Source organism: Sorex araneus, chromosome 5 (assembly GCF_027595985.1).
Source record: "Sorex araneus isolate mSorAra2 chromosome 5, mSorAra2.pri, whole genome shotgun sequence".
NCBI classification, from domain to species: Eukaryota; Metazoa; Chordata; class Mammalia; order Eulipotyphla; family Soricidae; genus Sorex; species Sorex araneus.
In genome coordinates, this window is record NC_073306.1 from 85,124,744 (window position 1) to 85,391,575 (window position 266,832).

A 266,832-nucleotide genomic window follows, 5' to 3' on the forward strand; every position below is an offset into this window, starting at 1 on the left:
GCAGACACTAGTCAGGGGGCATCTCCCGGGCCCTGAATCTGTCTCGCACGTGTGTTCCCTTCTTGGACCTCACTCCGGAGCATGCAGATCCCGTGGCTGTGCGTCCCTGTGGGCTGCTCGTCTGCTCTGGCTGCACGTCCCAGGTGGGCCTGTGCCGATTGCCCACCCTGGTGCGGGTCTGGTGCTTGCCTCAACTTGGGGGTCTGTGTTCCGGGCCGTCATCACCAGTGATGCCTCAGCTCCATCCTGCCTGGCTGGCTCGCTTCTCCCCGACCCTGGTTCTCTGCTGTGTCTCCCTCCTGGGTCCCCTCTCCCCAGCGCCCTCTTCTGAGCGGTCCGCCCCCCTCCCCTGCCCAGTGCAAACCCATCTAGGGGCCCGTCCTCCCTGGCCCGGGGTTGCCCACTCTCCACTGTCACCTTCCTGGCCGTGCCCTCCCTCCCCGCACCAGGACTGACCTCCATTCTGGTTGCTGCCACAACTGCTCCTGCCAGGCGTCCACCCCCGCCGAGGGCACAGTGTCCAGATCTCACCGCACCTCCCAACCCTCCCCCTCCCGTCTGTTCTCCCACTGATGCCAACCTGGGCCTGCAAGTGTGAGTGTTCCCAGGCCCTCACCTCCGCCCTCCCTGCCCACCTCCCTGGATGAGCTGGCCCGGACGAGGCCCACGCCCCAGTGTGCAGACTGACCCGCCTCTGCTGCGCCCAGCACTCGAGCCCCGGCAGGGCCCTGTCTGGGCTCAGCTCCTTCCGCTGTGGAAGATTCCCTCACGCACGACAGACAAGCCGTGAGAAGTGTTTGGTGCCGACTGGCAGCGACCTCGCCCGCTCTTGGACGGGGCGGGCGGGCGTTTCCTCACCCCCCACCTGAATGCAGTGTTGGCGCGGTTCCTGGGACGGCAAACCTGGGTCTGCCCCCTCGCTCTCGGGCGGGGGTGAAGGGCGGCGGGAGCCTCAGAGACTGAGTGTTTCTTGGCTCCGCGGGCGGTCAGCCGCCAGGGCTCGCAGTTGCGGTGATGGCTGCGGGTCCCGCCGGGACACACGTGCACCCGGGCCAGCAGCAGAACCTGAGACCTCCCCGGGATGAGGGCATGGTGGCCCATCGGGGAACCATGGGGCGGCTACACTGGACTGGTCAGCAAGATGGCCAGGACCGTGCCCTGTGTGTGTGCAGGCGACCAGACGCACCGAGAGCTAAACGCGGGCTGGGGACCTGCGGACGGAGCACGAGCGCCCTCTCCTGGCACTGTTGGGGCTCGGGGAAGAGCTCATCACTGCGGGGAGAAGCTGCTCTGGGGGCAGAGGGCAGGGCCCTTCCCTCTGTCGGCAGTGAGGGGTCTGCCATAGGCGACAGTCTGAGCCAAGCCTGTCATCACCCTGTTAGAGTCTGAGGCACCACCAGTCGGCCTGAGGTAATTGGTGGAACTGGGCAAGAGGTCTGTATACAACATGTATGAAGCAGTTTAGAATTTTAGGAGCCGAGGGGTAGCCTGGGCGGGGGCGGCGCCTGCCTGGCATGCAGTCAACTTGGGTTCCAACCCTCACCACAGGGACCCCCCCAGGCCCCGCAGGAGTGATCCCTGAGCATTGCCAGGTATACCCCCCAAAAAAAACCTTAAAAATTCCCCCCAAATCCCCACAAGATCATATATGTTCTAGTCTTCTCCAGTGCCAAATGCAGCTTTATAGTGTCAGAACTGGAGAACGTGTGACTCTGAAGTTGGCAAGCGTAAATTCAAACAGATTGGGCGCAGTTGTTCTTGTGCATGTCTATTTTGTTAATGAGCCAGAGAGGAAGGGAGTGTGAAAGGCAGGTATCAGGGGCTGGAGAGATGGTCTGGAGGTGCGCATGCCCCACACGTGGCCCAGGTCCGGCCCTGAGCAGCACCAGGGGCAGCCCTGGAGCCCTCCGAGCACTGCTGTACTGCAGCCACATGTCCTGGCCCTAGTGCTGAGCTGTTCCTTGTCACCTGTCCCTGGGAATAGCCCCTAGCACTCTGAGCAATGCCTGGGACGCCCCCAAACAAACAACAACAAAAAGCACACAAAGAAGAAATTAGGGGCTGGAGCAATAGCACAGCAGGTAGGACGTTTGCCTTGCACGCAGCTGACCCGGGTTCGAGTCTCAGCATCCCATATTGTCCCCCAAGCACTGCCAGGAGTAATTCCTGAGTGCATGAACCAGGAGCAACCCATGTGCATCTCCAGGTGTGACCCAAAAAGCAAAAAAAAAAAAAAGAGAGAGATTAAAAATAAGACCTTTCACTCATTAAATTATGATATACTTTTCTATAAAATTAATTTTTCTATCTTTAAAAAATTACTCATTAAATTGATTTGGCTAGGGGCTAGAGAGATAGTACAGCAGGTAGGGTGCTTGCCTTGCACGTGGCCGACCCGAGTTCGATCCCCAGCATCCTATAGGATCCCCTGAGCACTGCCAGAAGTGATTTCTGAGTGCAGAGCCATGAGTAACCCCTGAGCATTACTGGTGTGACCCCAAATAATAATAAATTTGTTTAATAACTACTTTACCTAATCTGTGTGCTATTGATTACAGTGTTGTGAAAGATAAAAGTATAATAAACACTTTCCAGGGGGCTGGAGAGGCAGGACAGCGGGTAAGGCCCTTGCAGGCAGCTGACCTGGTTTTCAATCCTTAGCATCCTGAATGGTCCCCTAAGCCTTACCAAGAGTGATCCCTGAGTGCAGTGTCAGGAGTAAGTCCTAAGCGCCAGGGGGATGTGGCCCAAACCCCTCTCCCCCAAAAAAAAAACTTTAAAAAATGTACAGAATTTGAGTTTTTTAAATTAAAATGTAAAGTATTAAAATACTGAACCGAATGTAAAACATTAAAATTAATTTCCATTTGTTTTCAAATAAATGTCTTTCCTGCTATAATAGATATGCATTAAAATAACATAAATATGTAGCACTGTAGCACTGTCGTCCGTTGTTCATCGCTTTGCTCGAGCGGGCACCAGTAAGGTCTCCATGTGAGACTTCTTGTTACTGTTTTTGGCATATCGAATACGCCATGGGTAGCTTGCCAGCCTCTGCCTTGTGGGCAGGATACTCTCGGTAGCTTGCCGGGCTCTTTGAGAGAGACGGAGGAATCAAACCCATGTGCAAGACAAACTCCCTACCCGCTGTGCTATCGCTCCAGTCCATAACATAAATATGAATTTAGTAAATTAATACGTGTTTAAGATACGACTTTGAATAAAGTTGATTATTTAAAATTTTAATTTATTTTATGTTTGGTTTTGGGCTTCAGTGGTGGTGCCTGGGGGTTGAACCTGGGCCTTTTGCATGCAAAGTCTGTGCTCTGGTACCCTTTTGTTTTGTTTTTGGGCCACATATGGCGGTGCTGAGGGGTTACTCCTGGCTCTGCACTCAGGGATCACCCCTGGCGGGGTCAGGAGACCCTCTGTGGTGCAGAGCATCGGACCTGGGCTGGCCATGTGAAAGGCAAGTGCCTTGATGCTTGGCCCAGGCATTTCCTTTGACCTTCTCTGTCTTCTGAAATCCTGCTCCTCCCTGTACCTGGCCTAGTTCTTGGCCTGGAAGCCTGGGGCGGGAGACATGGAGAAACTGCAGTAAGGTAAGTGGTGTTCAGGGGAGAGTGTCCCGCTCTGCCTGTGCTGGCTCTGCTCCGGAGGGAGGCTGGCTGTGTGGTGCCTGGGTAGGAACCAGCGAGTCCAGTCCTCGGCATGGCTCTGAGTCATCAGCCCAGACTTTGTAGTGCTCTGCACTCTTCTCTTTTCTATTTTTTGTTTTCAGGTCACACCTGGTGGTGCTTGGGGCTGAGTCCTGGCTCTGTGCTTAGGGATTACTCCTGGCGGCCTCGGGAGACCTTGGTGCTGGGGATTGAACCTGGGTTGGCCGCGTGCAAGGCAGGTGCTTTACCCACTGTGCTATCTCTCTGGCCCACCAGCGCTCTGCTTTCTGAGATTTAGAAGCTCTGTGCCCACCGCCAGTAACTTCCCTGTTCTCCTGACTCTTAGGCCTGGCAATAGTTTTCCAGTGTTCTGGTGCCATGAATTTGCCTTTTCTAGGCCTTCATATAAATGGAATCCTAGGGCCAGAGATACAGTTCAGGGGTGAAGGCACCTGCTTTGCACATGGCTGAGCCCAGCATCACAAATGATCCTGGCACCCCACCAGGAACGAGTAAGCCCTGAGCACTGCTGGGTTGGTCCAACACCCCACCTCCCCTGCAAAAAGGAACCCTCTAATCCTGTACATGTTTTTCTTGGCCCAGTGTGTTAGGGTTCACCTATGTTGAGTTAGGTACCAGGACTTCAATTCTTTTGTAGCTGAGTATTGCAAGAGTTGGAGAGGTCACGCTTGTTTGTCCATTCATTGTTGTAGTGTTTCCACTATTTGGCTCTTCAGAACATCTTGCCCAAGTTTGGAATCTGTCATATGTTGTCTGTTCTGCTCTTTTGTGGCTAGCCTAGGAGTGGAATGAGTGGAATTTCTGAGTTTCCCTGTTCTCTCTCTCTCTCTCTCTCTCTCTCTCTCTCTCTCTCTCTCTCTCTCTCTCTCTCTCTCTCTCTCCCTCTGGGGATTGAACATAGGATATCAAACATATAAGGCATATGTTTTAACCATTGGGCCACATCCCTGGCCCTCACCCATGTTCTTTCATTTGTTTCTGGGCCACACCTAGTAGTGCTCAGGTCTCTCTTACTCTTGACTTGGAGCCCAGGGATCACTCCTGGTGGGCTTGGGGATCATACAGGGTACCCAGGATTGAGCCCTGGGCTGACTGTGTGCAAGACAAACACCCTGCCTGCTGCACCATCTCTCCAGCCCCTGCAACTTGTCTTTCTCCCCTATCCAAATACATTAGACATCATTCCATATCGATTTGCCTTCTTTTAAACAGCTCTCTGTAGACCATTGTGTGACTCTACAATGGGGTATGTAATCAGGCCCCTACTTGTGAATGCTTGGATTGTTTTCAAGTTTCTGCCATTATAAAACAATGCTGCTGCATTGAATTTTTTGTATATATAATATATATCCATATATCTTAATATAGCCTAATGTCTTTTGCTTTTTTTTGGGGGGGTCACACCCAGCGATGCTCAGGGGTTACTCCTGGTTTTGCACTCAGGAATTATACCTGGCATGCTTGGGGGACCATATGGGATGCCGGGGATCGAACCCGGGTCGGCTGCGTGCAAGGCAAACGCCCTACCCGCTGTGCTATCGCTCCGGCCCCATTATAGCCTAATGTCTTGAGAGAGTTTTTCTGGAGGATAATTCCCCGTCTCCCCTCCACCTCTCTATGGAAAGGTTGGTGAATAAATACTGAATAATTGCTTCAATAAATGGGGGGGATAGAACCCAGGGCTCACACATGTGAGACTCTCTAGCCCAGAGCCATGTCCCCAGCCCAGTCACTGAGTATTGTAAGTGGCGACCATCACCTTTCTCTCTGCGAGCATCATCTGGTCTATGCCGACATCAGCAGTGCACTTGCTGATTGCCCTGTGCTGCCTGCCCAGCACCGAGTGTCACTGGTTTCTGTCATCTGTACTGGTCTCAGCTGCAAGCCCTCTGCCTCCTTCCTGCCCCGGCACTCAGGGCTCCCAGCTCATCTCCTTTAGCTGCTATCCTGACCGATGTCTAATTTTGCTTATCACCTTGCCAACTCAAAAACCTTTTTGAAAATTTGAAACAGCTTATCAAAGATTTAGTTCTTTAGAACATTTTTTGTGTGGGGGGGGGTGGGGGGGAAGGGTTTGGGCTCTACCTGGCAGTGTTCAGGGATTACTCCTGGCTCTTCATTTAGGGATCACTCCTGGCTGGGCTCAAGGGACCCCGTGGGGTTCTGAGAATTAAACCTGGCTCAGCTGCATGCAAGGCAGCCACCCTACCTGCTGCGCTAATGCTCCAGCCGTTAAAATAATTATTTAAAAGGACCACAGGGGGGGCTGGAGAGATAGCACAGCGGGTAGGGCGTTTGCCTTGCACGCGGCCGACCCAGGTTCAAATCCCAGCATCCCATATGGTCCCCTGAGCACGGCCAGGGGTAATTCCTGAGTGCAGAGCCAGGAGTAATCCCTGTGCATCGCCAGGTGTGACCCAAAAAGCAAAAAAAAAGGACCACAGGGAAGGCGCTAGACAGTATCTGGAGTCCTTCCTGGCAGGTGTCGGCCTCAATGTCCCCCCACTTAGAGGGGGATTCTGGCCTAGAAATCAAACTCAGGCCCTTGCACATGCTGGATTCTGTTCAGCCACTCCAGCTACTTCCCTAGACCCGTCAAGAACATTATTTTTTACTTAAACAGTAACTAATGATCGATTATTAACTGTGTGCCAGCAGGAAGCCTGCATGGAATAAGAATGATGAGGTGTCTCCTGCTGTAGAGTTAAATTCTTTTCTTTGTTTCTCAAATGTTCATCTCCTTCCCTTGCCTTTTTATTGTTGTGACTGATGGTCACACCCATTACAGGGGTTTTTTGCACAGGCGCTTGCGGGGGGGTAGGGGGCACACTTTCCTTGGGGTGCTTGCTGGCGCTTGCCCACCTGGGATATTTTTGTTCATGGGTCACACCTAGCGATGCTCAGGTTACTTCTGGCTCTGCACTGAGGAATTACCCCTAGAAGTGCTTGGGGGACCACAGGGGTGCCAGGGATGAACCCGGGTCGGCTGCAAGACAAGCGCCCTCCCTGCTGTACTATGGCCCTAGCCCCAAGAGGCTTGCCCACTGGGTTGTGGCGTCTGGCATCCCAGACGGCTCTGGCTCCAGGCTTGCAATGCCACTGGCAGGGCAGGAAAGCAGCCCAGCAAGGCCTGGTCTTTCCCCCCGGAGCCGCTGAGCTCCCGGCCAGTGGGGTAGCAGCATTCCGAGGGTGGGTTGCCTACCAAGGACGGAGCAGAAAACGACCAGGCGTTCTAAGTGCTCTCCTGGGAGTGTTGGGAGCTGAGATGGGGGCCAGGTGAAGCGGATGCAGGCTGAGTGATGGAGGGAAGAAGCGGAGGAGAAAACACTTAGGCCAAGTGTCGGACCCCAGCCACAGAGCTGAGGGAGACACTTTGGCCTGGCGCAGCCTCGCACAGGGGACAGGGAAGAGCTATCGTGACGTGGGGAGCTGACCGGCAGCGGCCAGAGGCTGGGTGCTGGGGCCCGGCAGAGGGGGCCAGAAAGCGCTCAGAGGCTTTCCGGCACCCGGCAGGTGTGATTCTGTGAGCTGGGACAGAAGTGGGATTGGGAGCCGCAGAAGCTTCAGTCTTTTCCTTTTTTTTGGCCTTTTTGGCTTTTTGGGTCACACCCAGCGATGCTCAGGGGTTACTCCTGGCGGTGCTGGGGGACCATATGGGATGCCCAAGACAGAACCCGGTTCGGCCGTGTGCAAGGCAAATGCCTACCCACTGTACTATCGCTCCGGCTTCTGAAGCTTCAGTCTTGGACGTGGCCTGAGCCGTTTCCTGCTGATCCCTCCCACTGCATGTGGTCCTGACCCACTAAGGGAAGAAGGAGGAGGCCCATTCGACCGTGCCGGGGGCGAGTCGGGGGACGTCATGCAGTGCAGAAGAGAGAGCAGATTTGGGTGGGGTCTCTTGAGGGGCGGTGTGCCGGGGAAGGCAATCCAGGGCGCTGTTTCAGGGGATTGTGAAGCTGCAGAGGCCATGGGGGCTATTGAGGGGTGGGTCTGGGGCTCCAGGGACATCCAGGGCTCGCTGCTAGGAGTCTCCATGCCGGCACCAGCATATGCAGGGTGTTCATTTAGTTATGGGCCACACCTGGGCTCCAGGACTACTCTCAGCTCTGTGCTCAGAGGTGGTCCTGGCAGTACTCGGGGAACAGGTGCTGCTGGGGATCAAACCTGGGCCTTCTGCACACGAAGCCTGTGCTGTTCCATTGAGCTCCCCCTGGCCCTATCCACGGTATTCGAGCCCTGGGACTGGGAGAGATGATGCAGCAGGGAAGGTGCTTGCTTTGCTGCAGCCGATCCAGGTTCACTCCCGCACCCCACGGTGCCCCTGAACTTCCACCAGGAGTGCTCCCCAAGTGCAGAGTCAGGAGTCAGCTTGAGCACTGCCAGGGCTGAAATAAAATATAAAAAGAAAACCTGGGCACTTGGGGGGAACGAAGGCAGCGGAGAGGGTCCTGCTGCTGAGCGTGGTGGTTTTCGGGCAGTGAAGGAGCAAGAATGGAAGAGCTGCAGGGAGGAAGCCCAAGTGAGAGCACGGAGAAGAGGAGGCGGTGCCCCGGACGAGACGCTGACTTCCAGCCCGGCAGTGCCCTGGGCGAGTGTGGTGTATCCTCTGCCCCCTGTGGGCTTTGCTGCCAACGGGACGGGTCCCTGGGTGAGGCCTGGGTGGGGATGCAAGGTGCTGGGCTGGGGCCCTTTCAGAGACGGGCACTGTCGGCCTGTCCTGGCACGAGGAGGGGAGGATGCCCCGGAGGGCGGTGCAGTGGGCTCTCCTGGCCACTGTTGGAAGGGCCGAGGGGTGAGAGGAGACGCGGGAAGGAGCATCCGGGGTGCTGCGGCTTCAGAGGCTTCTCACCCCTGACTTGGAGCTTGTGATGGGGTGAGACCAAGAGGGGGTCTGAGCCAGAGGGCTGGGGGCGGGGCAGAGCCTCTGCAGGCGTGTCCTCCTGGAAGGAGAGTGACCTGGAGCTGCGGGACTCGGGCGGCTCGTGTGCAGGCCGGACAGCAAGGAGTCTGGGTTCAGTTCCTGGCACTGCATGGTCCCTCCGGGCAATGCCAGGAGTAGACCCTGAGCACTGCAGAGTGTCGCCCCAAAATAGGGAAAGAAAAAAGAGAAGGAATGAAAGGAGAGGGTAACAGGCTGGGGTAAGGGACAGAGGGGCGGGGGGCGGTGTCCCATGGCTTCTGTTCTGCTGGTGGTCTCTCTGTGCTCGGGGGCAGTGGAGGGGCCCTGTGCTGGCTGCGGAGACGCCCCTCCTGGTTCCATTGTTGGCCGCCAGGAGGTGAGCAGGCAGGCGGGACCGGCGTGGGAAAGGAAGTGAGTGAGGGCTGCCAGGGCGGAACTCGGGACCAGCCCTGGGGGTCGCCCTGGTTCCCACGAGGAGGTGGGATCGCCCCGCCCCGACACTCTCTGCCAGAACTTGCTTTTCTGTCTGTCCATCAGCTGTGAGCTCAGTGTTCCCCCTACAGTCCTGTGTCACCCACACTGCCCTGTCACCGTCACTGCTCTGTGTCACCTCTGCCCACCCCTGCCCACTCCTGCCCGTGGGGACCCTGTTGAATTTATCAGCTTGTGGGGCCTCAGGCCCACTTCCTGCAGAGGGATTATGGTTCTGAATGACCTGCAGGGGCCATGCAGGCGGGAGGGTAGGTGGGCAGGGGGTGGCAAGGCGAATTCCGGGATGTGCAGGTGTCAGCAGGCTGTGGCTTTCTGGGGAGGTAAAGCCAAAGAGCCTTAGTACTTATGTGCCAGGAGAGAGATGGCTCAGAGGGGTTTAGGAAACCCTCAGATCTTGGCCCCTTTAGGTGTTAGTCTTGTGACCCCGAGCAAGCCAGCAGATATTTTTATTATTATTATTTTAAAATTTATTTTAATTTAATTTTATTTGGACTGGAGAAATAGCACAGCAGATAGAGTGTTTGCCTTGCACGCGGCTGACCCAGGTTCGATTCCTCTTCCCTCTTAGACAGCCCAGAAAGCTACTGAGAGTATCCCGCTGCACGGCAGAGCCTGGCAAGCTCCCCGTGGCGTATTCGATATGCCAAAAACAGTAACAAGAAGTCTCACAATGGAGACCTTACTGGTGCCCGCTTGAGCAAATCGATGAACAACGGGATGACAGTGCTATTTTATTTAATTTAGTTTTGCTTTTTGGGGGGTCACACCTGGCGATGCACAGGGGTTACTCCTGGCTCTGCACTCAGGAATTACTCCTGGGGTGCTCAGGGGACCATATGGGATGCTGGAAATCGAACCCTGGTCGGCTGCGTGCAAAGGCAAATGCCCTAACCGCTGTGCTATCGCTCCAGCCCCAGATATTTTTATTTTGAGGTGTGTGTGCCTTGATGGGACCCAGGGCTGCGTCTGAGTGAGGCGGGTGGGAGGAGTCATGCAGCTGCTGGGGCTGCAATCCCGCTGGCTGCCGAGAGGGACCCCTGAAGGTGCTAAGAGGCCCCAGCAGAGGCCGATGCTCATCTCTGCTAAGAGGGGAAGGATTGTTTTTCAGGTGGGAAGAGATTCATCATACCTAAGTGTGGTTTTTAGGACGCTGGAGTTCTAGAATCTTGAGGCTGGATGGAGAAAAGATGAGGCGTTGCCCCAACTAGGAAAATTCCGGACTCCTCTGGCCTCCAAGGTCTTGTAGACTGGAGAAAGCCCGTTAGCCTGGCAAAGCCACTCAGGAGGCAACTTCGGCATGATTTAAAATTCTGACAATGACTCGACAGCTGAATATGTTCTTCGTTGCTTAATAGGTTTTCTGCAGCGAATTCTCCTGGGTTCATTCCATTTCCTGGCCTGGAGGAGTCAGCTCTAATATCTCCCCTCGCTGGCGATAAGACGGTCCCTGGTGAATGGAGATGAGAGAGCACAGATTTGCAGGGAGAGAGGTTGGGGGTAAGGATCTTAGAGGCAGAGCTGGAGGGGTGTCAGGCGCCCACAAGGTCGCCTGAGGGCTGCTGGGACCCGGCGGCTGACAGCGTTGGCACACCATTCTCTTCCCGGGACCGGAGCGGAGGTTGTGCCACACCAGGCAGTGCTCAGGGCCTCATTTCTTTTTCCTTTTTTTTTTTGGGTCACACCCGGCGTTGCTCAGGGGTTAATGATGCTTTGCACTCTGGAATTACTCCTGGTGGTGCTTGGAGACCACATATGGAGTGTCGCGGGTCAAATCCGGGTGGGATGTGTGCAAGGCAAATGCCCTACTGGCTGTACTATTGTTCAGGCCCCAGGGCTCATTTCTGGCTCTATGGGATGTGCCACTGGGGATGGAACCTGCCATGTGCAAGGCAAGAGATCTACCCACTGTACTAGCTCTCTGGCCCTAGTCCCATTCTTTTTTTTTGGGGGGGGGGTGGGGGGGGTGTCACACCCAGTAATGCTCAGGGTTTACTCCTGGCTTGGCTCACAGGAATTGCTCTTGGTGGTACTTAAGACTGTATGGGATGCTGGGGATTTAACCTGGGTCAGCTGTGTGTAAGACAACTTCCCTACCTACTATACACTGCTCCTACTCTCCATCATTTTTACTGCTGGTTTCTGGTGAGGTTCTCTTGTTTCTAGATATCAAAACTCAAGTGATGCCCTAAGATTCATCTTATCTTTTGGATTTTGGACCCACCCAGTGATGCTTGGGACTTACTCCCGGCTCTGTGCTCAGGGAAAACTCTCGGCAGAGTGCCAGGCACCATATGGGGTGCCAGGGATGGAACCTAGGTTGGCCACCTGAAATCCCCTAAGTGCCTTACCTGCTTTTTTATCACTCTGACCCCAGGACTTCTCCTATTTCTCAGACAACATTAACCGGCTCTCTTTCATACTCTTCAATTAGTAAGGATGTGTTTTGGTTGCAAGTAAGAGAGAAAAATCAATTCAAATACACTTACCCATTAAGGAAAATCGATCATCTCAGAAGACAGAGAATTTCAGAAGTTAGGCACAAACATGGTTTGATTGGGACTAACTGTTTCCTCTGAGTTTCCGAGGAGGCTCTGTCCTCCCCTGATGAGTTGACTTTGTTCTTGGACTGGCTTCTACCAAGGAAGCAAGAGAACGTTTACCTGCAGTGGAGACTCCTTCATCCTTGATCCTTTATGGGGAGAAAAAGAATTCACCTCCCTGAGCTGCAGAGGAAGGTGAAAGACTCACTGTGACTGAACTGAGCAGAAATGCACATGGGAATCCATGCACTGTTGACTAGTTTGTCATCACCTCCTCTTCCTGCGTTTTTATTTTTTACGAAATTTTACGAAAGGTGAAATGCCACATGGGCACCATGATGCAAACACGGTGGAATCAATCTCACCCAAACACGTGGTTGCTTCAAAGAACCAGTGGGGTGACCCCCAAGGGGGAGCTTGGAGGCAGGAGCAGACTGTGGTTCTTGTTGCATCTGGTCTTCTGTACTAACTCATGTGTTTTTGCTTGTGTCCAACTCATTCCTCTGAATTGCCTTTTCTGATCCATGGATTCAGTGCAACCCCAATCAGATCTCTAGTCTAAGCTGTGTCATAATGATTTTCTCTTCTGATTATTTTTGATAACTTTTATAGATTTAGCTTGCTTCATTTAAATTTAGAATACATTTTAAGTTCATCTTACGTGTGTTATGAGATTATGAACCAGGTGTTTTTATTTTTTTGGCAAATAGATAACTAATTGTTCTAACATCATAGCTGAAAAGACCTTCTACTGAATTCTTTGCACGTTTGTTGAAAAATCAGTAGTCTACCTACATATAGCGGGGCCTGTTCATTCTGGAGTCTTAATTCTGTTCCATTATCTATTTGTCTATTTTTATGCCAATTTTACAGGGCCTTAATCTTTTGGGGGTGAATTTAATTTTTTTTTTCTGGCTGTGCTCAGGGTTCACTTCTGGCTCTGTACTCAGGGATCACTCCTAGGAGGGCTTGGAGGACCACCTTGGGAGGGATCGAACTTGGTTGGTCATGAGCAAGCTAAGTGCCCGCCCACTGTGTTATGTCTCCAGCCCCCACTGCCTTCATTAAAAAAAAAAACAAACTTGACAATAAGTCTTGAAATCAGGTAGTATAACTCTTCCAGTTCTCTTTTTCTAAGCTGTTTAGGCTCTTCTAGGTTGGCACTTTGCATTTCCATATCAACTTTGGAAGCTGTTCATAAATATCTATAAAAAGCCGCCCGAGGCTTTGATTGGAATTGCTTTAAGATTATAGATGGGAGGCAGGGAGATAGCTCAGTGGTAGAGTACACGCCCTGTGTATAGAAGAAATGGATTCCCAGCACGGCAAAATAAAATAAGATAAAATTATGGTGCCTGGGATGTTGTCCAGTTTTCCATCTTACAGGAATAAGGTCCTGGGTTTGATTCTTAGCTCTGCAAAGAACAAAAACACAAAAACAACCTCCCCCACAATAAAGAAAAAAACAAAGAATTAAACTTAATCAGTTTGAGGAGAACAGGCATTAGAAAAAATATTTTTCAGTTTTCCCCTTTCCTCACCCTTTGTGATGGTGATGTCTTAGAGTCACAAATTTGGCTGCAGCTTGCAGGGAACTGCCTTTGTTGTGGCTTGTGGCCCGGGGGCTATGCCAGCAGTGAGGTGGGGGGGAGGTTTCTAGGGATCAAACTCCTCACCCATACAAGGTAAGCACTCACCACTGAGTCACATTCCAGCCCCTGCAATCGACATGGCTTCTTTCCATGTTTGATCATTCATTGCTAATAAGAATCATAATTGAGTTTCTGTATTGCTTGTGTACCCTGAAACCTAGTTGAATTAATTTAAATCATTTCTTTGTTTTTGGTTTGGGGGCCACACCTGATGGTGCCGAGAGGCTACTCCTGACTATGTGCTTGGGGGCCCATGTGGTGTGGGGGTGCACTGGCCTCCTGTAGCTCAAGCAGGTGACCAAGAGGTCACTAAGCATGTGACCTCTTTCTGGCCCCTTAGTTAAACTCACTGGTCAGTTTTTTTTTTCCTTTTTGGGTCATACCTAGCGATGCACAGGGGTTACTCCTGGCTCTGCACTCAGGAATTACTCCTGGCAGTGCTCAGGGGACCATATAGGATGCTGGGAATCGAACAGAGGTCGACCGCGTGCAAGGCAAACGCCCTACCCGCTGTGCTATCGCTACAGCCCCAGTTCTTTTTTATTTTAATTGATTTATTTTTTATTAATTCATCATGAGGTACAGTAACAAAAATTTCATGTTTGAGCTTCGATCATATGGTCATCAAACACCCATCCCTTCATGAGTGCACAAGTTTTTGACCACCAAAATCCTCAGTATTCCTCCCACTCCATTCCACACCTCCCCTCACCTGTGTCACAGACAATTTGCAAAATACTCTTTCTCTACTTTAGTTGCCTTTGAAATTTGAGACCAGTCCTACCACCCCTCAAAGCTGCCAAAAATGCAATGCTCGATAATGTGTTTTGTATTGCTTAGTATGGCTATAATATAATGTCACACGGCTGCAAGAGCGGCCGTGCGCTCTAGGAATTCTAAGATTTTAATAATTAGGGTCTGAAGAAATCGCTGCAGCAAGTTGCTTGGGTCCGAGATTCGTTTGTGTGTCTCTGGATCGTGGCCGTGTGGGAGCTTAAGTAGATGGTGGGCGGATGTGGTGTCATCTCGGCATCCCATCGGGGCAGGGGGAAGGAGAAGGACCCACTCCTCCCCTGTCCCGAAAGACTTGGGATTTGCCGTCACCGCCACTTGTACCTGGAGCTTCTTGCTGGCGTCTAGAAAATGGCAGCTGCCAGGGCTCTTAGAGGGACGACACCTGTCCCCGTCTGGAGCAGCCCAGTGGAGAGGGCCTATTGCGAAGTCCCGGGTCATCTCTGCCGCAAGTGGCTCAGATCCGAGAATCGTTTGTGTGTTCACCGGTCAGTTCTGATAGCTTTTAGGGAGATTTTCATCAGATTTTTTTCCACAGATGATTATGTCATCTGTGAGTAAAGATAGTTTTACTTCTTTCATTCTGATTTTAATGCCTGATTTTCTTTCTCTTATCTTATTGCACTGTCTGGACCCCCCATGATGTTGGGTAGGTGATGAGAATGGAACTCTTTGATTTTGCTGCTCAACCTTTGGGGGAGAATGCAGTTAATATTTTTTCATTAAATCTGATGTTAGTTGTAAGTTTTTCTTTTTCTCTCTCTCTTTTTTTTTGGGGGGGGCCACACTTGGCGATTGATGCCCAGGAATTACTCAAGAATTACTCCATGACATGCAAAAGAATGGGCTTAGACCTCGAACTAACACCATGCACAAAAGCCAGATCAAAATGGATTAAAGACCTTGGGGCTGGAATGATAGCACAGCGGGTAGGGCATTTGCCTTGCACGCGGTCGACCCGGGTTCAATTCCCAGCATCCCATATGGTCTCCTGAGCACCTCCAGGAGTGATTCCTGAGTGCATGAGCCAGGAGTAACCCCTGAGCATCGCCAGGTGTGACCAAAAAAGCAAAAAAAAAATGGATTAAAGACCTCAACATCAGACCAGAATTCATAAGGTATGTTGAAGACAAGGTTGGCAAAACCTTTCACGATATTGAAGGTAAAGGTATCTTCAAAGATGACACATAACTGATCAACCAAGTGGAAACAGAGATAAACAGATGGGACTATATTAAACTAAGAAGCTTCTGCACTGCAAAAGATACAGTGACCAGAATACAAAGACAGTCTACAGAATGGGAAAGGATATTCACCCAATACCCATCTAACAAGGGGTTGATATCAGGGTATATAAGGCACTGGTTGAACTCTACAAGAAGAAAACATCCAACCCCATCAGAAAATGGGGCGAAGAAATGAACAGAAACTTTCTCAAGGAAGAAATATGAATAGCTAAAAGGCACATGAAAAAATGCTCTTCATCATTAATCATCAGAGAGATGCAGATCAAAACAACTATGAGATACCACCTCACACCACAGAGACTGGCACACATCCAAAAGAACAAAAGCAAGCGCTGTTGGCATGGATGTGGGGAGAAAGGGACCCTCCTACACTTCTGGTGGGAATGCCGACTTGTTCAGGCCTTTTGGAAAACAATGTGGTGGCTTCTCAAAAGATTAGAAATTGAGCTCCCATTTGACCCAGCAATACCACTCCTGGGAATATATCCTGGAGAGGCAAAAAAGTATAGTAGAAATGACATCTGCACTTGTATGTTCATTGCAACACTGTTTACAATAGCCAGAATTTGGAAAAAACCCGAGTGCCCGAGAACAGATGACTGGTTAAAGAAACTTTGGTACATCTACACAATGGAATACTATGCAGCTGTTAGAAAAGATGAAGTCAGGAACTTTTCATATAAGTGGATCAACATGGAAAGTATCATGCTAGGTGAAATGACTCAGAAAGATAGAGACAGACATAGATGAATTGTACTCATCTGCGGAATATAAAACAACAGAATGGGAGACTAACATCCAAGAATAGTAGAAATAGTAGAAATAAGTACCAGGAAGTTTGCTCCATGGCTTGGAAACCAGCCTCACATGCTGGGGGAAAAGGCAGCTCAGATAGAGAAGGGACCACCAACTAAAGTGTGGTTGGAGGACCCACTCGGGATGGGAGAGGCGTGCTGAAAGCAGACTATAGATTGAAGATGATGGCCACCCAATGCCTGCATTGCAAACCATAACACCCAAAAGGAGAGAGAGAACAAAAGGGAATTCCCTGCCACAGAGGCGGGGTGGGGTGGGGTGATGGGATGGGGGGGTGGGAGGGATGCTGGGGTCATTGGTGGAGGAGAATGGGCACTGTTGGAGGAATGGGTACTCGAGCATTGTATGACTGAAACACAAGCATGAAAATATGTAAATCTGTAACTGTACCCTCACGGTGATTCATTAATTTAAAAAATAAAGAAAGAAAGAAAGAAAGAAAGAAAGAAAGAAAGAAAGAAAGAATTACTCCATGAGTGAGTGCAGAGTAACCCTTGAGCATCTATGGGTATGGACCCCAAACCAAAAATAAATACATAAACTTAAATGTATTTATACACGTATGTTTAGTTTTCAGATGCACCGAATTTTTCTGAGGTACATTTTGATTCTGGAGCTCTGACTTAATACTATTGTAGCCAGAGGGCCTGTGGTTTGAGTTTTTCTGGCTATATCTGGTAATATTCAGGGTCTGTTAACTCTGTGCTTGGCCACTTCTTCTGTCAGTGCTTGGGGGACCTTTTGATGCTAGGGATCAAAATTAGGCCTCCCACTGGTGCTTGGCCCATAGAACTATCTTTATGACCCTTACTTAAATTCTTTTGAATTATTTACAAAATCTTTGAAGGCCCTGACATTCATTTGTCTTGGTGAATATTCCCTGTACCCTTAAAAAATCACGTGCCAATGGAACACTATTCAGCTATAAGAGATAAGAAATGCTGTCATTTGCAAGAACATGGATATACCTGAAGGTATTATGTTAAGTGGAACAAATCAAGAATAGAAAGAAAAATATTGTATGATTCCATACTCATATGTGGAAGATAAGGAAATAAAATGAATGTCTAAACAAAATAAGACAAAGGCAAATGTTCAAATTCTAAACATAGTGATCACCAGAAAAAGGGGAGTAGGAAGGGTGGGTGACTCGGATGAATAGGGACCAATTTTAGGGTGAAGAATGAAAACCAGACTTTAGGTGGTGAACAGAACACAGAATATAGGGGTGAGATAATACAGCGGCCAGGGCACTTGCTTTGCCTATAATTCTCTTATGTTTGATCCCTAGCACCTGATCTGGTCCCCAGAACTCCGCCAGCAGTGATCTGAGCACAGAGATCTGAGCACTTACAGGAGTAAGTCCTGAGCATTGCCAGGTGTGGCCCCCAAACAGAACAAAACAAAAATGTAGAGTAGGGCTGGAGTGATAGTATAGTGGGTAGGGCATTTGCCTTGCACATGGCCCACCTGGGTTCAATCCCCAGCATCCCATATGGTCCCCTGAGTACCGCCAGGAGTAATTCCTGAGTGCAGAGCCAGGAGTAATCCCTGGGCATTGCTGGGTGTGACCCAAAAAGCCAAAATATTACCCCCCTCAAATATAGAGTACGTGAATACAGACTTCTAAAGGAATCTATCTGAAGCCTGTGCATGTTATAAATCAATGTGACTTCAATAAAAGTTTTTAATTCAAAAGGAAATAATAAGCAATAATATGTATTCTATTCCTCTTGGGCGGTGGCTTTTATAAATATCAGGTGTACTTGGTAGATTGTGTTACTTATGACATCTAGATTCTTACTGGCTTTTCTGGTCGCTCTATTTTTCAGTCCTTTCTCCCCTTGCCGGCCTGCTTGTGTAGCAATGGCTATTTTAAACAGTTTCGTATTGTTTCCTTTTTTTTCTTATTTACAGTTACCAGTGTTTGTTGTTGATTTTGGGGCCACACACTGTGGTGCTCAGGGCTCACTCCTGACTCTGAGCTCAGAGGTCACTCCTGGCAGGCTCCTGGGCACCTTAGGTGTTGGCAACTACCCTCTTTCTAATCCCCTCCCCCGATCCTAAAACAATATAAAAGGACTAAAACAAAACCTGATGAAACCTTTCTTCGTTTCCCCTTTGGCAGACACCAGGAGAGTGTTTTCAGGGCTGCAGAGCCTGGTACCATGTGATTCTACGTGCGGTTGGCGTGTCTGGAAAGCTGCACTCCGGGGCTAGGTCCCGGCTCTCAAGTTCTAGGGTGCAGTTAAAGTTTAACTGTATCCAAGCAGAGACGCTCACAGGCTGGGGCAGCAGATGCAGATCTGCTCTTGCCTTTATTCAAGAAATCTTTATGGAGTTGCTGCTGTGTGCCTGACATGGTCCCCGATGCCAGGAAACACCAGGACACACTTCTGGTGTCCGGGAGTGGGGAGACGCCTGCAGAGGAGGCAGAGTTTGAGCTTTGGGTCTATGGGGTCAGGCTTCAGGAAGGGGGTGAGATGGATGTGGATGCACAGGCATGAATGCGTTTTCCAGGAATCACAGTGGGGCCATGGCACCTCTCCTGCTTTATTATTATTATTATTATTATTTGCTTTTTGAGTCACACCCAGCGATGCACGGGGGTTACTCCTGGCTCTGCACTAAGGAATCACTCCTGGCAGTGCTTGGGTGACCACAAGGGATGCTGGGAATTGAACCTGGGTTGGCTGCGTGCAAGGCGAACGCCCTACCCACTATACTATCTCTCTGGCCCCTCTCCTGCTTTAAAAATTCTCCTCGATGGTGCCCAGGTGTGCTGGGAGGGAATGGGGAGTGTGAAGATGGTTTGCACGCTGCCTCCCGACTGGGAATCCAGGAGACATAGTCTAAAAGTCGGAGCTCAGAGTGGGACTCAGTCCTCTGAGGCCTGGCTATTTCTTCGGCTACTTTCAACTGACGGGCAGGCCAGTCCCAGGCCTCTTTGAGTCATGAATGATCCCATGGTCCGTCGTCACCTCAGATCCAGGAACTGGAAACATCTGGATCCTGCTGAGAAAACAGTGTGTGAGCCCGGGGACTGTGCCCCCCACACAGCAGAGACAGCAGCCAGGAGGGACGTGCGTCCGGAAATCCAAGTTCAGCAGACTCCGTGCAAACACCCCTGCTGGGGCCTCCGTGGGTGCCTTCCTGAGTCTCCCTTCCTCCTTCCTGGCCCTTTTCTCCTCTTCTCCTCCCTGCCACCTGCTCTGCCTTCCTTTTTTTTTTTTTTCTTTTTGGGTCACACCCGGCAATGCACAGGGGTGACTCCTGGCTCTGCACTCAGGAATCACTCCTGGCAGTGCTCAGGGGCCCATATGGGATGCTGGGAATCAAACCCAGATCGGCCGCGTGCAAGGCAAACGCCCTACCCGCTGTGCTATTGCTCCAGCCCCCTGCTCTGCCTTCCTGGCTCGCCCTTTTTCTCTCAGCCTCTCAGCTCTGCCTTGTCTCGTGTGTGCCAAGCCTCTCCTCGCTTTCTCTCTCTCCTGTCCGTGGTCTGTCTTGGGGCTGGGCCCTGCCTCTCTGCAGGCGAGGGAGAGAGAGAGGGAGCCCCAGCTCGCCTCTGAGGCATCTGGAGAGGGCAGAGTGGGGGCCACTTTCCTCTTGCCCAGCTCCCTCGACATCCTCGGGAGGGTGTGAGTGTGGGGCATGAAGGCAGAAAGCGCTCTCTCGCTTGGCTCGCTCACAGCCTGTCTCAGGGCAGAAGCACTTCGAGGCAGATAGTCATCAAGGCTGCTGCAGGAAATGAGAGACAGTGGGCGGGGGCGGCTTCCAGCACCCTTCATGTCCGTTGGGTGTCACGGAAGGCCTGCCTGGAGAGAACGCGGGTTCAGGAGATGCTTTGCCAGCTGTCGCTACTCAAGTGGGCCGTGCACGCCTTCCTGACCGCTGAGCTCGGCCCTGCGCCAGCAGGCCCTCTGCCCCTCTTGTCACGGGGAAACCGGGCCGCTGGAGCTGGGGAGCAAGTCCCCTTCCAAGGAGCTGTGTCTGACCTCTAGCTGGCTGGATCGCAGCAGCACTTCCCTTTATTATTCCTTGAACCCCCCACTTGGCCCCCATGGAGGTCTGCATCAAGATGCACAGGGCCTAGTCTTGTGAAGTTGATAATCCAACTGCCTCATGCCAGGGGCAGTCTCAGGTCTGAGCATGTAGCCCTTTCTCACAGCGAACTGTGAAGGGAAGTCTGGGCCTTCTGAGAAGAGAACAAATACCAGGGGCTCCACTTTCTTGCCTATGAAAGGGTGATGATGAAGTGTCTGGAGGTGCAGCAGCTGCTTTGTGATCATGAGGCAGAACAGGAATTTAGAAAGATTCTAGGAGGATAGGTACCACCCAGTTAATGGCCTTGAAACAGTTCTTCCTTTGGGTTCTCAGTGTGAGAAACTAAATAAATCAGTTTCTCTTTTATTTTTAAAGGTAGGAGGAATTTATTATTTATTTTTTAATTAAAAAATGTGAGGAGCTACACCCATGCAAAGCATGCACTTAGCCCCGAAGAGAGATGCCTTAAAGTCTCTTGAGTTGTGTTTTCTTTTTCTTTCTTTCTTTCTTTCTTTCTTTCTTTCTTTCTTTCTTTCTTTCTTTCTTTCTTTCTTTCTTTCTTTCTTTCTTTCTTTCTTTCTTTCTTTCTTTCTTTCTTTCTTTCTTTCCTTCTTTCTTTCCTTCTTTCTCATACCTGAGTCTGCCACATGCAAGGCAAACCCCCTGTTGCTATCCCTGTTGCTCTGGCCCTGAGCTGGTTTTCTTTACTGGCAACTTTTCTTTTTGCCAAAAGAAAGAAGAAAAGAAAGCATCTTTTCTTTTTTTTCCCCACACCTGGAGATGCTCAGGGGACCATATGGGATGCCGGGGATTGAACCCGGGTCTGCCGCCTGTAAGACAGGTGCCTTACCTGACATACTATTGCTCCAGCCCCAACTGAAAGCATCTTAACAGCTATAGGTGAGAGGCCAAAGACGGCCAGTGGCTTTTTTCTTTCCTCCTTCCTTCTCTCCGGTTGTTGCTGTGGTGAGCGGGAGGCTGGTGCTTAGCCACAGTGGGTGGGAGGCCGCACGCTTTGCCGTGACGTGATGCTGGAGGTCACACACAGTGGAGCCCCGGGAACCTCATTCGGCTCCTGTGGGACGCTCCGGGGACAAGCATACATCATGGAGCAGGCCCCATGCAACATCAGCTCTGTTGTTCTGAGCTGTGACCAGCCAGGGGCCAGTCACAAGCTCTGGGAGCGGAAGTTCCCAGTCTTAGGGCAGCACGGGCAGCGCACAGACACTCGGTGACCACCGGTCCCTTCTCCCTGCACGTGCTCCCCTTCCAGATATTTCTTTTGTTTGTTTCTAGGTCATACCTGGTGATGCTCAGGGGTCACTCCTAGCTCTGTGCTCAGGAATCACTCCTGCTGGTGCTCAGGGGATCATTTGGGATGCCGGGGATCGAACCTGAGTTGGCCGTGTGCAAGGCAAGCGCCCGACCCGTTGTGCTATCCCCCTGGCCCTCTTCCAGCTATTTTTAAAGGGCCAAGAGGTGCCAGGCACAGCGAGCTGTTTACCGGCGTCTCAGAGCTGGGGAAACTTGCCCAGAGACTCCGAGTCCTGTCTCCACAGTTGCCCCAGTACAAATCGCATCTCCAATGCCAGCACCACGGCTGAGGGGGAGGCAGCACACCCAATGCTCCATTCTCCATGGAGATGGGGGTGTGGATGATGGAGAACAGCAGATCATCCCTGTGCCTGCTTTGAGTCACAGCCTTCCACTGCCTCCCCCACCAGCCGCTCCTGGTGCAGCTGACAAGACGCTACGCCATGCTCGTCTCTCCTCTGCTCTGCCCTGCAAGGTCAGAGTGATGGGAGGGATGAGGCCGTTGGCTGCTTCCGCAGCCCAGGCTGGCCCAGGCTGGGCAGACAGGCGGTGGGTAAGATGCTTGCCTTGCATGTAGTCGACTCCATTCTTTTGATTCCTGGCACTCCCGAGAGCCCCCTAGGCACAGCCAGGAGTGATCCCTGAGCACAGAGCCAGGAGTAAGCCCGACACACCTTGGGCTGTAACCCCAAGATAAACGAAGAAATACAAAATAATACAACCAGGACCAGACACTCAAAAGTGACTCAAAGGTGACGTCTATGCTGAGCTTATGTGAGGCTGTGGATTTGATCCTGGACACCACAACACATTCATTCATTCATTCATTCATTCACTCATTCATTCATTCACAGTTACTTTACAGGTCAAAAGTATAAGCATCAACACTATTGGAAACCACGTTACCCCAATGAGAAGAATAATTTAAAAAGAAAGGAAGAAGGCCAGAAAGACATACAGGGGTTAAGGTACCTGTCCTGCAAGTGGCCAGCCGTTGCTTAGGTCCCTGGCACTGCACAGGGTCCCTGGAACACCCTGGGAGTGGCCCTTGCAGCCTGGGCACTGTGACCTTGACCTGGAGGCGCTGGCTGCTGCCCTGGGCTGATGTGACCTTCGCTTCTCCCAGCTCTTTTTATTGATTAAAAAAAGAAGTTTGTATTTGGGCCACACCTGGTGATGCCCCAGGGCTACTCCTGGCAGGGCTCAGGGGACTGTATGGGGTGCTGGGTGCTGGCTCTCTAGGAGGTCAGAGGCCACCTCCATGCGTCCTTCCACCTGGCAGCCAGGACGTGACTGCTTGCCTGGGTATTTCAGCCCCTTCCATGAGCCACATAAAGGTGTCCCCTGCCCTCTCGGGACCACACCAGGGACGCCAGTGACGTGTTCATCTTGTGGCAAGCATTCGGCTTCCTTTTTGGGTTCTGGTTTGGGGTCACACCTGGCAATGCCCAACGGTTGCTGTGGCTCTGCACTCCAGTATCACTCCTGGCAGTGCTCGGAGGACCTAACGGGATGCCGGGGACCAAACCTGGGTCAGCCACAGGCAGAGCAAACTCCCTGCCCCCTGGGCTATCCAGTCCCATCGGCTTCCATTTTAATTTAATTTTTTTTCTTTTACTTTTGTATCATGCCTAGTAGTGCTCAGGGCTCACTCTTGGTGGGACTTGGAGGACCCTGAGTGATGCCGGGGATTGAACCCGGGTCAGCCACATGCAAGGCCAGGACCTTAAATCCTGGACTATCTGGCCGTATTTGAGTTGATCAGCCTGTGATTCGCCAGTGTTCCTTCAAGTCCGTGAACGCCTTACCTCCATGCGGCCCGGGGGTGAGAGGGAAGGAAAGCAGAGGCCGGGGCCCGGCTCTCTGGAGACCAGGCACGCCTGGCTGTTGGCTTGAATCTGGCAGTTCACCCATCTGGAAAATTCCTGTCCTGGTACCACATGAGTCCATTCCCGACAGCTCCAGGCCCAGCCTCTGGCAGTCCCGCGGCGCCAGCTCTCCTGCCTTCTCTCTCCTGGCTGCCGGGACTGGGCGCAGCGCACGGCTGGAGCTTCTGGGCCGTGCGGGGGTTGGGTGGTGTTCTAGCCTTTATGGGGGGTGCAGAGCTGGCCCATGGGTCACAGTGAAGCCCACGGAGCCCTGAGTAGCTGCAGGACACTGGGCCCGCCCCTGGTGGGGCTCAGGGCTGACTCCTGGCCCTGTGCTCACAGGTTACGCCTGGTGGGTTCCACGGACCATTAGGGGTCCCAGGCATGGAATGTGACTCAGCAGCACAGAAGTGCGGTGGCTCCAGCCCCACAGGACTTGATTCTTTCCGCTCCCTCCACTCACGTCTAGATTGTTTAGAAGTTGCTCTCACAGAGGTGGAAAGAAGTCATTAGGAAGTCACTCCTCGTTTTTTTGCTCTCTGGGGTCACATCTGCCAGTTCCTGGGGCCACCAGGAGGCGGGGTCCCAGGCCTGCAGAGGAAAAGGGTATTGTGTGAGGAGCAGGGCTCAGCGGCCCCTCCAGGGAACTCAGGGGCTGCCCGGCCAGAGTCTGTCACAAGATCTGCTCTGGGAATGCAGTTTAGGAAGTGGAGGGGGAAAGTTTTCCAACGTAGGAAACTAACTCCCTGCGTGCGTAGAATGGCTGGTTAGGGACACAGTGTTTTTCTCTGCTCTGAGCAACCTCCTCCTGTTCCCCCACCGTGGATGCGCGAGTCTCTCAGGCCCAGGACGGGCTGAGAGGGGGGTGCCCCGGGCCTGGGGAGGCTGCAACAAGGCCGAGACCCCCTGTGTTTCAGAGTAGAGGGACGGCCTGGCGCTCAGAGGCAGCAACTGACACATTGTTGCTGAATAAGATTTAGATCTGGAGGGGCTGGAGCGATAGATCAGCCGGGGAGGGCGTTTGCCTTTGGCTGACCCAGGTTCGATTCCCAGCATCCCATATGGTTCCCCCAGCACTGTCAGGAATAATTCCTGAGCTCGGAGCTGGGAGTAAGCCCTGAGCATTGCCAAATGTGGCTGCAAAACAAAAGACAAAAGAAGACTCTGGGTCTGGATTGGGGCGATGGTGAGAACTGGTAACCCCACAGCCCCCTTCTCCCCTGGCAATGACAGGAAGCCTGGAAATGCAGAGTAAAAGCTGTCTCCTTCACTTAGACTTTCAGAGTCTGCAGGATCACTGAGGCAGGAAGGGGCTGGGAGGAAGGACTCCGGCATGAGGCCGGCCCCCACGCAGAGCTCACAATGGACCTTCTTCCACTTCTGGTTAAAGTGTATTGGGCTTGGGGCTGGAGCAATAGCACAGCGGGTAGAGCGTTTGCCTTGCATGCGGCCAACCCGGGGTTCGATTCCCAGCATCCCATATGGTCCCCTGAGCACCTTCAGGGGTAATTCCTGAGTGCAGAGCCAGGAATAATCCCTGTGCATCGCCGGGTGTGACCCAAAAAGCAAAAAAAAAAAAAAAAAAGTGTATTGGGCTTGGGGGCCACACCTGGTGGTCCTCGGGGCTCACTACTCCTGGCTCGGTGCTCAGGGTTCTCTCCTGGCCGGGCTGAGGATTGATTCCAGGCTGGCCACACATGAGGTGAGGGCCTTCCCTGAACTGTCTCTCTGGCCCCTCTCTCCACTTCCTTATTGCTAGAAAAACCTGCCATCAAAGGCAACAACACTGAAGAATTTACCGACACAACTGACTCTGGGTGGGGGAGTTGAAAGGGAGGGGCAGGGGATCTTTGGGGGAGTAAGATGGGTCCACTGGTGATGGGTGTGGAATTATGCACTTGGGAAACTATCATTAACAATGTTGTAAACCAAAGAACCTCAATCAATATAGAAAAAAAGTCAGAAACAAGCTTGCCAGCAGTGTGGGGTGGAACGGGGCGTCCGGCCAGCTAGCTCGTGGCTCTCCTCGCTCCCGCTATGTCGATTCTGGTGGTGTCCAGCTGTCCCCGTGGGTCAAGTGTGTTGCTTGGGAGCAATTGGGAGATTTCCGTCTGGTTCCTCTCCTGCCCTGCCTGGCAAGTCCTCAGCCTCCCAGGGCCTCGTGAGGCACCCTCAGGCCTGAGAGAGAAAATGGCGGGGCGGGGACTGCTGTGGATTTGCTCCTGAGGAGGGAACCAGCCAGCAGTGTCCACTCAAACCCACGGGTGGCCTGGGGGAGCCTGTGGAGGGTGGGGGTGTGGCCAGAGATAGCCGTTTGTTTTTGGCCACTTACCCGGCAAGGAGCTCGGCTCTGCTCCTCAGGGCCCTGCAGTGTGATGAGGGGAGAGAGGCCTCTCCCACCAGTCCAGGGAGATGGGACGGGGAGCCCCCGCCTGGAGAGGCAGGCGGGCGGGGAGTGTCTGAAGGCAAGTGGAAGGACTGGAGTGATAAAATGGGAGCAAAGAGCTGGTATTGGATTATGCACATGGAAATAGCTCCCTGGCACCATGCGGCCGAGTGGGGTTAGATCCTTGGCACCACACGGGGTTCTCTGAGCACTGAGTACCACAGGGCGTGATAAAACCCCCTCCCTTCTCCCTCCCAAAAAACACTTGTCCCATAAAGAAATATGTAAGAAACCCCAGAAGGGCCGGAGAGACAGGAGAGGAGAGAGGTGCTTGCCTTGCGTGAGACCGACCTGGTCTGGTTCTTGGCACCACACAGGGTTCGCTCAGCCCAGCCCCACCAAGGCCGATTCCTGAGTTCAGGGCCAGGAGTCAGCCTGAGAACAGCAGGGTGTGGTACCCAGACCAAAAATACAATAAAACAAAACAATAAAATAGAAGCAACTGAGAGATGGTCGGCATACAACACAGAGATCCTGAGTGGGGTTGCCGTGATTATTTTTTTGGGGGGGAGTGCCATACCCTGTGGTGCTTGGGTGCCAACCTCTCAGTGATCTGGGGAGCTCGTGGCTTTGGGGGTGGACCCAGAGGTCTGACATGAGGAGTCCAGTGGTTGGAGCCTCCTCCCGCCCAGCCCTGGGTGGTCCCTGAGCTCAGGACAGGGTGGCTGGCCCTCCCCTGGCTGGTGAGATGGGGATGGTGCTGAGCATCCCTGCCGGCGCCTTCCAGCTCTCTCGGCTCCCTCACCAGCAGACAGCTGAGCCATTTCTTCTTTTCCAGAGGCTTCCGACAAGCGATACCTTCGCAGAGTGTTCACAGAGGCGGGTGTTGTTGGCGTTGGGTGCAGCCCCGGCCCGGGCTGGTGGGGAAGTTCGGGGGCCGCTGCGCGGAGCAGCACGCGCCGCCACCAGCAGAGGGCGCCCCAGCCCTCCCAAACCCGCCCCAGGTTGTGCGTCCCAGGTGGGGGAGCCGAGGGAGCCCGTGGGCTGCGGCCCGGTGGCCTGGTCTGGGAGCCAGAGCTCGGCGCCAGAACCTGCTGCTCGCGCCGCCGCCGCCAAATGCAGTCTGGGGAAGGCCTGGCAGGCGCCGGCTGGCCTCCAAGGCGCGGGCCCAAGTGCCCAGCCTGGCCCTGGGGACGTGTCCCCGCGCACCACCCTGCCTGCAGAGGGAGGGCCAGCCCCGGCCGCGGGCGCCGCCGCCTTCCTCAGGGGGTCCGGTCCCCGCCTCCCCGGGGCAGTTCCCTGGTGCTCGGGGTTTGGGGGACCGTCAGGAGGGAGATCACTTCTGGGAGCGTTTCAGGAACGGCGCCAGCGCGTGTATTTCTTCAGCCTCAGCCGGGAGCGCGCCCTGTGCCAGGGTCTGGCTTAGGGACAGGACTCAGCGGGAAGCAGAGCGCCAAGGATCAGCCCCGAAGACGCCTCGTGGGCCAGGCTCCAGGGCCTCCCTCGGCCTGGCCCTGTCCCGGTCAGCCTTCCCAGGCCCTCTCTCCGGACCTAGTACCAGGCCTTTCACCTGCCCTTCACCCCAGGAATAGATAAGGGTCCCGGTGACCCAGACCGGGTCGCCAGCACAGGGGGTTGTCACCCCTGCAGCTGGCGGGATCAGAAGGACCTGAGCACGGCCCCCTGCATCAGGAGGGAGGAGCATGTGGGCACCCCACTGTCTGTGGGCTCTGGAACTGGAGTCCCGGGCAGAGAGACAGTACAGTGCTCTGGGGTTGCCTTGCTCAGGGGCAGCCAGGCTCAATCCCTGGGACTCCACTGGGGTTGCCCAGAGGGCAGCCAGGAGAGATCCCTGAGTGCAGAGCCAGGCAGAACCCACGCCGGGACCAGAGACACGGACTGGCTGCCTCTCTGCGGGGGAGCTGACCCTAGACCGCTCCCCTTTGGTTTGGGCAAAAGTGGTTTCCTGAAGGGGCTGGAGGTCTGCCCGGTGGGGAAGGGGACAGTCCTGTGCTGAGTGTCCACAGGGAGTGGACGTGCCCTGCTTCTGGCCTTCCCCAGAGCTGAGCGCAGTGTCTGTGCCCGAATAATGGGGCACAGCAGCACTGTGGCCTTTGGACAGCCCCGGGGATGCCCAGGGGTACGTCCCATCAGAGCAGCCTGGGACAGGGTCTGCACTGCTCGTCTTTTCGCAGCTCTGCAGGACGGTGGGGCAGCGAAGTGGGTGGGGCAGCGAGTGAGCACCTGGACTGAGAGTCTCTGGGGCAGGGGCTGCAGCTGAGTCCTGCCTCCTCTGCTTCAGTGGGCAACCCCCCACCCCACACGCGAACACGTGGGCCTTGGGGACTCAGACAAGAGAAGGGTTGGGGGCGAAGGGACCTTCCTGTCCCTAAGTTAGGGGCGAGCCTGGGGCTCAGTATCACAGTGCTCCCACCTCTCACTCAAGAGTTGAGCCCCTCATTACCGAGCCAACACAGGGGCCATGATGACTGCCTGTGCTCGTGCATGCATGCATGTACAGACGTGTATGAGTACATGTGTACATGCGTGTGAATGTGTGTGATCGATAAGGTGCTGCTAGTGTGAATGAAATGGGGAAGTGTATCCAGTATAACCAACAACTGGTAAGGGTCCCCCAGGGGAAAAGAAACAATTGAGGGGCTCAGAAAAGGGAGGAAGAGGCAGAGGGGGTCTGCATGGTGGGGGTCCGGTAGCAGGATTCAGAAAGGAGGCATGTCTCGGGGTCAGAGGGACCCAGGTTCAAGTTAATGAAACTGGTGACCTTGGGGGAGTCAGTTAAGACTTTTGAAAGTTTAGGAGACATAAAACATGGCACCACAGACCTGCATCTGCCAGGGCCGGGAAAGGGCCTGACGCGAGTCAGCTGGACCAGCGCAGGGCACCCCAGGGGCTGTTTTTGTATCCGGGCGTAGGTGGAGCTGGGAGCAGATCCCGGTGAGTGCTGCTGAGCGGGGGAGCCCAGAGCTGTCTCTGACCCAGGCCCGGGGTTTTGGGGTGAGGAAGGTCTGGCCACTATTCCACTGTCTATTCCTGGAAGGTTGAGCACATCTCTCTCTGTCTCTCTGTCTCTGTTTCTGTCTCTCTCTGCTTTCGGGCTACATCCAGCAGTGCTCAGGGATCGGTCACTTGTGGAGGGGCTCAGGGGACCGTATGTGGTGTCAGAGACCAAACCTGGGTCAGCCATGTGCAAGGCAAGCACCCTACCAGCTATGCTACCGCTCTGGCCCTGGATAACTCTTTTTTTTTTTTTTTTTGGCTTTTTGGGTCACACCCAGCGATGCACACAGGGGTCCTGGTTCATGCATTCAGGAATTACTCCTGGTGGTGCTCAGGGGACCATATAGGAAGGTGGGAATCGAACCCAGATTGGCCATATGCAAGGCAAATGCCCTATCTGCTGTGCTATCGCTCCAACCCCCCCTGGACAACTCTTCACTACCACTTGTCATTTAAAAAAAATTTATTGTCTACCATTGTCATTAAACATCCGCCATCTACCCACCTACTTACTCACCCAGTTACCCATCCACTTTCCCACTCACCCACTGACCATCCATCTACCTCTGTCCATTCATCCACCTTCCCACCTATCACCACCCATGGATTCATAGACCCACTCGCACATCAATCCCACACATCCATCCATCATGCTTGCACTCACCTACCCACTCACCTACCCACCCTCTGCCCATCACCCATTCATCCAAGTCATCCATTCTTCCAACCACCCATCTGTCCAGCCATCATCCACCCTCCTGTTCATCCATCCATTCCATCCATCCTTCCACTTTTCTACCCATCATCCACTACCCATCATTCTTCCCTCCCTCCATTCATCCATTTGTCACCTATGCCCCGCTCATCACCCATCTGCCCATCCACCCATCCATACATTATCCCTCATTTTTTTTTTTTTGCTTTTTAGGTCACACCTGGCTCTGCACAGGGGTTACTCCTGGCTCTGCACTCAGGAATCACCCCTGGCGGTGCTCAGGGGACCATATGGGATGCTGGGAATCGAACCCGGGTCGGCTGCGTGCAAGGCAAACGCCCTACCCGCTGTGCTATCACTCCAGCCCCATACATTATCCCTCATTCATGCACCCATTCATCTGCCTCCTACCAGTCATCCACCATCAGCACCCACTGTCAATTACACCCCCACCCAGCACCCATTTGTCCATCCCCCCACCCATGCACTCTACCACCGACTCACCCATCCATCCACCCGTTCTCCTATCCCTTCCTCCTTCTACCCACGCCCTCCCTCAGACACATCTATCACCCTTCCCACAATCCTTCCACTTATCTACCCACACCTCCATCCATCTACCCACTCATCCTTCCCTTCCTCTCTCCATCCATCCATCATGCACCCTCCTGCCCATCACCCGTCTATCATCTGTCCACCCTCTCACCCATCCACCCACCCATTTATCCATTTGTCTACCCACCCATCACCCAAACATTCACCCCTTTACCCATCACCCACCCTCCCATCCATCTATCTATCCTTCCACTCTTCCACCTGCTCACCCATCTGTTCATCATCCTTCTCTTCCTCTCTCCATCCATCCATTTACCCATCTCTACTCTCCCACCTATACACTGTCCATCCGTCCATCCATCCATCCATCCATCCATCCATCCATCCATCCATCCACCGAATAAACTTTCATGAGTATCTCCATTTCCAGGCAGCCTGCTCAGTTCTGGGGACAGTTTCCTCTCTGTGCTCTAGGAATTCACAATCTCATGGGAAAGACAACCATACAAACCACAACTCATTATTTTGTTAAACCTATTTTCAGCCAGTTCTATCTTTTGGGGTCAACACAGTCCACAGCCACAGACTATGGAATTTTAAAGCAGAACATTTTGAGTCTTAGCCAGTCTCTTCTCTGTCTCACTTATTTCACTGATGGGGAAAGTGTGGTCATCACAGTTGTGGAACTTCCTCTTATTTGCTTCTAAATGACTACTTCAGGCTTCACTTCAGTTCAATTAACCTTGCTCTTCTTTTGTAAATTCACGTAGCCATACCCAAATAGTCTCTGTGGGTGAGGATGGGGCCACTTCTAGTTGCCAGCAGGTCTGATGCAGGTTTGAGGGGCCTAGGGCCACCATGTCACACTACGCTGAGTGGGGGGTATGAGGTGCGGTGCTGGGGATCAAGCCAGGGCCTCTCACATCATGCCAGGCAAATGCTCTACCACTTCAGCCAAAGCCTTGTTCCAGTTCAAGTCTTCCCCCTGTCCCACACACACACTTGACAATGCTCAGGGATACTCCTGGCTCTGCATTCAGGAATTATTCCTGGTGGTGCTTGGGTGTGTGTGTGTGTGGGGGAGCATCTGAGATTCTGGGATTGAACCTGGATTTGCTGCATGCAGGACAAGCATCCTACCCTCTGTACTATTTCTCCAGCCCCTCAAGTCATCTTTTTCCTTAAAAATTAAAAAAAAAGTTATTTATTTGCCCCTTCACTTTGGAGTTGTCATGACCTAGCTTTGCACACAGTCTTGGCTGGTGGGCTGGTTGTGGCTTGGTGGAGGTGTTGGGGATTGAACCCCCAGCCCCATGCACGAAAGCAGGCTCTCTTCCATTGAGCTGTGTCCTCAGGCCTTCAGGGAATCTTTAAAAAAAAAATGAAACTGCATGCCTGGCTCTGTCATAGCTGCAGATAGACAATAGGGAGGAAATTGTTCCTGCCTCGGAGGACGTTGAGTCTGTGGGGGAAGGGACAGAGGGGAGGTGACAGCAAGGCCTGGGTTCTGAAAATGTGCTCAGGACGCCTCCTCGGGATCTGGGACGAGCAGGGAAAGCGTCCCAGGAATAGGCCTGTGCAAAAGTCTGAAGGGCAAACAAATGTGTTGGATGAAGATGGAGGGAAAAGCATGTTGGGCAGAAGGACAGCGGCTTCTCCAGCCAGAGGGAAAGCTGGACATGGCCAGGCCCTGAGTTGTGTGGTCTGGGCCGGTGAATCCACCTGGAGGTGCTTTACTGAAGTTGCAGTGTGACCAGTCATAGCCACTGACACACCCTGCACCCTGGGGCTCAAGAGTTTGGTACCCGCAGGAGGCAAGGCAGAGCTGGAGCGGAAGGAGCAGAGGACAGGTGGGGAAAAAGTTTCGCACGGGTGATGTGGGGGGAGATGGGGTTGGGCAGGTGCAGGCCAGTGTTTATTATTTTTTTAATTATTTTTTTTTTCTTTTGAGTCACACCTGGCGATGCTCAGGGGTCACTCCTGGCTCATGCACTCAGGAATTACTCCTGGCGGTGCTCAGGGGACCATATGGGATGCTGGGACCATACTGGCTCAGCCGATGCAAGGCAAACGCCCTACCCGCTGTGCTATTGCTCCAGCCCCAGCAAGCCAGTGTTTAATGGCCACTTGCGTGCTGAAGAGCTGCCCCTGTGAGCAGCCAGCTCTTCCGCGGGGGGCTGATGATGTCGCTCACTAAGCTGGGGAACTTGCCATGAGTCGGGATGCCCAGGAGCTAGACCAGACACTTCGATATGTCTCTGGGGCTCCTGGGATGCCCTGTGTGTGTGGAGGTGTTCCTTCATCTTGACTTAGATAGAATGACCCCCAGCCCTTGTTCCTCCCGAGTTCTAGAGTGGGAAGCCAGGTCTCAGAGGGAGGGGTGCCGGCCAGGCTCTCAGGCACCCTGCTCAAGCTCCCACTCACGGCCATGTGGATCCCCCACCTTGGCCCCCGTGCTCCTGGCGGCTTCTCCTCCAGGCCTGTGAGAGCAGGAGACGGCACAGGGGAAGGCCATACAGTGGGGGCAGGGTGGGACACACAGCCCGGAAGGATGAGCTGAGGCAGAGGGGGCAGGTGGAGCCCAGGCCTGGAACTATTTCCTGAAAAGGAGCGTTTCTCAACGGCTGTGTCTGACTGAAAACCACACCGAAACCACGTTCTGTTCCTTTCTAGAGGGCCACACCCGGCAGTTCTCAGGAGCTACTCCGGCTCAGGGTCCTGGTGGTGCTGCGGGTCATATGCTGCCAGGGATTGAACCTAGACCTCCTGCATGCTGAGGCGGTGCTCCAGATCACTGGGCCACCCCTCCACTCTCCAAACCACAGTTCTGCCTTGACAGCACAGTAAAACCATTTATTAGGCAGTCATTAAGCCTCATTGACATGATCTGTAGCCTTGAGCAAACAGTTCTGGACAGACAGGATGGAAGGGAGGGGTAATGTGAGGGGCCCTGGAGGGCATGCAAGGCCACAGGGAGCACGTGAGACCCCAGTCTGTGCCTGTGCGCCAGCATTAGACATGCAGTGGTGGAGGGGAGGGGTCTTGTGGATACTAAGAACAGCACTCAGGACGACCATGCGTGCGTGCAGCGATCCAGGGCTCTGTGGCTCCATCACACAGGTGGCATCTCACTCTGTCATCTGGGGCCAGGTGACTGGAGGTGCACACGGAGGCACAGGAGCTCTGACCCCCACTGGGCTCAGGACACAGTATCAGAGCTTCACTGTGTGCATGGATCCATGTGAACGCAAGCACATGGGCCAGTGTGCCTGCATGCATGCATGTGGATCACACATGCATCTATACACATGTCAGTGAACACATGCCACTAACATACATGTACATGCATGCATCACATGTATCCACATATGCACAGTTGTACAATATACACACCTGGTGCCTTTATGTACACACATGTGTCACCTGCATGTCACCCTCACACATTCAAAGATGTCATTGCACTGGTGCACACATGTACAGTTGCATATACATATGTTGTGTAAAAACAAAAAAGAAAAGGGAGGGGGGCACCACACCGCGGGCACAGGGCAGCTGCGCTCTCTCTCTCCCACCGCCCACATTCGGTAGTCTCTAGCTGCTTCCCCCACCCTGGGGAGGTTGATGGCGATGATGAGGCAGGTGAAGGAAGGAACTGAGCCAGGCTGGTTGGTCTCAGTTGCAGTGTATTCCATTCCCATGTCCATTCTCCTCTGATTCTCCTCCTGCTTCTTCCTCCCCCATGCTACTTCATTCTCCTTCTCCTCTGGATCTGGATCTCGATCTGACTTCTCCAGATCTGGCCCCCCAGCCCACTCTTACAACCTAGTAAATTCCCCAAGAATGAGGGGTTGGGGCTTACACATAGGTGTGGTCACAATCAATAGGGTTAAAGTTCTTTCCCTCAGGGGATGCTTCTTCTAGGACAGATTCTCTTTCAGCAGGACACCCACCCAAGAGTGGAATCCCATGGGTGTGTTTCTCCTTTCCTTGTCCAACTAACATATAAGCATTCATAATATTAATCATTTTGTATGGACATAGCAAGAGATGCATTAAGCTTATAGAATTGCTTTCCTGGGGTCACCTCGATCTCAGACTACAGTGCTTAGGCCAGATTAGTCTTTCCTATCCCTAGCAGGGTCCTAGTCTCGTCGTTGCTTTTGGATCATGACATGACATGTCCATGACCAAACTCTTAACATATAGCTAAGCATTAGGCACTTTGGCCAGGCCCATTTTGATGCCAGGGTAGCACATAACTCACTGCTTGCCCTGGGTCCATCCCGTCCCTCGTCGGGACCCTGCTTTTGGGGGTGCTAGGAAGTAAGGGCAGCTGAGGCTTTAGTTGAGAAAGCAGATGCCCAGGAGTGAATAATATTCAAAGCCAATTAAATCCCATGTTACCAAAGCATATTTACAACTGTCTTTCTTTGTCCATACAAAAAGGACATTGTTTTAAAGTAAACTATTCAAAAGACACGAAGAGAGGAGCAAGGCAATATTAACTTACTAGTTCACTGTCCTAGCAAGGTCTGACCTTACAAATTAACAGTCTTATTAGGTGAAAAGCTGATTAACTAGTTGGGGAAGGGAACATTGAAGTGATTGCGGATAGCCAAAGGAATGGGAGTGACTCGGGAGCACCTTGATGGGCGTGACTGATATACCTAAGCTCCTAGTGGCAAGGGGAGCAGGACATACCAATGTAGTCTAGAATTGTTTAGAGATTATTACCAGATAAAGTTAAAGTCTTTATAGCAAGGGAGAAAGGACAAACCAAAGTCAGGCCTAAAATATTTAGAGCTATAATCCAACACGTGTCATATGCACACATCACCTGTCTGTGTGCATGCATGTCATATACACATGTACATGTGTGCATACATCACCTGCACACATATGGTGGTGTCACCTGCACACAGTGTCACCTGCACAATGCACATGTGTGACCTGCACACACATCATCTTTGCACATGCAGTGTCACCTGTGCACATATCATCTGCACACATTCATATGTCACTTGCATGCATACACATGTCATCTGCACACATGTATGTCACCTGCATGCATGCACATGTCATCACACACATGCACACATCACCTGCATGCATCCACATGTCACCTACACACATGTAGTTCCTGCATGCATACATACATCACCTGAGCAATGCAATGTCATCTGAATCATGTGCATGTCACCTGCACATGTCACCTGCATGCCTGCACATGCTCCCCCCCATGCACATGTCACCTGCACACATGCTTGTGTGTGCGAGTGCCTGGTTCTCCAACTCTTCCCCTTCCCATTGAGGGGAGAACTGCATAACAACTATAGGGTATGGGGTGCAGAAAGAGGACCCCCCCTGGGGACCCCAGAGATGTGCGTGGGAAACCCCATCCCACTCCTTCCTCACCTCCTTTGGTCTGTGGCTGTCATGGTTAGAAATGAGCTGAGCTCTGGCCGCCTCTTTGGGACTCCCTTTGCACACAGTGGGAGTTGAATGAATACTTGATGACGATGCTTCCGGACATGCAACACCAGCAGCTGTTCTGGCTGAGTCTTGGAGATGCAGGGGGCAGATCAGTTGGAGAGCAACCCTGGGGTGCTCTGGTGTTCCTGTTAGAGCTTCTGGGCACTGGATTGGGGGAGGGGAGGCCAGTCCCCCACTTCTCTCAGTCTCTTTCCCACCTACTGCTGAAGAAATATTGATGGAACTGGGGTGCTGAGGGGAGCATTAGTTAAGAGCATCCTGAGGAAACAGCAGTGGAGCTGTGGGGTTCCACTGCCCTGGGTTCAAATCCTAGCCCCTTAATTACCAGCTGGGCGACAGCTGGCAAGTCACTTATATGTGCTTTAGGGACTTTTTTCTTTTTTTTACAGTTTCATCTGTAAAAGGAGAATGATGACATCATTTTCATAGGGTTGATGTGAGGGTTAGAAATAACAGAGGCGTCTGCACACATCTTGCGGGCGTTCTGTGAGCAGTAGGTGAGCTTATGCACCTGGCACTAGGAGGCTGCGGGGCCCCTGCTGCTTTTATGACCTTGATGTCGCTCCTCGGACACTACTTGGAGCCTCTGTACAAGGGGAACATCACGCCCACCTCCTTGTGCTTTGAAGACGCGGGGACCGGATGAGAGGTGTGAAGGACCCTGCCCATTAATAACAAATTGTCTTTCTGCCCCCGCACCGGGGCGCACCGCTCGGCGCCCCCAGAGACTCTCTGCGCCCTTCCGCACCCCCACCCCTTCCATCTCCAGTCGCCTCGGGCGGGCGGCTTTCGTCCGTACCTGCGGGTGGAAAGACAGCGGGGGCGCAGCGCCTCGGTCCCGGGCGGGGGACGAAAACTACATTTCCCAGCTCTTCCCGCGCCGCCGCCGCCGGGCTGGGAGCGGAGGGCGGCAGGCCCCGCCCCTGGGCGGAGCCTGTGCGGGGGGGGCGGGGCCAGGGCTGGCCGGGGAGTTTCGCCAAGCCAATGAGACCAGCTGCTAATAAGTGGGCTTGGCTTACAATATTAACAGTGGGAGGAGGAGGAGAGCGAAGCTATTGAGCCAGCGAGGAGTGGAGCCGAGCCTGGCCTCACACGCTCCTAGAGGACCACCTCCCGAGACAGAGTTCTTTTTTCCCCTTCTTTCCTCCAAGCTCCCTTTCTGCCCTCCCTCCCGGCCCGGTACAATGCATGCTTGAGTGGCAGCGTCTGGACTCCGGGCAGCCCCAGAGAAGCGAAGCGAGCCAGAGAGAGGACTGGAGCCGAGACGCTGGTGGGGGAGCTTGGATGCCTGGCTTTCTCTGAGGACATCTTTGGAGCCAAGGGTGGCTTTGGGGTGGGGGTTGTGGTGCAGGCAGTCCAGCCCGGCCCCAAGATGGACCCTTCTGGACACTTCCATGACTCGGGGGTGGGGGACCTGGATGAAGACCCCAAGTGCCCCTGTCCCTCCTCGGGGGATGAACAGCAGCAGCAGCAACAGCAACAGCAGCAGCAGCCCCAGCCGCCGCCGCCGCCACCGCCAGCACCAGCAGCAGCCCCCCAGCACCTTTCGGGACCCCCGGTGCAACCTCAGCCTCCTCAGCTGCAGCAGCAGCCGCCACCGGCGCCAGCGCATCCCCTTTCTCAGCTCGTGCAACTCCAGAGCCAGCCCGTCCACCCCGGCCTGCTGCACTCCTCTCCCTCCGCGATCAGGGCCCCCCCTTCGTCCAACTCCACTGCCATCCTCCACCCTTCCTCCCGACAAGGCAGCCAGCTCAATCTCAATGACCACTTGCTTGGCCACTCTCCAAGTTCCACAGCCACAAGTGGGCCCGGAGGAGGTGGCCGGCACCGGCAGGCCAGCCCCCTGGTGCACCGGCGGGACAGCAACCCGTTCACGGAGATCGCCATGAGCTCCTGCAAGTACAGTGGCGGGGTCATGAAGCCCCTCAGCCGCCTGAGCGCCTCCCGGAGGAACCTCATTGAGGCAGAGCCTGAGGGCCAGCCTCTGCAGCTCTTCAGCCCCAGCAACCCCCCCGAGATCATCATTTCTTCCCGGGAGGATAATCATGCCCACCAGACCCTGCTCCATCACCCCAACGCCACCCACAACCACCAGCACGCCGGCACCACCGCCAGCAGCACCACCTTCCCCAAAGCCAACAAGCGGAAAAACCAAAACATTGGCTATAAGCTGGGACACAGGAGGGCCCTGTTTGAAAAGAGAAAGCGGCTGAGTGACTATGCTCTGATTTTTGGGATGTTTGGAATTGTTGTTATGGTGATAGAGACCGAGCTCTCTTGGGGTTTGTACTCAAAGGTAGGGGCTGCGGTTTCTCTTTATACCTTGAACAAAAGGAGTATGTAGGTAGCAAGAGAGAGAAAGCGATGGAGAGAGAGAGGGAGAGAGAAAGGGAGAGAGCATGAGAGAGCGGCTGAGAGCGAGGTGGAGGTGGGGAGAGGCGTTTGCTCAATTATGTGCAACACTCTTAACTTCCCATGGCTTTCCGTCTTAATCCTGGGAGAATTCATTCCTCCCTTCCTCGGGGGGAGGGGGCATCCCCGTACACTGTCTAATTTGGAGTCTCGGCCGTTAGGGAGGATTAAAGGATCCCTCCGGAGAAATCACCCCCCACCCCCTCCCGGCTCACTCGTACTAAAGCATAACCCAGCAAGCTTAACGCACCAATTAATTACACTCTGCCGTGATGTTCCTGCAGTCCTGCGACTCCCCTCCCCTCCCGCCTGCTCCGCTCCATTTTCCCGAGGATATAAAAGAAATAAATGTCTGGGTAGGGGGTGGAGATTCCGTGCAGTCCCCCGAGCCTCCTTTCTCTCTCTCGCTCTGTCTTCTGCTCTTCCCAACTTACGCTTTCCCTCTTCTTCTGAGCCAGATGGGAGAGAGACTCAGGCAGAAACCTGGGGAGCCCCGGGGTAACCCGAGCCTCCTGGGGCCAAAGCTCGGGCGGAGGGAAGCCGCCGATCGGTTCTCTGGGGGAGAGCGGACTGGAATAGACCTGCCGCTGCCTCAGAGACATCCCCTGACAAAAATGGCTACAGGTGGCACCCGGGCACAGCAGATGGTGCTGGCTCGGCATTAGCAGGCACTGGTGTGGGGGATGACACGGCTTCCCGGGCGCGCCCCCGGCTCAGCCCCCAGCCTGGCTCTCCCTCCCACCTCCACCCTGGTGGGCTGAATCGGGATGAGTGTGTGAGTGCGCCAGGCGGGAGACAGCGGCGGGCGGCGGCGTTGGCGGCCCGGCCCCGTGGCCACGGCCTCCCAGTCCAGCCCCAGGACGAGGAGGTGCTCCCTCCACTCGGGGGCCTGGGAGTGCGTCCCCCCCACCACCCCGGGGCTTTGAGAAAGGTGGGTTTTGTCACCAGGGCTGCTGTCAGGGAGCCCCCCTGCTGTGGGCTGGGACTTGTGGGACTAAAGACACCCCCACTCTACCCCTCACCTCCAATATGTTGTGTGTGTGTATTGGAGTGCGTGCGTGTGTGGATGTGTGACCGTATGTGTGCACGTGTGTGTGCACGTGTCCGTGTGTGTACGTGTGCGTGCACATGTGTCTGTATGTGTGCTGTGTGTGCATGAGCCTGTATGTGTGTTGTGCATGTGCCCATGTGTGTGTCTGTGTGTGCATGAGCCTAGTGTGTGGCATGCCCGTTTGTGTGTGTGTGTGTGCATGTGTGTGCACAGGCCTGTGTATGCGTGCATGTATGTCTGTTGCGCGCACGCGGACTGGTTTGCTGCTTAGATTTCTACTTATTTGTCATTTTGGGCAGGGGCAGGCTGGCTGTGGGAGCTGGGAGGGACTCAGCTGTTGGAGGTTTCAAACAGAGCTCGTTTCAGGCTGGGCACAGCTGCTGTGAGACTGTCACATTCCTTGCTGAAACCCGGCCACGGAGACCTGGGGGCTGCCGATCGGGTTTCCCGGCCCTGGTCTTGCGCTCTGAAGAGCAGCAATGGCCAGGGCAGACCCCTCAGCGCACCCAGCCCCGTGTGCTCTTCCCCCCCACCCCCCACCCCCCCGCCAGGCCTTCCTCCGAGGCCCTCAGGGACCTGAGCCCCTCTGTGAGCAGAGCTGAGGGAGTGTGGGGTTTCCCCGGAGCTGCAGCTCACTTAGTCATTCCCTAGAATGAGCCTGTCTGCAGGTCCTGCCGCCTTCCCGGAACACCCTCCACAGCGCACCCTGCAGGGCCCCAGGTCCTTCCAGCCACCCCCCCTGGGGGTCGGCCAGGAGTTCTTGATGGAAGCACATGACAACCCAGGGGCTAGGAGATAATGAAAGGGCTGGGGGGGGGGGGGGCGGTCCTTCTCTCAAGGGATCCCTGAGCAGAGCTGACGAGGGCATGGCTGCCCCTAGAGGCGACTGGGTGGGCCCTGAGTGTGTGTTTGAACCCTGGGATGCTGGCCAGAGGCTGCAAAGCGGGACGGGGTCCCCATCATTGCAGGGAGCAGGGCCACCCAACGGGTCCCGAGGGAAGGGGCTTCCGCTAGGTTGGCTGGAGAAAGCGGGTGAGGGAAGCAGAGGGCTGGGCTCAGCCAGGTCCTGGGCGCCAGCCCATGTCTTCCTGGAGGGGACAGGGCAGATCCTGGGGCCACCGTGGGTGGGATGCACACCTGTGAATGACTGTGAAGGGCCCCCTGCCCCTTGCCTGCCCAGCCGCCCTCTCTCTGCTTGCACCGTCTCTGTCTCCTGCAGCAGGGCCAGGCCAAGTGCCTGCATCTGTCCTGGCAGCAGCGAGGGCCACTGGATTTGGCCCCACATGCCTGTCCCAGCTGTGTGGTTCTGGGGCATCAGGCAGGGAGAGGTGGGGGGTGCAGGACACCTGCTTGCCCCTGCTCCCCTGTCCCTCAGCCCCTGAAGGCTGCAGAGTTCTGTGCGTCTGGGAGTGGGGCTGAGACTCCATAATGGCGTGAGAAGTTGCATGGGGAGGGCAGATGTCCTCCGAGGGGGACTTCTTGTTGCTGCTTTCTGGGTGGCCCCACAGCGAGGCCAGGGAAGGGACTGGCCCAGCCTCAGGGCAGAGCTGGGCTTTGAGGCCAGAGGGCGGGCTGGAGGGAGCCTCGCCACAGGCCAGCCCAGCCCACCTGGGCTCAGTGCTGCAGGGCTCTGTACATCTGGGGCGCTTTGCTGACCAGAAGAAGCAGGAGGATGATGGACAGGGGGCCCCAGGGACCCCAGTCCGATTGTGTGATTCTGCATAGCTGGTGGTGGTTCCCATGTCCTCATGGGTCAGAAGGACATGGTGTCCCCAAAGGGACTTTTGTGGAGACTGTGTGACAGGGGCTTCCCCTGGGCTGTGACCTTCTGTGGTGCCGGGGTTGGTGGTCTTTCATGGGGTGGGGGAGCTAAAGTTAATGCAACAGAGAGCCAGCATGAGGAGGTGAGATGTGGGGCTGGAGGGTTCAGCTCCTGACCTCCGAGCGGTCAGTGGTGATAGGTGGGGACAGTCAGATCAGGGTCATGGCTCAGCTCTGCCAGGCCTGAGCCACACGAGGAAACCTCAGTAGGGGTCTCCTCTGGCCACGCAGGGGTCCTCCCTCAGCTGGGCTGTGTCTTCATATGCGTTTCTCTCTGAGGCTGTTACTGCCTGCGTAGGCCAGATTCTGGGGAGACACTTGTCCCAGTGACACTGCCACTTCAGTGGCAGGAAGGGTATGGAGAGGCCTGGGGGCTCACACCTGGAGATGCTCAGGGCTTTCTCCTGCCTCTGCACTCAGGAATTACTCCTGGTGGTGCTCAGGGGACCATAGGGGATGCCAGGGATCGAACCCGGGTCAGCTGTGTGCAGGCAAATGTCCTCCCCACTGTCCTATTGCTCTGGCCCCACCAGGACTGTTTTGAGGTAGACACAGACTGTCAGCTCTGCTCTTCCCGCAGTCCTGGTCCTGTGCAGGCCCACCTGACTGCCGCCCACCCGCCACCCTGCTGTGGCTGAGCTGTGGCCACTGTCCAGCAGGCAGGCCCCGTGGTCTCAGGTGACTCCCCATTTCCTCCAGGTTTTTTTTTCTTTTGTGCTTTTGGGTCACACCGGCGATTTTCAGGGGTGACTCCTGGCTCTGCACTTAGGAATCTCTCCCAGAGGTGCTCAGGGAACCATATCGGGTGCATTGGGTGAGGGGGATCAAACCAGTGCAAGGCAAATGCCCTCCCCGCTGTACTATGGCTCTGGCCCTTCCTCCAGTTTGTCCCCATCCCTGTTCTCTTAATTTGTCAGGTTCTCCTTGCAGGCAGCTCCTCCCCTCTGTCCCCCGCGCTGTCCTTCCCCTGAGATCACAGTGGGGCTCTGGGCAGAGAGGTTGGTCTGGTGGTGCAGATGGGCCGAGGCCGCTGGCCGTCCACTCCTGGGAGATAGTTGGCTTCCTGGGGGCCGCGGCGACTCTGCTGGGACCCCAGCTCCGGGTGACCGTGGGGGTGTGTGTCAGACACAGCTGAGGGGCGGCAAGGGAAGGTGTTGGTATGTTTTTGGGAGACGGTGCCCTCCTGTTTGTGTTTTGGGTCCCTCCAGAGGCCCCTCCCTGGGGAAGAGGTACGGAATGGGGTGCTGATGGTGGGAGACCCCAACCCGAGCCCGGGAACCTGTGGGGGCGTGGAGCATCTCGGCCCCGGAGACCTGCCCAGGGTCACACTCTCTCTGCACAGTCACGGCAGGTGGCACCCTGATTTCTGACTGTTGTGGACAGCTTGAGACCCCATAGTGACCCCGGAGGAGGTGCCCTTCACACGTGCCCACTCTGCTGGCTGTACTCTAGAACAGTCTAGAACAGTCTCTGGGAAGGATGGGATATACAGGCGGCCTCTGGGCCATGGCGCCCGAGGATGGGGGCCTGGTGGGGCTCGTGGCCTTGGCTTTTAGGCCAGCGAGACCTGCAGGTCAGGGTGTGGGCGGGGACGAGGCCCCGAGAGCTGCTTTATGCACCAGAAGGTCAGTTCAAGTCGCACAAGAGTCAAAGACCACCTGAGTGGGCTGTGCAGGCCCGCTGAGGCCGCCCAGTGTCCCCGACTCGGAGTGCGGGGTTCTGTTGCGGCTCCTCAGGAGGCATGTTTGTGGGGACGTGTGTGGAGCAAGAGGGAGAGAGGAGCCGTGTGAGGGTGGGGCAGGAGGCGCCTTACTCAGCCCCAGGGCCCCAGGGTGCGGCAGGCCAGCGACTGGGACTCGAGACTGGAGGCTGCTTCTCTTTTCTCTCTTCCAGCCCCAGAGGGCGAGCAAGGAAGAAGCAAGCACCCACTCCCCTCTAAGTGATGGGTGGGAACCCCCTGCAGTGCTGCTCTGGGACCAGGGGAGGAAAGTTCTAGAGTCCTTTTTTTTTCCCTCCTGGCAAGGGTAGTCCGGAGGAGTGACTGGGTTTGCTGTGCCCCCCCTCCCACCCTGTCATGCCACGGGGAGGCCGCTGGGGTGCCCTGGACAACAGAAGGGGGCAGAGGAGAGGGGATGAGGCGCTGCTGGGTGCAGAGCAGGGGCCGGCACGGCCCTCCAGCCGAGGCCGACAGGACTGGACGCTGCCCTTCCCAGAGCCCTGGGCCACGCTGGCCGGGCTTGTCCGCAGGGCTCTGCTTTGGGCTGCCTGGCGCGTGGCGGGTCCGGTGGTGCATGTATCTTTCAGGACGCGAATGAGGTTTCCGGCTCAATAGCAGGGTCGGACGGATGGTGGTCGGGGGGAGGGTGTAACCGAAGGCCTGGGGACCCTGCCACGCCAGGGCACCCCCGCTCCAGCCCTAGTGGCCCCTCACTCCAGCTCACAGGGTCCCCACCCGCCCCGCCCTTCCTGGGGCCCCTCTGTCCCCCAGTCCCGGCTGGCCGTGGGGTTCCTGTGGGTCTGAGCGGTGGGGGGCAGCTGCCTGCAGCTTCCAGGCCTTGTGGTCCCCACGGGGCGGGAGAGATGAGACCGTAAAGGGTGTCTCCACGCCCAGTTCTTCTAGAACTTTCTTTGTCCTTCAGAGTCCCGGTTTCCCAGTATGTTGGTGTGAGGCCTTGTCTCACACCCTCAGTGGTGGCTGGTGTTTGAGGGAGAGGGAGCAGGCGCTTCCAGGCAGCCTTTGCCTCGGGGCCGCTGCCCCTCTGATCTGGGTTCGAGGGTGGATCCAGGGCTGGGCTCCGGCCTGTCCCAGAACGTTCTGATTGCCACAAACCTGCATTCTCGTATTCCGGTGCAAAGGCAGCCAGTCTTTCGGGCTCTCCTCGGGCAGTGGGGTCTGGGCCCAGGCAGGGTCGGGCCGGGGTCTCGGGCGTTAGAGACCAAGGTGGGGGTTACAGGCAGGGCTGAGGGGTGTGTGGGCAGCTGCCCCAGGGGAGAGGCCTGGCCCGGCTCTGGGCTGTGGAACGGGGCGAGGGTCGGGGGGCGCACGGGAGCCTGGCCAGGCTGCTGGGTTCACTCCAGGGGCGTTGAGGTGGGGATGCAGCCAGGGGCCTGTGAGGTCGCCCAGGGTGTGAGGGGACTTGTGTTCCTTTTGGCTTTTGGTGAGGACACACCTGGCGGAGCACAGGGGCGCCTCCCGGCTGTCTGCCTGGGGCTTGCTCAACCTTGTTCAGCCCGAGTGGTCTGGGGATGGGAGAGGAGCGAATGGCACCTGCAGCTGTGGGGCTCTCAGACGTGTCTGCTCCTTTCTCAGAGGCAGTCTCAGCTGGCACCAGCAGCCTGGCACCAGCAAAGGACCTGGGTCTGAACCCTGCCTTGCTGGTGTGTCAGTGCTGGGCCCCTGGGCTGGGCTGGACCGGCCCCTGCTCCCCGTGGCCAGCAGCCTGGCGCTGGTGCTCCCGTGCCTGCGCCCTGCCAGCTGCTCCTCTCCTGGGGAGACCCGGAGCGTCGGCTGCCACCCAGGTGGCTCTGGTGCACCCACGTCTCAGAAGCCAGAGGGTTTCAGTCAGGGCAGCAGCTCAGTGGGGGCCCTTGCCTTGAAGGGTGAGGTCCTGAGCTTGAGCCCCAGTGCCACCCGGTCCCCAGGGCGCCAAGCCAGTTGTAGTCCTGCTGGGTGTGGTTTCGAAGCCCAGAACAACAACAACAACAATAACACCCCCCCAAAAAAAAACCAAAAAACAAACCGGGGCTGAAGAAATAGCACAGCAGGTAGGGCGCTTGCCTTGCATGCAGTGGGCCTGGGTTTGATTCCCAGCATCCCATATGGTCCCCTGAGCACCACCAGGAGTAATTTCTGAGTGCAGAGCCAGGAGGAACCTCTGAGCATCACCAGATGTGGCCCTCAAACAAATAAATAAAAATTAAGTAAAGACCTTCCAATAATAGTGATTAAAAAAAAATCAGTGGCCTCAGCTCAGGTGACCAGCTGCCTCTCCGTGAGCCTGGATGTGTCTGTGGGGGCAAATCTGCACAGGAACTGGGGAGCGGGATGTCCCTTAGAAGGCAGGGCACCCTGGGGACCCAGCTGGGCTTCTGCAGCCTCTGTTCCTCAGGGGAGCTGTTATTCCACACTCGGGGTCAGTGCTCTGTGCTGCTCGGACACTAACTGGGTGTGGACATGCAAGCGGGACAGGTGGAGCCAAACCAAAATAAGCCCCTGGAGCTGGGCCAGGGGCCGAGAGGCCTGGAGAAAGGTCAGGGGGACGGAGGATGGCCAGGCAGGAAGAGGCTGAGACTGCGGGCCGTGGCACGGTCTGGGGAGAGCAGCCCGGGCACCCTCTGAATGCATCTTCTGGGGTCACCCTCTCTGCCCTGACTCGGGCAGGGCCGGGGCGGTCAGCAGGCTGAGTGCTGCACGTGGGAGGCCTGAGCCTGACCTCAGCCCCTGCACGGCTTGATCCCCCGGTGCAATGCTGGATATGACCCTCCACAAAACAAAAAAAAAAACCCAACCAAACCCAAAGAACCCAAACCCAAACCAAGACTGAGACGAAGTCCATCTTAAATAGAAAGGCTTGTTGGGGTTCACTGAGAATTGGGGGACCTTCCTTTTTTTGTGTGGGGGTGGAGAGGGGAACTTGGTGCTGTGGCAGGGGGTAACTTCCCCCCTGGGGTGTCTGGGCAGTGATGTAACAGACAGGCGAGAGCTCAGAGCAGGCCCTGCCCGCAGCCCAATTTTTAATCACAAGGTCTGGTTGCAAGGTACCCTGAGTGGCATTCTGAGCAGAGCCGCGGTGACACACACGAAATGAACAACATGCAAATGATGTGTGAAATAATATGCAAATTGGCATCTGTTATTTTGGAGTCGGCTCGTTGGGCATTCTCCGTAAAGGACAGGCCTGGTGCTTGGTGTTACAAGGACAGGGAAGCCGTCTCAAGGGACGTTTCTGCAGGGCTGAGTGTAGGGCCGCGCCAACGGGAGCCCTGGCTTGGCATTTAGCTTGAGCTCAGAGGTGGAGCAGCCCATAGAGTGGGGGGCACTGGCCAGGAGCCCCAGGCAGGGGGAAGGAAGTGGCAGTGGGTGGCTGGCTGGAACAAAGCTGTGGGGAGCACGGAGGAGACTAATTCTGGTCCTGTCCATAGCTGCTGGGTGACTGCAAGAAAGCTGTAAGTCCAGCTCTGGTGCTTCTGTTTCTCCAGTTGTAAACAGAGATCATGGTATTTGGCCCCCTGCAGACAATCGGACATGATCACGTTGGCATAAGTGAATGCCCGGTGCTTGGGTACCATGGCTGCCAACAAGCAGTGGCTCCGCCCAGTGCTGTGCCCGAGTTGGGCCTGTGTTGCACCGTCTCATCCTTTCAAGATTTCAGAGTTTGACAAATTGGGCCAGTGCCATTGTTTTCTTTCTTTCCTGGCTTCTGCTGGGGACACAGTTGGCGTGCTCGGTCGGCCCTGAAGTAGCCCAGCGTGAAGGGGTGCCCAGAGCCCTGGCCCAGATGATTGATGCTTTATTCTTTTTTCCAGGAAGAGGGTGTGGAGGGGAATGTGTGGTTCGGGCCTGGGGGATGCCTGTGGTGGCCTCAGAGGTGGGCAGAGCTGATGGCCCAGGGAGACCACTGGTGGCTTGTGACCCCGTGGGACTGTAAGCCTGGGATAACCAGGCTCTGTGGACCAGGCAGGTGAGCCAGCCTGGGTGGGTGTCTCTGGACTCCTGGAAGTCATGTGACTCACCCAAGCCTGCTTATTGCTGCAAGGGGCAAAGGAGTGGACAGTGGCTAGGCTCCCTCTGGCCGACTCTGCTGTGTGACATCCTCCTGCTGGGCTCCAGGAGCACTGAGCTCTGTCCTGCACACGCTTTGTCCCTGGCTGGGGCTTCTCCTGGACAAAGCACGTTGCTCTCGGCCAGCCCTTCCTAGAAAAACTGAGGCTTCAATATCGCCTGGGTTCAGGCCCCACCTTTGGCCCGTCTTGCAGTGCATCCTGGAGTGGAGGCCTTTTATATGGGGGAGACCTCCCTGGTGGTCCCCGGGGGTCGGTCCCAGAAAGGCTGGGCCCCCCGGATGCACGCAAGGCAGGTGCGGCGCCCTGGAATGCCGTCCTGGCAGTAATGGCCTCTGGATCCAGAAAGTGGAAGAACAATGACCTTTGGCTATGGTGTTGCTGGGGGTTCTCAGGACATGCATCTGGCCGTCAGTGGCTCACTGGGCTCCGCCTCGGTTATTTCTTCTGGGTTCCCGGAGGCCATGGGGCGTTAGGAGGTGCCCCTCTCTGGGTCTCCTACTCATCCTGCTCCTGGTTGGATCTGGGGTTGGGCTCTGCTGGGACACTTGTCTCTCTTGGCTCCTGGGGGCTTGGTGGGGCACAGGTGCCCTGCTGGGTGGGGGCCGTGTCGGCCTAGGACACCAGCCTGGGCCCACCTGTGCCCGTGGTTTAGAGAGCCCGTCCGAGCGAGAGGAAATGGCGGTGGCCGGGAGCCAGACGGGCTGGAGGTGAATCATGCGGGCTTCCTCCAGGCTGCACGGAGCTGTATGGAACGCCGTGTCCTGTGCAGCGCGGGGAGTGCGCCGCTCGTAAAAGGGAAACGCAGATCCTCTTCCAGAAAAAACGCTCTGAAGCAACACAGTCTTATTCAGGAGAGAGGAGAGGGGCAGAGCGGGAGGAGAAAAGGAGCCGCGAAGGAGGCAAGGCTTGTGGCCTTGCTCACATCCAGGGCAGGCCCCGGGTGGGGTGGGAGCACCAGCGGCCCAGCCCGAGGGGCAGAGCTGGGATTTGAACCTGGGGCTGCTTCTTGTGGAGCAGCTCTTGGGCAGATGCTCTCTCTCTTTGGGCTAAGGCTGGCAGTGCTCAGGGGGGCTGTTCCCAGCTCAGAGGTCCTACCTGGTGCAGCTTGAGGGACGCTGTCGTGTCTGGAATCACACCCGGCCTCCTGCCTGCGGAGCACGCGCATGTAGCCTGCTAAGCCCCAAAGCTAATGCTGCTCCCTCTCTGCCCCAGCCCCTGGCTCACAGCACCCCCTTCCCTGTGCCCGCCAGCTCCCCCCGTGTTGTAAGTGTGATTCGGGTTCTGAGGGGAGGGGGCAGTGGATGTGGGGGCTGTCAGAGAAGGCAGGGCTGTGGGGAGCACTGTGGGGAGGGCCGCTGAGCAGTGCAGAGCTGGCGTGGTCCTTCCCCTCACCCTCTGCGGCTTCCCGGCATCCATGAGAGTGTGAGCCCCCCAAGTGCCCCTGCTGGGGGTCTGCGGGATGTCGTCTCCCCAGGGGACACTGAGGAGTGACTGAGTTCGGGCGTGGGGCCGGCTGCTGTCATCCCTCATGTGGTCACTGGCTTACAGGAAGTCCTTTGGGTGTGGGCCCTTGGTTCTCGGACCCTGCGCTTAAGCAACGTGCAATGAAAATGTGTCTCAGATCAGGCCCCGTGTGGTTGATGTTGTTTGAGGGCCGGCCGTGTTCTGGGGACGCAGACCCAGAGAGTCTCCAGCCCGCGTCCTCTCGCCGCCATCTGTGCCCTGGTCGCTCGTAGTGTCAGGCCCATCCTAGGGCCTCTCTCCCTCTGCTTGCTCGGTCCCTCTTCAGGTCTGCCCCCGAGCCCGTCCCCCACCGGCCCACACCTCAGCCCTAAGTCGTTGACTTGGCTGATGGCTCCCCAGGAGAGGGTGTCTTGAGGGCGAGGGGAGGTGGGTGTTGCTGGGGAGATGACGGACAGGGATGGGGACGGTCTGTCTTCAGAGGAGACACCAGCCCCAACTGGACCCCACGCCTGAGCATTCTGCCTTCCACCTGCCCGTCCGTGCTCTCGTTTCTTCTCAAAATGGCTCCTTCTCCCCACCGTTTCTTCCATCGGAGCCAGGCTGGCCTGAGCTGGAACCCTGACTCTGCCATTTTGTGTGTGACCTTGAACAAGTCACTCTATCTATTTTTATTTTTGGGGGCCATACCTAGCAGTGCTCAGGGCTGACTCCTGACTCTGTGCTCAGGGGTCACTCCTGGCAGCACTCGGGGGACCCTAGATGGTACTTGGGAATCACACCTGGGTCCGCCCAAGTGCCCTATCCACTGAACTGTCTCTCGGCACCAAGCAAGTCACTTTCAGGCTTTGTTTCTGTTTTCTTGGGGGTCGCCCATTGCACTGTTTCCTACGCAGCTGTGGGGCAGAGTCCCCGTCCGAATCAGCCCTGACTTGAGGCCTGCCCTGAGCGAAAGGGGCAAGGCATGGGGAACTGTCTCGGGGACACAGCTTTGTCTTTGGGCATCTGGTCACAGGAAGCCAGGGCAAGGCAGGCTGAGGAGGCCTGTGTTTCCCTGACGGTCAGTTCACAGGTGGCGGCCAGGATGTGGCAGCTTTAGGAGCAAGTGGCAAGAAGGCGCTGATGGAGCTGTGCCTGGCTGCTGGGCTGGTGCAGTTTGGGCAGGTGGGAGTAGAAAGGCTTTTCTTCTGGTTCTGAGAGAGAAACCTGTCCAGTGGCTTCCTTCCTCTTAGAAGACACTGAGAGGCTGGACAGGCCTGAGGAGAGGCTGGGTCAGGCCTGAGGAGAGGCTGGGACAGTTCTGAGGAGAGGCTGGGTCAGGCCTGAGGAGAGGCTGGGACAGTTCTGAGGAGAGGCTGGGTCAGGCCTGAGGAGAGGCTGGGTCAGGCCTGAGGGGAGGCTGGACAGGCTGAGGGGAGGCTGGGTCAGGCCTGAGGAGAGGCTAGAAAGGCTGAGGGGAGGCTGGGTCAGGTCTGAGGAGAGGCTGGACAGGCTGAGGGGAGGCTGGGACAGGCCTGAGGGGAGGCTGGGATGGGCCTGAGGAGAGGCTGGTACAGGGCTGAAGAAAGGCTGGGACAGTCCGTTCCGGCCAGCCTCCCCTCCCTGCTGCCTCTTCCCTGCAGGCCAGCCCTTGGCACGAGGCCTGTCAGGCTCCTGAGCGCTCCTAGCAGCAGGGATTTAATTACTATAATGTAAGTAGCTGTGGCTCGAGGCCTTCTGGCAGAGGGGAAACAGATTTGTCTTCTCACTGGGAGAATAAAAATCGATGGGAAGGAAAGGAAATGTCCCATCCTCTGAAGTGGCGGGGCTGAGCAGGCTAGCGGGGGGTGATGGTGGGGTGAGGAGGGGCTTCCCTACCTGGCGGAGCAGAGAGGGGGTGCAGTAAGGGCAGGAGACACGTGTCCCCCTCAAGGACCCTTGCCACATGCTCTTAGCCTCCCTGGATGAGCTGTGCTGAGCACCCACTGTGTGTCAGGGGTCTCCCTGGAGAAATTTCCAGTGTCCGGCCCTTGCAGGAGGACAGATCACTCTGTTCACTCAACAGTGGGTTACAGAGCCTCGGTCACATGACGGTTTTGTCTGCGTACCTCAGAGAGTAGGAACAATACCCTGACAGTGGGTAAGGCTCTTGCCTTGCCTATGGTTGACCCAGGTTTGATCCTCAGCATCTTATATGGTCTCCCTGAGCACCACCAGGAGTGATCTCTGAGCACAGAGCCAGGAGTAACCCCTGAGCATCGCTGGGTGTGGCCCCAAACCTAAAAACAAAAACAAAGAACCAAACCAAACCCCTCAAACCCCATGACAGATCAAAAGTCCGGGACTCTGGGGACTTACCTTTCAGTAGGCAGGTCTGCTGGTGAGTGACGCCCGTGTCTTCACTTTGGGTAGAGGGCAGGGTGCTCCGACGAAGAGATCTTTTGAACTATTTGGGGGAATGGGGACATTTGATGAACGATCGCTCCTGGGGTAGTTCTGAGATCTCTAGTCGGGGGAAAACTGAGCCTCTGAGGAAGAGGAAATCGGAAAGCCCAGGATTGGGAGCTCGTCTGGGTAGACTTCTGCCCAGCAGAAATAGAATGCGAGCCACATGGGCATTTAAAATGGTCCAGTTGCCTTATAAAGGAAAGTGAAAAAGTAAATGCTCAATTAATGTTTATTGTATATATATATTTTTTTTGTTTGTTTGTTTATGGGCCATACTCACCAGGAATTATTCCTGGTGGTGTGCGGGGACCATGTGGAATATAGGGGGTCAAACCTGGGTTGGCTGCATGTAAGGCAAGCACACTACCTGCTGTACTAGAGCTCCGGCCCTTGTTTATCAATTTTTTAAACTTAATCTGAGAGAGTAAAAATAGTATTAGTTTTGCATGTATCCACGGGGAAAATATTAACAAAATATTTGACTTTCTTTCCATGCGAAGCCTTTGGAATCTGGGGTACACCTCAAGCACATCTCCCCCGGATGCTAAGTCTTCGCTTAGTGGAAATCCCTGATCTGTATTTAGAGTTCATAAAATGTGCAGCTAAACAAATAGACTCACGCCCCTTCCCCAAGCTGTTGCAAGTGTGTTTAAAAGTTTTCCAGTACAGGAACGGAATATAGGGTTTCAGATGTGAGCTGGTGATGTGCATGAAGTCCCTGGAACTAGCTGCATGCAGGGTCGTCCAGGGCAGGGCCAGTGACCTTGGGGCTGAGGTGACCCCGGGGGTGCGGGCAGGGAGTCAGGGTTGGCTCTCCAGGGCTTCCTGGATACTCGAGAGGCATTTGGCTTTAGCTGTGGGTGAGAGGGAGGATCTGAGCAAAGCGACAGGAGCCGTCTCATGTTCTAGGGCTTTTGTTTGTTTGGGGGCCTCACCTGGCTAGCTCAGGGATCCATCTTGTCTCTGTGCTCGGGGGTCACTCCTGGCGGGGCCGGGCATTGAGTCTGGGTTGACTACGTGCTGGGCAAGTGCCTTTCCCGCCGTCTCTCTCCCCCGCCCGGACCGGGTTTAGGCAATGACTCCCCGGGGGGGGGGGGGGGTCTCGGTGCTGTGCTTTGCTCCCAGGGTGAGGCTGGCAGTGGGAGTGGGGAGCAGGTGGACCCTTCGACAGTGCGTCAGGCACGTGAGACCAAGGGGCCGCTGGAGATGTGGCCAAGCCTTGGGGCCCAGGCAGGTTCCAGGATGGTGTTTCCATGGAGGGGACTGAGAAATGGTGGGAGAAGCATCTGGGGGTGAGGAGGAGGTGGGGGCTGGGGTGGGCCTTGTTAGCTTTGCGGTGTGTCTAATACGGTGCGGGCAGCGCCTGGCCCTGAGGCTGTGAGGGGCCGGAGGACGTGCCCAGCGTGTGGAAGCTGCTGGTGGCCCTGCCCAGGAGGGCTGAGACTGTCCCTGTCCCACGGCCCCGCTGCCCGGCTGCTGCTGAGGTCAGGGAAAAGTGAGCAAGTGCCAGTGCTCCCCGAGTTTGGTGCCGTCCCCCAAAGGCCGCGGGGGATGTTCGGGCCTTCCTTTCAGTGCACGGCTCAAGGTCGAGTCTCAGAGTGTGTGATGATTTCGGAAAGGCGGGGCTGGGAGGGTGCAGAGAGGAAGGCGCTCGCCTCGCAGTGGCTGACCAGGGTTCCACCCCAGCACCACTTGTAGTCCCCCACCCCCACCAGGAGTGATCCCCGGGCACCAGCTTGTGTGGCCCCAAAGCCAAAATCATAAAAAAAAGCTAAAAGGTTTCTCTCCCCTCCCTCTGCGCCCCCCACCGATGGCCGACAGCCTGACTCTCTAAGCCCGAGCTCCTCACCGGGCTCAGCAGGGCATGAGCACTCGGGCCTGGGGCGACTCAAGGGCTTTCTGGGAGCAGGAGAGCACTTGAACTCCCCGGGGTCTTCTGGAGTCTACAGAATGCCTGGGGGTCCTGGGGACCCTGGAGGCTGAGGCACCTATCCCCATGGGGGCTGGGGGGAGGGTGAGGAAGGGGCGTGAGTGCCGCTGGTCTCCTGGGAGCCCCCTCTGTCAGCCCTGGGCTCTGGCCTGTCCAGTCCCTGTCTGTGACCCTGACCCTGGTGGTCGTGGGGCTCGTGGTGACGCTTGGTGCATGGACATGGGTGAGCATCTCTGGCCTGGCTCTTTCCTTCCTCCTGGCTAAGGCGAGGGACTGTCATCAGAGCAGCGCCTCCTGGAGTGGGGAACACTGCTGTTCCCCTGGACGAGGACACCCAGTGGGCAGCAGGAAGAGGAGAGCGAGAAGCTGATGGTGGGTCTGGGAAGGGGGCACCTTTCCTGGGACCAGCAGCCAGCTCAGCCTTAGGTCAGCGACTCTCTGGATTTGGCTTCTCTGTTCCCTCCCTCCCTCCCTCCCTCCCACCCTCCTTCCCTCCCTCCCTTCCTCCCTTCCTTCCTTCCTTCCTTCCTTCCTTCCTTCCTTCCTTCCTTCCTTCCTTCCTTCCTTCCTTCCTTCCTTCCTTCCTTCCTTCCTTCCTTCCTTCCTTCCTTCCCTCTTTCTCCTTCCCTCCATCCCAACTTCTCTCCCTCTTTCCCTCTCTCTCTCTTCCTCCCTCCCTCCATCCCAACTTCTCTCCCTCTTTCCCTCTCTCTCTCTTCCTCCCTCCCTTTGTGTGTTTGCACACGTTTGGCGGTAGACCACACAGTTCTGTTGTGGCACCACAGTGCCCACAGGCAGTGTTTGGGCACGCGGGCGGGTGCTTGTGTGGTTGCAGAAGCGAGTTCATTCCTGAGATTGTGGGCTCCTGAGTCTGGTGCGAAAGGTGAGCGGACAATTCCGCGCACAAAAGTCAGAGTTGACTGCAGTTTAAGTAGACGGGCCCTCAGTGTCCAAGCTTTTAACCCGTGTCCATGTCAATTGTCCTGTCCCTCGATGCCTGGCCTAGACTGTGACGTCCTAGTCCTGTCCCTTGCTCTCTGCTCACTCCCAGTGTGCAGTGACCTGGTCCTGTTCCTACCCTGCTCTGTCCAGTGTACACTTCCTTGCCTGCAGTCTGCACTGGAATCTGTCACCTGGGTCCCCATTCTGGGGTTGCTCTGCGACTTGGCCCTCGGTCTCGCTAGAGCTGCTCCCCAGGGACTCCCTGTCCCTTCGGTTTCCTTGTCTTGAGCCATGGCCTTGTGGGGGACATCCCTGATGTGCTGCTATTTGGCTGGTGGCTTCCTTTATTTAAAAAAATTTTAAAAAGTTTTGGCTTTCTGGGTCATACCCGGGGCTGGAGCGATAGCACAGTGGCAGGGTGTCTGCCTTGCATGCCGACCCGGGTTCGATTCCTCCACCCCTCTCGGAGAGCCCGGCAAGCTACTGAGAGTATCTCGCCTGCACGGCAGAGCCTGGCAAGCTACCTGTAGCATATTCGATATAACAAAAACAGTAACAAGTCTCACAATGGTGACGTTACTGGTGCCCACTTGAGCAAATCGATGAGCAACGGGATGACAGTGACAGTGACAGTGACAGGGTCATACCTGACAATGCTCAGAGACTACTCCTGGCTCTGCACTCAGGAGTTACTCCTGGTGGTGCTCAGGGACCATATGAGATGCTGGGGATTGTACCCCACCACCCCATAAGGTCCCCTAAGCCTGCCAGGAGTGATCCCTGAGCACAGAATCATGAGTAAGCTCTGGGTACCATCAGATGTGCCACTCTCCCCAATAAAGTCCCTAATATTAATAAATAATTGAAACTGAAAAGCTCCTCTGAGCAGGAACTGGACCCTGAGCTCATGACTTGGTCCAGTGTCCTCAGGGCCCAGAGCTGGCCTGAGCCCATGGCCGCAGAGGAGAGCTGCCGACGGGCAGAGAACGGGCAGAGAACGGGCGCGGCTACTTCTCTACCCTCACAGAGAGAGGGTCAGCCACATGCAAGGCGAACACTCTGCCCACTGTACGTCTCTGTGGCCTCTGATTTTGTATTTCCTAGTCTTTCACCCTGGAGGTCCCTTGGGGGGAGCTATGGTGAGGCTGGGGGGTGGGCTCTCCATGGCCCCCCCTGCTGCTCTGGGGTCCCCAAGGCTGCTCTCCCAGGCCTGCCTCTGCTGTGTCACCTGTTTGCTCCATCCTACGTGACTATGTGGGGCTCGTGTCTGTAGGAACGGGGGCTGGCAGGGAGGGGAGCCGAGTGTGCCAGTCTTCTGCTGGGGTGAGGCGGCCAGGGCTCACCAGTGGCCACCTCCGGGGGCAGTGGCCAGGAGGTGCTTTGTGCTCCCGGAAGTACTCAGGGGGCCATGGGTACCAGGGATCAAACCTGGGCCTCCTGCGCATACAACCGGGCTTGGCCCGCGTGTTCCCAGCCCTCAGCCGCGCCTGAGGGGGTCTCCAATGTGGAGCAGCTCCGAGGTCCTTCTGGTGCATTTGAGCCCCTTAAGTCAGGAGTGGGGGGCACAGAGAGCCCACGGGGAGGCAGTCAGGCTGCCAGGCCCACTGTGTCGGGGTACACCCGGGACCCTCTCTGGAGGCTGCTTAAGGAAGTAGGGTTGGCCACACTCCCTGAGGTCAAAGGGCGGGAGTGTTGGAGGTGAAGGGGCAGCGGGCGGAGGCTGGAGATGTGTGGGCCGGGGCAGGAAGAAGGGAGCAGAGATTGTGGAGCAATCACACGCTGCCTCCTTGGGCAGAGGTGAGGATGTGGCAGTGGGCGGTAGGGCACCCACAGCTGCTGGCTCCTTCTGGAACCCACCGGGCTCAGCAGGGCCATCCTGCCAGGCCGAGGGCGGGGAGCAGTGGACATGCCCCTTCCTGCCCATTGCCAATGAGCACCAGAGTGGGGAGGGGCTGCTTATGGTGTAACGGGGGTGGAACTGGGGGGCTGCTGGGCTGTACGCCGGAGGACTTTTCTGGGCTCTGTGTGCAAAGTGGGGGTCCGGATGGGGTCCAGGTGGGAGAGGGTCAAGTAGACGCATAGACGTCCCGCCCAGTAAACGACAGCTTGTTTATCAGTCGCTTATTTCTTGGTTAGGCTCCCAGGCAGTGTTCAGGGGCCTGGAGCCCCTCTGGGGGTTCCTGGTGAGCTAGGCCAGTGGTTCAGTTCTCCCTGTGGGCCTTGGGAGACCCTGTGTGGTGCTGGGGATCAAACCGGGCCAGCCGTGTGCAAGGCCAGCGCCATCCCGAAGTTCTCTCTCTCCCTGGTGTAGCTTTGACCTACTATGGGGACAGTGGTCTGAGGGGGTGGGCATGGCCTTCAGTGGGGGACGGGGTGGGAGGAAGAGATTGCGAGGGCGATTTGATCCGGGATAAAGGTGTGGGGACGTCCAGCTGGAATGGATGTGGGGAGGGGGCTCCCTCAGTGATCGCTCCTGGGAACCTCAATGCTCAGAGTCAGTGACTACTGCAGCCTGTGGGCAGCTGTGAGGTAGTCTGCAGGGCAGGAGCTGGGCCCCAGTGTAGACCATAGGGGGTGCATGTTGCCAATGTAGACCAAGGTGGGGCATGCTCCCAGTGTAGACCATGGAGGGGGGCATGTTCCTGTTATAAACCACGGAGGGGGGCAAGCTCCCAGTATAGACCATGGGGGGACTCATGGTCCCAGTGTAAGACCATGGGGGTATGCTCCCAGTGTAGACCATGAGGATTACATAGTCTGGAGGGGCAGTGTAGACCAAGAGGGGTGCACAGTCTGCAGAGAAGGGTGTAAGCAAACCAAACCCAGTAGAAGTTGGTCTTTCTTTGGGGGCTTCGGGGTGGGAGGACGTTTGGTGCCACCCCTGCTGGTGCTCAGGGGCTGCTCCCTGCTTTGTGCTCCCGGAAGTACTCAGGGGGCCATGGGTACCAGGGATCAAACCTGGGCCTCCTGCGCATACAACCGGGCTTGGCCCGCGTGTTCCCAGCCCCCAGCCTGCGCTTTGTCAGGGCACCCAGGCAACAGCTCCTGGAAATACGGTGAGGAACCCCTCTGAGGCTGCTCCTCTCTGCCTCCTGCCCTCACCTTGGGGCCTCCAGACCATGGCTTCTGGGTGCCTTGGGGAGGGGTCGGGGCGGGGCAGTGAGAAGCAGAGGGCAGAGCAGGGGTGAGGAAACGCGGGTGCAGGGCTGGCACCGGAGCGCGGGCATCAAGACCTGATACTAGCCCTTCCGTGGGGTCCTGCACTGCGTCAGCCTGCTCCCAGCACGGGTACGCTCTCCTCCTGTTCCTACAGGGACCCCTGGAGGTCAAGGGAGGGAGCCAGTGTCGCCAAGACGGCCAGGGACAGTCGAGGAGGCACCTGGTCTCGACTCTCCGCTTGTGTCCCGAGGCTGTGTCTGCCTGGACAGGAGCCTGGAGCTTCATCTCACCAAGCCCTGTCCTTGTAGGGCTGTGGGGTGCCCTTGTGTGACAGAGGGGAGAAGCCGGACCCCCAGCCTGGGGAGGTGGCATACAAGGGCAGCCAAGAGTCCAGGCCTGGGTCGTGTGTGACTGGCCAGCTGTTTCTCCCCTTTCTGTGTTTTGATTTGTTTTGGGGCCATCTCTGGTGGTGCTCAGGGCTTAGTACTGGCTCTGTGCTCAGGGGTGACTCCGGGTGGGTTTAGGGGACTGTATGGATGCCGAGAATTAAACCTGAGTTGGTGGTATGCAAGGCCAGCTCCCTAACCATTGTATTCTCTCTCCAATCAGATTTCCTTGCTTTTTTTTTTCTTCCTGAGTTCTGGGAGGGCCCTTGCCAAGAACAGGGGGTCTGGTGTGTGTCAGACCCTCGTGTCCCTGCTGTGCGGATGTGCATGTGCGTTGCCCCAGGGTGTCTGTGGAGTGTGCCCCTGCAGTGCGGGGCCTTTGGGGGCTTGAGGAGTCCCTTTCTGGATCTGCTCCCAAAGTAGGAGCACCAGGAGCCTGTGTGGGACCAGGCCATGGGCTGACCCGGGGTTGTGTGGGGCTCTCAGTGGCCTGTCCCGGGGTGCCTGGCGCCGTGGCCGGGCTGGAGGCTGAGCTGTTGGCAGACATCATGCAGGATCAGCAAACAGGTGTCAGCTGGGAGACGCTGGCACAGGCAGCATCCGTCCCAGGCCTGGGAGCCACAGCCTGGCTGGGCGGAGGGCGGGCTACTGGCAGGGGCTTGGCGCTGTTGACCCGTGTTGGTCCTGGACTGGTGGTCCGTGACTTGCGTCTCCCCTGCAGTGTGCAGTAGAAGGGCTGCCCTGTCCTGCTGCGGGCACCGAGCCAGGAACTGGGCAGTTGGAGCTCCGGTGGCCGACCCCCTGGGGACCCCAAATGACCTCTCACCATAGTGCAGCGGTGCCATGCCCTGGGTCTGTGCAGGGGGGGGGGGTGGCGGGGGGGAAGGGATGGCATCGCGGGCGTGGGGGAGACCCGGGCTGGCACCCCCGCCCTTCGGGTTCTTGGCCAAACTGTCAGCCAGGCGAGTGCAGACCCTCCCCTGGGAAGAAGCCGCTGCTCCTGGTCTTCCCCCACTTAAGATTCCGAGGATGCTGGGGAATGAGAGGCCAGAGAGCGTCTCCTTCGCACTGTTACTCCCCGTTAAAGAGCAGCGGTGCTTCGGGAAGTCTGAGAGGCTGACAGGCACTCACTCCAGAAACGCATAATTATGCAAATCTATGTAGTCACCCGATTTGCATAATGGAGGGGCTGGGGGAGGGGAGGGAGGAGGGGAGCGGGCGAGCGTCTGCGGGCTGTGTGCAGGGGGATTCCCCCACTCCCGGCCGCCGGCGGGGACTGCTCCCGCGCCCGCGGCGCTGTCCTCATTAGGTCTCCCGGCCCTTCCCCGGCCGTTACAGCCCGCGCAGCTGTCTCGCCGGGCGCTGGGCTTGGTTAAGTGCCGTCTGGAATCGTAACTAGTGCCACGCGCCCTCCTCTCCCGGGAAATGAGGGTGGAGAGAGCTCCTCTGTCCTCCCCCGCCCCGCCCCACGCCCAGCTCTCTGCCCCCTCCCTCTACCCGTTCTGCCCCCTCCACCCAGCGCCCCTGCCCTGCACGCTCTCACCCCCTGGCAGCTTCCCTCCCTGAGCCAGCCCTCCCTCTTCCGGGCTGACACCAAGGATGGTGATGCCCACAGGGCGGGGTGGGGGGGGCGGGGGTCTCCAGCCGAGGGACTGCTGGGGACAACTGTGGGAGGTGGGCTTCCCCGAGAAGGGCTGGGAGCTTCCTGGCATCTCCAGATTGCACTGCTGTTTGTCTGCAGGAGGCAGCTGCTGGGTGCGGGCCAGGGCCTTCTGGCTGCTGGGCAGGCTGCCCTGGGCTGGGCCCCAGCGCCGACAGGCCTTCTAGGGCACCCCCCAGTCACACGTGTGATCTTGTTGCTTTTTACCAGGACTTCCTGAAGCCGCTGCTCTCCTCGCCCATTTTAGGGATGAGCAAGCTGAGGTTTGGGCACTCTGCTAGCTGTGCAGGCATCAGCCGGGCCGTCTACTCCAAAGCCCCCCTCCCTTCTCCCCACCACACACGGCCCAGCCCCTCCATGCAGGGGCTCTGTTGGAGGCAGAGGGTGGTGGGCTTCATGTGTGCCAGCGACAGCAGGGTTGGCAGCAGAGAGCAGAGCTGCCCTGAGTGTGTGGGGGTGTCAGGGAGGTCCAGAGAGGCTTGCGAGGGTGGTCGCTGGACGGGGCAGGGGACAGTCAGTGGCGGGCTGCGGGGGCGGGCTGGCAGGCAAGCAGGACTCACTTGGGGTTCTCAGCTCCCGTGGGCTGGTGAGGGTGTGCGGGTAGCTGTCAGCCCCTGTTCTGCTGGGGGCCCAGGAGATGCAGGTGTGGGGCGTTGCCGGGGCTGGCCTTGGCCAGTACCCAGCCTCTGCCTAGCGAGGGGGGCCCGAAAGCCAGGACTGCAGGGGGGGGACCGCGCTGTGTTTGGACTTGCGGGGGTCTCCCTGGCCTTCTGGGCTTTGCTCTAGAGTCAGAGGAAGAAGCGGCAGCACGCCCGAATCATTCACAGGGCCCAGCCTGGCTGTGGGACTGAGGTCCTGGCTCCTGGGAGAAGGGGGTGCCGCAGGGGGCAGAGAGAGAGTTGGAGGAAGGGGAGCTGCAGAAGTGGGCACCCGGAGGCCGACCTCACACCCCTACGCTGTGTGGTTTGGGGCAAGGGAGCTGCAGTGTCAACAGGGGGCAGAACCACACCCATCTCCCATATCCCTGGCCCCCGGGCATGGCTGAATTTTGGGGTCACCCAGGGACCCTTCAGAGCCCTCTTTTTCCGGGGGCAGCACCTATTTGGTCAGCAGGAGTGGGGAGGGGTCTGTAAGACTTCCCGGTGCTTCCTAGCCGCCTTCTGCTCCCACTTGGCCTCGTCCCCACCCTGCCGAGTTTGGGGACTGGCAGGTTTTTGTGATCCAGCCACAAAGCACCTTCCAGCTTCCTTTGATTTCTGTTTCTTTCCCCACCCTCCAAACAGGCGAGCTTTTAATAGCCCCAGGCCTTTCAGATCTCTAACCAATCAGTCGCCAAATCCTATCCAAAGTGCACCCGGAATAGAGGCCTTTAATGAAATGTATTACCTTTAAGCCAGCATAAACCTGTGAAATTTGTACACTTCTTCTGGAGCATCTCGACAAATTTTACAATATTGAAATCGCCACCGGGTGACCTTTCGGGAAATACCAGATAAATTACAAGAGATAAATAGACAAGCCAAAGGGAGCAGTACAATATGCAGGGCCTTTCCCACCCGGTTCTTGGGAAAGCCGAGGTTTGGGGACCCTCACGGCCCTGTGCCCCCAGGCCCACTGACCCCTGCCGCAGGCCCACCTCTGCCTCTCCCGACTGCCGGCACGGCTGCCTGCCAGGTGCTCGTTGGCAGCTCTGATGTGGGGTTCCTGCCGCTTGCTCCTGCCCGTGTCTCTGCACTCCGTAATTCAGGGAAACCCGCGTTCTGGGGGCGGCCAGAGTCCTCCGGAAATGCTCCTGGACGGCAGGGTTGACTTGGCCAAGGTCTTGGGGTCTCACTCGGGCCAGCTCTCAGCAGTTTGCATGTGGAGCGCCCCTTGGGTTTCAGTCCCCTGCCTGAGTCTCCGCTGCCATCTGGCTGCGCGGGCGCGAGTGGAGGGACAGCCCTGCTCAGACTTCAGCTGGACTCGGCAGGAGCATCACTCAGAGCCTCCAAGGGGCTTCGGCGCTGGGTTGCGGGGCCTTCCTGGCCCACGCTGTGCCCCCAATCCCTGAGCACCGCCACGCCCCACCTCCCCGCTAACTGCAATGGCTCCCCCGTGGACACGTGGGCTCAGGGAGCAGCAGCACTGGGTCATCTCCTGTCTGGTCAGTGTCCAGGGAGCCGGAACCCGGATCTCTGCTGTGTCCCCACCCCCAGAGAACCCCTGTCCCGACTCCTGTTTGGAGCTCAGACCCCTGCGAGGCACCACTCCTGTCCCGCCCCCAAACCACTGTCCCCGACTGGCCGGGAATCACCGGGCAGGACCCCCTGAGCACTGCTGGGGGGTGGTGGGGGTCACCCACAAAAGAGCAATGAGCCGGCTGCTGTTGCTTCTGTGTGTGGAGCAACTGGTTTTTTTTGGGGGGAGGCAGGAAGAAGGCCTGGGGGTCACACATGCCTTCGTTCGAGGATCCTGTCCCTGGAGTCCTCCTCACATCCGGCACACTGACAGGCCCGCTGTCCGCTCATTGCTCCCACAGGGCCACAGGTCCTTGAGTGACCCTGGAGAGGCCAAGGTGTCCCCAGGGAGAGCCGTGGGTGGGTGGGCGTGCTGGGGGAGCCGGAGCTGGGGTGTGAAGGCCGGCTGGGGCAGGACAGGCCCGAGAAGCGGGTGTGGGTGCGTTTTGGAGAAGTCGCCCAGGATGGTGGGAGCCTCTGGGGGGCCTGGGTGGTCCGAGGGGGCCCGTTGGCAGCTCTGGTGTGTGGTTCCTGCACCTTGCTCCGGCCTGTGTCTGTCTCCGCACTCCGTCATTCAGGGAAACCCCTGTTCTGGGGGCCAGAGTCCTCCCGACTTGCTGGGAAGGGAAGGGACCCACGGAGTCTGAGGGGACAGGCTGGGGCTCAGCAGAGGGAAGGCAGTGCTTGACACCAGCTGCGCTGTCCCCTGAGTCAGCGGGAGGAGGGGCTGGTGGGGGGTCCCACCTGGGCTGCTGCGGGGGCCCTGGCTCCCCAGCCCTGTCCCAGCTCTCATAGCCCTTCCCGCCTGGCTCCCCCAGCTGCCTCCCTGGGCCCCAGCCGGGCTTCCTAACTGAAACATCACCCGCGGCTCTGCCGGGTCCTGGCCGGGTCCTCATAGCACGGCTGGGGGAGAAGTGGTTCAGGGCCCGCCACGGTCTCCTCTCTCCGCTTCAGACTTCAGCATCTCCGTCTCAGGGCTGCTCAGAGTTTGGGCATCGACTCTTCCCACCCAGGGTCCCTGAGCCACTTCCAGTGGAGCTTGGGGGTGACGGGCTCCCCGCCCGCTGGCTGCGGGTGAGAGCAGTCTCCGATGGGAAGGCCGGGCTGGGCGTCTGGTTCCCTAGGTCTTTGATCATATCTGTTTTACTTAAAGATGCAAACAATGGTTCTAAACAAATATTATCTGTTTAGTCAGTGGAATGAGGAAATTAAAGGTGACTCAGGACCATCCGTCCCCCAATTCTAAATACTATTTACTAGCTGAATGACCAGATTTTCAGAGCAGTAACTCTGCTTGTTTCTCGTCTCCTTGAGGATGTGCCATGTTTTTCTCATCCTTTTCTTCTTCCTCATTTTCTCCCTCCCTCCCTCCCTCCCTCCCTTCCTCCCTTCCTTCCTTCCTTCCTTCCTTCCTTCCTTCCTTCCTTCCTTCCTTCCTTCCTTCCTTCCTTCCTTCCTTCCTTCCTTCCTTCCTTCCTTCCTTCCTCCCTCCCTCCCTCCCTCCCTCCCTCCCTCCCTCCCTCCCTCCCTCCCTCCCTCCCTTCCTTCCTTCCTTCCTTCCTTCCTTCCTTCCTTCCTTCCTTCCTTCCTTCCTTCCTTCCTCCTTCCTTCCTCCTTCCTTCCTCCTTCCTTCTCTTCCCACCTTCCTGCTTTCCTCCCCTTTCTTTATTTATGTTTTTAAATGTATGAGTACTCCTATTTATTCAGCCACTAATTAAGCTGACTGAAGCTGGCATGAACTCCACATTACTTAAAATTTTTTTTTTATTGAATATCTGTGAGATAGACCATTGCAAAGCTGTTTATGATTGGGTTTCAGTCTTACAATGATCCAACACCCATCCCTCCACCAGTGCACATTTCTCACCACGAATGACCCCTGGTCCCCCCCGCCCCCACCTCTAGCCTGCCTCCGTGGCAGGCACTTTTCCTTTTTTTCTCTCTTTCCCTTTGTGCATTATGGTTTGCAATACAGGTACTTAGAGGTCATTGTGTTTGTTCAGAAAGTTCAGAATTTTTATTAGGAAGGTAAGATTAGGTAGCTTTTTTAACTGGGTGGCAGTTTTAGGGTGTGGATGTGAAGCCGGGGCTTCCAGGAGTACAGGGTGGTTGGGGGAGGTAGCCCATCCCCACCCTGAGAGAGACTGGAGATTTCAGTCATAAAACCCACATACCTGAATTTAACTTGCTGGTTATATCTCGGTGAGGGCTGTCCTGAGATAGTTGAGTCCGGCTGGAGGTGTGGTGGCGATTTTGGATTGTGGAAGCAAGCGGCTGTGAGGGGCTCTGCTTGGGTGGGCACTGGGCTGACCTGCCCACCTCCAATTTACCCTGGTCTGTTCAGCCTTGCATGAGTCTGAGGTTAACTGCAGCTTTTGAGCTCTTTTGAGATTTATTTATGGGTCTCTGAAGCGAGGCCCGTGAGTGAGCTGGTATAGCTGAGCAGGAGGGGTTTGTGGGCATGGCTCCCACATACCTGACGTTTTGCCATTTGATTTCTTGGGAAACTTGGTCTTGAGTTGTTGGGGTCTGGCACAGTGGCAGTTTGGGGGCATCAGGAAGCCTGAAGGCACCGTCAGGCTGCTGATGCACTCGTCCACGGGTGCAGGCTGACCTGCTGGCGCAGGGCCATCCACTCCCCTTCGTCCCCTTCCCCATCTCCACCCCTTTGATGGTTCTGGACCTTGAACTCAGGCCCTTACCCAGGCCCAGCCATATGCTCAGGCCATCCTTTTGTTTCCTTTTATTGGGCATCTTCTACTGAATGCCAGACCCTGGACACAGAGTCACACACAGGACCCCGTCCAGAGTTCGGGGTGATCACCCAGGGGATCCCAGAGTGCAGGACTTCAAGGAGTCTAGCCAACGGAGAACCTTTAGCCTACAGTATCTCTCTTAGTTTTATGGCTTTTGGGGTCGCACCCGGCGATGCTCAGGGCTAACTCCTCGCTCTGCACCTAGGATTTATTCCTAGTGGTGCCTGGGGAACCATATGGATGCCAGGGAGTGAACCTGGGTGGGCCGTGTGCAAGGTAAATGCCCTACCTTCTGTACTATCACTCTGGCCCCTGAGCTGACAGTCTGCAAGCCCATTCCTGGAAAGCAGGGAATTAGGAATAGTGCAGAGGGTGGCCATGGTGGAGGGGAGGGAGATGGGAGCAGAGGCAGGAGGGGGAGAGAAATCTGCCCAGCAAGAGGCGGGTAGGAAGCACAGCTGCACCCCGCTTATACCCTGCTGACAGCCAGTTATGGAGGGAAAAGCCAACGCGTGCTCTGCCAACTGGTCACAGACTGATCATATGTCTCCTGGTGCCTCAGTTTCTCTAGCTTTGGATCAGCATCTTGGGACCTGTGCAGGGCATTGTTATTATGGGCAAATTAAAAATTATTATTATTATTATTATTATTATTATTGCTTTTTGGGTCACACCCAGCAATGCTCAGGGGTTACTTCTGGCTCATGCACTCAGGAATTACTCCTGGTGGTGCTCATGGGACCATATGGGATGCTGGGAATCGAACCTGGGTTGACCATGTGCAAGGCAAATGCCCTACCCACTGTGCTATCGCTCCAGGCCACCCCCCAAAAAAATTATTGAATCACAAAGAATTACAAACTTACAAAGTTATTCATGATTCAGTTTCAGGTGTCCAGTCTCTTCACTAATGCCCACCTCCCTTCACCAAGGTCCCCAGTTTCCCTCTGCCCCCTCCCGAAACTAGCTGCCTCTATGAGAGGTACTTTTTCCTTTTCTTTTTCCTATTAGGCATGGTGGTTTACGGTACTGAGAGGGTATCATGCATGTCCCTTTACCTCCTCTGACCTTTCCTCCCCACCCCCACACACATAGTCACAAAATGGCAGGATCTCTGCTAAGGGCCACTTCTCCTGCTCTTCCTTTCCACCACCTTTGGACACTCATTATTCCCCTACTCTTTTCCTTTATGTCTGCATATGAGTGAGATCATCTGAGTCTCTCTCTCTCCCTCTAACTCATTTTCCTCAGCATGATACTCTCCATGTCCATCCATATATCAGAAAATTGCATGATTTCATCTTTCCTAATGGTCAAGTAGTATTTCATTGTATAGATGTACTGTAGCTTCTTTATCCAGTCATCTGCTGGATCAGTTGACACTCATTAATTATTATTATTAAATTATTATTACATTCTATGCTGTTGGGCTCTGGTGCAGTTTCCGGATTCTGGCTACTGTGAATAGTGCTGCTGTGAACACAGGAGTACAGATGCCTTTTCTGCATTGTAGTTTTGGGCCCTTGGGGTATAATCCCAAGGAGTTGAATTGCAGGCTCATATGGAAGCTCGATTACTAGTTCTTTGGGAATGACTATATCGTCACCCAAAAAGGTTGGGCTGGTCAACATTCCCACCAGCAGTGAACGAGAGTCCCTTTTCTGCCGCATCCATGCCAACACTGGTTGTTGCTGTTCTTCTGGAGTACCACGCTCTGTGGTGTGAGGTGGTATCTCGCTTGCTTTGATTTGCACTTTCCTGGTGATTAGTGATATAGAGCATTTGTTTCATATGCCTCACGCCATTTGTATTTCTTTGAAGAAGTCTCTGATCATTTCTTCTCCCCATGTTGTGATGGGGTCACTATGGGCTTAGATGTCCAAGACAAGGTATCTCCCTGTTCCCTCGGAGAGACCCCAGATCGGGCTGTGGTCTGTGCCATCCCCTGCCAGGAGAGGTGCGGCTATAAGCTGGAAACAGGGCTGGTTCAGGCTCTGCATTTGGGTGTTTCTGCGACTGGGATTCACTCTCCTTGGAGGCTCTTTCTTTGGGTTTTCTACCCGACATGCTCTGGGCCCAGGGCAGCTGTGTCTGGTGAATATGCCCTTCGGCTGCCTCACAGACTTTGCTTGGTCTCCCTGTGAGTTGGCCGCGGCTCTGCTCTGCCAGGAGCCAGCCAGGAGGGGGTGCTAGGAAATGCTCCGGGAACAGGAGAGTCCTAAGGGGCCTCCTGGGTGCAGGGATTCAGTGTTCACGATATTCTGCCCTTCAGCCTTCCCTGCCCCGGTCTCTTCTGCGATGACAGGAAGTGAAGCGGCGAAGGGTTAAGGCAGATGAGGCACGAGGCCCGTAATTGATGGGATAAACCTTAAAGGAGTGATGTATGATTGCAATTAATCCAGGCACAGTGACACTACCCTGCTAAATATAGTGTCTACTAATAATTACTTTGATCCAGCAAAATGATGTCTGTCTATGAGCCTGGAGGAGGGACACTGGCCGAGGGCTGGAAAAGGCAGCATCAACCCTCTGCTCCCCCATACAAGCTGGGGGTGAGATGATGGGGGCAAAGGAGCAAGGAGGGACCCCAGTTCTCTCAGTCCCATGGCAGCAAACACTCCGTGTATTGGCTGATCAGGCATTGGTCTAAGCTGGGGCACTGTGGAAGGTTCCCTTAACCATCACCACTCATCTTCAGAATCATGCCAAACTCTAGGCATAGATCAGGTACCGGGGGCAAATGAAATTCTGGCATTCTTTGCCTGATCTGTAGGAGGGCCCTTGGGTAGGGGAGCATTTCCAGTGGGATCATGTGATCTAAGTCACAATAATTCTGTCTTTTTTTTTTTTCCTTTTTGGGTCACACCTGGTGATGCACAGGGGTTACTCCTGGCTTTGCACTCAGGGCTTTGCACCCCTGAACACCATCAGGAATTACTCCTGGCTGTGCTCAGGGGACCATATGGGATGCTGGGAATTGAACCTGGGTTGGCCGTGTGCAAGGCAAACACTCTACCCACTGTGCTATTGCTCTAGCCCCCAGTCACAATAATTCTGGAGGGAAGACAGCACTGGTTGTGAAGGTGTACAGTGGTCCAGCCTTGACCTTTGACCTGGCTTCTGCAGGCAGGTGGGAGACAGCTGGCTGGGTCAGAGGAGAGAGCTGGCCCGGGTGGGTGAGCAGCCGTGGGGGGCCCAGGGCAGGGTCTTGCCTGGGTTGTCCCTGACAGGCTACACTCACTCTACCGTCCAATCCATGCCTCAGTGTCCTCGCTTGTCCATGGCAGCAGGGATTCCCGCTGTGGAGGCAGTGAGGCTCTGGAGCAGGGACCTGGGAGTCTGCAGCTGGAGATTCCTGAAGTGCCACCCAGGAGGGGCCGTGGGGCTCCTGGCCTTGCATGGACCTGCTGCTCTCCAGCCCCTCCGTGGCTGCTGTCTCCTGCAGGAGAGGGGCTTTGCCTTAGGTGCTTCTGGAGGAGGGGGATGAGAGATGCCGGGGGAGGGGGATGGCTGGGAAGGCTCTGCCCTTGCTTTGATGCTGCTGACCCCAGTTCGAGCTCCAGCCCTGAGCTCAGAGCCTGTAGGAAGCCCTGAGCACCACTGGGTGTGTCCCCCAATCAACAATAATAATAAAACGAGAGAGAGAGAGAGAGAGAGAGAGAGAGAGAGAGAGAGAGAGAGAGAGAGAGAGAGAGAGAGAATGAGAAAGAAAGAGGGGGAGAGGAGATAGAGAGGGACAGAAGGAGAGAGAGGAAGGGAGAGAAAGAGGGAGAGAGATGAAGGGAGGGAGGAGAGAGAGGGAGGAGAGAGGGAGAGAGAGGGAGAGGGAGATAGGGAGAGAGAGGGAGATGGAGAGGGAGAGAGGAAGAGAATGAGAAGGAGAGGAGGGAGAGAGGGAGAGAAAGAGGGAGAGAGATGGAGGGAGGGAGGAGGGAGAGGGAGAGGTAGAGAGGGAGAGAGAGAGGGAGAGGGAGATAGAGAGAGAGGGAGATGGAGAGGGAGAGAGGAAGAGAATGAGAAGGAGAGAGGAGGGAGAGAGGGAGAGAAAGAGGGAGAGAGATGGAGGGAGAGAGAAAGAGGGAGAGAGATGGAGGGAGGGAGGAGGGAGAGGGAGAGGGAAAGAGGGAGAGAGAGGGATAGAGAGGGAGGGAGGGAGGAGAGAGGGAGAGGGAGAGAGGGAGAGAGAGGCGTGACTGGCGGGATGGGGCAGGGAGCTTGCCCATTCCCCAGGCCTCAGTCGTCTGCTCTAAGTGTTTTGTGGGTGGGCGACACCCCAGTCCCTTACCCCATGTCCCTGTCCTGTCAGCTGGTGGCCGGATGAGCTTTCTCAGGCCTGGGTGTGAGGCCGTCCACTGGGGTGCCGTGGCTGGAACTTTTGGCCCCTCAACACAAAGGTAGGCAGGGTGGCAAGAGTTTGGTGCCAGAGAGCGGGAGGGGGAGAGGTGGGTGAAGGAGCCCCGCTCGGCCCATGAACAGCTCGTGTTTGGCCTCCACCATTTCTATCAACATTGTCCGGCACCTCCAAACAATCGGGGCGTCTGTGCCAAATGGCTCTAAGCTAACCACCCAGGGCCGATCTGAGCTTCTGAACAACAGTATTTTCACTTCTTGCACAGCACTGAAATGCTGATTGTTCTGTGCCAAGTGGTTATTTTTCCAGACCATTTCCCTTTATTTATGTGTAAGCCTTTATGTTTTTAAGCAAAGAGAAGATGGAGAGTCTGGGTAGGTAATGACTGTTTCTCCTGACTTGCCCTTGAAGCAGCCATGGGAGGGACGGAAACTCCCTAAAGCTGTGATTGCTTGCGGGGAGCAGGGGGCTGGAATGGCCCCTCGGGACACTCGCGAACAGAGGTGGATGGGTGATGGGAAAACTACCCCAGGGCCTTGGGAGGTCTTGGGCCAGGTGAGGCCTTTCTTGGCCCGCTGCTGGCCCTGGGTAGGGCAGACCCCTCTCCTTCCTGGACTGGGGGAGCCGACTCCCGTTCCGCAGGGCTTCCTAGAAGTGTGTGTGCCCCAAGGAGGACGTGCCGGCCCGTGTCTGTCGGCCGGCACCGGGGGCGTGAGAGGAAAGAGGTTCTGTCCTCAGGATGTGGCTCCAGGAAGCTGGGTGGTGTGGCTGGGCCCAGTGACGGGCTGTGCCTTATCCGGGAAGCGCTGGAATAGGCTTCGGAGATGTCTGTGGCGGTTGTTTTTCTGTCCTAGGAGAATTACAGGAGTCTTCAAGTTTCCCCCGGCCGGCAAGGCTGATGCTGTAGGTGGGGGTGGGTGAAGCGGTTTGCAGCCGAAGACAGGAAGTGCCTCTGGCCCCAGTCTTGCTTCTCAGCTCAGAGGTTAGGTGGGGAGGATAGGAAAGGGGAGGAACTGGAGGGACCACCAGGCTGAGCAGTGCAGGGTACGGCGCCGCCCGTAGGCCCCCATTTGTGTCCTTTTCATTTTCTATCGAGGGGCTCCCCAGGCAGGGGTCAGAAGGCCCAGAGGCCCCACTGGCAAGTCTTGGCCTACAGGCCAGACAGTTCAGTGCTAGGCCCCGAGGATTACCTGGACCCTCAGAGACCTCCAGGGCCATGACTGGTGCTTGGGGTCAAATCAAGGTCTAGTACACACCAGGCATGTGTCCTAACCCAGGGATTATTTCTCTGGAGCCCCCCTCCTGCCGCTCATTTGTGTCTTTAAAGCCTGTGCACGCGTTGCCGTGGCTGGTAGGATGCCAAGCAACGCTCTCCACATCTGGCCACTGAAGATGGGTTTACCAATCTGTGGCAGTGACTGGAGCCTGGCTCCGGTGGAGAATCCGACATCCACAGTCTGTCATGGGGCAGGCTGGGAGCCTGGGGCCTGGGCTGCACGCGGAGGGCCTGGCTTGGCGAGGTTCTAGGTGGAGACCCAGCATGCACGCACAGCTCTGCAGAACCAAGTGAGTTCCTGCTGTTTTATCGGTTTGGGGGCTGCATAGGTTTTAATAAGAGAAAAGAAACTGCTTCAAAGCAAACCACCCAGAGAGCACGTGCTTCTTTCTGTATTTCAAATATTCAAGAACTGGTCTAGGAAATGGGTAATTTTGGCAGCTGAAGAAATATGCCACTGTGGTTTGACAGACAGGGCAATGGGCATCTGCCAGGGCACCTACCCTGGACTCCTTGTGGGATGATAAACTGACAGATTTCCAGCAGGCCTCTGCCACAGCCAGGGTATATGTGTGTGCACATGTTTGTCTGTTTGTGTATGTGTGTATGCATGTATGTGTGCATGTGTTTGTGTGTATATGCGTGTATGTGTGTATTCTGTATGTGTTTGTATGTGTATGTGTGTATACATTTATGTGTATACGTGTGTTTGTGTGTGTGTGTTGGGAGATGAATGAAGGCTCAGAGAGTCTCTGTCACTTATGACCCCTTTTGTGTGTGTGTGTGTGTGTGTGTGTGTGTGTGTGTTGGGAGATGAACGAAGGCTCAGAGAGTCTCTGTCACTTATGACCCCCTTGCTAGGTTGACACCAGCTCAGTTTCAGTCTCTGCTGAGGGGTGTGTGTGCCAGGACCTTGGGAAGTAGCCGCACAGAGGCAGAGTGTGGGCCTCAGAGCTAGAGAAAGCCTGGGGGTCTGGCTGAGAGCACCTTCCCCAGAGCAGTCGCCAGAGCAGCGGGGCTGCCACCATCTGTGGGGTCAGGGGTCATGAGGAGCAGGTTCTCGCTGCAGGAGGCACAGAGCCCCCAGGCGTGGTGTTTGTCAGGGGCAGGTGTGACTGGGGGGGCGTCTCGGTGTTGGAGAGCAGCTGAATCCAGGGTCCACTTGTTCTGTTTTCATAAACAGGGAGCTGGGAGTACAGGCCTGTGAGCCCCAGTACCGGGGTTCTCAGCTTGGTGTCTCAAGCGCTGCCGTGCGGCGGCCAAACCCGCTCTCAGGACCTCAATGTCCTTGAGTAGAGGCGGGGGTTGGGGTGCTGATCTCGCAGGGCGCCTCTGTGTTTGGTTTGTGTGGGCACGCGGTGCTCGGGGGGCCGCCGGGTGCTGGGCTCCCACTCGGGGCACCGGCGTGTGGGGCCTGCACCAGCCCTTTGTGCCCTCGCCCTGGATTTCCAGCGTGGGTGGTGCCTTCCTGGCGCTCAACAATGCCACACGGGCACGGGGCTTCTGGCGTTACTGGGGGAGAGTTCTGAAAAGGCAGGACCTTGAGGCGGGCAGAGCCCCCACAGAGGCCTGGGGTGCCTGGCCTGGAGGCGGGTTCCCTGTCCAGAGAGCAGCAGCCGATGGCCAGGGGTGGCCCGGCAGAGCAGCAGGCTGTCCTGCTTCCTCCGTGCGCTGGGGCCCGGGCGCTGCAGCTCCGCGTATGAGCCTCTGCTCGATGGAGCTCCCAGGCCTGTGGCAGTGGCCCGCTCCCGCTCCCTAAGACAGCCATTTTCCTTCTTTCTCTCTTCCTTTTCTGGGAGGCCTCACCCAGGGGTTCTGGGGGATCACTCCGGTCGGTGCTCGGGGGATCATATGTGGCACTAGGGATCGAACCTGGGTTGGCCGTGTGCGGGGCAAGTACTCCAACCCTCATTTTCTTTTTCTTTTTTTCTCCCCTTAACCATTTTTTAATGAGGTACTGGGCTACATTGTTACTCCTACTTTTCAGGGATGGACTGGAGCAGTAGCATAGCAGGTAGGGCATTTGCCTTGCAGGTGGCCGACCTGGGTTCGATTTCTCTATCCCTCTCAGAGAGCGCAGCAAGCTACTGAGAGTATCCTGCCTGCATGGCAGAGCCTGGCAAGCTACCCGTGGCGTATTCAATATGCCAAAAACAGTAACAACAAGTCTCACAATGGAGACGTTACTGGTGCCCGCTCGAGCAAATAGACGAGCAACGGGATGACAGTGCTACAGCGCTACAGTGCTACTTTTCATGGATGCATCATCCCAACACCACACCCACCACAGAGAGCCCGTCCCTCCACCCAGGGCCCAAGGACATGTCCCCATGTGCATTCACTTTTATAGACAAGATCTTCAGTTCTGATGACTTGGACCATTTGTCGTTCCCTTACTATGGTTCTTTTTTATCTCATATTTGGGATAAATCTCTCTTTCTCCCTCTCTCTCAATGTGGAGGTGGTAACACCTACATGTATAGGTGTTATAAATAACACCTATACATGTAGGTTATATATAACCTGTGTTATCTAAAACACACATATATATAGGTGAATAAAGCTGAAGTTCTGGAATTCCACAAAACTGTAAATTAATGATAAATTGATAAAGTAAAATGTTTTCAAAAACTTTATCTTTTTACTACAATAAAAATTAGTACTATGAATAACTCTGCTAATACATTTTAAGATTTACATTAGATAAATCCTAAAAATGTAAAATTTTGTTAATAGTGAAGAGAGTTAAGAAAAATTTAAGGGACTATTGCAGTAAAAAAGTGTTTTTTGCTTTGTTTTGTTTTTTCCTTTTTGGGTCATACCTGGCAATGCATAGGTGTCACTCCTGGCTCTGCACTCAGGAATTATCCTTGGCGGTGCTCAGGGGACCATATGGCATGCTGGGAATCGAACCCGGGTCGGCCGAGTGCAAGGCAAATGCCTTACCCACTGTGCTAGGACTCCAGCCCCTAAAAAAGTGTATTTTAACCTGAGAGGAGTATATATATTTATATATGTTGAAATATTATATTGTGGATACTGCTTTATATCTATGGATATAAAAATACTCTACTTGATCAGTTACATAACATTCAATGTAAATGAAATGTTAATTCATTGTTGCACATATATAAAATTCCTTAGGATAGGAGTAAGTAAGCCTTTCTTAACCTAGTAGAGGGCAGCCATAAGCACCATGAGTCAATGTTGTACTCAAGGTCACATGCTGAGAAGTTTTCTTGCTTTTGAAAAATCTGCTTTAATACTTCTTCCAAGACTAGAGTCAAGGCTATAAGTACCTAAGCTGTGGCCTATGAAGAAACTCTATATTGTTTTTTTAAACTTGAATAATAATCTAGCTGAGGACTCAGGATTAGGCCTTCACTTCCTTGTTTTTTTTACTGTCTCCTTCCATTCTCTTCTGGCTCGCACAGTTCTGCTGTGAATCTTATGTTTTCCTTTATATCCAAGTTTAATTTTTGATCTTTCTACTTTCAATATTCTGTCTTGAGCTTTGGATTTTGAATATAATGTGTTTTGGAATTGTCATAGTTGAGTCATTTTTGCTGGGACCCCTTAGGACTCTTAGATTTCAGTGCCTGTATTCCTTAACTCTGGGAAATTCCTTTTATTTTTCTTTTTTGTTTTTTGTTTAATCACACTCCTGACTCTGCACTCAGAGATCACTCCTGGTGGGTTTGGGGACACGGGGTGCCAAGGACAGAACCTGCATGGAAGGCAAGTGTAACTGCTGCTTCGGCCCCAACTCTGGGATGTTCTTAGCTACTTCTGTTTCTTCATTGAGTTTTTCTTCCTGTTTTTCAGGGACTCCAATGATAATTTAAAAAATTATTTTATTTTTATTATTTTTTAAATTTTATTGAATCACAGGGCTGGAGAATAGCATAGCGGTTGAGCGTTCGCCTTTCATGTGGCCAACCCATGTTCGATTCCTCCGCCCCTCTCGGAGAGCCCGGCAAGCTACCGAGAGTATCGTGCCTGCGCGGCAGAGCCTGGCAAGCTACTCGTGTGTATTGGATATGCGAAAAACAGTAACAATAAGTCTCTCAATGAGAGACGTTACTGGTGCCTGCTCGAACAAATCGATGAGCAACGGGATGACAGTGACAGTGACTGAATCACAGTGAGATAGAGCATTAAAAAACTGTTCATGATTGGGTTTCAGTCATACAATGCTCCAACACCCATCCCGCCGCCGTGTAATTTCCCAGCACCAATGTCCCCAGTTTCTCTCCCAGCCCCACAACCACCCCCTACCCCAGCCTGCCTCCAGTGATTCTTTTATTGTCCTTCTTAAACCCACCCCATAGTTCTCTGGTGTGCTGTTCATTTTTTTCTAGATGATTTTTCACCTTCTGTGGGTTTCTAGCAGTTTCCTCCATCTGTCTTGGAGCACCTTGATTTTTGCCTTAGCTGTGACTCAGAGCTTCTCTTGAGTTTATTTCTATCACCTTCATACTCCTTATTTCTGCTTGGAGTTTTCTCATTTCAGCACTCAGCACTTTGCTGGCTACCTGTGCCAGGTTACTTTGAGTGCATTGAACATCCTCACCACGGTGTCACTGAAGTGCTTGTCTGAGGACTTCCTGGGCTGCCTGGTGCTGGTTGAGTCTTCTGTGTTATTTATATACATATATATGTATATATGTGTGCATGCATATATATTACACTCATCACACATAGTATATATATAGTGTTATATATTAAACTCATTGACCCTGCCAAGCTTCTGTGTGTCCCCACTGGCCTTGCTGTGGTCCTGCTCTGCTGTGGGTGAATCTTGGTAGTTATCCCCCACTCCCCCACCCTCGCCCCAATCCCCAGGACTCTGAGGAATTAGGCTGGGAGTTGCTGTTTTCCTGCCTGTCCTCACCCGGGTTAGGAAGCATCACCATGAGCCGTGTGAATGTCGACAAGGAGCTTTTTGCAGCCACATGCTGTGTTGACCATGGAGCTGGGCCCGTTGAAATGGCCTGGTACGGCGTGCACGGTCATTTTCATCCCTGATTTGCACAATAGGATCACTAACATGTTTTATTTGGGGCTAGGGGGCTGCCTCCTCAGGGGCTCCGGGGGCTGCTTCGGGTGGTCTTGTCCCTGTGAGTGGTGCTTGGGTGCAAGTGTGCAGAGAGTCCTGCTTGGATCCAGTGGTGCTTCTGGGGCCACCAGCCACCCTGGCGGTGCCCCAGGGCCGTGCTCCGGCCCCTGAGCCAGCTCCCCAGGCTGAAATATTCAGGCCAAGGCCAGGCTCCACGTGAGAGGGTATTTGGTTGTCCTGATTCAGCTGAAGCATTCTGTTCCCACAGGACAGACGGACTGTGGTCCCCTGCCCCAGACTCCCCAGTGGGGTGCAGAGACACACCCTCCCCCGCTCTGGTCTCATTCTGCCTCCGTGCAGAGCCCCCAACCGGAGGCAGTGCTTCCCCTTCCCGAGCCACGCGCTGGAGCTGGTGCTGGGACTCTGCTCGGGCGTCTGGGGAGCAGGCCTGCTTCCGGCGACCTTCCCCTGTCCTGTGTGTGTCTGGCCCCCGCACCCTGCAGGGGCCTGGCGCGCAGCAGGTGCGTAATCAGAAGCTTGACCGAAACCTGCGGAGTCTTGGCTCGCGTTGTGTGCGGAGCAGGAAGAAGAATCCCAGAGCAGCGAGCGGTGGAGCGTCCGCCAGGCGCCACCTGCTCAGACCCCGTGGGGGAAACTGGCTCCTTCATTAGGGTCATGTCAGCGGCCATAAGGGCTGAGCTGTCAGGTGTGGTATTTGGGGGTGCCGTCTCCCCCAGCGCCTTTTCCTTCCTTGCCAGGGCGCAGTGCACAGCAACAGCGTGAGGCCGGGGGCACCGTTTCCTCTTGATTGGGGTCTTGGTCGTGGTGCCCACTGCTGCCCTGGAGACTAGTGGTTTCGGGTCCCTCAGACGATAGGCTCCTCTCCTCTGGGACTGACAATGGGGAGGGCCCAAAGGTGAGGAGCCCTCTGGCCGGCGTAGGTTAATGAGTTTTGTTCTGGCCACTGGCTTCCTTCTCTCTGCAGACGTTTCTGCCTGGGGTGCTCTGTGCCCGTTCTTTCAGGCTGTTGCAGGGACAGGTCGACCCTGGCCCTGCCCTCGGGCTCTTCATGGTCTGCTCTGCCAGAGAGCAGTGGAGGTATGATGGTGGGCGGGTGTGGAGGGGCCTGGGCCCCAGGGAGAAGGCAGCGGGGCATAGTTCTGAAAACAGGATTGATCTGTGAATTGGTCCAAAGATCTTTGAGACTCAATTCTTTTTGCTTTTTTTGGCGGGGGGAGGGGAGCAGCTCTGAAGTGCTCAGGGCTTACTCCTGCCTCTATGCTCAGGGGTGACTCCTGGCGGTGCTTGGGGACCATACTGGGTGCTGAAAACCAAATCCGGGTCAGCTGCATGCAAGGCAAATGCCCTACCTGCTGTACCATGGCGCTGACTCCTACAGGGGAAGCATCTGGACATGCAGGGTATCTGGCTTCCTGCTCTGCTCCCCATGGTCCCCTGAGCACCAGCTGGAGTGGCCCTCCTGCCCCCGTCCAGCATGGGGAACAGTCACCAGGTACTGCTGGGTATGGTGCCAAAGTTCAAAAAAGAACAACCACCCTGCACCCATATTCAATACAGAGTCCATATTTCTTGACCTACTATGTGCTGGACAGTGTCCTAGTTGTGGAGCGCGTGGCAGACAAGCAGATAGATCCAGTCCTTCTGGAAGCTTCCGTCCTCCAGCTGAGAGCAAAGGCACAGCAGCAGTGCTGAATGCAAGCGTGTGGCCCCTGGGTTGCCTCTGGGTGCCCTGGTGAGGCAGTGTTGATGGGGTGTCCCCAGACATTAGTTTTCCCTGGGTCAGAGGCATAGGCCAGGACCCAGCCTGGCCCTGGTCAGCGGGCTTACTGCTCTTCTCTGGTGTGGGACAGAGAGAAGAGCGGAGATGGTTTAGTGGAGCCCTCCCCGCCCCAAGCCACTGGAATTCTCCAGGGGAAAGGGGGCTGGGCCTGAGCCCTGGATCCCCAGGAGGGCGGCAGCAGCCCACAGTGGGTTCAGGAAGCAGGTCCTGGCACCTGGGGGTGGGGGGCTGGCTCCGCTCTGGGAGCAGTCTGTGGGGGACAGAGCCTTCCCCTCTGCAAGCTGGGGAAGCCCCTCTGTCCTCCCCAGCCATGGGAGGGGCTGGCTGCCACCCCCCACATTCCAGGAGCCCCTAGCAGGCGGGGGCCCCATCCCCCATCCGAACTACTCTGCCCCCTTCATCGGCCTGGTGGGACTCAGGCTGGACAGGCCAGGGAGAGCAGAGGCGGGCTTGGGTGTGAGGCCACACGCAGAGGTGTGATGGCATGACTGCATGCATGAGTGACCCCTCAGGGTCAAATGCCCAGGGAGCATCTTGTCACAGCTGCTGCCCTGGGGGCGAGAGCCTGCCATGCAGGAGTGGATGTCTGCCAGAGCCCCCTGAGCACCGCTGGGTGTATGTGACGCCCAAATCAACCCAAACACACAATGTTTGTTGCTACCCTAAAATGGTGATATTGGGTGTGGTCCAGCTGAGAGGCTGTGTGTGACACTTGTGCATCTAGAGAAGGCGCGTGGGGCTGTGAGGTGTGTAGGGAGGGAATGAGCTTTCGCTGGATTTCACTTCCTCCTCTGGCAGCTGTGAGTGAGGTGAGGGCAGGGCCTGATGAGAGCTGGTTTGCCCAGAAGGAAACTGAGGCCCAGAGAGGGTCTGTCACAGGTCGGCATCACAGTAAGGACATGACCTGAATTCCCATCTCTTCCTGTCAGCCCCCCAGAATTCACGTCAATAGTACTATCTTTCTCGGCATTCCCCTTGTCCTGGCGGGTCTGGGAAGGTTCTGGTGGTGTTGGTGTGGGAGAGGAGGGCATGAGGGCATCAAGGGGCTCTACTGTTGACCATTCCTTACTGCCGGCTTCATCCTGTAGCACATACTCGAGGAAAGGAGAAAGGAAGAGAAAGAGATACTGGCACGTCCCTGTCACTTGCGTGTACCGTGACTGGGTCCTGGGTCATGAGGTTTAACTGAACATCAGGAATAATTTGGTCCAAAAGTCATTGTATGGGTGTGGGGGTGAGGGGAAGGCTGGGGAGCAGAGTGTGGCTCTTGTCCAAAGGCAGGTCTTTCAAGCCGAGGGCCCTGAGCCCGGCTGAGAGCCGGGCTGGTGCTGAAGCGCCTGGCTGGAGGAACTGGCCCTTTCTCAGGGGATGTTTTGGGTCCAGGCCACCCCTTGCGGGCAAGTCATCTGTTTCCCCTTGTTCTCAGGGTGAACAGGGCGAGAACGAAGAGGGCCTGGGTAAGTGCGCTCTGGACCGTGTGTGACTAAGAATAGGACGTGGTGGCTATTTTCTGGCAGGCCAGGGCTGGGCATGGGCCCTGAGGACGCCCCCGAAGATGCCCAGAGCAGCAGCGCGGCACCTGGACGGCCGGACCGTGGAGCGGGAGGAGGAGCAGGCAGGGTGGAGGGTGACTAGGAGGAGCCGCGTGAGGAGGGAGAGCTGTGGGGCTCAGTGCTGAGGGGGGCACCAGGTTGAGGACAGCTGTGCCTCTCAGACATGGGCCCCCGGAATCGGCTTCCCTGCCCGGGTGTGGGGCTGGCTCGCATTTGCATAGCATTAATTAGCAAGAGTGTCTAATTAGGACACCCGTCACACAGCCACAGGATTAAGCTGATACTGAACACCAATCTCTGTTGGAGCCTGGCCATGAAATTGCAGGAAAAGTTGACCTTACTCAACAGAAAAGATTTTCAAATTGATTATTTCCCATCCCAAATGCACACAGGATAGCGAGGTCAGAGAGGCATGTCAGATCTTAATTCAGGAAACGCGAACCATGGAACGTGTCCCCTCGTGTGGGCTCCAGCCAGTGGCAAAAATCACAAATGGGCCATATATATGTGTACACTTGCGTGCAGATGCACACACATGCACACACATGCACATGCACTCATGTGCACACGTGCTCTTGCTGGACATCGTGTGATTGGGCAGGCACTAACCCCTGCCACCTCTCCTTGATTAAAGCGAGCATTTCTCGTTGGTCCTGTGCCCTTCCAAGGCTCTGCCTGCAAGCCTACTTTCAGTGTTTCAAAGCTGAAAACACATTTAGAACTTCAAAGTCTCCTGGAAGATCTACTGTAATCATTACAATTCTGAGAGCTACAAGGCAGGCCAGGAGAGCAATTGATACGGCTGGCTCAGACGCGGGAGCTCTCCATCCCGCGTGACGCGCGGGGCCTCGGGGGAGGAAGGGCTTGGAGCGGCTCTGGGGAGCCTCACTGCAGCCTGGGAGTGGGACTCACAGAGGGGCTGGGGGCCACAGGACTTAGTGAAGGCCTGGCTGCTTCAGATTCCGATTCTGCTGCTCACAGGGCTTCTCCCCGGACACATTATATAAGACGCCCAGGCTCAGTGGCCTGCTCTGTGAAATAGGCTCGAAGCGGTCGAGGGTGCATTAGGTGCCCACGGCAGTGCTTGGTGATCCCCCTGAGAGTCGAGAGGAAAAACCCTGACCTGGGCTGACTCCCCCCTGTGCCCCTTGGGCATCCCCTCCACACTCAGGCCCCTGGTGTGACAGGAGCTACGTGCAGAGGGGAGGCGTGGGGTAGAGAGAAATCCTGCATACGCCACACTTGAGGCGGTTTGGAAAAGTCCCTTTGTCTCTTTGGTTCTCAGTGTCCCCGGAAAGTGGAGCCAGGAAAATAGGGGAGGCCAGAAAGTTGGGGGCCAGGCCCAGTCTGGGACTGGGCAGCTGGCGCTCACTAACTTGGGTTCACAGTCAAGGTTCTGCTCTTTTGTGATTTCAACAAGCGCTTGTTAAGCATCTCCCGGCCCTGGCGGTGGGCTGGAGTGGGCGGAGTGGTTCTGAGAAGTCTCCACTCCGCTGTGTTTCAGGAAGGTGCATACGGGCCTGTGATCACCCTCGCTGGCTGTGTGCCACCGGGCCACGGGTCCTGTCTGCGTCTCCACGGACTCTAAACAGGCCAGGATTCCTGTTTCACACGGCAGCACAATCTTTTGCAGTTCCATTGTAGAAGCGGTATTCTTGGGACCAGGGAAATGGCTGGGCGGCGAGCACGTGTTTGTCACGTGTGAGGCCCTGTGTCTGATGCCTGGCACCCCAGTCCCTTGCCCTTGTGTGAAGCACCTCATGTCCCCAGCACTGATGTGGGCTATAGTCCTGGTGTCCCCTAGAAAACTTAAATTCTCATTGTAGAAATTTGGGTTAAACACAAAGAAAAGCTATTCTAAGAAAATGCCCTAGTACCTTGGGATGTCTGAGATGTTTCCAGTTTTCTATTTGTTTATTTGAGTTTTGGTTTCTGGGCCACACCTGTGGTGCTCACTCCTGGCTATGTGCTCAGGGGTCACTTCAGGCAGGGTTCAGGGGACTGTGCAGTGCTGGGGATAGAACTTGCATTTCCCGCAGGCAAAGCATCAGTTTTTCATTTTTTTTTAAATGTTAAAAGATTATTTTAAAAGTAAAGTCACTGGAACCCCATTCCATGTACACGGGCTTTGTGCTGGGTACCATGAACCTTTCCTTATAGCCTCAGACGTCCTCTACAGAAAGGTTTCCTAGGGTTACAGAGTGTTCTGAATTTACTCAACTACTCTGATATTTTTTTGACATGTAGGGGAAAATGGCTTTAAAAAGTGACTCCGGTTGGCTTGGGATATAATTTCTGATTGTTCTCGTGTTCCCAGGATGATGACTCTGTTATGGAAATGTTCTGAGGCGAGGGGAGGAGGGCTGACGGATGACCACCCCCCTCCTGTGGGTGCCTGGGCAGATCCCGGTGGGGGCCTCCCGACGCTCCAGCCCCCACACCGGTGTGCGCTCTGACAGCTGATTGAAAGCCCCGGGTTGGTGCTGACTCCGAGGAAGCACACCAATTTCAGGCTTCATCGGCGTTCAGGCCGCAATGACGAGATGCTTGCTTTGCACCTGGCAAGCACCTCATCTTTCACCCAGGTTCGATCCCCAGCACCCATATAGCCCCATGAGCCCCGCCAAGAGTACAGAGCACAGAGCCAGGAGTAGGCCTTGAACACCGCCACAATGGCCCCCAAACCAACGACCAAACTGCTCCCCACCCCCTCAAACCAACCTCATTTAACCAATAGCTGTTGATTCTAGGCCAGTGAATCTTCTCTGGCAAGTTTTCTGTTACCAAAGTGGTTGAAGGGGGCTGGAAAAACAGTCCAGTGGACAGGAGCTTGCCTTGCATGTAGCCAACACGGGCTTGATCTTGCATGTAGCCAACACGCCCCACATGGTCCCCCAAGCACGGCCAGGAATGATCCCAAAGCAGAGTCAGGAGTAAGACCTGAGCTTGTAGGACCCATAAACAAAACAAGCCCCTGCCCAGCCCTTCATTCAATAAAACCCCCCAAAGGGGCTGGAGTGATAGCACAGCGGGTAGGACGTTTGCCTTGCACGCAGCCGACTCGGGTTCAAATCCCAGCATCCCATATGGTCCCCTGAGCACCGCCAGGGTTGATTCCTGAGTGCATGAGCCAGGAGTGACCCCTGTGCATTGCTGGGTGTGACCCAAAAAGCAAAAAAAAAAAAAATAAAATAAAGCCCACCAATGTGGTTGATGGTTGCACCTGGGGAAGGTGGGGGTATATCTGTGGAGTTGAGGGTGTCTCCCTAACCCAGCTGCCGCTGACCCAGGTTGCAACACCGGCCCAGTGCAAGCCGCCAGGTGGGAAATCTTTGAGCTTTCAAACAAAGCAAAAAACACTCCAAGGAGAGGACACAGCACCTGGCCCCTTTCCCATCCCCTCTTTCTCCGGGAATGATGCACACAGGCTGGGAATCTGGTTTCAGTTCAGTTCTGCTCCAGAGAAACCGATTAGAGGTTGAAATGAGCAGCTGATCCCAGACCCTTCCGCCCTGGGGAGGCTGATACTCCCCAGATGCTTTCAGACCCTCTGGAGAAGAAAGTCATGGTCGTTTCTGGCTCAGAAGCATGGTGAGCTGTCCTGAGTTGATATCTATCTGCCTGCAGGGAGCTCGTGTTAGCCAGAAACAGGATGTGAGTCCCCGGGTCACGCCTTTGGCCTCCGCTTGGTTGGTGGATTACACGGAATTTCAAAGGTTGCGGACTTCCCAGGGCTGAGGCTGTCATCTCTTCGCCTTATGGAGAGTGTCTCCATCCATGGAGGCTAAGCCGGTGATGGCAGAGTGGCCTTCAGGAAATGTAGAGTGTGACAGGGAGTCAAGGAGACCTGGGTCTGGGCACTTTGGGATGGGCTGGATGAGCCCTACAACGTGGAATCTGCGTTTGTGTCAGAGCCAGGGTGGGCTCTTCTGTGGACAGCGTCCTGCAGCGTGGATCTCTCTGAGAGATGTCTCCGGAGATGAGGGAGGTTGAAAGGGCCACAAAAGAGAGAGAGAATGGGGGCTGGGGCGGGATAGCACAGCAGGGAGGGTACTTGCCTTGCACTTGGCTGACCCAGGTTGGATCCCTGGCATCCCATGTGGTCCCTGATCTTTGAGTGCAGATCCAGGTGCCAGCCCTGAGCACCACCAGATGTGGTCCAAAAAAAAAAAAAAATAGAGGCTTGCTTTTCACACCATATTTGCTCTTGGATGTGTATCTCACTTGCCTATTTCTAGCTTCATCTTTCCTCTTGAATATGTATTTCTTTCCTCCTCTCCCCTTGCATCTCTCCTCGTATCTTTCTAAGAAAGTTTCATTCAGTAAAAGCCATCTTGCTTCACTGACAAAATAAAGAGGGGATGAGCGAGCAATTCATTAGCTTTCCCCGACTCTCTGCCAGTGGCCCCAACCATGAGCACTGAGCGCCAGAGCACTGAGCATCAGCCCCCAGGTACAATGACGTTCCGGCTTTCCCTGGTCCCAGCTGGCAAAGGGTGGTTAAGAGCATTTGAATGTTCGGAAGTTGGGGCTGGAGGCAAGCCGCCGTGTTGGACCGCACCCCTGCGCGTCTGGCCCTGCTACCTCGGAGAGCTTTCTTGGACTCTGCTGTCTCCAGCCCTTGTCCCCAGCTCTCCTGCAGGTGTCACTGGGTCATCTGTCACATGCTCCCTTGGGGAATCTTCCATGACTGCTTCCACAAGTTCTTCTGTTTCTACTCTTTCCTCTCTGTGGAGCGGGCCCGAGGGCTGCGGGCAGTGCTCTGGCGAGGCTCAGAGGCTCAGCTTTGAACTTGGGCACTGACCACTCTCCCCACCGCCCCACGATTCCTGCTTCCCTATCTATAGGGCTGCAGCAGAGACCTCACGAGTTCAGCCCCCTTTCAGCAGGGCACTAATGTCGGAGCCCTGAAAGGTGGGCCCAGAGTCCTGTGGCCAGTAGGTGGGACCAGGCCTGTCTCCTGGGCCCCATGCCACTGCCTGGGCTGGGAGCTTGGGGACCCTGAGGCCCTCCCCCTCCTCCATCCTCAGCAGGGACCTTTTCCAGCCTCACCCTCTCTGTTCTGTGCTCAGTCCCCTTCCGTGCGGTCACCGTCCTCTGTCCTCCCTTTTGCCCTTGGCCGAGCCAGGTGCTTTGGTTGCTGGAGGAGCTGCTTTGTCACAAGGACCCGGCCCTCAGGCACCGCCTGGCTCAGGAGGGTTAAGAGAAGGGGAACGGGGGTGTACTGGGGATATTGGGGGTGGGGAGTGTGCACTGGTGGAGGGATGGGGGTTTGGTCACTGTGGGACGGTAACCCAAACATGAAAGCTCGGAACTATCTCACGGTGATTCAATACAATTAAAAAAGAGAGAGGGAGAAGGGATAAGCCCCGGTGGCACAGTGTTGATGCTCAACCCTAGGAACGTGCACCCCGAGGAGCCGTGTTCTGAGCCTCAGGGCCACGGAACCCCCTTTCCCAACAGCCCGGCCCCTCCCGTGGAGACACACACAGCTCACTGCGCACAGGCAGGCGTCCTTCCAGGTGCAAGCACGGTCCCACCCTGGGAACAGAGCTGGGGTGCTGCCGAGCCAGGGGTCCCTGCCTGGCCGCCCCCGGGGCCCAGCCCACCTGCCCTGCTTGCCTGCGCTCACAGGAAAGGGAGATGCAGCCCCCTGATCCTCTCTCTGTTTCTCCTGCAGGATTCCATGTTTTCCTTGGCCCTGAAATGCCTTATCAGTCTGTCCACCATCATCCTTCTGGGTCTGATCATCGCCTACCACACACGTGAAGTCCAGGTAGGTGTCCCGGCCTCCCCACGGTGCCCTGCTCACGGTGCGCTCTTCCACCCTGGGCGGTACCCACACACACCACACACCATACACACCACACACCACATACCACACACACCACTACACCATACATACCACACACCATATACATCACACACCACATACCACATACCACATACCACACACACCACACACCATACACACCACACATCACATACACCACACACCATACACACACCAAACACCACATACCACACACACCACATACCATACACACCACACACCATACACACCACACACCACATACCACACACCACACACCATACACACCACACACCACATACCACACACACCACACACCATACACACACCACACACCATTTACATCACACACCTTAAACACACCACACACCACATACCACACACATAACACACCATATACATACCCCTCGCCACACTCTCCTCCGGCCTCTGGCTGCTGTTTGCAGGTGCCTGAGGTGGGGTGTCTCCTGGTTGAGAGCCTCATGGGGCAGGAGTGGATTGTGAGTCTGCGTTGTGGCCGTAGGACTGTGGCATTATCATCTCCACAGGGGCGGGGGGGGGGGCTTGTGGAGGCCAACGTGATTGTGTTGTTGGGGGTCCCGCTTCTGGACCTGTGTTCAGCTCTAGACTTGGCCTTTTTGGGTTTGCTTGGCCGTGAATCTCTGGTCCTCTCTGCCGTGGACGTCTGACCTGCCATGAGCTGACCCTCCCATGAACTGGCTGTGGTGGTGGTGTCTCAGGTCACTGTGTTTTGGAGGTGTGACTGCACTGGCGGGCTGGGAGGGCTCCTCCCAGAGAAGGGCACTGCATTCTTGGGGGCCGCAGGGATGACAGGACAGAGAAGGATCCAGATGGTATGGCTGCTGCTGCTGCAAGGTCCGACTCGGCCCAGGTACTACGCTGGGGTGTGCGTGCCTGGACGCCGTGTCTCCGACACCCAAAGTGGCTTCCCCCGTGGAGCCTGGCCTGGAGAAAGTGATGTGTTTCTACCCGGACCCACGTCCGTCAGCCCCAGCGAGGAGCCGGGGCACAGGCGGGGGAGCTGTGAAGCCTCTTAGGAGCAGAGTCACGCCAGTCCCCTTCACCTGCCTCGGGCCCCGTGTCCTCTGAAGGGAGCTGAGGTTACTTGATGTCACCTCCACTGAGCGGGGGGTCTCACAGGGGACAGAGCACAAAGGCAGAGTGGAAGCTCTGAGCCAGCTGGCGGGAGCGGTGGTGTGGCCGGGAGTTTGCTCCCTGAGGCTGGGCCCTGTCCAGTCCGGGGGGTGAAGATAGCGCGCCCCTCTGTTCTCTTGGGCCCTTGTTCCCGCCCTGGGGCCTGCAGTTGTGGAGGGGGCAGCTGCCAGGCGTGAGCTCAGGGCCCTGTTTGCCCAGGCTCCGGGTGGCAGAGAGGCGTCCCTGGGTGAGAGGGGACAGGGTGAGGGGGGCAGGCACTAACCCTGCTTGGTGAGTGACCCCGGGCCAGCCATGGCTTGTGGGGACAGGCTCCCTGTGGGCGGGTGGGAGCTCCTGCCTGTGCGGCCGCGCCCGAGAGGACGGAGAGCAGCCCGCGTTGAGGCGGCTGTCACGGGAGAGAGAAGATTGAAGCCTTTCCTGTCCCCTCTGCCCCCTGTGCGCAGCTGGGCCTCGTCCTGTGCGAGCCGGCCCAGCAGATGGCCCCCGTCACACCCGGCGCTCCCGGCAGGCGGCTGGGCCTCCTTCCTGCTGTGGCCGGCCCTGGCGCCCGTCCAGGCCTGCAGGAAGAGCTGTGCCCTGGTGCTCCCACGCCTCCCACTCCCCAGCAAGTGGCTTCTGCTGTGCTGGGGCACAAATGCGGGCCGGGCACCGACGCTTGCCCCCGGCACCTCCCATGGCCTTCCTGCTGCTCCTCTGGGTGCACGTCCTCGTTCACCTGCACGTCCAGGACCCGGCGGAGGTGACAGAGGAGGGTTTGCAGTCTGCATTCCGGATGCACGATGCCAGCCTCTGCCATCCGCCTTCCCCAGCTGACTCGATCATCAGCTCAGCTCTGTCGCCTGTTTTCTTATCTGTTGACCCAGCGCCCTAAGGCCCTAATTTTGTGCTTGTTTGATTTGGCTACCTGGATGGTGTGTGTGTGTGTGTGTGTGTGTGTGTGTGTATGAGAGTGTGTATGTGAGTGTGTGAGTGTGTGTGAATGTGTGAGTGAGTGTGAGAGAGTGTGTGAGTGTTTGAGTGTGTATGTGTGAGTGTGAGTGAGTGTATATGTGAGTGTGTGAGTGAATGTGTGTGTGTCAGTGTGTATGAGTGTGTGTCAGTGTGTGTGAATGTGTGAGTGTGAGAGAGTGTGTGAGTGTTTGAGTGTGTATGTGTGGGTGAGTGTGAGTGAGTGTGTATGTGAGTGTGTGAGTGTATGTGTGTGTGTCAGTGTGTATGAGTGTGTGTCAGTGTGTGTGAATGTGTGAGTATGTGAGTGTGTGTGAGTGTTTGAGTGTGTATGTGTGGGTGAGTGTGAGTGAGTGTGTATGTGAGTGTGTGAGTGTGTGTGTGTGTGAATGTGTGAGTGAGTGTGAGAGAGTGTGTGAGTGTTTGAGTGTGTATGTGTGAGTGTGAGTGAGTGTATATGTGAGTGTGTGAGTGAATGTGTGTGTGTCAGTGTGTATGAGTGTGTGTCAGTGTGTGTGAATGTGTGAGTGAGTGTGAGAGAGTGTGTGAGTGTTTGAGTGTGTATGTGTGGGTGAGTGTGAGTGAGTGTGTATGTGAGTGTGTGAGTGTATGTGTGTGTGTCAGTGTGTATGAGTGTGTGTCAGTGTGTGTGAATGTGTGAGTATGTGAGTGTGTGTGAGTGTTTGAGTGTGTATGTGTGGGTGAGTGTGAGTGAGTGTGTATGTGAGTGTGTGAGTGTGTGTGTGAGTGTGTATGTGTGTGTCAGTGTGTGTGAATGTGTGAGTATGTGAGTGTGTGTGAGTGTGTGAGTGAGTATGAGTGAGAGTGTGTGAGTGTACGAGTGTGTATGTCTGGGTGAGTGTGAGTGTGTGATGGGTTTGCTGAGGCTCCTGAGTGTGGAGGGAGGGGTTAACTCAACTTATTCAGAAGCAAGACTCTGACGCCCTCTTCCTATTCTGTGCTGTGCAGCTGGACTCGGGGATGACCCAGCCCCTCCGTGGGCTCATGTCAGGGGCTTGTGTTAGGGGTGTGGCCGCCACCTTCCTCATCCAAATGACTTGCTGGTCATTCAGCTAAATGTCTGAGGGACTGACCATGTCTTTCCATCTGCCACCCCCCTCCCCTCAGCCCCAGGCCTGGCCCAGTGCTCATACAAGGCGGGAGGGAGCTTCTAGAACATTGTCCTAATGTGTGAGTTGGACAGCTTGTGTTTTTAAAAGGAGAATTCAGAGACATAATCAGGTCACTCCCAGCCAAGCTCTGGTTTCTGGTTGTGGGGCTTCAGGCTTAGCCGTTGTCAAGGGCTACAGACGTGCCTCATCCCCTCCATAGAGCTCTGTGCCCAGCCAGAGACAGACAGACAGACAAAGGGAGCTGTCCGTCCTGAGGGTCATCTGCGCTCCTAGAGTCTGCCTCCCACTGAGGGCAGCACCCCGGAGGTCCCACAGCCCTGGTCACTTCTTGTCCGTGAAGGGGGTGCTATGGCAGTGAGGATGGCTGGACAGTTTGCAGCGTGGGGCAAACTCAGAAGCTGGACTTCTGTTACCTCAGCCAGACCTTATGGAGAGAATCCGTATGAACGGATTGAGGAGCAGTGGGTGCATGGTGGGGCTGAAGGTTGGACCAGAGGTGACAGGGACGGTGGTGGAGGCTCACAGGTGCCTCGGTGGTGGTGGGGACAATAACGGTGAACCTCAGAGCCATGAACATTAACACCATTGTACCACGTCACCTAAGGTCTAAATTAAAAAATTAAAAAATAGGAATGAAATGAAAACAACAGCCAGTACATTTTGTTTATTTACCAAAGCTTTGGAAAACCCGCACTCCCTTAGTGTGACCTTCTACCCCCGGGGCCTGATAATCCCAAGAACTCCCAGATGGGTGCAACCCCTGCAGCCGGCTCACAGTGTGGATGCCACCTGCGTGGACACAATCAACACACAAAACACCTGGCTCACCACTGCTCCCCAGAATCTTCCCTCCCACACTCTTGGTTGCCCAGATCCTCATCCATCCATCTATCCACCCATCCATCCATCATTCCAATTGTTGGTCCATCCGCCCATCCACCCATCCATTCACCCATCCATCCTTTCATTCAATCTGCTTCTTTATTCCTCCATCCATCCTTCCATCATTCCCTTCCTCTCCCTCTGTGCTTGATGTGGGCTTCTCTGTAGAGCTGGAGCTGGGCCCTGTCTGTGCTTGAGATCCCAAAGTCCCTGTGCTTCTCCAGGGAGCTGCCAGCCGTCATTGATTCTCTGGCTCTAATGAATGTCCTGCTGTCATCCCGGAAGGCAGGAAGGCAGGAGGCTGAGGACACGGGCATTACAGTCTCCTGACTCAGCTTCACATCATGATCTTTGTCATGTCCATTTGGTGTCCTTTAGCAAGTTACTTAATCTCTCTTATAATTGCTTTTCTTTCTTTGCAGTATGAGGCTGATGAGAATACTCGCTTCAAAGGATTGTGCAGATCCAATGAGATGCATTAACAGAGCATGTTGTTTTTGGGTTTTTTGACCACGCCCAGCGATGCTCAGGGGTGACTCCTGGCTCTGCACCCAAGGATCACTCCTGGCAGGCTCAAGGGACTCTCTGGGGTGTGGGGATCGAACCTGGGTTAGCAGCATGCAAGGCAATGCCCTACCCACTGCACTATCGCTCTGGCCCCAATGACAGAGCTCGTGTTTGCTGAGCAGATGGGAAGGGTAGCTCAGGCAGAAATGGAAAACGAGTGTCTGAGACAGAACTGCAGGTGCCTGGAGAAGGGCAGGGTGGGCAGGGGGTAGTCCCCCCGGGTAGGTGGGTGGGAGGACAGCTGCCCCTGGGAAGGCAGCGGTGGGTTGGGATGGAATGGAGCTGGGGAGAGAGGGTGGGCACGTGGCACTCCCTCTGCAGCAAGGAAAATGGTCAAGGACCAACTTGGGCTGTAGGAAGGGAAGCCAGAGCATGTGATCATGGTGCTGGGGAGGAAAAGGGGGGGCAGCGACCCCTTGAACCAGGGCAAGACAAAGACAGGGTGGGAGGCGGGGCTGGCCGGAGAGATGTCAGGCCCAGTGGACAACCTGGGATGGGGTGTGTGTGAGGGAACCACCTCTCTGGGTTGTTCGGGATGTGAACAGCTTTGCTCGACTGAACCTGGGAGGGGAGTGACCTGGTCCCTTTAGGACATGGTGAGCTTCAGGTCTGCGGTGTGTGTGGGTCGGCGGTCTCCCTGGAGGTGCATCCCTGGAGGAGGAAGGGGGGTTGCCAAGGTGTGGGGCAATCAGGGGGCAGAGGAGACTGGGGAGGCCATGCCGGAGCCAGGCCAGAAAGGGCTGGTCTGGGAGTCCCTACAGACCATGCACTGGTCCTTTGCACAATCACCGGAGGGGCAGTCACCCATGTGACCCACTGTCTGGAGGGCCTGAGGAAGGAGAGAAGAAAGGACGGGGTCAGCAGGAGAGCAGGGAGAAGCACCCGGGCAGGTGGGAGGTGCAGAGAACACGGGAGCCCGAGTCCTCCTGGTCTGCTCTCTCCTGTCTGGTCTGTGGAGGGGAACTTCGGAGAAAACCCATTCCCGTTTGCACCGCGCCATGTCACCCAGAGGCGTCAGCCCACCCACGGGTCAGACCCATGAGCCCATTCTGCTGTTGTCTTGAGGCCACATCCAGCAAGGGGGGATGGGCTACCTATTCTGTGCTCAGGGCTCACTCTGGGGACTGCCGTGTCCTCAGACAAGCCTGCACTCTGCCCGGGGGGCTTTTCTTTGGCCCTGACATGCTCCCCCCACTCTATTTATTTGTTTGTTTTTGTTTTACACCCAATGGTGCTCAGGGCTGACTCCTGGCTCTGTGCTCAGGGGCCACTCCTAGAGGTCCTGAGGCATTGGATGTGGTGCCAGGGATCAAGCCCGGGGTTGGCTGTGCTTGAGACAAGCCCCCTCCCCACTGTCCTTTTTCTCTGGCCCAGACACGCCCCACTCTTATGCGGGGGTGGGCGGGGGCACCGAGTCGCTTAAGATCTGAGGTTGGCCGCCCAGGAGCTGGCAAGTCTATTTCAGACTTGATAGAAGGTTAATGACAGTGCGAGGATACGGGCTATCAGCCTCATGGATGTGAAGCATAGGGGACCAATGAAAGGGGAGGCTTTTAATTTATTAGGTATGTAAGTGGATATTTTTATTAAATACCAGCAGAGTTCTCAGCTGACAGGGAAATTACTTCAAATTATAGGACATAAATTATAGCCAAGTGGCTGCTCTGTTTCAATCAGGCTCACCACCAGGGCATGATGGTCCCGTAGGTCCCCAGAGCACCCGCCCGTGTTCATATGACTGGCTGCCAGGCAGGGTCGCTCCAGGGGTCGCTGACACGGGGGAGGCGGGGTCACTGCCACGAGGGGTCTCAGATGTGGAGTGGCTGCCCTGGGGTCACTACACGGGGGTCACTGCTGTAGTTTGTTGATTGCCATGGGGATCCCTGACATGAGGGTCTACATGGGGTCACTACACAGGGTCACTACGCAAGGGTCCCTGCCATGGGGCCCATTGCCTGGGGAGGCTTGGCTGCCACAGGCACCGACTGCCACAGGGGTCACTGCCATGGGACTCTCTGGTGCAGACACTCAGGGCTGTCACCCCTGAGGGGGGTCCTGTGTGGGGGTGGACAGGGCAGCCCCAGCTCTCCTGGAGAGAAAGGGCGGCCTCGGTTTCAGGCCTGCTTTGTGTCAGGTACTGGGAATCCAGATGTGACAGACCTGTCTCTGCTGCCTCTGAAGCTCCCGCACCCTGGACCTGGCCTGGGCACTGGGACGGGGGACGCACGTGGGTCTGAGTGGCCACAGATGCAGGACAGGTGTCACGGGAGTAGCTGTGGCCGAGCCCTGGCGAGTCTGGGCTCACAGAGAGGAGAAGAGGGCGGGGCTGGGGCAGCTGCCTGCCCGAGGGGCTCGGGGGGCATTTCCTAGGGCGTCTCTGCCCAGTTGGCAAATGGACTTGAGCTTCCCTGCGTAGCCCTGAGGAGCCCGTGGCAGAAGCTTGCCTCCTGTGAGCTGGACAGAACTGGGAGACCCCATACAGCCCCCAGACAGCTGTGCCATGGGCACCTGGCTGGTGGTGAGGAGCCAGCACCCGAGCCTGTGTGTTGGCACAGAAGTCCAGCACCTGGGCTGATTTCAGGACTGAAGGGGCTTCTGGTCAGGGAGGCGACTTCCGAGGGACGGCCGCCTCTGCAGGAGGAGGTCCAGCTCTGATGGACAGACCACAACCTAGGTGGGGTGGGGAGATGCATGTCCCAGGGGACGGCTGGGCCATTAGTGGGGTGCCTGCACCCCCCGATGGCCCTCTGGGCAGGTGGGAAGGAAGGAAGGGAGGCAGCAGGGGGTGCTTGGCTTCAAGGACCCTGCAGTCCTCGTCAGACCCCCCAACACCCACTTCCAAGACAGAGAGTCGGAGGCTGACGCCTTAGCAGCCACGTTGGCGCCCCGGTGGCACCTCGGCTTGTCTAGTGCTCGGTCTTTTTTGGAGTGTTTTCGCATCAACCATCAGACCTGCCCAGCTTCACCTCTGTGACTTTCAGGTTTTAGCTGGGAAAGATTCCCAGGAGGCCCCGCTCCGGGCGGAACAGGCAGCCCTTGGAGCCGACTGCAGAGACGGTCTCTGGTCTTGTAAGAACTTGGCGGGGAGGGGCTGGAGTGATAGCACAGCGGGTAGGGCGTTTACCTTGCACGCGGCCGACCCGGGTTCGAATCCCAGCATCCCATATGGTCCCCTGAGCACCGCCAGGAGTAATTCCTGAGTGCATGAGCCAGGAATAACCCCTGTGCATTGCCGGGTGTGACCCAAAAAGCAAAAAAAAAAAAATTAAGAACTTGGCGGGGGGCACAGGCTGAGGAATCGGAGTAGAGGGTGCATCCTAGAGCAGGTATTTGGTGTGAACATGTGTGTGTGTGTGTGTGTGTGTGTGTGTTAGGTAGGTAGGTAGGACAATCTGGGTCCCCTTACTCTAGGGAAGAGACAGAATGTCTTTGAAGTCTATGGGGTAGCTCTCACTGGAGCCACAGCGTGGTCAGTGTGGGTCTCGGGAGCCATGGTGTGGTCAGTGGGTCCCGGGGGCCACGGCGTGGTCGGTGGGTTCAGCTCAGGCTTAGCACGGGAAGCTGGATTCCATCACCAGCACCACACGAGCACCTTCAGGTGCGACCTCCGAGACCCCAAGTGCCCCCGGCTGTGGTCTAAATAAAGGAAAAGCAGCCCTGGCTTCTGTCCTGTGCATGTGTGCCCGAGTGCCAGGGGGTTGGCGGCCACCAGAGAGCTGGCGGGGTCGCCCCCTGGCTCTGATCCAGCCCCTCTCACTCCGGCTCTGCTCTGCCGCCGGCCCTGGATTGCCATGGTTACCACGCCAGGCGGGCAGTCCCCGTGTGACATTTTGCTTCTGTTTGCTAAATATTTAAACACTTGGGTTTAACCCCTTGTGCTCTGGTCAGGCTCCCCTGGCCCAGGCCGTTCTGCTGCTTCTCAGCTGCCCCCACCCACTTCCTGTTTTGTCACTTAGAACTGCACTGTGTGGCATTTCTCGACAGGGCGTGTGCCGTCTGTGAACAGGTGCGAGAACCGCGGCCCCAGGCCCCCTCAGACTCGCCCTGGCCTCCCGGGAGAGTCCCCGACCACACGAGCTCGGAAGTCAGCCTGTCGGGTTCTGCTGGCTCCAGGCAAATGCCTTCCTGCCTGGTCCTCCAGAAGCTTCTCGACGTCAGGAGCCTAGGAGGGTCGGGGTGTCCTGAACCCTGACTGGGGTCAGAGGAGGACTCCGGGTGCCTGCTGGGCAGAGGGTCCTTAGCTCCCTCCCCACCCCACCTACTGGTTCCAGGATGGGCGTTACGTTACCCGGGAAACCACACACCTCAGTGTGGGTGGCTGAGGCCCGCCTGTCAAGAAGCTTCTGCGAGAATCAGGGCTATAAGAAATCCATCAGCACAGGCAGCTGAGAGATGGGAGGGCACCCAGGGAGAATCATGTACCTGGGCCAGCTCCAGGCTTCTCTCTACCCACCAGCCTCCCAGGGGCACAAGGAGCCTCCGGCCTGCTGTATCCCCACAGCCCAGCCCCTGGCCCAGCTACATCTCCCTCAGATGCAGTTTTTTTTTTATATGTTAAACAGATTCAACCAGTGATCTGGGATCTCTGGCTGCACCCAGGGCTCTGTAATGCGAAAGGATGCTTGGGGTTATTCGGAGGAAAACAGGGAGAGAGGCCAGGAGCGGCACCTGGCTGCAAGGACGGTGTTTGCAGGACTGAGTTGCTCGGTCCCTCCCTTCTCACCATCTTGCCTCAGTCCAGGAAGGGAGCCGCTGACCCCCTGCCCATCTCCCATGGTCATCTCAGACATGACACTGCCAACAGCCAAGGGGTCAGTTCTGACCTCTCTGGGTGGAAAGGGCACTCCTCTTACCTGTTTTGTGAATGTCAACTGGTGACACATCTTAAAGCTTTGAGGGAATTAAAGTAAGTGAGCAAGTCCCCTTCCACAGTGCTCTCTCCTGGCCTCTCTCCCTGACACGCCCCCTCTCCCCCTTCCCCGCCCTCGACGCTGGGCTCTGGGGAGCGGGCACTGTGCAAATGGAGCAGCCCCTGCCCAGGCCCCCCAGGGCTGGCATGGGGCCACTCAGCATTTGATCCATTCAGGGAGGTTCTCAGTGAGGCTCCGCGGCTGCAGGCGGGAGTTCTCAGCGAGGACCAGCCCTCGGAGCCCCAGACAACGCCGCCAAGCCCTGGGCCTGCGCATGCATGTTGTCAAGGGGCCGGGCCAGGCTGCACCCACGCCTGTGTGCTGCCAGGAGCTCTGCCCCTGAGCTGCGGCTCACCCTGTGGCTGGCCCCGCAGAGCCAGTCACTGGCGAGGGGCAAGAGGCGAAAGGTTAAGGAGGAGTTTAGACGGATTCTAAATCCCAGTGAATTGACCGGGCCTGGGGTGGGTGAAAAGTTCTGTGCGACGTCTGGGGAGTGGAGGTGTGGGGGCCTCTTTCTGCTGCCTCCTGCTGGAATGCAGCCCTTGCCTTCTCCCTCCAAGACATTCCTGGTAGTGTTAACTTTCTGTTCAGCATGAGTGTGGTAGGTTTTTCCTGGCTGTTTTTGGGTGGGGCACACCTGGTTACTCCCAGTGAGCTCAGGAGACCATGCAGGGTGCCAGAGGTCAACTACATGCAAGGCAAGTGCCTTTCCTGCTGTCCCATCTTTCCACCCCATGAATGTTTCTGTGCTGAAGAGCAGAGAAATCATTGCTGATCCAGTTCTCTGAAATTCTCCCTGATCAGGAAAAAGGGGCCCTGGGCTTGGGTTTCCTTTGAATGAAAGAGTTCAGGACAATTCGTAGGTGGGTTCCCACTTCTTTGAACCCACAGCTTGTCAAAGCTTCTGGGAGGAAGGGAACATGTGCTTATGTGGTCAGGAGATTCCTGGGACCTCTCAGTTGTGATTATGTCATTACAAAAATTTTTTTGGAGAGGGCACTTGACATATAATATAATACAATATAATATAAGCCACTTGCCTTGCATACAGCTGATAGTACTTTGAGCTCCAGCACCTCATACAGTTCCTAAAACTGCCAGTGATCCCTGAGTATAGATCCAGGAGTGAGCCCTGAGCACAGAGCCAGGAGTGCAATCTGAGCACAGAGCTGGGAGTGAGCCCTGAGCACAGAGCCAGGAGTGAGCCATGAGCACCACTGGTGGGAAGCTTGTGCACCTGATGCCCCCCATAAACTTAGTCTGTGATCTGTGGCCCCCAAACCTAAAACCAATATGGACATATATGGAAAAAAGAGATTCAGGACCCCGAGCCTCGTATGGTCCCAGATCTCTGCCCCCGCCCCCTCATGCTGTGGTGCAGGACTGTGCGGGGGGCTGTGGGGTCCGCCTGCCTCCCCACCCGCAGTGGAGGGCAGGGCTGAAGCAGATCCTGGTGTGGCAGCTTCACTGTCGCAGTGTTCCCTGCCGGGCTGTCATCCAAGAGTTACGGCTCAGCCTCATGCCCCTCCCGGTGGCTCCCGGAGACACGCCTGGCGGAGCCATGCTCCTGGCCACAGCCACACGCCGGGACCAGCAGTGGTGGCGGGGGGCCACTGTCAGGTCAGGGCAGCCCCCGGCGGAGCTCAGCAGCTTGGGGCAGTTTGCCGGGATAGGGAAGGGGCTGGGGAGGCTTCCCTCACACCCGCCCCTGCCAGGGCCTCAGCGTGTGAGAGCAGGGAAGAAGGTCGCCCTTCAAGGCTCTCCCCGCTGCCTCCTGCTAGAATGTGCTGGAGACCTCACTGACGTGGAGGCAGAGCAGGGCCCAGGGCGGTGGGGGTGTGGGAGGGCAGCGGACAGGGCGGCATTCGTCTTCCTGGAGCAGCTGGAAATAGCAGCCATTCTCCACCTCCCGAGGCCTGGACAGAGGCTGATTCATTCCGCAGCAGCTATCGGAGGCCTGCTCGGGCCAGGCACGGAGGCTTGGCGAGGCCTCTGCCTTAAGCGGGTTTGCGATCGGCTGGGGAGATAAGCGGGCGCTGCTCCCTGCCCTGGCGGCCAAGGGCTGAGGGCCAAGGCCCGCAAGGACTCCCCGAGACGCGGGCCAGGAAGGCTGGGGGGACAGTAGGGCCAGATGGGGTGAAGCCGCCTGGGGGAGACGGGGCCGGCTGCAGAGCTCTGGGGGGCAGGCAGGAGGGTCTTGGTCAAAGGGCAGAGAAGCTCGCATGAAAGGGGAGCGGGTGGGGCTCCCCGCTGGTGTCGCCACTTTGGAAAACAATGTGAGGATCCTCAAAACATTAAAAATAGAATTACCATATGATCCAGCGATTCCACTTCTGGGAAAAAATCCAAGGGAAGCAAAATGCCAGCGTGAGAAGCTGCTCGCCCTCGTGTTCTCAGCTGCAGGCTCCGGATAGGAGACACAGAGACGCCCCACCTGTCTGCGGACAGGTGACCGGATGCAGAAGTGCGAGGTGGAATATTACTCAGTCATAAAGAGCGGAGCAAACCCTACCCTACCCAACAACATGGGTGGAACTTTCTCTCTCTCTCTCTCTCTCTCTCTCTCTCTCTCTCTCTCTCTCTCTCTCTCTCTCTCCCCCTCTCTCTCTCTCTCCCTCTCTCTCTCTTTTATGGGGTGAGACATGCCCAGGGGTGCTCAGGGCTGACTCGTCACTGTGCTCAGGGATCACTCCTATTGGGGCACAGGGTCCCTGTGGGATGCAGGGTTGAACCCAGGTCAGCTGTGTACAAGGCCAACACTCTCCCTGCTGTTCTACCTCTCTGGTCCCAAGGGCTTTGAAGGCTAAGAGCCTTCTTAGTCAGACAGAGCAAATATTATATGTGCTCACTGATATGTGTAAACTCTGGAAAAGGGAACCGATATGAGGAACAGAGATGGGTGAGGGGTAGGGGGTTAAAGGGAGGGGCCAGGAGGTACATTTCTAGCAAATAAGAGCACCGAGTGCCCAGGCCCAGGCCCAGACACCCTATGGATGAGGCAGTGGCTGTCAGCTCAATGCACTGTGCCGAGTCGTTTGGTATAGGTAAACCAAGCCCTGCGCACGCCTGCCCGAGGCCCGGCAGGGAAGCAGGAGGCAGGAAGACAGGGGAGGGGCTGGAGCGATAGCACAGCGGGTAGGTGTTTGCCTTGCACGCAGCCGACCCGGGTTCGAATCCCAGCATCCCACATGGTTCCCCCCTGCCCCCCCCTGCCCCCAGCACCGCCAGGAGTAATTCCTGAGTGCAGAGCCAGGAGTAACCCCTGTGCATCGCCGGGTGTGACCCAAAAAGCAAAAAAAAAAAAGAAAAGAAAAGAAAAGAAAAGAAAAAGGAAGACGGGGGAGACGAGCTGAGCGGGGTCGGAGAGTGTCCAGGTCCCCGCTGTCTATTCACAGGGACTTGGCGTGCCCTTTGGCTGGGAGGAGCAGAGAAGAGGGGACGTGGTCCCAAGCTGCATTCACCAGCTTTGGAATTGACAAGAGGACGGGCAGGGAGTGAGCTCGGGGATCAGCACGTGCTTCGAGTGCGGAAGGCCCAGCTTTGACCCCCGGCACCTCTGGGAGTTTCCCCAACACTGCTGTCGTGCTCGAAAACCAAACCTACCTAAACAAAATAAAAAAGAAAACAATCAAGAAATAATTAGCGTATTAGGGCCAGAGAGATAGGAGCGAGGTGAGGCCCGTGTCTGGCAAGCAGCTGACTCCGTTTGCTCCCTGGTACCACCTAAGGCCCCCCAGGTGCTGTCAGAGCCAGGGTAAGTCCTGAGCGCTGAGTGTGGCCCCCCCGCCCCATCTCCCCAAGGAATGAATATTTTCTCTTTGGGTTTTGGACCACCCAGTGGTGCCTGGCAGGGTCAAAATGCTTCACCCCTGCCCTGTTTTCTCAGCCTGCACCCGTCAGTTTATGCCCGAGAGCTGGGCAGGGCCAGGTGGAGATGGGCCCCTCCTTAGCCGCTTGACCGCAGGGCCTTGCAGGGACCCTCAGTGCAGACTGGACTGAAGGAGTCCAAGAAGGGTCCGAGCCAGGGGTCAGGAGCAGCCACCGTGGCTCCCTGCTGCACCCCAGCCCAAGGGGCGCGGGGGGACGGACATGTGCCTCCTGCCTCGGGGAGCCCAGGTCTGTGAGGGCAATGGAACAGGAGCCCGGGGAGTGCCACGGCCCGTGTGTCCAGCTGGGTTCTGGGAGGCATTTAGCAGGACCCTGCGCTGAGCATTGCAGTGGCCTCTGGGCCTTATGGATGTGCTCTACTGGCGCCCCCACCCTCCTCCCACAAATGCGCCCTCACCCCCACCCAGCCTGTCCCCAGGCACGGAGCTGCACCACCTCCTGGCCCGGGACACAATCTGATCCTCCACAGAGGCTGCATCAGTCCTCAGGTCCATGCAGGCCACCGCATGGGCCAGGAACTGTCCCCCGGCCTGCCACTGTCCAGGGCTGCAGCGCTTCTTGGTCTGCTGCTGTAAGCTGGGGAGGTGCAGAGGGAGCAAAACCAGAGGGGACAGATGAGCTGCCTGGGTGAGCCTTCAGGGACTCCTTTCTTGCTGTCTCGCTTGATCTCCTCTCTCTCTCTCTCTCTCTCTCTCTCTCTCTCTCCCTCCCTCCCTCCCTCCCTCAACCTCTCTCTCTGCTGTCTCTGTCTACCCCAGCTCTCTCCCTCTCTTGCCTCTGTCTCTCTCCACGTCTCTTTCTCTCCTATCTGTCCCTGTCTGTCCGTCCGTCTCAGGCATGATGACCGGCAGCCGCCCTGCCAGGCCTGTCCTTTTCCTGGCTTCTTACCAGCATCGCCCAAGTTACCCAGTCCTTCGGTCACTGACTCCCACTTCCCTCTCTTCTGCCTTTCTGCGCTGAATCAAGTCAGGCTGTCTGTTGCTGTGGGCCTGTGTGTGTGTGTGTGTGTGTGTGTGTGTGTGTGTGTGTGTGTGTGTGTGTGTGTGTGTGACTTTCGAGCTGAATTAACAGGGCTGAGCCTTACAGTCGACACTGCCAGGTTCTGGGAACAGACAGAGGAGGACAATGAGGGGCAGGAGCGCTTGTCGCCGAGAACATTCTGATCCAGTGTCCTTTCAGGATAAATTTAGTTCCCAGACTGGTACGACATTCTAATTTAGTGGGAGCCCTCGGGCGGCCGCTGTGGGGAGTGGACGAGTCCTCTATCACTTGCTCTGGGACCTCGGGGCTACTGGAAGCTGGAGGTTGTGCAGCAGTGGGGAAGGTGATGGGGCTGACCGGGGACTCACCCCTGCGCCTCTAACCCCTCCCCTGCCCAGCTCCTCCTGGGCACCTGCCGTTCTCTGTGTCTTTGTGGCTGGTGTGTGTTGGTGTGGAATGTGGATTGAGTCATGCAAGCTGTGTGTTAAGTCAAGGATGACTGACACACCCGCGGGGGCTTTATGACAAGTCATCGGACCATGGTGCTGAGCATGGAGCATTCTAGATTCACATCCAGAGTTTGTGTCTCAGCCCTGGGGAACCGTAAGCAAATCTCGATCTTTCAGGCTCTGGGTTCCCTCTGTCTAATGGGTTCGCAGTGCTCACACAAGAGCATCATGGAACTGGCCACGAGAGTTGGGCAGAAGGGTCCATGGCCAGGTGCAGACAAGCTCAGGGGGCTGCCTCAGGCCCCTCCTTACCACAGTGAGCATCAAGGTGAGCCCATGTCCTCTTCCTCAGAGGCCCAATGGCCACTGACTCTGGAAGGTGACCACCTGAAGTAGGTTAGATGAGGTAGGGAGGCCCTTGCTGACCTTTCTTCCGACAGAAGGTGGGCAACGCTCGTCCTTATCTAGCTCGTGTGAGAGTTCAGGATGTGCTCTGTATCCAAAGAATTTGTTCTTTCAGTGCAGAGTCCTGCTGGCACCTTGGGCCCCGCTGGCTTCTCCAGCACTGTGGATCAGAGTCCCCTGGCAAACACAGACCCCTCAGTGTGAGGCTGGGAGCTGAAAGCATGTCCCTGGGCCTGGGGTTTGTGTTTTGGATTGGTTTTTGTTTTGGGGGCGCAGCCAATGGTGCTTGAGGCTCACTCCTGGCTCTGCACTCAGGGGTCACTCCTGGCAGGACTCAAGGGATCCTATTTGGTGCCGGGAATCGAACGGGGTTTGCCACGTGCAAGGCGAGTGGCTTCTTCTTTGATCCCTGCAGCCTGCTCCCTGGTGTAGGGAGGGAGCGAGAGGGACACTATGGTGGCATGAGGAACCCAGCAGGTGAGCTGCGTCCAGGTGGGGAAAGCTGTCCTGAGCTCTAAGCACAAGTGAAGTCCGACTGGGCTTCGCCTCTCGGGTTCACACCGGTGCCTGTGTCTGGAGTCTCCTGTCGGCCCTTGAGAACAGGCTCCTGGGGTGGGCGCACTTTTCAGATATTCCTGGCTGGGTGGGGGCCGGGCAGCCCTGCAGGAGTGGGGTGAAGGGAACTGAGAGTGACTTAGAATCTGGGTTGTAGAGGCTGGGGTGGCCTGTAAGCCTCCAAGGTGGGGACCATGGTGAAGGCTTCAGGGTCAGGGTCCGAGCCCAGGGTCTGTATGTGGGAGCCCTGCTCCATCCCTGACACCTCAGCGTCCCCCAGCACTGCTGATGTGGCCTCTGGAAAAAGAGAAAAAAACCACCAAACCAAGGGAACAAGGAAAAGGGAGGAGGGGCTGAAGGGAGGACCACTCCCCCAAACTTGCCCCCAGAGAGTAGCTGCTGAGCACCATGGGGGGTGGCCCCAAACCAAGAGTGAGGCACCTCCCAGCAGAGGGGCTGCAAAGGCCCCGAAGGGAAGTGCCCGGAGAGGGTGAGTGCCCCAGGTGGGGCAGGCCCTTACAAGGGGTCCCGGGTGCTGGGTCTGGGACCAGTGCAGGCCTGATGCTCTCAGGCTCAGTCAGCTGATGCTGGGAGGGTGCGGGTGACCGCGGGGCCTTTGAAGCAAACTCGGGGCCTGGAGTTATCAGGCATGTGTGCCACCACTTAGAGCCGTGTCTGCCGGCCCCAGAGGCTCTCTGGAGAGGAGCAAACAGCTGCCTGGGCGGTGCATCCCCCCACCCCCTCACTGGCTCCAGCTCACTGGCTGGATGTTGGCCCAGGTTGTCGGCAGCTGTGGCGAATCCACCAGCTGAGGGGACAGCTGTGCACTGTCCCTGGGCTGCCTCCCCCTGGCTGGCTTCCCGCCTCCGCTTAGTGGAACCCTTACGAAACAGGACGCAGTGCGCCCGCTCTCTAAGTGGCAGATGTGCACTCAGAGGAGGCTATTCTGTCTGTCTGTCTGTCTAAGTGCGTGATCGTGTGAGGGGCAGGGAAGCCGGCTTCATTGGCAGAAAAGTTCCCATCTCTGGCAGGCAGATGCCGCTGTGCATGTGTGTGTGTGTGTGTGTGTGCATGTGTGTGTGTGTGTGTGTGTGCATGTGTGAATGTGCATGCATGTGTTCATGTGCAGGTGTCACCTGTGTGCTGGTGTGTGCATGAACATGCGCATGTGTACACATGTGAGAATGTGCATGTGTTTGCATCTGTGCAAGCATGTTTGCATGAGTGTGCATGTGTCTGCATGTGTGTGCACATGTATGTGTGTGCACACACGTGTGTGTATGTGTGTGCGCACACCTATGGCACATCAGGGCCACACTGGAAGTGGCATGACAGGTGTGGGCTGTCACCTACGCCCTGGCTGTCCCTGCTGACACACCTGCTCCAGGCTGCGGACCCTCACAAACAGCCCAGGCCCAGGCAGGATGTTCGTGGTCCCTCAGGACTGACTGGACACGCCAGCTCACCATGCTGGTGGTCGGAGCGGCCCTCCTTGTTCCCAGTTGGAAATGTCTAGGGGAGGCACTGGGAAGGGAAGGAGAGCACTGGACTTTTGGGGGGACCTGGGGCACTTCTGTGCAGCTTCGCAGGGTCTCAGGGCCTGGGCAGAGCCCCCAGCCCCGCCGGCACAGCTGGCGCAGAGGCAGGCGAGGGAGAGAGCTCTGTCCCCCGCAAAGGGAGCTGTGGGAGAGGCCTGAGCCCCCAGGCCCTGCCCAGGGGAAAGGGCCTCTCCAGCTCCCCTGGCAGTGGCCAGAACCGTCCTGGAAAAGGCTGCAGGAGTTAGCAGGATGGAGCTTCCCAGTGACAAGCAGGGACACCCACTAGGATCCCTGGGCTCCTCCCACGGGGGCCCCAGACGTCCCAGGCAGCAGACGGCCAATGTGCAAACTCCGGTGTCCTGCGCTTCCTTGCCCCGACCTCAGCCTTCCTTTCACGCTGGGTATTCCAGACGGGGTGGAGGGGGCTCTGTCTCTTGCTCTCAGCTACAGATGTGGCAGGTCATTCTCCTGAGTGTGATCTTGGGAAGGTGGTCCTGTCTCACCCTCCAGGGCTTTGCACTGGCGCCAGCCCCCCAAGGCGGCTGTGTGGTGCTGCAGTCACAGCCTGGCCTGGGTCTCCACGCTTCCCCAGGGCAGTCTGGGCTGCAGATCCCAGCTCCACCTCTGTTGGCTGCCGGGGACTCGCCACGTCTCCCTCTCGGCCTCAGTCTCTCTCTGTTACCCAGAGTCAGGTCAGGGCCTTCCTGAGGAGCAAGGCCCACCGGGCACTGGCCACGAGCTTCAGGGGCAGCTGCTGTCTCTCAGGCTGCTGGGAGCCTGCACCCCTGTCACCGCACCCCCAGCACACAGGAGGCGCCAATCGCCAGAGAAGCAGGGAGCTAGAGAGTGGGTGTTGAGTGGTTCTGTTCCCCGGGACGTGGTCCCTTCTCGTTGGCTGCCCCTGCACCCAGGAGTGCTGGAGCACCAGGCGGGGAGTGTTCCTGCAACTGGTGAGTGCTGGGCAGGTGTTGGGTGGAGTTTCTCACACCTGAATTGCACTTGGCGTATTAGTTCTCAGGAACCCCCAGGTTCTGTGGCTGTTGGCCAGCAGTCCCGGGCTTGTGACCCCAGCATCTCTTCTTTTCTCTCCCTGGATTTTCACAGTCCCTCTATCAAGCAAGTGCACTTAGAAAACAATGAATCCGGGGAGCTGGGGCACAGGGGCAGAGCACTTGCCTTGCCCACCTGGGTGCAATCCCCGGCAACCCACACGGTCCCCTGAACACTGTCAGGACCAAAATCCTGAGCACAGAGTTAGGAGTAAACCCCGAGCACTGCCAGGTATGGCCCCAAAGCAAAAATAAATAAATAGATAGATAGATAGATAAATAAATAAATAAATAAATAAAAGAAGAAAACATAAACGGCTAAGATGCAGTTGTTCGAAGGAGACCGGCCTCTCAGGGAAGGCAACTTTGTTCTCAGACTGTAACAAAGCACTTTTGGCAGCTCTTCCACCAGGCTGGGAGGGGGTGCAGGATGCTCTGTTCTTTCTGCAGGTGTGGGGGGCCCTGGGGTACGGGGCCGTGCAGGCTGTGTAGCCCCTGGCACAGTGTCCAGGACGGCGCCTTCCCATTGATCTGTTCCCTGCGCGTGAATGGACTCACCGGGAGCTGCAGAGAGATTGCCCCGTAATGATCAGGGAACGAAAAGAACAGGGGGAAAAAAAAAGACTCCAGGGTATCTGGGGAGCTGCCAGGGCTCATTGAACCTTTAGTGTGGAATTAAAAGACCTTGTCCCATTTGGCTAGATGAAAAGTTCACTTTAGTCACAACTGGGAACTTGGGGTTTGCCATCAGAATCTCAGATGTGTGGGCTGAGGGTTCCCCACTCCCGGTCGTCCCCGAATCTCGAGAGGAGGCCGGAGGCTGCAGCCCACTGCCACCCTGACCGGGACAGCTCAGAGCTGGAGTCTGAAACACATGGGTTCCCTCTAAGAGGCGTCGCCGGGGGCCAGAGAGATAGTCCAGCGGGTAGGGCACTCGCCTTGCATGCAGCCACCCCGGGTTCAACCCTCAGCATCCCACCTGGTCCCTGAGTACCGCCAGGAGTGATTCCTGGGTGCAAAGCCCGGAGTTACCCCCGAGTACCACCAGGTATGGCCCCCAAACCAAACCAATAAAAGGCATCGCTGGGGAGTCTGGCATTAGAGCATTAGAGAAAGAATTTCTGCACAATGCCCCCCTCACCTCATTCATTTTCCAGGACTCCCAGAGCTGTGAGTCACAGAGAGGCGCAGCGGAAAAGCTGGCCTTGCCATGGGTCCGCTCTGGTGGGGCCCAGAGTGCCAGCGTGCTGGAGAGGGAACATTCTAGAGCCAGGGAAGGGAATGGCCGGAGCACACAGGAGTGAGACACTTGCTCTGGCTGCTGAGCTTCCGGTCCACGCCCTGAGACGTCCAGGCACCTGCCCCCGAGACCACTAGCCCCTGAGGGTCTAGCGCACCCCTGCACTGTTTCTTCCCCCATTTTCCAAGACTTTATTATTTATTTAAATAATATTTTTTCCTGTTCTTGGGCCACAGCTGTGGTGCTCAGGGCCCACTTTTGGCCCTTACTGGGCGCTGCCCCTGGGGTGCTCTGGGTCATGCCCGGGTCTCCTGCATACAGAGCCACCGGCCCATCTTTCTGGGACCTAGTCAGAAAAAACACTTGAAGGGTGTTGATGCTATTGCAGGCACAGAGGCTACAATAAAGGACCCAGAGGCGTGATTCCTGCTGTCTGGGGCTACCCGGCGCTCACATGGGGAGTGTCACCAAGTCAGCGTGAGCGCGGCTGCAGGCCGTGACTTGCAGGTGGCCCTAGAGCCGGAGAGGGGACGACAGCTCTGCTCTGCAGACTCTCCTTTCGGATGAGGAGTCTGTGATTGGAGACTCATGCTAAGGAATATTTATATTATCTCTTTTCCCTGTGGGCGGCGGGATTGCATCCCCAGAAAACCGAGTCCCTGAGATTCACTAACGAGAGCAGGAGTACCAACTGGCCAGTGGAAGAGCCAGTGACTGCCCTGCCTCACCCCAAAATGCACATTACTTCTCCCATTTTGATGGCCTCGGGAATCAGGATGGCTTTGCCCTGGGCAGGATAGAGCCCGGGTCAGTCTCTGCCCCCCGGGGAGGAAGGAACAGGTTGAGTTAGCCAGGGACTGATCCCTGTAGGAGTGGGGGACACATCCCAGGGCCTGTTTTCCTAGGTCACAGCATGTGCCGGGCGTCTCAGGAAGTGGACCAGAGTGCTCCTCGCTTCTGGACACTCTGGCCTGGCAGGCTCCTAAAGCTCCTAAATGCCTTTTTCATTTCCTGTTTGAGTATTGTTTCGATTCCACCAACTTTCATTTCAAAAACCCTTTTATTCATCACAAAAGCCAGCCGGGCAATCAAAAATGCTTGGCCCTGTCCTCTGGGGGCTTTCATTTCCTGCTTGTGATTGACAGGCGCCCCTGGGACACCTGGGTCCTAGGGCTGGCGGCCGGGCTGAGTGGGGTGAGGTGGTTCCTCTGCTGGGGCTCCCCGTCTCTCTCTCTCTCTCTCTCTCTCTCTCTCTCTCTCTCAGACCACCTTTGCAGTTCTGTGCCTCCTGTGGAGCTCGAATCCTCTTACTTCCCATGCTTATTGCTTATTTGCATTTCTTGTGTGAGTTATCTCCTTACGGTCTTTCTATTAGGGCTCTGTAAACCCCACCGCGCTCTCAGACCTGCTGTTCTACCCTGGACTTCTCCCCCAAACCACACTTGCAACCAGTGTACCTTCACAGGCAGGTGGCCTGTGGCCTGGGCCGTCCACACTCCAGCGCTTTCTCTCTTGGCTGTTTTGAACCAGACCTGGTGGTGGTGCTCAGGGATTGACCGTGGCTTGGTCACGCGCAGGACAAGCACCTTCCCTGCTGTACTGTCTCTCTGGCTGGGCACTACCTTTGCATCCCTTAGAAGTCGCCTGAAACATCGGGGAATGTTTCTTGTGTTTGCTGTGTCAGCTCTGGGCCAGGCTGGGCTGGGCCCACCAGAACACGGAGGAGAGGGGTCGTCTGCAGGGAAGACAGGCCCCTCTCGAGGAGCTGTGGGCATGGGGAGGGGTGAAACCGAGCCAGGGCAGAGGCCTGGAAGGGCGCCTGGGGGCTCTCCAGGGCCCCTGAGCTCTGGCCCTCCCGCTGCTGAGCTGCTTTCGACGTAGAAGCACCTTTGCAGCCTGAGTCGCCTCCCCACTCCCTGCTGGGTCTCCTGGGGACAGCAGGACAGCCGCTGTCCTGGCCCCTCAGCTGCTGGGGAGCGTCCACTCACAGGCTGGGCTTGTGCCTGTCCGGAGCACCCCCGCAGCTCCTCCCTGTCCTGGTGTTCCCTGCCTCCGCCCCACAGGGAGGGCTCCCCGGAGGCTGACTCCACCCCCTTCACAGCTGCACGGGGCTGCTGCCTCTCCCACCTCAGCCCTGGCCACTCCTGCTGAGTGTCCTTCCCCACTGGTCAGTGACCCTGCACTCCAGGAGGCGGAGCTCACCCCATCCCCACTTTTGGGGTACCGTGCTGCCTCTCGCATTGCAGGTCTCCCTCCGTCCCCCATATGTGCCACAGTTCTGAGTTAACAAGATGTTCTAGAGGCTTCCAGCCCACGTCGCTGAGCCCACATGCCTTCTGCAGTGTGACCAGCTCTCTCTGACCAGGAGCAAATTGCACACAACTTCCACCACCCCGAAGGTTCACCTTGCAAGTGGGGCTCTGTGCTCCGAGACCCTCAGGGCTGGCTCTGTGGTGCCCCATTCAGAAGCAGCCAGAGCCAGGAGGGGCCTCCCCCAGTCACGGAGCCAGGACCTCACGCCTGGATTCTTTTTTCTTTTTTGTGAGGGGAAGCAGTGCCCTAGAGCCCAGGGATCCCCCTGGACAGGGCCCCTGATGTCCTGGTGCTGGGATGTCACTTTCTCCCAGGGTCCCACTGGTCCCCTTTCCTGGCTGCTGTGAGCCAAGGTGGCCCAGGGAGCTGTCCAGGGGTAGGGCTCAGCCCTGGCCACGAGTCAGGGAGAATGATGCTTGTCCTGAGTGGAGGGAACTTGCATGCACCAAGGCCACGGGTGTGGGTGGAAGGAGCCTGTAGGAACATCCCTGCATCCTTAGAGGCAACGAGCATCCGGCATCGGAGCTGGAGCCAGAGTAGACGTGAGAGCCCACCCCAGCGTTCTTTCTAGATGAGTCCAGTGTCTTCCTAGAATTCCCCCAGAGACCTCTAGGCGAGAACCTCTACTCAGCTGGAGCTGACAGGAGAGAAGAGCCTGGTTATCCCCACCCCACACACCCTTCCTTCTTCCTCCCAGAGCCCCCTGACTGCTTCCTACCCCCCTGCAGCCCTGGCACTGGCTCCTGTGGGCCTTGACCTAGGGGAGTGACGCGCCCTTTAAAGGGAGACCAAAAGGGCAATGGAGAGACACGTGGTCCAGGCCTGTTCCCTGCTCTGTGCCCCTCACCCACCAGAGGGCCCAGCTCCTCGGGAGGCACTGAAGGTGGCCAGCCACAAGGTTGTGGCAGCAAAGGAGTGGAGTCCCCTTTGCCAGGCCTGGGGTCCCCTTTGCCGGGTGTGGGGTCCTCCAGACCTGTGTGTTACTTTTTCATTGGTCAGATGTTTCTTCGTTTGCTTGTTGCTTTTGGTTTTGGGTTACATTTGGCAGTGCTCAGGGCGGACTCCTGGCCTGTGCTCAGGGGCCACTCCCGGCGGTGCTCCGGGGGCCCATGTGGTGCCAGGGATTGCGCCCACTGTGCTTTCTCTCTGGCCCCTTATCAGATGTTTCTTAAGCACCTGATAGCCAGGGAAGAGCTCTGGGGGGTGAAAGAGCTAGAAACAGGTGTGAGTTCTCTCCTCCGGCAGCTTCCAGCCCCCCAAACAGACCGGGGCAGCCAGATCAGTGGAGGTGGAGAAGGTGATAGCTCTGGAAAGTGGCACAGGAAGGCTCGACCCACCAGGTGATTGGGAGAACACACAGGTGCTGACTTGTCAGAGAGCGAGAGGGAGAAGATTCAGGGTGGAGGGGGGCGGGGTATCACATGCACAAAGGGTGCCAGGGCGGTGGAAGAAGGCGGGCGGGGTATCACACGGGAGGGGGCTGCAGGGGAGACTCCCCGGCCCCCCAGGAGACGCCTGGTCTCACTCACTGCACCAAAGGAGAGCTTGCCTTCAGTCTGGGTCTGCATCTCCTAGGATACAGACGGGGCAGGACGGGAGCTGAGCACGGAGCCGGGTGCTTCCTGGAGTCCTGCGAGGCCTGCGGTCCCCCCATCGCCCCCAGTGCTGGGCCTGGGCCCGGGCGGCCAGGTCTTAGCGCCACATCTTTGCGCTGGCCTGAGGAGCGGAGGCCCCCAGCCCTTGGCTCTGCCAGCAAACAGTGCTCTGCTATCGCCTGTGTATTTTGCTGTAGGCGTCGTGGTTCTATTTTTGCTCTTTATATATGTCCAGTCCTTGGGTAATCATGCCCAGCATCTTGACTGTGCTGCAAGATTTAATATTGATCTGTGGTTCTTTCTTTATTGACAGTATTTTTAGGGCCTCAGAGACGGCTCCCACATGCCCCTAGCAGTGCTGGCCGTGGTCCCTGAGCTCCGCCTGTGTATGTGGGCAGGTGGGGGGCCGTGCCTGTGGGGTTCAGGGCTCAGGTGGGGCCGGGAGAGAAGGCCTCCGTGTGGTGCTGGGGATCAGGCCCAGGGAGGCTGCACGCAAGGAGAGTGCCTTCCCTCTGCACTAGCTCTCCAGCCACTATTCCCAGTTGTTTCACTGCTATGTTGAGAATTTAAAGTTTGCACTTACAGCTTCATGAGTGCTAACTCTTCTCTGACATTGTCCAGCCTGCAGGCTTTAGCTGTAGCCTGCTTTGGGGGTGTCACCCTCATTAGCTATTTTTCTCTTCCCAGGTCCCCTGCTTACCCCCAATGTTGTAACGTTCAGCTGTGGGACTCAGTGTCTGCCTTTCACTGAGGAGCAGACGTCTGGGGATCCCTAACTGTGGTAGGGGACAGGGATGGCATTACGGGTCCTAGGCCCTGCCATGGGTGGATGAGCCAGCAGTTGCTGCAGAGCTGTTAGCTGCATAGTTGTTAGCTGCTGAGCTGTTAGCTGCATGGTTGTGAACCACAGATCTGTTAGCTGCAGGGCTGTTAGTTGCATAGTGGTTAGCTACAGAGCTGTTAGCTGCATGGTTGTTAGCTGCAGGGCTATTAGCTACATGGTCATTAGCTGCAAGGGCTGTTAGCTGCATAGCTGTCAGCTAAAGGACTGTTAGCTGCATGGCTGTTAGCTGCATGGCTGTCAGCTGCAGGGCTGTTAGCTGCATGGCTGTCAGCTGCAGGGCTGTTAGCTGCATAGCTGTCAGCTACAGGACTGTTAGCTGCATGGCTGTTAGCTGCATGGTTGTTAACTGCAGGGCTGTTAGCTGCATGGTTGTTAACTGCAGGGCTGTTAGCTGCAGGGCTGTTAACTGCAGGGCTGTTAGCTGCATGGCTGTCAGCTACAGGACTGTTAGCTGCATGGCTGTCAGCTTCAGGGCTGTTAGCTGCATGGCTGTCAGCTGCAGGGCTGTTAGCTGCATGGCTGTCAGCTACAGGACTGTTAGCTGCATGGCTGTCAGCTACAGGACTGTTAGCTGCATGGCTGTCAGCTGCAGGGCTGTTAGCTGCAGGGCTGTCAGCTGCATGGTTGTTAGCTGCAGGGCTGTTAGCTGCATGGTTGTCAGCTGCAGGGCTGTTAGCTGCATGGCTGTCAGCTGCAGGGCTGTTAGCTGCATGGTTGTTAGCTGCAGGGCTGTTAGCTGCATGGCTGTTAGCTGCATGGTTGTTAACTGCAGGGCTGTTAGCTGCATGGTTGTTAACTGCAGGGCTGTTAGCTGCATGGCTGTCAGCTACAGGACTGTTAGCTGCATGGCTGTCAGCTACAGGACTGTTAGCTGCATGGCTGTCAGCTGCAGGGCTGTTAGCTGCAGGGCTGTTAGCTGCATGATTGTTAACTGCAGAGGTGCTGCACCTCTCCTGCATCTCATCCCCTACTTTGCATGTCTGACACCTCACTTGGTGCATGATTCATCACAGCTTGTTTGCCTTTGGACTGCTCTGGTTTCTGGCTGTTCACAGGAGGTTCCTGGGTGGGACGATGTGGCCAGGGCGTCCTGCTCTTAGAGCAGAACCGGGGACAGCTCCCAGGACACTCCCTGAATCTGGTTGTAAAAACCTGTGGCTAGAAAGAGCATCCAGAACTCACCCAAGATCTGCTGACGGGTGACTGTGTGCAGAGGAACTTGCCTGAGTTCGGGGACACTGAGGGACTGGAAGGTGCCAGACCTCCCTGGGGTGCTGGGAGGGCTGGACACAGGGGTGCAATGTGAAAAGGGTGCAGAAGGCAGGGTGCGGGCCTGCTCTGTCCCTGTCTCTCGCCCATCTCTGCCACCTCTGCTCTGGTTACAGCTCTCGGGACCAGCCGGATGGGAATAAGCAAGGGGGCTCCAGAGCTCAGGCCGTGCCCGCCGCAGCTCACCCTTCTGCTGTTCCCGTGCTGGTTCCATCACCAGGTGTGGGGGTGTGGGGGGGGCCGGAGTGGGATGATTGAGAAGTCCCTGGACGAGGGTTCACACTAGGTGGGGGACAGAACCCTGTTGCCTTTCCTTCAAACTTTCAAACATTGGCTCCTGCGGGCAGCTGCACTTTCGGGCTGGGCAACTCCTGCTGCTGGTTGAAGGGCGTTGAATCCACTGGGTGATGCAGTGACTCGAGGAGCAGGGCAGAGACAGGGGCGTGGAGGGACACAAGTGCCCGGCAACACCCAGTTCCAATGCCCGCGCCCGTCTTCCTGTCTGTGTTTCTGCAGCACGCACCCGCCTTTTCACCTTCAGGCTAGCGAGTTCTCCCCCCACCCCAACCCTCAGGGATGAGCCCTCACTGGTTCATCCTCCCTGGTCAGGACTCAGGGGGTCACCTGCCACCCCAGCTTGGATTTTCCCCTGGTTGTCTTAATCCCGGGGTCCCTGCAGAGGGATACCAGTGAAGCGTCCGGATGAGGTGCTGGTGTTCGAGGGGTTGGCTGCTTTGGGGGGCTCAGGTCTTGGGGATCCGTGCTGGAGGAGAGAAGCAGCATCTCCGTCCTGTGTCCCCAGCCTGGCCGGGGTGGGAGAGCTGGAGAGCAGTCTCGGTGATCTGTGCTCCCTCGAGGGTCTTCTCAGGAGTGGGGAGAGACGGCCTTCCGGGAAGCCTGCGGGCTCCTTGCAGACCCCGCCAGCCCGATCCTCAGAGTCCCTGTCAGTCTAGCACAGCTGTCTCCTGGCCAGTGTGCCGAGCTCAGGCAAGCGCAGTTCCTGCCGATGGGGGCAGCAGAAGCTCCCGTGTGCCACCCACCCGCCACAGGGGGCAGCTGTGGAAGGGGCCCGCCGCAGAAAGGCTGCCAGCCCTAACCTCTACTTAGAGCAAATGTTTTGAAAACCTGATAAATTTGCACAACATAGAGTTGACCAACTTAATTATTTAGGGGTACAGTTTTAGGGAGAGAGAGCGAGAGAGTGAGACCGAGCGAGCGAGCAAGCGAGTGAAGAGAGAGAGAGAGAGAGAGAGAGAGAGAGAGAGAGAGAGAGAGAGAGAGAGAGAGAGCAGCGAGCAGGTTGCTGGCCTTGCACTTGGTCACCCCTGGTTCAATCCCCAGCACCCCTGTGGTCTCCCAAGGCTGCCAGGACTGATCCCTGAGCACCGCTGGGTGTGGTTAAAAAACAAACAAAAAAGCCCAAATGAGTCCTGCTCTAAGAAGTCTGAGAAACTGTGTTTGTTTTATTATTATTATTTTGGCTTTTGGGCCCAACCTGTTGGTGCTCAGGGGTCACTCCTGGCCGTGCCTCGGGAATCATACAGGATGGCAGGGATCGCCCCAGGCCAGTGCCGCAGGCAAGGGCCCTCCCCGCTGCACCGTGGCTCAGGCCCTGCGCTTATTTCAAAGCAGATGTTCCCTTCTCAGAGGAACAGAAGGTGCCAAGAGACCTTCCCCCAGATGCCACTCGGGTCCCTTGTCATGGCTTCTTACTGCCCAGAGCCCGGGGAAGCCTGGGCCAGGTGGTGATGTGATGATAGGCCTGACCTCGGACTCGCCCAGACAGTACAACAGCCGAGTCTACCCGCCCCAGGGTGTCAGAAAGGGCTCCACACGGGCCCTGCTGATGTCCAGGGGGCCAGGCCGGCCTCCGCAGGGCAGCCCAGCTCCCAGTGCCCAGGGCTCACTCCCCTCACTCCCTGTTCCCCAAGAATGCTTGTGTCTCCTCTGTTCTGAGCTCAAGCCCCACCTCCCACCCCGTCAACCCTGGGTCCTCTCGAGCTTAAGGCCCAGCCAGCAAGTAGCCAGCTCTGCCTGCAGGGAGGAGGGTGGCCTTGGGGCTGGGTGCAGGGGGAGGTGGGGGTGCTGGTCAGGGGCTGAGATGGAGTGTTGGGTCAGGGGGGAGGTAGGGGGAGATGGGGGTACTAGCCCAGGGCACAGATGGGGGTACTGGGTCAGGGGGAGATGGGTGCTGGCCCAGGGGGAGGGGGTGTTGGCCCTCTGAAGGGTGGTTACAGGGCGCCTGGACACTGCCTCTCAGCCTGTGGCCCCTGGCCGAGGTGTGCAGAGGGAGCCGATAAAGCAGGAGTCCCGGGGGGGTGGGGCTCTGTTCTGCTGGACCCGCTCAGGCCTCCTGCTTGGCGCCTCAGTGTCCCCAGAGGAGCCAGTCAGGGCCCGGCCAATAGAGCTGCGTGATCCACACCAGAAAGGACTCAAGCATGAGCAGAGAAATAAAGATGAAAAACGTTTGCTGAAGCCTGGCATGTGCTCAGGAATCGGCGTGCAGGCGGGGTCATGCCAGCGTGGGGCACACCCCAGAGAGAGGGGCACAGTGCCACACCCACACCGCTAGGCCACATAGTGTAAGGACAGGGCAAATTAATTAGGCCTGGAATAGTCATGATTTTCTGGGAGATTCTGGGGTGGTTTCCCAGAATCAAGGTGTAACCAGCTGCTGACTGTCCTTGGGTGTTTCTTGGGGTTGCCATGGAAACTGCAACCGACCCTGGCGTAGGAGGAAAGATTTTAATATGCAGAACCATCACAACGAGCGTCCACTGGGTTGGAAGTCTCTCGTCTGTCACCTGACCCCCTGTCTTGGATTTCCTTGGCTTCGACTGTTCTTAGACTATGATGGATTTATTTGATACCTGTAGCATATTAACTCTTTCCACAAAAAACATAACAAATGATCATGTTGTTCACATGCAAAATCTGTGTGATCTTAAGAAGATAGTTGTCTTGGTTTGCTTTTGTCTGGGCTTACTCTTGACTCTGCTCGGGGGTCACTCCCGGCAGAGCTTGGGAGAACCACAGATGGTGCCAATGATCAAACCAGGGTCTGCTGCATGCCAGGCCAGTGCCTTCTCCTCTGTACTATTTCTCAGCCCAGAAGAGAACAATCTCACACCAACAAGGCGATTGACTTCCTCTAGCCTTCCAACTTTAGTTACTTGTACATCACTCTTAAAACAGTCTGTGTCGGGGCCGGAGTGATAGCACAGTGGGTAGGGCGTTTGCCTTGCATGCAGCTGACCTGGGTTCGGTCCTTGGCATCCCCTAGGGTCCACCTGTGCACAGCCAGGAGTAATTCCTGAGTGCAGAGCCAGGAGTAGCCATTGAGCAGAGCACTGCCGGATGTGACTTCCCAAAAGAGCCAAAACCAAGAAACAAAACAAAACAAGCCAGGCGGTGGCCTTGGCTCAGTCATGCTGGGTGTGCACCAGACCTCTGTCAGATGCTGGTACCTGAAGCCGGACAGGGCTGGAGAAACAGCTGTAGCATCCCATGCTTGCTTCTGCTTCCTCAGCCCCGGCTGGGTGGGGGCTGCACCCTGGACCCCCTTGTGAGCCCCGGAGCCCAGTGGTGCTGCCTCACAGTGGCCTCCACTCAGGAATGGTGACCTGCACTATCCCTGAGGATAGTGGTGGCCTTCTCTGGTGGACCCCAGTGTGGGCACCTGTGTACACAGAGGGGTCCTGAGCTGAGTGCCTTCACACGGAGGTTTAGTCGGAGGGACTGTGGAGCAGGTAATGACACGGCCAGGGAGTGGGACCCTGCCATCAATCAACCCAGTAGTTTTCTTTGCTCATGAAACCATGTGGCAGGGCTTCTCCTGCGGAAGCCCTCTATAGAACGTTCCAGAGCAGCAGCATTAAGGGATTGTTTTCTCTCCAAGAATGACCATGCTGTGTGCATCCTTATTTTTTTCTTGACTACTGGCTTTCTCCAGGGCAGTTTAAAAATACCTTATTTGATTTTCAAATTATAGAGGAAACGCAGGCCCTGGCCTTATTATAGGTGAGGAAGGCTGGGTCTCCCCACCCCACCTTCCCCGAGGTTCTGGTTTTAGCAATTTGGCTAATAAGACAGCAGCACCGTGAACAAACAGGCATTTTTTGTTTATTACTTTCATGTTTGCTATTTTTTTAGAGGCTCACATGTACTCATTATGCTTCCATTTTCTTCTTATTTAATAATATATCACGAACATTTTCTAAGTTAGAACAGATAGGCTTGCTTCGTTTAGGAAACAGCTACAAAATGTTCTAGAGTCTGAGTTTCTGCACGAAGTTAGAGGCTTCCCTGTTGCTGTGTGTATTCAGCGTCTCCAGATTGGCTCTATTTGGTTTTTAATTATTAGCCATTTAATTATTAGCCAATAACGATCTTCTCAATGATCAGTTTACATTGTGCATGGACTGCATGAGACTGCAGACCTCTGGGCACGGCGGGTGACCTTGGGGGTTTCCACACTCCATCGTTCTGGGAGCATTTGACACCACACATACATCCGGTCGGCCCTGCAGCCCTATGGTGGTGGGATTGCATGTGGGGACACATTCTGTCCCCAGGAGCTGCCGCTGGCCCAGGGCTGGGTCCCCACAGCTTTCACTGCTTTGGTGAAACCACAGAATCGTTTGTTCGTTTCTTTGTGTTAAGTTTCCGTTTGGTTTTGGCCCATAAAATAACAATCCAGCCCACCTGGATTGCTGACCCTGAATCTGTTTCTGCGGCTTGTTTACTGCTGGGGTGGGGTCTTGGGGTTGGCTCCCACCTCAACTGTAGGTTTCTGGGGCCCTGCCCTTACTGCTTCTGTTAGAACAGCACACCAGAGTTCCTGTGGCCACTCCCACAGTGGGCTCAGAGGGTGTTTCTTGGTAGCTAAAAATAAAGAGGTCTGGGGATCTTTCAACAGCCTGGGGAGCTGCAGAGTGAGAACAGGACCAGCGTTAGTGATGGCTGTGGTGTTGGCTTTCCCCTAGCCCACTAAAATGCCCTCCAGCTCCTTCAAGGAGCTGCTAAAAAGCCACCTCCTCCAGGGAGACTTCCCAGATCTTCTGTGGGGGCGGGGGGAGCGGGTGAGGGTCATAGCAACAGCAACAGCAGCGTCTTTGCAGCTCCTCCCTCGCTTGGAGACCCGAGAGGATAACGGTGCTTTCCTGTGAGTTGTTCTGAGGTCAACGCAAAGGAAAACCGTTCTCACCGCAGACTCGGCGGGTGCTCAGAAGCACTCCCCCTGCCCCCACCTGCCCGTAGGCAGAGACCCAGAAATGCCTGCCGGCCTGGCCCGAGGCAGCGAGCACCCAGGGGCCAGGGCACAGAGGCCTGGAGGCCTTGGGGTGTGTCTGCTCGGGCCTCAGGTCGCCCCTGATCAACCTTGAGCAAATGCCTTTATCCCCCGCCTCAGTTCCCGTCTGTGCCGTGCAGCACAGCACCTGTCCCGAGAGCACCGCACAGGGCCCTGTGTGTGTGTGTGTGTGTGTGTGCGTGTGTGCGTGCATGTGTGTCTGTATGTGTGTGTGTGTGACTGTGTGTGCATGTGTATCCGTGTGTGTCTGTGTGTTTGCGTGTCTGTGTGGGTCTGTGTATATATGTGTGTATTTCTGTGTGAGTGTGTGTCTGTGTATGTTTGTGTGTATCCCTGTGTGTGCCTGTGTCTGCGTTTCTGTGTGTGTTTGTGTGTCTGTATGTGTGTCTGTGTGTGCCTATGTGTGTCTGTTTGTATCTGTGTATATGTCTATGTGTGTATCTGTGTGTCTGTATATGAGTCTGTGTATGTCTATGTGTGTGTCTGTGTGTGTCTATGTGTGTCTGTGTGTCTTTGTGTGTGTGTGTGAACCACCCTACACCCCGCTGCCCTCCTCCCCTCCGAGTCTGACTCTCCTTCCTGCTCCCTCAGGCCCAGTGACTCCATGGTGGCCCGCCGCACCCCCCCCAGGGAGCTGGAGAGGTGGGGAGGAGGGAGGCTGGGCAGTCTGAGCGGAGCTCCCCAGTGAAGGCGGGAAGTGGGGCTCTCCCGTCCCTGCTGTCTGGTGAGGTCCCGCTGGGACACATGGGACAGGCTTGGTCCTGCTGCTCCGGCATGCCGAGGGGCTGGAGGGGCGCGTGTGGCTGGTTTGTTCTAGGACCCTGGTTCTGCCCCATCAGAACCGCCCGCCCGCTCCCAGGGCTGCTCCCCGAGGAGTGAGGGTTGCTCCCGGCTTTCCCGGGCGTTCTTGACTGTCTCTCGGGCGCCCGCAGCGGCCTGGCCTTGCTCCTCAGCCCCGGCCTCGGCTGCTGGAGGTCGCCTGGAGGTCAGCTGGCCTCAGCTCCCCCTCGGGGACCCTCCCCTCGCGGCCCGCCAGGCTGGGCAGAGGCTAACGCGCTGCCTGCGCGGGTACCTGGCGCTGGGGGCTGGCCGCAGTCTCCTCGAAGGCCAGGCCTCGGAGCTGAGCGACAGCCCAGTGGGTAGCGACTGGCCTCAGAGCCCAGCCTCTCCTGGGCCCTGGTGCCTCCCTCGTGCAGGTGGCCATCCCCACCCTGCTGTCACAGGCGGGCCGGTGCTGCAGCTCCCCCTTCCCCCTCGCTCCTCCCGAGCCCCCCTCGCCTGCTCTCCCCTCCCTGGGGGAAGCCTGGACTCTCCTTGGGACATCGTGGGCTCTGGCGTAGATGGGAAACAGAGCAGAGCCCCGCCCGGGCGGGGCTGTCCCCAACAGAGGGTCCTGCGGGCAGGTGGGAGGAGCCCGCAGCCTTCGGGGGCCTGGCTGGGTGGGGGATGCTGCACGCATTATCTTCTACTAGTGGGCACAGTGTCCCTCCCGCATGGCAGGCTGTGGGCCATCGCTAGACAGTGGGCGCGTCACTGGGCTTTGGGGTAGCTGGACACTACCCGAACCTGAACTCCCCCTAGTCCCACCCTCTGGGTGGAAGGTCGGCCCTACAGGATGAGAGGAATTCACTTCCGCCATTCAGGCACTCTGAACTGCTGGGTCACGGTGACACCCAGAGAGATCTGCTGACCCCGCCCGGGGTAGGCTCCCCGCCCTGCCCCGCTCCCGCCCCGCCGCCAAGGTCACCACATCGGGTCCATCTGCTCCCACTGACCGCCCAGTGACTCAGCCCCGTCAGCAGCCTGGCGCTCGGAGGCTCCTGCCCAGACACCCGGCCCAGCTGCTGCCCTGCCCGAGACTGACCTGCCTGCCTGACGCCCGCTCCCAGCCCTCGCCATGATTCGAGCTGTTCCATCGAATGGAACGCCACGAGGACGGGGTCAGGTCTTGTTTTGCCCCTGGAGCTTAATGCAGAGACACTCGGGGACTAAGTCCACGTGGAAGGGAGGAAGGAAGGATGGAAGGAAAGAAGGATGGAAGGAGGGAGGGAGAGAAGGACAAGGGAAGGAAAGAAAAGGAAAGAAAGGGAGGGAGAAAAGAAGAAAGGAAGGAAAAGGAAAGAGGAAAGGAAAGAAGGGAGGGAGAAAGGAAGGGGGATAGGAGGAGGAAGGAAGGAAGGGAGGGAGGGAAGAAAGAAAAAAGGAAGAAAGGAAGAAAGAAAGAAAGAAAGAAAGAAAGAAAGAAAGAAAGAAAGAGAGAGAGAGAGAGAGAGAAAGGAAGGAAGGAAGAAAGAAAGAAAGAAAGAAAGAAAGAAAGAAAGAAAGAAAGAAAGAAAGAAAGAAAGAAAGAAAGAAAGAAAGAAAGAAAGAGAAGAGAGAAAGAAAGAAAGGGAGAAAGGGAGAAAGAGAGGGAGGAGGAAGGAAGAAATGAGGGAGGGAGGGAGGAAGGGAGCAACGGGGGAGGAAGAAAGGAAGGCAGGCAGGAAGGCAGGCAGGAAGGAAGGACAGAGGAAGTGATCTGAGTCCTGTGCCGACGTGTCCAGCATCTCATATAGCCTGGAGCCCCTGTGGTCCCAGTGCCCCCCCCCACAATTCCCTGTTTTTTCCCAGGGGTTTTCCACTAAAGGGTTCCGTGGAGGGTCATGGGCCCACCCCGCTGGAGTAGAGGAAGAAGCCAGTAAGCTGGCCTTGGGGCGATCGTCCCTGCCAGCAAGGACAGCTCCGAGCCCATCCGCCTCCATCCTGTACGGGGCTTACGTGAGCCACCTCCTGCAGAGAAATGGCTCTGTAGCAGGAGAAAAGCCGCAAGGGAGACCCAATCCATCCTGCCACAGATGGGGACTGGGCGTGAGAGTGGACGGGGCAGGTGCGCTGACCTGCAGGTGTAAAATCTCCACAGGTTCTCCTGGCCAGCCTGGCACCCCGGAAACTCGGCTCAGGGCTAGTGCCATCACTGCTGCTTCCCTTGGAGTGAGTGGGCAGCGTGGAGCAGGGCCAGCTCTGTGGGGGCAGCGGGGAGCGGAGGGTCCGGGATGACCCCCTCCTTGCTGGCCCCTTTAAAGAGGCACCTGCCCCCTCCCTTTCTCCCACGACATCCGTGGAGACTTTGCAGACGGGAAATTTGATGGCACCCTCTGCCATAAACCCAGGAGTTCATTTCATCTCTGGCAATCAGTTCTTGTCCACAGGGAAACCTAATTAGGTATTACAGGACTTTTGATGCTGTTTCCATGGAAACCCCATAGTAATGCTGTGTTTGCGGAATATGGCCTCAGGGGAGTTTGAAGTACATATATGTATATTATTACGAGATTTTTAAGACAATCTTTATTCCCCGCCCCCACCCTTGGCTTTTATTCTGCATTTCCCCCTTTAAATGATGGAGCTTTTCCCAGGAGTTCTCCCACAGAGCGAGAAAAGTGGAGAACACAAAAGGCCATTTCCATGTTCTCTCCTTTGATTTAAAAAAAATATATCATAGTTACCCAAGAATGAAAGTTTTTTTTTTTCCAGGTTGGCCAGGAAAAAAGTCTAGGCAGGTGTCCTCTAAGGGCTGAGAACATTTTAATGAAAGCTTGTGCTTAAAGAAAGGAGCTGGAGGGCCCGAGGCCTTTCCAATTAGGATGGGGGGAAGCTGCGGACTCAGTGAATGGGCCTCAAGCTACCCACCCTGAGAGGAGAAAGGGGAAAAGCAGATTGCCCGTGTGGCGGAGGGACATGTCAGGGTGAGGGCTCCCCCGAGGAGCTTCGGGGTGCTCTCAGGGTCTTCCGGTCAGCTCACCTGTCTGGAGCTGACCAGGTGGCCCCTTGGCGAGGGCCCCGGGGAGCTGGAGGAGACAGGACCTCTGCAGAAGCAGGACACAGGGTCCAGCGGGCCTCCGAGCGCCACAGTGAAATGTAAGAGAATCCATAAATAATGGAAATGGACTCTGCAGCTCCCTTAATTGGCCATTCGAGGATGAAATGCCCACACTGACCTCTTTGCTGGCTGCCAGCTCATCAATTAACCCCCAACCCCTGCCGACAAGAGTCACCTCACACACCTTCTGCAGTTTTTCTCTCCAGCCTCTAAATGTCATTTTGCCTTTATGTGTTGAGAGATGCGTTGTTTGCAAAGTAACTACACTGTTCACCAGAGAACTTTTAAAAGTCGTCTGAGCTACTCCGTGACGCAGTCGGGGCCTCAGGCATGGGAGGGGACGGGGTGCCTACTTGGCCTGTGACCCTGACTTCTCCCTGGACTGGTCCTTCCTCTCCCCGCTGACTCAGTCCTTGGCCTGCCCAGCCCTGGGCACTGGCGTGGGATGGGAATGCCTACTGAGGGCTGTGGCGTGAGATGCTGACAGAGAAAGGCTGAGGGTGGCGGGTGACCTACCTGAGAGGTCTGAGGCCATCACCCACCACAGCTGCCAAGCTGGTGTAGGAGTTAGGAGTGCTATTTATTTGTTTGTTTGTTTTTGGTCCACATTTGGTGATGCTCAGGGGTTCCTTCTGGCTCTGCACTCAGGAATTACCCCTGGCGGTGCTCAGGGGACCAAAGGGATGCTGGGGATTGAACCCAGGTCAGCTGTGTGCAAGGCAAATGCCCTCCCCGCTGTGCTATAACTCCAGCTTCATATGTCTTTTCAAATGTAGAACAAACATTCCCAAACTTAATGGCAACAATTTTTTTTTTTTATTTTGTGGGGGAGCCATGCCCAGTGGTACTCAGGCTTCTGTGCTCAGATCACCTCTGGCTGGGCTCAGGGGAGTCTGCAGTTCCAGAGATCAAACCGCACCTTCCTCACTGGGCCAGCTCTCTGGCCCATTGCTCAAAACAGTGACAGTCACTCCTGGTGGTGTGGAGGGTGTCAGCCCTGGAGGAGAGTCTCATCCGAGATGGGCTGCTGGTGGCGGGGCCAGTGGGGCTGGGCTGGCTCTATGTCGTGGCCAGCAGCTGTCGCTGGGTGACGGGAAGGCGTAGCCACCGTCCAAGGCACTGGGCCCCCTCCACTTCCGCAGACTCATTTGTTCTAGCATCCCATTGGCCAGAGCCGGGCTTGTGGCCACATTCGGAGTCCCAAGGTTGAGAAACACGAGTCCCTTACAGCCCTTTGACGCACTGCCATGCCCGGACTGGCAGGCTCCGGACATCAGCTCCTCCTCGTGGCCCTGGATCCTGGATGTGAATCCGGGCGTGGTTCATATTCATATCCCACAGTGTCCTCACCTGCTGGGTTGCTTCACATTGCGGTGTAAATCGTCAAACAAGATTGTGTGTAAAGTTGGCCAGAACGAGAGGACAACGGGTACACTCTTGCCTTCCACGTGGCCGACCCGGGTTCAATCTCCAGCATCCCACATGGTCCCTTGAGACTGCCAGGAGTGATTCCTCAGTGCAGAGCCAGGAGTAACCCCTGAGCACCTCCGAGTGTGACCTCCGCACTCCCCAAAATGAAAGATTGTGTCTGAAGTGTCAGGCCCTCAGAGGTAGGACAAAGTGGAAGGTGCTTCCTTGCATGCAGCCAGCCCCAGTTAGAGAGCCTGTCCCATGGAGGGTCCCCCGAGCCCTGCCAGGAGTAATCCCTGAAGCACAGAGCTGGGAACAACCCCTGAGAATGCTCAGGTGTGGCACCAAAACCAGAAATAAACCAAGATGAAGGGAACGACGTGATGATTGGACAGGTCCGCACTGGAGCATGGTGCCAGCCTTGGAGCAATGCCAGCGTCATTCCCAGCAATCCCCTTCTGCGTGCCTGTGGGAGCTCTAAGCTGGCACAGCTCGCCTTCCCCTTGCTTTGTGCTGTTTTTGAGTCGAGTGGATGGTGTTGGCTTTCTGCTCTAATCACCAGCTCCCTGAAGACGAGGCAGAAGAGCTGTCGCTGAGACCCGTGCTGCCCGCCGCTCAGCCCTGGTCTGGGCTGACAGACCCCAGCTCCCGCGCCCCTCAGAGCAGAGTGATCGTGGGCGCTGCAGGGAGCAGCGGCTGAGGGAGGGCCGCCCCTCATCAGCCCCGTCCTTCAGGCTGGGCCTCTCCCCACGCGGAAGAAGGCTGCTTTTGGCCTCGGGAGCAGGAAAACTGGGGACCCTCCTTCCCCACTCAGGGGAGCCGGGACGGGAGGGGACAAACCCAGGGCAGGGCGGCAGCCCAGACCTCCAGACCCCAAGGCTCCAGCGTTAGCCGTGTAGGAGGAGCCCTCAAAGGCCAGACGCAGCCCATCCCAGAGCCTGGTCACGCGCGGACTCCTCAGCGGGGGGACAGTGGTGCTGCACGGCCTTCCCCAGAGCCACAGGCACCCTCATCTTGCCCCTCCGGCCTGGGCCTCCTCACGGTCCTCGCGTCACACTGGCTCCAGGGCCTTGCCCACGGAGCTTACGAGGACACTGGGCTCCGGATGGGGGTCTCTGGGGTAGCAGTGGGTCTTCTTGGCCGCAGAGATGGGTTTCTGTGGGAATCTCCTCCGGGTGGTGGAGCAGGGCTGCTCGGTACCTCTCTCGTGTGACACAGCAGCCACCTGCCCGCCCCTGTGTCCCCTGCCTCGCTGGGCTGCCCACCGTGTCTTGGGCCTCATTTTGTGCCCAGGGGAGGGCAGATAGCACAGGTGTTGGCCTGTGTGGAGAACACACAGCCGGGTTGGGGGTGGGGGGCTGCACAGGCCCCTGGAATTGTGTTTCTTGGGCAGAACTTCCCTCCCCACATCCTGAGAGGAGGAAACTGAGCCGGGGGTGTTGGGGGCCTTAGTCACCAGGACCCCCAGTCAGCAGCATTTCCTGAGTCACTCGATCCACATTTGCCCAACACCTACTAAATGCTAAATGCCGGGCTGGGCCCGTGAGATGCCAGGGGGCAGGGCAGACTTGGCCCTGCGCCTGTGGCTAGGGCGGGTCCCCTCCCTCCAGCACACACCTGGCTGCTCCGCCACCAGCCCGGGAGCCTCAGAAGAATCCCAGGGCTGAGGTCTGCCCGTCCCAGCCGTCACATCTCCCAGAGCGAGGTGGGTCCGAGCTCAGGTCTTCTCTGCCTGCTCCCCCCGTTCCAGCTGAAAAGACAGACAACAGTAAGGCCGCAGCGGAGACGTGTGAGGCAGAGAGAGGAGATCAAGGCTCCTTGGAAAGCTAGGATTTGGGGGTCAAGGTCGGGGGCACTGACCTCCCGACGGGGACCACTTTGGGGGCTGCTGGGCCCTGCCCCCCAGCCCGAGACTGCGGCACCTCAGCTCTCCCATCCCCAAACGCCTCCTCACCCTCTTCAGGGGACACCCCCAGCTGGCGAAAGGTCCTTCCCGTTCCTTTCCCTCTGGGCAGTGGATCAGCACCGTCCCCTCGTCTGTATCGTTTGATCCAAAGACTCCACCGCAGAAAGACAGTGTGTCCCCGAAAGCCGGGGACCAAGGCCTGGCCCCTGCCAACTCCATTTCCCTCCCTCCCAACCCCCCAGAGTGGAAACAGGAGCTGGGAGCTGTGCCACCAGCACCCCCCCCCCCAGCCGGGCATCCCTCCCCTTTCCCCTGGATCCAGACCATCTCAGTTCCTTCAGGGAATCAAAGGGGCCCTGACTGGGACCGGCGAGAGAACCCGGTTGCTATAGTAACCAGAAGCGGCGGGGAGGGTGGATGACTTTCATTTTGCATTTGAAGAGCAGGCCAGGCAGTCACAGCCCCCTCCTCCCCAGGCCTGGCCGTGGCAGTAAGGAACAGAGGGAACTCTTTGAACAGCCACTTAGTCTTTCTAATTGATGGTGGAAAAACCCCGGGCTGTGGAGGGACAGACGGGGCTGTCCCCGCTGGCTCTGCGGGCACCCTCCCTCCTTATTAGAACCCGGGTGCATCCCTTGGCCGCCAGCTGCCCCGGTGCCTACTGGTCCCCTCCCATCTGGGCTCCAGAGTCGTGTCCACACAGCTTGGGGCAGCCTCCAGGTCCCCGCCCTGTGGCAGACACACGTCTGGTGAATGAATGAATGAGTGAACAAACACGGTCTTTGGTACAGCTGGTTCTGGAGCTGCCACGGTCTGAATCTCGCAGGTTCACGTACAGCAGATTCCCTTGAAAACAGACAACATAAGGGTGATACATGCGTTCCACTCTAAGGCGTCTCCTCTCCCTAATGGTCTTTAGGGCAGTTTTTCTCTAGTGTATTTTATCATAACAATACATCTTCTAGGGCTCTGGGAGATGGCTTAGCTAAGGCACCATAGCTCATGTGCCAGCCTCCGTGTCACGTGTTCCCCGGCACCACAAGGCCAACTCGATATCCTCAGCACTAGTGTCAAATCACTAGCCCTGTGGGAAGATTACAGCCAGAAGTGGCCCCTGGGCCCTCTGAGCACTGCTTAGAAGCCCATCCTCCCATAAAAAGAACAGTTACAATGCAAAAGAGGATGATTCTATATGGCCAACACTTCCAGCCAAAATTTGTTGTCAAGCTTTGGTTGGGGTTGGAAATTGCCTGAGGAACTGGAGCAATAGCACAGTGGGTAGGGCGCCTGCCTTGCACACGGTCGACCCAGGTTCAATCCCTGCATCCCATATGGTCCCCTGAGCACTGCCAGGAGTAATTCCTGAGTGCAGAGCCAGGAGTGACCCCTGTGCATCGCCAGGTGTGACCCAAAAAGCAAAAAAAAAAAAAAAAAAAGTTGCCTTCGAGTTTCAACAGCATGGCGGGGCAGGCGTTGGCCCAGCCCCGTGCCCCAGCCCCGTGCCCCAGCGTCTGTGCTGTGCAGCTCATGAAGCTCCCCGGGCTAGAGGGAGAGCGGGGTAAGAGGCTCGCCCTGCACAAGAAGAACCGGGGCTTGACGCCCGGCACTGCGGCTCCAATTCCAGAGCACCTGAGTCCTGTTCACTGCAGCAGACAAAACACCACGCTGCAAACCAGTTCTTTCACACTCGCCTCCGGCAGTGCCCGGGAGGCCAGGAGTGCTTCGGGGGAGGGGTGCAGGCACAGGGGATGCCTACGTGGGGCCCCAGGGCCCCCCTCCCTTTGCTTCTCTGCAGCTGCCTGGCACTGCCTGCCATGTGTGACCTGATGTGGCTTCTCCATGGAAGCAGACACAGGGTCCCAGGCACACGTGTCCCAGCCTGGTTCTGTTTGAACCTGTGTTCAAGGCTCCATGGCTCCGCCTCAAGAACCCCCTGCACGGAAGTCCTGCCTTTCCTCCTGGGAGTGCGGGGTGTTGGAGGGGCCCGAGGGAGGGATGGCCCCTCGCAGGAGCACCTCCCTCTCGCCTGGGCCAGCCACGTGCACCGCGAGTGCCCGGCCCGCTGTGCCCACACTCTGGCCCTCACTCGTGGCTTCTGTCCGCTGTCCCTGCTGGAGGTGGGCCTGCCCGCCCGGGCCGCGCCGCCCCCAAAGGTCCATCCCGCTCACCGGCTCTCTCCCCCACCAGCTGTTCGTGATCGACAACGGCGCTGACGACTGGCGCATCGCCATGACCTACGAGCGCATCCTCTACATCAGCCTGGAGATGCTGGTGTGTGCCATCCACCCCATCCCCGGCGAGTACAAGTTCTTCTGGACGGCGCGCCTGGCCTTCTCCTACACGCCCTCGCGGGCGGAGGCCGACGTGGACATCATCCTGTCCATCCCCATGTTCCTGCGCCTCTACCTGATCGCCCGCGTCATGCTGCTGCACAGCAAGCTCTTCACGGACGCCTCGTCGCGCAGCATCGGCGCGCTCAACAAGATCAACTTCAACACGCGCTTCGTCATGAAGACGCTCATGACCATCTGCCCGGGCACCGTGCTGCTGGTCTTCAGCATCTCGCTCTGGATCATCGCCGCCTGGACGGTGCGCGTCTGCGAAAGGTGCGTGGCTGCTGCGCGCCAGCTCCGCGGGGGCGCGGGGGGCGGAGCTCCCGGCCCAGCGGGGGCGGGCAGGGGAGGAGCAGGCGGTGCGGGCTGCCCAGGGTCTGATGGAGGAGGCGCCTTACAGGCATCCGGCAGGAGAGCAGGGTGGTGGGGGGACGGCCAGTGCAGGTGGGCTGCCCAAGGACCGGGGGAGCCCCGGTCAGGTGGGTAGGCTGGGAAGCACCAGGCACACTGCCCTCGTCTCCGTGAGACTCGGCATCCCAGTGCTCTGTGAGACAGTATCCCAGTGCTCCATGAGACTCGTTATCTTAGAGCTCCATGAGACTCGGTATGTCAGTGTTCTGTGAGACTCAGTATCCCAGTGCTCCATGAGTTCTGTGAGACTTGGTATGTCAGTGCTCCATGAGACTTGGTATTCCAGTGCTCCGTGAGACTCAGTATCCCAATGCTCCATGAGCTCCGTGAGGCTCGGTTTCCCAGTGCTCTGGCTAATGGTTTCTCAGGTCTGACTCTCCATAACAGGCAGGCTGATCCCCACCAAGTGTTTGATTAATTTTTTTCGGTTTTGGGGCCACACCCAGCAGTGCTCAGGGACCGTCTGTGGTGCCAGGGACTCGACACAGGTCAGCCGTGGGCGAGGGAAGTGCCCGCCCCACTGTGCTATTGCTCCAACTCCACCAACTACCATTTTAAAGTCTTGAAGCTGTCAGAAAAGACGGTTGGATTGTTGTTTTTATTTTACTGGGGCTCTGGGGCTACACCTGTCTGTGTTCAGGGCTACCCTTGACCCTGCGCTCCGGGGCTGCTGCCAGGTGGGGGTTCTGTGTGGTTCTGGTGTCAACCCGGGCGGTTGCAGGCGAGGTCAGTGCCTTACCTGCTGTACTCTCCCTCCCTGGCCCCGGATGGAATATTTAGCCCAGACTGTCTCTGAAGCATCTGCCCACAAACGACCTTCGTGTGGTTGCTGGGCGCTGTGGGTGCTTAGCTGCCCAGACTGGGCCCAGACCAGCTCTGTCCATCTCAGTGGGAGCTGGGCCCCCGGCGCAGTCTCAGGCTTTGAGCAAGGTCACGGCGTGATTCCTGTGCACCTTCGTGTGGGGCCCACGGAGCCTCGTGGAGAAACTTTGCTATAGGACCTGGGATGGGCAGGGGTGCGGAGCAGCTGAGATGGGGCCTCAAAGGGCCCCGAGGCACACGACGTGATGGCACTTGGCGTAGCCCCCAGCATGACCTCATCTCCCTGGGGGCTGAGGCCTGAGCCCCACCCTGACACGGTCCTGTGGGCACTTGGGTGCGTGAAGCTGCTTCATCATTAGAGCAAGTGTGGCCCTGCCCGAGGCCACGGCAGACCTCTGTGCCCCCAAGTCCCACTCCTGTGCTTACTGCGGGTCCCCCAACAGCACTCAGAGAACTTGCATAGCCCTAGAAGACTCCAGGGTCTTCTCTTCCCTCGATCAACCCTCTCTGGCTTGTGTGGTCACCCCGTTTGCCAGGCGGAACTGCAATCATGATTCGTTCTTTATTAAGTCTGCCCCAAGTAGGGTTGATGGCTAGTTTTTGTTTTGTTTCTTTTGGTTTGGGGGCCACACCCGGCGGTGCTCAGAGATCACTCCTGGTGGGGCTCAGAGGACCCTATGGGGTGCCGGGGAGCAAATCTGAGTTGGCCACATGCCAGGCAAATGCTTTTCTTGCTAAACTTTCCCTTTGGTCCTTGGCTGATGAATTTTCACTGTGTGTCCTTGGCCTCTGATTTGCTGCCACATTGTCCCCTCTCCCCCATGCTTCTGAGGTGAGGCCGGCCTCCCCCACCCCGGCACCCTGGTGGCTTCCCTCTGTGTCGTGACAGTGACCGCCAGCCCCTGGCAGGGTGAGACAAAGGCACAGCCGTGAGCAAATCAAACACGCTGCTCACATCTCCCTCTCAGCAGTGGGACGTGCTGTGCGCCTGAGGTCCCACGGTCCTGCCTTGTCCTCGTCCTCAGGGGCCCTGGGCCTGCCTCCCGCCGTCTGCTTGCCAGACCCTGTGGTCCGGGCGCCCGGCTGCCCTCGGTTCAGAGCTGAGGAAACAGTAGAGGGCCAGGCCTGAGCCCAGAGCGTGCCCCTGTAGAGCTGGAACTTGAACTTGATGCTGAGTCTGAAGCCCAGGCTCGGCCCCTGCGTCCTGCCCTGATGAGGAAGCTGCTCCAGCCACTCCCCGCCTGTGGTCAGCCCCCTGGCCCTGGAGGACACTCCCGGCATGCACATGCTGCTTTCCTACATCCACCAGGCTCTGAATTTTCTCTGCGTCCTCAGGGCTGACTCTATGTGAAGTTCAGAGACGTCCGCGCGCGGTGCTCACTGGGCTGCCTCAGCCCCCACCCCCGGGTGCTGCTGGCTCTGGTTCTACTCCTTCTGCGGGGGTGTTGGGCAGGGCAGTCCCCATCTCGGACTGCCCTGCCCAGGCGTGGGAAGTGTGGCCCAGCAGGCAGCTCTGTGGGGTTCTCGGCTGCCAGGCACCCCCGGGCTTGCAGGGTGCCTCTGAGGGCTTCTCCCCGCCGACTCCCCTCTGTCTTCTCCCCCTGGAGTGGAGCCCCAGAACAGTGCCAGTGGACTCCCCATGCTCCGAGCTCAGCATCCGACCACCCCCTCCCCCTGCCGCCCGCCCCCTGGGATCTGGCCTGTGAAAGTGGAAAAGCTGTGCTGAGGTTTGCTGCCTAATCAGTAAAGCCCTTCTCTTCAAAAGACCAAGCAATTTCTTTGCGAATCAAGCTTAAATGAGCTTAGATGAGAATTGTCCTTCCCGATGGAAGTTCCTTGGAAGTGCTGTGTGACATGTCACGTGGGGTTGGGGAGGCGGCAGGAACCCTGCGGCCAGAGGCAAATCCCAAGCAGGATTTGCTGTGGGGGCCGAGTGAGGGGTGGGGGGGCGAGGCAGGAGAGAGGCCCCCCCAACTTGTTCACCTGGTGGCTGTGTCTCTGGCACCTATAGCCAGGGGGAGGGACGGCCCCAGGTGCTAGGGCAGCCTGAATGTTCTAGAACGACTCGTGTGTGCAGAACCCAAAGCAGGGCTGCCTCCCAGTGAAGTGACTCCCTCAGCCTGCTCGGCAGGGAGACAAACACCGCTGAAGTTGCTATGGAAATCCCTGTAGCAGTGAGATGCATTTGAGAAGACACGGCTTGGGTTGGCTGGTGTGTGTCATTAAGGGTTTTGCATGTGGCCTCCTTCCGGGGAGGGGAGAGGACCTTAGGTAGAGCCCGCCGCCGCGGGGAGGGCAGCTGGGCTCGCCAGGGACCCACCGAGACACTTGCTCCTGTGACCCGGGGCTGCTGGCAGTGGCACTTGGCATCCTCAGGGAGTCTCCTGGCCGCGTGCCCACCGCCCACGGCAGCCGCAGAGCCGGAGAGGGACCTCCTCATGGAGCACTGGCACATGCCAGGCACAGCCCTGCTGGCTGAGGGCCCGGTGCAGGCTGGGGACGTGGGTCTTCCTGGCACGCGGCGGGCTGGGTCTGCCAGCTCCCATTTGCATGCTGCTCGGCCTGGGAGGAGCCACCCCAGCCAGCTTTGGTGGGTGACCTGCCAGCCTGGCGAACAGTCTCCCCTGGGACTCTTTCCCCCAGGTGCCTGGCTCTGTCCGCCGGCTTGCTCAGGTCATGGGCATTGACAGTGTGAATTTTCATCTTTCCCGGCACGTTGCTATTTCATGAGGAATCAGGTCCCGGAACCAGAGGGACACGGACAGTGTCCTGTCCTTCCTCTCACTGACAAAGAGATGCATGCCTACCACTAGGAGCAGAAAACAAAGGGCCGCACAGTGATCTCAGGGCTGAAGGCGCTTGCCTTGAACCTGGCCGATCACAGCTCAAATCCTGGCACCGCCTAGGGTCCCCCAAGCACTGCCGGGAGTGACTCCTGAGCACCACCAGCTGTGACCCCCAAACCAAACTGAAGGAGTTAAAAAGAAAAAAGGAAGAGAAAATGAAGTGTCCTTCCGCCCCTCCCCTGCCTCTCTCTCAGACATCCAGGTCTACACCGGCCTGAAATCAGGGAATGAGACTCAGACATTTCTCCCCGCTTTCCACAGCCTCTTGCTGGCTCTGGCAGTGGACTCGGACTCTGAGAGCTGCAGGGAGGCTGCCAGAGGCAGCACAGGCTTGGGGCTGAGGCAGGCTGAGCCCTGATCGCTGGGCAGAGCCAAGATGAGCTGTCAGTACCACCAGTGGGTAACACACGCAGAGTGACCCTCAAGGCTGATGAGAAGAAATCGCCAGAACTTGTGTTTGTGGTTGCTTTTCTTTCCACCTAACAACTGGGAGCCTCAAGATGATGTTTGATTTGCAGTAGATAGGGATGCACGTGCATCGTGTTAAATAAACTGACCCATAGCTCAAGAGTCCTCACTGGTCTGTGACCTTGAAAGGTTTGCAAACCACTGGTTTGGGGTATCTGGGGACTGTGGAATGCCCCCGAGAAATGAGTGATGGTGTGACTGTGACCGTGCAAAAATCATAAAGTGGTTTTATAGTCTGCGGGGACCAGGGCCATACCTGAGGCCCACGCTGGCTAGAGAAGGCATTTGGAAGGCAGCTATGCTCACCACTCTACCACCAACGCCTCTTAGAGAAGGCATTTGGGAGAGGAAGGGCTCTAGTCAACAAGGCTGGGAAAGCAACCTACTGCCTGGGGTGATCCTGATCCTGTCCAGAGCCAGGGCCCGGGGCCCCTGCGAGCAGGAGGAAGGCGAGCCCCCAGCCCGAAGGCTGGAGGAGAGCCCAAGGCAGGGCTCTAGATAAGGTGATAGATCGCTCCTAAGTCGAAGATGAATTCACAGCATGGCATTGGCAGCATGGAGGAGGAAGGGGATGCCCTGAGAGGAGCCTGAATCAAAGCAGGCTTAAGAAAGAAGAAACCCCTCCTGCAGATGCAGAAGATGTCTAATGAGAAGCAGGCAGCATGGCCAGGAGTAGGCACCTGCCTTGCATGCAGCTGTCCCGGGCTCTGTCATAGAGTCCCCCAAGCCCACCAGGAGTGACCCCTGAGTGCAGAGCCAGGGGTAAGGGTAGCTCCTAGAAACACAGGCAACACAGCAGACTCACAGCAGAATTCGGAAAACCCAAAATTCTGGGAGATATCGGTTCACCCCAGTGTTATTCCCATACAGAGATTTAAAAAAAAAAAAGGATCATAAATCACCCTGGGGGTCAGAGAGATAGCACAGGTGTGATGGCACTGCTGGGCAAGAAGCCGATTTGGGTTTGAATCCCTGGCACCACAGTGGGTCCTCCAAACCCACCAGGAGTGACCCCTGAGCCAGAGCCAGGAGTAAGCCCTGAGCACCGCTGGGTATGAACAAACAAAATTCACTCTTGGAGTTTTGTGGATGCAGAAGATAAATAAGATGCCCTTTGGGTAGACTGTGAGTACCAACTATCGAGCAAGGATCACAGTGCTGAGCTTAGCCACGTGCGAGGAAGACAGCTGAGCAGCGTCAAAGCGGGTGGACATGAAACCCAGAGCACGTTTCAGCATGGTTGCACAACCACATTCTAACGTCCAAGGACAAGGGGATGCTGGAAAGCCTCGAAGTAGAAAATTAAAAGAATAGTTGCATAATAATTCGTGGGTTGCAAAGCTCACGATGAAAACATTGAAAAGAAAAGGTTCGAAAGGGTTAGTAAGAGCATGCTAGATTCATGAGCCTGCTGTGGAAGAGAATAGGAATGAGGGGCCAGAGCATAGTACAGTGGGTAGGGTGCTTGCCTTGCACACGGCTGACCTGGGTTTGATCCAACAGGCTTTGGTTCCCCAAGCCCAACAGGAGTGATACCTGAGTACAGAGCCAGGAGTAAGCCTTGAACATCACTGGGTGTAGCCCCCAAACAAACAAAAAATAAGAATGAAAAAACTAACAATAACGAAAACAGTAGCATCACTTGATCTGACCACAGTTTTGTGAGGCCAGAGTTATTCCCTTGTCCTGGGGAGGTAACTGAGGCTCAGAGAAGTCCAGCAATGGGCCATGGGTCACAGGAATGGGAAGTGAGTTGTGTGAGACTCCCCCACCCACTATCTTCACTCTCCCGAGATTGTGCAATTTCCATATCTCTGGATGAGACCCACAAACCATGACAGACAGGAAAATAAAGGAAGCAGGAATGATTTAGAATAAGAAAGAAAAAAGAGGAGAGAAAACCAAAGTTAAAATTCATAACAATCAACATAATTGAGTCTATCTTCCCTATTAGAGGACACTATTTCTTACTTGGATAGGATTTCAAAGCAGAATTTAATTTTACATTGTTTACAACAGAAAGGCCCAGAAAAAGAAATGAATAGCGAAGATTTATTAGGTAAGTAAAGTGCAGAAGGCAGTTGAGTAGAAATTCTCATTCTAAACCAAGCTGAAATCAAAGCAAAAACCATTAAGTTGTCCAAAGGAAGCATTTATATAAACAAAAAAAAAAAATACTAGACACACTAAAACAGGCAAAAACAAAGGAGATTGAGAATCTGAATTTGTACTATTTTAATTACATAATGTTAAATTGTGTAGCCCAAAAATAATATATCTTTGTGTTATGCATCTGTGGGAAATTTATTTCAAATTGATCAATTTTTTTGCCACATATTTCAAAATATCAGAAGGGGCTGGAGTGATAGCACAGCAGGTAGGGCGTTTGCCTTGCATATGACCAACCTGGGTTTGATTCCCAGCATCCCATATGGTCCCCCAAGCACCACCAGGGGTAATTCCTGAGTGCATGAGCCAGGAGTAACCTCTGTGCATTACCGGGTGTGACCCAAAAAGCAAAAGAAAGAAAGAAAGAAAAAGAAAGAAAGAAAGAAAGAAAGAAAGAAAGAAAGAAAGAAAGAAAGAAAGAAAGAAAGAAAGAAAGAAAGAAAGAAATTAATTTCAGGCATACCCTCCAACACCAACTTAAACTGAGAAGAAACGTGTGTGTGTGTGTGTGTGTGTATCTAAGTTTATGACACTCACTCTCCTCAATTACAGCTTGGTTGTAATTGAAAGAGAATTATTCAGAATTACCATTTGAGACAGCTTAGAGAATTGCAATGCAATACCTCTTTAGATTAAAACTCGAGTTGTGGATCCCTCGTCTATTGCTGGTGGGAACTGTCACCTACTTCAATGTCTTTGTTCTTTTTATACTTTGCTTTTTGGGTCACACCCGGTGATGCACAGAGGTTACTCCTGGCTCATGCACTCAGGAATTACTCCTGGCAGTGCTCAGGGGCCAATATGGGATGCTGGGAATCAAACCTGGGTCAGCCGAGTGCAAGGCGTACGCCCTACCCGCTGTGCTATTGCTCCAGCCCCAGTTCAATGTCTTTGGAAAACACTATTGACTCTTTTCAAAAAACTAAGAATTGGCCTTCTGTAGGACTCACTCCTCGGCAGTTCCACTTCCTGGCATCTATCCCAAGGGCTCGAACACCGTAGTCAGAAAAAACATGTGCTCTCCTGTGTTCATTGCAGAGCTACTTGCAGTGGCCAATCTCAGGGAACAACCCAAGTGTCCAAGAACAGGGACAAAGAAACTATGGACAAAGGTACACAGTGAATCCTACTTGGCGTTAAGGAAAGTTGAAATCATACAATTCGCCACCACGTGGATGGATCTAGAGCCGGAAGAGAGGGACAGATACAGCTCATGTCTGGGATATAAAGAAGCATAGCAGGGGGATAACAGGTTGCCCAGAGCACAGGACCTGAGAGCTCGTCTGTAGAACTGGGATCACCATGGTGGAGAGACCTGGAGGCAGGAGGGGGCAGGAAGACGACGGGGGTGGGGGGTGTTGTGGATGGGTATGACTGAGAGTGAGTGGGGAGTGGACACTGGTGAAGAGTGTGGTGTTAGAATGCTGTATGTATGAAACCAATTGTAAATCTCGGTGCCACAATAAAATTAAAAAGTAATCCTTTGAGGGGTATGCAAACACTTGGGGTATGTCCACGATTATAATCTGATGAAAAAGGAAGTTCTTCACTAAAAGAAAATGATGAATGAAAATAAGCAGAATTTGGGGCTGGAGCAATAGCACAGCGGGTAGGGCATTTGCCTTGCACGTGGCCGACCCTGGTTCAATTCCCAGCATCCCAGTCCCCTGAGCACTGCCAGGAGTGATTCCTGAGTGCAGAGCCAGGAGTAACCCCTGTGCATTGTCAGGTGTGACCCCCCCCAAAAAAAAAACAACCAAAAAAAGAACATAAGCAGAATTTGTTACAGGAAAAAAAAAAGTTCAGGGAATGGTTTAAGTTTATCATAAAGACAAAAATAGAAATTAGTTAATTAAAAAAATAATAAAGAATTTATAGAGACCAAGTTCTAATAAATATAATTGAGAAAGGAAACACAAAAATAATTAGAAAGGGAGGAATAACTGTGGATCCTGAGATGCTTCTTTAAATAAGTGAGAATAGCTTAAATATTTTTAAAAGAGAAGACCATTGAGGGAAATTGTGCTACTAGGAATTAAAATGTATTATGGGGCTAGAGATACAGTACAAGGGTTAAGTCAGTTATCTGCGTGGGTCTTACCCAGATTCCATCCCTGGTACCCTATCTGGTCCCCTGAGCCAGGGATAAGCCCTGAGCACGGCCAGGCGTGGCCTCCAAACCAGAATAAAACAAAAAGCCAACATATGAGAAAAAAAAGAAGAAGTAATGCATTATTCCATCAATGTTAATATGGAGATTGGATACTTGGATGAAAAAATCCAATTAGACTCCTACCTCTCACCAGCCACCAAAATTAATTCCAGGTGGATTAAATAGTCAGATGTGAAAGAAGAAACCATGAACAGACTCCAGAAAAGAAAGTGAATATTTAATCAGTCCTGAGGTGGGAGAGATCTATTAAGCATAAAGTCTCAGATGAGAAGAAACAGAAAGAAAAGCCTCAGGTACGTGATCATGTCATGCTCATGGTTTTAGATTTCTCTTCTTCAAAAACATAAACTCATCTTTAAAAGCAAATGTGACACTAGAAAAAAATATTTCCAACAAACATGACATGAGGTAAATATCCCCAGTACAGGAAGCAGTTTCAGAAACCAATCAGAAAAGCTGATTTAAAAAATGGTCTAAGATTAATGGTAGATACCCACAAAGAAAAAAATTGAAAAATAACAATACAATAGAACACCATATATATTCAACTATGCTCTAAAAAAAGACAAGTACAATTTGAAACTTTTTGCCCTCTGGAATTGGCAAAAATTTAAATATAATTTTTTGTGCTGGAGAACGCAGCACAAATTTGTGTTTATTTGTGATGGGTGGGTGGGTTGTTTTTCTCACACTGATGGCAAGGAGGAAAATCAACATCACTTTTCTAGAAACAACAGTAAGTCAGAGCAGCCTTTCCAAGTCTGTAACTCTCCTTCGAGGAAGTGTTTCAGACTCCATTTGGGTCGTGATGCTCCAGTCTGACCAGCCCAGCTGTGGGGGCAGAGATGGAACAAAGGTCCAGCCACAGTTTCATCTGGTGAAAATTAAGAACAGTCTAAGTATCCTGGACCTTTGGAAGGAGACAGGAAGGTAGCTGTGAATAGTTGCAGAAGGAGCACACAGAAGTTGTCACCAATAAGAAAACATGAATATTTGATATGCATGGAAATTGCTTGGGCTGGGGCCAGAGAGATGGTTCAGTGGCTGGAGCGCGTGCTTTGCATGCAGGAGTCCTGGGTTCCATCCTCTGCACTACACAGTCCCCAGAGAGCACCAGGAGTAGCCCCTAAGCACTGCCAAGTGTGGCCCAACCCCTCCCCCCCCCCAAAAAAAAAGGCAAAAAATTGCTTCAACACTCTGCAGCTGCAGCAGGAGCTCTGCGGGGGCAGCCGGTGGCCCGAGGGTGCTCCTCCGCTCCCGCCCTGTGCGCCTTGGGCAGCCCCTCCCCTGGTTCTGAGAAACTGCAGGTTCTCAGCCGCCACCGCCAAGGCCGTGGGAAGGGGCTTTAACCGGCAGAGCCAGGCTCTCTCCGCCAGGGGGCGCAGGGAGGGCGGCCGCAGAGCAGGTGGGGAATTGGTGGGCAAGGCCAGCTGGGGGCACCCCCCTCCCAACTCCAGGATCACCCCTCCATGGGTGTCCCTTGCGCCCAGGGGCTGCTTCTCCTCCTCCTCTCCCTCCCTTGCCCTCGGGCACTCTCCCAGCCCGACTGCCCCCTTGCCCCAGACCACGGCGTTTCCATGTGCTCTGACCCTCCGTGGCAACCGGGATGGGTTTCTCCGTGCCTGTTATTGACGTTGAGTACGAGACTGTCGCTACTACTGAGTGAACGGCCGGGGGCAGTGAGGACTGAGGGCAGTCGGTGAGACTCTCAACTCCAAGTGTGGCATGAAAGTGCTCTGAGCCCCAGACGCCATTCCTTGTTTCTAGTGCCAGTGCCAAGCACTCTGCCAGCCCGTGACATTCTAAACTCAGGCGCGGAGGTGAGCTGGGAGGTGAGCAGTCTAACTTATTTATGGTTTGAGGTGGGGGGCGGGTCCCACCCAGGCCCACCCAGCTGTTCTCAGGGATCACTCCTGGGAGGGTGTGGGGCACCTACCGCATGCCAGGGACCAAATCTGGGCCGGGCATATGCAAGGCAAGTACTTTCCCCACCCTGCCCAGGTGAAGAGTCTGCCTGCAGGGTTTGACTTTCAGGGGACCCCACCCAATGCAGATTTCTTTGCTCAGCCTTTTTTTTTGAGATGGGGGCGGCACACCCAGCAATGCTCAGGCTTACACCTGGCTCTGCACTCAGGAATCACTCCTGGCGGTGCTCAGGGGACCATATGGGATGCTGGGGATTGAACCCAGATGGGCCACAGGCAAGGCAAACGCCCTCCGCGCTGTATCACGGCTCCGGCCCCATTTTGCTCAGCTTGAGAAGGCTCAGCCAGACTCTCAGCAGGGGTGTGAGAACTACATCCTAGACACGGCCATTCCAGACCGCTTCAGTCCTGCCCAGAGGCACATCCCTTGCTAGATGTAGAAGAGAAGGTGTTTGCATTGGGCAGCCCAGAGCTCGGGGGCCTGGTCTCACGCTTGGGCCCTGTGTGAAGGGCGGTGCAGTGGAGTGGGGGAGGGGACCCGGAGGGAGAGTGTGGGCACGGGCAGGGCTGAGGCAGCTGCATCTGTTTGTGGGGTGACAAGACTGGAAACCTGTGTCCCCTCAGCTGGGACAGCGTTCTGGCTGGTAGGTATTTGCTCAGTTCTGGGACTCTCCCGGCCTCCCCCCGCAGTGCAGACTCTGGCCTGCAGGGGACATCCCCAAAGCCTGCACCAAGCGTCCAGGGGCTCAGCCGCTCTGAGCGATCGTCCACCCTTGGCGTTCCCCAGCCTCCCGGCAGTGAGCTGGTGGCTGGGCCCGGCTCGGCCCCGAGGGGGGGGCGAGTTCACCGTGAGCTTCACCCGCTCTGTGCAGACTGGACTCCTGGGCCAGGAGGAGGACGGGAAGGGGCCACTTTCCTGCAGGAACCTCCTGGAGAGGGCCTACGCCCCACTGCAAGCCCTGCCACCTGCCTACTGCCCTGCCCTGTCACCCTTGCACAAGAGGGGGGGCAGCCATGTGGGAATGTGCCCTGAGGTGCCAACGGCTCGAGCACAGCTGGTCACTGCTCCACCGGGAGCCCGTGGCCTGGCCCTGCCCAGCGTGTCCTGCCGAGAAGGGCCAGCACAAGGCGGGGACTGGCCTGGCATGTGGCTGCATCTGTGACCCTGGTTTGAATCCCGACACTCCCCACCCCGCACTGAGCCCTGCCAGGTATGGCCAAGAGTCACAGTTGGGTGACAGGGCAGCGGGGAGGGGGACTGGGGGGAAGCTTTGCCTTCCCAGCAGGTGTGGACTAGGGACCTCCCTTAAGTTTATTTATTTTTAGAATGTTAAAAAATATTTTATTGAGGTGTTTGAGGTTATACTATTAAATTATAAGTTTTAGAAAATGAAAGATTGAAGTATTCAGGAAATGAGTACCTTAAAAAAAACCTTAAGGGGCTGGAGCAATAGCACAGCGGGTAGGGTGTTTGCCTTGTACATGGCCAACCCGGGTTCGATTCCCAGCATCCCATATGGTACCCCTTCCCCTCAGCACCGCCAGGAGTAATTCCTGAGTGCATGAGCCAGGAGTAACCCCTTGTGCATCACCGGGTGTGACTCAAAAAGAAAAAAACAAAAACAAGTAAACAAAAAACCTTAAAAAAACTTTCTTTTTTCCTTATCAGAAGTGGATGTAGTGTTTAGAAAATAGTGCTAAGCCTATATATATAAGGTGAAAATATACCATTTCTGCTCCTTCATTCCCCGTACATTTTGAGAATTCCCTTGAAATTGTGTCATAGTGATGACGCTGGAAAAGCAATTGATATTAGGTGAATTTTTCTTTTAAAAAAGGAAATAAAACACTTTTATTCCACAACAAAGTGGTACTTCAATTAAAATTATGTGACTTCTTTTCTTCTTGTGTGTGTGTGTGTGTGTGTGTCTGTGTGTGTGTTGACTTGGAGCCACACCCAGCAATGCTCAGCAGAGCTTATTCCTGGCTCTGTGCTCAGAGATTCTTTTGCTTTTCTTAGGATTAGCATCTTATTATTCATGAAATAATATGAACACTAAAAATCAGAACCAAAAAATTCAGTGCAAAATGTTTTCCATAATTCAAAATTAAATATATTAATTAAGATATAATAGCAAGAGTAAAAGAAAGTATTCCAAGATAGAGACCCCCCAGTTATATTTTTCTTTCATTATAAACTGTGAGTGATTTATTATTTTTGCCTTTCTTCATTACTTCATTTTTATTCTCCAAATTATTTATTAAAATAAATTTTAAATAAAAAGGTTATCATTTAGGTAGTGTTGTTGTAAAAGTGATAATATGTATGGGGTTTTTGTTGTTTGGGTTTTTGGGCCATACCTGGTGATGCTAGGGGCTTGCTCCAGTTTTGCACACAGGGACCACTCCTGGCGGGCTCAGGAGAGCAGATAGGGTGCTGGGGACCGAGCAGGGGTTGGCAGCTTATAAGGCAAGTGCCCGGCCCGTTGTGCTGTTGCTCCAGCCCTAACATGCATGGTGTTGGTGCAAAGTTAGCGCTGCAGCGCTCTGGTGTTCGTGCTAGTTGGTGACCTTGGGCAGGCTGGCACCAGGCTGCAAAGGCCTGAAGCTCTCAGCAGTGCCCTCTCCTTGGCTTCCCCTCAGGACGGACATGAAGGCCCTTCCACCCTCACGGCTATAACCCCCCCCACACAGTCCACCTCCTGCTGGGATAACCCCCCCCACAGTCCACCTCCTGCTGGGAGCTGCGGCTGAGGGAAGGGGGTGCAGTTTCCATGCATGCAGGGGCCAGGCAGGGGGCTCCCGACTCCAGCTGCAGCTTGTGGGGAGTCAGGCCTGGGCGCAGTTCCCTGCCTCTGTTTCCCAGGTAACAGGAGCGATGGTCAGGGCTTTGCAGGCCCTTGCACAGGAATTGCTGGAGCAGCTCCGGGTCATGGCAGCTGTGGTCACTGTCCCACTCTAGACCACCCTGTCCCTGTCCTTCCCAGCTCCTTCCCTCCGATGGAACCACTTCCTTTGAGGACCCCCTCCCCTCGGGCCTGTCCTTCAGGGACGTGTCCCCTCCCCTGTGGGCAGTGCCCAGTCCAGACGTGGAGCCGGGCCTTTCCCTGGAGGGGGAAGCGTCCTGCGAGGGCTTGCTAAGTCATAATAACGCTATTAATGGTTATCGAGTTATGCCAGCTCCGGACACTGTGCTCGCCGTGCGCCATACCTCGGGGAGTAAACGCACTTGATTTGTTTCCCTCAAGGGCTTCTGGGCTACCGCGAAAGCCCAGAGCGGATGACAAGTAAAGAAACAAATAAGCATGTCAATTTAAATCTATCATCTGTGCTGTGAAGGAGAGAAAAACAAGACTGCAATGAATGGCTTTAGAAAGCCGTGGGGCTGGAGAGGGACCCGGGGCTGGAGAGGGACCCGGGGCTGGGAGGGTTGGAAAGTCGCCCGGGAGGAGCCGTGTGGCAGCGAGGAGCAGCGAGCCGCCTGCAGACGGCTTCTCAGGGCGGGGAAACAGCCGCGTCCTGAGCTGGGGCAGGGTGGCGGGGCGAGGAGTGACGGGAAAGAGAGTCTATGGGTGGGCCCCCAGCGAGAGGGCCACCAGGCCAGTAGTGGGGCCGTGTGGCTGTGAGGGGCTGAGGCCAGGCGCAGTGGGGGACTCGGGAAGAGGTTTGGATAGGAGAGAAATGTGACCTGGTTCATTCTAAGGTCACCCCTCTGGCACCTCCAAGGTGAATACATTGGAAATGGGCAAGAAAATTACGGGAAGGGCAGTTCAAAGGAAGGAGGAGATGATGACCCTGGGGGGAGGGCGCTGTTCAGGCTGCGTGTCCAGGCACAGTGCCCACCCTAAATGCCCCTGACATCGGGTCTGTTCCGGTGCATTCTGCTGTCCCCCATTTTTCTCTGCTTCTCTGATTTATCCCCCAGGACTCTTATCGATTGGTGTTCATTTGAGGCTGCAAAAATGACAGGAAGCACAGTAACAGTAACTTCAACAAAATAGGAGTTTCTTTGTTACATAAAAGAAGGTAGGAAGAGGAATTGGTCCAAGCCGGTATGGAGCTTGACGTGGACCTCAGGGACCCATGATTCCTCCTCCTTGGGTGTCCTGCATTTCTGCCACAGAAGTCCTTCCTCCGTAGCTCAAGAAGGCTGCTGGACTTCCAGCCATCCCACCTCCCTTCTAGTCAGAGGGAGGGAGGCAGTTATCTTCCTCATTAAAGGCATTTCTTATAGAGAATGCATGTCTTTTACATCTGTGTTTATTGGTCATTCTCCTGGCTAGAAAAACTAAGTTCCTGTATTTTTGCATTTGCTCATTCCTGGGGGCTTCTACCTGTGAAGAAGAGATATTGGGTCATAACTGTCTCTTTCGCCCCAAGCCAGTCACCACCTAAGTGCCCTTGCCTTGACTTTTTAAAGAGTCCCTTTTCTTCCACCTTACTGTTAGAGATCCCCGTCACCTTCACCAGGTCGTAGAAGGAACTTCTCTAGCTTCTTATTCGACTGCCACTAGCTACTTCCTGTTACCCCTGAGAAGCTTCCAGTTGTTCTCTCGAAAATATTTAATCCATTTTTTGTGCTACAGGGCCCATGATCTTCTGGTGTCAGATGCGGGTCAATAAAGCTAGTTGGAACATCAGCAACAATTGTCATAACACTCATGTTCCTAAATATAAAGTTCAAGTGTCCCCAAATGGACCACCATGGCCCCTGAGTGGCCCTCACTGTGCCCATCCACGCTTACTAAGGGACCCCGTGTGACCTTGGGCAAGTCCCCCACCCACCATCCATGGGCCCTCTAGCCTCTGTTGGGGGCTGGTCTCTGCATGCCCTCTGCTTCTTTCCATTCCCAAGCCTCAGCCCTCGGCCCAGAGATGGGACACGGAGCCTGTCCTGCCCATTTCCTCGGGGTACGATGACACTTTAGAGGAGGAAGGGGTGAAACTCAGGAAACCACAGACATGGGGCTCATGCATTCTGCTTCCTCACGGCCCTTAGAGGTGAGCAGGTCTGTGCCGTGAGGACACAATAACTGAGGCTGCCCCTCTGTCTTAGCCCCTGACCTGCAGCAGGGTACCGGCCTGGACCCCCAGACGGCACCCGCCTGCTGCAGGTCTCGGGGGGCTGTGTTAGAGCCGAGAGCATCACGTGGAACCTGCCGGGGCTGACGGAGAACGAGCAGAACATGAGAAGCACCCAGAATCTCTCTCTGCTTGGACGCGGGGCTCGTTTTAGCCCTTGTCTGGGGCGGTTTCCTGATGTCTGGGCACGCGCCAGCTGGCACCCTTCAAAGCCAGCCATCTTTCATGGATCGGGGCGGGAAGCCAGTGGGCAGCATGCTGGCCTTGCCCAGGGCCAATCCGGGTTCCATCCCTGGTGCCCCATCTGGTCTCCCGAGCCCCCCAGGAGTGATCCCTGAGAGCAGTGCCGGGAGTAAGCCCTGAGCACCCCTGGGTGTGGCCCCCCAAAACAAATGAAATAAACCAATCACTTTTCACTGAGGCTCACTTCCTGGAGTGGGTGCAGGAGAAGTAGCCTGCCCTCCTCTAAGGCCTTGTTGTCAGTTTTCGGGGGTGGGGAGGCGTGCATGGGGGGGGGGGGGGTCTGTCTGGACATTTTGCCGAGGAAAATACATGAGGCAATTAATAAAGCAAATACCTCCACTGTCCAACGTACTGAGTGAAGTGTGTGGGGATCTGGTGAACCGGGTAGTAGCTTTATAATTATTTTGTCAAATTTAACAGATGAAATCGCTCCCACTTAGTTACCAGCACCCTTAATTTGTTTTGTTCTTGTTTATAATTTAAACTGCAGAATTTATTTAGGGAATAAATGTGTCTTGAGGCTTTTCATTCTTTCAGCAATTAGACTCTCCCTCCCGAGGTTGCCAGACTGGCACTGTGGCCAAATTAGGGAAAGCTGCAGGGCTGGCCGTGGGGGGTCGCCAGGGTCCCCTCAGCCCACGGCCGTGGACGCCCCGTTACTTCAGTGCAGGTTTCTGGCCCATGCCAGCCCCTTGAGCCCACACAGCTCCTTCTTCTTCTGGGGGGTTGCCCACACCCGGCGGTGCTCAGGGCTCACTCCGGGCTCTAAGCTCAGGAATCGCTCCTGGGGGGTGTGGGGGACCCTGTGGGGTGCCGGGGCTCCAACCCAGGCATGCGAGGAGACACCTTAACCCCTGTTCGATCTCTCCAACCCTCAGCCCCCACAGCTTTGTAACGCCCTTTCCATTTCATGGAGGGGAAACCGAGGCCCAGGGAAGTGGATGCTCCAGCCGCCTCCTCCCCTGTCCCCTCGCCCCCTGCTGTGAGAGAGTGTCGGGGAGCTTCAAGGGCGCTGCCTGGCCTCTGCGGGGTCACCCTCAGGAGATGAGTGATGGCTTAGCTCTCTGCCTTGCCCGCCCGTCTCTCCCTCTGGGCCCCGTTGGGGAGTGGGCGGGCAAGCCGCCTTCTACCCGCTTTCAGGCACTAGGGAAGGGCTGTGGCCGTGGGCTTCTGCAGGCAGGACCCCAGGGCACCAAGGCCTGGAGGGGACGCCCTGAGGAAGGAGACCCAGTGTGCAGTGGGGAACTGGCAGCCCCCTGGATCTGGGGGGCCCCCAAGGCCCAGGGTAGCCCCTAGCTGTGAACCCTGGGCCTGTCTCTCTGACTCTCTTTGCGCTGGAGGATTATGAATTTAAGGCCACTAAACCCCGCGAATGAGCCTGTATTTTGGGTGGTGGCTGACCATGGTGGCAGCAGAAATCTTGTTTCAGGGGAGTGCTTGTGCGTCCTGGAAGGTGCCTGGAGAGTCGTGCCATGGCGGGGGGCGGGGGTTTCAGTGCGGGGGGGCCGGGGGAACTGACCCAGTCTTGATTCAGAGCAGAGCGTGCCCCTGGGTCATCAGCCAGGCACGGCGGCTCTGACCAGCAGCTACAGAAGCGGAGGCCGTATGGGACGGGACCCCCGAAGGACCTCACGTCTCCGCGTCTGTCTGTCCAGCGCCACTGAGTCACCTCCTCCTCCTCGTCCGTGTGCCTTCTGGCACTCCTCACCGCGGGGGCCTCATTGCTCCTCTCGGGTCATGCCGCTCGGCCTTGTCCCGTCCCGACATGTTGCCTCCGTGCAGCCAGAGCCCCCCGAGGCGTGTCAGGGTGGGCTGCAGTTTCGGCAGCGTCTGTTGCCTGGAAACGTGAGCAAGTGTCTATGCAGCAGCAGAGGCTGCGGTGGGCCCGGCCACGGTGGGGACGCACGACTGAGGGGCTCCGGGGCCCCGTGTGGTGCAGGAGGGAGGGGTAGAAGGCCAGCAGGGGCAGAGAGCACCGGGCACTGCAGAGTGACTGCGCGCACGCCCCTCCCCGTTCTCGGAAACCGCAGTGCGTCAGCGGCCAGTCCTGGTTAGGGGTCACGAGAGGCCCCGTGTCACTCCAGGGCTCCCTCTGCCACCACAGCAAGTCTCTCTCTATTCTCTGGTGGTGACCCAGGCCTTGGGTCTGTGAACCACCAGATCTAAGGCCCACCAGCCACGTGCTCGCTGCCCAGGGCTGGGAGGGTGGGGAAGGGCTGGGTCTGACCACAGAGACCTGCCATGCAGGGCTGGGAAGGACTCAGTCGGTTTCACTGAAGGCCCCCTTTGTTTCAGACAAGGCTGCCCAGCCCAGAGAAGGCAAGCAACGAGCCCAGAGTCACACAGCACATTGGAGGGTCTATGCTCCCAGATGAGGGCCCGTTCCCGGATAGTCCATTTATGCCGACCTGACATGCTTCTCTGGGTAGAAAGGGTCAGAGCATGGGGGTCTTGGGTCTGACTTGGGACCCCTCTAGCCCATCTCCTCACCAGAGAAGGACCCATGGGGGTCATAACTAGAGATGGCCCCAGGCGTCTGTGACTCACAGGGGCATGCTGAGCCCAGGGCCAAGAGTGTGGCATTCCAGTGTGGCTGTTCTCTCCCTCCCGGAAAGACCCGGAAGCTGCAAGGGCGGCGGGGGCGGGGGGGGGGGTGCTGACCCTTGGGACAGTTGCTCCCTAGGCAAGTGTCAGTGTAAACCGCAACACCTCATTTCTGCTCCTGAGTCGAGCACTGGCCGTGCACTTAAGGCACTGTTCCCCACGTGGGCGGCCCCCCGGGGCTCCGGTCCCCTCCAAAGTGAGTGTTGGTGCACTCAGTGAGGTTGGCGGCACTTTTGGTCTGTTCACGCAAAGGAGGGCAACTCGGGGGCACTGACTTAACTCCTTCCTTCCTGTCTTGTTTTGGGGCCACACCCAGCTGTGCTCAGGGTCACTCCCGGCCCGGGGACCTTCTGTGGTGCTGGGAACCTGACCTGGGCCGGCCTTCAGCCCGGTGCTGTCTCCTGGCAGGACGGCGCCTGGTCAGTGTGGGGCGCTCTCCCCGACAGTGTCTCACTGGATGGGTCCCCGAGGCCGAGGCCCCGCCCTCCCCCGACCCACCCTGTGCCATGTGGGCAGGTGGGGAGACACAGCTCATTCCCAGGGCCACAGCCCCTTGGGGGGGAGGAGCCCTAGTTCCTGTGTCGGGGACCCCCCCTGCTCCCAGGGGAAGGAGGTCGTGCTCTGGGGGCCAGGTGGGCAGCGCCCTCACAGAGTGGGGCAAGGCCACCTCTCCCAGCTGTGCCCCTTCACGCGGCCTCTGCAGAGTATGTGTGTGGGGGGGGGGAAGGGAGTGGGGGGGAGCGGGGCGGGGGCTTGGCCGCGCCCCAGGCCTGCGCTTCCCGTCCAGCTGCTGCTGTCACCCCCAGCAGCCCTGCCAGCTCCGGAGGTTCACAAGTTCCTCCAGAGAGCCCCCCGCGCCTGCCCCCCTCGGGGTGAGGTGGGCTGCAGCCAGCACCTCGCGCCCCCCACCGCCCGCCGCTCACGCCATCGCCTTCTCAGGCCTTCCGATCAGTCCCAGCGGCAGAGGGCTGGAGGCAGCCCTGCCGCCCTCTCTGTCCCCTCCCGTGACCCACCCCCCGGAACCGCAGGACGCGCATCCTCTGGGCACCCAGGCGTGGGGAAAGGTGGCCTCACCAGGCTGCATCTGCAGCACCCACAGCCCTGCCCTCTGGCCTGGGCACAGCTCCTAGCACTCGCCCGGGCCCAGGGCAGGGGACCAGCCCAGCCAGGCGCGGACTCCCCAGAGACGAGAACACTCCCTTCCGGGGCGTCTCCTCCTGGTCAAGCGCTGTGCGTTGCCCCCGACCCCGCCCGAATGCTGTCCAGGGGGCTCTCTGGGGGCTGTGCAGAGCCCAGGCTCCTCCTTTCCTCTGGCGCCTCCAGCTTTGCCTCCCTCCTGCGTGGCACAGCTTCTGGGGATGCTCTTCACGAGAAGTCAGGACAAGGGTCCCCAGCCACCTGCGTGTACACACACACCTGCCCTGGAGTGGGGCTCCCCGCCTGCACCCCACATGCTCCAGCTTCCTCCCTGCAGACAGGCACAGGAGCCCTCAGAGCCAGGGCAGCGGCCGGCAAAGGAGCAAGGACACCCCCAGAGCCCTTTCCCCCAACACGCCCGGGGTGCAGGTGGTTGCAGACAGGGCGGGAGAGGCAGGAGCCGTGACTACAGAGCTTCCCCTTCTGGGTGAGCTGGGGTCAAGAAAACAGCCTGATGGGCCAGGACTTGCTCACAGTGCTACCCTCCCTTGTGTTATTCTCTATGCCACAGGTGAGTAGGCACATCTTGCTTTTGTCTCTGTCCTAATTTCACTTAACACTTAACCTAATTTCACTTACCCATCCAAAGGTAGCAAAATGCATGTTTGCATTCTTCCTTCTGGCTGTGTAATATTCCATTGTGCACATGTACAACTTATCTGCTCATTTGTTGCTGGACATGGGTTGTTTCCACATCTTGGTTCTTGTACTGACTGCTGTAATGAACATACGTGTGTGTGTGTGTATTTTTTCATATATGTGGGGCTTTCTTTTTGAAGGGAATTTAAGATATTTAATAGGCAATAGCAAGAGGAACAACCTCCACATCATAGGAACACGAGAAGAGGAGAATAAGAAGAGGGACCTGAGTGATAGTACAGCAGGTTGGGGGTTTGCCTGGCACGTTGCCCAATTGGTTCCGTCCCCGCATCCCAGATTGTTCCCCAAGCACCACCAGGAGAGATTCCTGAGTGCAGAGCCAGGAGGGACCCTTGAGCATCGCGGGCTGTTGCCCCAAAACAAAAACAAACAAAATAACCAAAAAGCAAAAGAAAAGACAAAAGGGGACGGGGAGGAACCAGTGGAAGAGACAATAGCTGAGAACTTGGCCAGTCTGAGGAGGGAGAAGACACGTGGACTCTGGATTAAGAGGCCCATCGAGGCCAAAGAAAATAAACCTGAATAGAAAAACACCAAGACACATTGTCGTCAAAACAGAAAGAACCAAAGAGAGAGGAGGCTGCTTAAGGCAGCAGGAGGAAGCGAACCTCAAGTCCAAGGGAAGAACAGAAAGTTCTTGACAGATCTCTCACATGAAGACCTAAAGCAATAAGGGGAGGAAGGGACATATTCAGTTCTTCAACCTAGAGTCTTCTACTTAGCCAGGCTGTCACAGATTTGAGGGACAAAAGCATTCCCAGACAAACGGGGGCCGAAGACAGTCGCTCCTTCTGAACAGCTCTGAGGAATAACAGCTTCCCATAGAGAAAAAAAAAAAGAGTAACAGGGCAAATCCAACCAAAATCTCTGCAGAGAAAAGGCAACATATTCTTTTTTATAAAAGCCATTTCTCTAAATGTCAATGAACTGAACTCTCCATTCAAAAGGCGTAAACTGAGGGCCTGAGGGATAAGGCAAAGGACATGGGGAAGGACATTACTTTCTGGCTAAGGGATCATCGGTCAAGAGTTCCTGATGCTTATCAACATACATGTGCCAAGGATGGGGCAGCTGAGTTTACAAAGCTTCTGCTCACAGACCTAGCAAGGCAGTTCCCACAGCTGTTATCTTTGTTTTATTTTTATTTCATTGGGGGCGGGGACAGGAGTCTCACCTGGCAGTGCTCAGGGCTGACTCCTGGTTCTGTGCTTAGGAATCACTCCTGGCATGCTTGAGGGACTATATGGTATGGAGTACTGGGGGCGGAGCCCGGCCTGGTTGTGTACAAGGCAAATGCCCTACCCCGGTCCTCCCTTCCTTCCTTCCTTCCTTCCTTCCTTCCTTCCTTCCTCCCTCCCTCCCTTCCTTCCTCCCTCCTCCCTCCCTCCCTCCCTCCCTTCCTTCCTTCCTTCCTTCCTTCCTTCCTTCCTTCCTTCCTTCCTTCCTTCCTTCCTTCCTTCCTTCCTTCCTTCCTTCCTTCCTTCCTTCCTTCCTTCCTTTAATGTTTGGGGTGAGTATTTGATTCAGAAAATCCTATTTCTTTCTTTGCTTGCTTATTGTTATTTATTACAGGTGCTTGAGTGACCCCTACCCCGTTTCTGTGATTATTTTCCATTGCCCAGCATCGCGGTCTGAGTGGACAGTGGGTATAATTTCTGTCTTCTTGATTTGATGGAGGTGTTTCGTGACCCAGCGCATGGCCTACCTGGAGGTTATTCCATGTACACTGGAGAAGAAGGCGGGCCCCATTTTCTTACCCCAGGGTCTAGATGAGAGAGCAGGGGGCAGGGTGGGGTGCCCTGGAAACGCTGGCCGTGGGCAGGAGCAGGTTCCCGCTGTGGCTCTGTGTGTCTGTTGGTGGGACCACGTGTCCCACAGCCAGCGCAGGGCTGGCACACAGAGGAGGGTCTTGGGGGAGGGTTTCCTGCTTGCGTTTGAATTGAGGGGCACAGTGTGACTGGAGAGGGCCAGCAGGGAGACAGCGGGGGTGCTGGGGGGTGTGGGACATTCGCTTCCACGGGGGCAGGGCTCGGCGGGAGGGGAACATCGAGACAAGCGGGCCCGGTGATCGTGGGTGGCACCGCACAGTGGGGCCACGGCGCTGCCCTCGGTCGGAGCTGCAGGAGGGTGCGAGGGGGCCGGGCAGGTGCTGCACAGACTCGTGGTGAGCTGGTGCCTCGGGGCTCTCTCCTCAGAGAGGTCCTGCAGGGGCCAGTGGCCAGCCTGGCTGGGAGGCCCGGTCAGAGCGGTGAGAGGGTCTGTGCCCCCCAGATGCTGAGGCTCAGGCAGAGGGAAGGATGAGGGGCTGGACTGGAAGGACGAGGCCATGGGGGCCTCCCCACAGAGGAGCTGGGGGCTCCCTGTAGCGGGCACCCTGCGTGCACCCTGAGTCTGGACACCCCAGAGGGCGGCACACATACTTGCTGGACCCTGGGCACCAACCTGAGCAAAGACTGTGCTTCAGCAGCTTCTCCACCAGGGTGGGGTGCCAGGGGGTCCTCAGAGCCGACCCCAGTGTCTGGAAGAACGGTGAGGGCCGAGATGGAGAGAGGGGATGGGCAAGTTCGGGGGGGGGGGAAGAAGGTAGGGGAGTGTGCAGTGGAGGGGGGGCAATGGAAAGGTCCTCCTGGTCTCCACGGGCCAGGTCTGTGAGATGGTCCTCTTCCCGGAGCCCCCACTGCAGTGCACCCCACCCCTGGCCTCGCCCTGCTTGCCCTGGAGGTGTGCCCCCCGGCACCCTTCTCATCGTGACTTTCTTCCTGCTTTCCCGGGGCTGAGTGCCGGGCCCCTCTCTGCACCTCCAGCTCCTGAGCAACGGCTGAGGTCGAGTGCGTCGTGGGTCACATTAGGAGTTGGGGTCCAGCACAGCAGGTGCCAATCAGGGCTCAGGAGTGGCACCCTGGTTTCACTGCCAGCAGGGCCCCGGCCGAGTGGCCCACGCTCAGTCTCACAGGGACAGCGAGTCGGTGCCTGCGGTTGGCACTCACGGTGCCCATGGCCGTCGTCTGTGGTCGGCACCTGTGGTCAGCACCCATGTCGGTGTCTCATAGCCTGGGTGAGGCTCCAGGTCCTCCCACCTCCGGGTCCCCCTCTGAGCCAGTGGGGGAGGGAGGGCTTCTTCCAGCATATTGTTTTTCTCCATGCTCAGGCATTTTATTAGACATTTCCAAATCCGGAAACATGGAAATATTTTTTTAATAAGAAAGAAAACATTGCAAAGAGAGAAACTGACTCAGACGGAGCTGCCAGATGAACCATCTGGTTTTGAATTTCCGAAGCGCTCGGGGAGGTTGACAGCGCTCCCCTCTGGGAGGAGACCCAGACCGTGGCAGGAGCGGCAGCCGCTCCCCTCACGCCACCACGGGGTGTCCCCGGGCCGTCCACGGGGGAACAGGGAGCCCAGCAACCCCCCAACAGCGCCCCATTGCCCCACCGAGTCCAGAGAGAGGTGGTAGCCCAGTGACCCAGGCAGATGTCCCCTGCGTCCACTGCTGCTGAAGGTCTCCCCGGAAGAGCTCCCGGGAGACGTGCACACAGTCCCTGGGGACCGGGACCTCCTGCACCCTAACCTCAAGGAGCTGGGGCGGGGCGGGGGGTGGGGGGGGGACAGCCCCGCTGCCGGGTGGCAAGTCACAGCCCGAACGTTGGCGCCGTTGTGCTCTGGTGCTGGTGATGGGGGGGTGGTCTCTCCCCTTTTAAAAATAGCTGGAGGCCTTGCACCCGTGCTGTTAGTTCTTGGGGCTGCAAAGAAAAGACTAGATTTAGATGTACCTTGGAAAGATCCAGGGCTGCGGCCTTGAATCACCTGGTGGGGGTGGGGGTGGGGAGGGAACATCCTTGTTTTCCTAAATTCAAGCCAGACCTTGAGAAGCAGGAGACTGACTTCGGCAGAGAGAGGGCCAAGGCCTGGGGTCCTGGCGGATAGCTGTTGAGGTGGGCTTATGGTCAGCCCTGGTGGTCCCAAACCTATGGTGGTCCTAAACTTAGTTCCTATGTTGAGATGCTTATTTATTTGGGGTTTTGTTTTGGGGCTACACCCAGAGATGCTCAGGGCTTCCTCCTGACTCTGCACGCGGGGATCACGCCCGACAGTGCTTCAGGGACCATACAGGATGCCGGGGATCGAACCCAGGCTGGTGCCGTGCAAGGCAAGCAAGCACCCTGCCCACTGTGCTGTCTCTCCAGCTCTCAGACTTTAGCCTGGGATTTAATCTGTGAGTCGCCACGAAGAGGGAACAGAGGCCCGTTGGGAACAGAGGGACAAGGACAAGTGAAGGATAACTGGGCAAGAACAGCACTGCATGTGCCCACGTGTCCTGAGGGCAGAGCCCGGAGCCCCCCGCAGCGCATGTCTGTCCGAATCACGCTGCCTCTTCCGCCTCCCTACGCAGCCGAGCGAGATCGACAAAGGAAGACGTGAGAACACGGCGCTCCCCGTGGGGGAGACAGCTCAGAGACGGTGATTGGCACAAGGTCACGAAGCCACCTGGGCATGAAAGTGTCTTTCAGCTCCAGATCCCTCAATCCGTGACGCCAGGCCAGACTCATACCCAAGACAGTGATGGCTCAGCAGGAAGCTTTCCTCTTTGCAAGGGGTTTGAGATGACACTGGGCGGCCTCAGGGCTCACTCCCGCCTCTGCTCAGGGCTCACTCCCGGCTCTGTGCTCAGGACTCACTTCTGGCCCTGTGCTCAGGGCTCACTCCCGGCTCTGTGCTCAGGGCTCACTCCCGGCTCTGTGCTCAGGACTCACTCCCGCCTCTGCTCGGGGCTCACTCCCGGCTCTGTGCTCAGGGCTCACTCCCGGCTCTGCTCAGGGCTCACTTCTGGCTCTGTGCTCAGGGCTCACTCCTGGCTCTGTGCTCAGGGCTCACTCCTGGTGAACTCAGGGGAGCATATAGGGGATTGGGAAACAAATCTGGGTCAGCTGCCTGCAAGGCAAGTGCTTTGTCCTCTGTACTGCTATCTTTCTGGCACCAGCAGGCAGAATTTTGGGGAGCCAGTGCCATGGCCTATGAACTCTGTATCAATTGTTTCAGGCATGAAACAATTAACCTCCACCAGTTGGTCTGGTACGAGCCCATAAATAGCCCTCACCAGCACGGACATCAAGGCTAATGCAAATACTAGGGGACAAAAACCTGGGTTTGAAGGTCACCCAGAGGCCTCCTGCCTGAGGCAGCAGCGGGCGAGCTGACTGGCCCGGGAGGGCAGGGCTGCGTGGTGTGAGCTAGAGGCAGGGCACACTCACTCTGTGTGGCGGGTGGGGGAGGCCTGAGCTGGCTTTTTTTCTTTTTGGGTCACACCTGGTGATGCTCAGGGGTTACTCCTGGCTCTGCACTCAGGAATCACTCCTGGTGGTGCTCGGGGGACCTTATGGGATGCTGGGAATCGAACCCGTGTCAGCTGCGTGTGAGGCAAGCACCCTACCCACCTTGCTATCGCTCCAGCCCCATGAGCTGGGTTTTTTATTCACTTATTTATTTTCTCAGTGCCGGGATCAGAGCAGACCTGGGCCTCGTATGTACAAGGCAAGCGTGCTGCCGCTGAGCCACCCTGCAGTCCTTGAGCAGTCTCCGAGGACAACAGGAACCCAGAAGGCACAGGCCCTAGGCAGGTCTGAGCAAGGCGGCACCAAAAGAGCCCAGGAGGAGGGTTGCGGGGAGAAAAGACCGAAAAAATCCAGCAGGCTTCTGTGGGCGCCCTGGGGTCAGAGGTCACGGGGGTTGAGTCGAATTTCCCACCGTAGAACTTGGCAAACACTAATGCATTCCACAGTTTCGAGGAGGGGGGCTTCCGCTGGGTGTGAAGAAGGTGAGGGTCACTGAAGGTGAAGACCAAGCAAGCCACTTGGCGGGCGCTCCTGTGGACGCCTGGCTCTGTTCCTGTGAAATTCCAGCCACCAGAAGAGACAAAGCACAAATGGCTCAAGCCTTCGCCGCGCTAAGATTCATGTGGAAGGAGACGGGTCACAGCTAACGTCAAGGAGCCGAGCCCTTCGTAATAGTGAGAGCTGACTCCAGGCCCTGGGAATTTGGCAGCTACTTTGACAGAGTTTATCCGCTAGAGAGAACAGCTGAAGTCACCTTAAGGGGTGTCGGCGACTCACTGATCTAAGCCACATTCTCGGAGGACCGGAAGGCAGCGATCTGGCCACATGAGGCCACTGCTGTGGTTCTGAGCGGCCCATGTTCCACGACTGGAAAAGCACAGTGGACCGGGTGGTGTTTGGAGCTAGACTTAATGTCAGTGGCCCCACGGGTGACTCTGTGAAGCGGGGAGGAGAAAGACAGTCATTTTCTTCCCATCCACCCCTGCTACCCGGGACCCAGGGTTACTGGGTTCTTGTCTCACCTTAGAGAAAAGAATTTCAGGAGTAGACGAGCAGTGCAGTAAAACAGATTATATTTGGAAGCTTTGAAGGGAAAGAGGAGGAGAAAGTGGGAGAGAGTGGAGAGTGCTCAAGAGATGAACACGGGCTTCTCCAAGGGCAGAGAGAGCCCCTACACACACCCCAGAATTAGATATGAAAGCATGAGAGTCCACATCTCAAAAAGGGAGATGTGGGCAACACATGTGCTCAGGCACTGCATGTGCTTGGCCACGTGGGCTCAAGCAGCACATGGGCTCGGGCAGCATGGGTGTGCCCTTCCTTTGTTCAAGGTGGCTATTATAGGGTTTTCCAGCCAGCACCCAGCGTGGGGCTTCTTCCTAGGTCAAAGTTCATTGTGTAGGAGGTTGCCAAGGGGGTTGGGAGTGGTGATGGTCTTCTTTGAAATTCCTTTCCTGGCCTCTAGTTTCTGCTGGAGCTTCTCTGGGTCTGTTGCAGACACCAGATGAGGGTCTTACCAGGCCTTAGTTCCTGTTTTCTGCAAGGTTGGCCTTCGCAACTTCAGGGCTATTACTTCCCAGGAAATTTACTGCCATTGCCTTGGAAGGGGCCTTCCTACCTATGTCTGCCTGGTTACATCAGACTGATCACCCAGTGGCAGGTTCGAGACCCAGAAATGGCCTCACTGGTGTATATTCTCCCTGCAGCAGAGACAGCACTGAGAATCTGGCGAGAAAGGGTAGACGGCTCACTCAGTGGGTCTGGGATTATTTGTGAGCAATATAAGAAAGGGGGGAAAAAATCACATCCCTACCTCACATTGCACACAAAATAATCCTAGTGAGTTAAAAATCAGCATGGAAGGCCACAACTTAGAAGTAGTAAGACTTAAAGTCAGGTAAGGAATTTTTTTTTTTTTTTTTTTTTTTGCTTTTTGGGTCACACCCGGCGATGCTCAGGGGTTACTCCTGGCTCTGCACTCAGGAATCACCCCTAGCGGTGCTCAGGGGACCATATGGGATGCTGGGAATCGAACCCGGGTCGGCCTCGTGTAAGGCAAACGCCCTACCCGCTATGCTATCGCTCCAGCCTAGGTAAGGAATTTTTTTAAAAAGTCCTACAAGTCAGTGTTAGAAATGAAAAGAAAGAAAAATTCAACTACAGCAAAAAAAAAAAAAGGCGAAAAACTTCTATTCATCAAAAATACTCTAAAGAAAATCGAGGTCAAGAATAAACTGGAAGGAGATATTTGTGATACATACAAATTCTTTTTACCCAAAATATATAAAGTACTCTGAGGATCAGTAAGAACAAAAGACCAAAACAAACCAATAGAAAAATGGGCAAAACTCCTAAGTGGCACTTCATAGAAGAGGAAATGACTAATAAGCACATGAAATGATACTTAAGCATTTTACCAAAAAAATGAAAGTTTTTAAAGTATTATCTTTACCCACTAGTTTGACTAAAATTCACCAGGGATAAAAATCAAGGTAAAATGCAGGCTTCAGATATATAAGGCCTTGGGTTTGATCTCAACACCAGGCCCCTAAAAAAAAAAAATTAGTGCAAAGAGTTAATGAAGACCTGGAGCAGTGTAACTAATTCTTATCTAGCAGTGCCACCAGTGTGGAAAAGAGCACGCCATTCTCTAACGATGTCAAATATGTATGTACCTACAAAGCAGCAGAACCACACAGCCGTGTGCCATAGAGGAACCTCTTAGGCAGTCTCAGAAGCCATGATTAAGGGTCTTTGTTCTCAGACAGAGACAGCACAGAGAGATGGTGATCAGGGCCCTTGGCTCGCATGTAACCAACCTGGGTTTGATCCCCAGCATCCCATATGGTCCACCAAGCCCTGCCAGGAGTGATCCCTGAGTGCAGGGCCAGGAGTAAGCCCTGAGCACAGCCAGGTATGGTCCAAAAACAAAAACAACAACAACAAAATGTTTGGTCTTCTGCTTGGTGAAGTAAGTCAGATGAAGAAAGACAGACATATGATTTCACTCATATGTGTTACATAGAGAAACCAGGCCTGGAGCGATAATACAGTGGGTAGAGCGTTTGCCTTGCACTCGGCTGACCCGGGTTCGATTCCTCTGCCCCACTCGGAGAGACCAGCAAGCTACTGAGAGTATCTCGCCCACACAGCAGAGCCTGGCAAGTTACCCATGGCATATTCGATATGCCCAAAACAGTAACAATTAGTCTCACAATGGAGATGTTACTGGTGCCCGCTCAAGCAAATCAATGAGCAACGGGATGACAGTGATGACAGAGAAACCAGATGGATGTATGAAATAAAACATATAGATATGTTAGACTCTAAAGTCCCCAGAAGGGCAGGGGAGGGGCAGGAAGTGGAGTCGAAGGTGAAGGCTAGAGCTGGGTGGAGTTAGCGTAGCATATACTCATGCTGCTTCTCATACCTGGAACATACCTAGCAACTAAAAACAAATACTGGCCATGAAGTCACTGCAATGTGACTTCAATATCCATCCATATTAAATATGTATTAGTAGCACTCATTATAATTCTCTCGGAAGAGAGCATAAAAATACCATAGCCGAGTCATCGGACCCCGCACCAGGCTGTTTCATTCAGGGCACCCTGGAGGGGGATGAGTAAGGGCCCTCCCTGCCTCAGGGGACCCAGCCCCAGCAGCCGAAAACCTCCAGAACTCAAATGCCGCCACGCTCACGACCACTCTCCACATGCTCGGGCTGAGCCTCACCCACCAGTAAACTTATTCCTGGGCCACTAGTGTTCCAAGAGGAGTGTACCACATTTGATTTTTTAAAAAATTTTATTGATTCACTGTGAGATATAGTTACAAGCTTTCATGTCTGGGTTACAATCACACAATGATCAAACACCCATCCCTCCACCAGTGCACATTCCCCACCACCAATATCCCAGGAATACCCCCACCTTTCTCACCCTCCCCCTGCCTCCATGGCAGACAATATTCCCCATACTCCCTCTCTCTCTACTTTTGGGTATTATGGTTTGCAATGCAGATACTGAGAGGTTATTATGTTCGGTCCATTATCTACTTTCGGCACACATCTCCCATCCCGACCCATTCCTCCAACCATCATTTTCTTAGTGATCCCTTCTCTATTCCAGCTGTCCTCTCCCCGCCTACTCATAAGGCAGGCTTCCAACTATGGAGCAATCTTCCTGACCCTTCTATCTACTGTCCTTGGGTGTCAGTCTTGTGTTATGTTATTTTATACTCCACAAATGAGCTCAGTCCTTCTATATCTGTCCCTCTCTTTCTGACTCATTTCACCTAGCATGGTACTCTCCATGTCTATCCACTTATAGGCAAATTTCATGACTTCATCTCTCCTAACAGCTGCATAGTATTCTGTTGTGAGATGTACCAAAGTTTCTTTAACCAGTCGTTTGTTCTCGGGCACTCGGGTTGTTTCCAGATTTTGGCTATTGTGAACAGTGCTGCAATGGACATATAGGTACAGATGTCATTTCTACTGTGGTTTTTTGCAGCCTTAGGATATATTCCCAGAAGTGGCATTATAGGGTCATATGGAAGCTCAGTTTCTAGTTTTTGAAGGAATGTCCATATTTTTTTTCCAAAAAGGCTGGGCCAGTCAGCATTCAATGGGGTTTAAAGTAGAAGGCAACCAATCTTAGAGAGAAATATATTTTTATACACACACATATATAAAAGAAAGGGCTCAACCTTTAACAACATGGTAGTGATCTCTTACAGAAGGGCTTAATGGCCCCTGGGTGAAATACAACAACCTTCACACACTTTCCTCTAAGGAACTTTTTAGAGCATTTTCAGCAGTTTATTCATAACAAACAATACAAAATAACTTATTTTGGTTCTGCTTTGGGGCAGGGGTTGGGGTTCAGGATGAAATATGGTGGTGGGAAGGTGTAATGGTGTGGGATTGGTGTTTGAATATTAATCACTATCACTGTCATTATCATCCCATTGATCGTTGATTTGTTTGAGTGGGCCCAGTAATGTCTCCATTCATCCTAGCCCTGAGATTTTAGCAGGCTCTCTTTACTCGTCCTTCCCAATAGTGCTGCATTAGAGGCTCTGTCTGGGTCAGGAGAATAAGACCCATTATTGTTACTGTATTTGGCATATGAATACACCACGGAGAGTTTGCCAGGCTCTCCTGTGTGGGAATTATAAATATGTAATTAAAATATTAGGTCAAGATAACACTGAATGATAAAATATGTCTCTCTTGTGGGGGAGGGGGGTCGTGGGGCTGGGGCAGGAGGCCACAACCTGGTGATGCTCAGAGCTTACTCCTGGCTCTGCACTAGGGATCACTTCCAGTGGTGCTTCAGGAAACCAAATGCGATGCTAAAGCTCAAACCCCGGCCGGCCATGCAACACCTTAACTGCTATACTGTCTCTCCAGCCCCCAAATCTGTCGTTTTTAATGTTTTCCACAAACCAGAGAAAATAAGGAAACCCACCAACTACATAGATAAGGATTTATTTTTCCTGAAGCACTGCAAAGCTAAGGCCAACTTCTATCAAAATTCTTCCCACTGGTACAAAATTATTAAATGTAATCAAATATTGTGAATTACTTTATATATTTTTTAAAAAAAGAAAAAGAGAGATCCCCCCCAAATATACATTAATTTGCATAAAATCAGTGGGGGGAGAAGAGAATGATTATAGTAACATTGATCTTTAAGGGGAAAAGCTGATGTGCTGTTCAGATGTTTGTCAGTGACTGAATCAATCAATTATGATTTATTATTTTTTTCTTTTTGGGTCACAGCTGGAGATGCTCAGGAGTTACTCCTGGCTCTGCACTCAGGAATTACCCCTGGCGGTGCTCAGGGGACCATATGGGATGCTGGGAATTGAAGCCAGGTTGGTGTGTAAAGCAAACGCCCTACCCGCTGTGCTACTGCTCCAGCCCCAATCATGATTTATTCTTTTTTTTTTATTTTTTTTTATTTTTTAAATTTATTTATTTTTAATTAGAGAATCACCGTGAGGGTACAGTTACAGATTTATACACTTTTGTGCTTATACTTCCCTCATACAAAGTTTGGAACCCATCCCTTCACCAGTGCCCATTCTCCACCACCCGTAAACCCAGTGTCCCTCCCACCCTCCCCAATCCTATCTCCCCCCCACCCCACCCTGCCACTGTGGCAAGGCATTCCCTTCTGTTTTCTCTCTCTAATTAGCTGTTGTGGTTTGCAATAAAGGTGTTGAGTGGCCGCTGTGCTCAGTCTCTAGCCCTCATTCAGCCCGCAACTCCCTTCCCCCACATGGCCTTCGACTACAATGTAGTTGGTGATTGCTTCTCTGAGTTGACCTTTCCCCGGAACGTGAGGCCAGCCTCGAAGCCATGGAGTCAACCTCCTGGTACTTATTTCTACAGTTCTTGGGTGTTAGTCTCCCACTCTGTTATTCTATATACCATAGATGAGTGCAATCTTTCTATGTCTGTCTCTCTCTTTCTGACTCATTAATCATGATTTATTCTTAAGGTGGAATGAACACGGGATTGAAAGTTCATGGGAGCCACAGGAATCGCTGGTGGGGAGACTGAGGGGGGAAATCGATGCACGGGAGAGCTCAGTGTGTCAGAGGCTTCTTGCTGCAGAACAGGTGGCCCCCGTCTTCTCAACTTAAAACACACGTTGGCCATCAAGTGGCCGCACTGGGGCAGGAACTCCAAGGCAGCCGAGATGGGGACCTGTGGAACTGTCAGCCATCTCTAGGCTCGATTTGTGGGCGTCTGCTTTTCAGAGCTGAGGGCTGGCCACCGAAGTGTTGTGATTCCACAGAGGAAGAGCCAGGTGTCCCCCACAAGAGCAGGCCCCGTCTTCTTACAGCCAACCTCAGAGGTGAGCTGGAGGGGCCAGAGCGATAGCACAGCGGGGAGGGTGTTTACCTTGCACACGGCCGACCCAGGTTCAATCCCTGGCATCCCATGTGGTCCCTCAAGCCCCTCCAGGAGTAATTTCTGAGTGCAGAGCCAGGAGTAACCCCTGAGCATCTCTGGGTGTGACCCAAAAAGAAAGGAAGAGAAGTGAGCTGGAGAGATGGGGCAGTGGGTAGGGCATTTGCCTTGCATACAGTCGATCTGGGTTCAATCTCTGGCACCACATCGTGTCCCAGAGCCCTACCAGGAGTGATTTGGGGTTTTTTCATTATTTTTTTTTGAGGGGACACACCCAGCAGTGCTGAGGGCTTACTCCTGACTCTTGGTGCCTGGCCTGCTCATATTGTCCCCCATAGTACCACCAGGGATCAAACCTAGGTCAGCCGCATGCAAGACAAGTGCCCTCCCCACTGTACTATCTTTCTAGCCCCAGAATTGAATTCTGAGCAGTCAGGCGTAAGCCCTGAGCACTGCCAGCTGTGGTCCCCAAACCAACAACCCCAGAAGGTTGCCCCTTACCTTTGCCATAGCCCGTCTGTCAGAAGCACTGGGCCCAGCTCACACTCAGGAAGAGGGGGTCCCCAAAGATGGTGTGTTCTTGGGGGAGCACAGAGCTGGGTCAGAGGCGCCCTGGCCCGCACTCTCCACGTGGCTTTCATCTGATGACGAGCAGACGCGGCCCCAGGACTCTGCTGAGTGCACCTGGCTGTTGAGGAGCTGGAGGAGAACAAGAACAGGATGAGCTTGGAACCGGGGCTGGGGGCCAGGGGTGCGCAGAGGGTGCTCAGAGACAAGGCACGGCATATTCTGGGGCGCGGGGTGCTCCTGGGCGCAGGCCTGGCATGTCTCTGGCCTCCCAACGGGCAGGTGCCTTCCTGCATGCTCTGGGCCGCTTCAGCGCTTGAGAACATGGGGTCAGGCTGGTCCATAGCTGAGCCTCCTCAGAAGCCGGCGCCAGGCCCTCCCCAGAGGCGCCCCTTCCCCCTCAGCCCTGCCTTCTTGAGGCTTTGGTCCCTACCTGGTGCTTTCCTCCCCGCTGACCCACCCTGGCCCCATCCGCTTAGCCCTGGGTTGGTCAGTGGCGTTCCCAGGCCAATCCACCCTGCTTCTCCCCTTAGTGACCACATGTGCTCATCTGCTCACTTTTCTGCGTGTTTATCACTCACTCGGTTCCACTCCCCGCGGTTGGCTGGGTCGCAGGCCTTTCAGGTTCAGCTTTCTATGGACTCCGTTTCTCTGCACTCAGGTGAGGCCTGGCCGGCCCAGTACCATTCCCTGGATAGACCCCCATCTGCAGCCTCTCCACCCCAAGGCTGCCTCCTTCATGGGGGCTCCTTGGATGGGGACAAGCACCCCCTGTACATTCCCAAGACCAGTCTTGCACGGATCCTCTGGCCGACGGCTTAACTGAGACCTTGGTCTGGAATTCTGGTTTGGAGCCCATTCCCTTTAGAAGGTTGATAAGTTTGATCGATCTCTCTCTCTCTCTCGCTCTCTCTCTCTCTCTCTCTCTCCTTTTCTCTCTCCCCTCTCTCCTCTCTCTCACCCTCTCTCTCTCTCTCTCTCTCTCTCTCTCTCTTTTCTCTCTCTCTCTCCCCCTCTCCCCCTCTCTCTCCCCCTTCTCTCTCCCTCTCTCTCCCTCTCTCTCCTCCCTGTGAGTCTCACAATAATGTTCTTTCCCGGCGCCCTGTTGATCTAGAAGCAGGTGGGTGCGGCTCTGCTCGGAGGCCATTTAAAATGATTTCTCTAACAACAACTTCTGATTTATCCTCTGCTCTCTCCTGAAACGCTTCAGAGTAGGGCTGGGAGGAGGAGCCTCTCATTTTCTCATGTTTTCTCTCCTGGGTCATCCCTGTCTTTGCTGCCTTGTCGGGGACCTCCTCAGCTTATCACCCGGTCCCTGGGGGAGCCTTTGTTAGACTTGTGTGCCATTCCGAGCACGTGGGCCCGATGCATTATTTTATCTCTCTCCCACCATCCATGAAAGGGCTTTTCCCGAGAGTTTCTCTCTGTGAATGGTCTGTGTTTGATCCAGAGTTCTCTTTTGTTTATTTAATTGACTGCTTTGGTCGGTGTCTTCAATGTGAGAGACTTTCCACAGATGTCTGGGAATTCCTGGCAGTCTGCTTATTTTTAAAGCAGGAGAATGAGCCCGTTCATGGCAGAGGGGTTCAGGCAGGCGCGAGAGCAGACCAGAGTTGTTTATCCACTGTTTCTGCCCCGTCTCACAGCTACTATTTATTTAATCATGTAAAAAGTGAAGCGACACATACTCCATACCCTAATGAGATGATCATAACTATATTAAACTCCCTAAAAAACACCCAAAACCTTTTCCTCCTGAGCCTCTAAATAAATAAAAATGGAGATTTATGCGCTCTCCGCTGCCACCTCCCCAGCGCCCGCCATCTCCTTCCAGTCCCCTATGCAGGAATAGCGTGGGGCAGGCTGTGGATCCGAGACCCAGGTACGCCGCTCAGAAGTTGTAAATCGGTTTGGGAGTTCGTTCCCTCCTCTCCACGTCCACAGTCTTGGACCACCTGTGACTCACGTCACGTCCCGCCTGCTTTTGCACCCCGGCTTCCCTATCTCCATGACGATGCTCCAAGCCCCCAAGAGGGCTCTCCGGGTCCTGTGAGCTCAGATGTCCAGAGCTCCCCGTGAGACGGCCGACCGCTGGGCTGTGGCGGCAGCTGGCTTCTCCTCTTCCTGCTCACGGCAGCAACAGGGTGGTATGTGGTGGGCAGAGTAGGAGCTCGCGAGGACGGGGGAGCACGGGCAGAGCGCGGCGTCTGGAGAGGGCAGCTGAGCGGCGGCCCTTTACGTCGCTCACTCCGAGCACGGGTCTCTCTCCCGGTAAGTCCACCTGCACGGTCAGGGCTGAAGCCAGGAGGCTTGAGTGGGAGCCGTGGGCTTCGCCAGGGAAGGTGGGCTGCTGCGAAGGGCCCGCTGCGGGCGGTGCACCGCCAGGCCTGCGCGTGGAAAGCAGGCTCGCGTCCACACCACAGAGCCGGACGTTTAGGGTCCCCAGTCTTGCTGTTGGGGCCCGTGTGGCCAGACCTGCAGGCTCCCCGCCCTGCGGTGCCCACAGGCCCCCGCCCTGCTGTTCTCCTGCGGCTTCTCAGGCCCGGGGCCCCTCCTGCCTTACTCACCCCCCGAGAGGGGCTGCTGAGCCGCTCACCCCACCCCTCGCTGCAGCCTCAGCTCCTCACACGCCGCCCAGAATCCTCCCAGGGAATGTTTCTGTTCTGCCCCCACACACACACGACAACCACCACTACTTTCAGACCTTACTCAGCACTCCTCCAAAAGTGCTCCCGGTGCAGTGCTCAGGGTCACTGTGGCGTTCCTGGTGTCTAGGATGAGCTCCAGGAGCCCTGCAGACAAAGGCTTCACCCGCCCTCCCTACCCCATCCTCGAACCCAGGGGACACAGCTGGGCTGGGCTGGGCTGGGTTTGGGGGTCACACCTGATGGTGCTCGGGGGACCCTCCGAGCTTTGGTGCTCAGGGCACCCTCTGTGCTCTGGGGTGAGAATCAGGGTGGGCCGCGTGGGGAGGACGGCCCCTTCCCCACTGCGCTGTCTCCTGCCGGGGAGCTCTGCCAAGGGCCGGGAGCTTAGCGCTGCCTGCTCCGTCTTTGCCGGGGGCCGGCTTGTCTGTGGCGCCTGGTGTATCTCAGAGGCTCCTCTCACATGTTGCTCTCGGCCCCTGAGTCTCGCAGCCCAGGCCGGGCCCGAGAGTCGGGGGCACTTGAATCGGTGTGTGAAGATGGGGCCCCATAGCACCCAGCCCCGGCCTGGCAGGGACGAGGCCCCAGGTCTGGGCAGGCCCCTCCATCAGCTCCAGCCTGGGACGGTGACAGGAAGGGTGGGAGAAGGGGCAGCAGGGCAGGGGTAGGGCGGCCCAGCTGCAGTGTCCCCTGGAGGGGCTCCTGCAGCCCCCCTTGGCCAGCAGTAGCCTCCTTTGGGGTCAGGTGGCTCCACTTGCTCCCCTCACAGCCCGACACCCGCTACCTCCCACCAGCCCCCCTTCTCCGAGAGGCTTCTTCCTTTCTCTGTCTGCCCCAGCCTGTGCCCTCCGGGGAGCTTGGAGGCCCAGCTCTGTGCTGGGAACTCAAGGCCCGCTCTCTGAAGTGGCCTCAGGTCTGGCTGGAACCTGGTACCCTCCTCTCTTCTCCCGGAAACGCTCTCTGTCCCACCCTCGGTGGCCCCTGCTGCCTGCCAGCACCTGGGCTTTGCATCTGCTACTTGCTGTGTGTCCTCGGGCAAATCACTCGGTCTCTCTGCTCCACTGCTAACCTTCAGTGGACTCAGGTGGTGGCAGCCCTGGGGACTGAATGCTGTGGTCCCCACATCTCCCATGCAGATGACAGGAGCAGGCATCAGCGTGGCCCTGGTGCTCTCCAACTTACATCCTCCTCCTTCCCCGCACCCCAGCCTCGGGGCTCTGCAGAGAAAATCCACATAGTCCAGTTTCCCCTGGAGGCCAGACCCTGGGGTGCGGGATGCTGAGGGTGCAGATGAAGGCACTGAGACTCTCGGGGTGCTCCCGCACCAGGCTGTGGCTCAGCAGACAGGCATGGGCCAGGGCAGCTCCCACGTGACTGACTTCCGTGGCCCCAGAGGGCTCTGAGCGCTGTCCATCAGGCAGGTTTGACTGCCCGGCCCCTCAGATAGGCTCTGCTGGGCTGGGGAGCGCGTCCATTAAAGACTCAAGCTGGACCAAGGGACGTCCCTGACAATCTCCCGGTGTCCAGGCAGTTGCTGCTGTAGCTTTGGGAGGAGCCCCCCGGCCTCCCGCTTCTGCTCAGCTGCTGGGCGCCAGGCTCTGGCCTCTCAGAGGATGCTGTGGCCCTGGCCGTGCTGGAAATCAGGCCTGAGCAGCCTGCACCTCTCAGGGGGCTGGACGGGGCCACTCCCAGAGGTGCTCAGGTCTCATTCCTGGTGGGGCTTGGGGCACCACTTGTGGTGCCGGGGGTTGAACCCAGATTGGCAGCGTGCAAAGCAAGTGCCCTCCCCGCTGTGCCTGTGCCATCTCTGGCCTGGCCTCCGCCTGGGCCTCAAGGCACTGCCCTTCCCATCCTCTGCCAGGCCCTCCTGCCTCCTGCCTCCAGCCTTCTGCTCCTCCCACGTGCCGCGTGCCCCCGACCCATGTGGGCATATCTCTGTCCTGCTCACTTTGCATTTCAGAGCCCTGGGGTTGCTTTGGAGTTGGAGGTGGAGGAAGCAGAGGAGCACGGACAGGGCAGGGCCATGCCCTCTGCTCGGCGGGGAGCCTTCCTCCTGCAGAGACCCCCGGCACCCCGAGAATCCTCCCCAGGAGGTGCCAGCCTTGTGGCCCATCAGCCCCTTCCAGGGCACGTGAGCCGGATGCCCAGCGTGTCTCCTGAGCTTGGGCTGGCGCTTTCAGTGCATCTAGACTGAGGCCCGGCTCTGTGTCACTCAGGACAGAGCACCTCACCCTGGGCAGTGATGGGGAGGGCCAGGGTGCGCTCCCCAGAACCAGGCAGGCGGCAGCTGGCTCCCGCGGCCGTCCCTGCCCTAACCACCGTGTCCCCTTGGCAGGTACCACGACCAGCAGGATGTCACGAGTAACTTCCTGGGCGCCATGTGGCTCATCTCCATCACATTCCTGTCCATCGGCTACGGGGACATGGTGCCGCACACGTACTGCGGGAAGGGGGTGTGTCTGCTCACGGGCATCATGGTGAGTACCCACCCCGCACCGAAGGTCCGCAGCCTCCCAGGCCGGGAGCTTGGCTGCTGGCGTGGGGGCCACATGTGGGCAACTCCCTGGCACCTCATCAGCCGGAGCTTAGTGGGACTCCTAGGGCTGGGGGCGGGCGTCTGGAGGGACCCCTTAGACAAGTCCCCCACTAATGCCGTGTCTGTGTGTGTGGTGCTGGGTCGGAGTGCTGGGGCCTTCCTAAGCTCCACGTCCCTCAGCGTGCGGTGACCTCAGCTACACTGCCCCTGACACACATACTTGCCTGTCAGGGGGTCGCAGGGCCAGGCAGGCAGCCCATTGAGCTCCCAGGGGTGAGGGGTGGGGGCTGTTCTGCCCTGCCTGCTGGCAACAGCAAGGAGCTGGGTGATGTCCTCCATGTCCCCCACACATTCGCACACACCATGTACGCACACATGTATTCATGCACACATGCTCACACACACGCATGCACACTCAGACAGTGCTCGCATGCACACTCACACACAGTGTTCATGCACACACATTCACACACTCACACATGCATACACATGCACACACATGCACACACATACTCACACACATGCATACTCACACTCACACATGCATACACATTCACACACTCACACATGCATACACATTCACACACTCACACACATGTACACACATACACACTCATGCATGCACACGCATGCACACATGTACGTGTGGCCTACCTACCCTGGCTAAGGATGAGGTACTCCCTCATGCTGGCCATTTTCTATAGGGCAGGTGGTTCTGCCCTCTGCCCTCCCTCTAGCACCCAGAGGGAGCCCCTGTGGCTGCTTTCATGAGAGGATCTGGGGTCCCAGGGAGGTCACAGCTGAGCGAGGCGGGGGTGCCAGCCTTGCCTGGCCCTCGCCCTTCCTGCCTGCCCCCGCCCCTCATACTTGGGTGCCAGTCCTTCCCTTCAGGCCCCCACTGCATCTCCTTGCCCACCCCAGCTCCCCTGAAGAGGGTAAGCCCTCTGTAGCCCGGAGGCTTCCCCAGGGCAGGGCCCACAGCGCCAGTCCCCGAGGCCTCTCCCCGGTCCTGGCCAGGTGGGGGCCATGGAGCAAGCTCTGTCCTGGCTCTGGGCCCACTGGCACCAGCCGACCAGGCCCAGCTCTGCCTCCAGAGAGGACAGAAGTGCCAGCCAGGCTTTCCTGCCTCCACGCTGCTCGGGGTGTGAGCCTGGCACCCCCGAGTCCATGGGCTGGGCAGCGCGGGCCGGGCTGTGGCCTGCTGGGATCCTCCATTGTCTTTAAACCGAGCTATTCCCCAGCTCAGCTCAGAGCGGCATGGCACCGAGGCTTCCCCGGCCTCCTGCCTTCCCTGGGCTGTGGCATCTGCCCTCCCTGCACCCCCGGAGGTGCCTCTTGGCTCCAGGCTCTCCAGCAGCCTCTAGGAAGGAACCTTTTGTTCCTCGTTCCCAGGGGCAAGGGACCCTCCGAAACGGGGGACCTCCTTCCGATCAGACGTGCTGCTCCAGCCTTTCATCTACTCTCACAGAAACCCAACAGCCTCAAACCGTTCCTTCCCATACACAGGCCCGGGCCACGGCACCATTCATTACTGATGTTTTCACCAGCCACTAGTCAGCTGCTTCACGTGGGTCAGCAGTGCAGCCCCCGGGGGCCGTTACTCTAACAAATGTGACTTTTTCTAGGCTGAGTCACTTCTGCCAGGGTTCCACGGGAACTCTGCCCCCACCCTCCCCTTGCCCTGCTGTTGCTGCAGGAGCCCAGGGGAAAGGTAGAGTTTCCTGTGTGTTACCATGGCCACCACACAGGCCGGCAGGCCTGCTCGGGAAGGGAAGGAAAGATCTGAGTGTATGTGCGTGTGCATGTGTATGTGCGCGTGTGTGTGTGTGTGTCACAGTGTCACACACACACACACACACACACACACACACGCATGCGGCGCCCGCAAGGGCTGTAAATAGTCTTAATCATTGTTTTCTCTGGCAATCCCAGTAACGGTGTAATTATCAACCATTAAGCAGGGTATATAATTGTCTGAGCAACTTGACACTGTTGGCAAAGGCCTGGTGTGTCTGAGGTTTCACCCCCAAAGGCAGATCCATGAAGGCCCCGTGTCCTTGTGAGAGAGGAGTGAAAGGCTCCTGTGAGGCCTGGACCAGAGACTGGGCAGCCAAGGGTCTGGGACCCGAAAAGACAAGAGCGTGGAAAGGTGAAGTTGCCGTGTCTTGACGGGGCAGTGGCACTAGCCTGGCCTGGGCTGGCCCTTTGCTTCCGCAGGCCTCAGGACCTTTGGTTCCCAGGTGGCCCCCATCTAGCCACCTCCTAAGGCTGACTCACTGAGTGGCCCCTACCTGCGCAGGACAAGCACCCCCTCCGGGGAAGGCCGTGGTGGGCCAGAGTGAGGGTCCCCGAGAAGCTTGTCCGGAGGGCAGGGGAAGGTGGAGGCTGGCCAGCAGGGTTGAGTCATCGCAGTGGGGGAGCCGGGGCTCGCGGCTGCCTGGTGTCGGCTTCAGAGGGGAGCCGCTTCCCGAAACACCTTGGTTCCCGACCAACTGATGTTATTTTCGTTGCCTCGCGGAGTCGCCGCGGGAACAGACTCCAGCCGTCAGCCTCCCTCCTCCACCCGCCACCGGCGCTGTGTTTGATCTCGGGCTCCTTTCCTTGGAAACACCTCATCCTCCTTCCCCCTTGGGATATTTCTTCTTCCTGATCAAGGTTTCCCAGCCGGAAAAGGTTTCTTGGAAACCACAAGTGGTTGGGCAGAGACGGGGCCCGCCCGGCCCTATGCCCAGGGCAGGTGGGTTCACCCCAGCCACCCCTGGGTGCTGCCCCCGAGAGGGGCTGCGCCCCCCCTCCCCGGGAGCTAGGAGTCACACTGAGAAGCTTCTGGAGAGCTGGCTGGGGTCCTCGGTGAACCAGGACCGGCTCCTCCTGAGGCAGATGTCAGAGTCAGGGGCTGACCCGACCCACAGGGCGCCCCCGCCTCAGCACTCACCTCTCTGGCCACCAGCCAGGTCCTTAGTCCCACCCAGGCTGCACATGCTCACTCAGCCCTTGTCTCCTGAGGCCAGCTGCACCCGCAGGCCGGCAGAGAGGCTGGGTCCCAAAGGAGCTGGGTGACCCCCGGCCCCCATGAGGAGTCATGGGGGCGGGGGAGGCCCTGGTCACTCCCCTCCTCACCTGTCCCCTAGCCAAGACTCTGTCCAGTGCTGCCGGCACCCTGCTGGCCCTGCCTTCTTCCCTCCCCATCATCTCTCCCCACCCCCTTTCCCTCTCTCCCCCCCCCCCCCCCCCCACTCAGGGCCTCTCTCCCAGCTCTCCTCCCTCTCCCCCACACTCTGAATGGGCCCCACAGGCTGGGTTGCACCACCTCTGCTTCCGGAAGCTTCCTGAAGCTTGCTAATGTCTGAGCCCTCTAATGGGAAGATACAGGTTAGGCTTCATTATTGGTGATTACCCTTTACCATTTGGACAGTATGCTCTTTGTCTCTCCCTCTCTCTCCCTCCCCCCCTCCCCTCTCTCACTCTTATTCCAATTCAAATCAGGGCTGAGAGTTTAAGCATGCTTGGGAGACCTGAAAGGAAGTTTTGACATCTTCCTGTTGAAAGAAACCAGCCCAATGGCCAGAGTGATAGCACAGTGGTAGGGGCATTTGCCTTGCACACCTGCTGAGCAGCTGACCTGGGTTCAATCCCCAGCATCCCATATGGTCCCCTGAGCACCACCAGGACTAATTCCTGAGTGCAGAGCCAGGAGTAACTCCTGAGCATCGCCAGGTGTGGCCTGCATCCCCCATCCCACCCCCTGCCACCAACAACAAAAATTTCCTTTCCTCTTCTCTATGGCTCAAAACAAGCCATTATTTGGGGGCTGGACGCCAACAGTACAGTGTAGGGCACTTGCCTCGAATGCAGCTGACCCGGGTTCTATCCCTGGCTTCCCCTGTGATTCCCCAAGCACCGCCAAGAGTAATTCCTGATGCTCAGGAGTAACCCCTGAGCATCAACAGGTATGCCCCGCCCAAAACACAAAAGAACAATGACAACTAAAGAAACGTCCCGGACTCTCTGACGCCCCCTGCAGGAGTGGGGTCTCCGGCACTGGAAGACAGTTCCCTGGGGGGTCCTCGGGCTGCCCGAGAAGCCCCTCAGAGAGCTCAGCTGCATCTCCCGTCACTCGCAGTCTGGCAGCCCTGGATGGGGCTGAGACTGGAGTCGGCCTGTCCGGTCCCTGAGCACAGGGCAGCCGGCCAGGGCCGCACGTGCAGGCCGAGGGGTGCCCCCGGCCCGGGCAGGGGCTGGCCTCTCGGGGAGAGGCTCAGACGACCCTCCCTGTGGGGTTCATCAGGCAGGCACAGCAAAGAGGGTCTGAGCACCGGGGGCTGGCACATGAGGTGGGGCCTGTGCCAGCCGCGGGAAGCCCTGGGATGGACCCCAGCCCTGCGTGGGTCCAGCAACTGGGCTCACAGGACCAGGCCACGGCCCCCCCTGGGGTGGCCCCTAGAAACATGCAGTGGGGCCTGAGAGGTAGCCCGTGGGCAGGGGCTCTGCCTTTGCCCTTGGCTGACCTGTGTAGTCCCTCGAGCCCCACCAGGAGGGACCCCCTGAGCACAGAGCCAGGAGTAAGCCCTGCCAGGTATGGCCCAAATTCCAAAACACCACCCCCAGTACATAAATGATACAAGAATAAAAGATTAATAAATGTCTCAAGAGCCCTCGGGGAAGGTTGGGGCCAGTCTCCTGGCTCCCTGCTCACCCCCCAGGGCTCCAGGGCTCCTGCCCTGGGGTGAGGAGGAGGGAGGGGTGGTCATTCGCTCCTCCCGTGCCTCTGGAAGCGCCCAGGGTCCTCTGCAGGTCCTGAGGGCCCAGTTTGAGGCCCAGCATCACCACTATGGTGGCCCACGCACTTGCTGGAGGGAGTGAGGGAAGCGGGTGCAGCCAGGCTTAGCCCCCGGCAGCAGCCCCCGGGCCACGGGTCCTTCTGGAGCACGGGGAGGACAGTGTGACAGTGTGTTCCAGCTCACCGCTGGTTCCTTCTTAATGCTCCCACTGCCTCCTCCCTCCTTCCCTCCAACCCTTCCTCCCTCCAACCCTTCCTCCCTCCTTCCTCCCTCCCTCCTTCCCTTCCTTCTTCCTTCCTTCCTTCCTTCCTTCCTTCCCTCCTTCCTTCCTCCCTCCCTTCCCTCCTCCCTCCCTCCCTCCCTCCCTCCCTCCCTCCCTCCCTCCCTCCTTCCTTCCTTCCTTCCTTCCTTCCTTCCTTCCTTCCTTCCTTCCTTCCTTTCTTCCCTCCTACCCTTCTCCTCCCTCCCTTCCCTTCTTCTTTCCTTCCTCCTATCCTTCCTCCTTCCCTCCCTTCCTTCCTCCCTCCCTCCTTTCCTTCCTTCCTTCCTTCCTTCCTTCCTTCCTTCCTTCCTTCCTTCCTTCCTTCCCTCCTTCCTTCCTTTCTTTCTCCTCTCTCTTCCTTTCTTCCCTCCTTCTTTCTTCTCTCTCCCTTCCTTCTTCCTCCTTCTGTCCTCCCCTTATCCTTTCCTCTCCTCCTTCTTCCTTCCTTCCTTCCTTCCTTCCATCCTTCCTTCCTTCCTTCCTTCCTTCCTTCCTTCCTTCCTTCCTCCCCCCTCCCTCCCTCCCTCCTTCCTCCCTCCCCCCTCCCTCCCTCTCTCTCTTCTTTCTTTCTTCCTTCCTTTCCTTTCTTTCTTTCTTTCTTTCTTTCTTTCTTTCTTTCTTTCTTTCTTTCTTTCTTTCTTTCTTTCTTTCTTTCTTTCTTTCTTTCTTCCTTTCTTTCTTTTTTCCTCCCCCCCTCCTTCCCTCCCACCCTTCCTTCTCCTTCCTTCCTTCCTCCTTCCTTCCTTCCTTCCTTCCTTCCTTCCTTCCTTCCTTCCTCCCTCCCTCCCTCCCTCCCTCCCTCCCTCCCTCACCTCCCTCCCTCCCTCCCTCCCTCCCTCCCTTCCTTCCTTCCTTCCTTCCTTCCTTCCTTCCTTCCTTCCTTCCTTCCTTCCTTCCTTCCTTCCCCTCCTTTCATGAAGAAGCAGGGTTTACTGTGGTGGGGTGGGATGGGCGAGCAGACTCAGGGGGAGCAGCTCCAAGGCTCTCGGGGAGGACTGTGCCTGTCCTGTCCACAGGCCACCCATCGGGGTGTATGTGAGCCCGCAGGCGTCTGCAATGAGCCTCTTTCAGCCTGCACGTCTTCCACTCGCCGCACTCCCTGGGTGAAGTCTCCCTTCCTGGACTCATGGAGCTTCTCGTGTCCAGGGGACTTGAACTCGGCCCTGGACAGAGCCCCCATCCCATGTGCCTTCCTCAGCTTGGTGCAGATGGACATGATGAATTGGCCAGTGTGGATTATGGCCTCTGTGCCCTGAGGCTTTCCAAAGGCATCCACATCCTGAGCCGGAGGCTGGGTCAGCATGAGAGCAGACAGGAAAGGACTGTCCCCTGCGAAGTTCTGTCTGCAGGGTCCCTTAGAGGAGCCCCTGCTGATGCCACCTGCAGCCGCCACACCCCACAGGGCGGAGCACACGCATGCCCTCATTTTCAGAAAGAGTCTCTACCCGGGGCAGATGACCTGTCCACTCCAAGTGGCCATGGCCTTCTTTCTTAGCTCCCTGCAGGAGACGGTCTGTAGGTGCCAGACCCGCCGTGGGCCCGCACAGCTGGCCTGTCCCCCTGTCCACTGTCGCTTCGAATCCCCCCAAGCCCAGCCCGTGCTGAGCTGCTCCAGGGGCACCTCGGGGTGCCCAGGGGCTCACTAGAGCTTCCGTGGAGCCCGTCCCCTCTTTGACACTGTGTCTCCCGGCCCTGCAGGGCGCGGGCTGCACGGCACTCGTGGTGGCCGTCGTGGCCCGGAAGCTGGAGCTTACCAAGGCCGAGAAGCACGTGCACAACTTCATGATGGACACCCAGCTCACCAAACGGGTAAGACCGAGCTGCTGGCCATGCCGGGTGGACGCCGGGGCTTGGGAGGGCCCCCACCCCGCACAGACAGGCAGGCCCTGGGGGTGAGGGGCCCATGCTCCCGTCTTCTCATCAATCACGGTGCAAAGGTCTAGGCCAGCCAAGTGTTCCCCTGATTGTGAGATCTGTAGCGTCCCATGGCACCGGCCCCTGGCTCAGGGTCCAGGCTGAATCACCCAGCACGAAGTCACATTTGTGTTTGGGCTCAAATGTTTTCTTGGTGCTGATTCAGAAGGGCAGGGAAAGTCTTCAGAAATGCTCCTGAAAGCATGTCTAAATCCAATCCTTAAAAAAAAAAAAAAAATAAAAAAATTAAAGACCTTCCTCCTGGCACCACCACGCTCCTAAATATCGTTGGTCGAGACACCACCATCCGATTGTCCTGGGCTTTCCAGAGAACGTTCCTCCCTTGTTCCCTTATGAAGGTGGCGACGGAGGATGGAAGGTGGAAATACGCAGCAAGGGGGAGGGGGTTTCACTCCTGAAAGTCTCAGCCTCTCCACCCCCCACCCCAGTGAATTGTCAGGGAAGAAAAAGAGAAAAGGCCCATTTAGAAGAGACAGAAACGAGCCTTCCAGGAGAGCAGCGGGCCAAATGCGAGAGGCAGGAGCTGTTTATTTAATGACAGCTTTTATGGAAAATTCTTTCAAGTTGCAGGCTGAGCGGAGGGCAGGAGAGACAGTTTCCTGCAGCACTTTGCCTGAGCCGGGAGGCCAGGGGGTCAGAGGCCCACGCTGGCGTCTTCTCATTAAGGACGAAGTGGGTTAGGAGAGCCACAAGCAACCACATTTGGATTTGGGGTTCTGAAAGCCAGAGACGTTCAGTGATTAGTGTTGCGGTGCTGAAGGAAAAAAAAAAATGTGTTAAAAATTGAGACAAAGCAAAGAGAGAACAAAAAGAGCGGGTGAATGGGAGGGTGGGCACGCTCGCCCGCAGGAGGCAGTGGGAGAGTGTGCAGTTGCCAAGGCCGCTCTGGCTTCTCTGCAGAATTATTTATGGCGTTTGATTGTTTGGTCTTTGATTACATTTACTGGATTCTTTCAAGAGCCTCCACAGATGTCCCGAGGAAACGGGTCCAAGCAAAGACCGGGGAGCTGTCGACATCGGCGTGGCCCAGGGCTGCCCGTCGTACAAAGGGAAACATTTTTGATGGTGCAAAGATGGTAGAACTGAAGGCCGATCCCCGAGGGGAGGACTTGCCGGGCGCGAGACTGTCCTTCCGTCCTGCTAATGCAGGCAAAGGGCAGTGCTCGGTCTGAGCAAATTCCAGAAGTCATTGGGACACCTAAAGGCAAACAGACTCGCATCTATTCTCCTGACAGGATTTTGTGCAGGAGAGAGGGGCCAGACAGGAGAAACCTCCAGAATGTTGCAGAAGCACCTTCCCAAGTGCCGAGACACACACAGGCCCCCTGTTTATTCTGGGTTGCTTTTCAGAACCAAGGACTTTGCTTTGCATTTCTTGTTCTTCCTTTGTCCTCCCCATGTTTCATTCTGTAAATCAGACGCTGGAGGAAAATAAAGTCGAGCCAAGCCAGCTTGTGTTGAGGACGGGAAAATAAACCATCCCCCCTGCAATATAATCGTCGAAGGAGATGAGATTTTGATTGCTAATTTCAGTCCTTCAAAAAGGATTCTTTGAAGTCCTCCTGGAGTCCACTTACTTTTTTGAAAAGTAGGGCTGAAAATCAAATCAACAAATACTTATCGCTCAGCCATGAATGCAAGGGGGCAGCTTTTTAATCGAATAACATCTTGTTTTCCTGAGAACACTCAAATCTGTGGACATATCCCTTTAGCTTGTAATATCTGTTCCCAGTGGATTAAACAACAGAAAAGAAAGGTTCTTGCAGAGAGGATTTCCAAAGCTGGCAGGGTTTGGCATCCCGAAGTCCTTTCATAGAACTTGGGTCGGAAGGAGATTGACACCCAGGACTGTCTGCTCTGGTCTTGCCCAGGTTGGCCCTGACTGATAGAAGCCCACCTACCTCTGTCTGCTCTCTGTCCTCTCAGAATGGCTCACAGCTCCCATCAGAAATGGTTCCTGGGCCAAAAGGACAAGCCCCCCACCCCGCCCCACCCTGACGGTAATCAGAGGCCATGTGGCACCATGCCAAGCCTCTCCAGAGAGGACAGCCAGAGGGTGTCGAGATAAAAGCAATCACTCACTGTCCACACAACGATTCTTCCCACATTGAGGCCAGAAACAAACAAACAAACAAAAAAGAGGACTCAGAACCTATTAATCATAGGCACACTCGAGTTGTTGATTCATCCTTAGGGCTTGCCCCCTTTCCACTCTCCTCTGTGTGTTTATTTCAGAAGGCAGCTGGGGGACCGTCTGACGGTGCTAGGGAGGAACCCGGTTCCTGGACTCGGGAGGTAGCTGAGCATACGCTTAGGGTTCCGCTGCCCCGTGTTGCCCCCAGGCACGGCACCAGGAGCTCCCAGTACTGCCCTGTGTGCCACCCCATCCCCCCACCCCCAAAACAAAGCAGATCTCCTGTTTTTTTTTCTGAATCCCAAATCCCATGACTCTTTTTCTTTTCACCTATGTGACCTGTCGACCTGGCGTATTGTCTTTTCTGTATTTAAGGCAGGCCCAGCATCCCACACCACCTTACTGCCATTGTTATTCTATAATTATAATCTTTTTTGCTAACCCTCGGGGCTACTAGATAATATATATGTAAATGACACATAGAAAAACTGTCAGAAAAGACCTCAGATCCTCATTCTTCTCTTCCTCTCCCATCGCTCTGCTTGATGTCTCCCAAGACACCCATCTCGGGGGGCCCACCCCACACACATGCTCTGCTCTGCGGGTGCTGGGTGGGCTCCAGCGGGCTCCAAGACTCAAGTCACCCCCATTTAAATAGGCAGGTCTGTGAGCGGCGAGGCGGGCTGTCCGCAGGCACTCTGGGCTGCAGTGCCCATGGCTGGGAGATGCCCATGTCCCTCACCTGTGCCCAAGGCAGACAGAAAGTCCAGGCACTGGCCCCGGTCCAGGACTGTCCCCACATCCTTGGCCGGGGGTCTCACGCCAAACACTTTTATCCATGTACACATCCCCTTGAAATCCTGGGCTAAAGCTCTTGTCCCCCTAAACCCATTGTCTGCTCAGCCAGTGATACTCCCTGGCCCCTTCAGGCTCAGGAGGGCTTGTCCATGCCCAGGACAGGCCTGCCCATGTGGTACAGCCACAGGCCCCCGGCTTCTGCTCCCAGACTTCCAGGTGCCTGAGTCTCGCTCCCTCCCACATGCCTTCCCTTCCCTCCTGTGCCTCTGCCGGGACCTGCACCCGCACTCTTCGAGCCCCTCAGCTCCAACTGTAGCCACCACCTGCTTCACCCTGCTGCGCCCCTCCCTGCTCCGCGGGACCCCCAAGCAGGGCGCAGAGAGCAGGTCTTCATCCAGCACGCGCCCCATGTGCCTTGCAGACCTGCGGGTCTCTGTGTGGTGGCGGTGCAGGGGGGTGGTCTTGGCCGTGTGTCAGGCCCCTGGGATAACTGAACTCTGAAGCCAGCTAAGTCAGGCTCGCCCCGACCTTTCATCCTGTGCATTTTCCCAGCAGGCTACGGGGAAAGGCTGGGGTCGAGCTTTGCTCACGGTGGGGTATTGCTTAGGGGAGACAGTGTGGCCTTTGGGGCCCCCTGGGGTGTGGAGGGTTCTTTAAGGGGCCCTGGAGGGAGGACTGACAGCTGGCTGGGCCCAGAGCGAATTCCCAGAAGCTTTAATCTCTTTAGCACTGATCAAATCAGCAAGCGCGCGGCTGATCTGATCCGGAAGGCTCGCTCTCCCCAGAAGGGAAAGGAATGATTTCCCCACATGGTCCGGCCTCGGCAGACAGCGCCGGTTTCTTGGTGACAGTTGTAGACACGTTGAACTGGGGCAGCTGCTTGGGGGCGAGCTGCTGAGCCCCAGGCCTGGGGACGCGGGTGTGCCGGGAGACCCAGCTGGGTGGGCTGCCCGGTGAGTGGGGGGCCACCGGCGGCAGCTCACCCTCAGGCCTGCGGGGACCCAGGGCACCTTCCAGCGTGGCCAACTCTGAACCAGGCTGGCCCTCAGCAGGCCCGGCACCCAGGAGCAGGTTCTCGGGCGCTGAACAATGGGACAGCAGGGAGGGCGTTTGAATTGCACACAGCAGACCGGGCTCAATCCCCGGGATTCCCCTGGGACCCCTAGGCACTGCAGGAGTGACCCCTGAGCACCGCTGGGTATGGCCCAGATACCAAAACAACTACAGCAAAGCCAGGTCCCACCCACAGGGAGCAGCACCCCCGTGCCGGGTCCAGAGCTGCGCCTCAGCCGGGCAGCTCCCCGCAAAGAGCCCTGGCAGCCGCGTCCAGCCTCAGAGATATCTCCGTCCTCCCTCCCGCCCGATGCCCTGCTGGCCTCAGGCCTGGCTGAGGTGCCTGAATAGGATGGACTGGGCTGAGGGGAGGAGAGCGGGTGTGGACAGAGGTAAGAGGGCTGGAGGGAGCCAGCAGGAACTGTGGGGCAGTGGGGAAGAGTCGGGTAGGCAGAGGGGAGGGGGCGCCCCATGTGCCTTGCAGACAGGTAGGCCTGTGTGGGTGGTGGTGCAGGGGGTGGTCCTGGCTGTGTGCCAGCGCCCCTGGGATAACCAAACTCTGAAGCCAGGCTCGCCCGACCTCCCAGCTCCTCCCTGTCCCCGGGCATGGGAGCCGACGGTCCCTGCCTGCCCCCTGCACTCCCGCCCGCGGGCGCCTCAGGCCCTTGTCCCTGGGGTCCGCAGTAGAATAGGCCTCCCAGTGCATCCCTAAAGACATGGAGGGGGCCAAGGGTGGCCCCACCCTGCCCCCTCCGTTATGGAGCTGGGAGCAAGGGCGTGTGATGTGTATGAGCGTGCCACTCCCTGAATGGGTGAGAGGACCCTGGGTGCGGGCACCAGACCCACACCTGCTGTTCTGGGGATCTTCTCCTGGGCACGGGGAGAGAGAAGGAAGTGGGTGTGGCTGGGGCTGACGGGCCGTGAGTAAAGGCGCCCTGCATGGAACCAGCTCCAGGCCCTGCCGGTGGGCCCGTGCGGCCCCTCATAGCTCCCCATTCCCAGCCGCCTGCCTCCCCCTCGCTGGGTTTTCTCCAGCTCTGCACGACACGCTGTGTCCTGGCCCTGGGGAGGGACGGGGCGTCATCCCCCACAGCCATCTCAGAGCGGACGGGCCTCACCCGAGTGTCCCGCAGGCACAAGGAACAAAGCCAAGCCTCAGATTCAGTCCCCGGTCCTGGGTGTGGGGGGGGGGTCACACACACAGCTCCTGCTCCTTGGGGTTCAGCGGGGGGCTTGGGACGCAGCTGGTACCCCGCCCCCTCCAAGGACACTGGCTCGGTGGCTCCCACCATCCTGGCACAGTTTTCTTGCCCAGGCGTGCAAACCCAAGATGCTGCCCAGACAGTGCCCAGTGAGAGCAGAGCTCGGCTGGGGAGGCGTCGAGGCAGCCGGTGCCAGGGCTCCGGGGCAGCGGGCGGAGAGCACGCGCACCCACGGCGCTCCATCCTGACTGCAGCGGTGGCCAGCCTCACTCAGTCCTTCCAGATCCCTCACCCCCAGCCCAGGAGCACCCAGGGGGCAGCCAAGCCCCTCCTCTGGGCACGGCGAAGCCCAGGAGGGGCTCATGACATCTGCAGCCCAGTGGTGCTGGCTGTCCGGGCTGCGTGTGGACGGGGACCCCGGGCCCCAGCCCGCCGACAGCCTCTCACCAGAGGCAGCGCAGGGCAGTTGAAAGCCTATTTCTTCCTCTCTTGCAGATATCGATCTACTTTAGCTTTGTGCCCAGCCGTTTGCTGGCAATTAATTTCCGAGTCAGCACCAAGGCTGCATTTAACATCACTTTTCCAAACCCGCGGGGGCCTACTGCTCAGAGCCATAAGGATGATGGGCTGCTCCAGCCAGCTGTGCGGGCGGGTACCCGGGGCTTCGGGGTCTGGACTCCCCCAGTGAGGGCCGGGACAAGAGCGATGGACCACCCCACCCCATCCTTTCCAGCTCCTCCATTCCGGAGAACAGGAAATCGTTTTTGTTTGCGTAGAGATGGAATCTAGCTGGGCTTCTCTTCCAACCCTCATGGAAACCACCTGCTTTGCTTGGACGTGGCCCTGGTTTGGAGATGGCTGTTGGCTGTGTACTCTGGCCCTCACATTCCATCCCTGAAGTGTCCTCATAGGTCATATGAGGGTCTGGGCTGGTTGAGCAGAACCAAGCGGGCACTTTAGCCATGACAGGACCCTCCCGGCCCGTACAGACTCTGCTTGACCATCTGTGGTCGTGATCTGTGCCTCAGTTGCTTTGCCAGTGAGATGGGGCTAGTGCCTGCCTGTATTATGTCCTGTGCATGAACTGAGCCGGCACTGGCGTCCTCAGACTGCCACCACCGACAACATCACTGCCTCCTTTCAGCCTCTGAACAGGCTGATTGGGGGAGGACCGATCCCCCTCCCCGTCTGACAGAGACTGAAACATTCACCCTTGCCTTCTCCCCTTCAGCCTGCGTTCACATCACACTGAGAGCCACGCTGTCCACCGGTGTCCATCTCGGGCCTATTCACGCCACACAGAGAGTCACGTCCAGTGCGCAGTGGTGCTGTCCATTGCACAGTCAGCCTCTCAGGCCACGCACATTCGCTTTCTTGGGCTGGCCCAGAACACCCTCCGCAGGCCCCTGTGGGTGCTGTGAGGAGGAGGAGGAGGAGGAGGAGGAGGCGATGGTCGCTGGGCTAGCCTCGGAGCCGGAGTGGCGCCCGCCCTCCCCCTTCTTTGCACCAGGGAAACCAGAGAAGTCACGCCTCAAACTGCCTTCTTCCTGCACAGATCAGGGGACCGTTTCCCTCAGCCGAGAGAAGCTTCTCTACACGGCCGCCCTCTGCCAGAGGGTCCGGGACAGCACCCAGAAACGCCCCGACTCTCCCACCCCCCCTCACCTGCACACCCACCACTCCCTCCTTGTCCTCACCACCTGCTTCCTGTCAGGCAAGAAAGTTCCAGAGGTGGGCAATTAAGTCATTTCAAATCATTTTTCACAGTGGATTTTTCCTGAGCACCAGAAAAAGCAATATTTATGTCAGTGAGACGTTTCTGAGAAGACTTAGCTGTTCTTTAAAAAAAAAAAAAAGGAAAAGAAAGAAGAGGAAAAAAAGCATGACTTCAGCGTCAATGAGAAATATAATCTCCAGCCTGAGTAATAAATTTTTTTAACAAACATACACACAGTAAAAGTTATCAGCCTGAAAAACAATGTTTTCTTGGCCTTCCCACACGTCTCAGTATTTTAACTAAGTCCCATCTGCTGATGTCAGGTTGAAGAGGCAGGTCTGTGCTCTCCAGTTTTATTAAAACACTTTCTGGCTGGTAAACGGGTTTCTCCACGCTGGCCTGCTTAGTCCCGGGCTGCCGGCCCGTGGGCCTGTGCCAATTTGCATGGCTGCTGACAGAAATGGGAACAGTTCATCAAAAACCTGTTTAGCTGTGCTTTAGAAGAAATATTTCCTCTTGCTCTTCTTACTAATCGCTGGAGATGTCTGTGTTTGGGCTGAAGCTGTGTCCCCTGCCATCTGGATGCCATTGATCTGTCTCCACTCTGGCGTGAGCGGATGTTCTCGGTGGTTTCCATGTCAACAGATGACAGCGTCCTGTGTGGGAACACTGCGTGGCACAGCACGGCTTTCACACCTCCATCCCGTCACTGCCTTTCAGATGTCGCTTTGAAATCACTTCCGCTCTAGGCCTCTTGCGTTTCCACGTGGATGTGCCGGGTGTTGAGGAACGGAAGCGAGAGGCGTGCAGCTACCCAGAGCTTCATTCCGTGGGCATGACGTCCCCTCCAAGGGGACGCTTAAAAGCTCCAGCTGATAGGAAATCTGTTTGCTCTCTGCATCCAAGAAACGTACCCTGTGCGCAGAACGGAGCCTTGACCAGAGCCGGGCTCGCACGCCCACAGGCAGCCAAGCTGTGTCTGTCCATTCTGAGGGTGCCCAGGCCTCGGGCCTTGGTAGCACAGCCTGTTTAAATACAGCCGCTGCCACGGGAGGGAGGGGCAGTTCGGGGGTAACTACCAAAGACATGAGATGGCCCTCAGCTTGGGTCTCCAGTCTGCCGTGTCCAGGCAGAATGAGCAAGAAAGGAACTAGAATCATTTTGGCTCAGAGGTCATGGTTTGATGGTGGACGGAGCTGGCCGCAGAACGAGCTTCTTAGAAGTGGGGGGCATCTCTAAGTAGGGGAGCAGCTACAACACCACACCCCACAAGGACCCCAGGGAACGAGTCCCAGGGCTCACCTGCCTGATTTCTTTTCCCTTAGATCAAGAACGCCGCGGCGAATGTCCTCCGGGAAACGTGGCTGATCTACAAACACACAAAGCTGCTAAAGAAGATCGACCACGCCAAGGTCAGGAAACACCAGAGGAAGTTCCTGCAGGCCATTCACCAGTGAGTCCGCGCCCCTCACCCCCCGCGCCTCCCCCAGCCGGGGCCTCTTGGGTCTTCTTATAAAAGAATTTTCTCTTCTGTTCCACTGTGAGCATTTGGGGTGTCGCTGGGAATGGAGCTGAGGGTAGAGGCACTGGCCTTGCATGTGTGCGGGCCGGTGAGACCCCCGGCAGCCAACAGTAAACTTTAGGGGGCATGGCCTGGCCCGTCAGCTGTTTGTTCTTTTCTCTCCTGTCACTCCAGCCTGCGCAGACTTCCAGGGAGGGTGAGCACTAGAGCCAGAGCCTTGAAGACCTCTCCCCCACCCCACACACAACACACAACACAAATGCACATTTCACACCACACACAACGCATGCTCCAGACACAAATTCCACACATAGCACACACACTGTCAGGCACACCACAAATGTACCCACACAACATACACTGACATGCACGAGTGTGCATGCAACACACATGCGTGGAGACCACATAAGGATATCACACACATAAAGTCAGATGCACACCTCACACACATACACACCACACAAGTACACACACAGGCACATGACAAACAGACCGTGCACACACACAGACACACACAACTCCTGTTACAACTTGAAGGAAAATATATTGTCTGTTTTATATAATATCTATTACAAAAAGGTGAGTGGACAAGGAGAATGAGGGCAGGATTCTGACCTGCAGGCTTGGGGAGTCCCTGAAAGGTCCAGGGGAGGGCACTGAGGTGACCAGCACTGTTTAGGTGAAGCTGTGGGTGCAGAGCAAGGACTGGAGAGAAGGTGGACACTGAAGGGACAGGGCAGGGCCAGAAGTGCGCCTGTGCAGAGACCAATGGGGCCTGGCCTGGCCTGGTGTAGTTATGCCCAGCCTCTGTGCTGGGCACAGTCAGCAGACACACTCAGGAGGACAAGGAGCCAGCACTGGGCATCACTGTAACACACACTTGAAGGGTGTGGCTGTGTCCACTCTCTCCACAGACTGAGGAGCGTCAAGATGGAGCAGAGGAAGCTGAGTGACCAGGCCAACACCCTGGTGGACCTTTCCAAGGTGAGTAGCCACACTGGGAGGTGCCCTGGCCAGGCCTGGCATGCTCTGACTGGCTCCTCACTGGCTCGGAGGACCCAGCTCCAGTCCTCACCATTCACGGGCTACTAGCGTGTCTGTTGTCTGTTTTGGTCTGGGGTACCACACAGAGCCCAGCGGTGCTCAGGGATCACTCCTGGCAGGGCTCGGGGGACCATAGGTTGTGCTGGGGATCAAACCAGGCTTGGCTGTGTGCAAGACAAGAGCCTTAACTTCTGTACAATTGCTCTGGCACATCTGTTGTATTTTAAGACCTGGCATTTCTTTTCCCTTTTGATCATCTTCCCCCTTCTTTTTTTTTTTTTCTGGGTCATACCCGGCGATGCACAGGGGTTATTCCTGGCTCTGCACTCAGGAATTACTCCTGGCAGTGCTCAGGGGACCATATGGGATGCTGGGAATCAAACCCGGGTCATCTGCATGCAAGGCAAATGCCCTACCCACTGTGCTATTGCTCCAGTCCCCTCTTCCCCCTTCTTTTAGCAATTATTTTACTGTTGGTAATGTATAACCCAGCTGAGCACCTTTGGCATGTAGGCGTATGGTGTGGCAGTGCTAAGTCCATGGCATCGCCCCTAGAGTTAGGGTCAGCCACCACCTCGCTCTGTTTCACAACTGGTCCCCAGTAACAATCCTGTCCAGCCTCCTCCCCTAACCTCCTGGGAACCATCATTTCACTTTCGGTCTCACTGAATGGACGTGGCCCAGTGCCCCACAAGCAAGACCACAGTATCTGTCCCCTGGTGGAGGGTGGGAGTGGGGCCAGGGCCAGTCCTGGCTCTGTGCTCAGGATGACTCCGTGTGGCTTGAGGACCACCTGCGGGGCCAGGGACTGATTTGGCGGCAACACGAAGTGGCCATATACTAGGCATGGCCTCCCCTCTGGACTGGCTCTCTGGCCCCAGGAGCATTTGCTTTGCTGCCGTGGTCCCCGCCGAGGCCCGTCCATGCCTGGGCTCACTGGGCTGTCCTGTCACACTTTTGCGGGTGCTTTCAGGGCAGGCCATAAGGACTCCCCAGGGCGAGTCCCACTGACAAGGATGGTGATTGTGAGGAGACAATGGGGCTATCTCTATTCCCTGCTGAAGAATCCGGTCATGGGCTACCATGATCAGGCCAGAGTCATAGCTCTGTGTGCAACACAGCTTGCCTTGTGTGCAGCTGACCAGGGTTCAATGCCCAGCACCCCCTATAGCTCCCCGAGCCCTCCAGGAGTGATTCCTTGAGTGCAGAGCCAGGGGTTAACCCCTGAGCACCACCGGGTGTGCCCCTCAAACCAAAACGAAAAGGACTTCTTTCTTGAAACTGCATCCTCTAACCCTTAGAGCCCAGCCTTGCTGCACTCATGGACAGGTAGTCTGGAAAACATGAAGACACCCAAAGGGAGAGCCTTCCCCTGGAGCCACGGGGGGCTGTGGGAGGGGGCGCTGTCACGCTGTCACTGCGTGGATTTCCAGCACTGGGTTTCCAAAGACACTGTGAAGAAACGCTCTCCTTTGCAAGTCCCCGAGGTGAAGGAAGGAGGCCGTGCTGCCTGCAGAGCCGTGTGGGAGCCCTAAAGTGAGCCCCCACCCTGCCCCCAATTGTCGATGAAGTGCACAGCCCAGGGCCTGGCTGGCAGAACATCCCCACAGATGTCAATTACTGTGATGGAACATTTGGGTAGGCAAGAGGCACTCCCCAGGGCCAGTTAAGCCCCCCTGGAAAGCAGGGAGTAAGCGGTGTTTGTGGGAGCGGAGCCCCGTACCGGTGCCCTGTTCAATGAAGGGGCTGCCCTGAAAAGGGCTGGCAGCAGGGCCTCCCCCCGGGACACCTGACTCCATCCCTCGGGAGAAGCCGCCCACCTGCCTTTGGGGGAGGCGTCGAATGGGGCTCCTGGGATCTGCGGGGGTGCAGGGGCGTGAGGGGGCAGCAGAGAGCAGGAGGCCGGTCCCTGGGTGACCTGGCAGGGGCTCTGAGAGACTCAGGATCAGAAGCCCAGGACGTCTCGCTGCAGCTGAAGCTCCAGGCAGGCCCCTGGTGAGCTGCCGGAAGAAGCCAGCTAGAATCAGACACCCACGGTGCGTTTCCTCTCCGGTTCAGCGCCTGCCTGCAGCCCTCCCGCCTCCCCTGACAGCTACAGACAGCAGAAACATTTCCTGCCTCTAAGGCCCGGCCAGCCAGGCCCTGTTCTGGTTCTAACACAGACAAGGCCAGCCACTGGTCTTCAGGTCAAGTTCTCGAAATGATTGACCAGATCAGAGTCATGTGTCCACCCTTGGACCAATCAGCCGTGGCCAGGGAAAAAGGGCTGGGGGCCCACCCTGGGAGATTTGGGAATGGCCCTGCAGCGCCCGGAGAGAGGGCACATAAAGTCAAGAAAGGAATCACACACCCCGAGCCGAGACACCGGCACTGTCCCCCTGGCCTTTGCTACGTTGGATTTATAGTTTTTCTCCCCAGCTGCCCCCATGCGGGCCTTTCTATGGAGGCAACGGTCTGTTGCTATGGCGTTGTCGAAGGGGAGAGCCGGGAGCAGCTGATGTCCATCTTCACGTCCCGTTACAGCCCTTTGTCCCTGCTGGAGCTTCTCTCCAGCGAGGGGGGCGGCCTCCTCTGGGCGGTGCTGGCCAGTTAGAGTCTTATCAGGCCCCCGTTCCTGTCCACAGCGTGGATCTGGCCATCATGCTTTTTTGCTATGTTAAAGCGAGGGACAGAGTCACTTCCTTGACTCACACCTTAGCTTTACAACTTCCCCGGAGCTCGTTGCAAGCACTGGTGCCCTCAGCCCCCGGGGCCACGACCACTCGTGCTGGCCATGGACAGTCTTCTCTGTGTGAATATGTCCATCACTGCGCCAGACAGGAGTCCAGCACCACCTGTATGCCCATGCCGGGCCAGCTCTGGGGCCCGCCCATGAGCCCGCAGGCCAGCCGCCTGCCCTGGAGGGACTTGCCTTCTGTTGAGAGGTGAGAGCCAGTGAGTGGAAGGAGCAGCCCCTGACGTGGGGCCCCGGGAGCAAGCAGGACCCCGGGAGGCCCGGCAGAGAAGTTGGAGAGGATGAGGGCGTTGGCGGGGGCTGTGGGTGGGGAGCAGGACTCCTGATGTGGGAGACCTGGCCAACTAGAAGACATCCCTGAGCACAGGGGGCCCAGGGGAATCTGGGAGGCTGTCGGGAAGGAGGGAGCTGGACGAGGCCCAGGGAGTCTTAGCTGAGAGATGAACCAGAGCCTCCAACAGGGCGCCTGCAGGTGGGCTGCCCCTTGGAGCACCCCTGGAGGGAGGGGTCCTGTCACAGGGGTAGGGGGGCAGGGCCGAGACTTGGGTGTGCCTCTGCATGAGGCTGGCTCCAGGACTGAGAGGTTGGCTGTGTGGACACTCAGGCTGCAGTGCTGAACGTGGGCGGGGAGCGAAATCGCTCTGGAAGGAACCTTGTGTGGTTCCTACTGCCTGCATAGGTGATGCCATGGATGGTGCCCATTGGTCTCGTGGGGCCAGGGAGGGGACGCAGGGCTGTGTTCCCGAGTCCCCTCCTGGCCTCTGCATAATCACTCTTGACCCTGTTTTATAAGACTGAGGTTCCAAGAAGTTAAGAGGCAGGAGGGCGCCTCATTACTGAGCAGGGGCCTTGAGCATGGCCCCCCTACTCCCATGCACACAGACCACCTGCCCTCTCTTGGGTCACTGGAGCCAGCCACTGCGGGAGCCGAGGCGGCAGGAGGCTGGGGACAGTTCAGAGATGCACCCCAGTTCAGATGAAAGTGCTGGGCCCAGAGAGAGAGCACGGGGCAAGCGCTGGCCTTGTTCCATCCCTGGCAGTCTGCAGGGACCCCTGAGCCCCACTAGGAGTGATCCCTGAGCACAGTGCTGGAGCCAGCCCTAAGCACCAGCAGGTATGGCCCCAAATAGAGAAAAGTTTGCTTCTTTCCGCCATAGGCACTTCCCAAACCACATTCACGGTAACGCACATCCCTCCCCTGAGCAGTTCACAAAACCACCATCGACCTAGGCCCACTCGAGGCCCATTCCTCAGGCTCGTCCTCCTCCACCACCCCAGGCTGCCAGCCATGGCCAGTGCAGGGGCGGGTCCCTTGGTCCCTGGAGCTGCCGTGTTCTGCCCTCCCGTGGCAGAGCCCCCCAATGATGACCAGTGGTCTCCCTGTCTCCTGTCTGTCCATCTGTCTGTCTCCCCACCCGCCCATCCGCACAGATGCAGAATGTCATGTATGACCTGATCACGGAACTCAACGATCGGAGCGAGGACCTGGAGAAGCAGATCGGCAGCCTGGAGTCCAAGCTGGAGCACCTCACGGCCAGCTTCAACTCCCTGCCCCTGCTCATCGCCGACACGCTGCGCCAGCAGCAGCAGCAGCTCCTGTCTGCCCTCCTGGAGGCCCGGGGCGTCAGCGTGGCGGTGGGCACCCCACACACCCCGCTGTCCGACAGCCCCATCGGGGTCAGCTCCACCTCCTTCCCGACCCCGTACACAAGCTCCAGCAGTTGCTAAATAAAACTCCCCACTGCAGACGCGTTACCCATAGGTCTTAAGATGCAAATCAGCTCTTCCCCTGGTGGCGTTGCCGTGGAGGAACCTTCCGACCGGGGGAGGAAGGAAGAGAGACCCCGCTGGTGGACGGACGTGTTCGTTCGGCCTGCCTGGTTCGCCATGCCTTGAAACCCGAAATCTAATCTCTGTTTAGGTGCCTCAACTTGGGAGTGGGAAGAGGAGAGGATGGGGGGCCCTGCCGCACAGCTGGTGGAGAGCGGGAGCCCGAGCTCAATCTCAGGTCTTCAGGGGTAGGGGTCAGATGCACCGGTCACCCAGAGTGAACTGGCCTGGAAGGGGTCTGCGGGGAAGAGAGTCCTCCCCACTGGGGTCTGGGAGCACCTCTCCTTGCCTGTGTCGCAGGAGCCCGGGGTGGCCAAAGCAAAGGAGAGTGCCCGCACCGGACTCCTCCCCTCCCAGCTTAGTGAGTTAGAAAACTCAATTCAGTCTAGGAAAAAAAAGAAATTAAAAAGCCAGATTTTTTATCCAGGACTAATCCCCATATAAACCTGTGGATTTGCAGATGTGGATTTTCACATACACACACACACACACACACACACACACATACACACACACACATACACACACATTTCTTAACAGTGATTCAAGTCTTTCACTTGTTTAAATTTTATACCAATCAAAAGCATCCTGGCACCTTAACCCCCTACACACACACACACACACACACACACACACACACACACACACACACACACATACACACGCACCCACACACAGACTCTGAAGCATGCTGAGTTGTTTCAAATTCAGACCTGGCTGCGTTCAGCCCGGGTGCACTGTGCTCTGAGCTTCTCTGCAGACCCCGTCCAGATTGCTCGCCCTGGGCTGGCCCTGTGCTGGGTTTGAGAGGGACAGCAAAGTCAAAAATGTTGGCATCCTAGAGGGACCAGCAGCCTTCCCCAACTAGCAGATTCTGCATTTCTTTCTGCTACCCAAATGCACATGGTTCCAGTGGTGGCCTGGCCAGGCAGACAGATGTCTGTGAGGAAGAGCTGTGCGTGGGGGCGCCCCAGCATTTCCTGAGAAAGAGGGAGCTGGGGGTCCATCCGACTCTCTATCCAGTCACAGCATTCCCATCCCAGAGGGCAGGAGAGCCAAAAGGCCATGGGCCTCCCCGTGAGCAACTGAGTGGGGAAGAGAAGCCTTGGTGAGTGGCCCATTGTAACTTTACCGTCCCAAAACCACCTCAAAATGCAAGATTCTGCACAGAGGAGCCCGTAGGGAGGCTGGGAGGGGAGGCAGGGTGGCCTGGCTCCTCCAATAGCCTGTGGTCCCCAGGCCGTGTTCATCTTGGTGCACAAACTCTTCTGTTCTATCGCCAACTCCAAGAGACTTTAGAAACATCCAGATGGAGCGTGGGCATGGAGGAGGCAGCTGCCATCGCCCCCCGCCCCCCGCCTCTGTGCAGTGCAGTTTCCTGCTGGCCTCTGCACTGCTGCTCCTGAGGTCTGGGACCCTGTCCTCTGTCAGCGGAGAGCTGGGGGGTCATCTGCTGAGGATAGAACAGAGGGTTCCATTGGCATGATTGTCCTGTTAGGGGTCACTTGTAACAGGCCTTTGTCATGTGGCCAGGCAGCGCCTTGTGGAGATTCCCTCCCGCAGCTCCAGGCCCTTGCAAGAACAGGAACCGTAGACGGCCCCGAGCAGAGGGCCCGGCCACAGGGGCCACCCTCCTCCAGAAGACCTGGTCCCTGGCTAACCTCGCTGTGATCTCGACAGCCGGTTTCGACCCTCTGAGGGTCTCGTTTTTCTCTTAAACACGCCTCAGATGTTTCCCTTTGTTGTTTCCTGCCCTACAGATGCCACCTTTGCTGTTGGCTTGATATTTTTCACTGGTTCTTTTATAACTCTCAGTTCTCTGAAAAATTTCCCCTGCCTTTTTCTTTTTAAACCAGGCCAATCCTATGTCCAGAAGTGATCCAGCCAGACTTATGAGCAGGTATTTACGTAGATGAAACAACTGGCGGCTTCTTCGAGGCCTGGGTGCCATTGCCTGCAGGCAGAGCCCCGCCAGGTGTCAGTTAGAGACCCCTGAGTGTGTCAATCTCAGCTAACTAACCTCCAGCCCTCCGCTGTGCATCCCATCAACCCCTTTCCTCCTGCCGGACCCTGTGACTCATGTGCAAACGTGGGCATTTAGTCTTAACTTCAGATAAGTGATATGAATACCCCACTGCCATGCCTCGTGCACAGATGTGTACACAGACTGCCGAGAGCCACGTTGAACTGTGGCCTCTCCTCTTCCACTACAATTAATGTGTCCCCTAGGGAAACCCTGGACCAAGCTAGCCACTCTGGTCAAGGGGGGTGCTCAGAGGCATTTTCAGCTGCAGTAGCCCCTGGCACCTCAGAAACACGTGGGCATTTGTAGCAAGGCTTACAATAGCTATCTCTGGTTTTGACCCTTGGTGAAGAAGCATTGCTCTTCAGGAAAACCAGTGATTGGATTTGCATGTTGCTCCTCAAAGGAGTGAACAGGAGGCTACTTCCCTGGACTAGCACCAGAAGTAATAGTACTTCCAGTATTAGTGTGGTACTAATGCTGGAAGTGGTAGTACTTTTAGTATTGGTGCGGTGCTAGTTTTAGAAGTAGTAGGACTTCTAGTATTAGCATGGTACTAGTGCTAGAAGTAGCAATGCTTATGGTATTAATGTAGCACTAGTGCTAGAAGGAGTACTCCTAGTACTGGTATAGTACTAGTAGTAGAAGCAGTAGTATTACTAGTATTGGTGTGGTGCTAGTGCTTCCCTCTACTAGCGCTGTGGCTTTCTATGGCAAGTTACCCCTTCTCCTGTGAGTATGGTCAACCCTGGATGGCTTAAGTGTTCTTTCTACAGCCCATCCTTTGACTAATTCCACTGTGCCTCAGCCTCACAGTCAGATGGGAAGGGGACAGGTGGATCTTCATGCCATGCCTTCATGTTCTTTGTTTTCAAGTTTGGTGGTGACGGAGGAGGCTTGATTGTCTACTCCAGAATTGGCTATATATAAAAGCTGTTACTTAGGGAAACCTCATCCAGTTCTATCCACACTTAGAAGTCTGAACCAGTAATTCAGAAGCCCCAATAACTTTTATGGTAACCCACTGACAGGTAAAAGCACTCAAATAGTCCCCCAAATCTCTAGACACTTGAATTCAAAATAAAGAGCCCGCTCCCTCATCGCTTAAGCCATATTCTAGCTTTGTGTACTGTAAAGTCGGGGATGTACTGTGATAGGTTTAGGACCACTAGGCTCAGTGGAAATTCAGGACCCAGCTTCAGTGAATAAGTGATCTCAGACTAGGGACTTGGTCCTCCTTAGATTGAAGTCCAAATACAAATCTCACCACTTCTGTGTGATCATCATCAGTTTTCAGAGTATCTAGGAAATGTTCTTCTCTCCTCATAGTATTGTAACTTCATGACAGCTTATCTTTATAAGTGCTTAACATGATCCAAAATAACCAGAGGAGCGAGGCCTGGGTCGCCCTGGCCTCAGCAGGGGCTGCAGTTACAGCACAGCCTCGTAGACGAGAAGGTGCAGAAACGCACCAAGTGCTGAGCAAGCGTCAGCTCTGGCTGCTGACAAGAGGCCCAGGAGGGGTGTCACTGAGAAAACCATGCCTTTAATATATGTGAGAATTCCCCCCTTCAGTTTTCATGGAAAAGAAGAAAACTAGAATCAGAATGAATAAAACTCTAATGCTGGATCCAGATCTTTGGCCAATTAACCTCATACCTCAGTTTCTCTGAACTTAAAATGAAAACAAGAGTTGATGCCATGTGCAAAGTATTGGGAATAGGTTTAAAACGTGAAGATTTACAAAGACTGTGGCCCCAGCCGCCCGGGGTACTCTTGAGTTCACTGGGCAACTAAATGCTTTTCATTTAAAAATGTTCACTGTTACCTCTCGGTGAGGTGAGGAGGTGGTCAGGAGGAGATGTGGGCTTTAGTGCATGGTTTCCTGCTGCGTGGACGCTGGACCCCAGCTGAAGTCAGGGCTTCATCCCAGGCAGGGCAGTGCCACTGCCCAGGCACTGCGAGGCCAATGCACTGCCACTAGGTCACTACCCTTGCTCATTGCTGCTTTTGATGCTCCAAAGAGGTCCCAAGTCGTTCTGCTCCCCTGGGGATTTCGTAGAAGCCCCTGAGAGACCTGCCGGTCAGTACCTCGCAGCGCCTGGGAGTTTCAGCACCTCGGACAGCTTCCCGTCCTCTCAGACTCCAGGTCCCTCTCACCCCCAGCAGTGTATGTGCTCCTTCCCCTTCCTGCTGTCACCAAAGTGAGCGTTCTGGGGCAGGATTGGTGAGGCCACCAAGAGGAGTACGACAGGGACAGGAAGGGTGTTTTCCTCTGGGGGAGGAGGAAAGGGCGGGCTGGCCCCAGCCACAGGGATGTAAGTAACACTCAGCTCCCCTGAGACAGGTAATAGGTAGATTTTTACTGTGTGAGTCTGGAACTTACAGGAATACTCAGTGCAATGGCATAGAAATACAGTAAAGAAAATAACTGTGATCTTTCCCCCCTTACACCATTACTGGAAATGCCCCAAATATAAACTGGAGTTTCCCCCCTCTGAACAAAACTATTGTCAAACTGTCAACGTGTGACCTCTGAATCCAGGTGCCATGCACCCTGCAATTCCTTGGATTCCGTGCCAGAGAGAGTCCTTCTGGAAGCTGGAATGAGTGTTGGAACACACAAAAGAGACATTGTGGCCCACCGAGCTGATGGAGGAAAAGCACAAAACGCCACACCCACCTGTAGTTAGGATCCCAAAGAGATGCTGAATTAATAGCCAAAAAAAAGCAAAACAAAAAGATCAATCAATGGACTGGTGACAAGTCAGGGCGGGTTTGATGGGAGCCACGCCACCCAGGGGCCCAGGAACCAAGGACGCTTACTGCCCCACTGTCTCGTTTTCAAATCTCCACCAGGACCCATCCAACATCATCAGACACACAGCGACTCCGTCAGGGTCCCAGACCCTCTGCCCTGCATCAAGGAGCGGAGTAACCACTCCACAGAGCAACAGGCTATTCATGGAGGGAACGTGCTCATGGCAGACTCCGAAAGCGAAGTGTTCATATTCCGAATCAGACGCGCGCTTCACTACGAATTTGCATCTTGCCTCTGTACTGCTTGCTATTTTTTAACAATAGGAGAAAGCATATCAGTTTATTTTAAATATGAAATATATTGCTATATTATAAAATATATTGTAACTTTCAACTAACATTTTGTAATCCAACTAGTCTTTTGCAGGCCCGTGTCTGCCTGCTCTCCTGTGACTGTTTCTGGGTACATGTTACCGTTAGTGACTGATTTCCTGACTTCCAGACCGGGTAGGGTGGGGGTGGGGCAGTCCTCAGCCAACACAGCTGCCATATTCCAGTTCTCCAAAACCCACCCAGGAGAGGAAATAGAACATGATTCCGAGCTTAGGAGAATAATTCTGCCCTAAATTCTGTCAAGCCATTACAGGAGAGAGATGTAAAGCCATGCCTCCTTGGGTAGCTGTGAGGATCTGGTTCCATAAATGCCTAGGCTCCTATGTATACAGAAGCCCTCCTATATAAATGGTTTTTTTTCAGTCTCAAACTTAGCCAACTACTGCTCCCTTTTGACGGTGTCAGAGTCAGACCTCAGCAAGAGTCTCATTCTCTCATGACTTATAAAACTCCAAATTCTAAGCATTAAGGTTCCTCTGAGGGAAGACGGAGCGATAGTACAGCAGGTAGGGTGCTTGCCTTGCACGTGGCAGACTCAGGCACGACCCCTGACATTCCATATGGTCCCCTGAGCACTTCCAGGAGTAATTCCTGAGTGCAGAGCCAGGAGTAACCCCTGAGCATTGCCAAGTGTGGCCCAAAAGCCAATAAATAAATAAATAAATAAATAAATCCATATTTAATTTTTTTTTAAAAAAGAGTTCCTCTGAGGTCACAGTAAAACAGGATTTGGATTCCACTGGCAAGGGGAGCTCAATGCACAGTTGTGCTTTGGCAGCCAGTGGCATGCCGGTGGGAACACAGTGTCGATGGGTTTGTCACGATGTGCAGCACAGCTCCTAAGGAAGTGACAGAGACAGAACATGCCCAGCAGTGTCCAGCCCAGAGCTGGGTATCTTGTTCTGCTAGTTTAGCTGGGAGGTAGAGTTTCCATTGAGGTGTTTTCTCTTATTGGGAAATATGGGGAAATTCCTCTATGCAAACATGTATCAGCTCCACCTCCCTCCCTCAGTAGAGTGGCAGAGAGGAAATGAAAAGCGTCTTCGCTACCTCCTTCGAGTGGCAGAGTTCTAGATTAAAATTCAGTTACAGGACAGGGACTTGGACTTGCCAGAACCCAGGGCCCCCTCCCAGTGAGCACCCTCATTGATCGTCATCATTTGGGGTGTGATAATGCCCCACCTGGGGAGCATTGTGGCGATGTGCGTGAAAGGGCCTGTCTTCCCTCCACAGATGCTAAGAATCCACATGCATAGACTGGCTGTGGCAAGGAAAGGGTTTCTTCCTGGGGGAAAGTCTGGAATCTTCACAAATGAACATTTATCTGTGCTTGAATGTAAATAAGATGCAGGCTGCAGTGATACTGATTATTTGTGTCCCCTGCAAAGGAAGTCACGGCATGCCAGGTTTCAGTGTGGTGTGTAGCCAAGGCCCGGCCAGCACACACATTTTGTTCGGATGGAGCTAAATGCTCTTAGTGTCTGCCTTGCTCCTCAGCTGTCTTAGGCTGAGGTGCCTGGAAACTATCAGAACTCCAATATGCCTGTTTTTCTGTAGCTTATTCACAGGGGTCATGAAAATTGGTTTATTCTCAGATTTATTATTGGTGATAGATTCCTGTGGGAATTGGTTTGTTTCAGTACTTCTCTGCTCCTGAATAGAAGTGTTTCTCTGGACTTTACCTTTTAGCCCTCGTGAAAGCCTTAACACTTTCACATTTCTAGAGAGCGAATATATTCTGATTTTCCCCACCCCCAAGTCTGTGTTCCATCTAGAGCAAAGAAACTGGTATAAGCCTGTCTGGGGGGAAGGCTGGTCTCTCACCAGCAGTTCAGGTGGTTGGCTGAGGTCTGGCCCAGCCTTGGCCCCTCTAGTATGGGGCAGCAACAATAGCAGCAGCTGGGAGCCTGGTGGGGTGCAGAGCCTCGGGCCCACGAGAGCCCCAGCATTGGAGTCAGCATTGGAACCGGGTCCCCAGGTGGTTCTTATGCACAATAAATGTTCAGCCATGCACAGCGGTGGAAACCAACATTAACAACAGGAAAATTAAGTCATTCCTTCTCTGATCCTCATTTACAGAATCACTTGATGGTGATCTGTAACGGCTGATGGTGAACGGTCCTGTGTTTATCTGACAATGATACCCCCTAACTTGATGGTGAACTTCAGGAATTACTCCTGGTGGTGCTCAGGGGACCATGTGGGTGCCAGTGATTGAACCCGAGCTTGCCAAGTGCAAAGCAAGTGCCCTACGCACTGTGCTATCGCTCCAATCCCAATAGACGTAAAACAATTCAGAGGCAAAAGGAGGCAGGTTTTTTCCAGCTGACTTAAAAGTGGGCACCTCATAGCCTTGGGCAACCGTGAAGTCCCCTTCTGGGCTCTTTATCTTCCCCTATGCTGGCAGGGGTCTTCCAACCACCACCACCACATGCTCCCAAAGGGAAGACCCCCATGGGAGCCCCTGGGTCTCTGCTCAGCCTGCGGCAGAAATTCCTTCCTGAGAACATCTGGGCCCTGAGAACTCACCTCCCGCACAGGGTGTGAGAAGCAGGTGACCACCTCAAACCCTTCCAAATCTCCTTTGAAGCCGATCCTCCTGGTCATTCCACCAACTAAACACACTCCGGGGTGAGCTGGGAAAGAGGCGAATTCTGATATTGGCGCCATAAATCGATATGTACCCAGAAACAGTTATGTTCTAAATTAATGGCTTTAACCTGTTCATTGTAAAAAGTGCCTTGGACTTCAATCTAAAGAGGTCAGTATAAATATATGTGTGTGACGTATGTAGGCAAATATTGACATATTTATACATACATAGGTGCACACACATGTACCTGCACATCATATAGAATATAGACATACGTATATTCGCGCTTCCTTAACATATCAGATTGCTATCTGCAGCTCCATTTCTTTTGTCTGATCCTTTGTTTGTTTAGTGAGAACTTTACATAGAGAGGTTCTATTCAGGACATCGATGTATTTTTGTTTGTTTGTTTTTTACTTTTTATTAAAAAGGTAAAGGATATTAAAAAAAAAAAGAGTCAAGTGCCTGAAGGTTTTGTATGGGGTCATGGTAAATGTTCTCGGGTCATAAAAGAGGAAATGATTTGTCCCTGGGGAAAAGTTCTTTGCTCCCAAGTGTTTTCCCTCTGCAAGTGCATGACCACCAGTGTCTAAGGGGTGGGAAATTTTAGGGACTGGAGCGATAGTGCAGCGGGGAGGGCATTTGCCTTGCACGTGGCTGACCCAGGTTCTACCCCCAACATTTCATATGGTTCCCTGAGCCCTGCCAGGAGTGATCCCTGAGTGCAGAGCCAGGAATAAGTCCTGATCACTGCCAGGTGTGGCCCAGAAAACAACAATTAAAAAATAAGGAAGGGGCTGGAGCAATAGCATAGCAGGTAGGGCATTTGCCTTGCATGCGGCCGACCTAGGTTTGATCCCCAGCATCCCATATGGTCTCCCTAGCAACGCCAGGGGTGATTCCTGAGTGCAGAGCCAGGAGTAACCCCTGTGCATCACCAGGTGTGACCCAAACAGCAAAAAAATAAGTAAATAAATAAATAAGGAAAATTTTAATTAGGACCCACTCTGCATGCCCCTGTGTCCACGGGGCAAAGGTTTCTCCCAGTTCTCTGGTCTCTCCCCAGCATGGGTTCCCTTGCCCTGACCACCGTTCCTAACCAAGACACAGTGACACATCGCAGAAGGACAGGGTGCAGGTCAGCTCCAGGAGGGCTTCCTGGCAGCAGTGCCCTGGGAGAACCAAGACATCTGCTTTAGAAGGCCCCCAGAGGATCCAAGGAACCTTCTAGGCCCTCCCAAAACCCGCCAGTAAAACCACCTGGTCAACCAGCCGACATCGTCCCTCGGGCAGCACGGCTTGTCCGGCTGAGTGCCCAGGCCCCCAGGTGCTTCCCAGGAAGCAGCCAGCTCCCTTGCTCTGCCCATGTGTCAGGGAGCCATTTCCCATCTTGTGTTCAATGAAATCTTCTCCCTACTGCCCTGCCCCACAAGGCAACACTCTCGTGACTGCCAGGGAGGGGCCAGAGTGGCAGTGCCCCTGCACAGTGCCAACAGGAAAAGACCACACGAGATGTCTGTAAGCCCCTCCCCCAGCCCCATGGGTGCAGGCACGCCCACAGACTCATCACTGAGAAGACTTGGCAGCTGGAGAAGGAGAAGGAAAAGGAGGAGAAGGTGGAGAAGAAGGAGGAGGAGGAGAAGGGAGGAGGAGGAGGAGGAAAAAGGGGTAGAGGAAAGAAAGAAGAAAAATAATAAATGCATTGTTTATTGGCCTTTTGGCTAAGATTAAGTGAAAAAATAATAATGCAACTTGGTTTCTGGTAGAAATAATGCCTAGCATTTGGAGTTTCTTCTGAACTAACAGACCTAAAAGAATATTTTCAGTGAAATCTCTAGCTGTATTTCTGCTGCTATTCAACATTTAGTGTACTCTTTCAAAAATTCTTTAAAGGACCCAGAGAGGTAATATGGGGCTAAGGTGCTTGTTTTGCGTATGGCCGTCCCCAGTTCCAGTTCCACCCTTTGGCACCACATGGTCCCCCTACAGGGGGCAGTCCCTGAGCACAGAGCCAGGAGTAGCTCCTGAATACCAGGTGTGCGCGCCCCCCCCCAGTTCTTTACAGATGGAGACACCAACTCAGTAGCCATGGGATAATAATACTTTGTTCTTATAAGCACCGTTCATTTGTGAACCTAAACTATTAATGGTTCGTTGTTGTCCTGTGGGCATCCAACACATGTGATCCCCACCGTTCCAATGGGAAGACAGCTAGAGAAGGCCAAGCAGTAACTGACTTGGTGATGCCAGGAGTTAATGTAAAAATACAACCTAGGATTTCTCAGCACATTTGGGGCGTGAACAGAATTTGATGACTCACACCCTACCTTTGGATAAGGGGGGCTGCAGAGGGGACCGACCAATCGTGGTTCGAGGTGGTTGGTGAGCTGGTTTGTGGGGTTGGGAAAAGTGTGGGAACATGCCATAGGAGGTGGGCTGAGTCTGACTTTCAACCCTTCCTCTTGAACACTGGACAGAAATGGGCAGAGAAGGTTCTGGCAAATACTGATACAATGCAGTATTGTATCAGTAACAAAAAGGGAGCAGAGGGGCTGGAGTGATAGCACAGCGGGGAGGGCGTTTGCCTTGCACGCAGCCAACCCGGGTTCGATTCCCAGCATCCAATATGGTCCCCTGAGCACTGCCAGGAGTGATTCCTGAGTGCAGAGCCAGGAGTAACCCCTGTGCATCGCTGGGTGTGACCCAAAAAGCAAAAAAAATAAAAATTAAAAAAATTATAAAAAAAAAGGGAGCAGAATCAAAACCCTAACCAGAAATATAAATGACTTATTTCCTTTCACTTTATCTCCTTCCTTCTCTGTGTCTATGGCAGTGAAAGAGTAATGGGGTGTCGGTGGCACACTCAGCAGTGCTCAGTGGACCATGCAGTGCCAGGGGTAGCACCTGGGGTTTCTGAACACAGCATATGCTCCAGATTTTGGAGCCTTCTCCCCAGAACCTGAAACAAGAATTGTTTGATTTGGGTTTATTGTACAGCCACACCTGGTGGTGCTCAGAGGTAACTCCTGGCTCTGCACTCAGGAATTACTCCTGGAGGTGCTCAGGGGACCATATGGGATGCCGGGGATTAAACCCAGGTCAATTGCATGCCAGGCAAATGCCCTACCCAATGCACTATTGCTCCAGCCCCCCAAACAGGAAGTTTTTAAGAAAAATCTTAGACGGAAACAAAGCCTACTAGAAATTGTCACCTCTCTCGAAATCGTGAGGCCTTGGGTGTACAGCAGCACTCAACAGGGAGGTTGGCCCTGCCTCTGTGCCCTACTTCAGTCCAAAGCCTGGAGAGAACATGAGTGCCAGTGACAGGTAGGGGCTGTCCCTCAGGGGAGAGAGACAGGCGGCCAGGCGAGCGGCCAAGCAGCAGCTGTGGTCACAGAAGCACCAGGCACTTCCACGCTACAGACATACCGGTCAGCACAACCTCTGCTTCCCGCTCATTCCCCTTCCCAGCTTTTGAAAACACCCAAGCCTGGCTCCAGCCCCTGTTGATTGACAAGGCACAGTGAGGGGGGCCTGGGTTCATCCCTGCAGCCTGCCCTGCCCAGCTGGTCTCAGGACTCCCACCTGGGGATGCTAAGCCAGAGCCGGCTTCGCCCCAGGCCAGCCTGACCAGCTCTCTAGTCTCAGGCCTCTCTTGCGATGGCCCAGACCCGTAGAGGAATGGTAAGGGGCAGGTCTTGATTCTCCTAGTAGCTGCTGCTGGAGGCACCATTCCTTTGCATCTTGTCCTGCCCGGGCTTCTGTCCTGCGCAGGGCTCCTGGAACCTGTGCTTATCTGCATTCAGGCTCCACACGCACGGGCGGCCGGTCTGCAGATTATTATTCACGCGGCCTTCTCTCTGCCACAGCTCCTGCTCTCCGCAGGCAGAGTTCAGGTGGACGGCAGGAGAGCCCTGCAGACATTTGCTGCTACCACAAGGGTAAGCTTAAAAAGAACAGGCTGGGGCCAGAGCGATGGCACAGTGGGTAGGGATTAGCCTCGCGAGTGGCTGACCGGGGTTCGATCCCCGGCACCCCATACGGTCCCTCAACCCCACCAGTAGTGATGCCTGAGCCAGGAGTAAGCCCTGAGCACCCCTGGGTGTGGCCCAAAAATCAGGGGGGAAAATTAATAACAAGCTATGGGGCCAGGGCGTGGCCCGGGTGGCAGCCACGCAGGGCCCCCCGCAGGTGTGGGGTCGGTTCCAGCCCCCGCCCCCAGTGGCGCCCCCGGGCCTGGCCGCCAGCGCCACGGGGCACCGGTGACACACACCTAAGCGGCGGGCAGAGCAAAGAAGCATGCCCTGCTCCTCGCATCTCATTAAACCTGCCACCGCGATAGGACTCACTCATCTTTTCCTAACGAGCGTGAACCGTTAAACACGACGTCTCCTTTCGTGAAGATAACATGGCCGCGTGGTGGCTTTGGGCACTGCCGGGAAGGGAGGGAACCGGCTAGACCCGATCCAGATGGATCCAGTTCTCCCCGCGGGAGGACTGCCGAGCGCGGCCCGCTGAGTCAGGGCGCCACCTGCAGGCCAGAGAGGAGCACAGCGACCCCACGGAGCCGAAAGCCTCGCAGGGCCAGCAGCGCGGGGGAACCGGGGCAGAAACCCCGCCGCGCCTTCCCGCGCCTCTGCCACCCTGGCAACGGACGCGACTCCAGCCCAGAGCTTCTGCAAGATGTCCTCGAGTCATCCTCAGCGGCAGTTTTCTTTTTTCTTGCTTGTTGGGTCATACGGGGCGATGCACTGGGGTTGCTCCTGGCTCAGGCACTCAGGAATTACTCCTGGCAGTGCTCGGGGACCATCTGGGATGCTGGGAATCGAACCCCGGTGGGCCGCACGCAAGGCAAACGCCCTATCTGCTGTACTATCTCAGCGGCAGTTTTCAATGTTGCAAATATCTGATTAGTTACAGGCTGCTCACACACACACACACACACACACACACACAGATGTCACATTATCAGTCACTCCCTGAAGACAAAGATGTGCATATTAAACTAATTAAATACAATCATGGTGGCACATATTGTTTGGGGGCTATGACCTTCTGTGCTGGAGGTCTACCCCTGGCTCAGGGGTCACTCCCAGCAGTACTTAGGGGATCACAAGGGGCTGGAGATTGAAGCTGGGACCCTAGGCATACCAAATAGTCCTCAGGCCTTGGGGCTATCCCTCTTGTCCCTCCATTTTGTGTATTAGAATCCTGAGGTATTGGAAAGATAGTACAGAGGGTAGGGCACTTGCATTGCACACGACCAAGTTGGGTTGACCCCAAGAATCCCACATGGTCCCCTGAGCCCTGTCAGGAGTGATCCCTGAGTGTAGAGCCAGGGGTAACCCCTGAGCACTGCTGGTAAAAGAAGAAAGAATCCTGAGGCATTGGTTATTTTTGAAACTGAAAGAATTTGGAGCTAATACTTGCAAATCTACAAAAAAAGTCCCACCCCCCCAACACATACACTGTCTTGGAAATATTAAATTAGATTATTAAAATGATGCTGTTTTATGTCCAGTATTATAATGAGTTATGCTAATAGCGGTCAAGATTATTCATCTTTACTTCAGTTGCTACTGCAAATAGTACATGAAAAATAGCCAGAGGTAGCTTTGTCATTTTTTCGGTGGGGTAACATGACTCTGAAATGGATACTTTGGTTTTCCAGTGACAAGTCACACTTAATAGCATCCCCCCAAAATGTGATGCATCCCCTGGGAAACCAAGGGTGAGAAACACAAATACAATATGTTTCCTCTGCCTACGGGCGGTTTCCTCCGACTTCAGTTCAGCTTCTTTCCAAATCTGTTCTGCCTCCCACTTGCCTCGGCTGGGGTATCACTTAAAAGCAATCAAGCATTTCTCAAGAAAGAGCACATACAGAAGTGGGGCACCCACACCCCAGTCAGTCACCGTGGGAATGTCAGGTCTTCTGTCAGCTGTGATTCAATTGCCCTTTCTTCCAACACCCTCCTCACCTCCCACCTCTTGGAATGAGAAGGTAGATGCCGGCTCAGCTGTGGCCTCTTTTCAGGGCTGGGATTGAAGGGCCCTTAACCCTGGTAGATAGATGCTTGGGATTTCCTAGGGAATTTTTTCCCCCAAAGAATGACAATATGGGGCTGGAGAGATAGCACAGAGGGTAGGGCGTTTGCCTTGCACGCGCCCGACCTGGGTTCAAATCCCAGCATCCCATATGGTCCCCTGAGCACGGCCAGGGGTAATTCCTGAGTGCAGAGCCAGGAGTAACCCCTGTGCATCACCAGGTGTGACCCAAAAAGCAAAAAAAAAAAAGAATGACAATATGAGGGGATGGAATGATAGAACACTGGGTAGGGCGCTTGCCTTGCACGCGCCCGACCCGGGTTCGACTCCCAGCATCCCATATGGTCCCCTGAGCACTGCCAGGAGTAATTCTGAGTGCAGAGCCAGGAGTAACCCCTGTGCATTGCCGGGTGTGACCCAAAAAGCAAAAAGAAAAGAAAAAAAGAATGACAGTATTAGGGCCAGAGCAACAGTATAACAGGTAGGGCGCTTGCCTTGCATGATGCTGGGTTCAATCCCAGGCATCCCATATGGTCCCTCGAGCCCACCAAGAGTAAGCCCTGAACACAGCAAGGTGGGACCAAAAAAACAAGGGGGGGAGAGGGAGAGGGAGAGAGAGAGAGAGAGAGAGAGAGAGAGAGAGAGAGAGAGAGAGAGAGAGAGAGAGAGAGAGAGAGAGAAGTGAGGGAGAGGGAGGAGGAGAGGGAGAGGGAGAGGGTAAGGAAGTGGGGGGAGAGAGGAAGAGAGAATATCATGTTTACTTGACTCACAAATGTGGGCCCTCGAACCCTGTCTAGTTCCAAGGGAACACTGGCTTTGTATTGTCAGAACATGAGCAAGAGGATCTGGGATCTTCCTTCAGGAGTCAGGGTGAAAGTCAAGAGTATGTTCATGCCTCATCACCCAGAAAAATGGGGGCACACCCCACGGTGCTCAGGGCTTACTCCTGACTGTGCACCTCAGAGGTCACTACTGGCAGGGCTCGGGAGACCCTTTGTGGTGTCAGGCTTCAACCGGGGGCCGGCCGCCTACAAGGCCAGTGTGTCCTCCTGTATTATCGAATCCGCCCTCGATGGAGGCAAACTCATCCTTCCCCAGTCTCCACTCCACACGTGGTGAAGTTGACACCCTCCACACTGGGCAGAGCTCTGGAAGTCACCAGCATTCAGAGAACCTCATCCCTCTAACCATGGTATGACCCCAAGTTAGCCAAAAGGGACAAATGAGTCCCCTGGTGGGGGGCGGGGTCACAGACTCTGCCAGAGATGGTTGGGGGGGGCTGTAAATCTTCATCAGGGGCCTAGAGGTCATTTTTTCCCCTGCAGGAGGGGGCGGGCTCACAGGGGCCACAGGGGACAGGGGAGACAGAGGGAGAGGGAGAAATAGGAGCTTACGTGATGACCTTGGAGCAATGACCTCTGTGATACTGGGGCAGTTTCCTGGCTTTCTAGGACGCGCTCTGCAGGCACACGGGTGGAGTCATGAGGAGAAGCAGACCTCTGTACGTGTCTCACTCCCCAGAAGAGGGGCTGCGAGAATCAACGGGAATGTCTCTCCCAGACTCTGGTGTTGAAAAAGAGGACAATAGCAAAGTTACAAAGAATGACAAGAAAAACAAGGACATCAGAATGGATCCTGGAGGCACCTGGACCACCGAACTAGAAAGGGAGGGGAAGACAAAAGCCTCAAAGCAGATTCTGTTCATAGAATCAATTTAATCTTGGGAGCATAAAAGGGGACATTTGAGCCATAGCTGGCAGTACTCAGGGCTTGCTCTTGGCTCTGTGCTCAGGAGACCATATATGGTGCCGAGAACCAAACCAGGGTCAGTTGTATGCAAGGCAAGTGCCTTAACCCCTGTTCTATCTCTCTGGCCCTAGTCTACTTTTCTTATAGCATTAACTTGGGGGTAGAGGGGTTAAGATGCTTCCCTGCACACAGCTAAACCCAGTTTGATTCCCAGGAATTTATATGCTTCCCTGAGCAGTGAACCCTGAGCACAGAGGCAGGATTTAGCCCTAAGCACTGCCAGGTATGTATCTTATTTGGAATAAAGGTAAATATTAATAACTTCAATGTTTGATCATTAAAATTATAAAGTAATTAATAATGTAACTGAAATAATGTCTATAACTTCCAAACAGGTGAAAGGTGGAAACCAAGAAAATACAACTTAAAATACAGAAAAGACAGAAAAAGTTGAAAGAACAAAAAAATTGAATAAATATATTCAAACATTTCTATAATCACAGTGAAAATGATGGAATAAATGCTCCAGGCCAAAAAGAAAGAACACCGTTAGGCTAAATGCTTTAAATTATCCAAATAAATGCTATTCACAAGGGTTACATCTTCTAAAATATAAGAAAAAAAGGATAGACCATGTGTATTCTAACCAAAAGAGAAAAAGAAGCTAGTTACAGAGATATTAGGAAGAAAATTAAGTTTAATATAAAAGGAGAAGAATACATCAAGAAAATATAGAAGTGATAAATGTATATAATACATTTAATCTTTTGGCATCAAAATATTTAAAACTAACATTTATGTAACTACAACAAAACAAACAAGCTCACTGTCATAGGAAAAAGTAAGATCGCAGATCTGAATATAGAGATAAACATAAATATTTTTTTAAAAATTAGAAAACTAATGACAATAAATCTATAATACATCATTTTTCCTAAAACATGGAAAATTAGTGAAAACGAACCATTTAGTGGGCCATAAGGCAAGCCAACAAATTTTAAAAGAATGACATCATGCTAACAACATTCTGTTTGTGTTGAGTGTAAGATGTAAAATCAGTAAAACAATGAAATTATGACCCAAAAAATTCTCTGGAAATTAAGACACATAATTAATGAATCAAGTACAAGTCAAATGGGGAAAAAATTTAATCTGTGAAAGAAAGCTTCAGTGAAAATATACTTCAAATGAGTTGAATGCAATTTGAAGCAAAGCAAAATGGACAAATAGAGACAAGAACAGAATTTAATTCAATAGAAAAGAAACATACACTAACTTCATTTTTAAATGGTGAAAATACTAATAAAACAAATAGGCCTCTAGTGGGATTGAACAAGAAGAGAGGCAGAGAGGAAGAGAGAAGGGGGAGAAGAAAAATTATTATTAGAAATGATGCAGAAATTATTAAAATTATTATTTAAAAACATTTTTTAAAATAGGAAGATTTTAGGGAAAATAAAACATTCCTAGAAAAAGATTACTGACTCAATAAGAAATCAAAAAATACAAAAAAATAGAAGGTAGAATAAATCATAATAAGTAGGGTCCAGGAGATTGTTCAGCAACTATGGCGAGTATATAGCGAGCACCTGAGCCAGGTTCAATTCCCAGCTCCACATGGCCCCTGATCATCACCAGTGGAAGCCCTGCAGGCCCCCGGCACTGCCCAAGGAACCTGGGAAACCTAGGACTGACATATACCTAAGGTATATGAGAAAGGTGAAGGCCCTTCTCAAATTCATTTTATAAAACAGTCACAGACTTGGCATAGGAATTTGATAAGAAAGTAGAAGAAAAAAGTATTGATCAGGGGCTGGAGTGATAATACAGTGTGTAGGGCATTTGTCTTGCACAGGGCTGACCAGGGTTTGATCCCCAGAATTCCATACAGTCCCCTGTGCCCCACTAGGAGTAATTTCTGAGTGCAGAGCCAGGAGTAAGCCCTGAGAACCACGGGTTGTGGTTTAAAAAAAAATTTGATAATTTTTACTTATGGCTGTGAATGCAAACATCTTGAATATAGTATTGTCAGTGAAAATCTAGACTAGTTGGTGGACTATATCATAATAAAGTGAGCATTACCAAAAACTACATTTAGTATTAGAAAAAGAATGAAATTCACCATATTAATTGGTCAAAGGAGAAAAATCATTTAATAATAGATTTTTTAAGTTAATTAAATTCAATTTAAAAAATCAACTAAAAAAAGGGGCCTGAGAGAGAGTACTGTGGTGAAAGCTGTGCAGCTGAGTTTCATGCAGCTGACTCCAGTTTGATCCCCGGTACCCAGACGGTCCCTTGGGTTCCACCCTGAGGTATCCCTAAGAACTCTGGGTGTGGAGAAATTTTTTAAACCTAAGCAAAGTAAATATAGAGGGGAATTTAAATTACCCAGTCACTCTGAGCACAGGCCTGTAACTCGCCAGCAGATTCTGGAGGGGTGATGAGAGGTTTTCCCCATGATTAATTTGTGTTAAAGAAAACTCTGGTTTCCTAAGAGCTGAGACTCTTTAAAGGCCATATATGTGACACATGTCATAAATATTGTCTCCAAGGGGGACGACAATCAGAGTGAGAATCCTTAATCCCTGTGGAATTTATTTTTGTTACAAGTTAAGATCTAACTATATATGTTTAAAATGGATAGCTAATTGTCTCACTGTCATTTACTGATTATTCTTTTCCCACAGAGTTGAAATGCTACCCTTGTAACATAGGTAACATAATTATAGCTATTTTAATATTTTAGTTATGATATACAATTATTGCATCACCACCAAAGTGCCCAGGACACTCCATTCATCTTTTATTTTTTAATTATTATAGTTTAAGGCTGGAGCAATAGCTGGTAGGGTGTTTGCCTTCCACATGGCCGACCTGGGTTCAATTCCTCTGTCCCTCTCGGAGAGCCCAGCAAGCTACCGAGAGTATCCCGCCCACACGGCAGAGACTGGCAAGCTACCTGTGGCATATTCGATATGCCAAAAACAGTAACAACAATCTCACAATGGAGAGGTTACTGGTGTCCGCTTGAGCAAACTGATGAGCAATAGGATGCAGTACTACAGTGATAGTTTAGGTCAGACATGTTCAATCGTGTTTGATGCATACATTTACCTCCCCTCACCACCGCCTACATGCCTAAGACCCACCATCAAAGCTCTTGTGTTATTTCCAGTCTTTCACTTCTTAAATCTTTTTAAACACAGATCTGTATCTTCTATTCTTCTCCAGCCCTTCGTCTTGCTCGTCTCTGTCCCAGTTCCATTAATTGTTGTTGCTTTATTGTATTTTTGCATCCCATAATTTAGCATTCTTCTTCTGCAAAATTGTCTGTTAGGCTCTTGCATTTTCTTATTTAGATGAAATTTAGAATCTTATTAATAGAAAGTGTTGCTATTGTTTAGAATAACATTCAATTCAAATTCTAAATACACTAGAGGAGCACTGACACCAAAACAAATTTTTTTTTAAAGAAGATGACCCGGGGACGGAGCAATAGTGCAGCAGGTAGGGCATTTGCCTGCATGCAGCCAACCTGGGTTCGATCTCCGGTGTCCCATGTGGTCCCCCAAGCACCGTCAGGAGTAATTCCTGAGTGCAAGAACCAGGAGTAATCCTTGTGCATCACTGGGTGTGACCCAAAAGGAGAAAGAAAGAAAGAAAGAAAGAAAGAAAGAAAGAAAGAAAGAAAGAAAGAAAGAAAGAAAGAAAGAAAGAAAGAAAGAAAGAAAGAAAGAAAGAAAGAAAGAAAGAAAGAAAGAAAGAAAGAAAGAAAGAAAGAAAGAAAGAAAGAAAGAAAGAAAGAAAGAAAGAAAGAAAGAAAGATGACCCTAGCTTAGGGCCCTGAAGAATGGCCTGCAGTGGAGATAAACAGATTAGCTTGAACCTCCCAGAGATTCACATTGCAGGGAACTGTGGGGCATGGAGGATCTCAGAACCACCAAGCAACCAAACAAAAGGAATTCCGACCACAGCTGAGAGAACTGGGAGCAGAGTCTTCACCGCTGAGCCTTCAGATGAGACCACCTCCTAGCACACACGAAGGCTGCATCCCTGTGACTGAACTCCAGACCCGCCAGGCTATCAATAAACGCTGGTCGTTCTTTGCAGCTGATACTGATTGCTTTTTTGCCCCAAAGTGTCTAAGGACATATTACTCAAATTAGCAAGAGAGTTTGATGATTGCTGGATATAGCAGCAGAGAATATACATATCCATCTTCTACCCATAAAAAGCTAAAACATAAAATCATTTAGAAGTCATTCATAGTAGTATCAAAAAATGTTGACACTCTACAAACTAACAAGAGGTGTCTGAGAGATTTCTAGAGAAAATTATGGAGTAATACTAGACAGCACAGAGGGTAAGGCATTTGCCTTGCAGCGGCCGACCCGGGTTTGATTCCTTCCTCCCTCTTGGAGAACCTGACAAACTACCGAGAGTATCCTGCCCACACAGCAGAGCCTGGCAAGCTCCCCGTGGCTTATTCAATATGCCAAAAACAGCAACAAGTCTCACAATGAAGACATTACTGGTGCCCGCTCGAGCAAATCGATGAGCAACGGGATGACAGTGACAGTGACAATACTAGACAGTAAAGAAAACTTTACTGGGGAAATAGCCATGTTTAGGGCTGTGAATCCATTCATCCCTCCTGCCACTAGTCTGTATATTTTAATGTAATGTCAATCAAAATCCAACTAAGTTTTTTTTCTTTTCTTTTTTCTTTTTTGTGGAAATCACAGTTTTGTAAAACTGATACAGAAGCAAAAGTTTAACTTGTTCTTACCTGAAGAACAAGGTAGGGTGACATCCCATACCAAGAATGTTTGCCATAGAGCTCTAATAATTAAGGTAATATTATCTCTGTACAGGAGGAGGTAGACAATGAAATAGAGAGAGAGCTGACAAAGTCAAACATTTGTGGAAATCTGGTTTTCAGTTTTTGTTTGGGGGCCACACCCAGCAGTGCTCAGGGCTAACTCCTGGCTCTGTGCTCAAGAATCACTCCTGGAGGGCTGATGGGATCAAACCCACTCTACTTTCTCCCCACCTCCTGAATCAGACTCTTTATAGAGCTGATCTTACAAATCAGTGTGGCACTGTATCACTGTTATCCCGTTGCTCATCTATTTGCTGGAGTGGGCACCAGTAACGTCTCCATTATGAGACTTGTTGTTACTGTTTTTGGCATATCAAATACACCACAGGTAGCTTGCCAGGTTCTACTGTGTGGGCGAGATCACTGTCACTGTCACTGTCATCCCATTCCTCATCGATTTGTTCAAGTGGGCACCAGTAACGTCTCTGATTGTGAGACTTATTGTTACTGTTTTTAGCATATCCAATATGCCACGGGTAGCTTACCAGGCTCTGCCATGCGGGCGAGATACTCTCGGTAGCTTGCCAGGCTCTCCAAAAGTGGTTGAGGAATCGAACCTGGGTCGGCTGTTGAAAGGCGAACGCCCTACCTCTGTGCTATAGCTCCAGTCCGTGGGTGAGATACTCTTACAAATAAGCAAGGGGAAATGGACCATTCAGTGCGTGGTACTGAAGGTCTAAATCATCTAAATTGAATACCAAGGGGCTGGAAAGAGTCCAGCAAGTAGGGGGTTTGTCTTGCACATGACTGACTTAGGTTCAATCCCGGCGAATTCATACAGTTCCCTGAGCTTGCCAGAAGTGATCTCTGAGCACAAAGCCAGGAGTAATAAGCCCTGAGCACAGCCAGATATGGCCCAGAAAAGAAGAGAAAAGAAAAGAAAAAAAGGAGATGAGTCATAAATTGGGAGAGATTTACAACTTACATTACTTACCAAGCCAAGCAAGCGAATAAGAAAAGAGAAAATCAGGCCAAATTATGGGGACTTTATCGAAAGAAATGAACGGCCAAATGCATATAAAAAAGACGGTCAGCTCCACTCATGATCAGGACATGCAAACCAGACCACGGGTTACTTATTTACCCCCACTAACTAGAGTGACCCTGCAAAGGAAGGTCCCAGCCAGGTCCCTCCTGGGGCTCACATTTCAGCCCCACCCGGGAGCCGGGCGCTCACACCCCCAGGAGCTCAGTCCCCGGCACCACAGCTCTGGCCCTGCTCTGCCCAGGGCCGATGGCCTCCGGCTACTGGTAAGGACAGACGCCAAGGTTGCTTTGCTCCAACCCTGCCTCCATCACATGTTCTGTAAAAACACTCCCTGCCTTCTCTTCCCTCCCACATCCGTGGAGTGGTGGCCACGTCACAGTGTAGGTGCTGCCCTCTGTCTCTCCCCTGCAGTGCTCTGATGCTTCCAGCTAAATCACTGGCCGGCTGAGATCTTTCTCCTCCTGCATAAGGTCAGAATCCCTGGAGTCACAAAGATGGACGATTAAATTAAGAAGCCTGTGTTTCACTCGGGGTGGGTGAGATGCCTCCCCGCCCCAAGGGACCCAGCCCCAGCAGCCAAAAACCTCCAGAACTCAACTGCCGCCACACTCACGGCTGCTCTCCACATGATCGGGCTGCGCCTCACCCACTAATGAACCTATTCCCGGACACTCTGTACCACACACCCCACCCATACTCCAAGAGCACTGTACACAGCTGATGGAGTTCAAAGCAGGAGGCAACCAATCTAAGGGGGAAGTATTTTTTTTACAGATATATATAAAAGCACACAAGGGTCAGCCTCTAACAACATGTTAGTGATCTCTTATAGAAGGGCTTAATGGCCCCTGAGTGAAGTACAACAATCTCCACCCTCTTTCCTCTAAGGATACTTTTTTGTAGCATTTTCAGCAGTTTTTCATAACAAACAATACAAAATATATAATTTCGGTTCTGCTTTGGGGCAGGGATTGGGGTCCAGGTGGGAACACCCAAAATATGGTGGTAGGAAGGTGTGATGGTGGTGGGATCGGTGTTTGAATATTAAATGTAATGAAATATTGTGAACTACTTCATAGAATTAAAACAAAATAAGATCCCAGCTCCTCCACTCATGTTTTGCCCCTCTCGGAGAGCCCAGCAAGCTACGGAGAGTATCCCACCTCCATGGCAAAGCCTGGCAAGCTACCTGTGGCGTATTCAATATGCCAAACACAGTAATAACGAATCCATGTTCCTGGCCTCAGTCCAGTTCCCCTGAGTGAGACTTCCACTTGTGCACGGAGCACTCAGTAAATTGTGTTGGGCCAGAGTGAAAGTACAGCGGGTAAGGCACTTGTCTCGAATGCAGTCAAGTCCAGTTCAATCCCCGGCACTCCATATCGTCCCCAAGTCCACCAGGAATGGTCTCTGAGCTCAGAGCCAGGAGTAAGCCTGGGTCCCACCGGTGTAGCCCAAAAATGAACAAACAAAAATAAGCTGTGTTAGACTGTCTGGTGCATACTTCACAGCATCTTCCAGATTACCCGGAGCTAGTGAGTAATTCTCACCGTGCACACACAGGATGGAGTCATGCGCAGGCCTGCCTGGCCCAGAGCCCCTGGCCCCCAGCAAGTCACACCATGCTCTGTGTCTGTGGAGGTTGGATCAGAGGGAGTTGGCTTCTCTTTGGGTGGTGGACACTGGCCGTCAGGGTCCTTGTAGGGAGCCTGTCAGAGAGACGTCTGCCATCCCAACACAAGCATAGAAAGCACCATGGAGCAGCCCCTACTACATAGCAGCTGAAACAGGGAACAATCCAGAGGACAAAGAGAGAAAGTGGGGAGAAATGGGATAAAGCAGCAGACCTGTAATTGGTGCTTGGCATCGTGTCCTAACTGGGGAGCCAAGGGATTCAGAGAAGCTCCCCAAAGTATAGGCTTATCCCCTTCTCTTACAGAATGGGCCAGTAAGGAGCCAGGATTTGGAGTCAAATTGTGCACCGGGTCCAGGCAGATGTGGGTGAAGGATGACAGGCACGTGGAGAAACACCCTCTGAGAGCAGCTGATGGTTGTTCACTTTATTGCCAAATGCACACGTATCTTATAGAGGGTCTCGGCTTTACAGAAAGGCCCAATCACATAGGTTAGCACTATTGGCCTATTTCCTTTCCTAATCTGCCTTGCCCCAGTCCAATCCCAGTCAAGGCTAGATGCTGTGGTGAGGATGACTTGCTAAGCGTACATGACAGTTTCTGTGTCTTTGGCGCATGTGACCAGGAGGTTGAGTGAGGCTCAAGGCCAGACACCTGGTGCTGCCACCCTGTTCTTGCCAACTTTGCCCAGATACTCCTTTCCTCGGGGCCTTGCTTCATCGGGACCCCTTTGCAAGTTTGGGTCTTACCTGCTCCAGTGCCCATCACCACGTTCCACAGGCAGGGCTCCTCAGGCTAGCCTGCCACTTCTGGGCTGTATCGTTAAGCTTTCTGAGTCTGTTTTCTCTTCTGAAAAATGGAGCCACTCACACCTAGAACAATGGCTGCTGAGGGTTGCATGTGACTGTATAAGGATTGCATGTGAACCCAAGAACGCATTCGGCCCGGACTGACTGAATCTCAGTTTTAATCCTTCCCACGTGGGATTCCACCATCCACTCAAGTGTCAGAGCCCTGGGTCAAGCACCCAGCTCCACTCGTGCCCAGTCATCCCTGTTCCACCTGTTCAGAAAGCAGCAAGTGACACAGAGCTGGTCCCTGTGGCCTGCTGGCGAGGTCTGGGCTGACACAATCTGGAGTGAGACAGAGCTGGGAGGAAACGCCAGAGACGTGTCCCTCCTCGGAGACCCCAAGCAGAGATTTGCATTGGTCTTTGGTTTTTTTGGTTTGGGAATATTTTTTATTTTTTATTTTGGCCACACCCAGTGGTGCTAGGGTGGGGGTGAGGGATGCCGGCACCAATCGACCCGGCACTCCCACATACGCGTGCCTGCTGTTGAAACTGGCCCCAGTGCACGGATTTTTTCAGGAGGAAACTGTGTCCCTTCCCAGGTTCCCAGCCCAGCCAGCTCCGTGGTGCTGCCATCCTGTGGGCAGGCGGGAGACAGAGCATGGCCACGGGAAGGCCTGGGGGTGGGGTGTACCCTCTGGAAGGGGGACACACCCAGCAGGCAAGAGGTGATGATGGTGAAGCACCTGCCCGAGGAGCCAGGCGACAGTGAGAGAAGGTGAAGGCAGGCAAGCTGGGCGCTGTCACGCAGGAGGCCCTCACTCTCAGCGCCCTGGGCCGACGCATCCAGCCACAATCTGCTTCCTAAGGGTAGCACAGAATATGCACGATTCATAAAATTTTGCAGCACAACACATATATGGATTTTTTTTTCATGAGAAACTGAAAACGAAGAGTGACTCTTAAAATGATGTTTGAAAGCTCCGTTTCTAATTATAGTCTCCTAATGAGGAAAACATGGAACAATTCATTCCTTCTGGTATAACAGACGCCCTGCGAGTTTATCCCATTGATAAAGTGATTCTCTTGTCTCTGTCTGTTCCAGTTCATGCTGCATGACTTAGCATTCTGGGAGGATGAGACATTTTAAGCCAACTGCCATCCTTTGAGCAAACGCAATCAACTTAAATTCTCTATGTTCCTAATTCAGCCTTTCAGATAAGCACAAGGCACTTATCGAGTTTCTTAAAAAGGAAATTGCTTCAGAGAATGAACAAGAATGTCGGAAAAAGACTTGGAAGGAGACTTGAAGGCACATCTATTGGAAAAATTTTAAAAAAATTAAAATTAGTGCATCAAAATAAATAATGAAGTAACAGATGACAACTCATTGAATAAAAAAGGAAGTGGAAGTCTGTATTGATGTAAATAAGACAAAATTCAACGAAGAATAGGGTATTTAAAGTGCCCAGGAGCCAGACCGATAGTACAGCGGGTAGGGCGTTTGCCTTGCATGCAGCCAACCTGGGTTCAATCCCTGGCATCCCACATGGTCCCCTAAGCACCGCCAGGAGTAATTCCTGAGTGCAGAGCCAGGAGTAACTCTTGAGCATCGCTGGGTGTGACCCAAAAGGCAAAATAAATAAATAAACAAAAATAAAATGCCCAAATATCCCACAGCGGCCAGGAGGATTGGTCCAAGTTTGGAAGCCTGCCTCAAGTGGTGAGAGAGAGGGCAGTTGGTATAGAGAAGGAACCACTATAACAGTGATGGTTGGAGGGATCCTTCCGGATGGGAGATGTGTGCTGAACCCCGGGAAAGGACCAAATATGGCCTCTCAGTATCTGCATTGCAAACCATAATGCCCCAAAGTAGAGAGAAAGAAAAAAAGTGTCTGCCATAGAGACAGGTGGGGTGGGGGGAGGGGGCAGGAAGGATACTGAGTACATCGGTGGTGGAAAATGCACACTGGTGACGACAGAAGGGGTGTTGGAATATTGCTAAAACCCAATCATGAGCAATTTTGAAACTGTGTCTCACAGTGATTCTATAAAAAAAATTTTTTTTTGAAATCAAATATCCCACAGATTGTAGAGTGGTACATAGCCATTGTGGAAAATAGTATGGAAATTCCTCAAAAATCAGATATAAATGTCGAGCCACCTGCTGCTCTAGCAATCCCACTCCAGACGGATCCAAAGGAAGATGAAATCAGCATCTTGAGGCTCTGTGTGCCTGGCCTGCTCCCTGCAGAGTCAGTGTATGAAAACAGCCCATGTCCTCTGACAAACTGATGGGTCAAGAAGGGGCTGGAGCGATAGTGCAGAGGGTAGGGTTCTTGCCTTTCACACAGTCATCCGAGGCTTGATCCCCAGCATCCCATATAGTCCCAAGCCTACAGGATTAATCCCTGAGCACAGAGCCAGGAGTAAGCCCTGAGCACCACCACTGGGTGCAGTAAAAAAAAAAATCGAGAAAATGTGAGAGGGCTACACAGAGATGGTGCAGTGATGGAGGTGCTCGCCTTGCATGCAGTGATCAGCTTTGACCCCCGGCACTGCATAGAGCCATCCCCTCTGCCCCCTCCCCCCACCGCCAGCACTGTCAGGAGTGATCCCTGAGTACAGAGGCAGGAATGATTCCTCAGCACTGCCAGATGTAGCCCAAAGAAGAAAAAGAAAATGTGAGATAAACATAAATAATGCATGTCAACCTTCTAGGGGGAAATAAGTAATCCCTGTCATTTGTAGAAAAGTAGGTACACTTGGCCAAGAAAAAAAATTTAAAAAGTCACTCAAAAGGACAAGTACCACATGATCTCACTTACATGTGGGATCCGAAAACACATAAGTTAGAGAAGCAGAGAGTAGAATGGTGGTTGCCAGGGCTGGAGGGTGGGGGAGAGGAGATGCTGGGAACAAAGTTCAGTTATGAAGGGTGGGTGATTTCTGGAGCTCTAAAGCACAGCACAGTCACTGTAGTGAATAACACTGGGGAGGGGGGCACAGAGATAGGACAAGGGAAGGTGCTTGCCTTGTGCAGCTAACCCCATTTCCAACCCCAACCCCATGTATGGTGCCCCGGGAAACAGGCAGAAGTAAGCCCTGACCACAACCGGGGTGTAACCCCCAAACCAATAATAATCATATTAATAATGATGCTATATGCCTGAATTTACTAAGAGAGATCTTCAAGGGTCCTTATAACACACACAAAATAATAACTGTGAGGCTGAGTTAATAAAGTTGGTGGGGGTGACCATTCCGAAGATATGCAAACCTCAAAGTCCCACTTAGGGTATCTAAAATAGGGTTCATTAGTATTTGTCAGTTTTCCTCAACATTGATGGGAGGAGGAAGAAAGTTCAAGACAGAGGGTTGGAGAAATCAACAGTATAGTTGGAACGGCTCTTGCCCTCCAAATGTCCCACCCAGGGTCACTCTAAGCCTGCCAGGAGGAGCCCGAGTGCAGAGACAGGAGTAAGCGTTGAACACAGCTGGGTGTAGCCCCAAAACAACAACAACAAAGAAAGCTCGAGAAAGGACAGTAACCAAAATAAAATAGAAGAGTAACACCATTCATGTCCTTCTCCCCACCAGCACCATGGAAAGCCAGCACCCCGCCCCCACCCCCCGACCACACCTGCTCTCTTGCCAGCTCCACACCTGAACCTCATCAAGCTCCACAGCTCCCAGATACCAAATTTCACAGTTCTGACAGCCAAGCAGGATACAGCAGATCTGATGGGAAAGTGGCCCCGAAGCCCCCCGAGCGCAGTGAACGAAGACAGTAACCGAGACTCAGCAGCACCAACCAGACCAGCAAACCCTCAGGTTTCAGTAACGCCATTGTGAGACAGAACCATGATCACAAATTGACCTTTATTGACCTAAGTTTGGATAATGCCATATGCCTTTGTGGTATGACAAACAATAAGAAATAAATTTGTTTGTGCCTGCGAAAGGGGAAGGCGGGGGAAGGTGGAAAATTGGTGACAATGGTGCAGGGAAAGTCACACTGGTGATGGTGTTGGGACAATAAATGCCCAAAACAACTGTGGTATGGACAACTTGGTAAATCATGTTGTTTTACAAAAAAAAAATCACAATGAAAAAAATTTTAAGTCATGCCACATTGAAACAGCAGACCCCACCTGATTGGAGTGATGGACATACGTGTGCTTGTCTGTACTAGGTCTAAGACAGATGGGTGCCTGGGGCGCATGGAACCTCTGCAGTGTTGAGTCGTTTCAACCAGAGAAAAAAGCAGACAAACCGAAAGTGGGGATAGTGTCTAAAAGAACCCAGGATTCTCAAAAATGACACAGTCACAAAAGCCAAGAAACTGTTTCAGGCTGCAGGAAAGCCTCAAGATTTAGGAATCAGGGAGCTGGAGTGATAGCACAGCGGGTAGGGTGTTTGCCTTGCACACAGCCAACCCGGGTTCAATCCCTGGTATCCCATAGGGTTCCCCACGCACCGCCAGGAGTAATTCCTGAGTGTGGAGCCAGGAGTAGCCCCTGAGCATCATTGGAGTGACCCAAAAAGCAAAAAGCAAAAAACAAAAGATTTAGGGACTAAATGCTTACAGGAAGTTCTGAACTGAACTCTCAGTGAGGACAACTGGCCACACTCCGGTGAGACCCAAGAGTGGGTGGGGTTCACAGCTCCGGGTTAGATTCTTGTCAGTGAGGTTCTGTTACCTAGGAGAAGGTCCTGGTTTGTTACACCCAAGACAAATAAAAATATTTGGAGGTGATGGATAATTACAATTTATTCTCCCATGGTCTCCAGGTGGGGGAGCCCTCAGCGGTTCTCTTGAGCTTTGCTGTAGGCTGCAGATGTTAAGTTTTTAAAGCACATTCTCAGTCAGACTCCCTGGGTCAAAATCCAGCCTCTGGAGGGAGTTATGGGGTGTGAGATAAGTTATTTTATTTATTTGTGCCTTAAATTTTCTATGTGTCCATTGATCTTATAACATTTCCCCCCTTGTGGGGTGGGCACAGTAGTTATTAATAAGTGGGCATAATTCTCTTTGCTTTATGTTTTGGGGCCATATCTAGCAGTGCTTAGGGATGGTTCCTAACTCTGTGCTCAGGGATCACTCCTGGTGGTGCTGGGGATCGAACTCAGGTCGGCTGCAAGGCAAGGCAAGTACCATGCCGATATTCTCTGTCTTTGGTTCTTTCTCATTTTTCTGACTGGGATTCTTTGATATTTTGTTGCTGCTGAGTTTGTATTTCAGATATCTTGGATATTAGCCCTTTGCGGGGTATATGATATAAAAACATTTTCTCATGGTGAATCAATAAAAGAATTAAAAAAAAAAAACATTTTCTCCTGTTCAGGAGGATGACTTTGCCTTACTGGTCGTCTCTTCTGCAATGCAGTTGTTTTAGTTCAATGGAAAAGTTTGTACTCTATCTTGAAGAACAAATTTCATCAAAAATTTTATAGTGATTACCTGAAATCTGCATAAGGCCTTGGGTGGAATGATTTTTATAACACTATTAAATCATTCAAACCCGGGGCGAGGTGGTATCTATTGCAACTTTCCCCATTTCATCCTAGTCCCACTTATTATGGTTTTCTCTCTTTTTTTTTTCCAGGGGCCTCGCTAAAGGTTTGTCCCTCTTGTTTCTTTTTTTGAGGGCCACTTTATAATATCATTGACTTTTTAAATAATACCATTGACTTTTTAAAAAGACATTTTAAATTTTGCTTATTAAGGCTTTTTTTTTTTACTTTTCAAGTAATTTTCCTTCTCCTATTGGCCTGAGTTACACTTGTTCTTCCCTTTCTCATTCCTTAATAAGTGCAGTCAGGGGGGCTGGAGTGATAGCACAGTGGGTAGGGCGTTTGCCTTGCATGCAGCCGACCCAGGTTCAATTCCCAGAATCCCATATGGTCCCCTGAGCACCGCCAGGAGTAATTCCTGAGTGTAGAGCCAGGAGTAACCCCTGTGCAATGCCAGGTGTGACCCAAAAAGGGAAAAAATGTACAGTCAGGTTGTTTAACTGAACTTCTTCTTTTTTCTTGGCATGAATTCTTCTTTTTCCTTTGGTATATAACTCCGAACTTCTTCCCTCTGAATACTGCTTTTGCTGTATCCCATGTCCTCTGATAGCTCCTTTATTCGTTCTTGTTTTCAGGATTTGCTTGTTAGTTTGGGGTTGGATTTGGGATCATAGCCAGTGGTATTCAGGGCCTGTTTCCAAGATTTAAAAGAAAAGAATTTCCTTTGACCTAACAGTTATTCAATAGCGTATTGTTTAGTCTCCACATGTTTGAATTTGCCCCACCTTTCTTTTCAGAACTGACTTCCAGGGGCCAGAGAGATAGTATAGCTGGTAGGGGGTTTGCTTTGCATGCAGCTGACCCAGGTTTGATCCTCAGCATCCCTATGGCCCCACCCCCCGAGCACTACCAGGAGTACTTTCTGAGCACAGAGCCAGGAGAAACTCCTAAGTCTCTCCAGGAGTAGCCCAAAAACAACAAAACAACAACAAAGAAGAATTGACTTAGAGCATTATTCTATTCTGCCCTGAAAATGTACTTGATATTCTTTCAGTCTTATGACTTCATTGATACAAGCATTCTATCCCCAAGAATGTTCCATGTGCACTGGAGAAGAACATGTATTTGACTTTTTTTGAGGTGAAGAGCCCCATGAATGTTTATTAAAAACTAAGCATAAGACTAGAGAGGTAAGAAAGTGTTTGCCTTGGAAGCAGCAACCCCAGTTTGTTCCCTGGCACTGCCCATGTTCTCTCACGCTGCATCAGGAGTGGCCCCTGAACAGTCAGGAGGAGGCCCTGAATGAGGCTGGGTGTGGCCCAAAACAAAAACAATCAACTAAAGACTAAGCCCAAGGTGCTGGCCTTGCATGTGGCTGACCCAGGATCGTCCCCGGTATCCCATAAGGTCCCTTGAGCCCAGAACCAGGAGTAAGCCCTGAGCTCTGCTGGGTGTGAGCCCAAAACAAAAGAAACAAACAAAACAATTCTAAGTCCAGCTCTTCCAACTCCTCATCTAAGGCTGTTATTTCCTTGTGGTTTTTCTCTCTGGTTGAGCTCTCTCCAGTGGTAATCCCGAAAAGCTATTAACTATTATGTTATTGCTGGTGTCATTCTTCAGGCCTATTTGTGGTTGCATTATATATTTTGATGCCTTTTCAGATGACACATATGTTAATGAGTTAAGTTAACTAGATAAAATTGATCCCTTATTCAAGATGCAATGTCCATTCCTGTCTTTTATTTGAGATTGTATCTTGTCAGATATGAGTATGGTCACATGCCTGCCTTATTTTTTCAATGCCAGGTATTAAACATGGGTCTCATACATGCAAGACAAGTGCCCTGCTGCTGTGCTAAAACTTCAGTACATGAGTTTGATTTGGGGAGGGGGAGAGTTGGGGTCACAGCTAGTGGTGCTAAAGGGGTACCCCCCAGAAAGTTAAGCAAGCACCTTACTCCTGGCCAAAACTCCAGCCTTCAGCCCTTGATTTAAGTAGTTTTCTGTGGTCAGAGAATGTGCTATGCTTTATTTTAATCACATGAAGTTTGTTGTTTAGCTTTATGATATAGTCAATTTGTTTAAATATATAGTCAAGTTGCAGGAAAAATATGTATCCTGCGACTATTGCAAAATCATATTAAGTATAGCATTTAGGGAAAGTTTATGGAATTATTCTAGTAAAAGTATTTCTTATTTTAGTTATGTGTTTCTTTTCTTTCCTTTTTTCTTTGTTGCTTTCTATAATCAGATATTTTCTTATTAGGTACATTGTCTATGTAAAGTTTCTTACAGGGACAAATGTATAAAGTTCAAAAGAGAACAACTAATCCATCAACTTAGAGAACAGTACTCTCTTAGTCAAAGGTGGGAGAGCAGATGTAGTAAAAAATTCTGGTACTGTCTAAACAAATCACTGTATCACTGTCATCCCATTGTTCGTTGATTTACTTGAGCAGGCACCAGTAGAGTCTCTATTCCTCCCAGTCCTGAGATTTTAGCAGCCTCTCCTTACTCGTTTTTCCCAATGATTGGAGGCTCTTTCAGGGTCAGGGGAATGAGACCTATTGTTACTGTTTTTAGAATACTGAATACGCCATGGGTAGCTTGCCAGGCTCCGCCCGTGCAAGCAGGATACTCTCAGTAGCTTGCCAGGCTCTCCAAGAGGTACATATGTATATATAATTTGTTGCCTACTGTCTGAACTCCATCAAATATGGTGTGGTAATTATGGAAAATGGGTAGGAAGTGTCTTATAATGTCAGCTGCGGGGTCCAGAAAGCAGCCTGGAGCGCAGTGGTGGTTGGGTAGTGGAGGTTAGCTGCCAGGGCTGGATCCCTTAGGGTGGGAAGGGTTCTCACCTACCCCACTCTGGGGCACCCTGAGTGGAAACTGCCTGGCATGGAGTCTCTTCGTCTAAACAAATATGGTCAACATTATGTTCAACTTTAAATTACTGACAAATTACCTGCACTAGGCTGTCTCATCCAAGGCAATGGCAAAGTTTATCACTTAGCAGTAACACCGTATTTAAAATTTTAGAATCCCATCTCATACTCTACACCACTGATATACCAAGACAGGCGCTTAATGGCTCCAGGGTGAAATACAATAATCTTCACACACTTTCCTCTAAGGACACTTTTTTGGATCGTTTTTAGCAGATTATTCATAACAAGCCATACAAAATATTCAGATCCTGCTTTGGGGGTTGGGGTGGAAACATTTGAAATATGGTGGTAGGAAGGTATAATGGTGGTAGGACTGTTGTTGGAATATTAAATGTAATAAATTATTGTGAACAACTTTAAAAAGAATAGAGACCATCAAATTAAAATGCACAATAAATTTCAAGGTGGTTTGGCCACATTCGGCAGTGCTCAGGAATCACTCCTGCTGGGGTTTGGGGGACATACGGGGTGCCGGGGTCAAGCTCAGGTTGTCCATGCACAAGGCAACTGCTCTCCAACCCGCTGTACTGTCTCTCTGGCCCTTCATTTGTTTTTAACATAGACCAAACCAGTATTTTTAAAGGTCATCTAAAGGAGTGTATGGTGCTGCCAACAGGTCAACCCGTACCCAAGGGTGAGTGCATCAGCAGCCTGATGGTGCCTTCAGGTTCTTGATACCCCAAAACTGCCACTGTGCCTCTAGCCGGACCCCCAACAACTTGTGACCAAGTTTCCCACAAATTTAAATGACCAAAAGTTAGGTATGTGGGAGTCACACAACAAACAAACTCCGGATCAGCTATACAAGCTCCTTTATGGGCCTTCCTTCAGAGACCCATAAATAAATATCAAAAGAGATCAAAGGCCACAGTTAATCTCGGAACCACATAAGGCTGAACAGACCAGGGACAATTGGAGGGGGATGGGTCAGCTTGGTGCCCGCCCAAGAAGAGTCCCTTGCAGCCACTTGCTCCCACAATCCAAAATGCCGCCATACCCCTGGCCAGACTCCTCTGTCTCTAGACAAACCTCACCGAGATATAATCTGCTTAAAATTCAGGTATGTGGGGTTTGTGACTGGAATCTCCAGGTTTTCTCAGGGTTGGGATGAGCTACCTCCTCCCACCTCCCTGTACTTCCAGAAGCCTCAGCAGTCATGTCCACACCCCAAAGCTGCCACCCAGTTGAAAAAGCTACTCCAGCTTCACTTCCTGATAGCAATACTGAGCACCCTAAACAAAGACTATGACCCCTTGGTGTTGCAAACCATAATGCACAATACACAGAAAGAGTAAGAGAAAAGTGCCTGCCATAGAGGGAAGCTGGGTGGGGGCGGGGGTGGTGGTAGGGGTGGTGGGAGGGAAACAGGGGAAAATGATGGTGGGAAATGTACACTGGTGGAGGGATATGTGTTGGATCATTATATGACTGAAACCCAATCATGAACAGCTTTGTGATAGTCTATCTTATGGACACTCAATTAAAAAAAATTTAAACTCATTTAAAGCTGTCTGCATGTTGTGATAGCACAGCGGGTAGGATGTTTACCTTGCACGCAGCCAACCCGGGTTCGATTCCCAGCATCCCACATGGTCCCCTGAGCACCACCAGGAGTGATTCCTGAGTGCATGAGCCAGGAGTAACCCCTGTGCATCACTGGGTGTGACCCAAAAAGAAAAGAAGAAGAAGAAGAAGAAGAAGAAGAAGAAGAAGAAGAAGAAGAAGAAGAAGAAGAAGAAGAAGAAGAAGAAGAAGAAGAAGAAGAAGAGGAAGAAGAAGGAGGAGGAGGAAGAGGAGGAGGAGGAGGAGGAGGAGGAGGAAGAGGAGGAGGAGGAAGAAGAAGAAGAAGAAGAAGAAGAAGAAGAAGAAGAAGAAGAAGAAGAAGAAGAAGAAGAAGGAGAAGAAGGAGAAGAAGGAGAAGAAGAAGAAGCAGCTGTCTGCATGTTTCAGTGTCTTGTAAACCATGCCCACCATATGCCAGCTAGATTAAACCCTACGATTTAAGACCCCAAGATACTACTGCCCTTCAGAACTTCCTGGCCCTGACAATCTCAGCTACACAGTTAAACCCTCTGTGGAACTGCTGGTTCTTTCTCTCCTAGATTGCCTTTCTCTCACCTAGACTCTGTATTGTCAATCTGTAAGGAACTTTCTGTGTACAAACCTGTCAAAGCTTGCCCAGAAAATGTCTGCACTACTGCCCTCTAGTGGCCACATATTTTTTCTTTACTTACCTTGAACTCTCTCTCTCTCTCTCTCTCTCTCTCTCTCTCTCTCTCTCTCTCTCTCTCTCTCTCTCTCTCTCTCTCTCCCCCCTCCCTCCCTCTCTCTCTTCCTCTCCCTGTCTCACACACACACACTTCAAAGAAAAGAAACTACAGATGGTCCCTAATACATGAGAGGTTTAACCTAAAGGATATGCCAGGATGACCAAGAAGAGACACCACCTTGGGCTGGAGCACAGCACAGCGGGTAGGGCATTTGCCTTGCATGCGGCCGACCCAGGTTCGATTCCCAGCATCCCATTTGAGCCAGGAGTAACCCCTGTGCATCGCCAGGTGTGACCCAAAAGCAAAAAAAAAAAAAAGAAGAAGAAGAAGAAGAGACACCACCTAAGTCCCACTTCATTGGCAAACATCAAGAAACATGAAACAGTAGGAATGTAAACTGGTGTGACCACTTTGAATGAGGAATTGGCATCATAATGTAAAGATATCTCAGTCATATCTAACACTCATCCATTCTAGTCCTTAGAAAATATAACCAAGAGAACAGATGTATAGGAAGGCAAGCTCAGAGCAGCATTGCTGGAGCTAAAGAGCATAAATATTTGGCAGCTGAAGAATGGGTACATCACACAATGGACTAACATATAGCAGTGAAAGGGAATGAAATGCTACTACATTCAATATGAGCTGGATTTTAGTGCTAGGATCTAAATCTTTGTATTGTCCCCTCCACAATCTGGCCTCAGAACCTCCACCCCTCTCTCACCAGCCAACGTAGTGGTATTAGCATGTGTGGTGGAGTCTAATCTGTCCTCACAAAGAAGGTGAGTGTTCCTCTAGAGACTCCACAGAGATCCTGCCGTAGTGATTTCTTTCTCTAGGAAGAAGGGCTTCAGGGGACCATGCTGGGAGTTCAGAATCTACTTGTGAAAATAAAGGCCCAGAAAAATAGATGAAAGCTGGAACACACACACAACACACACACACACACACACACACACACGACTTACAGAAACATACTACTGGGGCTTGGGAATCAAAACATATGCAATACGCATATGAATGTGAAAAGAAAGAAACCAAATCAATATGACCTGTGCAAATGCAAATCAAGCTGGAGGTTGCTCAAAGAGGAAACCTCAGTTTTCCCTTGCCAGTTACTGAGAGTGGCTCCATTTTAGCTGTCACCATTTTATATTATAACTCCACATCTTCCTTTAAGACTAAGGGGAGCTCAGTTTCCCAAGAACATACCTTCAAACAGATAAATATCGGACTGGAGAAACAGTAGAGAGGTTAAGGCACTCAGCTGACCCCAGGCCAATCCAGCACACTACATACAGTCCCTGGGTCACTCCAGGAGTAATCCCTGAGCACAGAGCCAGGAGTAAGCCCTGAGCACTGCTAGATGTGACTCCAAAAGTCCCAAATCGATAGAACACAAATGAATAAATAATGTCCCAGGCCTGTGCAGGCACACATGAGAGCCTGTAACAATTAGCTCTTTCAAAGAAAATAGTTAATTAAGTAATATTAAATAAATAGCTGCTAAAGAAGAGCCCCCCCACCCAGCCCCCAGCCTAACTGGGAACACAGGAAGTGAGTCTTATCTTGCAACATGAAAGGGTCCTAAATTAACGAACATCTGTGGAGCAAATGGAAATCCTGTTACTCGATAATAGCACTGTCGCCTTAATTAGAACACAGAGAGCTCAATTTTCCTTTAAAACTCTTCGTCAACGAGCCCTACTCTAACTTTGCTCTTTGCTGAGTTTATGCAAGTAGGGGCTTGCTTTCTCCTCTGCATGTCAACAGAACTTTCCTATTTCTAATCTGTAGCAATTATTTTCCTTGTCAATATTTTCATTCTTGAAAAGGTTGAAGAACGTGGAAATCATCAACACAGCTCCTGCATCATGATTTATTTTTGAGAGTGCATGATATCCCTGACAAATGCGTGACATCTACTGGGATCTAAATACTTGGGTTGGGTGGCGAATTAAAAGGGAAGGGGGGATCATTACATCATAAAAAAATGCAATTTAATGTAAACGGGCCACTTCAGGACCACCGATTAAGGATCATTATTACCTAACTCGGTGCACCAGAGCTCCTTTTTGGCTCTTTAAAGATGGTACCTGCCGAAGGTCTCAGGCCTCCCAGCCCAATGGCCTTCTGCCAGGTCATGCGCAAAACGCAGCCTCCCCAAACCATCCACCTGCAGCGCTCCTAGCCCACAGCACGTCACGACCCGTCGTCAAATCCTCGACACGCCAGAGAGACACGGGAGCCCGGCGGCTCGGCGTGCAAACAAAGCGGGCGGTCACGTGGGCCACCTCCCACGCCGGGCGCGCCGCTGACGTCACCAGCCTGCGCCCGGCCATTGATTCCCACCGAGGGGCGCGCGGGCTACGTGGTGGGGAGGGCGGGGAGGGTCGCGGCGGCGGCGGCGGCGGCCTGGGTGCGGGGCTGCGTCCGGGAGAGCGCACCACCCGGTAAGAGGCGTTTTCCGTCTGAGCCGTCAGCTGTCTGGAGCTGCGGCGCGCGGGGTACGCACCGGCCCGCGGGTGCCCGGGGCGTGCGCGCGGGGGTCGCGCGGGGCAGGAGGGGGCGCGGGAGAGGGCGGCGAGGGTCCCGGGCGCGTGCGTGCGCGGGGGGCCCCGGGCGCGGGCGTGCGCGGCCGGGGCGGCGCTCGGGATGCTCTGCGGCGCGCGCGGGGCGGAGCGGAACCGCCGGGTCCCCGGGGGCCGCCGCGGCGGAGAGCGCCCGGTCCTGCCCGCGTCTCCCCGGGGCGCCCCGGGCCCGCTGCGTTGGCGCCCCTCGCGCAGCGCCGCCGGTGTCGCGCGTCGGGGAGACCCGCCCCGGCTGAAGGCACCCCCGGGCGTGGGGCTGCGAGGGCGGGCGCGTGGGCAAGTGGCCAAGCGGAGGAGCCGCGGGGGTGCCCGTCGGGCGCGCCCAGGCCTGCGCCGTCACCGTGCCAGGCGGAGGCGGGAGCCCGGAGCCTGCCCGGCGCCTTGGGGGGATGGTCTCCGCGGCTTTCTGTACCCGAGAAGGTCGCCGACCGTCGTAGGTAGCATCCCGACAGCTCTTTGCCACCCCCGGGTCATTTCGCAGCTGGGTGCTTGCCCCGCGAGGCGCAGGGGCCAGGATGGACTTTGCAGACCAGGCCGCCTTTTCCCAGCTGGGTGACATTGCGCGAATGCTTCCACCTCCCCGCGCCCGCCCGAGCTTGCCTAGGGGACTGCGGAAGGTTGGGGGTGCAGAATATGAAGTGCCTGGCTGTTTTTAATTAGTGAGGGCCCGGCACTCCGCGCTGGAGCCTTCTCCCGCTGCTGGAGTCTCGCAGGGCCCTTGCAACCTGAAAAGCAGGTGGAGTTTTTGCTCTGCCGGGTGCTTGTTTTTCTGCCTGCTGTGATAGAGCAGGCTTGAGGGTGGGGGAGGGGAGAAGGTGTCTCAAAATTCATGCTTTCTACTGTGAACCTCGTAACATTTTCCAACTAGAAACAGGAACTTTATACCATCCGTGATAGCTTCTCATTATTGAACACTTGCTGTGCGCCCAACCCCAAGCCTTTTGCATCAACCCACAGATTTAATCTCTCCGGCAGCCTAGTGCCCCGAGCGCAGTGTTATTACCCGGGTTAACAGAGGCAGGAGTGAGTCTTGTCCAAGGTCCTGCCGCGGAGGTTCATGAGAGCTGATCGCAGCCTGCGGCCAGCCTTGCAGCGTGGCTCCGTGTCCCAGAGAGCAGAAGCCGGGAAGCTGTGCTCCGAGGGCCAGCGCCTGCGCGCGGGAACACCTCGAATTGTCCAATGACCAATTCTGTTTTATTTTACATTTTTCCCCAAACTGTCCCCAAAGGCTCAGGAGTGCAGGGTGCTGGCGTCTGGGGCAAACGAGTAGGTATTTGCGAAGTGCCTGTAGAATGTACTTTGGTTTGGAGGTTTGGGGGTCTTGTGGGGGAGGGGTGTCACACCTGGAACTCCTGATGTAGCGCTGCGGTGGGGGGCACTCCTGGCAGTGCTTCAGAGAGCATGCAGGGGTTAACCTAGGGCTCCCACGCACAAACATGCACTGCAGCATTTGAACCAGAAGGAAACTCTTGTGTTATTTCTACCGTGCTAATGCACTTGATCTTTTTATCCCATAATTTGGTGGACTGTGACCATCTGATTTATGGCTCTCAAGGTTTGGAGCTGGGTGTCAGACTGCGATTGGCTGTATTATCTGTGAGCAACTGCTTTTGTTATTTTAGTATATGAGTAGCAAGAATTGAGCTTTGGAGCTTCTGCAGTAATCTCTTGAGAATCCCAAGTTTGTTCTGCTGGAACATCTGTTAGATTTGGAGCTATAAAGGGTATAGCTGGAGTAAACTGTATTGTTTGAGGTCCGGGCATAGAGTTTCAAATATTTTTTTTTCTCTTTTTTGGGGGGTCACACCTGGCGATGCACAGGGGTTCCTCCTGGCTCTGCACTCAGGAATTACTCCTGGCGGTGCTCAGGGGACCATATGGGATGCTGGGAATCAAACCCGGGTCGGCCGGGTGCAAGGCAAACGCCTTCCCGCTGTGCTATCGCTCCAGCCCCTCAAATATTATTTTTGTCTCAGATGTTGGAGGAAGTTCTGTGATTGGTGAGCATTGATGTGTATATTGAAAATAGGGTTTAAGCAGATGATTTTCTTTGGTCTTGATCAGCTGTTTGGTGTTGGTTCTCTGAAGATGGTTTAGGGCTGTATAGTGAGTTATTTGGAATTAATAAGGTTTATATCATCTATCCATATAAATCAGAAACCCTCAAACTTACAGCCCCTTTTGTCAGAAAAATAATTATTTAGCCCCCTCTAGTTGCACTGAGAATAAGCCCGACCCCTTGGATCCAGCCATCTCAGGAAACAGTAACACATGTGAACTTTTACACACACCCTGGGATGAAGGAGCTCTTGCTACCTCTAACCCCTTTCCCCAGAGCCAGAAGTCACTTGTTGTACTGTCTCGATCAGACTTTATGGAAGATTCCCTGGGACATAATTTCTGTTCCATTTCTCTCTGCCCCATCACTGACACCACCATCAGAGAGAGAGAGAGAGAGAGAGATCGTTCTCCCTAAGGGTATAGTAATCTAGTTGCAAATGGCAGAAATCCAATATAAACTCACTTTCACCAAAAGAGGTGTCCCTCGACCCCTTTTGTTATTAAATGACCTCCTGGCATGGCCAAATGAGGCTGAAGTGCTGGTAGGAGGATTCCCTTGGCCCTACCCTTCTCAATATCTTTTAAATTCTTGGCTTTATTTTCTCCTGCTGTTTTTCCTACACTTGCTGAAAATGCTGACTGCTGGAAACCCCAAGCCTGTGTGCTTACAGGTCTCTTCTAGAATTGCCAACATGCACTTGCCGACTGAGTCCTGATCCCCTGTGGGTAAGGGGAACTGGAGCCATGGGTTTGGCTGGTACGTGTCCTGTGTCCACTCTTGAGTTGTAGCTCTCTGCTCTCCTGAAGAGTTTGGTGTATGGGGGCTGGAGCGATAGTCCAGTGGGGAGGGCGTTTGCCTTACACGCGGCTGGCCCGGGTTCAATTTCCAGCACTCCATATAGTCCCCTGAGCACCACCAGGAGTAATTCCTGAGTGCATGAGCCAGGAATAACCCCTGTGCTTTGCCCAAAAAGCAAAAAAAAAAAAAAATAGAGAAAGAGTTTGATGTATGGAGCTCTGCTGGTCTGATGCAGTGGGGTGTGGGGCTCTGCTGATCTGGTGCAGTGGGGTGTGGGGCTCTGCTGACCTGATGCAGTGGGGTGTGGGGCTCTGCTGGTCTGATGCAGTGGGGTGTGGGGCTCTGCTGGTCTGATGCAGTGGGGTGTGGGACTCTGCCTGTCAGTGATGCAGTGGGGTGTGGGGCTCTGCTGGTCTGTGATGCAGTGGGGTATGGGGCTCTGCCTGTCAGTGATGCAGTGGGGTGTGGGGCTCTGCTGGTCTGATGCAGTGGGGTGTGGGGCTCTGCTGGTCAGTGATGCAGTGGGGTGTGGGGCTCTGCTGGTCTGTGATGCAGTGGGGTGTGGGGCTCTGCTGGTCTGTGATGCAGTGGGGTGTGGGGCTCTGCCGGTCTGTGATGCAGTGGGGTGTGGGCTCTGCTGGTCAGTGATGCAGTGGGGGGTGGGGCTCTGCCTGTCAGTGATGCAGTGGGGTGTGGGGCTCTGCTGGTCAGTGATGCAGTGGGTGTGGGGCTCTGCCAGTCAGTGATGTAGTGGGGTGTGGGCTCTGCCGGTCTGTGATGCAGTGGGGTGTGGGCTCTGCCGGTCTGTGATGCAGTGGGGTGTGGGCTCTGCCGGTCTGTGATGCAGTGGGGTGTGGGCTCTGCCGGTCTGTGATGCAGTGGGTGTGGGGCTCTGCTGGTCAGTGATGCAGTGGGTGTGGGGCTCTGCTGGTCTGTGATGCAGTGGGTGTGGGGCTCTGCTGGTCAGGCTGGGCTGTCAGAAGACTGCATGTGTTTTTGCATGAATCAAGGCCTGCTTCTTGGACGTCCTTCTCTCATTCAGGACACATGGTCCACCGTGTCCTGGCTGTGGCCTGTGGCCACTCTTTTGAGCAAATATTGTGGGCCTACTCCCTGTCCCCCGCTTGGCTGTTGGGGTTCTTTCCCACCTCTCATTGCTTCGCCGGGCTTCCTGGCTTTAGGATGTTGATCCTTGACCTTCGTCAGTGAGTTAGGTCCCCTGGTCAGCTGACCGCAGCCTGTGATGACCTGCTCACTTCTCCAGTAGACCTTTCCCTGTCCCAGGAGGTGCCTCTGCCCTCTGCAGACGCTTGTTTTCCTTCAGAGCACACACAACCAGATGAGCTTATTTATTGCCCATCTTCCCTCCATGAACCTACGTGTTGTGAAAATAAAGAAAAGGGAAAAAATATTATTTTGATGTTTACCATGTGTGTCTAGGGGCCAAGGCAGTGCGTGGTGTGTAGTACATACTTAATAAATGTATATTAAATGAGCAAATAAAAAGCCACCAGCAGGGAAGAAATGCTGGTGTGCTGGTGAGGACTCAGTCTGCGTGATGGACACTGGTTCTCCTCACAAACAAACTCAGTGCTGGGGTCTGCGCCCCTGCAGGCTGGGCTCCAAAGGGAAGCCCCTGGAAGTCCCACTCAACCCCCTGAACTGAGCTTAGGGTTGAGGGTCTTGTAAGGTTTCTCCCTGTATGAACTCTCTTTCTAAGAGCATTTGTTTTTAAAACATTTACTTGAGCACTTAGGATGTGCCAAGCCCTGTCATAAATCCTTTAGACAACAACTCTGAAATTTCAGGATCAAAGTTTGTGGGCTCACCCCATCCGGTTACCCCCTCCCCCCGCCCCTTTTTTTCTTTTAAAAATACTCAAGAACAGTTCAAAAGAAACTCCTGATTAAGGGGCTGGAGCAATAGCACAGCGAGTAGGGCGTTTGCCTTGCACACGGCCGACCCGGGTTCAATCCCCAGCATCTTTTATGGTCCCCTGAGCACTGCCAGGGGTAATTCCTGAGTGCAGAGCCAGGAGTAATCCTTGAGCATCGCCAGGTGTTACCCAAAAAAGCCAAACAAACAAACAAAAAAACAACCCAGCATTGAGTAGTACAGTCTGGTCCCTGCAGAGGCAGAGCTGCTGACAGTAGCCGTCGGGCACTCGGGCCGTCCCCCTCACCTCCCCCTTCTATTTCACCCACCGGTGCTCCTGCTCCCCTGCACCCCATCCTCTCCACAGCCCTCTTCAAGATGTTTCACCCACACCCATCCCTCCCCCCCACCCCCCGGCGAGACTCTCCCTGCCTGGGTCAGGTGTTGGTCTTCATCTGGATCCCAGGGAAGCCAGACTCCTGTCTTAAAACCTTTCCTTCCTCTGCCTGGAATATCGCTAAGGCCTCATTCTGGGGAACCCCATCCAACCCTAACAACAACAACAAAAGGTGGGAGGCCCTTATTCTTCTCTCAAGCACAAAATAATCATTCTCATATTTTGACACCAGAGCACTATGGGTTCAGTCTCACATGAACCCCAACATTCACCCCAGTGCTGCCTAGATAGAAGCCCTCTGCCATTTTTAGTCATGGTGGTCCCTGAAAGTGAACCCCCAGAACCTGAGGTGCCCCCACAGTCCCGTGAGCCCTGGCTCCCCACCCCCATTTTTCATTTTACAAAGGAAATCTTAGCCCTGGTGGAAAATGAGGTCTCCGGCCAGCCTGCATGCTTTGGTCGCTATTAAGTTGGAAATCTTGCTGCATGTTTTTGAATCACTTTTTTTTCCATGTTTAGAAGTCTCAGTTAATTATTTTGTCTGTGTAGTTACAGGGTTTGTTGTGTCTTGTAAATGACACAAGTTCCTTATGAACCCTGAGTATGTGCTCCTTGTAAGAAGGAAACAAAATGGTTTGCTGTGACTAGTTTTTCCAGTTACTCCTCATCAGATTTTTGTCTCCATCATTAACCAGATTTTTTTCATTCTTCTGTAGATATATTTTGTCTTTTTAAAATTTCTTCTTTCTTTCCTTCTAAGTTTAAAATGTTTTTCCTCATCATGTGATCTTGATTTTCACTGATTGTTTTAACTTGAAAGAGTAACATTAAACTTTATTTTGGGTTTTCTCAAGATACTTGATAAGGGGGCTGGAGCAATAGCACAGCGGATAGGGCGTTTGTCTTGCACGCGGCCGACCCGGGTTCAGTTCCCAGCATCCCATATGGTTCCCTGAGCACCGCCAGGGGTGATTCCTGAGTGCAGAGCCAGGAGTAACCTCTGTGCATTGCCGGATGTGACCCAAAAAGCCAAAAAAAAAAAAAAAGATACTTGATAAGGGGCTGGAATGATAGCACAGTGGGTAGGGCATTTGCCTTGCACGCGGCCGACCTGGGTTCGATTCTCAGCATCCCATCTGGTCCCCTGAGCACTGCCAGGGGTAATTCCTGAGTTCGTGAGCCAGGAGTAACACCTGTGCATCACCTGATGTAACCAAAATGCAAAAAAAAAAAAAAAAAGATACTTGATTAAAAAATTATTTATGATATTTGATAAGCATGTATAATGTTTTAATAAAACGAGTTTGAATTAGATAAAGGTCTACGTTCCTTTTAAGGATAGTTAACATTTTTATAATTTTATATTTCTGTATTTATATTTTTCCTTTTAAAATAATTTATTAAAATATTCAAGCTAGTGCCACAAAGTTCCTGGCTCTGTGCTCAGAAATCCCTCCTGATAGTGCTTGGGGGATCATATGGGATGTCAAAACCTGGATCAAACCTGGGTCTGCCGTGCAAGACAAGTGCCAGTGCCTATCTGCTGTACTGTCGCTCAGGCCGTGGTTCTGTCCTGGGGTCATACCCAGTGGGCTGGAGACAGAACCAAGGCCCCCTACCACAGCCATGCTTAGCCCGCTGAGCTCATGCTCAGCCTAACCTCAGGTTCAGATCATTTCTTTTTCTTTTATTTATTTATTTATTTTTATTGAATCACCATGTGGAAAGTTACAAAGCTTTCAGGCTTAAGTCACAATTTCTTTACAGGGCCCGTTGGTTGTAAAACCGCAGCCTGACTGTGAGCAGTGTTTCTGCGTCTGTTTTGGGGCCACACCCAGCGGTGCTCAGAACTTGCTCCTGACTCTGTGCTCAGGGATCTCTCCTGCAGGGATGGGTGGGGACATATTCGGTGCCAGGGGTTTAACCGGGGTCGACCGCTAGCAGGGCAAGCACCTTAAGCCCTGGGCTATCCTGGGCTACCATTTTGTTTTGGGTGTTTTTTGTTTTCGCTGCTTTCGTGGGTGCAGCATAGTTTCACAGCAAAGTGCTGCTCCCGGCTCTGCCAGGCTGTTTCCTCAAGGGACGCTGAGCCCTTGGGCCTTTTCCATGTCCCCTTCTGCCCATGGGGACAGTGACAGTGTAACTCTTTGTGAATGGCTTGTGAGGCAAAACAGTCACCGGCTTACCTAGCACTGTGTGGACGTGTGCCGTCTTGTGAGTACCTGGGCTTCGTGCCGGAATATGCATGGGTGTGTGTCTGTGTGCAGACTGCCCTCCATGTGGGACTGAGCCCCTGCTTTCGGCTTTGATTTTTATTTGTTTTCTATTTTGTGGGGAACCCCCCAGCTCTGAGGCTGCTCCTGGGTGTGCTCTGCCTGGGGGTGCAGGGTCTACCAGGGCCACATCTGGGGGTGCTCAAGGGCCTCCAGGGCCAGTACCTGAGGTCCTGGGGGGGAGGATACAAACGCTGCTGGGGATTGAGCTCAGGCCCTCAGCCTTGCAAGACACACCTTTCACCAGCTGAGCTGTCTTCCTGGCCACTGACAGCTCGGTTTGGGGTGGGCAGCCTTGCGCCTCTGCAGGACAGGCTCTCGGGTTGACCAGTCCTCCTGCAGGACAGGCTCTCGGGTTGACCAGTCCTCGGCCCCAGTACTGGTTTCTGGGAAGCTTTTTCCTCAGCAGTTTCAAACAGTAAGTTGCCCTTTTGAATCACAGAAATGTATCTGACGCGAACTGCAGTGGGTTTTCTCCTTTGTAGCAATGGCCATGGCTGGGAGACATCAGTTCACACACGTTGTTTCTTTGTGTTTTTATTTAACTGTTACAAGCAGTCCTTCAGTCCCTTAGCTGTTTGTTTGGGTTGTTAACATTAAACACCCTGAGGCCATCTCCCTCTGCTCTGGCTTCTCGGCTGGGTTCACACCCCTGCAGGGTCTGAGTTTCTGCCCTTGCTCTCATGCCTTACACTTCTGCTGCTTCCATTCAGTCTCCTGCCCCATTGTCCCACACTCTAGAACAGTTTAGACGGATCTTTTCATCAGAGAGCTTCTTTTTCACGGCTCCTCCCCTTACTTAATCTGGCCCTAAAGATTGTCAGGCTCTCTGAGACTTAAACCTGAAAGCTTTGTAACTTTCCACATGGTGAACTAATAAAATAAAAAAAATTTAAAAAAAAGAAAGAAATTTAAAAAAAAAAAAAAAAGATTGTCAGGCTCTTCTGGGACAACCTCTGGGGTGCCTTACCCTGCTCAGAGAACTCACCGGCACTTTGCCCACTCAGCATTGGTGGGGCGCAGCCAGCTCCTTGCCTTTTCTCAAGACTATTCCTTTGTGTCTCTCTTCTTAAAGCTGTTTCATTTGCTATCAAAAATGTTCTGGAGGTAGTTGTATCCCGCATCTTTCTCTTCCACCCAGCCATATCCTAGAAGTGTTCCCCAGACTGAAAGCACATGCCTGGCAAAAGCAGGGCCACCCCAGTACCTGCCGCTCCAACACACTCAGGCCATTCTGACTGCTATGCTGGGTGGGGGTCCCTAGTAAGAGAGGGTTCACATGCCACTGGACTCCACTGCAGGCTGTTTCACTCGGGGCGCCCAGGGGGGGCGGGTGAGAGCCCTCACCGCCCCAAGGGACCCAGCCCTGGCAGCCGAAAACCCCCACAACCCAACTGCTGCCATGCTCAAGGCTGCTCCCCACACGCTCGGGCCGAGCCTCACGCACGAGTGAACGTATTCCTGGACTATGCAGCCGCAAATGCATAGTACACCATAAGATACTCCTACCCATTATCCAAGAGTACCACACCACATTTGATTGGGTTCAGATAGTAGGCAACCAATCATAGAAATATATATATATATGCATATATACACATTTTCGGATATATATACAAAAGCTCACATCACTCAACCTTTAACAGCATGTTAGTGATATCCTAAAGAATGTCTTAAGGCCACTGCCAAAATAGAACAATTCACAGTTTCCTTTATGGATACTTTTTTGTAGCACTTTCAGCGGTTTTTCATAACAGACAATACAAAATTATTATTTCGGTTGTGTTTTGGGACAGGGATTGGGGCTTGGGATGGAAATATCCCAAATATGGTGATGGGAAGGTGTAATGGTGGTAGAATTGGTGTTTGAATATTAAATGTAATCAAATATTGTGAACTACCTTATGAAATAAAAACATTTTTTAAAAAGAAGAAAGGGTTCAGAGGTTCTTCTGCAGTAAGCTTGAGATCCTGAGTTTAATCCCCAAATATACTGGGGTGATCTTGAACCCCACTTTGACCCAATGAGGGAAAATAAAAGTGTTAAGTGTTTCATATAATACTTTTCGATTAGCTAAGGGTATAATATTGTTAGTGTGAAAGTAGATTTTTCTGCACTGGTGGGTTCTTAAGAATTGTATGAAAGATTTGCATACAAAACTCAGGAGATTAGCAGTTAGAATTTATTGTAAAGATAACGTAGATGGGTCCATGTCCCTCCCCAGATGCCCAAGCCTCTCCCTTACCTATGAATGACATCACCTTTCCCGCCCCTGATGCAGCCACGTCCTGTGAACACCGGCCAGGTCCTGTCCCTGCGGCTCCCTGTCCTGTGACGCATTCCTCCTTCTCGGCCGCAGCCACGTGTGCATCGGTGAGATCCCTGTGTTCTGTACCTATCCTTGGGCCCCCAGGCCGTACCCCAGCAGATCTCGCCCTGTCCCAGCTTTCTTAGTCTCAGGTCACGTCCACGTGCACATGAGACATCTGTGCTCAGCACCTTGTCACTACCTGGGCACCTGCGTCTGTCTGAACCTGAGGTTTCCTGGGTGTCCGAGCCCTGCCTGTATGCTGCCCCATTGTGCCTAAGTAGCTGCCTGTACTGAACCACATGTTGCAGCCCTCCCTGATCCTGAAGGTCTGGAACGAGGGGGGACGGAGAGGGAGGGAGGGAGGGAGGGAGAGAGAGAGAGACAGACAGACAGACAGACAGACAGACAGACAGACAGACACTTGTATCTGCTGCCATATTCCACCCCCAGCCGTCCCATCACCATTCTCCGTGGGCACCTGTTCCATGGGTGAGATTTAAAGTGCTCTGGCGCTCCACTCTTCTGCTCCTGCTATATCAGTATAGTTAGTCAGTGTGCTTTTGTTTGTGACCATAGTGGCAATTCTATACCCTATTTCCTGATTCACAGACCAGTGGCCATAAGAAATTTAATTCTCAATTTGGAGGTTGCTATAGAATATGTATCCACATGCGATACTACAGAGATACATATAGTACAGCAGGTAAGCACGTATCTAGCATGCGGCTGACCTGGTTCGACCCCTGGCATCCCAGATGATCCCCTGAGCATGCCAGGAGTGTAGAGCCCTGAGTACAGAGCCAAGAGTAAGCCCTGAGCATTGCCAGGGTTGGCCCCCACTCCAAAACCAAAAATGAACATATGTGATATTTCAATATTCCAGTACCAGCAATGTTCAGGGCATGTATGACCCCAGTTAAGGAAGGACCAGAGTACGGTCATGAGTGATCTCTTTTTATTGCACATTTAGTGGAAAAGGTGCAACTCTTCTCTTTAAAATAGGGCTTTGGCAGGAACCAGTCTGAGAGACTAAGGAAATGCTCCTTTCCTCAGTGGGCAAAGGGCACGCAGTCCCCTGGGTAGGAGCAGGTTGACTTAAAGGGAAAACGGGCGTAAGGCCATGCTGGTCAGGACAGGGTAGTGCTTTGGCCTCTTCCCTTCCTGTGGCAGCCCTGACTTTGGTTCCTTCCAGTATGGCAGCCAGTTTCCTGGTGGCGGTGACAAGTCACACAGATGGAGAAGGAGTTTCAGGCAACAGAAACAGTACCAATTCCCTCGCCGTGCTGAGGCCAAAGCAGGATGCCATTGTCATCCAGGGAGCTAAGGAAAGGGTGCTGGGGACCCATTGGAGCTAAGAAGGGCACATGCCCTCTCCCTACTGGCTTGTAACCTGGCACTTTCGTCTGCCCCCCAGGCTGAAGGTTAAGGACCTGCAAGGACCAGGAAAGCCCTACTCAGTCCCTTGACAAAGGGAAACTCCCGGAAACTCTCTGAAAGGCTGCTCTGCCCTTGTGCCTTTGAGCCTCCCCACTTCTGTCTGGAACTGGAGCCAGACGGAGAAGAGAAAGGGGGTGGGGTCCCTCTTTCTGCTCCAGTGCTCCAGTCTGAAGGCAGACTCAGAGCCGGCCTGACATAGAAGCTCTGTGAAATGGCTTATCCAGGGACACTTTCTGGTCGGCAGACTGGCTTCAGGTGAAGTCGAAGTGCACCAGAACTGGGACACACAGGCACCTCCAAGCCTACTTCAAACACTCTGCCAGACTCTCCTGGCCCCGCACTGCCTGTGAGCAGAAGGGGAGGGGCAGGGGAGAGTGAGCACCCCCAGTGGGCCCTGACCAGATGAGATCTGTGCTGGCCAGAGCAGCAGTTCAGGGGCGTCAGGACTTAACACCAAAGCACAGGACACGCATTCCCCAGATCATCCTGTGAGCTGGATGGACCCTAGCATTCACATGAGAACCATTCAGCACATGCCAGCCTCTGTCACGGCACTGTCACCAACATTCACCCTTACACATTCTCCAACACCTCCTACAGCCCCACCCTACAGCCAGATTGCCTTGAATGCCACGGCTTCTCTGGAGAGCTGTGAGGGCACCCGTGCCCGGGCCCCAGTCCGCTCTGGCTTCCTGGTAACTTCAGAAGCTGCTCTGGCCATTCCCATCCAGAATAGCAGGACATCCATCAGCAGAACTCAGCCCCCCTGAACTGGCTTGGCCCTGCAGGCAGCTTGCTGTTATAACTCCAGAGAAGCTTCCGAGGTTGGCAGACAGGTGGGGTCCTTGTGGGAAGCCCCTGAGAAGTTGGGGATTATGTTGAAGGGGCTGGCAGTAGGCAAGAGGCTCCTCCAGGGGAATAAGAAAAACAGTGCTGAAGAATAAGAGAAAACAACTGAAAAAAGGAGCGAAACAGAGCCTGGTGAGTGCCTGTGAGGAAGCACTGCTTATTGTGGATTTCCCAGGAGTTAACGTCAGGAAGATGTCAGGAGAAGCTCCTGCTCTGGAAGAATACCTAGAGCTTAAAAACAAAAACAAAACAAAAGCAAAATCCAGCCACATGTTTCTTCTTGTTAGTATGTTGTCAGCTACCGGGTGCTCCTTCCCAGGCAGGCTCTGTCTGCCCGGGATCGATGGGGATCACTGAGGACCTGTGTACCCGTGATTGGGGCACCCCATATGATGAGACTGGAAACAGACATTCCTCCACAAGGTCCTGACGAGAGAAAGCCCAGGAGAAGCCAAAGCAGCCATAACAGCAGTGTTGCAGCCATCAATAGTCAAATGTTGCTCACGACTGGCGTGGCAGGACCCAGGGCACCCCTGCTCCCTGCCCACCCCAGGTATTCAGGAAGGGGCTGCACTTGGCAGTGCTGTGTGGAGGCCAGACTTTTCTAGAACAGGGCCAGTGACTTTTTACATGTACCAAATTTTAAATAATGACTCCCCCCCACCCAACCCCTTTTTTGTCTTCAAGCCACCCCCATTGGTGCTCAGGAGTGACTCCTGGCTCTGTGCTCAGGGGTTAACTCCTGGCGTGGTTAAGGGGACCCTATAAAGTGCTGCAGATCAAACCTAGACCAGGCGTGTGCAAGCCCCTGTACTATCATCTGACCTTCTCTCCTCCATGCCCCTCAGACTGCCTTGATGCAGAGATGCTGCCCTACCCTGGTTGCCACCGGCCCCTCCTCACTGGTGTCCATGGACACCCGCCTGGGAAGGGAGGGCAGAGTGGGAGCTCCATGGCCGCGTGGGGAGTGGGGGTGCCATATGGGCTCCCCCGTCAGTGCCCCTGGCACAAGGCCTGCTTGTGCAGGTCTGTTGGTTACGGAGACTCCCGCCTCCCTGAGGGCTGAGGGACCCCCTGCTCTGGTGGGCGGTGCTTTACCCAGAGACCTAGCGGTGGTCACGCCCCTCCCCAGGCTTTGTGCGCACGCACAGTGAGACCCCAAGAGACTGCTGCAGAGCCCAGCAAGACCGCCCTGGGTCCGGCGCGCCCCCAGCAGACCGCCCGCCCGGGTCCTGCGCGCTCACAACAGACCTACCGGGCCCGGTGTACGCCAGCAGACTGGCAGGTCCTGCTCACTCCCCGCGCACCGCCTGCCCGGCCCTGCCCGCGGGGCGGGGTCAGCCTGTGCCTGCCCGGCCCCACCCTCCTCCCCGCGCTGGGAAACGAAAGTGAAATTGAAGCTTGTTCAGGCCCTGCCCCAGCTCAGGCCCGCGCAGTAACAGCCCGCTGCCCTGGTTCCCACGCGCCCCTCACCCCCACCTCTGCCGGCGCACGCGGGGGCTCGCAGCTCCCAGCACTGGCCGGGACATGCCCGGGGGCTACCGTGGACCCCGGCAGGTAAGCCCCACACTTGCCTCCTTCCGCCGCGTGGAGCTTCCTCATCGGGCGCGTTTTCTTCCTCCTGAGTCTGGGTGTCCCTGCCCAGGCCCTGGCCGGCCCTGGTGGGGGTCGCCGTGTGCCACACTAGAGTAGGACTCTACTCTAGAGTAGAGTAGGATCCTGCTGGGCAGATCAGTGTGGGGTGTAGGGCGCCCCTTTCCCAGAAGCAAGAGCAGAGCCTGCCCAGGCCAGGGACCACCCACTGCAGTACCCCAGTCCTCCCGGGGCTGCACACTTGGCCCCAAGCAAGGGCCACTTCCACGCACCTTACCACTTCTGCAGGCTCTTGTAAAATGGCCAGTTTTAACTGAAGGAAGGCATTGTAGCACGTATATTCACTCGCCCTAGACGGTGGGAAACGCGTCTCCTTTCAGCAGTCTTTAGAGAAGAACTGGGGTCTCCCTGGAACATGCTCATGCAGACAGGGCCAAGACTCGGTACCCCAGCAACCTCACGACCCCGGAGCAGAGCAGCTACAAGTGGCCCGGGCCATGCACAGGAGGTTCTGGGGAAAATGAAGGGGCAGAAATCAGACCTGTTTTGGGGGCGCTGGGTTTGGGGAAGGAGCTTACTACAGAGAACCCAAGATTACTTTTTGAGAAGTCAGAAACGTCTGGTGTTTTTGTCCTGTGGCTTGTCGTGTGTGTTATCTGTGATTTCACTACACAGAAATCACACACATTTCAGTGTGCTCGTAGAATAGCACACTGAAAAGGCTAAACCAAATGTTTGTATATTAAACCTGTTTCAAAAGGGGTAAACACCGTAAAACATAGGGCTTGTGTGTATAAAACATGTATGAATATTTTATTTAAATCAGAACACGGAATTGATTTTATTTTCCCCTTTCACTCAAGGGGCTGGGGACCCTGACTTGATAGAGGAGGTGCAAATGGCTCTTCTCAAGGGGTGGTTTGGCATAACTTGGCTTTTCAGAGAAGTTCCGGGCCAGAAAGGAGAAACCACTGTTCCCCTTCACCCCCTTTCCCCAAACAGCTGTAGCTCTCTTGTGCTCCAGCCCACCCTTCTCTCCTGCTCCCCCGGGCCCCAGGTGCTGTGCAGGGGCAGCCTTGGTTTCTTTGGTTTATTAAAAGGGGTTCTAGCATAGGTACTGCTTTCTACCTGGCTTTCAACCCCTCCCTAAGTTTTCTCTGAATGAATACAAATGGATCATAACACTTGGAGTGGGAGGGGTGGGGTCCCCAGGCCACCCCTAGTCATGCTGTATGCGGGTAGGTATTTGGGCCCAGGGTGCTGAGGCTACTTGGGGTACTTTTTTTTTTTAATTTACTCATTTTGGTTTGGGGCCCATACCTGGCAGTGCTCGGGGCTAACTCCTGGCTCGGGGATCACTCCTTGCGGGACTCAGGAACCTTGTGAGGTTCCAGGGAGCAAACCCAGGTCAGCTGTGTCCCAGGCAAATGTCCCACCGCTGCACTAGCGGAACACAAGGCTTTCACTCTACCCTTCTGCTCCCAGCCCCCACCCCAGCCTTTTTTTGTAATTGTGAGGGAACCAGAAAGTTCTGCAGCTGACCCTCGTACTCCAGGAGTGACCCCTAATAACAGAGCCAGGAATAAGTAAGCTCCGAGCACTGCCAGGTGCGGCCCTCACAACATCATCCCCCCCCACCCGCCTCAGAAAAAAATAAATGGTAAGTACTGACCTATCACATGGTTGCGTGTTATTTATCCAGCTCTTCTATGTATGTCCATGAAAATAATTTTTGCAAACATGGACCACATAGTAGCAGTTTAAATCCAGAATGCCTCATCAGAAGAGCTATTCTGTTCTCTTGGAAACAAAGTTCTTTCAGCTGAGCCACCGAGAGGAATTTTCTGGATCCTCCACCAGGCCCTGAGCTCTGTCTGGTGAGCCAGGCTCTCCTAACTCCTGTGCAGCGCACTCTGGGCGGCGGAGAGGCAGCACCGGAGAGAGCATTGGTGTGGGGGTGGGGAACCTCTTGTGTGCCTTTGGCCGGCTGGCATTGCTTCGGCCAGGCTTGGGCCCCTCTGCTTTAACCCGCCAGTCTGGTTCTGTTGTAGTTGCTAGGGACACGAATAGAAACCCTGAAGGCTTCCCCTGGGGTCCGTCTCGGCCCTGTCTATGGGCACTGGAGAGCAGAGTACAGGTGGCCATCTCCTTCCTCAAACACCCGCCGGCTTGGCTGCTGTGGGCCACAGCCATGGACCCTGGGCGAATCTGAGGGAAGGGAGAGTGCCGGACAGGGAAGGGACTGGTTCTGCCTGCGGTAGTCCCGATGGAGTCTGCCCCACAGGGCCCACAGAGCTGGGACTGGCCGCTGCCCCAAACAGAGGTGAGGAAGCGCAGCATGGCACGGTTTCTGGCCCTAGTGGTCGGCCACAGTGAGCAGAGCTGTGGGCCGGGCTGCAGACCCTCGGACTCAGCCCAGGAAGCTGTGGGCCCCGGTGGTGGTGGGAGAGGACGGTCTGGAGTCTGAAGGGGCTGCTCTGTGCCCCCCATAGCTGCCAGGCCCTAGGCCCCAGAGGGACGCGGCTTAGGTGCAGCCGGAGCCTCGTCCAGCCTGGGACCTGGGTCCAGCCCCCATCACCCCAGGCCTGAGGTGGGCTCCCTCAGCAAGCCGCAGGCATGACGAGCATCCTTTGCATAGTTCATGTTCCGCAGCATGAGAGTGAGAGAACCCAAACCCAGAAGCTGCCAACTGGGAAACTGGGACTGTTTTGCAGTCTGTGCTTTGGTGGAGGTGGTGGTGTTGGATGGGGAGCCGGACAGGGCCACGGGGGCCTGCAGAGTGGAGACTGCCTTTGCCAGGGGGTGGGGCGGTGTTGTTCAGGGTCAGCATTCTGCACATGGGGACAAGGGGAGCGAACCAGCTCCTGTGCTGGTGAGCATGTGGAGCCTCTGGGGTTCAGAAGGATGCGAGCCGGAGACAGCCGTGGGGACTGAGTGCCCTGGAATGGCCTTGGGGTGCCACACCGAGTTCCCTAGGGGCATCGCCCTCCTCTGGGTAGCAGTGCAGGGGGTGGGAGGGTGGGGGGTGTCGACCCAGCATCCCCCACCCTTGTCTCCATTTTGCCAGAGGCTTGTGATGTCCAGTTAGCATGCTAACCCTGGCCCCCAGGAAGGGTTAGCATGCTGTCCTGATGTTGTTGGTTCTAAAGTCAAAGTCACGTCTGTTTGTTTTTCTGAACTTCCAAGGATGGTTTGGGACGTGGAAAGATCCCTGCCAACAGTGTGGAAGGAAAGTACAGGAGTGGGGCACTGCTGAGGGGAGGGCACCCCTTGCACTTGCCCCTCCGTGTCCTCACGAGGTGGACCAGCTCTCGGCGCCACAGGCCTTCTGGGCCTGAGAACTGAGTTGACGCCGGCCAGGATGGAGACTGGCTCCGGGCACCCCAGCTCACTCTCTCTCTCCTCCCCTCAGGGCGCCCTGCACAGGTACCAGCTGCAGGCCGTGCCGGGCTGTGAGCAGAGCAGGCTGGGCCACCCGCTGCCCTGGCCCGGCCCGTTCCCGGGCAGCTTCCAGCTCCAGCAGGTGGAGTTCCTCAAAGGGTTGCGCCCCACGGCACCCCTCCCCGGAACCTTCTCAGGACTCCAGCCCGGGCTCCTCAGACCCCCTTCCAGACCTGGCCCTCGGCTACCAGTGCTCTCCGTGGCCCTCACGGACAAAACACCTCAAGGCCCCTCCCCGCTGAGCTACCTGCAGCCCCGGGGACGTGGCCGCGGGCCCCGGCCATGGCAAGACCTTGACCGGCTCTCCTCGCAGTTCCAGCAGCTGAGCGTCGGCCAGGAGCAGGAGCAGCGCATCTGGGCGCTGCTGGAGGAGCTGGGCGAGGGCCGGGCCACCACCGCCAGGGAGCTGGCCTGCCGGCTGCACACGCCCAAGGCCCACGTCAACCAGGTCCTATACTCCCTGAAGAGGGAGGGGCGGCTCCTGCAGCTGGCAGGAAGGCCCCCTCTGTGGAGGGTTGCGGCCCCCCCGCAGGCTCGGGACCGGCCGCCTGGCTGGCCGGGTGGAGCACCGCCACTCTGCAGCGGGGACAGTCCCCACGGGCCCGGGGCCCGGCACGCGGAGACTGGAGACCAGGACCCCACGCCTGACCTGCAGGGTCCTCCTGAGCCCGTGGACATGGCCGAGCTCAAGGAGAAGATCTGTGACTACCTGTTCGACACAGCCAACTCCTCCATCGTGAACTTGGCCAAGAACTTGGGCTTCGCCAAGTACCATGACGTCCACACAGCGCTGCTGGCCCTGGAGCAGCAGGGCGACGTCTGCCAGCGGGGCGCCACCCACGTCTGGTGCCTCACCGAAAAGAAACGGGCGCGGCTGCAGCTCCGCAAGGGCCCCCGCGGTGCTGCCCAGACCCTGTGGGCAGGGCGCAACCCCGAGCCCGCCGCCTGCCCCCTGCCCTCACCCCCCACTGCCCCCAAAGTCCCCGTGGCCACAGCCGTGAAGGTGGAGAACGTGAAGGTGGAGAACGGGCAGGAGGCGCCAGCCGAGTCCCCGAGGCCAACGCCCCCCGCCGCGCATCCCAACGGCCCCTCGCGCCCCAGCTACGCGGACATCGAGAACGGCCAGTGGGCCACCGACGACATCCCCGACAACCTGAACAGCATCCACGCAGCGCCCGGCGAGTTCCGGGCCATCATGGAGATGCCCTCGTTCTACAGCCACAGCTGGCCGCGCTGCTCGCCCTACAAGAAGCTGGCCGAGTGCCACCTGAAGAACCCCGTCAGCGGGCTGCTGGAGTATGCCCAGTTTGCCAGCCAGACCTGCGAGTTCCAGCTGCTGGAGCAGAGCGGGCCGCCCCACGAGCCCCGGTAAGGCCCTCGCGCCTGCCCACCCTCCTGGGACCCCTCGGCCCCTCCCTCCAGACCTGGGCCAGGCTTGTAAGGCCGGGTCTTTGGGGACAGTCGTGAGCCAGCATACCTGCTCCTTCAGGCATAGGGAACGAAGACATCCCCCCAACACACACACACACACACACACACACACACACACACACACACACACACACACACACACACACACACATATACCCTTGGCAGCACCTCCTGCCACACCCGCCTCCCCCAGGGGTACATGATGAGGGGGGGGGGACAGGGCACAGCAGGGGTTGCTGGTGCCTGAAGCCCCTCTGCTTCACTCTTAGTTACCTGCACTCTGGGCCTGTTGAAGGGGCGCTCCTGGCCTTACCCCTTCCTCTGCGGAGGGCTGGGCAGCCCCACGCTGCTGCTCCAGTGCCGCTTTGGCCTGTCACCGGGTGCATGGCCCGAGGACCAGATGGAGGAGGCTGGTGGCGGGGGCAGGTGCCTCATGCTGTGGCAGGGGGGCCCTGGGGAGCAGGGCCATGGAGCAAGCACCCCATGGTGAGTGTGGACTCTCTCCACCTTGTGGAGCCCCTGCCAGCTTCCTGGGGGCGCCTCCTCTCCTTGGGACTGTCTCCATGTGCTTGATTTTGTCTGGAGCACCCCTGGCACTCCAGTGAGGCTCAGAGGACCTGCAGGGTGCTGGGGACTGAAACCAGGGCAGATGTGTGTGAGGCAAGTGCCTTGCCCCGTCCTGTCTCTCAGCACTTGTGACCATCTTGGTGACTCCAGTGACATTGTGGGGAGGCCCACAGCTGACAGTGGCTCTGGGTGGAGCCTGGGCCACCAGCCCTTGCCTCCTTCCCCACCTCCCTCCCCCACCCATGCCAGCGTCAGGATGCCAGTGGGCCCCAGCTCTCCTTCACCTTCCTCTGGACTCCATGCCTCAGTGTTCCAGAAGCCCCAGGAAGTCAGAGAGGCTCAAGCCGCCCTTCCCGAGGAGAGCCTGGAGTGGCAAAGCCAGGCAGGGTGGCCTGGGCTGGGCCCAGGGTCTGGACAGAGGGTAGCCTGGCCAGGGGCTCGCACGGGGCCCAGGGGGCTGCAGGTCTTGGGTCTCGGCGAGAGCAGGCCCTGAGGGCGGGCAGGGACAAGCAGCGAGCACGTGTGCCCCGCCAGCGCCCGGCCCGGAAGGTGGTGCCAAGTGGTGTCCCCCACGGCGGCTCTTGGAGGAAGCTCCCGGGCACCAGTGTGGGATGTGAGCGCACTCTATTCTTCCCTCCGGGCCGCCGGTGGCCCGCAGGTCCCGGAGCTGAGGGAGGGGCTAAGCTTCCTGCACACGCCTGGGCACACCGGGGTGAGGCCTGTGCCAGGCCCTCGCTCACACCTCTCATTCTCCATCAAGATTTAAGTTCCAAGTCATCGTCAGTGGCCGAGAGTTCCCCCCGGCCGAAGCTGGCAGCAAGAAAGTGGCCAAGCAAGACGCGGCTCTGAAGGCCTTGAAGATTCTGCTCGAGGAAGCGAGAGCCAAGGACGGTGGGAAGCCCGAAGAGCCTTGCCAAGACTCGGAGGAGAAGGAGGCGGAGAAGGTGGGTGCCTTCCACAAGGCTGGGACTCGCCCCCACCTACTGCTGAAGTCACACCAGCAGCTGCTGCCCTCCCCCCTCCCCTGCCCCCTCCTCCTGACCTTGGAGATGAGGAAGAGAAACGAGAGTTTTGGGAGTTTTCAGGGATTCTCCGTCCTGCAGTGCCTGTGTGCCATGCCTGCCCCTGTGGGCCCCTGAACAAAAGCCCCCGGCTGCCCTCCCTCCCCCTCCTTTCTCTACTCCCCCTCCCCTCACCCTTCTCCATCCCCTTCCCTCTTTGTACCCCCACCCACCTTTCCCTCCTTCCCTCTCCTCGCCCCTCTGCCCCTCCCCCTCTCCCTTCTCTTCCTCTCCCCTCCTCTTCTTCTTGTGCTCTTTCCTCTTACCCTTTCTCCTCTCCCTTCTCTCTCCATCCTTTTTTCTCCCTTGTCCTCCCCCTCCTCTCCCTTCCCCCTCCTGTCCCCTCTCTTCCCCTCCCTTCCTCTGCCCCCTTGCCTTTGCATCTCAGCTTCTGTTCTCCTCTTGCCCCGCCTCCTCTCTGCAGGCAGCCGAACCCACCTCTCCCTCCCAGTCAGCGCCCTTGTTCTCGGGAAAGAGCCCCGTGACCACCTTGCTGGAGTGCGTGCACAAGCTGGGGAGCTCCTGTGAATTCCGCCTCCTGTCCAAAGAAGGCCCCGCCCATGACCCCAAGTACGTCTCCTCTCATGCACCCCCCCTCCCGCTGATGGGTCACTGTCCTTCACTTCCTGCCCCTCACACCCCGAGCAGCCCCTTCTGGCTCCCAGGTGGAAATGGGGTCCTCGTGGGATGGACAGCCCATCCGGAGCCAAGAAGCAGGGCCAGTAGGGAGTGAGCCCAAGGGAGAGCAGAGGGCGAGTCACTGGGGGGGGCAGCAGGCTCCAGACTCACGAGGACAGGACACAAGGCTGGGCTCAGGGGTCAGGCAGGGGCCAGCCAGGCTTTGAAAGAGGGTGAAGGGTGCTGGATGTGGCCCCCGGCCCCCATAACCCCTTCAGCCCTCCCCTCCCTCCACCCCCAGGTTCCAGTACTGTGTGGCCGTGGGGACCCACACTTTTCCCACGGCCAGTGCTCCCAGCAAGAAGGTGGCCAAGCAGATGGCCGCCAAGGAGGCCATGAAGGCCCTGAGTGAGGAGACGAGCAGCTCGGGCCACTTGGCATTCTCCGAGGACCAGGTGGGGGCGAGGGACCCTTCTGCAGGGGAGGGGGCGGGGGGGGCGCCTGCCTCCTCTGCCCTCTGGTTCACTCACTCTCCTTCAGGCTGGAGGCGCCAGCTCGGAGGCCCTGGACAGCCTGGAGTCCTTGCTGCCCAGCGGCATGCGGAGGGTCAGCGAGCTTGTCCGCTACCTCAACACCAACCCCGTGGGGGGTCTCCTGGAGTACGCCCGCTCCCACGGCTTTGCAGCCGAGTTCAAGCTGGTCGATCAGTCAGGACCACCCCATGAGCCCAAGTGAGTGTCCTGCGGTACGGGGCGGGTGGCAGGGGCGGTGCATGCCGGGACTGGGGAGAGGGCCAAACCCGGGGCGCACTCACCCTCCCAGCCACTATTTGCTTTCTAAAACCAGCTCTGTTAGTGTTGGGGTCACACCCAGTGGTGCCGTGGGGCTCCTCCTGGATATACTCAGGAGGGACCCCCAGGATGCCTGAGGACCAAACCAGGGGCTCTGGCACACAAAGCCTGTTTTCCGGTCCTTTAAGCCATCTCTCCACCCCTGCCCCAGATTTTTAAACATCGTCAAGCTTTAGGGTATACACATATCCAGAGAAAGATCTTTGATGCAGACCAGTTACACTGTGAAGAGTCTCATTTCTCGGGCTTTGCATTTCTATTCAAGACTCACATCCCAGTTTCTTGACTCCTTCTAGAAATTTCTGTGTATATGCTAACACTTTTCATTTGATTTTTGTTGTTTCTGGGGAGGGGGAGTGTGCTCAGGGCTTGCTCCTGACGCTCTGCAATGCCGGGATCAAACTGGGGTCAGCTGCATGCGAAGGACGCGCCTTCCCTCTGTGTCCTTTCCCCAGGCCAGTGTTGGCTGTTGTCGGTGTCAAGCACGGCCCCTGAGCACAGTGCACAGATTAGACTACTTTGGGGTATTTCTGTGTTGGTATATATTAATACATCAACAATATTAATAGATCAGGGGCCAGAGCATTAGTACAGCGGGTGGGGTGCTTGCCTTGCACACAGCCAACTTGCGTTTGATCTTTGGCACCCCACATGGTCCCCCAAGCCCTGCCAGGTGTAATTCCTGAGTACAGAGCCAGGAGTAACCCCTGGGCATCACTGGCTGTGGCCCCTAAAAAAACCCAGACCAATACTAATAAATCGAAGAAGGAAGCCGTATGATAATCTATAGAGATTCCAAAGGTCAGCATCCATTCAGATGAAAAAAACAAGCTGCTGACAAAATAGGAATTAGTGGAGAGCCATGTTGCATGACAGAAATACATGTTTGGGGTCAGGGCCGGAGCCAACCCTGTGGTGAGCCCAGAACGTTCCCCACTGTAAGTGTGGAGGCAGGTGTAGATGCATCATATTTAGTATCAGTCTGGAAGCATCAACTAATGAATCTTACAAGGAAGAAATCGTCTATGAAGGGAGAAAGGGAGCTGAGGCCACTGGTCAGTGCAGGCCGTGACTGAAGGGACCCTCCAGTGGCCCCTAGCCCACAGGAGTGACTGCTGGGCAGGGAGTCAGCCGGGCCCACAGCCAGGCATGGCCCAGAAACAAACAGAGGAAGCCCAGGGCTCCGCCTAGCCTCAGCCAATCTGAGAGGAGGCTCAGTGCAGGGGCCAAGGGGCCATGCTCAGGGCATCCACTCTGCTCTGGGGCTCCGGCCCCCACGTGGGGGCTTTTATTTAGACTGGGGAGTGGCCGGGGAGCACACAAGGGCCCACAGTGTCTGGGCGGGAGCCCAGCCTGGCACTGAGCCCTCAGGCCTAGGGACCCTGGGCAGACCCGGGCCCCTTGTTGAAGGAGAAATAGAGAAGGGGACGTTGGGAAAAGTGCACGGAGACAAAACACCACTGCAGGCCGCAGTCTCCCGGGCTCCCTGCTCTCCCGTCTGATGCGGAAGCAGAAGCAGAGCCTGCACTCACAGACACTGAGAGCCAAGCCGCGCTCCACGCTGCGAGTCCCTTCACACTTAGTGTTCCGGCAGCCACAGTGACGTGCCCTGGTTTCCAGCTTTGGTTTGGGGGCCCCAGCAGGCCCAGGGAGTCCTGGCAAGGCACGCACCCTGGCTGCTGCCCTGTCCCCAGGACTGGACCCGGTCTGCATGGCTTCAGTCTGCAGCCCTTTGAGCACGGATTCTCCTAGACAAGACTGGGAGCGGTCAGTGGTCTCACGTGCCTTCATGTCCAGTGGGAGGGGGCGTGCTCTGCACGTGGCTGGCCCCCCACCACCCTGCCCCGTGGGCCCCAGGGGATTGGGTGGTGCTGTCACCTCATGCTCCCTGCCCTTAAGCAGTACGCAGCTATTGCAATGGTCCCCCAGACCTGCCACCTGCGAGAAAGTGGTGTGCGCCTCTCCACAGCCCTGTGGCTGCCGGGGACAGAGACGCGGTACGCACCCTTGACTTTACATGTTTACCTGGCGTGGGAGCCGCCTTTGAATTTTAAGTCCCCGGCAGGGCAGAACGTTCATAAAAACATTGTCTAAGGAGGGGCTGGAGCGATAGCACAGCAGGTAGGGCGTTTGCCTTGCACATGGCCGACCCGGGTTCGATTCCCAGCATCCCATATGGTCCCCTGAGCACTGCCAGGAGTAATTTCTGAGTGCAAAGCCAGGAGTAACCCCTGAGCATGGCCGGGTGTGACCCAAAAAGGAAAAAAAAAAGAAAAACATTGTCTAAGGAGCCAGAGAGAGGACAGGGTAAAGGAAGAAGTGGCAGCAGGTGCTGAGACTCGAGGGGAAGCAGGAGTGAGGCTGGCCGGAGCGGGGCACAGTCCCCTGCCAGTCAGCCAGTGCGGCCCAGGGCCTTGAGGGCTCCGGCCGCTCCACTGGCTTGGGCAGCAGGCCCCCCGGGGTCTCCCAGCCCCTCGACGCCATGCAGTGGTGTGTGGTCTGCGCGTTTCCCTCTCCCAGAGGGAGGCTGCCTCTCCTCTCCCCAGGTTTCCGGCTTTGAGCAAAGTGTTGCGGAGTAGCCTGTGCTCCTCGCCGGGGGAGGCTGGCCAGGGGCCAGGGAGAAGGGACGCCTCCCCGTGAGCCCTGTCAGGCTGATCCCCGCCTCGCTTCTCCCCCAAGGTTCGTTTACCAAGCCAAAGTCGGGGGTCGCTGGTTCCCTGCCGTGTGTGCGCACAGCAAGAAGCAGGGCAAGCAGGAGGCGGCCGACGCGGCGCTGCGCGTCCTGATCGGGGAGAACGAGAAGGCCGAGCGCCTGGGCTTCACAGAGGTAACCCCCGTGACGGGGGCCGGGCTCCGAAGAACTATGCTCCTCCTCTCCAGGGCCCCAGAGGCACAGCCAAAGACAGTTAAGAGCTTGACTTTCATGCTTTCTCTCGGGTGGGGGGGAGTGGTGGGGAGTGGGGGGTTCTGCTAACTCCTCTCTGGGTAGAGCTGAACCGTAGATGCGGGCCGGGGCACGGGGTCCCGCTGTTCCCCGCTGACACAGCCCCGGTCTGTCCCCCAGCTCCCCGTCACGGGCAGCACCTTCCACGACCAGATTGCCATGCTGAGCCACCGGTGTTTCAACGCCCTCACCAACAGCTTCCAGCCCTCCCTGCTGGGCCGCAAGATCCTGGCTGCCATCATCATGAAGAGGGACGTGGAGGACCTGGGGGTAGTGGTCAGCCTGGGGACAGGTGTGTGGACTCGGCCCGTGGGGTGAGCAGGGAGAGGAAAGATTCTCTGGTGTTGCTTTTTGTGGAGGCCTTCGTTTGGGAGGGGACTCTCCCAGGTACTACTTGGGCCCAGAACCATCTGAGATGGCCATCCACCAGGCTGGGACTCAGTGGGGGGGGTCTGTTCTACCAGGGACCACAAAGACCTCCATGACTGGGGAGACGGGGGCTCATGTGCCAGGGCGAATTCAGGGCTCCAGCCCTGAGAATAGACTTTGGGGATGGAAAGGGTGTGCCCAGCTCAGTGCCAGTGCCCAGGGACCCCCGCCCGGGCCTGCGTTCTGCCCTGTGAACCCTCTCCCTGTCCCAAGCACAGACTTGTCACGTGTCACTCACTAGAGCAAGCTCAGGGTGGGGAGGGAGTCATTTTCATTTGTGGGGGCAGAAGTCACGCCTATCTGGGGTGATGGGCAGACAGCCCCCGGTCCCGCTCTCGGGCTTTGGGGATCTCACTTGGGTCTGGGTCCCCCTCCTAGGGAATCGGTGTGTGAAGGGGGACGCGCTCAGCCTGAAGGGGGAGACCGTGAACGACTGTCACGCCGAGATCATCTCCCGAAGGGGCTTTATCAGGTGTGTGGACGCGCACAGGGTGGGGGTGGGGGGCGTGTGGCGCCCAGCCTCGGCCCAGCACCCACAATTTCTCTGCTGCCTCTGCTGCTGGCCCCTGACTCTCAGACACACGCAGTGACCCCGGTCAGGGCTTGGGTGAGGAAGCCTCCGGCTCTGGAGGCACCTGCCTCCCCGGCTCAGGGCCGATCCCTTTGCTTTCAGCACCCCTGGGCCTCTCTGCTCTCCTCAGGGGGCCCCTTCTCCACGCGCAGAGTCCCCCCGGGTCCTAGCGCTGCTCTGCCCGTAGGTTTCTGTACAGCGAGCTGATGAAGTACAACCCGCAGACGGCGAGGGACAGCATATTCGAGCTGGCCCACGGTGGAGAGAAGCTGCAGATCAAGAAGAACGTGACCTTCCACCTCTACATCAGGTTGGGGTGGGGGCCGGGCCCCTTTTATGGGGGGTTTCGGGGCCGGTGGGACCCAGCGCGGTGTGCTCAGGGGCGCCCCTTCCAGCACGGCCCCGTGTGGCGACGGCGCACTCTTCGACAAGTCGTGCAGCGACAGAGCCATGGAGAGCCCGGATTCCCGCCACTACCCCGTCTTCGAGAACCCCAAACAGGGCAAGCTCCGCACCAAGGTGGAGAATGGTGAGTGGCTGCCCACCCGGGGCCCGGGCAGGAGGGTCAGGGGCTCCGTCCAGATCCGGTGATCCAGGTGCCTTCAGGTCAGATGGGACTCCCCCACGGAGGCTGCTGCTCCTGTGTCCTCTGTCACTTCCTGTCCCCTTCTGTCCCCTCCTCACTGCAAACCTCTCTGTGGCGCTCAGGGTAACCAGATCCTGTCACTTCCCAGCCCAGCACCCTAGAAGTAGACACAGCTCCCTCTTAGGTGCATGCCCAGGAGAAAGGGAAACAAATGCCCGTGTGAGCCCAGAGCACCCGTGTCCCTAGCAGCCCAACTCAGAACCTCTCAGAGCCAGCCAGTCTCCCCCATAATGTGCAGCATGCAGGCGAGGAGCGGCCGCACTGGGGTGGGGGGGGAGGCATAGGGGTAGGACAGCGGGGAAGGCATTTGCCTTGCACGCTGCTGACCTGGGTCCAATCCCCAGTATCCCATATGGCACTCCATGCCCTGCCAGGAGTGAAGCCTGAGCCCAGAGCCAGGAATAAGCCCGAGCACTGCTGGGTGTGACCAGAGTCCAGTAAAAGGAAGACATGCAGACACAGGCAGCAACATGCTGGGCCCTAAAATGTCCCTAGAGGCAGAAAGACCAACTCAGAAAAGGTCCCGTACGCTACGGTTTACTGTATGAGATGTCCAGAGCGGGCAGAGCCTGGCGACGGTGTGGGCGGGGACGGGGCTGGGGAGAAGCCCTGCTGCCACAATGCTGGTGTCCTGCTTCTGAGAATGTAGTGAAAACCTGCAATTTGCACACATCATGCAGGTGAATTCTATCCTAGTGCAGCTGTGGCAGCGAGCCGGGGCTGGGGCAGATGGGACATGGGCTCACCATGTCTCGCCACAGGGGAAGGCACGATCCCGGTGGAGTCCAGTGACATTGTGCCCACCTGGGATGGCATCCGACTGGGCGAGAGGCTGCGGACCATGTCCTGTAGCGACAAGATCTTGCGCTGGAACGTGCTGGGCCTGCAGGGGGCGCTACTCACCCACTTCCTGCAGCCTGTGTACCTCAAGTCGGTCACACTCGGTGAGGGTCCATCTGTCTTTCTGTGCCCAAGGACCACGACTGGGGACTCTCCTGGGGCGGGAGGCGATGGCCAGGCCGGGCTCCCCAAGCAGAGCCCCTGGCCCACCAGAGCCTCACATTCTGGGCTGTGCTCATTGGTGATCCCATGTGTCTTCTAGGGGGTGGCCCTGGGCTTCCAAAAGGGGGGCTGAGGGCACCATTTGCAGCCTCAGGCCCGTCTGCCTCTGCTGCCAAGCCTGCGTGGTGTCGACTCAGGCTCTGTCTCCTCTGGCTCCTAGGCTACCTTTTCAGCCAAGGACACCTGACCCGTGCCATCTGCTGCCGTGTGACCAGGGATGGGCGTGCGTTCGAGGACGGGCTCCGATACCCTTTTATCGTGAACCACCCTAAGGTGCCCGAGAGCCCCTCCTTCCCAAGCCCTTTGGGTGCTGGGGGCCAGAAGCCCTGTGACAGGCTGGGGGTGGGAGCAGCAGGTGCCCAAACAAGACCCCCTAAGACTGCGAGTCCCCTGTCACTGTCCTAAGGGGCTCCCGTGTCTCTCCGGCCCTGGTGCCTCTAGGTTGGCCGCGTCAGCGTCTACGATTCCAAGAGGCAATCCGGGAAGACCAAGGAGACGAGTGTCAACTGGTGTCTGGCCGATGGCTACGACCTGGAGATTCTGGACGGGACCCGGGGCACCGTGGACGGGTGAGGCACACAACCCCAGCCCCACACTCTGTCCCGCCTCCCAGCCCTGCCCCTCCTCTCACCGGTGGTCACGAGTGCTCTGGTGTCCCCAGGCCGCGGAATGAGTTGTCCCGGGTCTCCAAGAAGAACATCTTCCTCCAGTTCAAGAAGCTTTGTTCCTTCCGGTGCCGCAGGGATCTGCTCCAACTTTCCTACGGCGAGGCCAAGCGAGCGGCCCGCGAGTATGAACTAGCCAAGAACCACTTCAAAAAGAGCCTGAGGGACATGGGCTACGGGAACTGGATCAGCAAGCCCCAGGAGGAGAAGAATTTCTACCTCTGTCCCGTGTAGCCTGGCTGAGGCCGGCCCCGAGGGGAGCGGGTCCTTTGTGCCTGTCACAGCTCACGGGCGAGTCTCCCTTTAATTTTCCCCCAGTGGAACCACAACTGGTCATGCCGAGGACGGGGGCTCCCCACCCTTTGGAGACTGGGCCACTGTAGCCTTTCTCTCCCCCGTGACCCAGGGGCGAGAGGTAGGTCTCTGCCCTGTCCAGCTCTGCGCCGATGACCTTCCTTCCCCTATGTCTATGTGTGGACCCAGGGCCACCTCCAGGGGGCACCGGCCCACATGCCTCCACTGGGGGCTAAGCAGGTCCTTCCCCGTGGAGAGGCTGGCCCTGTGGTCAGAGTCTGTCTCCTGTCCCTCAGGACGACAGAGGCAAGCTTGAGAATCAGGTGAACTGTGAGCTGTTGCTGCCAGGTGTGGCCGGCCCTGCGGCTGAGACCCTTGGACGCTCAGATCTTGCACTTTAGCCCCGCTTGGCAGGAAGCTGCTGTGGGGTGGGGTGGGGTGGGAGGGCTCCTCCCTCTGGGCAGCAGGACGGGACTGGCCAGGCTGTGGTCCACTACCCTGTGGTGACCGGCCCCCCTGCAGGGGGCACCCCCGTCCACTTCACAGCAGGCAGGTCCCCAAGGTCCCTCCTAAAGAATTCCTGGGAATTTCCCAGCCAAGGAGGGGTCGGGGTGGGGGTCGGCTGGCAGGAACCCTCCAGGACAGAACCTAGAAATAATCAGGATGGAGTGAAAGTAAGGCCACAGGTCCCACAGCTGGCCCTGGGGCTGCGACATCAGGCACTAATGGGGAGTGCTTAAGGGACCCTGTGCGGACCCTGTGGGCACTGATGCCAACTCCAAGTCCCCAGCATACCCTTTCCAGGGAGGGGGTCCTATGGCAGGGCCCACCTGAAGTCACTCTGCAGCCAAGGGTTCCCAGAGTGGGAAGAAGGCACCCAGAACCCTAGGGAGGGACCCCTGGGTTCCACCTCAAACAAACTTGAGCTCACCTTAGGTGGCCCGTGGGCGAGCCGCTGAAGTCTACTGTAACCAGCAGCCTTGTGAGCTCAGGAACCGGGGGTCCCTCCCCTGGCCGCCCACCCCTTCCTGCTGTACCCTCTCCCCATCTGTGACCTTGTGAGCTATGCCCCTCTAACACCCACCCCACCACCTCCATGGTAGCTAACCCCACATTTGCACTTTTTCATGGCTACTAGTCCTTCTGTACTGCTGACTGGAAGTTGACCAAAATCAAAAGACCCAGGTTTATTGTTTTTTAATACACAAAGGCTGTCTTTGTGGGGGCCAAAGTGTCCCCAGGAGCCAATGGAGAGAGTCCTGTCTCCGGGGGTCCCAGCTCTGCCCTGGTCCTGTGAATACGCTAAAGGCAGCTGTTGGCACCCCCTCCTGCCCCCCACGCCCCACTCCCAGCCTGCGGGGCATCTCCTGCCCCCTCAGGATGCCAGAGCCGCTGCTCTGGCCCGGGCATTAGACCCTCCTGTAGTCTGAACCGGGGGCCCAGAGCTCCTGCTCACCCTTCGTCTTGTCTAGTGACCTTCCTGGACCCCGTTTCTACGTAGGAGGGTGGCAAGGCCTCCCTGAGCCCCTCACGTCTGCTGGAGTCCAGATCATGGTGGGCCCTGCACGCCTCCCCATGTCCTCCCCTCCCCGGCAGCCCTGAGGCAGGCAGTGTGGGGGTCGTGCTTCCCACTGTGTTTTCACTTTTCTGTCCAATCTTTGTCTTTAACAAGCAGGCTGCCCCCACCCCCGTTTGTTGAATGATCCGTGTAGTTGGCGTGTCTGAACTGTGGCTATTGCTCGTTCTTCAGATAATCACATACAAGCTGTCGCCGCCTGAAGCCGCGCCCTTCGCTCAGGCGGAAGGGGCTCTGGAGGGTCCTTGATTGTGACTCCCCGGGCCAGCGGTGGGGAGAGCCGAGCGCAGCCACCGTGCGTTGTATGATTCACTTTTGTGTGCCCCTCAGTAGCAGTGACTAAACATTCCTGTCAATTAAAAAAGAAACCAAGAGTCCCGTGTCGTTAGGATGCCTCTCTCACTTTCCGGGGGGAGTGGAGGCAGACCAGAGCACTGCACGCCGGAGACGCCCCCAAGGTCCCCCAGCCTGTGGGAAGGAGCCTCTCCGAGGGCCTGCCTGTAGGTGAGTGTGGTCCGGATGGGCTGGGGTACAGCAGGCTCCCTGCAGCAGCCTCTGACCTCATCAGAACTGAGCCCACCCAGGGCTGGAGAGAGTGACAGCAGGTGAGGTGCTCCCTAGGGCCCCCGGGAGTGATCTCTTGGCACAGCACCAGGCGAAAGCCCTGAACAGCACCAGGTGTGGCCCCAAAGCCAGAATGAAAAATTGTGTCCCCAGAGACTGGATGGGCAAGAGCTCAAAACGCAGAGTGAGAAGCTGGCCCAGTGCCAGTCTCAGGCACTCCTAACACGACAGTAGGTCCGGCTGCCCCGACACCGGGCACTGCAGACTGCGAGCAGGAGACGCGGGCGACGCCTGTGCTTGGCTCGGAGCCCCTTCAACCCTGAGATGAGCTGCACAGCTAAAGCCAGCACTGGGCGTGTCGATGTCCACGGGGGCCTGGGGCTCCAGGCCCAGTTGGTCCTTCTCAGGACCTCGCTCACCCTCAGGCCTGGGCATGGGGCATCCCCCAGCTCTTCAGCTCCGCGGCGGGGTATCTTCTTTTCCAGAGGTTCTCAGGGGTGTTTCCAGAAACTGGGCCCCAGGGCAGCCAGAGCTGTCGAAGCAACAGTGGCACCCCACATCCCGCTGGCCTGCCCCTCAGACCCAGCGGCTTCCTCCAGGAACAGACAGACTTGGGTCTCGGGTTCTCTGGGTGAGGTGGGCGCCGCCCACCAGCCCCGCCCCACACGCCGCCACCAAACACCAGACACAGCAGATGGCTTTGAAACGACTTTTCTTTACGAGACTCAGATTCCCTGTGAGTCCTGCCTGGACAGGGCCACAGTAGCACCCCCATCCCAGGTGTACAGGAGAGGGGCTGAGACAGGTGTGGGGGGTACAAGGAATACCTGTGTGTCGGGGGGGTGAGGTGTCCTGCAGTACCTTAGGAGCCACGTGACTGCCACCCTGACCTCTCTATGGGGGCCAAGATTCAACAGCGTGTCCCCTTGCAGTCAGCGGGTGTGGGGAGGGGATCCAGGTAGGACCCTGAGTGTCCCACACTCTACGAGGTGCTGCAGGGACACAGGTCCGGGGTGAGCCCCTGCACTGCCTCTGCAGGGCCGTGCTCGGCCGCCTGCGGCTCAGTGGCCCCTGCTGGCCCCAGCTGGCCGTGCCCAGGCCTCCGGTCAGGTCACCGTCCTCCGGCCACGCCTGGCAGCAGCAGTGGAGATAGGGCATCCAGCAGCACTCCAGCCTGGAGTTTCTGTGGTCCCACCCCCACCTGCCTCTTGGTGCCCCTCCACTTCCTCTTCACACCCTGGTGCCCAGCAGGGGCAGCAGCTGCGGGGAGGGGCAGCACCACCCAGAAAGGACACAGGACCCCAACAGATGGTCACTCCCCCTGCCCCAGCCTGGGTCACATGTGGGCACCCTGCCCTGGCCCTCTGCCCCGCCTCCCCTCGCAAACAAGACAGGTAACAGAACCCTTCCGTCCATCAGCCCCCTTCCCCACCCAGCAGCCCCTCTGGCACTGCCACCCAGGCCCAGCCAAAGGCTCTTATTCCACCCGGGCTGACGCCATCTCTGCCCCTCCCATTCACTGTATTGCAGATGGCAAGGTGGAGTCGGACACGTGCACCTTCGGGAGTGCGGGTGGGGGGAGTGGTGTGCGCAGAACGTGGAGGCCTCCCCAAACCGGCCAAGGGAACCCATGCTGGCTCCCAGGCTCAGGAGTCCCCGGTGGATCCAGGCCGCTGCGGGCAGCTGCTACTTGGTTCTTCAAAGCAGAGCTGAGTCTTGCAGGGGCCAGGAACACCCTACCCCACCCCTTTCCCCCACCCCCAGCCCAGCCTTAGCCTGGCCACCTGGAGGAGCACCCAGAAGCGGAGGGATGGGTGCTCTGAGATGAGCTTGGAGTGCCCCCTGCTGCTCCTGCCCTTGCCCCCAGCTCCTGACCCCGGTTTCCGGCACTTGCTTGGCTCAGTGGGAGGAGGGGTCATGGTGGGCGTGGGCGGGTAGGAGGCCCATGTCTCAGGTGAGACCCTCCCCTCAGGCTTCTACAGGCTGGGCTCCTCGTGCTGTTCTGTCCCAGGCCAACACTGACCTTATTCCTGAAGGCCCTTTCCGGGAGAGGGACGCTGAGACCCACATGGAGGAGACGCCCCAGGTGGCTGCCAGGCAGTTGGCAGCGCCGAAACCAGAGGACAGGCCTAGGCAGAGCCCTGTGCCATCAGCCTGCCCCTGTAGGTAGACCCCACAGCAGTCAGGCAGGGGTGGGGGTTGGGAGCAGGAAATCCCTCCTTTGGGGGATGCTGGGGACCCACAGGACAGGAAGCTCAGGCTGCGCTTTGCCACCTCCACTTCGCAGGAGCCGTGAGGGAAGGAAGGTGGGGCAGAAGGGCAGCTTGGCCCCCAGCTCTGGGGCAGGGCACCGAGAGCTCACCTCCGCGCGGGGGGCTGTATGTTGGTGCAGGCAGGGCTGCCTGCAGCTGCCCCCAGTTCCCACCTTAGCCCTGAGGAACCCTGGGCAGAGAAGCGGCACCCAGGCTGTGCTGGGACCTCTGAGGGGTCTGCAGGGAGCCCAGCTAAGCCTCACATCATGTGAGAGCCCTGTCCACTGCAGGGGGTGACCAAGGGTAACCTGGTCCACTAGGGGATGACTTCTATCCACTTCAGAGAGATGTGGGCCCACTGGGGGCCGACCTGGCCCACTGTGCGCATCTCTGGAACTGCTCTCTCCTTCCTGCTCAACCCTCAACATGATCCCTGGGCTGGCCCCGCAGCCTCCAGGTGGGCTCTGGAGCAGGTGGGGGGTGGGGGAGGGGGCGGGAGCTCCAGGGGAGGAAGCGCAGGGCAGTGCGGGGCAGAGGGCAGGGGGAAGGGCACTGGAGCTGGGGCTCACTTGGAGCTGGGGGCCGCGTGGAGGAAGGTGGCGGAACTGTGGTTCTGGAAGAGTGGCTGCAGGAACATGCCCACGGTGCCCAAGACGCAGACGAGCACGAAGATCCAGAGAAACAGGCGGTCGATCACCATGGCCACGTACTTCCAGTCCTCGCTCACCTGGACAGGGACCAGGGCAGGAGTCGGCCACAGGCTACAGGAAAGTAGCGCTCACTTGCTCCCCCCCCCACTCTCTCTATATCGCTCTATCGCTCTCGCTCTCTCTCCCTTCCTCCCTCCCTCTCTCACACACGCACAGCCCCTGAAGGCAATGCCAGCCCATGCTGAGCCCCTTCGTCCCCCATCAACAGACCTAGCAACCCCCACTGTGTCCTCTGCGGCTTTGCCTTCCACTCCCTTTCGGCCTAGACCCTCCATCCTTTCTCTCCTCTCCACCCTTCAAAGAGCAAACCAAGTATCATCTCTTCTGGGGAGCTTCCCTGACACCCCACTTGGAGTGACCTACAACACCTCTGGGAGCCCTGGGCCAGATTCTAGTAGACGATTTTTACTGTGTCACTGTCCCTTCAGTTGCACCACTGTGTCCTCCCTCACTCCCCACTCCAACCTAAGCGACGAGCCCCTGAACTGCAGGAAACTGTCCTGGCACCCTGTAATCAGAGCCTATCTGGAACATGGGGTGCAGCAATGAACAGTCAGGGCCCACAGCCTCACTCTTCGTCTGCAGGGGCCCTTCCAACAGCCCCAGGCCCGTAGGGAGGAAGGGTTCTCAGATACAAACAGAGTGAAAAGGGTGTAGGGAGCCATTTTACAAGCCCGGCTCTTATCCTCTAGTCAAGTGGAGGCTTACTTGGGATTTCTGTAACAAGGTCACCACTGCTGACCTTAGTGATCTTATCAGTTGGCCATTCCTCTCACTAACCAACGCCCATGACTGATCTGCCCAACGCCCATGCCTGATCTGCATTTTACTATTGATCCTATGGGGGTCCAAGCATGCATACCGCCCCCTCCCACCAAGAGGTATAAGTATTGTAACTGCTGTGAATAAACTCTCTCTCTCTCTCTCCTCCTCCTCCTTCTGGCTCTGCATCTGTTCATTCGGTTACGTCCCCTCCTTAGCCCCATGAAGGGTCCTCCCTGCGGGACAGGATGGGACCCCACAAAAGGGGAACCACTTTTTTGGTTTGGCTGGGTTTGGGGGCCATATCGGGTGGTGCTCAGGGCTCACTCCTGGCTCTATACTCAGGGATCACTCCTGGAGGTGCTCGGGGGATCGACCATATGTGGTGTTCGGGATCGAACCTGGGTTGGACAAGTGCCCTGCCCACTGTGCTATCTCTCCAACCCCACGAACCACTGATGGGGTGTGAGGGTCGCTGGTCTCCCTGCGTCAGGACACAAACAGAGACTTGCACTCAGTCAGTGGGTGAATCAAGCTCGTTCATCTCATGCTTGCACCTCCACTGGACCTGGGGGGCATGAGGCAAGCTGTCCTGTGGCATATGGCTCACTGAGGCACAGACAAGGCAAAATCCAGTCATGGCCCACAGTGCCGGTCTGGATCAGGACCGAGACATACACATGATGGCCCGTCAAGTGTGGTCTGGGAGGGGACGTGAGCCGAAGCGCTGGTGAATGAGGAGGACCCACCACGTGGGAGCACGTTGGGAGACACAGCGATCAGGGATGACTGGCACGTGGCTCACTGGGAGAGTCTCACTTAAGTGAGGCCCTAGGTTCCAACCGATGACAGATGCACAGATGCACAATGCCTTCAGTGGCCTCTTCCCACTTGAACAATGAGACAGCAATTGCTCCATGCTGACAAAATGGAAGAGGCAGCAAACCCAGGTATGATGTGAGGCCCTAGTTTGAGTGGGGGTGATACTACAAAGGGTATTACAAAAACAACTGGAAAATTTTTAATGGAAAAATTAAAAGTTATGGTCCCCTGTGCCCACTGAGAGCACAGAGACAGGAATAAGCCCTGAGCACACTGGGTGCGGCCAAAAAAAAAAAAAAAGCCAAGCAGAGAAGTCAGCAATCAAAACAAGGCAGGGGGTGGGGGTGGGGGGCAGGAAGGGGGATGCTGACAAGTGACACAGGAGGGATCTGGGAGATGTGGACCCTACTGGGTCGACCAGGTGCTGATTCTGGAGACTTCGCTCAGGGACAGAACTGCTCATCGTTTGGATGGTGAGGAAAGGCCTGAAAATCTCCAAGTCTGGGGTCTGAATCATGAGCTGGTGATGGTGCCATTTATTTTTTTTTATTTATTTTTTTTTGCTTTTTTGGGTCACACCCGGCGATGCACAGGGGTTACTCCTGGCTCTGCACTCAGGAATTACTCCTGGCGGTGCTCAGGGGACCATATGGGATGCTGGGGATCGAACCCGGGTCGGCCGCGTGCAAGGCAAACGCCCTACCCGCTGTGCTATCGCTCCAGCCCCGATGGTGCCATTTAGTAAGAATGGGGTGCCACGTTGGCTCTGAGGGCAGAGACGGAACCAAGTGGAGTCAGAGTGTGAGAAGCTCGCAAGTAGGTCAGTGGCAGAACAAACTCTGAACATGATCGGCCTCAGCAGTGGCGGCAGCAGCCAGCACCTCCAGCGGGGCCTCTGCCACTCCAGTCTGCCCCACCACGGCCTTCCCGCTCTCGGGCTCCAACAAAGCTCCCAAGCCCCAGATCCAGCTCCAGAGGGCATTTCCAGGATCCTGGGAACCACCAGGTTCCCCAGCATGGGGCATGGCTGAGTCCCCACCGGAAACAGCCAGTCACCATGGCAACAGCTGCACTGCACACTGCAAACAGCCAGGTACTTGGAGACTGACCAGGGGGGACAGGGCTGCACCTGATGGCGAGTCGCTGCAGAAAGACCTGGAAAACTGGGGGCCGGCCTCGAGGCACTTCTCTACTCCCATGCCCTAGAAATACCACATAAGGACGTTCCCTAGGACGCAGAGAAGCAGAAAAGAGATATCGATTTGGACCTCCATCTCCTCTGGAATGGGCTCATGGAACACTAACCTTCCCGCCCACAACACACGCCTGGTAAGCACCCCTTCCCCTTCCTCCCGCCTGCCTCGGGGCCTCTCAAGGGGCTGGTCTCTGTGCTCAGAGCTGCAGATTTGTACAGTGGCCTTGGAATGCAGGCAGAGGCCTCAGGAGCCATTCTGGGAGTCGGGGGGAGGGTCAGGGCCCCAGGTCCGCCATGCAAATTCAGAAGCGTCTCCTCAGAGGCGGCGCCTTGTCCTGGATTCAATCCAGTGGTCTCCAGTGGGTCATCTCAGAGAGTACCCAAGGCTCCTCAGGGGCTCGGGTGTGGCTCCCCGCTTGCCGCAGCTCAGCCCTGTGCAGACCACAAGGGCTGGCCAGAGGCAGCGACCCACCCCGCATCCCTGCTCCCGCATGCAGGCCCCATGCACTCACGCTCTGGTCTTCGTCCTCGCTCCGCATGTGGTCGGCTATGAAGCGGACGCCGTCCACTGCCTCCTGCAGGCCGCAGGCGCACGAGGCCCCAGCGCGGGCCCTGCCCGCCCCGGGCGCGGGCTCGGCCAGGCCCTGCACAGAGGCCCCGCGGTTGACGAAGCACGTGCACGAGTCGTCACGGAAGAAGAGGCCGCCAGCGTCCTCGCGCTCCCGCTGGCGCCGGCGCAGGCGCAGGCGCTGGCGGGCGCAGCGCTGGCGCGGCGGCTGCATGAAGAGCAGCGCAGGCAGCTTCTCCAGGAAGACCAGGCGGACCCAGGGCGCCATGGTGTGCGTGCTGGGGGAGCGGTGGTGCACATTGAGCACACACACGCTGGTGACGATGGAGAAGGTGACCAGTACCATGGTGAACATGAGGTACTTGCCGACGAGTGGCACGTCCAGCGAGGTGGGCGGCACGATCTTGGAGATGAGCAGCAGGAAGACGGTGAGCGCCAGCAGTACGGAGATGCAGAGCGTCATCTTCTCGCCACAGTCGGATGGCAGGTAGAAGACCAGGATGGCCAGCGAGGTAATGAGCACGCAGGGGATGATGAGGTTGATGGTGTAGAAGAGCGGCTTGCGGCGGATGATGAAGTCGTAGGTGATGTCCACGTAGGTGGAATCAGCCGGGTTCTCGTTGCGCCGGCCTGGCAGCGCCACGATGTCCCATTCTCCGCTGGGGGTGAAGTCGTCCAGGCTGGCCACATCACTCTTGAGCACCAGGTCGATCTCCGTGCGATCATAGGTCCACGAGCGGAACTTCATTGTGCAGTTCTGCTGGTCGAATGGGAAGTGCTTAACCTCGATCTTGCAGGCGCTTTTGTAGATGGCAGGGGGCAGCCAGAATATGCTGCCGTCGTAGGAGACCACGGCATTGGAGTAGAAGGACACCTCATACATGCCATCGGCGCTGTGGGGAGAGCGGCACATTGCGGGTGGGCCTCGGCACTTCCCCAGTGCCAGCCGTGACTGGCCAGGAAGGGGCAGGCGCACGGGCAGCCATCCCATGTCCCAGGGGCGCACCCTGATAGGAGCAGGAAGGGGCCCTGGGTCAGGCTGGTGGACTGGTCAAGAGCCGGGAGGCCCGCTCTAAATAAGGAGGGGTGAGTAAAGGTGCAGGTGCCTGTCAAAAAGTTGGAGCCAGGGAGGTATGAGTGAGGAGAGGAGGGGGACAGAGGTAGGTGGGAGCCAGAGACAGCCACCTACGTAGGTTGGAGTGACAGGGTGCTGAGAGATCCCTGCAGGACAGCGAAGTGACTTGGAGGAAAGCAGGAACTTCCAGTTTGCCCTGGCATCCTGAAGTCACTGGGGACCCTGGGGGCTTGCATGTGCCCCAGTGCAGCCCCGAACACTGGGACTCTGAGTTGGCCAGGGCCCTGGTCACAGTGGCTGTCCTCACTGAGGCAGGGGGGAGTCTGTCTGTCTGTCTGCAATGACTGCATCTCTGTCCACAAAAAGACCCTTCTCTCTGCACACCACAAACTAGTTTCCTTTCCTGAGACCCCTCCCCTCCCAGAGTGCGCCCCTGGTCTCCTCCAGCCTTCCTGGTGCCCCACCGCCACGTACTTGTTGTACAGGACCACATCCGGGAGCCAGATGTGCTTCGAAGGGAGCCGGACTTTCTTCATGTTATCGAACTCCTCGGGATTCCAGGTGAGGCGGTAATCTTCCCACTCCTGCCCAGGAATGGGAGCTCAGGGACCAGGGCAGGGCCCAGGTGCCCGGGAAAGCATATCACAGACAAACCCCCCCCCCCCCCGTGAGCCCCACACCAGGACTTCTCTGCCGGGCACATGGGCTCAGAACGCAGCATCTCCCTGGCCGCACTGCTGAGCTAACTGGGGCGCCTGCGGCTTTCACAGACTGGGGCTGTGTGTGAAGGGCACTGACCTGGGTCAGCCAGACGTTGGTGGTCATGATCTGCTCCCGCTCGTGCTGAGGGGAAAGAGAGAAGCTACTGAGACGCTCACCCAGCCCACACACCTCCGCACTGCGCCCCCCCACCTCCCACACCTCTACCAGCCTTGGGGACCTCACAGGCACAAATTCTGGTGGTATTGACAGAAGTGGCCAGGCAGAGTTTGGGAGCCCCCAACTCACCACACTGATTAGCTGGGCCAGTGAGACCATGAGCTGTACGGTGACCAGGTCTGAGCCATTGGTGGCTGGGCGGATGAGTTTGTTATAGCGGGAAGGGTCGAGAAGATGCTCCACCAGCCGTTCTTCCGTGTCTGTGGCCCAGACACCTGCACAGGGGCAGGAGGAAAGTAAGACCGCCCCAGGAGGCAGCCCTCCCTGGGCAGATGGACCAAGTCTGGTCCCCAGAGGAGCCTGATGTGTCCCACTGCCCTATCCCTAGGGATCCCTGGGACCAGCGCAGAGCAGCACCAGGGCCCTGCACAGATTTCCTGGGGGCTAGGAGCTATGTCTAGGGATTCCTGCAGGCCTACTCTGCCTGCAGGGTCAGGGTCCAGGTGCTTGCAAAAGATTCACCAGTTCCTTTTCCAAGGCTTCTCCCATGACTGGAGGAAAGTCCTGGAGGGTGGTCACCAAGGCACAGTAACTCAGACCCCATCATACTGCCTTTCTCCACCAGCTGCACCACCTGCATGTGCCAGTTACAACATAAGTCACATGCTGTAACCTTGGCTTGCGGGTGATGCCCCTGCCAGGCTGTGGAGGGAGAGTTGGGCTGGTAAGAGGCTGGGACTGGGGTCCAGAGGCTGGCCAGTCCAGGCCAAGATGCCCTGCAGAAGGCAGGAGGTGGGAGAGAGCCTTGCATGAGCCTGGTGCCTGTCCTCCGCAGCTCTGCCCTGCTCCCTGGGGGAGCCCTCCCTGGCCCTCAGCCCTGCAGTGCAAATGACTCTCCTGTCCGTCTCTTGGCCCCCCACCACGCACCGGACCCCACAGAGCACTTCCCGCCCCTTCCTACGTGATCCCTGGGGAGTTCCCCAAACCAGGAGCTCAGGGCGGGGCTGGAGAATAAGGGAGGGTACAGCCGGGCGCCCGCCTTTCTTGGCATGGTTCCGGAAACCGCCTTGAGAATCCGCCCTTCTCCAGCCCAGGCTCCCGGGAGTTGCGCCTGCGGGGGGTCCCTCCCTTGGTCCCCGCCCGCGTCCTCGCTCCCAGGGCCGGTCCCTCGCAGGCGGACAGCCTGTCTTTACCTGAGCACAGCTGCAGGAGGCTGGCGCAGAGGAGCAGCGCCTCGGGGCCGGGGCTCCGGGCCATGCCGGGGGCATCGCTGGCCAGCGCGGCCTCTGAGCGGGGCGGCTGGAGGGCCCGGGGCGGGGCGCTGTCCGCGGTGCTGAAGCCGCTCCCGCGGGGCTCCGGCTGTGCGCGCTGCAGCGCGGAACGCTGGGGCTCCTCTGGGCCGCAGAGACCCGGGAGGGGCTGTTGGATCGTGGCGGGGGTAGGGGTGGGGGCGCGGGTCTGCTTCTCGCGTCTCCCGGGCTAAGCCGCCAGGCGATCCCAACGACCCTGCCCGGGACGGCGCCCGGGACGGCGGGGGAGGAGACTCGGCTCGGGCAGCGGAAGCGCCGAGCTGGGAAGGGGCGCGGGGCGGGACGTGCCTTCCCCAGCCGTCTGCTGGGTTCGCCGCGGGGGAGAGAGGGGGCGCCGAATGTGCGCCAAGATGAAGAGGGTGAATAGATCTAGACCTCCTGAGTCCTGGAGACCCAGCCGGAACGTGTTGGGCGGTTTCTGGGTTTCCCACTTTCTTTCTTCCTCTCTCCCTGGACCCCAGCCTCTCTGTAAATGATCCTGCTTCCCCAGGGAAGCGGAGGATGCAGCTGAGAAAGCCTTACTATTTTAAGGACGCCAACAGCTTTCAGAGCCCAGGAAAAGCTTCTCATCTCCCCTCTTTACCTCCACACACTCCCTAAAGTGTCAAGCTCTCTGCTCTCCTTCAGGGGGTCCAGCTCTCTGGACATCATCAGAAAAACCGCATCCTTGAGTCTCCGTGGCCCTGATCAATCAGCCTTGATCACCCCCTTCCTGCCCACTCCAGGCTTTGGCTTCTGGGTGACCAGAGGTTCCCCTTCACAGAGCCCTTTGCAAGAATGCAGCCAACAAAAAGGAGAGCCAAGATGAGACACACAAAGCGGTGGCAAAGCTCAATGTCATCTTTGATCTTGAAAGCCCTGAATTCTTCGCTTCTGAGCCAATAAAGACTTTCTTTTCCCCTTAGGTGGATCTATGTCTCTTTCAAACCAAAAGGTTCCCGGCTAAAAGCCTTCTCCCACATCAAGGCTCTGTCTCTCTCATTCCTTCTCTGAACACACCTTCAACCTCACTGGGGCCACCATGCCAGTCCATGTTTCAGCTGCTTGCACCGCCTTTAAGATCCTTGAACATGCTGGCCCTTCCGCTAGCCACACTTCAGGTCCCTTGTGTTGCCAGTGGGGGACTCTGACCCCATCCGAAGGAGTCAGGTCTGGGGGGAGGGGGCTTGTGTGAGGCGGGAAGGGGAGAGACAGCCTCGAGAAGCACATCTACTGCTTCCTGCTGTCCCCCATCCTAGCCCCCTAGACATCCCTGGGGACACCTAGGACTGAGGAGTCTGCTCTGAGCCCCTGCCCAGTACAAAACTCACATCTCACCAGTCCCCTCCAGGTGGTTGTCAAACTGCACCTGGCTCCAACTGTTCTGCCCGATGTGAGAAATGATTCCTGCATCTGATTTCTCAGGGAGCTATGGAACCCAGGCTGGAGCGGGAATTGCTCTTTGCAAGAAAGTCAGTCTTACCCCAGCTTCTCGAATCTGTCACCTTTCCTTCACAGAAAAGCATTTCAGGAGGAGAAAAAAGCATTTCAGGAAGAGACAAATAGTGAAGTTAAACAAGTTTATTTGGGTGTGTGGGGGTGGAAGGGGCGAGGGAAGAGAAAGAGAACATGGGCTTCTCCAGAGTAGAAAGAGTCCAGGTTGATTTGGGGGAAGAGATGATATAGGGGTATCTCCTATAAACTTCCTTGGCCCGAATTCTTTATAAGTCAGGGTTAACAGGACTTTTCCTGGGGAAAAGCATGGTACTTTGGGTGCCCCCTTTTGAGTTCCTGCTGCAGCCTTTGGCTATGTATTCCTGGTGCCTTTTGTCCCACCCGTGCACTGGGCCAGGAATTCTGCTTCCATAAAGCTTTTCCAAGGCTCTTGAGATGGGTCTTTCATCTCAATGACTTCATGTCTTTGGGCTGTTTTATATAAACCCAGACTTTCCCTCTCTGCTGACAATATTTGGATGTTTCATCGTTCATTTCCCTTCAACCACCTTCTGCTTAACCTTGAACATCTGGCAGCAATATCATCTCCAAGGGGATGCAGTGTTTGACTCAGACATCAGTTGTTCTCTTCTGTCTCCAGAGGATGTCCAAAGAGTAAGTGAATCCTATGACAATGACAGTTGTAAACGATCATTGCAAAAAATAACTGAGTGCTGAAAGTGGGTAAAAGGATATACATAATAGCCTTTAAGTACCTGTACTGCAAGCCATAATGACTGGGGGTGGAAGGTGGAAGGAGGGAAACTGGGGACAGTGGTGGTGGGAAATTTACACTATGAAGACACTGGTACTGGAACACTGTATGACTGAAACCCAATCTTGAACTACTTAATAACCATCTATCACACAGTGATTTAATAATAATAATTTTTTAAAAAGAGTTAGTGAATCCATCTGAGGTGTCGGCTGCCTCTCTGGCTGGAGTGTGACCCTGCATCTTATAGACCACAGGGTAAAAATGATGAGGATAGGAGACAGCTTTGCCCACATTTCCAACAGGCTCACTTCAAACATACTAACACCAGAGAGCAGGAGCTACCAAGGGACAGCTAAGTCTGGGAGATACAACATAACCATGGAGGGCACCTGGGATGGCCTTGCTGGTCAGAGCCTCACTTTGTAACCTTGGTGACCATATCCCAAATACACTCACATCCTGGAGGTGGTCCAGATCCTGCAAAATGTACTGGAATTTCTGTTTCTGTACTATCCAGCCAGTTGCCTGCAAATGCCCCAACTCCCATTAGATATTCTATAAAATAGAACTTTCGCCTTTGTTCTGAGCCCTGTTCTGAAGCATGAGCTCAACTGAGCCTGCTGCCAGTGTTTTCCCACTAATCAAGCATGTTGCTTGGGTTATTTTGGGATTTGTTTTGAGGCCATACCTATTGGTGCTCAAGAATCACACCTGGCAACCTCAGGGGACCATATGGGGTGCCAGGGATGGAACCTGGATTGGCCATGTGCAAGGCCTGCACCCTACCCACTGTACCCACTCCAGCCTCTGTTGCCTTTTTTTTTTTTTTTTTTGCTTTTTGGGTCACACCCGGTGATGCACAGGGGTCACTCCTGGCTCATGCACTCAGGAATCACCCCTGGCGGTGCTCAGGGGACCATATGGGATGCTGGGATTCGGGTCGGCTGCGTGCAAGGCAAACGCCCTACCCGCTGTGCTATCGCTCCAGCCCCTTTTTTTTCTTTTTTTGTTGTGGGAATTTCCACAACAAAGGCACAATAGATCAGGAGAAGGACCAGAGGGCCAGCGAGATCACTCAAAGAATGGGGTATGTGGGGCCGGAGCGATAGCACAGCGGGTAGGGCGTTTGCCTTGCACGCGGCCGACCTGGGTTCGATCCCCGGCATCCCATATGGTCCCCCAAGCACCGCCAGGAGTAATTCCTGAGTGCAAAGCCAGGAGTAACCCCTGAGCATCGCTGGGTGTGACCCAAAAAGCAAAAAAAAAAAAAAAAAAAAAAAAAAAGAATGGGGTATGTGCTCTGCTGCAGATGACCCAGGTCTGATTGACATCACTGCATGGTCCTGAGCACTGCTGGGAGCAGCCCTGAGTACTGATCCAGAGCAACCTCCGTGCATAGTCAGGAGTCATCCCCAGCACCACTTGGTGTGACCCATAAAACTGTAGCATTGTAGCACTATCGTCCCGTTGTTCATCAATTTGCTTTAGCAGGCACCAGTAACGTCTCCATTGTGAGACTTGTTACTGTTTTTGGCATATCGAATATGCCACAGGTAGCTTGCCAGGCTCTGCCGTGCAGGTGGGATACTCTCGGTAGCTTGCCGGGCTCTCCGAGAGGGATGGAGGAATGGAATCTAGGTCGGCTGCGTGCAAGGCAAGTGCCCTACCCAAAACCAAAAACAATCGCTCAACCCAAAACCAAAAAGCCAAAAACAAGTACAAGGGTCAGTTGCAGTTCTGACATCTTTTAGCAGAGGGAAAAGCTCCTCTCTAAAAACAATTTACTCAATACATCTCTGATCCTTTAGTTAAGGAGAAAAATATAGGATAAACGTTTGAAAAGGGCCAGCGAGGAAATGGGATAACCACCGGTCCCAAGATGGCCAAGGAAATGGCATAAATTCACACCTGTTTACATAAACATGTAACAATTGCTTAAAGATACATAAAATTTAGGCACCAAGGTAAGGTGTGGAGAATAAAAGCCTCAGAGATAAAGTAGGAACATAGAAAAGGATCAAGGTGGGAAGAACTCAGGTCTTAAGTATCTGTTGTTTGACAAGAATCGTGCAAATATCGAGGTGATCAAACAAGACAAGTCTTAGCTCTTCTATAGAACAGAGCTTTTGCCTTTGTCCTGAACCAATTTCTGGATGAAGACCACAAGTTGGCTGCTAATAATTACTGTGTGCGGGGTGCCAGAGTGATAATACAATGGGTAGGGCACTTGCCTTGCATGCGGCTGACCTGGGTTCAATTTGTGGCTTTCCATATGGTTTCCCAAGTTTCTGAGCACCACAAGTAATTCCTAAGTGCAGAGCCAGGAATAAACCTTGAGTGTGGCCATGTGTGGCCAGAAGAAAAAAAAATATTAAGTGCTGTGGTGGCTGCTCCTGTAGGAACAGAACTATGTGCTATGAGGTATGTGTGCTATTTGTTATTTTTTTTTAATAATGTAGGGGTACTGCTATTTCTTCAGTGCTATTTGTTCTGAGCTGTGTGTTTTGTGTTGAGAAAGCACAGGGTTAACAGGAGTATGGAGTATGGAGTATTGAGATAAACAATGATTTGAAAGATGAGAAAGCGAGTAAGCGAGTAAGTCGAGGGGAGCTTCGAGCAGTTCAGACTCTGGTAGGGAATAGTATGTATAGTCAGCACTTAGCACTTTGCTCTTTATTTATTTATTTATTTATTTATTTTGCTTTTTTTGGGCCACACCTGGCGATGCACAGGGGTTACTCCTGGCTCTGCGCTCAGGAAATACTCCTGGAGGTGCTTGGGGGATCGTATGGGATGCTGAGAATCGAACCCGGGTCAGCTGTGTGCAAGGCAAATGCCCTACCTGATGTGCTATCATTCCAGCCCAGCACTTTGCTCTCTTTATTGATAGAAATAGTCTGTAAAAGTCTTCAGAAAATTTCTTTTTTTTTTTTGCTTTTTTTTTTTGGGGGGGGTCACACCCAGCTATGCACAGGGGTTACTCCTGGCTCTGCACTCAGGAATCACCCCTGGTGGTGTTCAGGGACCATATGGGATGCTGGGAATTGAACCCAGGTTGGCACCGTGCAAGGCAAACACCCTACCTGCTGTGCTATCACTCCAGCCTCAGAAAATTGCTTTTTTAAAAAAGAAGAAAATCTCTCTCTGGCTGGGTACGGGATTCAGCCCAAAGTGTCCCCAGGAAGCTTCCTAGGTTCAGCCCCCAACACTGACACCCTCAGCACACACACACACAATTCATCAATTTTCAAAAGAAGGGTGTAGGGAATGGAGCAATATATAGTGGGTAGGGTGCTTTCCTTGCATGTGTCAGACTGGGATTCAATCTCAGAAGAAGTCAAATTTGCCTGAATTTTCTATAAATGGAATCATGACCTTTTGTTTTTGAGCTGTATCTGGTAGTACTCAGGGGCTTTGTTCAACTCAGAGCTCAGTGACTGGTCCTGGGGTGTTTAGGGGATCATGGAGTGCTGGGGTTGAACTGGGCCTCCTGCATGAAGAGCATGTGCTCAGCCCATGAGTCTTTCTCCAGTCCCAGCACCCTGTTAATTTTTTGTGACTTTACAAACACTGTTAGTGGGAATTGTGAATGCCTTTGAATGCAGTGCTTTATATGCACTTCTTTTTTAATCATGTAGTAGTACCACTATTTATTCAACCATTGAATAAGCTGGTTGAATTTGGCATGAACTCCATATATGCACTTCTTATGTGAGTGAATTGCACTGTTTTTTGGGGGGTGCCATGTCCAGCAATGCTCAGGAGGTTACTCCTTGCAGTGCTCAGGGGACCAGATGGGTGCCAGGGATTGGACCTGGGCTGGCCATGCAAGTCAAATGCTCTACCAGCTGTACTATTGCTTCGGCCCCTGCACATATATATACATATATACATATATATATGGGCTGGAGCGATAGCACAGCAGGTAGGGCGTTTGTCTTGTATGCGGCCCAGGTTTGATTCCTCCGTCCCTCTCGAAGAGCCCGTCAAGCTACCAAGAGTATCTTG

The 266,832-nt window shown here is 55.2% G+C and overlaps 3 protein-coding genes across 3 annotated transcripts; 2 read left to right on the forward strand and 1 right to left on the reverse strand.

The window, feature by feature from the left end:
* Positions 1-36,568: 36,568 nt before the first annotated feature.
* On the forward strand, positions 36,569-191,774 carry KCNN3 (potassium calcium-activated channel subfamily N member 3). Its single transcript, XM_004619265.2, has 8 exons — positions 36,569-37,811; positions 83,241-83,336; positions 123,788-124,206; positions 162,340-162,481; positions 169,282-169,392; positions 177,748-177,875; positions 178,859-178,928; positions 183,154-191,774. Exons 1-8 carry the CDS (start codon positions 36,888-36,890, stop codon positions 183,448-183,450), a joined length of 2,187 nt encoding a protein of 728 aa, XP_004619322.1. The 5' UTR covers positions 36,569-36,887; the 3' UTR covers positions 183,451-191,774.
* A 28,701-nt stretch (positions 191,775-220,475) lies between these two features.
* Positions 220,476-250,870, forward strand: ADAR (adenosine deaminase RNA specific). The gene is made up of 16 exons (XM_055140327.1): positions 220,476-220,606; positions 230,432-230,523; positions 237,753-239,149; positions 240,540-240,723; positions 241,265-241,410; positions 241,760-241,913; positions 241,999-242,189; positions 244,989-245,214; positions 245,374-245,545; positions 246,061-246,154; positions 246,441-246,563; positions 246,649-246,782; positions 247,661-247,843; positions 248,122-248,234; positions 248,403-248,530; positions 248,623-250,870. The coding sequence occupies exons 3-16, from the start codon at positions 238,458-238,460 to the stop codon at positions 248,858-248,860; spliced, it is 2,778 nt and encodes a 925-aa protein (XP_054996302.1). The 5' UTR covers positions 220,476-220,606; positions 230,432-230,523; positions 237,753-238,457; the 3' UTR covers positions 248,861-250,870.
* An 885-nt stretch (positions 250,871-251,755) lies between these two features.
* CHRNB2 (cholinergic receptor nicotinic beta 2 subunit) lies at positions 251,756-261,054 on the reverse strand. The gene is made up of 6 exons (XM_004619263.2): positions 260,517-261,054; positions 259,453-259,598; positions 259,243-259,287; positions 258,919-259,028; positions 257,314-258,262; positions 251,756-254,039 (listed from the first exon to the last, which is right to left on the reverse strand). Exons 1-6 carry the CDS (start codon positions 260,578-260,580, stop codon positions 253,878-253,880), a joined length of 1,476 nt encoding a protein of 491 aa, XP_004619320.2. The 5' UTR covers positions 260,581-261,054; the 3' UTR covers positions 251,756-253,877.
* Positions 261,055-266,832: the final 5,778 nt, after the last annotated feature.

What these genes read in the sequence shown, in the direction of transcription:
- KCNN3 (XM_004619265.2), top strand. Translation starts at nt 36,888, where the DNA reads ATGGACCCTTCTGGACACTTCCATGACTCGGGGGTGGGGGACCTGGAT. An exon ending in CTTGGGGTTTGTACTCAAAG is followed by an intron (nt 37,812 to 83,240) that starts GTAGGGGCTGCG and finishes TTTCTCCTGCAG; the next exon opens with GATTCCATGTTTTCCTTGGC. An exon ending in ACGGTGCGCGTCTGCGAAAG is followed by an intron (nt 124,207 to 162,339) that starts GTGCGTGGCTGC and finishes TCCCCTTGGCAG; the next exon opens with GTACCACGACCAGCAGGATG.
- ADAR (XM_055140327.1), top strand. Translation starts at nt 238,458, where the DNA reads ATGGCCGAGCTCAAGGAGAAGATCTGTGACTACCTGTTCGACACAGCC. An exon ending in AGTGGTCAGCCTGGGGACAG is followed by an intron (nt 245,546 to 246,060) that starts GTGTGTGGACTC and finishes TCCCCCTCCTAG; the next exon opens with GGAATCGGTGTGTGAAGGGG. An exon ending in TTATCGTGAACCACCCTAAG is followed by an intron (nt 248,235 to 248,402) that starts GTGCCCGAGAGC and finishes TGGTGCCTCTAG; the next exon opens with GTTGGCCGCGTCAGCGTCTA.
- CHRNB2 (XM_004619263.2), bottom strand. Translation starts at nt 260,580, where the DNA reads ATGGCCCGGAGCCCCGGCCCCGAGGCGCTGCTCCTCTGCGCCAGCCTC. An exon ending in CCTCCTGCAGCTGTGCTCAG is followed by an intron (nt 259,599 to 260,516) that starts GTAAAGACAGGC and finishes GCCCCTGTGCAG; the next exon opens with GTGTCTGGGCCACAGACACG. An exon ending in GCGAGGACGAAGACCAGAGC is followed by an intron (nt 254,040 to 257,313) that starts GTGAGTGCATGG and finishes GTCCCTGTCCAG; the next exon opens with GTGAGCGAGGACTGGAAGTA.